Raw genomic sequence first — 244,442 nt, forward strand, 5'->3', positions numbered from 1 at the left:
ACACACACACATAGGCAGAGACACACACACACACAGGCAGAGACACACACACACATACAGAGACACACACACACACACACACACACACACACAGAGACACACACAGAGAGACACACACACACACACACACACAGAGACGGACACACACACACACAGAGATGGACACACACAGACAGACAGGGACACACAGACAGACAGACGGACACACAGACAGACAGACGGACACACAGAGGGACACATACAAAGGGACAGAGATAGAGGGACAGAGATAGAGGGACAGAGATAGAGGGACAGAGATAGAGGGACAGAGACAGAGGGACAGGAAAAACACACACAGATAGACAGAGACACACACACAGATAGACAGAGAGACACACACAGACAGTGACGCACACAGACAGCGACGCACACAGACAGCGACGCACACAGACAGCGACGCACACAGACAGCGACGCACACAGACAGCGACGCACACAGACAGAGAAAGACACGCACACACAGAAAGACAGAGAGACACGCACACACAGACAGACAGAGAGACACGCACATACACACAGCCAGAGAGAGACACACACACACAGACAGACAGAGACACGCACACACAGACAGACAGAGAGAGAGAGACACACACACACAGAAAGAGAGAGACACACACACACAGACAGAGACACACACAGACAGAGAGAGAGAGATACGCACACACATACAGACAGATATGGACACACACACAGAGGGTCAGTTGGAGGCACAAAGACCGACAGAAAGGGTTACACAGACACACACGCAGACAGTGAGGGTCTCGCACGCGCACACACACACACACACACACACACACACACACAGACAGAGACAGTGAGGGTCTCGCATGCACGCACACACACACACACAGTTGTTCATGGTCTCGCGCGCACACACATACAGTCAGGGTCACATGTGCACGCACACACACACAATCACTGAGGGTCTCGCACACACACACACACACACACACAAACACAGTCAGTCATGGTCCCGCACACACACACACACACACGCACACAGTCAGGGTCACATGTGCACGCACACACACACAATCACTGAGGGTCTCGCACACACACACACACACACAAACACAGTCAGTCATGGTCTCGCACACACACACACACACACACACACACACACACACACACACACACAGTCAGGGTCACATGTGCACGCACACACACACAATCACTGAGGGTCTCGCACACACACACACACACACACAAACACAGTCAGTCATGGTCTCGCACACACACACACACACAGTCAGGCTGTCGCGCACACACGCACACACATACACACACGCAGATAGAGGGTCTCGCGCGTGCATACACACACAGACAGTGAGGGTCTTGCGCGCACGCAGGCAGTGAGGGTCTTGCGCACACGCAGGCAGAGAGGGTCTCGTGCGCACGCACACACACAGCCAGACAGTGAGGGTCTCGCACATGCACACACACAGACAGTGAGGGTCTCGCACGCACGCACACACACACAGTTGGTCATGGTCTCGCGCGCACACACACACAGTCAAGATCACATGTGCACGCACACACACACAATCACTGAGGGTCTCGCACACACACACACACAAACACAGTCAGTCATGGTCTCACAGACACACACACACACACAGTCAGGCTGTCGCGCACACACATACACACACGCAGAGTGAGGGTCTTGCGCGCACGCAGGCAGTGAGGGTCTTGAGCACATGCAGGCAGTGAGAGTCTCGTGCGCATGCACACACACAGCCAGACAGTGAGGGTCTTGCACGAGCACACACACAGACAGTGAGGGTCTCGCACGTGCACACACACACAGCCAGACAGAGGGTCTCGCACGCGCACACACACAGACGGTGAGGGTCTCGCGTGTGCACACACACACATACACAGACAGTGAGGGTCTCGCGTGTGCACACACACAGACAGAGAGGGTCTCGCGCGCATACACACAGAGTGAGGGTCTCGCGTGTGCACACACACAGACAGAGAGGGTCTCGCGCGCATACACACAGAGTGAGGGTCTCGCGCGCGCACACACACACAGACAGTGAGGGTCTCTTGCGCACGCGCACGCACAGACAGTGAGGGTCTCGCGCACACACACAGAGTGAGGGTCTCGCGCGCACACACACACACACAGACAGTGAGGGTCTCGCGCACGCGCGCACACAGACAGTGAGGGTCTCGCGCATGCACACACACAGACAGTGAGGGTCTCGCACGCGCGCACACAGACAGTGAGGGTCTCACGCGCACACACACAGACAGTGAAGGTCTCGCGCACGCACACACACAGACAGACAGTGAGGGAGACACACGCATACAGACAGAGACAGAGAGACACGCACAAAGAGAGAGACACACACAGACAGAGAGCGACATACGCACACAGACAGAGAGACGCACACACACACAGACAGAGGGACACACACACACACAGACAGAGGGACACAGACAGAGGGACACAGACAGAGGCAGAGACACACACACAGGCAGAGACACACACACACATAGGCAGAGACACACACACACACAGGCAGAGACACACACACACATACAGAGACACACACACACACACACACACACACAGAGACACACACAGAGAGACACACACACACACACACACAGAGACGGACACACACACACACAGAGATGGACACACACAGACAGACAGGGACACACAGACAGACAGACGGACACACAGACAGACAGACGGACACACAGAGGGACACATACAAAGGGACAGAGATAGAGGGACAGAGATAGAGGGACAGAGATAGAGGGACAGAGACAGAGGGACAGGAAAAACACACACAGATAGACAGAGACACACACACAGATAGACAGAGAGACACACACAGACAGTGACACACACAGACAGCGACGCACACAGACAGTGACGCACACAGACAGCGACGCACACAGACAGCGACGCACACAGACAGAGAAAGACACGCACACACAGAAAGACAGAGAGACACGCACACACAGACAGACAGAGAGACACGCACATACACACAGCCAGAGAGAGACACACACACACAGACAGACAGAGACACGCACACACAGACAGACAGAGAGAGAGAGACACACACACACAGAAAGAGAGAGACACACACACACAGACAGAGACACACACAGACAGAGAGAGAGAGATACGCACACACATACAGACAGATATGGACACACACACAGAGGGTCAGTTGGAGGCACAAAGACCGACAGAAAGGGTTACACAGACACACACGCAGACAGTGAGGGTCTCGCACGCGCACACACACATACACACACACACACACACACACACACACAGACAGAGACAGTGAGGGTCTCGCATGCACGCACACACACACACACAGTTGTTCATGGTCTCGCGCGCACACACATACAGTCAGGGTCACATGTGCACGCACACACACACAATCACTGAGGGTCTCGCACACACACACACACACACACACAAACACAGTCAGTCATGGTCCCGCACACACACACACACACACGCACACAGTCAGGGTCACATGTGCACGCACACACACACAATCACTGAGGGTCTCGCACACACACACACACACACAAACACAGTCAGTCATGGTCTCGCACACACACACACACACACACACACACAGTCAGGGTCACATGTGCACGCACACACACACAATCACTGAGGGTCTCGCACACACACACACACACACACACACAAACACAGTCAGTCATGGTCTCGCACACACACACACACAGACAGTCAGGCTGTCGCGCACACACGCACACACATACACACACGCAGATAGAGGGTCTCGCGCGTGCATACACACACAGACAGTGAGGGTCTTGCGCGCACGCAGGCAGTGAGGGTCTTGCGCACACGCAGGCAGTGAGAGTCTCGTGCGCATGCACACACACAGCCAGACAGTGAGGGTCTTGCACGCGCACACACACAGACAGTGAGGGTCTCGCACGTGCACACACACACAGCCAGACAGTGAGGGTCTCGCACGCGCACACACACAGACGGTGAGGGTCTCGCGTGTGCACACACACACATACACAGACAGTGAGGGTCTCGCGTGTGCACACACACAGACAGAGAGGGTCTCGCGCGCATACACACAGAGTGAGGGTCTCGCGTGTGCACACACACAGACAGAGAGGGTCTCGCGCGCATACACACAGAGTGAGGGTCTCGCGCGCGCACACACACACAGACAGTGAGGGTCTCTTGCGCACGCGCACGCACAGACAGTGAGGGTCTCGCGCACACACACAGAGTGAGGGTCTCGCGCGCACACACACACACACAGACAGTGAGGGTCTCGCGCGCGCGCGCACACAGACAGTGAGGGTCTCGCGCATGCACACACACAGACAGTGAGGGTCTCGCACGCGCGCACACAGACAGTGAGGGTCTCGCGCGCACACACACAGACAGTGAAGGTCTCGCGCGCACACACACAGACAGTGAAGGTCTCGCGCACGCACACACACAGACAGACAGTGAGGGAGACACACGCATACAGACAGAGACAGAGAGACACGCACAAAGAGAGAGACACACACAGACAGAGAGCGACATACGCACACAGACAGAGAGACGCACACACACACAGACAGAGGGACACACACACACACAGACAGAGGGACACAGACAGAGGGACACAGACAGAGGCAGAGACACACACACAGGCAGAGACACACACACACATAGGCAGAGACACACACACACACAGGCAGAGACACACACACACATACAGAGACACACACACACACACACACACACACAGAGACACACACAGAGAGACACACACACACACACACACAGAGACGGACACACACACACACAGAGATGGACACACACAGACAGACAGGGACACACAGACAGACAGACGGACACACAGACAGACAGACGGACACACAGAGGGACACATACAAAGGGACAGAGATAGAGGGACAGAGATAGAGGGACAGAGATAGAGGGACAGAGACAGAGGGACAGGAAAAACACACACAGATAGACAGAGACACACACACAGATAGACAGAGAGACACACACAGACAGTGACGCACACAGACAGCGACGCACACAGACAGCGACGCACACAGACAGCGACGCACACAGACAGCGACGCACACAGACAGAGAAAGACACGCACACACAGAAAGACAGAGAGACACGCACACACAGACAGACAGAGAGACACGCACATACACACAGCCAGAGAGAGACACACACACACAGACAGACAGAGACACGCACACACAGACAGACAGAGAGAGAGAGACACACACACACAGAAAGAGAGAGACACACACACACAGACAGAGACACACACAGACAGAGAGAGAGAGATACGCACACACATACAGACAGATATGGACACACACACAGAGGGTCAGTTGGAGGCACAAAGACCGACAGAAAGGGTTACACAGACACACACGCAGACAGTGAGGGTCTCGCACGCGCACACACACATACACACACACACACACACACACACACACAGACAGAGACAGTGAGGGTCTCGCATGCACGCACACACACACACACAGTTGTTCATGGTCTCGCGCGCACACACATACAGTCAGGGTCACATGTGCACGCACACACACACAATCACTGAGGGTCTCGCACACACACACACACACACACACAAACACAGTCAGTCATGGTCCCGCACACACACACACACACACGCACACAGTCAGGGTCACATGTGCACGCACACACACACAATCACTGAGGGTCTCGCACACACACACACACACACAAACACAGTCAGTCATGGTCTCGCACACACACACACACACACACACACACACAGTCAGGGTCACATGTGCACGCACACACACACAATCACTGAGGGTCTCGCACACACACACACACACACACACACAAACACAGTCAGTCATGGTCTCGCACACACACACACACACAGTCAGGCTGTCGCGCACACACGCACACACATACACACACGCAGATAGAGGGTCTCGCGCGTGCATACACACACAGACAGTGAGGGTCTTGCGCGCACGCAGGCAGTGAGGGTCTTGCGCACACGCAGGCAGAGAGGGTCTCGTGCGCACGCACACACACAGCCAGACAGTGAGGGTCTCGCACATGCACACACACAGACAGTGAGGGTCTCGCACGCACGCACACACACACAGTTGGTCATGGTCTCGCGCGCACACACACACAGTCAGGATCACATGTGCACGCACACACACACAATCACTGAGGGTCTCGCACACACACACACACACACAAACACAGTCAGTCATGGTCTCACAGACACACACACACACACAGTCAGGCTGTCGCGCACACGCGCACACACATACACACACGCAGAGTGAGGGTCTTGCGCGCACGCAGGCAGTGAGGGTCTTGAGCACATGCAGGCAGTGAGAGTCTCGTGCGCATGCACACACACAGCCAGACAGTGAGGGTCTTGCACGCGCACACACACAGACAGTGAGGGTCTCGCGTGTGCACACACACACATACACAGACAGTGAGGGTCTCGCGTGTGCACACACACAGACAGAGAGGGTCTCGCGCGCATACACACAGAGTGAGGGTCTCGCGTGTGCACACACACAGACAGAGAGGGTCTCGCGCGCATACACACAGAGTGAGGGTCTCGCGCGCGCACACACACACAGACAGTGAGGGTCTCTTGCGCACGCGCACGCACAGACAGTGAGGGTCTCGCGCACACACACAGAGTGAGGGTCTCGCGCGCACACACACACACACAGACAGTGAGGGTCTCGCGCGCGCGCGCACACAGACAGTGAGGGTCTCGCGCATGCACACACACAGACAGTGAGGGTCTCGCACGCGCGCACACAGACAGTGAGGGTCTCGCGCGCACACACACAGACAGTGAAGGTCTCGCGCGCACACACACAGACAGTGAAGGTCTCGCGCACGCACACACACAGACAGACAGTGAGGGAGACACACGCATACAGACAGAGACAGAGAGACACGCACAAAGAGAGAGACACACACAGACAGAGAGCGACATACGCACACAGACAGAGAGACACACACACACACAGACAGAGGGACACACACACACACAGACAGAGGGACACAGACAGAGGGACACAGACAGAGGCAGAGACACACACACAGGCAGAGACACACACACACATAGGCAGAGACACACACACACACAGGCAGAGACACACACACACATACAGAGACACACACACACACACACACACACAGAGACACACACAGAGAGACACACACACACACACACACACAGAGACGGACACACACACACACAGAGATGGACACACACAGACAGACAGGGACACACAGACAGACAGACGGACACACAGACAGACAGACGGACACACAGAGGGACACATACAAAGGGACAGAGATAGAGGGACAGAGATAGAGGGACAGAGATAGAGGGACAGAGACAGAGGGACAGGAAAAACACACACAGATAGACAGAGACACACACACAGATAGACAGAGAGACACACACAGACAGTGACACACACAGACAGCGACGCACACAGACAGCGACGCACACAGACAGCGACGCACACAGACAGCGACGCACACAGACAGAGAAAGACACGCACACACAGAAAGACAGAGAGACACGCACACACAGACAGACAGAGAGACACGCACATACACACAGCCAGAGAGAGACACACACACACAGACAGACAGAGACACGCACACACAGACAGACAGAGAGAGAGAGACACACACACACAGAAAGAGAGAGACACACACACACAGACAGAGACACACACAGACAGAGAGAGAGAGATACGCACACACATACAGACAGATATGGACACACACACAGAGGGTCAGTTGGAGGCACAAAGACCGACAGAAAGGGTTACACAGACACACACGCAGACAGTGAGGGTCTCGCACGCGCACACACACATACACACACACACACACACACACACACACACACAGACAGAGACAGTGAGGGTCTCGCATGCACGCACACACACACACACAGTTGTTCATGGTCTCGCGCGCACACACATACAGTCAGGGTCACATGTGCACGCACACACACACAATCACTGAGGGTCTCGCACACACACACACACACACACACACAAACACAGTCAGTCATGGTCCCGCACACACACACACACACACGCACACAGTCAGGGTCACATGTGCACGCACACACACACAATCACTGAGGGTCTCGCACACACACACACACACACACAAACACAGTCAGTCATGGTCTCGCACACACACACACACACACACACACACACACACACACACACACACACACACAGAGTCAGGGTCACATGTGCACGCACACACACACAATCACTGAGGGTCTCGCACACACACACACACACACAAACACAGTCAGTCATGGTCTCGCACACACACACACACACAGTCAGGCTGTCGCGCACACACGCACACACATACACACACGCAGATAGAGGGTCTCGCGCGTGCATACACACACAGACAGTGAGGGTCTTGCGCGCACGCAGGCAGTGAGGGTCTTGCGCACACGCAGGCAGAGAGGGTCTCGTGCGCACGCACACACACAGCCAGACAGTGAGGGTCTCGCACATGCACACACACAGACAGTGAGGGTCTCGCACGCACGCACACACACACAGTTGGTCATGGTCTCGCGCGCACACACACACAGTCAGGATCACATGTGCACGCACACACACACAATCACTGAGGGTCTCGCACACACACACACACACACAAACACAGTCAGTCATGGTCTCACAGACACACACACACACACAGTCAGGCTGTCGCGCACACGCGCACACACATACACACACGCAGAGTGAGGGTCTTGCGCGCACGCAGGCAGTGAGGGTCTTGAGCACATGCAGGCAGTGAGAGTCTCGTGCGCATGCACACACACAGCCAGACAGTGAGGGTCTTGCACGCGCACACACACAGACAGTGAGGGTCTCGCACGTGCACACACACACAGCCAGACAGTGAGGGTCTCGCACGCGCACACACACAGACGGTGAGGGTCTCGCGTGTGCACACACACACATGCACAGACAGTGAGGGTCTCGCGTGTGCACACACACAGACAGAGAGGGTCTCGCGCGCATACACACAGTGTGAGGGTCTCGCGTGTGCACACACACAGACAGAGAGGGTCTCGCGCGCATACACACAGAGTGAGGGTCTCGCGCGCGCACACACACAGACAGTGAGGGTCTCTTGCGCACGCGCACGCACAGACAGTGAGGGTCTCGCGCGCGCGCGCACGCACAGACAGTGAGGGTCTCGCGCGCGTGCACACGCACAGACAGTAAAGGTCTCGCGTGCGCACACACACAGACAATGAGGGTCTCTCACGCGCACACACACAGACAGTGAGGGTCTCGTGCGCACGCAGACAGTGAGGGTCTCACGCGCACGCAGGCAGTGAGGGTCTCGCGCACACGCAGGCAGTGAGGGTCTCGCGCGCACGCAGGCAGTGAGGGTCTCGCGCGCACGCAGGCAGTGAGGGTCTCGCGCGCACGCAGGCAGTGAGGGTCTCGCGCACACGCAGGCAGTGAGGGTCTCGCGCGCACGCAGGCATTGAGGGTCTCGCGCGCACGCAGGCAGTGAGGGTCTCGCATGCACGCAGGCAGTGAGGATCTCGCGCGCATGCAGACAGTGAGGGTTGCACTCGCATGCAGACATCGAAGGTCTCGCGCGCGCACACAGACAGCGAGGGTCACGCACGCGCATGTACGCAGACAGCGAGGGTCTTGTGCACACAGATACACACAGACAGTGGGGATCTCGCACACACACACAGACAGTGGGGGTCTTGTGCGCGCACGCATGCAGATAGTGGGGTTCTCGCGTGCACATGCACACAGCGGGGGTCTCTCATGCACGCAAACAACGGGGCTCTCGCATGCACACAAACAGCGGGGGTCTCGCATGCACGCAAACAGTGGGGGTCACGCACGCACAAACACATACAGTGACCTTCTCGCGCGCGCACATCCACACAGACAGCGAGGATCTCGTGTGCACACACACACACACTGACAGTGAGGGTCTCACGTGCACACACACATAGACAGTGAGGATCTCGCGCGCGCACACACACAGACAGTGAGGGTCTCGCGCGCGCACACACACAGACAGTGAGGGTCTCGCGCGCGCACACACACAGACAGTGAGGGTCTCGCGCGCGCACACACACAGACAGTGAGGGTCTCGCGCGCACACACACACAGACAGTGAGGGTCTCGCGCACACACACACAGACAGTGAGGGTCTCGCGCGCACACACACACACAGACAGTGAGGGTCTCGCGCGCACACACACACACACACACAGACAGTGAGGGTCTCGCGCGCACACACACAGACAGTGAGGGTCTCGCGCGCACACACACAGACAGTGAGGGTCTCGCGCGCACACACACAGACAGTGAGGGTCTCGCGCGCACACACACAGACAGTGAGGGTCTCGCGCGCACACACACAGACAGTGAGGGTCTCGCGCGCACACATACAGACAGTGAGGGTCTCATGCGCACACACACACGGACAGTGAGGGTCTTGCTCGCACACACACAGACAGTGAGGGTCTCGCGCGCACACACAGACAGTGAGGGTCTCGCGCGCACACACACAGACAGTGAGGGTCTCGCGCGCACACACACAGACAGTGAGGGTCTCGCGCGCACACACACAGACAGTGAGGGTCTCGCGCGCACACATACAGACAGTGAGGGTCTCATGCGCACACACACACGGACAGTGAGGGTCTTGCTCGCACACACACAGACAGTGAGGGTCTCGCGCGCACACACACAGACAGTGAGGGTCTCGCGCGCACACACACACAGACAGTGAGGGTCTCGCGCCCGCACACACACAGACAGTGAGGGTCTCGCGCGCACAAAAACACAGACAGACAGTGAGGCTCTCACACGCGCACATACACAGACAGTGAGGGTCTCGCGTGCACACACACACAGACAGTGAGGGTCTCGCACGCACAAAAACACAGACAGACAGTGAGGCTCTCACACGCGCACATACACAGACAGTGAGGGTCTCGCATATGCACACACACACACAGACAGTGAGGGTCTCGCGTGCACACACACAGACAGACAGTGAGGGTCTCACACGCGCACATACACAGACAGTGAGGGTCTCGCATGCGCACACACACACACAGACAGTGAGGGTCCTCGCGTGCACACACACAGACAGACAGTGAGGGTCTCACACGCGCACATACACAGACAGTGAGGGTCTCGCATGCGCACACACACACACAGATAGTGAGGGTCTCACGCGCACACACACACAGACAGACAGTGAGGGTCTCGCATGCGCACACACACAGATAGTGAGGGTCTCACATGCGCACACACACAGATAGTGAGGGTCTCGTGTGCGCACACACACAGACAGTGATGGTCTCGCGTGCACACACACACACAGACAGTGAGGGTCTCGCTCGCACACACACAGACAGTGAGGGTCTCGCTCGCACACACACAGACAGTGAGGGTCTTGCGTGCGCACACACACAGACAGTGAGGGTCTCGCGTGCACACACACACACAGACAGTGAGGGTCTCGCTCGCACACACACAGACAGTGAGGGTCTTGCGTGCGCACACACACAGACAGTGAGGGTCTCGCACGCGCACACACACAGACAGTGAGGGTCTCGCATGCACACACACACACAGACAGTGAGGGTCTTGCTCGCACACACACAGACAGTGAGGGTCTTGCGCGCACACACACAGACAGTGAGGGTCTCGCGCGCACACACACAGACAGTGAGGGTCTCATGTGCACACACACACACAGACAGTGAGGGTCTTGCGCACACACACACAGACAGTGAGGGTCTCACTCGCACACACACAGACAGTGAGGGTCTTGTGCGCACACACACAGACAGTGAGGGTCTCGCGCGCACACACACAGACAGTGAGGGTCTCATGCGCACACACACACAGACAGTGAGGGTCTCACGTGCACACACACACACAGACAGTGAGGGTCTCGCTTGCACACACACAGACAGTGAGGGTCTTGCGCGCACACACACAGGGACAGTGAGGGTCTCACGCACACACACACACAGACAGTGAGGGTCTCGCGCGCACACACACACAGACAGACAGTGAGGGTCTCACACGCGCACACACACAGACAGTGAGGGTCTCACGTGCACACACACAGACAGACAGTGAGGGTCTCGCATGTGCACACACACAGACAGTGAGGGTCTCGCACGCGCACACACACAGACAGTGAGGGTCTTGCGCGCACACACACAGACAGTGAGGGTCTCACGTGCACACACACACACACAGACAGTGAGGGTCTCACTCGCACACACACAGACAGTGAGGGTCTCATGCGCACACACACACACAGACAGTGAGGGTCTTGCGCGCACACACACAGACAGTGAGGGTCTCGCGCGCACACACACAGACAGTGAAGGTCTCATGCGCACACACACACAGACAGTGAGGGTCTCACGTGCACACACACACACAGACAGTGAGGGTCTCGCTTGCACACACACAGACAGTGAGGGTCTTGCGCGCACACACACAGGGACAGTGAGGGTCTCACGCGCACACACACACAGACAGTGAGGGTCTCGCGCGCACACACACACAGACAGTGAGGGTCTCGCGTGCACAAAAACACAGACAGACAGTGAGGGTCTCACACGCGCACATACACAGACAGTGAGGGTCTCACGTGCACACACACACACAGACAGTGAGGGTCTCACGTGCACACACACAGACAGACAGTGAGGGTCTCACGTGCACACACACACACAGACAGTGAGGGTCTCGCACGCGCACACACACAGACAGTGAGGGTCTCGCATGCACACACACACACAGACAGTGAGGGTCTTGCTCGCACACACACAGAGAGTGAGGGTCTTGCGCGCACACACACAGACAGTGAGGGTCTCGCGCGCACACACACAGACAGTGAGGGTCTCACGTGCACACACACACACAGACAGTGAGGGTCTCATGCGCACACACACACACAGACAGTGAGGGTCTTGCGCGCACACACACAGACAGTGAGGGTCTCGCGCGCACACACACAGACAGTGAGGGTCTCACTCGCACACACACAGACAGTGAGGGTCTTGTGCGCACACACACAGACAGTGAGGGTCTCGCGCGCACACACACAGACAGTGAGGGTCTCATGCGCACACACACACAGACAGTGAGGGTCTCACGTGCACACACACAGACAGACAGTGAGGGTCTCACGTGCACACACACAGACAGACAGTGAGGGTCTCACGTGCACACACACACACAGACAGTGAGGGTCTCGCACGCGCACACACACAGACAGTGAGGGTCTCGCATGCACACACACACACAGACAGTGAGGGTCTTGCTCGCACACACACAGACAGTGAGGGTCTTGCTCGCACACACACAGAGAGTGAGGGTCTTGCGCGCACACACAGACACAGACAGTGAGGGTCTTGCTCGCACACACACAGACAGTGAGGGTCTTGCTCGCACACACACAGAGAGTGAGGGTCTTGCGCGCACACACAGACACAGACAGTGAGGGTCTTGCTCGCACACACACAGACAGTGAGGGTCTCGCATGCACACACACACACAGACAGTGAGGGTCTTGCTCGCACACACACAGAGAGTGAGGGTCTTGCTCGCACACACACAGACAGTGAGGGTCTTGCTCGCACACACACAGAGAGTGAGGGTCTTGCGCGCACACACAGACACAGACAGTGAGGGTCTTGCTCGCACACACACAGACAGTGAGGGTCTTGCTCGCACACACACAGAGAGTGAGGGTCTTGCGCGCACACACAGACACAGACAGTGAGGGTCTTGCTCGCACACACACAGACAGTGAGGGTCTCGCATGCACACACACACACAGACAGTGAGGGTCTTGCTCGCACACACACAGAGAGTGAGGGTCTTGCGCGCACACACAGACAGTGAGGGTCTCGAGTTCTTATGCACAGACAGTCAGAGGCACAAAGGGTCTCACACGCCAACAGACAGACACAGAGGGTCACAGACAGACAGACAGACAGACAGATCAGTGCAGTGAATGAGGAGGTAAAGCTGATGGAGGGGAGGGGGAGCCGGGGAGGTGAGTTTGAGTGTGGGGTTGAGTGTTTCTGTCTGATTAAAGCCTCACCCCGGACCCGGGGGCCGGCAGTTTAAAACCAGGATGGGAAGAGTCTGGAGAAGAAGCTCTTCACTCCCCGCAACACAACCCAATCTACAAACCACTGGCCTGAGGAACAAACCCTCTCACCGAATTCCCAATCTCCTAACTTAACAAAGTTTGGCGAGTCCCCGCCGAGCGACACCGCGCCGACAATACATTCAATACATTCAATACCCCGCCAGTACTGACCTCTCCTGCTCCTCCTCCCTCTGGGGGTATTCAGGCTGTGCCCATTATCCACACAGTTTAGAAGAACCAGCGCAAGTGAAAAAAGTCGAAAATGCATCTGTCCTCCTGGGCTGTGCAATGGGATCGGACTGTGCACTCGGGTCTCTCTCTCTCTCTGGGCAGGGAATCGCCACTGATGGGAGGCTGGAGAAGTGTCCCAGTGATAAGAAACGCTGGTCGGAGGGCAGCAGCTGGCCAGATGTTGGGTTCGGACAGAGAGAGGGAGGGAGGGAGAGAGGGAGGGAGGGAGGGAGAGAGGGAGGGAGGGAGGGAGAGGGTGAATTGGGGTTTGTCCTCACACTGGGGACCAGGGAGTCAGCGATCTGACCATTTGCCGCCTCCACATCTTCAGGGAGCAACAAGCCCCAGACTGAGGGGTGGGTGGGTCAGTCCCAGACAATCAGCAAAACTCCTGGAGAAAGGAGACAAGATAAGGAACCATCAATAATCACATTCCAAACTCTCCATCCGCATCGCCAAGAAACTCACTCAACAAGTCAGTCTCTGTAAAACAAAATCCATTATTCCCGGGACACTGTGAGAAATAATTCAAATCTGTCGCCCGAATTTCCCCTTAAGAAAGAAAGAAAAAGAAAAATAATAAAAAACCCCCGGGATTGTTGCACCGACAGCAGATACTTGGGGATGGGGATTGAAAGAAGAGACAGAGAGAGAGAGGGAGGGAGAAATAAAGAGGAAAATATTCAGGATTAAAGAGAAAATCTGCAGCAATTGAGTCAATAAATCAGTTTGAATTCCATTACCTCGGGGGGTGATCTGAGCGACACCTTCTCAATGCCGGTAGCTTTTCAAATTAGCCAAATAACATGAAGCGTGTGTGACAGACCCCGCGGTGCACATGATCCCATCAACACTGAAGTTGCTTATTGCAGCCTCCCCTTCCCCTTCCCCTTCCTCTCTCTCTCTGTCTGTCTGTGTCTGTGTCAAAGCGCAGTCCACAGGCTCTGTCTCTCTCTCTCTCTGTCTCTCTCTCTGTCTGTCTCTCTCTCTCTGTCTCTCTCTCTGTCTGTCTCTCTCTCTCTGTCTGTCTCCAGTTGCTGTACAGACTCCGACAACATTCAGTAACCACCTTCTCTGTACAAATGATGTTTCTGTCCCTCCCTTTGTAACCGTTCCACAGATGACGCTCAGAGCTGTGGTAGAGGGAACAAGGGGAGGGGGGAGAGGGAGAGAGAAAATCCTTTTTTTTTTGCAAGGTGCAGAAAGGATTGGGAACTAACAGGGGGTGCTGTGCTCCCGTCTCACACCAACTCGCACCAGACATTCGCGCTGCTTTCCGCCGGGTCCTACCGCCTGGAGCCCCTAGAGTCTCTCTCTCACACTCACACTCACTCACACACACACACACTCACTCACACACACACTCACACCGCCTGGAGCCCCCAGAGTCTCTCTCTCACACTCACACTCACTCACACACACACACACTCACTCACACACACACACACTCACACTCACCGCCTGGAGCCCCCAGAGTCTCTCTCTCTCTCACACTCACACTCACTCACACACACTCACTCACACACACTCACCGCCTGGAGCCCCCAGAGTCTCTCTCTCACACTCACACTCATTCACACACACACTCACACACACACACTCACCGCCTGGAGCCCCCAGAGTCTCTCTCTCACACTCACACTCATTCACACACACACTCACTCACACACACACTCACACTCACCGCCTGGAGCCCCTAGAGTCTCTCTCTCACACTCACACTCACTCACACACACACACACTCACTCACACACACACTCACACTCACACACACTCACACTCACCGCCTGGAGCCCCCAGAGTCTCTCTCTCACACTCACACTCACTCACACACACACTCACACACACACACTCACCGCCTGGAGCCCCCAGAGTCTCTCTCTCACACTCACACTCACTCACACACACACACACTCACTCACACACACACTCACACTCACCGCCTGGAGCCCCCAGAGTCTCTCTCTCACACTCACACTCACTCACACACACACTCACTCACTCACACACACACTCACACTCACCGCCTGGAGCCCCCAGAGTCTCTCTCTCACACTCACACTCACACACCGCCTGGAGCCCCCAGAGACTCTCTCTCACTCACACTCACACTCACACACACACACACTCACTCACACACACACTCACACACTCACACCGCCTGGAGCCCCCAGAGTCTCTCTCTCACACTCACACACACACACACACTCACTCACTCACACACCGCCTGGAGCCCCCAGAGTCTCTCTCTCACACTCACACACACACTCACACACACACACACACACCGCCTGGAGCACCCAGAGTGTCTCTCTCACTCACACACACACACACACACTCACACCGCCTGGAGTACCCAGATACACACACACACTCACACTCTCACACCACCTGGAGCCCCCAGATTCTCACTCTCACACATACACACTCACTCACTTCATCCCACCTCCCCAAAAACCGCACATCCACGGGCACAGAATCATCACCCCGAACCCCCCAATCCACACCTTCTTCAAGTTGTTAATCTTTAACTAAATATCACAGTTAGAAAGGGGCAGAGTCCCAGGATCATAGCCATTAAAATAATTATTCTGAAGGCTGGATAAAAACAATCTATTTTAAATGAATTTGTATTTAACAGCTGCCAACAGATTAATTAACGAGTCTGCAATGGTGTGTACACAGGTCACGATTGGAATCATCCAGAACTCTCTGTACATGGATTAGGATTAGATTAATCTGGAAATGTGCATACAGATGAGTTGGAATAAAGCCCTGTGCTCCAGAACTTGCCGCACCCCTAGTCAAGCTGTTCCAGTGCAGCTACAACACTGGCATCTACCCGGTTATGTGGGAAATTACCCGGGTATGTCCTGTACACAAAAAGCAGGAGAAATTCAACCCAGCCTATTACCGCCCCATCAGTCTACTCTCCATCATCAGTAAAGTGATGGAAGGTGTCATCAGCAGGTGACACACAGCAATAACCTGCTCACTGACACTCAGTTTGGGTTCCGCCTGGACCACTCAGCTCCTGACCTCATTACATCCTTGGTTTAAACATGGACAAAAGAGCTGAACTCCCGAGGTGAGGTGAGAGTGACTGCCCTTGACATCAAGGCAGCATTTGACCGAGTGTGGCATCAAGGAGCCCGAGCAAAACTGGAGTCAATGGGAATCAGGGGGAAACTCTCCATTGGTTGGAGTCATACCTAGCACAAAGGAAGATGGTTGTGGTTGTTGGAGATCAATCATCTCAGTTCCAGGACATCACTGCAGGAGTTCCTCAGGGTAGAGTCCTCGGCCCAACCACCTTCAGCTGCTTCATCAATGACCTTCCTTCCATCATAAGGTCAGAAGTGGGGATGTTCACTGATGATTGCACAATGTTCAGTACCATTCGTGGCGACTCAGATACTGAAGCAGTCCATGTCCATCACTTTACTTTCTCACATCTTTCCATCTGTATCCCATCAGCATCTCATTCCATGTTTGCACTGGCTTCTCCTGCACTGATTATGATTTACCTCCTTAACCTAGTCAAAGATAAGACATGAATGCCGCTATGTTAACTTATAATGTCCCTGGTCCAAATCTACAAAAAGTGAGCATTGACGTTTTTAATGAATATAATAATTTAAAACCTGTGCAGTTGTTATTGCATGTGTGCCCACTGGCTGACAACACCACTGCAAGTATTAGCTCAGCTATGCAGAGAATGCTGGATGGTACTTTTGAACGAATGAGAGTGACTAGGTGGTCTATTAAACTCAAATACCGGATTTACACTAAAATGTCAACATACTCCAGAGAATGGTCGAGATAAAACTATTCTGTATAAATCCAAAAGGCTCCACAGAATACAAACCTTTAATCTGAGGAACTCTCTCTCTCTCTCTGACAGTCATTTTGCCTGAACTGTATCTCTTGTACATCAACATTTGAAACCAGGTTTACCCATCTCTTGATGAGCCAGGTCCAATCTTTGGGCTGTGGAAAATCCATGATTAGCCACACAGTATAGCAGCAGGTACTTTTGTGCCCTCAGCAAACCGAGTATCAGCTCATCACAGCTAAGTTCTGTGGTCACAGCTATTTTGTCTAGGGATCAGGGTCTAGATGGGGGTTCTTTAGGGTCTGCCTGTTATTCGTTAAAAAAAAATTCTCATTTATTTACAGGTCCATGTACATCTCAGTAACTCTACACAAGGTTTTACTCCTCTTTCCCACCAGATCGCAGTCATGTGACATTGCATTATAGTTACATCAGCAATTACACCAGGATCAGGTGCTCCTGATGTTAACCCTTTTACTCTACAACGTCTTCCAAAAAAAAAACCAGATCATAACCTACTTCTAAAAATAACAAACTCTCATTCCTATCATTCCTGCAATCAAGAGCACTTATAAAAACCACAAGATGCCTCAAAGCCCTTCACACCCAATGAAGTACTTTTGAAGTGTAGTTACTGTTGTAATGTAGGAAACACGGCAGCCAATTTGTGCACAGCAAGCTCCCACAAACAGCAATGTGATTATGACCAAGAATAATCTGCTTTTTGTGACGTTGTTTGAGGGATAAATATTGGCCAGGACACTGGAGAGAACTCTAAGATAAAAGCAAAATACTGCGGATGCTGGAAATCTGAAACAAAAATAAAAATAGCTGGAAAAACTCAGCAGGTCTGACAGCATCTGTGGAGAGGAGCACAGTCGAAACGTTAACTGTATTCCTCTCCGCAGATGCTGTCAGACCTGCTGAGTTTTTCCAGCTATTTTTATTTTTGTTTCACTGAAGAGAACTCTCCTGGTCTGCTTCAGAATAGTGCCACGATTTCTTTGTCATCCACTCAAGTAGGCAGCTGGAGCCTCAGTTTAATAACTCATCTGAAAGACGGTACTTCCGACAGTGCAGCATTCCCTCGGTACTGCACTGGAGTGTCGGCCTTGACTTTTGTGCTCAAGTCCTGGGATGGGATTTGAACCCAGTGTTATGACAGCGGACTAACAGTATCAATTACCTATGGGTAATTTGAACCTTTTATGGAAGATCTGTGTTTTTGTTTTAAAGAAATACAAATAAAGACACTGAGTAAAAGATGGCTGGTAATGTTAATTGACCAATTTCTGGAAAATTCCTATGTGGATTATACTTGACCGACTGGGTTCCTGAGAGGACATGGAATGTCGCACCTGAAAGGTGTCATGGACTTCTTCAAACAGAGACACTTGAAAGGGAGATAGGAAAGATGCAAAAGACTGAACTTTAATCTCCTGTGATTGCGGAGACAAAAGACTGATTTGCACATCTCAGCAGACATCCAAAATCCATTTCCTGTTGATTTATATCTCAGAATGTGTAAATGGTCTGAGATGAGAAGAACAGGGCTCTGGGTGCGAGTCATAGTTTTTTTTTCCCTTCCAGGATACACAGGGAAAAATCAGTTAAAAAGCTGGTTTGCTGGTGTGTGACTGTGTGTGACTGTGTGTGACTGTGTGTGACGGTGTGTGATGGTGTGTGACGGTGTGTGACGGTGTGTGATGGTGTGTGACGGTGTGTGACGGTGTGTGACAACAAGCAAAAAAGCAAGCTAGTCACCCCCGTGCAGCTTACAGGCAAAATATCTCTCTATCTCTCTCTCTCTCTCTCTGTCTGTGTGTTTCTGGAGGCAGAGTTCAGCAGAAGCCACAATCCAAAGGAAATAGGACAGCCTTTCAGCCACCCTGCAGAACCAACTGTCTCCAAATTAACTGCAAAACTGTCAAAGTCAGCTCTACCGAATCACCCAACTTAACAGCTGCAATGTACAGCTGTCTGTGCCTCATGGACAAACCAAAGACTGATTTTTTTTATTGACTATTATTTGGGATCTTAATTTCTCATTTCTCATCTGTGTGCGTGTGTTGCATTTTTATTATTTTTCTCATGTTTTAGTAACTAATAAACTTACTCTTTCTTTGACTCAAGAAAGCCTGGTTAAATTAGTTCCTTCTAAAAAATAAATACATCTGGACTAGGAAAAGGTATCCACGGGGGGAAGGGATCCCTTTTAAATTAACCTTGTTGCGACCAACCGAGGGGGTTGAATAAAGAAGGGGAGCCAGTTCATTCCCCCTCACCCGAGAGCATCACAAAACTGGGGTCTCATTCGGGAAGTTAACAAATTGGGGACGGGTCATAACACCAGAACCTTGTGAGTCAGGGGCAAGAGTGAAACCAGCTGAAATATGGCTGAGACATCTAGAAAATATATAAAAACATATATAGAAAATATATAGAAAAATTTTATATTTCCACATTCGAAATATAACCTGCCAGATATGGAGCAGAACTCGCTCTTGTGAGAATGATGGTGGTTTATTGCACAGGAGGCCATTCAGCCCATCATGCTTGGGCCAGGACTTTGGGAGACCATTCAGAACTGAATCCCACTGCCCTTCTCTCCAGCTCCCACACTCACCCCTCATCATTTCCATGCATCAAATATTGAGCCATTTTAAGAGTTACAATGGTTTCTGCCTGAATTACTGTCTGTCTCTGTGTAAAGCAAATCCCACTAACTTCTCACCACGATCTTAAAGAGCATTTTAAATTGCTAACTCCCCAAGCGAATAAGATAATTTCTCCCTTTTCCGTTCTATCAAAACTCTACTGAGGTAGATCCCCTTAACTCCTCTTCTGTTCCAGTGTAAATAATCTCCGTATTTTAAGTGCCTCTCCCTAACCACTCACTTTCGAGCCTTGGTGTCATTATCTGCTGTGGAAAATCAATTCTATTAGAGGTGGTAGTCCTTATGGAGGATGTGTTCGTGTAGAAAGAAAAGCTTGCATTTTTACAGCACCTTTCGCATCCCGAAGTGCTTTACAGCCAATGAGGCACTGTTGAAGTGTAGCCACAGTTGTAAAGTAAGAGACACAGCAGTCAACTGGTGCACAGCGAGATCCCACAAAGTGCAATGTGAGAATGAGCAGATGAATTTGCTTTTAGTGCCAATTGAGGAAACAATATTGGCCTGGGGGACAGCAAATCTTCTTCAAATAGTGTCATGGGATCTTCTCCATCCACCTGAGAGGGCAGACTGGACATCGGTTGAAACGTCTCATTCAAAAACAGCGCCTCCGACAGTGCAGCACTCCCCTGGAATGTCGGTAGATGATGGGTTCGGGGGTGAAACTTGGACCCACTTTTCTGACCCCGGGTGAGACCTGCTGCTCACTGGAGCCACGGGCTGACACACCTCAGTTAATTTAATGAATGAAACGGCACAGGAAGAGGCCATTCAATGATAAATTCACCATTTCCCTGCCGATCCTTTCCTGGATATGTTGTTTCAATCTGGACGATATCAGTGAACAGATGCGACACCTTTACACAGAGCAAGAGGCAATTCCTTCCGTCCCTGCGTCCGGTTAGAAGAAAAATATCCAGCAATACACTTCAAATAGGTAACAGGAGTGAGGTAACGTGACAAACAATGAATGCAAAACCAACGTGGTTTATGGAGCTCCATCCAAGATTGTCAACGTGTTACAGTCAAGTACATCAGCATTGCCTTTATTGATAATGTATACTCCATTTGACGTTTTAAAAACTCAAATCTTGACAACACAGGAGCAGGTAAACGGGACAGCACCACAGGAGTGTCATGACATGCAGTGCATTCATTGCCACAGCTTCTCTGCTCAATACTGATCAATAGCGGCTGTTTACAGACATTGCATTTCAGTAGCTGTTAGGTTTCCCCCCCAAGTCACCCTGGTCCCCAGTTATTGTCTGGAGCATCTCACCGCAAGACGTTGCTGCAAACTGTAGATGATAGAAAAAGATTTTACATCACAATCATCTGGAACTTGAAGTATTTTCCCCCCCCAAGTAATTTACTCACCAGAAACTGTAGGAAAGGGGAAAAGTTTGGGTTTTGCTAATGAACTGAGCTATTCTGTCAGCCCTCCAACCAGGGAGTGACGATCTGAACAGTGGCCTGACTCAAGACTCAGTTATTAACGATGAACCTAATCTGATTTTACCCACACAAAAAGGTTGGCTGCACTTGAAAAGTCTCTCGTTGGGTTTGAAGTGCTTTGAGACATCCGACGGCCACGAAAAGGTGCAACTTATGTGGGATCTTGCTCTGCACAAAACGGGACCCCATGTTTGCTAATAGTGATTCCAAATTGAATCCTTGTTAGTGAAACGCTTTATACCATACTTGAGAGACTTGGAAATCACGGTGCAAAGGTAAATTTGTTCTTCTCTCTTGATTTCTCTTCCCAACTTTCTATCTCTCTCTTTCACATAATGACAACAAAAAATCCTCTCCAAAGCTACATGGAGGCTCACAAAGGTTTTTTTTTAATCTACACCATTTAAAAATTGAGAAGTAGCAATGGTATGCACAAAATATCAAATACATAACAGAATGTTTATATTTAATAACTTCCCATATAATGTGAAATATTAATGTTGTGATAAACAGCCACTCTTTCATTATTGAGGACCGCAGTCTCTGTTATACTTCCTTTTGGCAGTGAGGTGTCAGCTGTGGCTCAGTTCATAGCACCCTCGCCTTTGAATCAGAGGGTTGTGGGTTCATGTCCCACTCCCGGAAAAACCAAGAACTGTGATTGTACTCGAAAGAGTTTCCTTTTGGCAGTAGTGTACTGCCTGTAGCACTGAAAGCGGAGTACATAACTCTCTTCATTCAATTTCAACACACCTGTCCAATAGTATGGGATGAAGTAAAGAAAGAGGAGATACAGGGACAGAAAAACAGAAAAAAAAAGAGAAATATATAGAAAGAGTGAGAGATAAAGACAATCAGAGAAATGCGATGGGAAAAAGGGGTGAGGGAAATAGAGATAAATAAGGAGGGAGGGGGGACAGATCATAAAAAGGGAAAGAAACTGAGGAAAAAAGTTTACTTAGTTCTGTTGAAGGGTCATGAGGACTCGAAACGTCAACTTTGCTCCTCTCCACCGATGCTGCCAGACCTGCTGAGTTTTTCCAGGTATTTCTGTTTTTGTTTTGGATTTCCAGCATCCGCAGTTCTTTGTTTTTATGACTTGTCCAAGTATGTCCTTACTCCAGGGCTAGAAACAGACAACTGCTGTGCTAACGACACAGGGTCTAATCATTGAAAGATGTTAAGGTTGATAACCAAGTGTATGAAAAATTGCTCATGACAGATTATACATGTTTTTCTAATAATTATTGGTACTCATTTAATGAATTATTCGTGGCATTTATTCTGAAACTTGACTTGCTACTTGAAACTTGAACAAAACATGTCCCCGAAATACAAACATGACTATGCTTCAGACATGCTTCATTGGCTGTAAAGCACTTTGGAAGGTACTGAGATTGTGAAAGGAGCTAAAGCAATGAAAGCTTTTCATTCATCATCCTAAATATAGACCAGCTGTATGGTGAAGTGCTTATAAAGCTTAGTTAGTATAGGCTTCGGGAGTATAGGTTAGTGGAATGGGCAGACACATGGCAGGTGAAGTTCAATGCAGAAAAATATGCAAGGTGGCACATCACAGAATTGCTATGGTGCAGGAGGCGGCCATTCGGCCCATCGTGTCTGCACCAGCTCTCGGAGCATTTTAACTTAGTACCGGTCTCCTGCCTTTTCCCCATAACCCTGCACGTTGTTTCTATTTAAATAATCATCCAATGCCCTCTTGAATGCTTCAGTTGAACCTGCCTCCACCACACTTCCCGGCAGTGCATTCCACTACATTTGGGTAGGTAGAATGAGGAGAGACAATACCCAATAAATGTTACAATTTTAAAGGGGATGCAAGTTCAGGGGGACTCAGGAACTTTGTGCAATGAATCTCTGAATGTGGCAGGGCAGGTTAACAAAGCACATGGGATCATGGTCTTTCTGAATAGAGACACAGGGTGCAAAGCCAGGAAGTTAGGCTGACCCTACATAAAACACGAGTCCAACTCCAGCTGGAGGACTGTGTGCAATTCTGGGCACCACACTTTCAGAAGAACATGAAGGCTTCTTCTGGAGAGGGTGTGGAAGAGATTTACGTAGAATGGTTCCAGAGACGAGGGACTTCAGTTAGGTGGAGAGACTGGAGAAGCTGGGAATGTTCTCCTTGGAGCAGAGAAAGCCAAGAGGGGATCTGATAGAGTTGTTCAAAATCATGACAGGTTTAGATCGAGTAAATAAAGATAGACTGTTTACAGTGGCTAAAGGGTCAATAACTATAAATTTAAGGTAATTGGTAGAAGAAGCAGAGATGACATGAGGAAACAGTCTTTTAAGCGACAAGTGGTTAGGATCTGGTGTACATTGCCTGAGAAGGTGGTGGGTACAGGTTCAATACTTGCTTTCAAAGGGGAATCAGATTAATATTTTGAAAGAGAAAATATTGCAGGGACATGGGGAAAGTGCAAGAGATTGAGATTAACTGGATTTCCCTTTGAAAGATCCAGGGCAGATTTAATGGGCTAAATGGCCTTTTCTGTGCTGTACTATTGTATGATTCTATAAGAATAGCTATTCATTTCCATATTTGAGAATTTCTTACTCCATCGAACAGAGTGAACTAACAGTTAAGTTCTAATGGATTTAAGATATCAGGTTGATATAAACATATTACTTGAGAGTGAAATAAATTATTCATTATCCCTATCTACTGTATCAATGATTCCATTACTTATTTCTAAAGCCATTACAGTATAACATGACATCTTTGGGAAGGAGTTTAGTAAAATACAAACTTGTGCCAAAGTAAATTTACTTACAGTTGAGTGTAACCAGATTTTTCAAAATCACAAGCCCATTTGTGTGTTTCTCATTTGCAATTCCACAGCATGACTGTGATATTAATATTTCTGTGTAGTTTATTAAAACAATATTTAAATTTCAGCATGCTGAGAGTAAAATGGTGAATAAGAATGTGGTTAATGTCATCTCAATTAGGATTATATACGATAGCTGTCAAGAATTATCTTGAGGGGTAAAAGATTTATGGGATTCAGACTATTAATAGATGGTCCAAAAATATGAAAAGTATTTGAGAAGAATTACAATGGTCAAGTTCTTGATGTAAATATACGAGATAATATGCATAATTTCAAAGGTTCTTTTGATTAAAAACAGCCTCTTCAGTGCTAAGGGTGCACTATTACTCACAGATACAGGCCTTTAACGTGATTTGGGGAATCATAATTCAGCTGCTATGTGAAGAGGTAGATGATTTGATTCAAGGGAGAGCAGAGAGGTCAGTTAATCCTATTCCGTACCATGAGGTGTGTGCAGTGCCTGTTACTGCATTTCCAAAGTATCCTGTTTTCTTTGGCCTCCCACAGTATGACAGAATTCCAAGATCAAGTCAAATAAGTGTCAGTGAAAGATGCCTACCAAAATCTTATACTTTTTTTTTACTGTGTGTTGATTCAATGATGAGTTACATCTTATAAGGGATTAATATTAAAACGCTTTATTACAAGGGGGAAAACGGTTTCTTCCTCATGCTGAGGTATTTATTAGTCATCTGGTAAAAGTCATGCATCAGAATTGAGTAATGTTCAAGACTTCAGGGAAAAAATAAATTCAAATGCATTCACTCCTTTTTCTGGCAATATTAAAGGCAATTATTTTTTTAAGGTATGGGGTATTTATTAAAGTGATATTATTGGCGTATAAAACAATACAGGTCAATCATACATAGTCCATAGAATTAGGGAATTGGGAAGAATAATGAATCACAACTCACTTCATTTAAATTTTTTTTTAAACAATCTTTTCTTCCTCAGCCAAATACTTTTATATCCTTTTGCTTCTCTAGGTGCCAAATTGTACAACTCCTACTTGCACTGAATGGATTTATTCATATGACCAAGTGCCAGCCATGGCTCAGTGGGTAGCATTCTTGCTTTAGAAATCAGAAGGTTGTGGATTTGAGTATGACTCAAGGGCTCGAGCACAAAAATACAGGCTAACACTCCAGTGTTGTACTGAGGGAATGCTGCACTGCCAGAGGTGCAATCACTTGGATGAGATGATAAACCAAGGTCCCTTGTGCCCTCTCAGGGGGATATAAACGATCTCAGGGCACTATGCAGAAGAGAAGTAAGAGAGTTCTCCCGGTGCCCTGACCAATCCCGCCAACAACGTCACGGAAAAGATAATATGGTCATTATCGCATTACTGTTTGTGGGATCTTGCTGTGCACAAATTGGCTGTTGCATTTTTTACAATAGTGACTACACTTCAAAATGAATTCATTGGCTGCAAAGTGCTTAGGGACATCCTCCAGGGTCACGGAGGGTGTTGTAAAATGTAATTATTTCTGTGACTGACCAAAACTGCCTCACTCAACACAAGATCGCACCGCAGAACCATGTAATTCGTGTAAAAAGACCACAGAGGCGATACAGAGCAGATATACCTGCTGGACTGGGTCTGCAGCAGGTGGTGAGGGAGCCAATAAGTGGGAAAAATATACTTGCCCTCATCCTCACCAACCTGCCTTCTGCAGATGCATCTGTCCATGACAGTACCGGTAGAAGTGACCACCGCACAGTCATTGTGGAGATGAAGTCCCGCCTTCACATTGAGGATGCCCTCCATCAAGTTGTGTGGCACTACCACCGTGCTAAATGGGATAGATTTCAAACAGATTTAGCAACTCAAGACTAGTCATCCAAGAGGCACTATGGGCCATCAGCAGCAGCAGAATTGTACTCAAACACAATCTATAACCTCACGGCCCAACATATCTCCCACTCTACCATTACCGTCAAGCCAGGGGATCAACCCTGGTTCAATGAAGAGTGCAGGAGGGCATGCCAGGAGCAGCACCAGGCATACCTAAAAATGAGGTTTCAACCTGGTGAAGCTATAACACAGGACTACATGCATGACAAACAGCATAAGCAGCAAGTGATTGACAGAGCTAAGCGATGCCACAACCAACGGATCAGATCTAAGCTCTGCAGTCCTGCCACATTGAGTCGTGAATGGTGGTGGACAATTAAACAACTCACTGGAGGAGGAGGCTCCACAAATATTCCCATCCTCAATGATGGGGGAACCCAGCACATCAGTGCAAAAGATAAGGCTGAAGTGTTTGCTACAATCTTCAGCCAGAAGTGCCGAGTGGATGATCCATCATCAGATATACCAGTCTTCAGCCACTTCAATTCACTCCACGTGATATCAAGGCACTGGATACTGCAAAGGCTATGGACCCTGACAATATTCCGGCAATAGTACTGAAGACTTGTGCTCAGAACTTGCGTAGCCCCTAGCCAAGCTGTTCCAGTACAACTACAACACTGGCATCTACCCGGCTATGTGGAAAATTACCCAGGTATGTCCTGTACACAAAAAGCAGGAGAAATCCAATGCGGCCAATTACCGCCCCATCAGTCTACTCTCCATCATCAGTAATTTAATGGAAGGGGTCATCAACAGTGCTATCAAGTGGCACTTCCTTAACAATGACCTGCTCACTGACACTCAGTTTGGGTTCTGCCAGGGCCACTCACCTCCTGTACTCATTACAGCCTTGGTTCAAACATGGACAAAAGTGCGGAACTCCAGAGGTGAGGTGAGAGTGACTGCCCTTGACATCAAGGCTGCATTTGACCGAGTGTGGCATCAAGGAGCCCGAGCAAAACTGGAGTCAATGGGAATCAGGGGGAAAACCCTCTGCTGGTTGGGGTCATACCTAACACAAAGGAAGATGGTTGTGGTTGTTGGAGGTCAGTCATCTCAGCTCCAGGACATCACTGCAGGAGTTCCTCAGGGTAGTGTCCTGGGCCCAATCATCTTCAGCTGCTTCATCAATGTCCTTTCTTCCATCATAAGATCAGAAATGGGGATGTTCGCTGATGATTACACAATGTTCAGCACCATTCGTGACTCCTCAGATACTGAAGCAGTCCATATCCAAATGCAGCAAGACCTGGACAATATCCAGGCTTGGGCAGACAAGTGGCAAGTAACATTTGCTCCACACAAGTGCCAGGCAATGACCATCTCCAACAAGAGAGAGTCTAACCATCGCCCCTTGACATTCAATGGCATTACCATCACTGAATCCCCCAATATCCTGGGGGTTACCATTGACCAGAAACTGAACTGGACTAGCCATATAAATACTGTGGCTGCAAGACCGTTCCTTCACTGTCACTGGGTCAAAATCCTGGAACTCCCTCCCTAACAGCACTGTGGGTGCACCTACACCACAAGAAATGCAGAGGTTCAAGAAGGCAGCTCACCACCACCTTCCCAAGGGCAATTAGTGATGGGCAATAAATGCTGGCCCAGCCAGCGAAGCCCACATCCCATGAATGAATTTTTAAAAATGCACCAGAATTTTTGTGTGTCTTAAAGGGTTAACATGAGGACAGGTTGCATGAGTTTAGCGTGCATCCCCTTGAGTTTAGAACATAAGACTTCACGAAATAAAAGCAGGCAGACATTTGACCTTTCCCAGTCTGATCCATCATTCAGTCAGATCATGGCTGATCCTTCTCCCTCAGTTCCATTTCCCACCCTGTTATATATTCCATCATCCCCTTAGTGCCCAAAAACCGAGCGGTTTCAGTCTTAAACAAACTCAGCAACAGAGCATCCAAAGCTGTCTGGGGTAGAGAATTCCAAAGATTCAGGACCCTCTGAGTGAAATTTCTCCTCATCTCAGTCCTGAATGGTCGACCTCTTATTCTGAAACTGTAGCTGCCAGTTTTGGATGCCCCAGTCAGGGAAACATCCCTTTGATCTTTCTGTGCCCCCTTTGATTCTGCCCATTTCAATGTCATTGCACTGACTGCTGACCGAATTAGAACAGTCCCATGAGCATGTGACCAACCCATTGTCTTCTTGCTTGTGAAGCTTGCACATGACAAGGTGGCGTTCTATACGTATTTATAAAGATCCCAATCTGTTTGATTGGAACAAAGCTTTATGGCTCTCAGTGCGGTGTGCACTGGTTTCCCATGCTATGTTGGCAAGACACAGAATCTTCCATTCAGGGCTACAGTCATGTGCTTTCAAGTGGGTGAAGGAAGAACTCTCAACAAAATAAAACTCAAAGAAAGTCAGGAACAAGGTGAAGTGCGTCAGATCATAAAAACCTATTCCTCTTGCACGTTAACATTCAGATCACAGCATCAAACAATACTCTAAATAACCCCAAAGTTTCTGATTCTACTGCATTGCTTATCACTCAGAATACCCAAAGTTTACAGAACCAGACAGCAAAGGAGGCTATTTGGCCCATCGTACATGCCCTGGCCCTTTGAAAGAGCTACCTGTTATTTCCACTCTCCTGCTCTTTCTCCATATTCCCACAAATTATTTCAAGTGTTCCCTTTTGAACATTACCATCGTATCTGTGTCCACCACCCTTTCAGGGAGCCTGTTTTGGGTCACCAACTCGAGTTGAATGTGTTCCTGGAGGTTTCATCACATGACATCCTGTCTCCATCAGCCCCACCCCTACTCTCCTTCCATTGGTTGCCTGACACGCCACTCCTTGCAGCACCCTGCTTCCCCAAGGCCACTCTAAACGAAAAGGCTCATTACCCAATTGGATGATTCTTAATTGTCAGTCCAGTAACCCTAAATGATCTTCCCACCTCTCCACCCCACCCTCCAATATTTTTGTAGCTGATAGGCAAATGTGTTTTTTTTTAAAATGAAACACTTTTATCTCAACACTGCTGTGATTCAATTTCTAGTGACTCCAGCCTAATCTTGGCGTATTGGCAACTCTAAATGCCTCCAGATCTTAATTAGCTACAGAGAAATACATTTGTCATCTGCCCCTCAGGTTCTTTTGCCAATTATCTTAAATCTGTGCCCTCTGGCTACCAACCTTGCCACCACTGGAAACAGTTTCTCCCTTTATACTCTTATTAAAACCCATCATAACTTTGAACCCCTTATTAAATCTCCACCTAACCTTCGCTGCTGTAGGGAGAACAATCCCAGCTTCTCCATATAACTGAAGTCCCTCATCCCTGGAGCCATACTAGACAATCTCCTCTCCAAGGCCCTGACATCCTTCCTAAAGTGTAGAGCCCACAATTGGACACAACAAGGCCCATCGTTTAATTCACTCATCCTCTACCCAATCCCCGATCCCATTTCCCCAACTCTGTTCCTCCCTATGGATGACAGGGTGTTCACCTTGCCTTCTTCCGACTTACTTGCTGAGGATTTCCAGCATCTGTTTTTACTCCAGATTTCTAAAATCCACAACATTTAGTCCTTTGCTCCGTGTGGCTGATTCAGTTACTTCTTTGGAGCATTTGGATATAATCAGCCATTGATTTACGAGTGAGGGACTGGGGAATCTGGGATTATTCTCCTTGGAGCAGTAAAGGTTAAGGGGAGATTTAATAGACGTGTTCCAAACTGAGAGGATTTGATAGAGTAGGAGAGGGAGAAACTGTTTCCACTGGTAGGAGAGTTGGTAATCAGAAGGGGTGTAGACTTAAAATAATAAAAGAACCAGAGGGAGTTGAGGATTTTTTTCCACAGCGAGTTGTTGTGATCTGGAAGGCGCTGCCTGAAAGGGCGGCGGAAGCAGATTCAATAGTAACTTCCAAAAATGAATTGGATAAATAGTATTTAATAATGATAAAGATATCTGGCATTAAGAATGGAAGAGCCATTATGTGAAGCTGAATTTAGTGAAGTGATTAACCACTTCAACAATTCCCTTGACAAGGTTAAACTCAACAAGCTGTCAGATAGTTTCTTTATGAGCTCATCCATGGTCACAATTTACAACAGAAGCAAAGAAAGCAAGAATTTGCATTTCTATAGTGCCTTTCACAATCGCAGGACAGCCCACAGTGTTTTACAGCCAATGACATAATTTTGAAGTGTAGTCAGTTGTAATGCAGGAAATACAGCAGTCAATTTGAAAAGAGCAAGATCCCATAAATGGCATTGAGGTATCAGAACGGTTGCAGCACAGGAGGAGGCCATATGGCTCATCATGCCCATGCCAGCTTTCTGCCAGAGCCACTCAGCCAGTGCCACTCGCCCGTCTCTTCTCTGTAGTACTGCAAATGTCTTCTCTTCAGACAATTATTCAATTCCCTTTCAAAAAACTTGAATCTGCCCCCTGTTATGGCACAGCTGATGGTAAATGCTGAGCTGCTCAAATTCCAAAGGGAATCTTGAAACAACTGCCACAAGTGTTTTGCAATTTGTATATATTTCGAGATGCGTGTTTTGAATTGAGTAGTAATAAGACCACTGGGTCTTATGGGTTTCTTACAAAACTAAATTAAACCTTTATTAAATAGAGAAGAAATGATTTTAAGCACATGCATAGGTTTACAAATTACTACTATGATAACTCCTAGTTCCCCTAGTTAATCTAACTCCCAGTTACACCTCCGTTAAGGCAACAGTAAGACACACAGATTTTAAAAGACCCAGGCAAAGTAACATGATAAAAACAAAAAACTACTGCGGATGCTGGAAATCCAAAACAAAAACAGAATTACCTGGAAAAGCTCAGCAGGTCTGGCAGCATCGGCGGAAAAGAAAAGAGTTGACGTTTCGAGTCCTCATGACCCTTCAGCAGAACTGAGAACATGATACCCCGAACAGTCAAATTCAAAGTGAATTTTCTTAACTTCAGTTCTTGCAGACAGCAGTTTGAGGCTTAGAGGCTTTTCATATTTGTTAGATCTTAGACTGCCTTCCCCTGCACAAAGCCTTCTCTCTTCCATACATATTTTCCCCTTTGAATGCAAATACCCATTGTTTCATTGTCTTTGGACTTTACCTCTAAAAATAAAAATCTATCATAGTACCAATTTTACCAGTAATCTTTGGGGAAAATAAATACACTTTTTATTAGCTTCTCTTGGCTAGGTGAAACATTTCAACCCCGCTTTTGAATTCAAGCTAGTCTGGTTTATTTAAAAATGCAAATGATCCCTTTACACCTCGCATTCTAAAACTTCACCTATGTTTACCTACTTAACATTTCAAACCTAGCTTCTCTTCTGATACATTAAAGCCCTTCAGGCCAGCTGCCTTCAATTAAGTCTCTCTCACACACACACACACCCATAGACACAGACCTCACTCTTACTCTACAAAAAATTCCAATAAAATTATGAAAATTATTATATCTTTCTGATGTCTCCCTCCTTATTAAAAATGAACTGTCATTATTTAAAAAGACGGCTTCATTTTCTGAACCCATTTTACGTTACCTCCGATGCTTATTACACTATTGCATTATTAGTCCAGTGTCCAGGTTTTAAATGTCCAATTTTCCCTTTAAGCTTCAAACCCTTGACAATGCATCTGCAATCAGATTTTTTCATCCCGCCACATGTATAATCTGTAGATTAAATGATTGCAGTAATAAACTCCATCCGAACAGCCTTGCACTTCTGTCTTGAAATTTGTCCAGAAACTTTAAAGAATTGTGGTCTGTATAAACAATTGTTTCTGACAAATTGTTTGCCACAATCTCAAAATGCTGCAATGCTAACACAAGCCCCAAAGTTTCCTTTACAATCGTTGAATATCTTCTCTGCCGTACATTCAACTTCTGTGAAAAATACCCTATCGGTATTTCAATTCTAGCGTCATCTTCTTGTAACAGTATGGCCCCAATGCCTATATCGCTTGCATCAATGGCCAACTTTAACTGTTTGGCGAAATTGGGTACTGCCAAAACTGGTGTTGTAGTTTCTATTGAAACTTCTGGTTCTTTTTTTAATAGTTCAGTCAATGGAGCAGCCACACTACTAAAATTTGTTACCAACTTCTGATAAAGCCCGCTTGTGCCCAGAAATCCCAAAACTTCCTCATTTTATTGTACGATAGCCTTGACTTTCACATGTCTCAGAGCCACCTTACCATGTCTAATGGCATGGACTAGATACGTAACTTGCGCTTTTGCAAATTCACTTTTAGATAAGTTCACCACCAAATTAGCTTCTTGTAATTGAGTAAATAATTCTTCCAGATGTTGTAAATGCTCCTCCCACAGCGGACTGAAAACTATCAAGTTGTCAATATAAGCAGCACAATCGCTCAGACCTGCAATTACTTTATTTGTCAGTCTTTGAAATGTCGCAGGTGCATTTTTCATACCAAATGGCATGACTTTAAACTGATATAGTCCATTTGGCATCACAAAAGCAGATATCTCCTTTGCTCTCTCCGATAACAGTACTTGCCAATATCCTTTTAGCGAGTCAATTTTTGTGATAAATTTTGATCATCCCACTTTCTCAATGCAACCTTCCAACTATGGTATAGGATATGAATCCGCTTTTGTCACCACATTCACCTTTCGATAGTCCACACACAGTCTTTGTGTTCCATTCGGTTTTGGTACCGGCACAATGGGTGAACTCCAGTTACTGCAACTAGACTCAATTATATCATTTTGAAGTACGAATTCAATTTCTTTCTGTACTTGTGATAACTTTGCCGGATTTTATCTTTAAGGATGTTGCCTTATCGAAGATGAAACTTCTACAGACACCACGTGTAGCTAAATTTGTCCTCCCCAACTTATTCCCACAAATGGCTGCTCGGCTGCAATAGCTTCTTCAAATCGCTGACGCTTGTCTGGAAGGTAACTCAATATTACATTTAAATTTAAGTACTCCTTCATCATCCAATTTGATTAGAGGAAAATCAATTTCAGTGTCCTGCATTTCTACCTCTCTCATTATCTACCACCACTAACACCTCCTTTTGGTCCTCTTCCCTGTCAAAGTGCTTTTTAAGCATATTTAAATGGCACACCCTCTGCTTCTTTCTTCTATCTGGAGTATTTATTAAATAATGTACTTCACTCAATTTATTTTCAATCCTGCAAGGCCCACTAACCTTCCCTTTTATGAGTCACCCAGTACTGGTAACAGAAATAGCACTTTCCACCCAGCAACCAAGCTATGAGCTGTAGCTTTCCCATCTGCCTTCACCTTCATGGCTTGCTGTGAATTATTTAAATGTTCCCCAGCCAACTCACATGCTCTGTCAAATCTTTCTGAAATTTGACACATAATCCAAGACAGTAGTTTCTGAATTTTTGACCCATCAAATTCTCATGAATCAATTTCAGTGGTCCCCTTACCTCAACCACAAACTAGTTCAAAAGGACTATAGCCAAAGTTGATGCATTAGGAGCATCCTAATAGCAAATAACAAGAATGGAATTCCCTTATTCTAATCCTGACTATATGTCCTCATCATAGCTTTTAAGAGTTTGATGCCATCTTTCCAAAGCCCCTTGTGATTCAGGATGGTAAGCTGTTGACTTAAATTGTTTTATCCCCAAACTGTTCATTACTTCCTTAAACAGCTGTGACATGAAATGTGAACCCTGGTCTGATTGTATTTCCTTAGGTAAACCATATCTTGTAAAAAAAATTAGTTAATTCTTCCACAATTTCCTTTGTTATAATGTTTCTCAAAGGTATTGCTTCAGGAAACCTGGTAGACATATTCATTATTATCACTAAGTACTGATTTTCACTTTTAGTCTTAGGGAGGGGTTCTACACAATCAATCATGACCCTGGTAAAAGGTTCTTCAAATGCTGGAATTGGAATTAAAGGTGCCAGCTTAATCACGGCTTGTGGTTTCCCTATCACCTGACATGTGTAACATGTTCTACAGAATATGACTACATCCCTATGCAATCCAGGCCAATAAAAATGTTTTTTTTTTTAATTTTCACCTGTCTTTCTAATTCCTAAATGTCCTCCCATTGGAATTTCATGAGCAATCCTCAGCATCTCATTTCTATGTCCAAGTGGTATTACAATCTGATGCACCTCCCTTCAGTTTTCATTTGCTAAAACATGATACGACCTCCATTTTCTCATTAAAACATTATCCTTAAGCTAATAACATTCTGGGGTACACTCTGCCTCTCTGTTTCTGAGTAAACTGTTTGATATAATTGTCTTATTTGTGATTCCTTTTCCTGTAAATTTACTAACTGCCTTGAGTTAAACACTTCAGCTGCATTGTCTACCAGTCTTTCTTCCTGAGCAATGTTATCAAACACAGTGTCAGTTAATTGGACTTCTACACCTTCTCTCTGCCTTTGAACTTCCTGTCCTTCTTGTTTCAACCTTATGAGCCTGTGATCTTGTTATCACACAATCTGGAAACAATCCAGGATGCTCTCTCTTCAACACTCCTGTTGAAAACACTTTTACAGGCTGCTCAACTAACACAGGAATCACCCACATCTGGGACTCAGCAATATCATTACCCAAAATAAATTGAACCCCTGCAATGGGTAATTTACCCACTACTCCAACAATAACCTCACCTGTTTTCCACTTGCTCTTTAAATTTACCTTCCTCAATAGATAAGTCTAGCATCTCCACGAACCCCATTTATCATCACCTGTTCCTGTAATACTCCCTCTGAACAAAATATCACTACCCCACATTAAGGATTGACTAGCCCCTGTGTCTCTTAAAATTTTAAGATCTTTACCTACTACCCCCTGTACACATGGAAAGACTTTCACTTCACACACAAAATCTTTAAACATTTCTGCAGCCTGCTCCTCAAAATTCTCGGGTAAATTATGAACACATTCACACTTTACCTATCACTCATTCTTCCTGTTTTACCTGTACACAAACCACTAGTTTGTCCTGTGCCTGAACCTCAGAACCCACAGTGCTTTTACTTTCAATACTTTTCTGCACCCCCATAATTCCAACAGATTTTCCCTGCAATTTCCAGCACACCGGCTTCATGCGTCCAACTTAATTACAATGAAAACACCTCAATTTTCGAGTGTCACCTCAACCCTCAGCACCTTCCTTTTAATTCCGAAAAAAAACTTCCTGGGAATTTCCACCTACTCCTTTTCTTTTCTGACTACCCACCTTCCTTTCACCTTCCCACTTTCTATCCTCAGATTTAAAAAGGGTGACGTAAAAAAGGTTTAGCTCTATGAACTAACTCAATCGTCAGCTAGCTCTGCTGCTTGTCTTACCGTTCCTGTTCCTCCACATGAATTCTCACTACCAAAGGAATTGAATCTTTAAATTCTTCCAAAAGAATTACCCAAGAGCTGCATATGTTGTCTCCATTTTTAATGCCTGTATCCGCCGGTCAAAATTGCTTTGTTTTACTCTCTTAAACTCAATAAAAGTTTGCCCAGGCGGTTTTCTCATGTTCTTAAATTTTTGCCTGTATGCACTCAAAGTAGCCTTTTTTTTACCACATTATAGTTCACCGACACTTCTTCTGACAGTGAAGCATCAACTTCATGTGCTCTACCCACCAACCTGAATTGTAACAACAATGTCCAATTTACCTGTGGCCATTTCATCTGTTTAGCTATCTTCTCAACTGAAATAGAGAATGTTTCAACATCTTTCCTCAAACACTGGAAGAGCTTGTATAAATTAAACATCTCCCCACTGGGGTCTGATCTGAAAATAAGTCCTTCCTCGCCTTCTGGTGTCTCTTTTTTAACTACAAGCAGCTTAAGCTTGTGTGTCTTTTTCTCGGTCTTCTTTTCCTAACCTCGCCATTTCTAATTCCCTTTCCTGTTTTCTTTTCTCTCCTGTCTTTCCGCTTGCTCCCTTTGAAACGGCCTTTCTTTTTCTGCTGCCTCTAGTTCCAATTTCTTCATTTGCAACTGTATTTCAGCCCATTCCAATGAACCACACCTTGGAGAACTCAGTCCCTCAGGCATTCCTTCCAATTTCAAATGCTGTGCTATACCTACAATTATGTCAGATTTCCCCACTCCTGCAGGTAACCCTAACTGTAACTTATCCGCCAATTCCATTAACTTAATTTACCTTTTGTAAACCAGCCAAAGTTATAACTTCAAAACTCCCAGACAAGTGTTAGCAACTGCCAAAGTGATATTGCAGCCTCACCACTTAAAAAAACCTCACATCAACTCCTGAATTCAAAGCGCTTTTCATACTCGTAACCTTAAGTTTCAACAACTCCAAACCAATCAAGGAATATCAAATATATGCCGGACGAGCCCCCAGTTGTTATGGCATAGCCGATGGTAAATGCTGAGCTGCTCAAATTCCTAATAATAAAAATCTATTATAGTACCAATTTTACCAGTAATCTTTGGGAAAAATATAAACACTGTTCAAGCTCGTCTGGTTTATTTAAAAATGCAAATGTTCTCGTTACACCTCATATTCTAAAACTTCACTCATGTTTACCTACTTAACATTTCAAACCTAGCTCATCTTCTGACACATTAAAGCCTTCAGACCAGCTGCCTTTAATTCAATTAAGTCACACACACCCCCATAGGCACAGACCCCACTCTTACTCTACAATAAATTTCAATAACATTAATGAAAATTATATGTTCCTGACAGCCCACCATCCTCAGGCAGTGCATTCTAGATGCTAACTGCTTTCTGCATAGAAAAGTTTTAGTTCATGTCCCCTCTGCTTCTTTTTTCCTTCCCTTTATTTCGGTGCCCTCTGGTTCTCAATCCTTCCACCAATGGGAATAGTTTCTCTCTATCTTCTCTGTCCAGACACATGATTTTGAACACCTCTATCAAATCTCCTCTCAACCTCCTCTTCTCTAAAGGAGAACAATCCCAACTTTTCCAATGTAGCCAAGTATCTGAAGTCTCCCATTCTTTGAAACTTGCTTGTGAATCTTTTCTGCACCCACTCAAATGCCTTCACACCCTTCCTAAAGTGTGGTGCCCAGAACTGGATGCAATGTTCCAGTTGAGGCTGAACCAGTGTTTGATACAGGTTCAACATAACTTCCTTACTTTTGTACTCCAGCCTCTCTATATATAAATCCCAGGATCCCGTATGCCTTATTAACCACCTTCTCAACCTGTCCTTCCACCTTCAACCATTTGTGCATATATACCCACACCCCCCCAACCAGGTCCCTCTGCTCCTGCACCGCCTTTAGAATTGTACTTTTATTTTATGTTGTCTTTCCTTGTTCTTCCTACGCAAATGTATCACTTCACACTTGTCTGCATTAAATGGAATGTCCGTCCATTCCACCAGTGATAATGATCAAATAATCTGTTTAACTGACGTTGATTGAGGAGTAAATATTGGCCAGGACACTGGGAGAACTCCCCTACTCTTCCTAGAAATAGTGCCATAGGGATCTATGTCTACCCGAGGGGACAGACAGGGCCTCGATTTAACATTCCGTCCAAAACACAGCCTCTGACAGTGCTGCACTCAGTACTGCATTGGGAGCTTCAGCCAGAATTTTGTGCTCAAGTCTCTAGAGTGGGACATAACTTTGCAACTCACAGGCGGAAGTGCTACCAACGGAACCACGTTAAAACAAAGAAAAACAATGGAAGGTAATTACTTTTCAGATGATAGGTAGGAGCTAAGAGTATGTTAAAGCTGATAAGACAGGTAGACTCCCCACTGTATCAGCAGACTGGTAGAGCAATGATGTGAATATTTGATTGCTAAATGGGAAACTGTGCCTTGTATGGGAAGCACCAGCTAACAGCTGTTGTGCTTACCTTATTCACTGAAAATATGCACTTCAGTTATGGATTTTGAAATCACCTGAATTGCTAGGTTGCTTTTGCTCCTCAATTCCTGCCTAAAGCCATATTTTAAGTGCAGTCCCACCATACGGTTTTCTCACACTTGCTTTAGACGGAAACACACTTTACAAGGTGGTAAGGTGCAGTGCATCAGCATTTGCAATCAGCTTATTGCAGAACATCGCTCACTTAATACAACACTGATTTCTCTTGAAATCCTAACACTACAAGAACAAGTTTTATCGAGTGGTAACAGATTGACAGAGCTACAAACAACCTTCAAATAAAAATCAAAAGATTGCAATGTTTTAAAGTTGACATTTTATTTTATTCACGGACTCCAAAATGTGACAATAATGTCCTTGTATTTAAAAAAAAAATGAATCGTTAAAGATGAACTTCAAATGTTCAGATGAACCAGCACTGATCTCATCTTCAATCTGCACTATATTTGCAACTCTCTTCAGTAAAAACCAGAGTCTGTAGTGGTCCAGTTGGGAGCCTGCAAAACAAGAGTGAAAACAAATCCATTAGGAAAAACACAGGAGCTTTATTTAGCACATGATAAGCGTTGGGGTCTTATTAATTGAACATATTCAGAGTTTAAGACCTTGTCTGTATTACTTGTAAACTCAGGCTGCAGATTACTGAATAAGGAAATCTGTCCCCTAATTAATGCTGAGCAGCCATTACACACCGTATGTTTAGAATACGGTTTCACAGCTCCGAAAACCAGGTGCCCATAAACAACTAAATTATTAAGTGTTTGAAGTGTGAAGCATCATCATTTCAAGTGCCATTAGCTGAACTCTGTCATACTGTTCTCTTGGCCTCCTAAAATAGGAACTCAAACCTAACTTTTTACAGCTTACTAACAAAACCAAAGTCTAGCTGAAATGGGAGAATTGGCTGCTCGTGGTACCAACACATAAGGTGATTATAGCTTGTACACCTAGGAACAGGAGGAGGCCATTCGGCCCCTTGAGCTTGTTCCACCATTCAATTAGACAATGGCTGATCTGTATCTTAACCCTTACTCACTTGCCTTGGTTACATAACCCTTAAAAAATGCATTCTGCAAATTAATACAGTATTAACCAGACTGTACAAACTGGACTATAGCCCCAGAGGATTGTCCCCCACAAAACTGTGTTTCTCCCCCTCAATGAGGCAAAGTTTTCTCAAAAGATTTTCACCTTATACGACAAAAATAGATACGAACCAATCTCACCAAAATAGAGAAATAAATAGGGCGCCTCTTCTCGTAACATCCAAATTTAAACTTCTCCGCAACACTGGAGACCACGGGTCAACAGACCTGGCAGAAAATTGTTTACAAACTAAAAATGAATAATTTTAAGCTGGGCAAATTTTCTTGCGCAGGGATAATCGCCAGCCATTTGGAACGGCCTTGCCAGTCAACTGAGACAGCTTATCTAACTAGTGTATTTCCCCTTGTCTGAGGTAAAGGCAACACCGCTTGGCAGTTTGCAACTGTTCCTGGAGTTGCAATTCCAGAAATTCGAGATCTGGCAGCTGCGGTTATTCCTTTAAACCTGGTATCACAGCCTTCACCGTAGACTTGAAGTCACGGGAAATCTGGGTAGGTCAGTCAGCAAAACCCAGAACTGGAGCAAAAACAGTGGAAAAGCAACTTGAAGCAAGAGGAAATAATGGACATCAACAGAAATCCCAAATGTACACAATTTATTCCAACACAATTTCTATCAATGCCATGTGGGTGCTGTGCACAAACCCTCTGTTCATAATAGTATTTAGTGTGATGTCGCTATTTTGTAAAAGGAAAAGGAATACATACGAACATTGAATTAAGAGTAGGCCACTTGGCCCCTCGAGTCTGCTCCGCCATTCAATAAGATCATGACTGATCTGAATGTAACCTCAACCCCACATCCCTGCCTACCCCCGTTAAACTTTCACCCCCTCTTTAATCAAGAATCTATCCAGCTCTGCCTTAAAAATATTCAAAGACTCTGCTTCCACCTCGTTTTGAGGAAGATAGTTCCAAAGGCTCAACCCTCAAAAAATTTCTCCTCGACTGTCTTTAATGAGTGACCCCTTAATTTTAAACAGTGACCCCTAGTTCTAGATTCTCCCACAAGAGGAAACATCCTCTCCACATCCACCCTGCCAAGACCCCTCAGCATCTTAAAGGTTTCAATTAAGTCGCCTCCTACTCTTCTAAATTCCAGTCAATACAAGCCTAACCTGTTGAGCCTTTTCACATAATACAACCCGTCCATTCCTGGTATTAGTATAGTGAGCCTTCTCTGCACTATTTCTAACAGTTACATCTTTCTTTAAATAAGGAGACCAGTACTGTACACAATACTCTAGATGTGGTCTCACCAATGCCCTGTACAACTGAAGCATAACCTCCTTACTTTTGTAATCAATTCTCCTCACTAGCTTTCCTAAGTACCTGCATACTAGCCTTTTGTGATTCATGCACTAGGACACCCAGATCCCTCTGAATCTCAGAGCTCCTCAATCTCTCGCCATTTAGATAAGCTTCTTTTTTATTCCTCCTGCCAAAATGAATGATTTCACATTTGTCCACATGCCACTCCATTAGCCAGATCTTTGCCCACTCGTTTAACCTATGTCACTTTGTAGCCTCCTTACGTCCTCTTCACAATTTACTTTCCTACCTATCTTTGTGTCGTCAGCAAATTTAGCCACCCTTCCTTCAGTCCCTTCATCCAAGTCATTTGTATAAATTGTAAACAGTTCAGGCCCCAGCACTGATCCCTGTGGCACATCACTTGTCACCAACCAAAAAAAGACCCATTTATGCCAACTCTCTAGCTGGCTAACAGGAAGCAATCTTCTATCCATGCCAATATGTTATTCCCTACATCATGGGCTTTTATTTTCTGCAACAACCTTTGCTGTGGCACTTTATCAAATATCTTCAGGAAATCTAAGTATAGTACATCCACCAGTTCCCCTTTATCCACATTTCAGCTCAAATACTACAGACTTGTAGAGTGCACACTTATAATAAGTTGGTCTGTAAAAGCACTCTGCAAACTACACAAATGCAGAGATTGTGGTTCCACAACTTATTCCAACTAAGTACAGTTCTACAGAGGCTAGGATAACAAAAAGGTGGCCAACATTTTTGATCGATTAGGGACTGAGTGCCCGAACAGGAAAGGAAAGATTTCCCATGTCACAACAGGGGGAACATCTAAAAGTGTCTCAGAAGTAGCCTGGCCTTCAAATTCTCCTCTCGGTAAAGAATGCCCAGAGTATTATCATGGTAGAACAGTGTTAGCGGACACAGAATTAGAGAAACTAAGTGGCACACTGTATATACAAGTGTTCCAAGGTGGGATCATGCCAACAATCTGTGTCTCACCACTACTTTCAATCTCCAACACAGACAGAAATTCAGTTAGAATTGACCAGAAATGACACACTCAGAAATAAGTGTAAAATCTTTCACAGTAGAATTGCCACCTACAACGGATAAATATTTAACTAAACTCAATACAGAATATACTAATTTATAGAAGTGTGCCATGTTAGTTTCAAAGTTCAGATCTGGGTTGTAAGGACATTTTCATGGTACTATTTCCATGTTTGTTATGAGCCAGTACTTCTTAACAGAATGCCATAAACCACACCAACCTTTCCACTACACTTGGTCAATGTTGTTCTGATCAATGGGCAGTCACACACTGCATGAATTAAGTTAGTAGTGCACAGCACCATGAGGAGCTTGATCTGTTATAGCTAAGGAAATCTGCTCATTTCAGTAAAATTTACAATATACAAAAGGGTCTTTGCACTTTGTCAAAGGTTACGAACACTGATCAGCTAACCAGCTGTTGCAGGACTGACGTAGCAATCACAACAAGTGCAAAATTACTACCATATGCCTTCAGTGGTCTTTCAGATATGTTTAGTTCTAACTTAAGGAGCGTCATTGTTTTAAAACTAAAAATGCACGGAGTATGGAGTTTATAAACCCATGAAGAAACAAGTCCACACCTCCAAACTCACCATTAACCCATGTAACAACTAAACAAGTTTCAATTTGCACAATATAAAATGGGGAGTCGACCAAACTTTCATAGCTCTCCAAGACTTTATTCATCAGTAACAATCCTTGTATGGGTCTATTTAGGGGTGGAATTTAGAAATAGGCCATTCAGCCCAACCAGTCTTTGCCACCATTTCTGCTCCAGCTGAGCCACCTTCCACTTTTTCTCACCTGATCACCATATCCTTCTATTCCTTTCTCCCACGTGTGTTTATCCAGCTTCCCCTTAAATGTATCTATACTATTCACCTCAGCCACTCCTTGTTTTAGCAAGTTCCATATTCTCACCACACTTTGGGTAAAGAAGTTTCTTTTGAATTCCCAATTGGATTTCTTGTGACTATCTTATATTGATGGCCTCTAGTGTTGGCTCTTCCTCAGAAGAGGAAACACACTGTCTACTCCATCAAAACCTTCCACAATTTTAAAAGTCCTTTATTAGGTCACCAATCAGCCTTCACTTTTCATGAGAAAAGAAATCCAGCCTGCTCAATCTTTACTGATAATTATAACCTTGCAGATCTAATAAATAATTTTTACACCTTTTCCAGCGCCTCTATATCCTTTTTATATGGCACCTTAACTGCACTGCATTCCAAGCGGGAGTGAAAGAGACTTCTTTCCAGAACTTAAAGTAGGTTCATAAAGTTATGATCGCTCAATCATCTTCAAAGCTTTTGGGAGGAGGAGGAGATATTCTATATTTTCTTCCTCACCCCATTTCATTTTATATTTCACCCATGTCCTACTGAACTATATTGCTCTTTCCTAACTTCACCCAGTGCCTGTTTCACACCGAATCAGCTTCTACACAAGCCCGCTCATTCATCTCTTTGATTTAGCATTCTCTCTCTCTCTCTCTCATTCTCCCTCTCTCTGCCCAGAGTCCTAGCGTGCCACTCTACTAATTCTTCTACACCCATCTTTTTTGGTTTCTTCGCAGATGGAGCTTCATTTCCTGAGGGGATATTTGCATGTATCCTTTTTATGTTTCTCCTATATAGCCCTCAAAAAAATATACTTGGCTATCTAACAATCAGATAGATATGACCAAACCAGGATCCCTGCTAAAACTGTGTCATGTTTGGAATCCATTGTGGACAGGCTGTTGAACAGCCCCATTCCATTCTACACCTTACTCCAGGGCAAAGGACAGGCTGAAGACCTGCTCATCTCTAACGTCTTCCAATTCTCCACAGATGCTGCCTGGCTTGCTGAGTATTTCCAGCTTTCAGTTTTTATTTCAGATTTTCAGCAGCTGCAGTATTTCACTTTTAAAAAACAAACAGGAGAAAGACTATTGACCAGTTCAAAAACACAATGGAAAATTCCCCTTGGACTCTCAGTGATGAAGCAAGCTCCAATAACCCCAGCTAGCCAGCAACTCTAAGTGTTCTCTGAAGATCATAACAAGCTGTCTTTTAAAGGAATGTTAGTGATTCCATTCTCCATCACATGCTTCAGTAATCTATTCCAGAGAGCCCTGGATCTGCAAAGAGAAACGCTTCTTGGCAAATAACCTATCTCTTGATCCAAGGGTTTTATAGTCGTACTCTTGATCATTCCTATCCACCTCAAACCTATGCAAATTAGCTGAGTCCAATCCTTTCATTTTAATAAAAGTTCAATCGCCTCCCCTCTAAACCTGTTATATAAAAAGCCCCCCAAGATTAAGGTAAACTGTCGAAAGCCGGAGAATGGTGTGATGGAAAGATGAGAATTTTATTTTACACAGTGAATTATGATGACTTGGAATGCACTGGAAGCAGACTCAACAGTAACTTAAGATATTGGATGATTTCTAGAAAAAGAAACATTTGTAGGGTTAAGAGAAAGAACAGAGGGATGGATAACTCTTTCAAGAACCAGCACAGGTACAATAGGCCGAATGGCCTCCTTTTGTGCTGCAAGGTTCTATAGAGCTTCTGATAAATTACCCCCCACCTACCTAGAGGCCCAAGTGATGAACACAAATAAGCCGGCGAGGATTTTCTGTTTGCTTTATCATCAGTATTTATGCTTTGGAAAAACTGAGCAATATTAGAAGCAAGGTGAGATACAAGGGGGTAGGGCAGTGATGTTGAGCAGTGCATTCTTGTTTCTTGGCTGTTCTCAATCCAGAAATATCAATATTAAAGCAAAGTGATGCATGAAATCCAACTTGTAAAGATTTTCAAAGCTCCCTCGGTACTAAAATGCAGTAATTTAAGAGCAAGGTGACTATTTTTACGAGCTGGCATATCTGGCACATTTGCACAAATTCTGAGGCATGGTGAAATAGACTGCCTGAGGTTCTGTGCTGTAAAATTAAACCGGTTGTGGATCTGGAATGTCAGTATTACATTCTAATCAATGTCAAGAGTTGTCTGCTAAAAGCTTACAATACAGGTCCAGGTCCCTTACATCCAGTTAATACTCTACAGTCTCAAGATAATTCATTGATTTACATCAATACCCACCGAAGAAATGAAAGACAGATGAGGCAGGCATGGAACTACCATGACCAGTTGATTTAAAAAGGCCACTTTTAATTGCAGATGATGGCGTACATTTTTTAAAAACTGTTTTTTTCTATTCTCAGAATGTGTGCACCACTGGCAAGGCCAGCATTTATTGCCTAACCCCAGTTGTCCTTGAGAAGGTGGTGAGCCGCCTCCTTGAATCGCTGCAGTGTGTGATGAAGATGCTCTCATAGTACTGTTAGGGATGGAGGTCCTCCATCATTGCTGGGTCAAAATTCTAAAACAACCGATCTAGTTCCGGGTCAGGATGGTGAGAGAATTGGAGATAGGTGGTGCTTGAAACGTCTCAAGCAAGACAAGAAAGCCAGAGATAAGAAAGGGTCATTTCCAAACAGGCTCAGCACCAGAACGTTCAGAAGTTTCCTTAGGGATAGCTCTTGGCCAACTCCGCCAAAAAAAACACAGCATCATCAGATATCAAGGTATATGATCAATGAAGTAGTAAATGCCATTATCTATTGAAAAAGGGAGAGAGGATGAATTGAGGTTTGCAAGCCTCATGTACTCTTTGAAGTTGCTACGGTCAATCCTAGCAAGGTACATGGTTAGTCTGAGTACAGCCGCTTCCTTGAGATCCAACATCTCCAGGTGGTCAAAGCAATACTGCTAAGGCCAATACATTGAAATGAGCCTTTCGTAATGCATCGCCATCAACTGAGCTGCTTATATAGCAGCTGGGACCATTCATCTGCTTCTAGCCAAAGGGGCAAGCAACCTGTTTCCATCTTTGTCAGTACAACTCATGAATTTGCCACTAAAAGAGAGGAAAAGAGCACCTTTCCCACCTCAGGATGTCCCAAAATGCTTCATAGCCAATTAAGTACTTCTCTACAAAGTAGTGCCTGAAAGAAAGAGGCATGGTGTACAACGCTCTGTCACATTCTTCTTCCTCCTCCCACCATTTTTATTAGGAAAGGATAACCAGGGTGGGTAGATGGAGTTAAGAAACATATTAGTCATGGTCTGAGTGAATGGCCGAACAGGTTTAAAGGGATGAATGGGCTCCTCCTGTTCCTAGAAAGTCACCAGCCTGCATCACACATTTCCCACTTGCTATACAGGGAAACCATCCAAGCAATCTAGTTTACCACTACCCTCGCAGTCCAACTGCGCCTCTTAATTAATCTTCCTGTCAAATCCGGTCAGAGCACAAAACTTCAGTCAGCTTCTTGGCATCAGAATTACTTGGGCAAGAATTATGAGCAGTGGCTATGAGAGCAACACAGAGAAAAGTACATTAATCTCTAACGAATATTAAAGACAACCTCGTGGAAAACAGTTCCATGGTTTAGAGTTCAAGCCTTTTATTCTAATCTTGTATTTTGAAGTTGGTGCAGTCCCAAGTATTGAGCAGAGATTAAGGCTGTCTGCTTTACATAAGTTACTGACTTTTGTGACTATGCCCATGTGATGTAAATACCAACCCAATGCCTTGTATGACAGCACAAGTGTTTTGATTTTTGATAAAATGCTAATTTCATGATGTCAAGAGCGTCATTGTAAAATGGATCACAAACTGGCACTGGACTCATGCTTGTGAAAGGGTGAGACTACAGCAAAAGGGAAGATAAGAATTTGGGTAATAATGAAAAGGGGCACCTGGTGCATGCCTGATCATCTTCAGTCATTTGAAGAGGAAGTTTTGACATTACCCGAATTGATTTCTATGTTTTGTTTTGCCTTTCCTGAATGTTGGACAAAAAGTGGAGAAGGACAGATCCTGTAAGAAATGGGGCTAGTGCACATGGGCCTAATAGCCTTTCCTTGTCCAGAATACATAACAGGTGATAGCAGACTCTTCAATGGGCAAGAAACACAAACATGATCAAAAAAAAAAGTTTAAGGAAGGAAGTTTAGTATATTGTTATGCATTTGAGTAGAATCAAAAAGAAAAATTATGCAGGGCTTCTGGAACTAATTGGATAGGTACAATGGGCTATATGGCTTTGCTTCATGGGATATGCGGCTATGATCTTCTTGGGTTCAGAAGCAACAGACACTCCTGGAAATGTTCAGAGGATTTTGTTTTGATGAGATTAGATACTGGCCCATGTCTACTTTATAATAAGCATGCTACACTGCCTGGCAACTACAGAATTTTGGCAGTCTTTCTGTGCTTGACCTCTAAGGGGGCGGGGGGGGGGGGAAGGACACACAAAGCCATTCAATTCAAATACAAAAATTTTGTATATGTTCATATCTGTTAAATTAGCATTTTTAAAATAAAAAGAAATCAATGCTTACTCGAGTCTGGTTGGTTCTAACCACTCCCATATTTATTACAAAGAATGGTATTTAGCAAATTTTGTTCAAATTCAGAAATAGGTCAGGCCAAATGGCACCCATAAATAGTGAGAAAAGAATATTAGTGATCTTACAGTTTAGCAGAGCATACTATTATTTTTCATTACTCAAGAGTGTAGCTAAACTTAAGGATTACTATTCAAATGGGGTACTGTTTGTGTTCATCTAATGATTCAGAAACTTATCTGGCATTTGAAGCCAACGATGTTATTTGGCACCTTCTTGGTTATGTCAGAAGCCAAAATAAGTCGGCGAGGATTTTTTGTTCCTGCCTTGAGCACGCTCCGAACCTAGCCAAGTGTTTGGCCAATGTGAAAGCACACGAGGTGTTATGATCACCCAGAGTTGTCAAACAGAGAAGGCAACAGAATTTAAAACAATAAAGAAATGTCAAAAAAGTTAACAGTTCTCTCTCTTTAAAGTCGACACTAATGACTGGATAGAAGCCAAAAGCACAACACAAAGCTTCACAAACTTTTAAAAAAAGGCTATAAAAAAGAGAGAAACTGTACACAAGGCCAAGGAAGGGATGAAGTAAAATGAAGGAAAGCTTGGGCCAGGTCCTTGTAGAAAGTCCATGATTGCAGAACAGATACAGTGTCACAGAGTGCTGCCTTGCTTTTGGCTATCGGCCTTTTGATTGGTTTGTGAAGACTGAACAAATGAGGAAGAGCTGCAATTACAACCTCTTCGGACATGGAGTTGAGCATGCCCTTTTTGGCTGCACTGGGAAAATACGTGGCAAACTGTGTTCCTTCTCAGCACAGCTGGAGGTTGTTTTGTTGATGCACAGCTTGTTCACATGCTTCCCCCAACCCCCGCCCCCCACAAACCCATTCTATATTCCCGTCATGACACACCAACAAGAAGGAAAACAACAGTCTGACACCACTGTTTAATCAATCACGGCCAATTCTCTATCGTCACTGGCGTGGAATCTTGTCACTGTCCCATCAGACTTGCTAAACTGAACAGGGTGTGGATTCGGCTCTGCTGGAGAGGCAGAGACCAGAGATATTAATGTTCATTAAAACACATAGCACTGATCTACAAGCTAATTTCCTTTTTAACACTTGCTATTCAAATGACATAAGCAGTCCTCTTTTCCCCCAAAGCAACTTGATGTTTTTTCTATAGTCACACTTATTTCATTTTATAATTATTCACAGCAAATTCAACTTTACATAACTATGAAACTCAGCTTTGTTGCTGCTTATTAAAACCAGACATAAGCAAGCAACTGTTAATATGGCCAGAGTGTTGCACAGAGCTCAGCTTTCCTGGAAAATCTTTAGGTAAATAGTGCATCAGATTTCCAGAGGCTTCAACCTCTAGATGCATTATCAGTAGCCAAATGGAAAAAAAAAGTGGTAGCTTTTCTGGCTGGAAGCAGAGTAAAAATGTCTGGCTCACGACTCTCTGCCCTACGTGGGCATCAGAAAAAAATCCTACTTTCAAAAAAAATGTGCAAATTTGCACCAGTGAACTTGAAAGTTCCCACCTGTACAATGTCCTCATACCCCCATTTCTCTCCAAACCCCAAGCGAAATACTCTAGCCGCTCCATGCACACAAGACTGAATGAGAGAGAGTATAACATGATTTAGCACTTTTGCCCTTTTGATTGTTTTCTAAATACAAAATGGGTACATATAAAAAACTGCAAATGAAACAATGAACTGAGAAATTTAAATTCCAGGAAGAATTTACAATTCACTGTTTGCTGTATTGTGCTGCAAATTGTTTAAGACCATTTATCCAATTCTTGTGGAAATGAAGAAATGCAAAGTCCTCATGTTCTTGCTTGAATAAGGGAGATAAAGCAAATGTAAAATGTGATTACTGCTTTTCAATGCCATTTGTAAATTGAAAGAGTCAAGTTTAGATTGGTACGATTGTTAAATTTGCTGATGACACAAAGGCAGGTAGGAAAGTAAGTTATGAAGAGGACGTAAGGAGGTTACAAAGGGATTATAGATGGGTTAAAGCGAGTGGGCAAAGATCTGGCAAATGGAATATAATGTGGGTAAACTTGAAGTTGTCCATTTTGGTATGAAGGATAAAAAAGAATCATATTATCTAAATGGTGAGAGATTGCAGAGCCCTGAGATGCAGAGGGATCTGAGTGTTCTAGCACATGAATCACAAAAGGCTAGTATGGCAGGTACAGCAAGTAATTAGGAGAGCTAATAGAACGTTTTTGTTTATTACAAGGGGCATTGAATATAAAAGTAAGGATGTTATGCTTCAGTTGTACAAGGCACTGGTGAGACCACATCTGGAGTACTGTGTATAGTACTGGTCTCCTTATTTAAGGAAAAATGTAAATGCATTAGCAGTTCACAGAAGGTTTACTAGATTAATACCAAGAACGGCTGTCTTACGAGGACAGGTTAGGCTCACATCCATTGGCGTTTAGAAGAGTGAGAGATGACTTGATCGAAACCTTTAAGATCCTGAGGGGTCTTTACAGAGTGGATGTGGAGAGGATGTTTCCTCTTGTGGGAGGATTGAGAACTAGGGGTCACGGTTTAAAAATAAGGGGTAGCCCATTTAAGACGGGGATGAGGAGAATTTTTCTCGGAGGGTCTTGAGTCTTTGGAACAATCTTCCTCAAATGGCAGTGGAAGCAGGATCTTTGAACATTTTTAAGGCAGAGAGAGATAGCTTCTTGATTAACAAGCAGATGAAAAGTTATTTGGGTAGGTGGGAGGTTACAATCAAATCAGATCAACCATGATCTTATTGACTAGGGGAGCAGGCTCGAGGGGCCAAATGGCCTATTCCTGCTCTATGCTTGTATTTTTACGCTAATTTCGAAGGCTGATTTGGTATAATTTGAAGACTTTTTAAATCAGAGATTGGTGAACACAATTTTAAAATGACACTTAATCATGCATTGATTGTTATTTGTAACTATTGTGCTGTATTATTTGTGGTCTACAAATATGCACAATTTTGAACATAAGAAATAGGAAAAGTAACCCATTCTGTCCCTCGGGCCTGTTCCACGATTCAATATCATGGATGTTCTTCTACCTCAATTCCACCTTCTAGTACTATCCCCATGTCTCTCGATTCCCTTAGTACCCAAAAAATCTAACGCTCTGCAAAAGTGCTAATATATTTAAGGTAAAACAAAACAGATGGGGTTAAATCTAGAGTTTGTTAGGTAGTTAACTAACCACAATTTACCAAACTTAGTGTAACATAGCATAGCCTTCACTCGTCCTACTGTACGTCTGCCCAATATAGATGCTTATACGGGGACTCTGGTCCAGAGGCTATGCTTAAAGCAGTTAACAGTGCTCACCTCTGTCCTGTTGTTTTGATTCATTTTCTTTTCGATGTTCATCGCTAGCATTTGACTTCGAAAAGAGAGGCTCTTTGTTTTCTCGATGACCTGTTGATATGGGGACACAGCATTGTTTCCCATGACGACGTGCCCCTACAAATAAAAAATAGTTGCCAGGGTCACTGGAAATTTTCTGAATTGCACGCGCTTATAATTTGATGCAGTGTACTAAAATTAACCAAAATTAGTCAAAGGATTTTAACTACTTGGAAGAAAAGCATATGCCTATAGAGAAATTAGTTTAAATTTCTGCTATAATCTCAAACATGAAAATGTGAAAGCCTGAGGTTGCTAATATTTTGTTTGATGGTCTTTGCATTTAAAACATAGGATGAAATTGGCAAAACTCATCAGTACTGCAATGTATATAACCTTTTCGACAGCTCTGAAGCAGTCATGTGGACTCGAAACGTTAACTCTATTTCTCTCTCCACAGATGCTGCCAGACCTGAGTTTTCCGGCATTTTCTGTTTTTATTTCAGCTTTCCAGCATCCACAGCATTCTTCTTTTATATCAGTTAAGGTCACCTGGTTATCTCAACACTCGCCACCAATCCGATGAAAAGTCTTCACTCCTCTTTCCACCCCCATTCTTTTCTAGGATGGTAAACCTATATTATTTTCCCCAAGTTGCACTGACTAATCTTCCATCCATAAGAAAATTATCCTTGGTCCTTGGTTTGTTGGCAAAGTCAACAGTCCAAAAATACTAAGGCCAGATGCATCTATAGAAGCACGCACCACCAGACTGAAGAAAGGAAGTGGAGGCTGCAGATTTTATCTCAAGATAATCTTTCTATTTGGATCAGTGCAATTGTACTATGGCATTATGGTCAATTTCTAGTGTTTAGAGAACACAAGGAAATCAATGTACTACATGGTTTTGTCGAGGTGGTCACATTATGAGCCCTTGTACTGATCAAAGGCAGCTCTTGCCAGGTCTAGAATTCTTATCACAGCATTTAAAGGCCTCACCTATCTATAGGTGCAGGGTACACTTAAGAGGGAGATCTTAGACCAGTCTGAAACAACAGGTGATAAATTTGTGAACATCTAAATACAACTTCCTAATACTGTCATGTGCTATAAACAAAAGCCGAGGATAGAAGGCCATTCACCCATCAAAACGAATCCATCGACTAAAAGAAAACTTGCTTTTATGTAATCCCTTTGACTTCTGAATCCATATGGCAAATGGCACGTTGGCCTTTATTGCAAGGGGATTGGAAGACAGGAATAAAGTCATCCTGCCGAAATTGTACAGGGTTTTAGTGAGACTACATCTGGAATACTGTGTGCAGATTTGGTCTCCACATTTAAGAAAGAATATAAGTATATTGGAGGTGGTACAGCAAAGGTTCACTAAAGTGGTCCCTGGGGTGAGGAGGTTGTCCTATGATGAGAGGCTGAGTAAACTGGGCCTATATTCTCTGGAGTTTAGAAGAATGAGAGGCGATCTCATTGAAACCTACAAAATTCTGAAGAGCCTTGATACGGTAGATGCTGAGAGATTTGTTTCCATTGGTCGGGGTATCTAAAACATGGGGCACAGTCTCAGGTTAAGAGGCTGATCATTTAGGACTGAGATGAAGAAAGATTTCTTCACTGAAAGGGTTGCGAATCTTTGGAACACTCTATCCCGGAGGGCTGTGGATGCTCCATCACTGAATACATTTAAGGCTGGGATGGACAGATTTTTGGTGTCTCAGGAAATCGAGGGATATGGGGAGCAGACAGGAAAGTTGAGTTGAAACTCAGGTTCTGCCATAATCGTACTGAATGGCACCTCCAAAGGCTTCCCATTCCTGTTTGTACACCTTTCCTGCATCCATTACAAATATTGCATTTGGGCTTGTCAAGAAACTATCATATTTTTCCAAATATTACTGTGCGATATTTTAAAGCAGGCTTGTGTGCGGGGGTGTAAAGTTGTGTGTGGGGGGGCTAATTTAATTAAACTAGAGACGATTAAACTGTAAGGTTTAAATTATCAAAGAAATGAGGTGCAAAACAGGCATTTGAAATGCAGGTGAGTAAAGCTGGGGTGGGGTCAACAGATACAGTGAATTAAATTTGCATTTTTAGATAAGTGGGAAAGGTGTTTGATTTTCAAAGGGACATAAGATTTTTACAACTGGCAAGATAAATATGGCAAGGTTATTACATTGATTTTTCCCAAAAGTGGTCATAATGATAACATGAAAGATTGTTATATTCTGGAAAAAGTAACTTCTAAAGACAAGTTGAAACGATAGGATTTAAATATATTTCGCCCTTTTTGATCTGTAAAGAAGGATGGAAGGCTGTGCGAGGTGTGCCCATGTGAGACCTTGGAAGGTGACTGTGTGAAACAGACTGGGGAAAAACCTCTAGCCACTCTGAAGAAGTTTTGCTGTTCCAGTAACCAAAGTTGTGTTAAAAGCCTTTGGAAATCCATTGTCCAGTGGATTCTTGTGGTATAATTGCTGAATGACTTAATAATTTGGAATCTATTTGGACTGTTGACTTAAATGGGGTGCGTAGTTAGGAGTCTGGTTAAGTAGGAATTTTGGAAACTGTTATAACTGTGATCTTGCGTGTTTTTAAGTTTGTTGTTCTTTTGTTAATAGATGTTTTAATCTAATCTTTAAAATCTCTAAAAGTGGTAGTGGACTCATTCCTTCTGACCTCAGTGCACAAGCCTTGCCGTAATAAATACAAATTGCAAAATCTTTGTGATAGTGTGGCCAAGTTTCCCTTGTGGATTTGGTCAGACTGGCAATATCTGTTCCAGAGTCTTCCCTCCGCCCCATTAGTGGACCTAAAGGCCCTTGTAGTCAGGAGTTCAACTTTACTGCTCAAAATCTATTCCAGCAGCATCATGACCTGGGGATCCTAACAAGTGAAAGCCTTTGTTACACAAACTGGTTATTGTAATCTCTCACATGCCTTCTTGCCTTTGATTCTCTCCATGTTCTTGGCCTGTGTCCTTCCACGTGTCTGAGGGTAGGTAGTATAAGGCTGACAAGAGCTGGGTGCTGAGTAGAATACTGCATGTGGTCTATGCCTGCTCCTATTTCTTGTGTCCGTGTCCCAAAGCACTTAACAGTTTTTGAGGTGAAGTGTAGTCATTGTTGCAATATGGGAAATGCAGCAGCCCATTTGTGCACAGTAAGCACCCACAAACAGTTACAAGATAGATGACCAGATTATTTGTTTTTAGTGGTGTTGGTTAAGGGATAAATATTGGCCTGGACACTTGGATCTCCCTACTCTTCTTTGAATAGTGTCATTAGCTCTTTTACATACACCTGAGAGAAAAAAATAGCACCATGGTTTAACATTTTATCAGACAGATGGAACCTTTAACACTGCATCGCACACTCATTAGAGCACTGAAGTGTCAACAACAACCTGCATTTATGTCACCTAAACAATTAATTAAATTGTCCCAAGAGGTTTACAGGGGCATTATAAAATAAAATTTAGCATAGAGCCGCATTAGCAGGTATGAGAGCAGATGACCAAAAATCTGGTCGAAGAGGTAGGTTGTAAGGAGAGTCTTTTGGAAGAGAAGAGCTGGAGAGGTTTAGAGAGGGAATTCGAGTTTAGTGTCTTTGGAGTTGAAGACTCAGCCACCAATCGTGTAATAATTAAACTTGGAGATGCTGTAGAGGCCAGAATTGGGGCTGAAGGAGATTGTTAGTCTGGACTATTTGCTTATGTGGAGTTAAGCCCATGAAATTTTGACTCAAGAGTTAGAATGACACCAATTCACACAGCCTAGCTTCCAGCTGTACTTTGAAAGCCCTGAAAGTCTGACTCCATTACTTTAACTGATGGATACCAACCACTGATCACCCTTGGACTCATTAAATTTCTTTCTGTACATCTTGGAAATTTGCTTTCCACTAATTTAACTCTGTGTCCTACTGCTCTGACGTGCCCTGAAGTGCTATTTTAGGTTCATTTCATTTATCTATACCACTTAGCACTTTATATAACTCAGATTTTCTCCAGCCCCTCTCAAGTATTGTTTCTCTAGGCTAAAGATTTTAAGCATTAATTTCTCCTCAGCTGGTTCCCTTCTCACTTGCAATGATGTTCATTACAAGTATGTCCTTTTCAAAGCTGCATTGACCAATGCATCACAAAACCTCAACATAACCGCTATAAACCTACAAGAGCATCTCAACATTCTAGCTGCCTCAACAATGTCTCACCTGCTTCCTCTGTCCTTACTGTACACCCTGCAACCTCTTCAGTGTTGAGGGCATATTTAACAGTTTCCGCATCCAGGACACATACATTCCAAGTGTTAACCTTTGAAGTACTCTACTCAGCCTTATACTACCTCCCCTCAGACATGTGGAAGGACACAGGCCAAGAACATGGAGAGAATCAAAGGCGAGGAGGCATGTGGGAGATTACAATAACCAGTTTGTGTAACAAAGGCTTTCACTTGTTATGATCACCAGGTCTTGATGCTGCTGGAATAGATTTTGAGCAGTAAAGTTGAACACCTGATTACAAGGGGCCACTAGGTCCACTTCTGGGGCAGTTGGAAGACTCTAACAGAGAGAGTATGAGCCCAAACCCAAAAATTGCAATGGAAGCAGGAAAGGTACGTATGCAGGAATAGGGAGCCATTGGAGGTGAAGAAATGTGTGATGCACCATGGCATGCAGAAGTGGAACCATGAGACCACATCACTGTGGAGATGGGCTGTGGTGGAAACACATCTGGAGAGGAAGGAATACTCAACACTACTGACAGAGAGGTTGAGGAAAATGAAGGAGAGTTGACTACAGTTTACTTAAATAAGACAACAGTGCACTCACAGCTATTGCAGAGAGCCACAAATAATAAGATTGCAACTACATAGGCAGCTTAGAAAGAGGAATTTATGTGAAAAGTGGTGCTGCTGCACATTGTCCCTTTAGAGAGTCATAATGAAATGATACAAGGTTAGGGTTCATGAGATTGGGGGTAATATATCAGCATGGATTGAGGGTTGGTTAATAGACAGAAAACAGCAGGAATATTAGGATGGCAGGGTGCAACTAATGGAGAGCTGTAAGGATCAGTGCTCGACTCTCAGCTACTTACAATCTATATCAATGACAGATGAAGGATGCAGTATATCCAAGTTTTCTGGTAATACTAAGCTATGTGGAAAAGTAAGCTGTGAGAAGCAGGTAGGGATGCTGCAAAAGAATACAGACTGTTTAAGTACTGGTCAAGAAGTTGGCAAATGGAGCATAATGTGGGGAAGTGTGAAATTATCTACTTTGGGTGGAAGAATGGAACAGCAGCATTTTTTAAAGAAGGTGCGAGACTAGTAAACATTGGATATTCAGAAGGATTTGGGTGTCCTTGTACACCTTTGAATCTCAAAGTTTGCTTGCTATGACTGCATGTTATCAGGAAGGCAAGTGGCGTATTAACCTTTATTGAAAGGGGGTTAGAGTATGAGTAAAGAAGTCTTTCTGCAATTGTCAAGGCTTTGATGAGACCAAACACGGTAGAAGCTGAAAGGCCATTTCTTCTGGCTGGAATGAGGTCAGTGACTCAGCATAAGGGGTCAGGCTATTCAGAATTGAGATGAGGAGAAACTTCTTCACTCAGAGGCTTGTGAGTCTTGGCAATTCCTTAAAATTCATACATTTAATGGTGACTGCTAGAAGCATTAGAGGGGCCCATGAGGAAAAACTTTTTACCCAGAGGGTGTTGGGCACCTGGAATTCACTGCTGGAATTGGTGTCTGAGGCTGAAATGCTCAACTCATTTAGAAGGTACCTGGATCTACAAGGCTACGGACCAGGTGCTGGACAGAGAGATTAAAACGAGTGGCTAGTTTTTTTTCCTCTTTTTTGGCCAGTGCAGACACAATGAGCTGAATGGCCTGAACTGTGGATGCCCAGTCCTTGAGTAGTTTGAAGAGTGAGATGCTCCATTTTTTTGCCACAAAGCGAATCAAGGGAAATGGGGATAGGGTGGGAAAATGGAGTTAATATAGAAGTTCTGCCATTGTCTTATTGAATGGCAGAGCAGGTTTGAGCAGCTGTATGGCCTTCTCCTCCTCCCTCCTATTTCTTGTGTTATTAAATCATAAAGTAGCTACATGTAGCTTTAGTGTTGAACTTTTTCTTGGGGGGGTGGGGGGGGAAACAAAAGATCTGTAGACTGACAGGAGAAGATAAAAACCACTAATAGCACAGATGTGATAACGCTTCTATGAAGGGCCTTGGGACATGTTGAGACTTTAAAGGTGCTATATAAATGCAGGTAGTTGATATGCTGTGGAATAGAAGGCCACTCTGCAACTCAGCAGTGTGCATAGCTAACAGGAAAAGAGATTGTCCCCTATGTATTAATACAATATCTCAGACAAATGCAAAATGCTGCAGATGCTGGAAATCTGAAATGAAAACAGAAAATGCTGGAAAAACTCAGCAGGTCTGACAGCATCTGTGGAGAGAGAAACAGAGTTAACATTTCGAGTCTGTATGACCCTTCTTCAGAGCACTGAGGAGTCATACAGACTCAAAACCTTAACTCTGTGTCTCTCTCCACAGATGCTGCCAGACCTGCTGAGTTTTTCCAGCATTTTGTGTTTCTATTTTAATACAATATCTCACTTATAATTAGAGGGTCAGCAGCTGAGGAATCTTCTGGACACAAACACCACACAAGCTCAAATACTCAGTTCAGGTCATTATACTCACAGCCTTTGTAACGCCAGCATTTGGTAATGATACATTACATCACGTTCTGCCAGAGTCAAACACACAATCCAAATATAAAACCTCTTACCAGTTTTGAATCTATTTTTGCATCCAGCCTTGCATTTCGAATTAAGTTGACAATCCATCTCTCTGCTTCTTCAGGAGTCATATTCAGTTTCTCTGCAAGCATACTGCAGTGAAAGGAGAGAGAAAATCTTAAACAAGACAATTCCTTCATTTATGTCTTCACACAAGATGTTATAGGTCTTGAAATTGTCCTCTGACTTGGTAAAATGGCAAATCTTTAATAGTATAATAAAAGGGTAAGGCTTAGAGCTCTCCATTGAATAGGACTTTAGCTTGTTATTTCAACTATATGAAGTTATCACTAAAACAAAATGACCAACTTGTGATTTGGCATACGTGATTTGCAACAATCGGTTTGAAAAATAAAACAATCTTGACCAACACTTATGTAAATTTTAAGCTTGAGTATCGCCAGGCCAACACTTTTGCCTGCCCAAGTTAGTGTGTGTGTAATAACAGCTAACCATCTGAAAGCATTATCCAAAACACCCATTTAAAGTGCCACTTTCTTTGAGAACACCTGGATTAAGGATGTGTTTTTTTTGAAAAGGGGGAGCCACAGGGAAATTACAGTAGCTTCAAATGAAAGGACATGGTGTCAGATGAAAGGGAACCATTTACAGGGTCAGCCAGCACAGGGATCAGGGAAGGAAACTGGGTGATGAGTTTCATGGGATTATGGGCACAAACCTGGAGAAGATAGAGAGGGAGCGATGAGACGGAGGCAGGCAGGCAGAGAGGAGGAGGGTGGGGGCGAGAGAGAGAGAGAGACACACAAGCAGAGACAGAGGGGGAGACAAGCAGAAAGTGACCGGGGGGTGGTGGTGAGAGACAGGCAGGCAGACACCGACTGGCAGACAGACTTTGGGTGGGCGGGTGGGGAAAGAGAGAAACCAACCGACAGAATCAGGGGGGTTGGGGGGGGGTGGGAACCAATTGAAAAGGATACAACAATTAGAACTCCATGAGAAGATATTGGTATTCTTGCAAACTGGCCTGATGAGTGCAAAATGAAAAACTTCCACCATATGTCTATTTTTTCAGCAATACTCAAGTTCACTGGAGTGGTCCCTGAGAGGGTTGTCTTATGATTTTTTTTTAATCCATTCATGGGATGCGGGCTTCGCTGGCTAGGCCAGCATTTATTGCCCATCCCTAATTGCCCTCGAGAAGCTGGTGGTGAGATGCTTTCTTTAACAGCTGCAATCCTTGTGGTGTAGGTACACCCACAGTGCTGTTAAGGAGGGAGTTCCAGGATTTTGACCCAGGGACAGTGAAGGAACGGCGATATATTTCCAAATCTGGATAGTAAGTGACTTGGGAGGGGAACTTCCAGGTGGTGGTGTTCCCATCTACCTGCTGCCCTTGTCCTTCTGGATGGTAGCGGTTGTGGGTTTGGAAGTTGCTGTCGAAGGAGCCTTGGTGAATTCCTGCAGTGCATCTTGTAGATGGTACACAGTCCTGCTGCTGTGCGTCAGTGGTGGAGGGAGTGAATGTTTGTGAATGCGGTGCCAATCAACTGGGCTGCTTGACTGAAGCAACTGAGGCCCGATGTCACGCAGTTGAGAGCTAGAAATTGGGAGTGACATCCCCCATCACCATAAAATCTTAAGTAATTTAGAGAAAGTAAGGAGGCCATTCAGCCCATGCTGCCTATGTGGTTCGATTGGTAGATCAATCCCAACATTTGTGTTGCCCTGGCTCTATTGTATTGCCCACTACTTCAAATATTCATCTAACTTTCCTTTAAAAGATGCAGTGGTCTCTGCCTTAACTACTCTCTGAAACAAAAGGTTTCACACGTTTTAAAACTCTGTCCAGAGAAATTTTTCCTAATCACCTTCCTCTTTCAGTGAGAAATTTAAATTGACAATCCTAATCATTGACTTCACAACCAGAGGAAATAAGTGTTCCATTCACTCAAACCTCCATTAAATATTTTCCTCTTAGTGACAACACTTGCTCAGTTGGTAACACTCTCTCCTCTGAGTCAGAAAGTTCACTTCCTACTTCAAAGTCCTGAGCACTAAATCCAGGCAGACACTCTGGCAGTGCTGCATTGTCGGAGGAGTCGTCTTTAGGATGAGATATTAAACAGAGTGGATGCAAATGCTCTCATGGCACTATTTAGAAGGGCTGGAAAATTCTCATCCCTCAACCAAGAATGCCAATAAAAGGTTATCTGGTCATTATTACATTACTGTTTGTAGGGTACTACTGTGCATAAATTGGATGTCGCGTTTTCTACATTGCAACAGTGACTCTGCTTCAGGAGTACTTTGGTTGGTGTGAAATGGTTCTGGTGAGCCAAGGTAGTGAAAGGTGCTATATAAATGCAAGTCTGTCATTCTTACCATTTTCTGCTCCAATGAAAATAGTCTCATCATCTCTTCAGAACCAGTTTCCCATCCCAGGTATGATGAATCTAGTTTTTAATGCTCTGTATGGCTTTAAAAAGCCTTTTCTACACTGGGATGCCCAAAACTCTGCACAGAACTCTTTGGCTGAAACAATATCAGGTGTTACAAATTTCCCATTACTTTGTTGTGTGTGGACTCTATGTCGCTGTTTATAAAACCCAAACACCACCCTTCAATAATTACAAGGGCCCCATTAACAAATACTTCAGCTTGAGTACTGGAGCCAGGGCTTTTTGGATACTGTTCTCTGCTGATGAAAAACATGTAACCAGAGTGCTTTTTATGCAGGAGAATGATAGGGCAGCTGCTTTAGTTGTATCCCATAAATCAGGTATTAGCAAATTATTTCAATGGTCACTGGGAAATATTATTCACTTCCTAACATGGAGAAAAGGAAAACATGAATAAAAAAATCTGCAGGTTTTATCCACACACTTTTTGACTGGTCCTGAGCGCTTAATTATTGCAGGTCCAACTGCACTTCACACGCAGAGCTGGTTGCTTGGTATATTACAAAACCAGTCAGTGCAAATTTTCTGCAGCAATCAATTTGAAACAGGTAATGAGACAACACCAGAGGAGGGTTAATACGAAACTCAACAACTCCAGTCTTTCTGTTGTACACTGCTGGCACACAAATAAACCACAGTGAAAACTGGTCCAGAGAAATGCTTCACACTAATTCCATTATTAGGTATAGAAGATACTCAGTTCTCTATATCACTTTGACCCTGAAGGGATAAATGCCACAAACATAGTAGATCAGAAAGATTCTAATGCTTTGTAAATGTGACTTGCAGTGGTCAGTGCACTGACTGGTACCATTAAAGTCCAGACTCAAAGGCCAGTCTCTACCACATTCTCTGTCAAAACTGTGAGGTGTCATTTTATTTCTTTAGAAAAATCCAAGATGCATTCCTTTGAGTAAGCATCACAAATGCCGATGGTGTTTCCTGTGGTTTTTCAATAAACTTGTTGTATGTCCTGCTGCTGTGTGGCTAGTTTCATGTACCAATAAATCCTAGTCTATCATCAACTAGAAGTCTCAAGGAACTCCTGGCATTCTCCTGCAGCAGCAGTCTGCATTTACCTGCCAGTAAAAAGCACGCACTAAAGCCACAGACCAAGAACCTTGCAGTTCCCCACTACTTCCTGCAATTAAATTTCTTCAAAAGTCAAGTAACTTTCTCATCACAATTAACTCTGTTTCTGCACGCACCAAACTGAAACCAGCGAGCCCAATTATGAAGGGTCATCATGCTTTAAAATACGCACTTGAAATCTTCAGCATGGATAAGTAAAGCTGTACGTTAATAGAAGCTGTGGATGAGTTGAGAGATTTTATGGGAAGAGTAAAAAATTCATAATCATAAACTTGACCAAGAATGCATGTGTATAGAAAGCCTGGAGTACTCCCAGCACCCTTCCCACCACTTATCCCTCGCCCAATACCCACTGATACATTTACCTCCTTGGTATGGGGAAATAGGCACTCAAAATGGCAAACAAGCTGGTCCACCAAGCTCATCCCACATCCAGGACTAAATACTCAGTACCCCATCTCACCCATGTCATCAACCAAGAAAGATGTAAAAGTCCCACAGTTAATAAAGGGAGGGGTGGATAAAAACCTCAGGGAAACGTCTCCAGGAGATTGTATTGGCCATGGGTACATAACTGCTAATCCACTTAACTTCTATATAGTGTAATTATTGGCCCAGCCAATAACTTGTCCAGCTGCCTCTTGAAGGCAGAGAGTCAGCACCCAGCTGGTGACATACTGCAGAGGTTCACTACTCTCTGGGGAAAAGAATTTCCTATCTTCCAGTCTATTTTCACTTTTACATCGTTTAAAAGCATTTCCCCGCGTACCCTGCCACCACAATGTCAAACTTAAAATTATCTATTTGACAGGCATACAATTCAGCCCTTTCATTCTTTTACAGGTCTCTATCAGATCTGCTGCTCTACAGTAAACAGACCCAGCTCAAGCCCGAGTAACTAAGGATCTTCAAACCAGGAGTCATTCTTGTCACATCCCTGTCAACTTTTCCCAAAGCTGTTAGATCACCCAATAATGACATTTCACAATTCACTAGCTGTGAAGCTCGTTGGGGCACCCCCAAGGATGGGAAAGGCACTATATAAATGCAAGTTCCTTCTTTCAAAGGCGGAAGTTTGGAGAAATAAACGTGCAAGCGATACTAATTTAACAGTTTTTTAATGCTTCACAAGTGCTTCTGAGAAACAAGCATCTTTCAACAGTTGCACATTAACAGGGGTATTTGTTGGAGTGTGTCAGGCTCGTTCCAAGTTACTGGGTCACGCGTTCCAAAGAAAAAGTTGCAAAACCTAACTAGTAAGCTAGTCAATTACAATCTCACAGGCATTGCACTGCACAAATTGTACCCAATGGCAAAATCCTCATGGTGTACAAAGAGCAAGAGGCTTCTTCATAGGACAATTTTAAAAAGCGTCCACCTGCATAATAGTCACTGCATCCCAAAAAGAGTCATGAACTGTGCAAACCTCTTGGTATATTTCAAGCACTAGGTGAAAGTATTGTTTACTGGAAGTGAATGCTTGTCAGCACTTCACCTGCAAGAGCAGCTCAATGACTGATTCATCAAGGCATTGCCATGGAGAATGCACCAGGGAATAATTGCAACTACCATTGCAACAGATCAACCACAGTCCAATTGCCAACCAATCAGCACCCTCTTCTCATGCAGTATAAATTGTTGTTCCCTTTGAAATTTGGTATTTTTGCAATTCTGTCCTGATGAGTGCAGGACGAAAAGCTTCACTAGCCAGTCTCTTTTTGCAATACTCAAGTTCTGTACCACCAAACAACTAAAGGTAAACTCACTTTATTCAGTAATGAAGGAAGTAAAGCAGTTACAACAATCAAAAAACACGCATTCATACACTAGCAATCCTTCTCAATATCTTACCAATAAACACACAGAAAGGTTCAAGCTCATAGGCACCTAGTGTGTGAATGAGTATTAAGATCACAGGCCCAACAATTGTATTTATTACTATTACGTTTATTTACCAAGCAGAAATGCAATTAGCCATATCTGGATTCCCAATCAGCTGCACATAGCTCGTAGCTAATGCATTAAACACTGATCTACAGCATTAGATAACTGAGAAATGCCTACAAGCTTAAGTTTCCAATAGTCTAATGAGTTAGCATTGCTCAACTCGACCACATGCCCTTGGAAATCTTGTGCTTTGACAAACCGCATGTGCTGAAACCTCTAACACATTAACCTGTAATATGACATAAATGACACTCGCGTCAGTTCTTGAAGATCTTATCTAGTGAATGGTTTCACTGAGGATGGTTAGTTCATACTGTTGATAACAAAATCTTTGCATATAGCAATAAATTTTAACAAATATATTTCTATAGTACCTTCCTCTTCCTCAGTGCTCTAAGGTCAAGAGATTAGACCTATAGGCAAATGCTGTAGCCAATTTGTGGAGAGGAGTCCGGGTAACAGTGAAATTGTGGACAAATTGAGAGAAAGGGGAAGATAGTGCTTGGATATTTGACAAAGCTCTTCCAGTATGAGACAAAATTAGGAATGTCCGAAGTGAAGACGCCAAGCTTGCCAGGGATATGCAGTAATTCCTCCATATAACAATTCTAGTGCAGCTTCTAAAGGAGATATAAAAGCAAGCATATTAACACTTGCGTCTGTATATCATCAGGTCCCCAATGGCACAGATAGCTAATGCAAAAAATGGCAAAGTGCCGAGCCATATAGGCAAGAAATGTCAACCTCAAGTCAACAATGAGATCGTCAATCTTTGCTGGGGCAACTGCAGGGGCACTAAATTTAGTATCACCATTTCTCAGTAAGAGAATTACAAATGCCCATGTCCTGACAGTGATTGAGTATCCACTGCTGGAAGAGCAGAATTTTGCCTGAGACTTAGCCACAATTTCTCCCTCCCCACATGTTCCCTTCCCCAGTTCACAGAACAGGCTCTTGGGAGAGATTCCAAAACCTGTGGAACCATACCTGACCATTCCCTCCAATAAAGGGAACATGAGGAGAAAATGGGGAGGAATTCTGAAGGTGGAAGATGAACAGTAATTCCAATAAAACAAGTTTGTTACATCATAGCACACAGCAGATCGTGTTTCAGGTTTAAATGCAGGGGTTAATTTTAGACAGGGTTCTTGAAAACTGAAGTTCCTAAGCAATGGGAAATCCTTCTTCAGTCATGGAGACCTTGGCACTCAGGTACCAGCAGTGCCTCTCGAGCAGTCAACAGCAGATATAATCCAGTTTGGAGATTATTTTCCCCAGAACAAATAATCTAGCTGAAGTTTGGGAAGACTCGCAAGGTGGGAGTAGATCTATAGGAACTTTGGCACTTAAACAATTTATTGATCAGCGGTTACCAATGAAGTTAAATGAATAAATACCTAGTCCCTCGTCCACCAAAATACAACTGACAGCTGATGGCAGGAATAACTTGCATCCTCATCATAAGGGCAATCCAGAGACACATTTGAATGGCCAGCAGATTCAGCTCAGCTCCTTGGCAATATATTTCTTTGCTTACCAGATTTTATTGCTGGGGTTGAGGTTTTTGACAAAATGGAATGAAATCTGCTTCTGGGAATTATGATGTTGAGTGATCTATAGCTTCAGCACATGCCAACATTTAGCCTCAATGCGTGGTAGCCTACTATATTTTCCACCTTACGATAAAATTTTTGTGGGATTGCGTTTATATTCCATCCCCCACCCTCTGAACCTGCTACCACATTAAGCCTGCTGATACGTATGGAGTAAGCTGTAAACTCAGGGGATGTGTTCATTTCAACCACTCAGCTCTCCTAAGTTTTAAAAGGAAATTAATCTGATTGCCTGCCAGAAAAAGACCAATTTTGTTTGTCATTAAACATATTAGTGTGATCACATAACAGCTCTCAAATCTCTGTTATAGACTGGAGAGCAATGAGCAGCTTGGCAATTTTACATAACTCCTTAAAAGTCACATTAAAACAATTACTTTCTCACTCGAAGTATTTAACTAATTAAATTGTTTATGCAAACAGTGACGTCCCTATTCTCCAGTTAACTGTAAAACAGATTACTCCTGCTGTAGCCAGGGCATTATTCAGCAATTTCAATGCTCCAAGTGGTCAAGTTTCAACACTGAAACAGCAGTCTGATCATTCTACCCTTGCATTGGTGGGCACTCTTTATTTGGGGGGTGGGGGGTGGTTTTGGTCCTTTGAGAGTAGGGCAGACACAATGAACCACAAGCTTAATCATCGTTTGATAAAAAGGTCTTTGCTAACTCAGGGTCCTGAAACTCAATGGAGGCAAGCCTGGCCTGCCAGTTCCTGAACACTGCGTGGGACACAATCACCAGAGCTGTCAATGCCAGCAGACTTCTACACACCCAGCTGGTTTTAGTGTCTGCTTAAGGTGATGTACAGGCAAAAGAAAATGGCCACTAATGGTCAGGGGAGTTCAACAGGTAATCTAAACTGGGAGCGAAGGGAAAGAGGCAGGAAAAAAGGCGATAAGCTTTTAAAAGGAGGGCATCCTACTGGAAGATATTTACTGCTGAGTACTCCTTCAGCAGCAAATAATTTAAAGGTCTCACCCTATTGACCAGTGTGCAGAAACACTGCACTGACCCAACTAATTCCTCATTAAAGTGGATTTCAATCTGTTTAGTTATTCTGCCATTAATACAAGTGTCAAATTATCTTCATAACTCTAAAGTGGAGAACTTGTATCAAATATTTTCCTAAAATCAAAATAAATTATATCTACTGGACTTTCTTTCCAATTAAGTTCCAGCAAATTTGAGGCGCAGAATCTTGAGATCTTGTTGCATGAAGTACAATTCTGTAGTACAGTCATTATGTTACTGCTCTAGTAATCCAGACACCTTGACTAAATGATATGGAGACTTATCTCAATTCCCACCATAACAGCAGAGAAATTTAAACTCAGTTAATTAATAACTTTGGGATTATAACGTTAGTCTCAGTAATGGTGATCACGAAACTACCAGATTGTGATAAAAACCCATCTGGTTCACCAATGTCCATTAGGGAAGGAAATCGGCCATCCTTACCAGGTCTGGCCTACATGTGACTCCAGACCCACAGCAATGTGGTTGATTCCCAACTGCCCTCGGAAATGGGCTTAAGCCACAGTTGTATTCAAGGTGGCTCACCACCATCTTCTCAAGGATAATTAGTGATGGGCCATAAATGCCGGCCTTGCCAACGATACCCATGTCTCATGAATGAATAATAAACCCTTGCTCATATAGCATAACTTCTTCCAAAAACGTTTTAAAAATGGAATTTAAATATAATTCAGTTTATTCGCGGAACATTTAAAAAAAATCATCCTTAACAGAAACCCGATTTCTTAATCAAATACATATAGAAAAACATGCTCAAGCACAAGGAAATCATTCTGCAGTGCCACAAATGACACTTCCCCTCTCATCTTGGTGAAGAGTACATGGCAGGATGTGATAAGTGGTATTCCCCAGGGATCTGCACTGGGGCCTCAGCTTTTCACCATAATTATCAAATGACTTGGACCCAGGAAGGATGAAATGATGGAGAGCTGAATATCAAAATTATGAGCATACAAACAAGGAACAGGAGTTAGCCATTCAGCCCTTTGAGCCTGCTCCGCCATTTAATAAGATCATGGCTGATCTGATAGTAACCTGAAATCTGCATCCCACCTCCCCCTCTGATAACCTATCACCCCCTTGCTTACCAAGAATCTATCCAACTCTGCCTTAAAAATATTCAAAGGCTCTGCTTCCACCTCCTTTTCAGGGAGTGAGTTCCAAAGACACTCAGCCCTCAGAAAAAAATTCACCTCATCTCTGTTTTAAATGGGCAACCCCTTATTTTTAAACAGTGACCCCTAGTTCTAGATTCTCCCACAAGAGGAAACATCCTCTCCACATCTACCCTGTCAAGACCCCTCAGGATCTCATATGTTTCAATCAAGTCGCCTCTTACTCTTCTAAACTCCAGTGGATACAAGCCTAGTCTGTCCAACCTTTCCTGATAAGACAACCCACCCATTCCAGGTATTGGTCTGGTAAACCTTCTCTGAACTGCTTCCAACACATTTACATTCTTCCTTAAATAAGGTGACCAATACTGTACACAGTACTCCAAATGCGGTCTCACTAATGCCTGTACAATTGAAACATAACCTCCCTACTTGTCATTTATTTTGAGGGGAATTGAATACATAACATTCTATTTATTAGCTTTCCTAATTATTTGCTGTACTGCATACTAACCTTTTGTGACTCATGCACTAGGACACCCAGATCTCTCTGCACTATACAGCTCTGCAATCACTCACCATTTAGATAATAAGTTTCTCTTATTCTTCCTGCCAAAATGAACAATTTCACATTTTCCCACATTATACTCCATTTGCCAGATCTTTGCCTACTCACTTAACCTATCTATATATTTTTGTAGCCTCCTTATGTCCTCTTCACAACTTACTTTCCTACCTGCGTGTCATAGCAAATTTGGCAACCAACCCATCCATCCCTTCATCCAAGTCATTATATAAATTGTAAACAGTTGAGGTCCCAGCACTGATCCCTGTGGCACAACGCTCGTTACATCTTGCCAACCTGAAAAAAAAATTTTTGCCCACTATCTAATTCCTGTTAGCCAGACAATCTTCTACCCATGCCAATGTTACCCCCATACCATGAGCTTTTATTTTATGCAATAACCTTTGATGTGGAACTTTATCAAATGCTTTCTGGAAATGTAAGTACAGTGCATCCACTGGTTTCCCTTTATCCACAGCACATGGTACTTTCTCAAAAAACTCCAATAAGTTGGTTAAACACTATTTCCCTTTCACAAAACCATGTTGACTCTGCCTGATGACCTTGAGCTTATCCAAGTGCCCTGCTATAACTTCTTTAATAATAGCTTCTAACATTTTCCCTATGACAGATGTTAAGCTAACTGGCCTGTAGTTTCCCAACTTTTTGTCTCCCTCCCTTTTTGAATAATGGAGTTACATTTGCTATCTTCCAATCTAATGGGACCTTCCCCGAATCTAGGGAGCTTTGGAAAATTAAAATCAATGCATCAACTATCTCACCAGACACTTCTTTTAAGACCCTAGGATGAAGTCCATCAGGACCCAGGTTCTTGTCAGCCCGCAGCTCCAACAATTTACTCAGTATCACTTCTCTGGTGATTGTAATTTTCCTGAGCTCCTCCCCCACTTCCATTTCCTGATTTATAGCTGCTTCTGGGATGTTACTTGTACCCTCTATAATGAAAACTGATGCAAAATACTTGTTCAATTGATCTGTCATCTCATTGTTTTCCATTACCAATTCTCCAGACTCGCTTTCTATAGGACCAATGCTCACTTTGTTAACTCTTTCCTTTTTAAAACATTTATAAAAACTCTTACTATCTGTTTTTATATTTCTGGCTAGCTTTCTCTCATACTCTAATTTTTCCCTCCTCATTAGTCTTAGTGTCATTTTTTGCTGTTCCTTATATTCTGTCCAATCTTCTGACCTGCCACCTGCCTTTGTACAATATATGTTTTTTCTTTAGTACTAACTTTAACCTTTCTAGTTAACCACAGATGGTGTGTCTGTCCCTTGGGCTTTTTCTTACTCGTTGGAATGTTTACAGATGATGCTAAGCTGGGTGACCTAGTAAGTAAATTTTAAAGACAAAATCAATATATATTTAAGGATATCAAGGGAAACGGAGCAACAGCAAGCAAAAGGAGGTACAGAGCAGCAATGATCTTACTGAATGGCAGAGCAGACTCAAAAGGGCTGAATGGCCTGTTTCTGTTCCTATGAACTGATCAATTAGATAAACTCAGGCTATAAACAACTGCATTTCACCAGCCACATTCACAATAGCCAACTAAAGGTTGCAAGAGCACCAACTTACATAGAAAAAACTTCTCTTTCACAGACCACAGGTAAGATTACAATTCAAGTACCAACAGCAGTCAATCAAGGAATACCTCATATCTTTAAAATTTATTAACTAAGTAACTCAGCTGGCAACTCTGCAGCAATTCTGAGGGGATGCAAGCATGCGGAATAGTGCATTCACACTGGTACAAATCTATCCTGGTGAAAAGTGTGCAAATTGTACGACAATGAAGCAAAGCAAGGCATTCTTGTTCAGGGCCCCGATTCTGAATTCTAACATTTTCACAAAGGGCAGTGTGGCCATGCCTTCAGCTACGTATGCCTGAAGCACTGGAATTCCCTTCTGAACTCCTCCTTAAAGTAGCTCCTTAAAATCTACCTCTTTATCCATGTTTTTAGCCTCCTTTTCTGGTTGTGTCAATTTTTATCTGATTACATTCCTATTAAGCACCTTGGGGCATTTTACTACTTTAAAGGCTTTACATAACTGCAAGCTATAGTTGTCAGGCACAAATAAAAGCACCAGTTATAGCAAGGGCAATCCAAGTTAAAAGTAAAAGCCTAAGAGTCAAAATAACAGCTCAATCTGTATCCCGTTACTAAGTTTCATGACAAACATGCTTTTACTATCTTTTGAATTACTGTAGCAGAATGAGACCAACAGCTCAAAAACTCCACACGTCTAGCCATCCCACTCTGATCAATGTTAATGAGGAAGGGGTGTCTGGGCTTTGCAGTTCGACAGCTGGGTACCCCAATTTTTGCACTCATGTCAAATCATGTTTACAAATTGACTTGTCAGCATTGGTTTCTGACAGGCTGGAGGCCTCCATTTCTTAAAGTTTAAATTGGGGAATACAGATTTCCAACTTAATATAAACAGGACCAAATTCTCACAAGGCCTACATTGAACCTAATGGATTGTCAAACTGTCATTGTTTCTTCAGGCCAATAATGAGGGAGAGCAAGCAGTTTTTATCCTCTGGACTTTTGATGGCACCATTTTAGCAATTGCCCCGTTTCCTTTTGGATGCTTTCACTGATAACAAAATACCATTCATTAAGAGTGGAAAGTATCTGCAGCATAAAATAAATCTTCATGTCTCTATACTACTACTGTGGCTTTGCAGTGTCTAGATTAGCCCTCTAAATTTTATTCACGTGACCTACAAGATTTAATGTAATTTAACTGTGCTAATAAATGAAAGACAAACCACTGTAGCTTTAGGCTTCATTACATGCTGTAAAGTAGTATTTTCACAAAGTTCAAAGTGGCTCACTGAAACAATGTTCAGTTTCCTTGGCTTCCCTGCTAAACTTGAGTGTATTCACACAACGGTTTCTAAAATTTACCACAGAATTTTCGGCTGATTATTTCAAAGCCACATGACAGTAATGATTACTCGATGCTATAGAATTAATATATCTGTATATAACTCTCGATATAGAGGCAAAACATTACAGCCTATTCCACTGCAAGGTCTGTAGATCAGCAGAATACCCAGTCAGCTGGAGAATTCACTCCTGATAAGTAAACATGACTAAGCCCTCCATACCTCAAATAAGTGTATCTCACAAATGCTTTGCTTCCTTAAAAGGGAACAAATTATTCAGCAAGTCTTGAGATTTGAGCGATCCTCATACTCGGACCTACCATTATATACTTACAATAATTAGAAGAAAGCATAAAACTACATATGAACACACAAGTGCACAAGACTTCCCATTTAGATGAGATGGCTGCCAGGACCAGGGTCAGCTCGCTCACAACTGCGGTACAATATTTCAAGTGCTCTTCACAGCACAAAGAGCAAAGTGCTCAACGGAACAACTGAAAATACAGTGCTTACTTTGAAAGTGAAATCTCAAATGCACGACACAGCCCTTTAGTCACTTTGCCTCAATGGTAGTCGTCTTACTTCCACTGGAAAAGTTTATGTGCACCTCTGTGATCTGAGGATGTAATCTGGGCTGATGTTTTAGTGCTGCACTGAGAGACTGCTGCAGTTTTGGAGGTGGCATCCTTTTCATGGGGTAATAAAAGGAGGTGCAATTTACTTATTCGGTTGGATGGTTAAAAGATCCTGTGGCACCACCTAAATAGCAAGTGGTTTTCTTAAATGCCTTTACCAGCACTTAGTTGTCAAGCAAAAACAAACATATTTGCTTTCTTGCTGTGTGGACATATCACACCACTAGTACATACCAAACAAACTTTATTCAAGATTTAAAACTTGTGAAATGTACAAAGATAGCCACCACAATACAGTAGTGAAAACTAACAAAGATGAAACATCTAAAATAGTTTTACTTTTAATTGATTTTTAGCAGCACTGTTTGATTAGCAGGATGTTATCAATGCTGAAGGTTGAGAAACCTGTTAATGTTTCAGATGTTGAGTGTTTCTGTTCAAGACCAGGTTTTACTCTGAAGAAATGAACCACAGATGTCCAAATCAGTGCTAACAGACTTCATTAATGACAGAATTATATTACAGCCCTTCTAAATGATTTATTTTGTGCTAAATTAATGTGAACCAGAAGAGACCTTCCACAAACACGTATCCGTCTACCGAAAATATCCCACCAATGAGGGAACAATTTGACAGCAATTCATTGATAATCCAGAACATAAAATAGAAAAAAATACCATTTTCTTTACAATATGCAAGCCTCTGTTACATGCAGTTTCCTAAAGTAGCTCTATGTTGCTTTAAAAAGGAGACTTTGAAATATGTGGCAAATCTTGATCTTTGCCATGGTGAAATTTCAGCAGTACGGTGAATTAAAACTTAAATGACTTCAGATTTAAATGATTTCTGCACCGTCCATTCAATAACTGATGATATTTGATAATGCCCAAAAACACTTCATGCTCTAGGCATAATATTCGTGTCAGTACTACACAGCTGTCATTTTAGAAGTACTGCAGGGGGGCAAAACAAAATTAAAACATTTTTTTCAGACTGCTTTTGGAGCAGGATAAAGATGTATTTATGTAAATTTATGAGAGAAAAAGAACAGAGGAGAGAGATAGGAGAGACTGTGCGTGTTGAGGAGAGGAAGCGGTAGTTTTTCTATTTCATGTTCTGGATTATCAGTGAATTTCTGTCAACTTGTTACCTTATGAGTGGAAGATTTTCAGTAATCAGATGCAAGAGGAGCAAAGGAACTTATTTACTTGCACAGCTGCAATGAACATTCTGGCAATAAGGGAAGCTGTTTGAAAATTTCTAGGGAAATGGTTTGCATGGTTGATCAATGTACATTATTAAAAACTGGCAGACCTGTGAAATATTTTAAATGAATTTAGTATCCTTATTGCAACAGTACTTGTTTAAATCCCCATTCCATTTTACCTTCCTGTGCCATTGCCATCCAGTCCATCCATCTCAAATTATCCCCATTCCATCCCCCAATCCCACCCCTTCCAAACATTTCCCCTTCCTCTCATGCTGCTCCCGCCCACCATCTCCTCAAATCCCTCCAGCCAGGGTAATTCTTGTTGGGCTTGCCTTACCTGCCATTGTTTCATTTCTCCACCAACTCCCCTCACCCCGCCACCGACCAACCCCTCCCCTACTTTCCCCTCAGATCCCTCCAGCCAGGCTAACTTTGTTCTTGGGCTCTCCTTATCTTCTGCTGTTCTTTGTACACCACCCCCACTACCACAGCTGCATGTGTATCACATGCTCCAGCCCTCCGTGCACCCTATGTGCCTCCATGCGCACTTGGCTCCACCTACCAAATCAACCCAACGACCAAGCACAACAGTGTGGACAAACAAAAACTACATATTATTAGAGATTTTGTGCAGGACACACTTCCTCTTCACCCACCCTTAACGTCCACAAGCACTATTTTTGATTGTGCACTTCTGTCAACACAGCTTTGCAATGTCAACTGTCACAATGTATACTCAACCTCTGGCCACTAAGTGACATTGAGAAATATCCTTTTAAAGTCAGAGTCAATCTATTAAGACTCATTAATAAAAAAACCTGGTCGTCAACAACACTTGTGGGCACGCCTTGGACAAGTTTAAAGTGCCAGGGATTCAAAAATATTCATTTTAGAACAAGTGCATGAAAATGCTTTGGGGTGGGAAAATTATTGTGATGTTGGGGCTGACAAGTTTAATCTTTGATTAATGATACAACTGCTGTTGATTGTTTTTAAATCAACAGACTGCAGCCAACTCAATCTGTATTGCTCGTGTTCTGTAACTTACTTCTGTTGCAATGATTGTCTGCATAAGAACAGCAGAGACAGGAGCAACAAGAGAGACCTGCACTCCACTTGCACTTGACAGGAGATGGGGCAGGAGACAAGCAAATGCTAACGATAAAACTGATTGCTTATGAAGAGTTGGTTGGATAAGTCGTATCTGAACTATTTGGTTGGGTTATTGTGTTGTTAACTAAGGGGTACAACTAATGAGACACAAACTCCCTGTAATAGCCTGCACACCAACATGCTGCAAGACGCAGCAGCAACTTTGTAATCAGTAGTGAAAACAGCAATTGGTTGTTGCTGGTGTTTCTAAGTTAAAAGTGGATGCCTTAAGGGGTAGGGACTGCACTGCACTGACCACCTGGGCAGCCTCATCCTCCACCTATTCCAAATTGTTCAAACTTCTGTACAGCTTTCATTTACAGTTCTTAAGGTACTCCCCCAACTTACCATTTACAATTCAGCACTAGTCATCTACCATGAGGGTCGGATTATCAAAATCCCAGCTGTCAAAGTTGTTGAGGTGCTGCATGATATACACCATCCAATATACTGTTGCAATCAGGTTCTGCCAACACTTAGTTTACGCCATGCAGTCAATGCCTGGTGCATAGATTTTCACAAACGCACATTATCAGAAACATAAAGTTTTAGTCTCACGTAATTGTATTATTTATTCTTTCATTTAACTCCGGGAAAAGAAGTGACTAATAGTGTCCTTGTGGTCTCTGTAGAATAGCACAAAGCAGGTCTTGTAAAATGCCATTTCTTCCAGTTCAAGAGGAGGTCATTCACTGCTCAAAGGAAAATTGCTACTTACAGCAATTTACTACACAAAGTACTTTTGCAATGTTGGCAATGGGAAGGTGCAAGAAATTTCATCTTTTCAAGTTTTATATCTTAGTGTTATGACACAGCAGATGATGTGTGCCAGGCGGATCAAATCCACAAGGGAAACTAGATCACACGGTCACACTGGTTTTGCAATTTGTATTTTATTTCGAGATGCGTGCCCTGAATTCAGTAGTAATAAGACTACCATGGCTTCAGAGGTTTTTAGAAAACTAAATTAAACATTTATTAGTAGATAAGATTTCAAGCACATGCGTAAGTCTACAAATTACTACTATAATAACTCCTAAAACCCCTAATTAATCTGGCATCCAATTTAAGGCAACAGCAAAAACAAATAGGTTTAAACAGACCCAGGCAAGTCAACACAATACCTGGACAGTAGAATTCAAAGTGGCTTTTCCCAGCTTCAGTTTCAGGTTGGATGCACAAATACTGGAGGCCTTTCACACTTCTGGTAGATCTCACAATGCCTTCCCTGACACATAGCTTCAACCTCCTTTGCACATGTTTCTCCGTTTTAATGTAAATCCCATTGTTCCCATGTGTCTATGGAACTTTACCTTTCTCATAATATAAATCATTTCACGGTGCTAATATCATCAGTAACCTTTGGGAAAAATAAACACACTGCTTGGCCTAGCTTCTCTGACTAGGTGTAACATCCTATCATCTCTTTGAAATTCAAACTACCCTGATTTATATAAAAATGCAAATTTTCCTCACCTCACATTCTAAGACTTCAGCCAAGTTTATGTATTTAGTATTTCAAACCTAGCTTCTTTTGATGAATCAAAGCCTCCAGACCAGCTGTCCCCAATTCAATTAAATCCCTCACACACAAACTATCCAAATCCCACGATTAACCTACTTTTGCAATAAATCACAATAATATTATGAGAATTATTATACTTTTGTGACACTTAGCATCTTATAAAATCTTAAGCTAAACAGCTGGAGAAATTTATGTAGCTGGTCTTTATCTACTTTCATCGGATAAGGAAACAATTTATTTCCAGGGTCCAAACAAAATGAGTGTTTACAGAGCTCTCTTACAATTGTGGACTCCTCCTCACTCTCACAAGCCTCCTTTGTAACAGCGTTCTCTCAAGACCTACTTGAAAGTGCTAAAAGGGACCTGTTAACATCTATACAAAAGTTTTAAGCTTATGCACTTTTATCAGATACTGTTACAGACGGAAAACCATCCTTTTAAATAAAGCTTCTAATCAGGAACCCAAAATTGATCCCTAATTACTGTCACCGATTTACAAGCAACTATCAACTACCTGGATTCCCATTGAGAACTCAGCAGTGGCCTTAAAGAGACAGACCAAGTGAACAGATAAAACTCTGCTCCATGGCCCCAGGCACAAGCCAAGCTGTGAACAATGCCATATGCAAACTCCTTTGTCCTCTTTCTTCTTCTCTTCATAGGCAGCCTGTCAGGGTCGAGGATGACTTGCTGCCACTCCATTTCGATGGGTTCCGAGATGGTTGGTAAGTCCACTGTCACATGTGGGGTAGGTGATACTTGAAGGGTTGGGTAAATGAGGCGTTTGAAGGTTTGTGCGCGCTTCCAATGCCTTGACTTCACTTCTGTGTGTTCCCAAAGTCTCTCGGGATGTTTAGTGCCTTCCCAAATGAATCATCTCCATTTTGGTCCGTCACAAGCTAGAGTTTCCCATGAGTCGGCAGGGATGTTTGACCTCTTCAGGGATACTTTGAGGACATCCCTAAAGCGTTTCAACTGTCCTCCTGGGAGTATCCGATCACAACCAAGTAGAGCAGTTACTTTGGGAGTCTGGTATCAGGAATACGAATGACGTGTCAAGGAACTATCATATTTTTCCTAATATTACTGTGGGATACTTTAAAGCAGGCCTATATGTGTGTGCGGGGTTAATTTAATTAAACTAGAAACGATTAAACTGTAGGGTTTAAAATATAAAAAGTAGTTAGGTGTAAAACGGGCATTTGAAATGGAGATGAGTAAGCTCGGGTGAGGTCTCAGCAGAGACGGTGCGAATAAAATTTGCATTTTTAGATAAGTGGAGAAGTGCTTGATTTTTAAAGGGACATGGAAAATGTTTACTACTGGCAAGATAAATAAGGCAAGGTTATTACATTGATTTTTCCCAAAAGTGCTGGAGCATAATGAGAAGATGATAGATTTTTATATTCTGGGAAAAGTAACTTCCAAAGACAATGGGATTTACAAATCGAAAGGGATAAAATATACTTAAGAAGGATGGAAGGCTTTGTGAGGGGTGGCCGAGTGAGATCTTGAAAGGTGGCTGTGTGAAACAGACTTGGAGAACAAGCTTCCACCCACCCCTGGAGAGGTTTTGCTGTTCCAGTAACCAAAGTTGTGTTAAAAGCCTTTAAAAGTCCATTGTCCAGTGGGTGCTTGCGGTAATATTGCTGGATGACTTTATAAATTTGGAATCTATTTGGACTGTTGCCTTAAAGGGGGTGTGTAATGGGGAACCTGGTTAAGTAGAAATTTTGGGAATTGTTATAATTGTGTAACTATAATCTTGTACGTGTATTTAAGTTTGTTCTTTTGTTAATAAATGTTTTAATTAAAGTCTCTAAAAGTGGTAGTGAACTCATTTCTTCTGACCTCAGTGCACAAGCCTTGCCGTAATAAATACAAATTGCAAAACCGTTGTGATAGCGTGACCAAGTTTCCCTTGTGGATTTTGTCAGCCTGCCATATCATAACACGTATCCCACCCTGCAAAGCTTGAATCCAGTGTGCACGTGTCACATTGCCCTACAGATGCAACATAATTTTAAGAGAATTTAAGAGAAGACCAGTCATGATGCTAACAGTGGGCATTTCAAACCTGCCCATGAAATTCGCATATGCTTTCCAATCTACAAAGCTTCCACATCAAACAATTAGACCCTGATTTTAACTTAATGTGACTGATGAGAACAGGGCTTTTTCAGGCTGGAATTGAAAGAGGGGTGGGATATAATTCAGGATTCGAGCCCCAAGATGCCCATTCTTGCCAAGCAGATTCAGTTAAAAACAGGGCTTTAGGCTCATTGATCAGCCAGCCGGTTATTCACAATTAAACATTGTCACCAGCTCAGGTCACGTAATACTGATGAGCCTAAAACTCCGTGAAAGTCCCATCCTTCCAATTGATACCATCGAGATGGGAACTCTGTTATCATTAAATGTCTCAAGAACTCATTCATTCCAAATTTTTCAGAAAAAGTACCATTGAAACAAGAATTACTCAACTAATCACAGTTGTGAAAGCAAATCTAAGACCTTTAAAAAACTATTCCAAACATGCCCGAGAACGGCCAATCACATCCTTGCCCAACTGCTTGATCACATAAGCCACTGACAAAGGTGCAGACTGACACCCGAAACAATCCAACTGGAATAAAGAGGCCTTCAGAAATCTTAATCCAATCCTTAAGAACATTTTTAATTGCTTCCTTAATCTAGAAACTCCAAGCATGCCAGACTAAGAGCAGAAATTGTTCTTATTAGTGCCTATGACTTTTATTATCAGTGTTCAATGATCATCACTAATGGGCAGGTGAACAGAGATACCTGGGCACAGACATCACAGGGCCTGGATCGCCTTTGCAAAATTAAAATAACCCAGTTGCTCAGATTCACCTCTTAATTGCTTTGAAAGGCTGCAGAGCGTGTTGTGCAGAACAATCTCTTTCATATAAAATCTTGCGACAACTGTCTTGGCTGTTTTCTCTTTAGGAAATGTCAGTCTTACTATCCCCCCACTTTCCTCAACCCACCCCTACAACTGTGTGGTTAGCAATGCACATGATTTTATCCTATCTAGTCATATTGTCACCCACTTGGCTCCAAACAAGTATTAAATTTGAAGATTCCCATTATTGTACCTTGTTCCTGGCACTTAGAACAACTGAACTTTTTTTTGCCCTAGAATGATGGTTAATAAGGGAGACTGAGTCGTTTTTATTTGTTTCAGGAGCTAATTTATCGTTGTGACTCCATGTGCATGTTTAGCATTAGCTTAATAGTTGCTGCTTAAAGACAAGCTCAAATATTGCATGCATCCTGTGGTGTAGAACATAGCTACGTTCAGGCAATCTGCTTCCAATACTGAATCAGACCAGCCACTGTATTTCAACAATTATTACAAATAAGTCACAAGCACGTCAGAAGCAGCCACACTTTTTAAGCAACACCGAGTAAAAATAGAGCATATGGATGATTCAAACAGTAGTCTCATTTCATTCAAATACATAATCACATCAAACATCAGCGGCAAAGAAGGGGCAGATGCATTAAGGGGCAATTCTGCAAAATACCAACATTCAGTACATATCTTGAACTTTTTTTTTAAAAAAAGGAAGATTTCAGATTCTGATTTGAAGCATCATCCCTTCTAGATAAGAAGTCAACTAAGGCAAAGATGCTCACCATTCTTTTCAGGTTTTCAGCTGAGGTCTAAACACAATTATTTCACTGTTCTCTAACTCTCATATGGTGAGGAGGAGGAGGTGGGGAGAGTATGTCTGGGTTAAACTGGCCTACATACCAGGAGTTGTAACACTTGATCCCCCGTCAAGAGTTCATGTTTATCACTGAGTCACAACGGCTTTCAAGATCAGATTTGATTTTCTTGGGTATTACAGATTACAAGACTTAGTTATATAAAAATGAGCTATGATATATACATCTCCCATCAGGGCCACGTGTGTTCCTTCTGATCATGGTTGACTAAGTACAATCTACTATAGCAGCAAAGGGAATCTGTACTTGCCGAACAGATTGTATTTATCGAAACTCCTAACTTGAAAGGCCAAATAACAAGCTAATATTTTGAGCTCATACTAGGACGAGGAGAACATCCAAATCCCACTCCATCAAATACCATGAAAGTCACGCAATCATTAAATTTCAAGCATTGTACTGGTTAGAGCGCTAATTCCCACACATGAGCCAGCTCATCTCTTAAATCAGCTTCACGGGAAAACAAAGCCAAGAAGTGAAACAGCATATTTCATTCAAATGCATACTCATATCAAACCATATAAAGACAGCAAAGAAGAGGCAGGTGCATTAAAGAGCAGAGAACCACCGTCTGGCCTCAATTCAAATCCAGGCCATGAATTTGAATTCTCTCAAACTCCAACATTCCACTCAATCCCAAAGTTGAAAATAAGATATTAAAACAATGTTGGAACAGAAGTGACAGTGACACACAGCTGTATGCAAATATTGGGAGCTAAAAATCATCTGAACACAAAATTTATACATTGAAGATTTTATGACGACTACCACATGTCAATTAATTGGGAACCATACCAGTTGATTCATTCACTTCAAAGGGTAGGTTATTCAGGAGCCAATAGACTGCCCATCCTTAAGTCTGAATGGGGCTTGTTTCCAGGGAACCACCAAGTGAAACCCTCAATGTTTTGCTTGCTACGAGATGCCCCCTTTTAAGGAGCTGCTGCAGCAGCACAAATTGAGAGATTGAGAAATGTCTGTACCTGATGCTGATGCACTGATGAATGCGGCAAAATGTCTCAAAGATGAAGAGTCGGGCATTCTCTATGAAGTCCTCAAGGCAGGCCACCAAGAAAAAGTCATTCACAAGCACCTGGAATGAGAAATAATTATATAGAAAAATGTTCAATTCCATACTAAACCAAACCATTCAACTAGCAAGATATCGCCATTTGCTTTATAAAACCAGCTCTTGCTGTCGTTACGTGAGCTGCAAAACATCTAAATGACCTTAGAAGTAAATGATGCTCACTAGACAACATCGGGAAAAAACAATTAACATTAGGAACAACATGAACTGAAAGGTTTCTGGACACACCAGTGTTGGAGGCACAAATGGGAAATCTGTTAGAGCTTAATGGCGCAACAAAGCAAAAACAACTTTGTAAGCAAATCTCTGAACCTAGGAAATATAATACAAGGGAGTTCTTTCCTTGGGTTAATATTTAGACTAAATGGGAAAATTTACATCTTTTAATCATTCCTTTACAGTACTGCCCTGAACTTTGTTAAAATAAAAGTTGATACAGATGGAAACTAAACTGTTGTTAACACAAAGAACTGTCACCTAGACAGGCTGATAAATAAAATAGCTTATCAGGAGGTGCAGCCCATATTGCCAGTGAGAGATTTGGTCAAACTCAACACGTGATACCTTGCTATTGTAAAATACTTAAATTGAGTAAATACCAACATGACACTAATCCACAGGCACTGTGCTGTAGGAAAATGGTGTTTTCAACCTGGGCATAGAGAGAGGAGGGGCATGTTGGACATACAAAGCAAGATCCCAGGTGGCATGCTAAAGCCCTCTGTGGCTACTTATTACTTAACTTTTAATTCCTCATACTATTGCATCTGGTTTCTTCAACATTCTCAGGTGAAGTCATAGCCCAGTGTACCTCATCTATTGCACAGTAATCTTACTGGAGAGGCTCTGCTGTGCTCCTATCTATGATTTTCAGCCTTGGCTCAGTGGGTAGCACTCTCATCTCATCGTGTTGGGGGCAGAATATTAGCATGGATAGAGGATTGGCTAACTAATAGAAGACATGAGTTGGGGTAAGGGGGCCATTTTCAGGATGGAAACCTGTAACTAGTGGAGTGCCACAGGGATCAGTGCTGGGGCCACAATTATTTACAATATATATTAATGTCTTGGATGAGGGAAATGAATGTACTATTGCCAAGTTTGCAGATGACACAAAAATAGGTGGGATGGCAAGTGGTGAGGATGGCAAAGAGTCTACAGAGGGATATAGACAGGTTAAGGGAATGGGCAAAAACTTGGCAGATGGAATATGTGGGAAAATGTGAGGTTATGCACTTTGGCACAAAGAAGAGAGGAGCTGAATATTATTTAAATGGAGAAAGACATAGAAGGATTTGGGGGTCCTCAAGCACGTGATTTTTAATCAGTAAGGGAATCAAAGGTGATGGAGAAAAGGCAGGAAAGTGGAAATGAGGATTATTAGACCAGCCATGATCTCATCGAATGGTAGAGCAGAGTCAATGGGCCAAATGGTCTACTTCTGCTCCTACATCTTATGGTCTTATGCTCTCTAAGTCAGACAGTTGCAGGTTCAAGTCCCACTCCAGGACTTCAGACAGAGATCTAGGCTGATGCTCCAGTGCAGCACTGAAGGAGTGCTGCACTGTCAGAGATGCCGTCTTTCAGATGATATGTTAAGCCATGAACCATCTGCCCTTTCAGGTGGACTTAAAAGATCCCATGACACTGCTTGAAAGAGAAGGGGTGTTATTCAGGGGTCCTGACCAATATTTTTCCCTCAAACATCAAAAACATGTTAGCTAGTCATTGTCACATTGCTGTTGTGGGAGTCTGCTGTTTGTAAATTGGCTGCCACGTTTCCTATATTCAAACAGTGACTACACTTGAAAAGAACTTCACTGACTGTAAAGCACTTTGGGTCATCCTGAGGCTGTGAAAGATGCTATATAAACACAACTCTTTCTTCTTTGGCGGTTCCCTGGACATGGCATGCTTCTGATGAGCTTTCCTTTAATATCACACACCAGGTATCTCATTGAATTGCATCCAGTCATTTGAAGCCAATTGTGACCCAATGCTGATAGATAAAATTATGGCTGAACAGAAAATGAGCTAACAAGTTCTCAACTATTAGGCCATCCTGACTGCAGTCTTCCTGTCAATATTCTAATTTTATGTCACTCAGCTCAGTGAATAGAGTGCTCAAGAAAGTTACAGGGATTAGACCTACTTAATGCCTGCTCAAGCTGGAATTATTGTGAATATTCTGCCTTCAAATAGGGCTATAGCTTGAAACACTCACGGATCTGTTCTTGCACCGATTGCTAAGACCCCACACATTTTCAGGCTTCCAGCATCTGTAATTTTTTTTTTAAAAAAGGTCCATTGTTAAAGCTGAAAATTGCTGGTTATTAATTCAATTTAAGCCATCTTCTTCCTTGATGCTGGCAAATAAATCGAAATCCTCTTCTGTCCTTATCTGACTGGTTGTGGTTTTATATTAGTTGTATCGACTTGGAAATCTCTAAACAAAGAAAGTCACTGCTAGTCACTGCTATTTTCAGATCACAACATTCCCAGTCGCTCTGGATCATTACAATGGGAATGTTTGAAAAGCTAAAGTACATGTTCCATTTTGTCAATCCTTTATACTTAACCATAAACTTGGTTATTCAACAGCAAACATGCATCGATTATTGCTGCTAAAGGGTGGCAAAATATATTTGTTCATTTTCAATTATAAAATGCCCATGAGATTCCAAATGAGAAAAATGAAACTGTCACATTCTCATAATCACATTAGAGTCATTAATATTTAAAATCTCACTAAGCAAAAGCAGGTTTGAGAGAGAAGACAGTAAGACACAGTTGTCAGAACCACCTTCTCAGGGTCTTGCCTGGGTCTGGTCAAAGCAAAAATGAAACAAGAGTTTCTCTGGCTTGACTATCCTAAGGCTGGGCTGGTTCTCTCAAATTCAGGTTTTCAGCCTTTGTTGACGCTTCTCAGAACTCCCTCATGGGTTTTCTATCTTTTCTCAACACAGATCCTTCCCCGAGAAAGGGATTTATAACATTCTGCTTTGCTTTCACTTTATAGCCATCATCCTGGGGTCAGAGGTAGCTTTCATGCCCCCTCGAGTTTACAGGTTGTGAATTCCAAGTCCAAACCCTAGAATTGGGCCCACAACCTAGGTTGTCACTGCGGACCCAAGGATGTCCCATGCTAGAGATGCTGTCAGTTAGAAGCTTATCTTCCCTTTCAGTGTGGAAACGAAAGATTCCATGGCACTATTTGAAGAGAAGAACTTTTTTAGGCCCAAGTTAGCATCTAAACTTCTCCCAACACCAAGCAAAAATAAGTGCTTTGCTAATTTTGGGATTTCCTAAAGTTATAAAAGCCGTTGTAGAATTCCAGTGCCTTCCTATAAATTGCCATGGTGTTTCTTTCTCAAAGTCATTTAAAAAAAATCCATCTAAGGGGAAACCATGTGCCATCACTGCCCCTATAAATTAGGCAAGAGTAGAAACTGCTGCAAGCAACAGAACAGCATTTCTTATTTACCATATAGGTCAGAGTTGTCACTTAAGGCACTGGGCTACACTAACTGAAGCCACAGTTTGTATTTTCACATGGACAAACTGAGCCCAGTGGGCCTGGTAAAACTAATCTTTGGGAATGGCAACTTGAGCATCAAAACCACCTTATTCAATTAGCCATCTTTCTGGATTGATTTTTCAGGGAAGAAAGGTTCAAAAGAAACACTACCAATCATGCTTAGGAGAATCACTGCTGGGAACAAGCAGAGGATTGTAGATAGTTCTGTTCAGAGCCCAAGGGCCTTGTGTATGGCCATGTTGTTTGCTAGCTGTCAATATAACTGGTTTCTGCTGGGATTGGTCAAAAGACCCGCCTTAAGGAGACTTTATCAGTTCCATGTTTCTGTGCTCCAGTATTAGTAGATACCACGGTGATGACAGAATCCAGATATTGAGTAGTTATGTGGTACAAGTGGAAGCAGATTGTGCAAGTGTACCAAAGCACTCAAGCAGTTCATCATGGCCTCTGCAGCTAATGCAGGACTCTCAATGGTTGAGAATGAAGAACACAATGCTACAAATATCTGAAAGTCATCAAGAAGATCTCTGGTGGCAAAGGCAGTATTGCTATCCACAGAAACAGAAAATGCTGGAAACATTCAGCACCAGAGAAGGCAAGAATGAACCTTTCAAGTTTAGGTCCTTTTTCAAATTGGAAGAAGCTTTGAAGAGGATGCAGCTGAAACACACAAACGCATCTGTCCTCTCCACAGCTACTGTCTTACCACCATGCTACATTAGTGGCATTTTGTTTCTGGTTTCAAACAGAAGGCCTGCCTCAGTGTCACAGCATGCAACCGCTCAGATTTTGCCTTAATACACATTTCATATTTTTATTGTTGGAATGGACGTTGGCACAAGGAAGCTGAGTGACATTTATGGAAGTACTGGAGGAACTAAAACGTGCAAAACTGAAATGTTCAGTTCATTTTTGTTTTCCAAGATAACATTCCAAAGACATTCATGTACTGATGCAATACATCTATATGAATTCTCGAGGTAGAAAATGAAAAACACAAGCAAATTTGTTTACTCAGAAAACAATAATACTTTCCTTCACTGCCATCTGCCACTTATTATCTGTCAAGTATTTTTTATATTACCTTATGAATGGACGTTGGCACAATCGTATTTGTGTGGATGTGACACTAGGTTAAGTCAGTGGTGTATCGCCTGTTAAAATGGTAGGGCCCCCCCAAAATGAACCTTGGTGCTGGGGGCCCACCTGTCATAATTTATTACTATCCACAGTACAGCAGCAAACTCTTCTTAACCCCCTGATTTGGAAAGTCCATTGGTTTAACTGGAGCTGGAGCAAATAAGGATGATGATTGCTTGCACTCACCATTTACCCAGGCCACAAAGAATCAAATCGATAAAGCAGCTCTCAGGAGAATTTTGATTTATACAACAGAGATAAAGGTGGAAAAGAAAGCTGCATACTTAGGAACATAGGAAACAGGAGCAGTAAGCCATTTGACCCCTCGAGCCTGCTCCACCGTTCAACTAGATCATGGCTGATCATCTACGTCAATGCCATTCTCCCACACTATCCCCATATCCCTGGATGCTTTTAATGTCTAGCAATCTATCGATCTCTGTGTTTGAATATATTCAATGACTAAGCCTCCACAGCCCTCTGGCATAGAGACTTCCAAAGATTCACCACCCTCTGAAAGAATTCATCCTCATCCCGGTGCTAAATGGCCTGCCCTTTATTCCGAGATTGTTGTCCCCTGGTTCTAGACCGCCCTCTGCCCTCCACAACCACCCCCCACCCCACCCCAAAATCAGGAGAAACATCTTTCCTGCATCTGACCTGTCGAGCCCTGTAAGAATTCTGTATGTTTCAATGAGATCACCTCTTTCTTCTAAACTCCAGAGTATAGAGACCTAGTCTCTGAGGAAGAAATTATCACATTAACTACAGTATGTAAGATAATGGAATAAGTCGTTTAATGGAAGTAGGTCTGAATACCTAATGACTCAATGCAGCATGCACTGAATCATTGCCATTATAGTATTCCAGTATTTCACTATAAAGCCAAGTTTAAGTAAAAAAGAGACTTGGGTTTATACAGCGCTTTTCACGACCACCGATGCCTAAAAGTACCTTACAGCCAATGAAGAACTTTTTGAAGTGTAGTCAGTATTGTAATGTAGGAAACGTGCCAGCCAATTTGCGCACAGCAAGCTCCCACAAACAGCAATGTGATAATGACCAGATAATCTGGTCAATGATGTTTATCGGGCCTAATTTTGGCCAGGGAGAACTCTGATAAAAGGAAAATACTTTGGATACTGGAAATCTGAAATAAAAACAGAAAATACTGGAAAAACTCAGTAGGTCTGGCAGCATCTGTGGCGAGAGAAACAGTAAACAGAGCCTTTATGCACCAAAGAGTAATACAGACTCAAAACATTAACTCTGTTTCTCTCTCCACAAATGCTGTCAGGCCTGCTGAGTTTTTCCAGCATTTTCTATTTTTATTTTAATCTACATATTACGTAAGGGAGAATTCTCTGCACTTCTTCGAAACAGTGCCGTGGAATCTTTCCCACCAACCCGAACAGCTCATCCAAAATACGGCACATCCAACAGTGCAGCACTCCCTTAAATTGCATTCGGGTGCCAGTCTTTTGTTCTCAAGCCCTGGAAAGAGTCAAGAGTGCTACCAACTGCACAGCTGACACATGGTGCTATTTTAATATTTTTATAAGGCGTAAATCCTGCACTCATTGTCAATGGATTCCAAGTAAAATATTCAAAGTATCACCAAGAGCCACAGCAGAGTACATATTGGTAACACTGCAAACATGTTTCTTTTTAACTGAACCACTTCACCTGACAGTTTGGCGTTTTGAGCAAGTGATTTGACACAGCTAAAGTTGCCAAAATGTGGTCTGTGACGGAAATCCTTTCTTGTAAGAGCAAATCAGCCCAGTTCAGTTCTGTACCTTTGACAATTTAATTTTGATCGGTAGTCTGTTTTAAAGCATTGCTGGTCCATCTCAGCCAAGGAGTGAGGGCAGGTTCTGTCAGCAAGTGATTAGCTTACCAGCACTGCTTAAGATTAATCTGAATTAAAAGTGACAGTGAGTAAGGCATGAATGCCTGATGTCAACAGTAGTTGTTGCAGCAACCAGCTGGCCGTGGATTCAAGACACAGCTGCTCCCTGGCAAGCAGAAAGCAGGGGCCATGGTTGTGCCCCGGTAACATTCAGGTGCTTTCTCCTCAAGGAAGATCAGCCACTATTGAATTTGTTATTCCAGCACAGCAGCTTGTATCTAACTCTGTATCTGCACCCCTGCAGCTGCTGTCCTCCAATCAGTGCTGAACCTTCAATGGAATGGCACAGCAGCTTTCAAGAGTCCCTTGGTGTTCAAATGGTCACCTGGAGAAAATGTGCAGTGAGCTGCAATGTCAACTGGTTACTGCAAACTGTGGTCATGGGCACCTGCTTGCCATTTAACACCAAGCTCTAATTTTAGACAGTTGCAATGAGTCAACAGTAAGCAATTGGAAACTACCTTTACCACTAGGTGGACTGTCAGCTGAGAAACACTGGTGCTGTGAACAGGCTGGTTAAACTTCAGGTGCTGGTGAGTGGTGATACTGACAAAGGGTGAAGTGCTGAGCGTTGACATAATGGGACGTGGTGCTGCACCAATTTTTACAGTACATGCAATGCCCATTTTGAAAATAAAGGACAATAGTAACAAAAAAGGATGCCTGATGCAAGGTCCTCAGGTGTCCACAATTTATAGGTTTCAGTGTAGTTTACAGTTTCAGCGGTACAGGTTAAGGAGCTGGGAAGTGCAAATGTGAGATGCTGCAGTGCCTCCACTAGTAGGAGTAGCAAGTTAAAGCAAAAGCAACATTGACAAACAGTCAGGTGTTGCTGGGGCCCAGTTTTTTTTACTTCAAATCGAAATCACATGAATTTGGAAAAAGTGAGGATTGTGTGCAAGTGTGCAGATGATAAGCTGGCATGTATAATGAATGATCAAAGAAAGAACAAAGTCCCAAAGTGAGTGAGGTGATTTGCAGATGCCTTTTAACATTGCCAAGTGTGCAATGGGAATACTGTGTAGGTAGGGTAGTACAAGAACCAAGGGGTTTGGGAGCTCAGCTGAACAAGTCAATGGCTTGGATTTTGCTCTGAGGGGCAAAAATGCAGCACTTGATGTTGACTGCGTCATAAAAATTCAGACTCACCTTGTCTGTTGCCTGCAGTGAAGGTGAAGTGCAGGAGGGCCTAGCTTCAGACCAAGCAGTGAGCGCCTCCAGCACAGCGCACTGCAGGCGAATGCATGCCTCCCAGTGACAAGCTGAAGACACGCCCCTTGAGGTCTATCACAGAATCACAGAATTGTTAAGGCGCAGAAAGAGGCCATTTGGCCCATCCCGTCTGCACCGGCTCTCCGAATGAGCAACTCACTTAATGCCATTCTCCCACCTTCCCCCCGGTAACCCTGCACATTCTTCCTTTTCAGATAACAGTCTAATTCCCTGTCTCCACCACTTTGTCAGGCAGTGCATACCAGGCTTGCTGCTTGAGAAAGTTTTTCCTGTTGACCTTTCGCAGTATCTTTACAGTGCAGGGGGAGGCCATTTGGCCCATCGAGTCTGCACAGTCTTCAGCTAACTGGCAGACAAGCTTTTTTTAAAAAGCTATTTTTTCATATTTTCAAACACTTAGAACACATTTTGAAACTGCTAATGATTTAAATATTTTTAACACTTTCATAACAGTTGTTAAAAGTTTTACGGGGTCTGTTCCTTGGACATTAATGCCCCCAACACTCCCCAGCTCCTTCGTTTCTCCTCCATCCCTCACCCTGGCTTCACTCCAGCTCCCTCTGCTCCTCAATCCCACCAATGTCGGCGACAGGGCTTGGAGGAACTGGGGTGCAGTGGTTGGGGAGGGGGTGGAGAGTTGGGAATTATGAAAAACATTTTAATCACAATTAGGAACTATTTGAATGGGGACATATGCATTTGGATGGCTGAGTGCTTGATTTACACCTGTAATTATCAGTTGAGGGAAAACAGGCAAAGTTTTCAAAGCTCAACACAAACTGGAGGAACAGCACATCATCTTCCGACTAGGCACTTTACAGCCTTCCGGACTTAATATTGAGTTCAACAACTTCAGATCATGAAATCTCTCCTCCATCCCCACCCCCTTTCCGATCCCCCTTTTCCAATAATTTATTATTTTTTATTTAATATATATTTTTCTTTTCCAACCCCTTTCCATTATTTTTAAATGTATTTCCATCCATTGTTTTATCTCTACCTTTTAGCCTATTTTGATCCCTTCCCCCCCACCCCAACCCCACTAGGGCTGTCACTTGCTCGTCCTGCTTTCTACCCTTAATGTCACCATTAGCACATTCCTCAGCTAATATCACCACCGTCAACACCCCTTTGTCCTTCTGTCTATGACATCTTTGGCAATCTCTTCTTTGCCTCCACCTATCGCTGGTCCTCTATCCAGCTCTACCTGTCCCACCCCCCTCAACCAGTTTATATTTCACCTCATTTCTATATTTCCTTAGTTCTGATGAAGAGTCATGCAGACTCGAAACGTTAACTGTGTTCCTCTCCGCAGATGCTGTCAAACCTGCTGAGTTTTTCCAGCTATTTTTGTTTTTGTTTGTGTTAAAGTTTTCAAAGTAATGACCCCTGCCACTTCAAGAATCAAAATCGGGACCATCAGTGCCAGAGCCCAGTCAGGTGCACTGTAACTTCCAGATTTCAATGCAAGTGAGCTTCCCGGAAGTTACAATGCCACTGCATCCCTCAACAGCGGTGAACTTCCCAGTTTTCACCACTACTGAGGAAAGGAAATCCAAGCCATTAAAGCTACCCAGCAGGTATAAAAAGCAGTGGAAATGGAGTAGTTTCACAAGATCAAGAAATAGTGCCCATTCCAGACCTCCATTCATCATCTGGCGCTACAGCTGTAAACTGGTTATACAGTAATTATATCCACCTACCAGTGGAGGCACTTAGCTCACATTTGCATGTTCTAGCTCCTTTTGTTAATTCTACCATACGAACATACGAGCAAGAAGCAGGAGTAGGCCATCCAGCCCCTTGAGCCTGCTCCATCATTTAATAAAGATCATGGCTGATCTGATAGTAACCATTGCGATTCGCAAATTGCTGTCAGTTTCACTAACCATAAATATAAAATCAAATTACTTAGAAAAATAAGGCCAGAGTTTGAGTCTTTAAAGTTATATCTGCATATCTTGCACAAATTATCCCCTGCCTTGCATCCCAGCTTCACGCAGAGACTATTTTTGGTTTTCATCCCGCAAATGCAATACCGTGAATTCAGCTGCAACTTTTAAAACATGGAATTAGGTTGGAGAAAGTTGAATCCGTGAAAAGTAGGATGTAATGCCACATTACACCAAGGCTGAGGCACCACTCGAGATCTTAAAAACGTGGTTGGATATTGACTTGGGTAACAACGATCTTGAAGGACCTGAAGGATATGGTAGAATGGGAGAAAGAGATAGATACGCCATGACTAATGTGGAAGAGAAGGTTCAATGGAATGGAATGGCCACCTCCAGTTCTGACACAGTTCAACATCTTGTTTCACATTTTAGGTCTAATCTTGGACAAATAGTACCAAACATCTTTGAGTTAAACCATCCATAAATAGACTATAGAGCATGCTCACTTACGCAGCCACTGCTGAAATAACTACAGAGTGTCAATGAATAGCTGTCAACATTTAACATTGTGCGCAAAGGGTATAATTGTTACGACATTACTCTGCAGTCAGACAAAGATGATTCATTAAAATACCCCAAAATTTAAACAGTCAAAGCCTTTAAAGTACTTTCATAACAAAAATTAGATGCTTGGTCATTGAGGCCATTTATTTTTTGGAAACTGAATAGAAACACTATATTGTCTATGTGAATAGAGGCTCTGATATGAATCAATCCATATCCACAAAATACCACTCACCCCACATGAAGGCACAGATGTGAATCAAACTCCCCACTACATAATGATCATTTGCAACACTGAACTTTAGTAATCTGCTTACAAACACCACAAAGAATCTGAGAAACAACCATTAATCTACCTGATTCACTTAGTTCTTTCACCCATTTTAGAAAAGGAGAATCATGAAAGCATTATTTTTCCCTCTTTCATCTTTTGTCAGCGTAATAATTAGTTACTATCATAATTAAAATCAGCTGAATTCAGTACAAGTTAGAGCGTCAATTATGTCGAATTAAAATAGCAAATGCATCAATCACTTATTTGCTTTAGCATACATTCCAGTTACATATTCTCCCAGACTGTGCATTCAAGATTAAACAGACTTGTTTCTGGGTACAAAGTCACCACATTATCCACCATCACGGCAACTATTCTTAGTAAGCAAACAGTAGTATTGTATTGACAGTTTAATAATTGAGGTCAATTTCTTTTCCCCAAATCTGTATGCAATGTTATCTGTGCATCACCAGTACATGACTTCATTGGGTGTTGAATGATCGTGAAAGTACAAAATATATCCCATCAGTTGGAAGGGAAATAATCAGGAAAACGGTGTTTTTTCCCCACTCTGCCCTCATGTGGAGTGAATTTCCACAGAGGTTGGCAGCTCTTCAGTATCCCACCTAAACAGCTCCAACATGGGAGGAGATATGGCGGGTTGGTATCCAAGTGCAACGACTATCTCAGATTCAAGGGACAAAATCAATAGCAACCGACAGATGTGCAACTGGTCAGGTGAGCTTTGAATGTTTAGGGAGGTTTAGACCTCCTGAATGTTTTTTTAAAAACTTCGAGGTTTCTAATTATAGGAAAGAGCTGAAGGCATGGTCAGCTCTCCACACTTCAGTAAGCATTGCGCAAGCTTTACAAACCTTCATAATATGCATAGGTAAGCTCATTCAAAAAAAAACACCAACATTTGAAGGCCTTGACAGAAATCTTTGTATCCTCAATGGCTACGGGTGATGTCCCAGAGGACTGGAGAATGGCCAATGTTGTTCCATTGTTTAAGAAAGGTAGCAGGGGTAATGCAGGAAATTACAGGCCAGTGAGCCTTACGTCAGTGGTAGGGAAATTATTGAAGAAGATTCTTCGTGACAGGATTTACTACCATTTGGAAGCAAATGGGCGTATTAGTGAGAGGCAGCATGGTTTTGTGAAGGGGAGGTCGTGTCTCACTAACTTGATCGAGTTTTTCGAGGAAGTGACAAAGATGATCGACGATGGAAGGGCAGTGGATGTTATATACATGGATTTCAGTAAGGCCTTTGACAAGGTCCCTCATGGCAGACTGGTACAGAAGGTAAAGTCGCACGGGATCAGAGGTGAGCTGGCAGGATGGATACAGAATTGGCTTGGTCATAGAAGACAGAGGGTAGCAGTGGAAGGGTGCTTTTCTGAATGGAGAGCTGTGACTAATGGAGTTCCGCAGGGATCAGTGCTGGGACCTTTGCTGTTTGTGGTATACATAAATGATGTGGAGGAAAATGTAACTGGGCTAATTAGTAAGTTTGCAGACGACACCAAGGTTGGAGGAGTTGCAGATAGTGAAGAAGATTGTCAAAGGATACAACGGGATATAGATCGGTTGGAGACTTGGGCGGAGAAATGGCAGATGGAGTTTAATCCGGACAAATGCGAGGTAATGCATTTTGGAAGGTCTAATACAGGCAGGAATTACACTGTAAATGGCAGAACCCTTAAGTGCATCAAAGGGCAGAGGGATCTGGGTGTACAGGTCCACAGGTCACTGAAAGTGGCAACGCAGGTGGATAAGGTAGTCAGGAAGGCATATGGCATGCTTGCCTTCATTGGCAGGGGTATTGAGTATAAAAGCTGGGAAGTCATGCTGCAGCTGTAAGAACCTTGGTTAGGCCACACTTGGAATATTGCGTGCAATTCTGGTCACCACATTACCAGAAGGATATGGAGGCGATGGAGAGGGTGCAGAGGCGGTTTGCCAGGATGCTGCCTGGTCTGGAGGTTATTAGCTATGAGGAGAGGTTGGAGAAACTCGGATTGTTCTCACTAGAGCGATGGAGATTGAGGGGCGACTTGATAGAAGTTTACAAAATTATGAGTGGCATGGACAGAGTAGATAGTCAGAAGCTTTTTCCCAGGGTGGAAGAGTCAATTACTAGGGGACATAGATTTAAGGTGAGAGGAGAAAACTGTAAAGGTGATGTGCGGGGCAAGTTTTTTTTCCAGAGAGGGTAGTGAGTGTCTGGAATTCGCTGCCAGAGGAGGTGGTGGAAACAGGTACGATAGTGGTGTTTAAGAGGCAGCTTGACAAATACATGAATAGGATGGGAATAGAGGGATACGGACCCTGGAAGTGCAAAATGTTTTAGTTGACGGGCAATATGATCAGCGCAGGCTTGGAGGGCCGAATGGCCTGTTCCTGTGCTGTATTTTCCTTTTCTTTCTTTGACTGTGATAGTGCTCTCCAAATATTGAGACAGTTCTCTGCACTCCAATTCAGGGGCACACTCTCCACGCACTCCCCCAGTAACAAGACCAGTAGCACCAGTATAACTTAAGCACAGCAGAGTAAGTGAGAGGAACAGCAAGAGGAAAAGGTTTAAATTAATATTCTAAGATATCTCTCCTCGTGTGTATAACTGTTTCAGCGTTTGATTTCCCCATGGGTGTAATTCTCTTCTTGTGTTGGACTTTTGACTTTGCAGTTTAAAAACTGAAGCTTGAAATCTAGTTGGTCATACCACTTGCAAAAGCAGTTCTGCAAGATACATGCTGGTGTTGCTACCTTGGTCCCAAGGCCACACCCAAGTACGTTCCCCATCTCTGAAATGCTAGCACATGGACAACAAGCCTTGTTCTGTGTTGTAAATCAAATGCCAGGCTACAAGCCCTTAAATATTCATCTAGCGAAAAAGACAGGCATGACCTACTGGTCCATCCATGTGGACAAACCTCACAACACCCCAAGTCTACCTTTCCTGACACAGCTCTCTAAGGCAATCTGCGTAACAAAGAGATTTTAAACTAGGAATTAATCCTGTGGTCCTCTTCGCCACCTTTATCAAAACCTCAATATTTCCTCACCAGATGAGGAGGCCAAAACTGTGCTCAGTATTGATTCTGAAGCCAAACCAAAGGCAGATTGCAGGGTGACCTGATAAAGGTTTTTACAATTATGCAAGGTTTTGATAGGGTAGATGTAAAGAAGTGTTTCAACCTGCAAGTGAGAACAGAACTAGGGGCTGTAAAGGTAGTCACTAATGAAACCAGTGAAAAGTCAGGAGAAATTTCCCAGAGATTGGTGAGTAAACTCATTGCCATATGGAGCGGTTGAGGCCAATGACCCCTCCATTTTCTTTGTCATGTCCCACGTTTATTCCAATGCGCCATACATTTAACTATCTTAAAGGGGACAGCTCATGAGCGCCTGCCTGGTACCATCACAACTTCTGCAAGGTCACGCAGATGCACATATTAGAGGGAACATTGTTCAAGGCAAAAAGGACAGACTCATTTCAGAGGAAGCTAAATAAGCACATGAGAGAAAGAGAAACAGATGGATACGTTAATGGAAAAAAAGTAGAAGGGAGGAGACTGGTGTGAGGCACAGCACTGGCATGGAGCTACTGGCTGAATGGCCCGTTTCTGTGCTGTAAATACTTTGTAAAGTGGGATACTTCATTTTACAGTAAATTGCCCTGTGAACGTACCACAGCATCCTGTTTGCTTTGGTTACTGCTTCATGGCTCTAGATTTTTACAGGCTGACAAGTTTAGAGATTGTTCCCATTAAAAATATGGACACAAGAATTTATAACAATAATCTAAACACCAGCACAGAATATAAAACTTGAAAATGAGAACTTGAGAGCTGTGGTTCAACTGTTCCTGCCCTTGAACTCTGTTCAGCTCAAGATGGCATCTGCTCATTACTACAGGAGATTGACCAGCTGAAAGTTGGTACGAGCAATACAGTTGTTAACAGTTCAAAAATTGCACCACAACATAATCAGGTGAAGCTAATTTGAAAAATAGAATTGATTATAAGGATAGCTCGTAATACAATACTGTAGGGAGCACAAATCAATATGGCCTTAAACATTAATGCCTGCTGGACTCCACATGTCTAGTTACACCAAAGGGATACATGACTTTTTTTTTTAAAAAGTCATGTCAGGTATGGAGAGAAAATTAAATTATTGTCTCTGTGTTTCACAAAGGCATTTTATTCCGTCTGTTAAGTTTCTGCCCTGCTTCCAAAATCCTACATTCTCATTCTGCAAAATCAACTTCTGACAGGAACGTTAAGCTAAATGTTTTTTAATAGTAAACAGGAGATTAGCTGGGTTCCACTCCCCCAATTCTGGCCTCTTGACCATACCTGATTTTATTTGCTCACCCACTGATAGTCAGTCATGCCTTCAGCTGCCTTGTCCTCCAACTTGGGGATTCCTTTGACAAACCTCTCCCCCGTCTCTCCTCCGTCAAGTTGCTCTTTAACGCCTAGCCTCTATGACCTTGGGTGTCAAATTGTTTCATAACGCTCCTGTGAAGCGTCCTGTGATGTTTTAAGTTAAGATGCTACATCAATGCAAGTTGTTGTTGGATGGGGCAAAGGAATATTTTCACAAAAAAGACTGACTGTGGGGGAAAAAAAAAGGTGTCTTGTATTTATATAGCACCTTTCATGACCTCAAGACTTTACAACCCATGAAGCACTTTTGAAATTTAGTCACTGCTGTAATGTTGGGAAACAGGGCAACCAATGTACACATAGCATGATCCCATATACAGAAATGTGATAATGACCAGATCATTTGTTTCTTCAAAACAGTACCATGGAATCTTTGACATCCACCCGATGGGGCATAGAGGCCTTGGTTTAACATCTCATCTGCAAGACTGCATTTTCCAACGGTGCAGCACTCCAATTGCTCAGGACTGCACTGGAGCACCAGCCTAGATTTGTGTGTGCAAATCTGGGAGTGGTGTTTAAATCCATAACCTTCTGATTTAAGAGGTGAGAGTGCTACTAAGTGAACCATGGCTGACATACAAATTTAAATGTAGATCCGGCAAGTGTCTACAAAGACCAGAATATCACATGCATTGTAAAAACACTTAATTGGTTTTGAACCATTGAAAACCTTGCTAATTTAACTTTGCCCCTTATATTTGTAATGGAGAAATGCTGAACAGAACACCCCCCTGGCACCTCATAAATCACTGCAGGCCTAGAGGCGAGAACACTACCCACTGAACTATAGCTAACACCAAATCACAGAGATCATGAAGGTTCCAGGTTCAGATTCCAGACCTGGCTGAACTCAGCCAAGTAGCAGCAGGAATGCTACAACTAGCGTCAGCATGTCTGTTTGGACAAGGGGGAATGGGTGATATTAGTCAGTTATGGTTTCAGTGATGGTTGCTGGATGCGATTCTATATGCACATGATGGGTTGGCTGCAATGCTCCTCACTGCTGAATTACCAAGTAATGCTGTGTAATTGCACATGAACAATGACCAGTTGGATATGGTAGACACACAATACAAATGACAAAGTGAGAAGGAAAGTACTACAGGTGCCGGAAAACTGAAATAAAAGCAGGAAATACTGGAAATACTTAGCAGGTCAGGTGGAGAAGAGGGTAGGATCAACATTTCAGGACCTTGATCTCATCTCAGAGTTGAAAGATTTTTTTTTTATTCATTAACGGGATGTGGGCTTCGCTGGCTGGGCCAGCATTTATTGCCCATCCCTAAACGCCCTCGAGAAGGTGGTGGTGAGCTGCCTTCTTGAACTGCCGCAGTCCATGTGGTGTAGGTACACCCACAGTGCTGTTAGGAAGAGAGTTCCAGGATTTTGACCCAGCAACAGTGAAGGAACGGTGATATATTTCCAAGTCAGGATGGTGAGTGACTCGGAGGGGAACATCCAGGTGGTGGTGTTCCCATCTATCGGCTGCCCTTGTTCATCTAGATGGTATTTGACGTGGGTTTGGAGGGTGCTGTCGAAGGAGCCTTGGTGAATTCCTGCAGTGCATCTTGTAGATGGTACACACTGCTGCTACTATGTGTCGGTGGAGGTGGGAGTGAATGTTTGTGGATGTGGTGCCAATCAAGCAGGCTGCTTTGCCCTGGGCGATATCGAGCTTCTTGAGTGTTGTGGGAGCTGCACTCATCCAGGCAAGTGGGGAGTATTCCATCACACTCCTGACTTGTAAATGGTGAACAGGCTTTGGGGAGTCAGGTGGTGAGTTACTCATCGCAGGATTTCTAGCCTCTGAAACCTGCTCTTGTAGCCACAGTATTTATATGGCTAGTCCAGTTCAGTTTCTGGTCAATGGGTAACCCCTCAGGATGTTGATAGTGGGGGATTCAGTGATGGTAATGCCACTGAATGTCATGGGGCAATAGCTGGATTCTCCCTTGTTGAAAGAATATGATCCGTAAGTTTATCAGCCTGAAACATTAGTCCTGCCGCCCTCTCTTCACAGATGCTGCCTGACTTGCTAGACATGATCATGGCACTGCACTCAGATATTCCAGATTTTTTTTTTGAATCGTGATGGGATTGACCAGTGATGCAGAGTTTGTGGATTGGGAGACTGGGAGACATTGATGCAATGAATGGTGGAAGAGTAGTGTGAAGGTTGAGAGGAGAAATCTGAGGTTGAGTCACCAGCATGTGTTATGCAAGAGAAATATTTTGAAAGCAGAGAGTCACTTTTCTCCACTTGAGAACACAGAGGCCCTGAATATCCAACAGTAAATTCAAGGAATATGCCAATTATAGATGCTGTAAGTTAAATTATTGAAAGTGCTGCAGTGGTTTCCAGTATTTTCTGATTTTACTTATGAAACCTTATCCCAGCAAACAATCAAAAGCTTCAAGAAAGCTGAATGAACAGGTGGAAAGGAAAAGCAAAAAACAGTTACAATCTCATGACACAATGAAAACAAGACCAAAGATGGGACATGTTTTACATCAGCACCCGAGGCTACTGTGCATAATTAAAGGGGAATACTCCAACAAAATGCATCCACCAGCAGACTCACTGCCGGCACGAGTAATGTCCAGTTTACAATGAACAATGATTCACACAAACCAGTGGTAACCATTTCAAACAATTCAGAGAAACTGAAAACTGGTACATTGGCTGTTTGCTGATCACAAGATCTAAAACATTGGTCTACATATCCAATCAGCAATGACCTTAACACACTGAAATGGCACCAGATGGAAATAGGCTAAAATATCAAACCAAAAGAGGTACACGGGAGTTGGGCAGAGTTTAAGATCACTGCAATACAGTATTGCATTGTAGATTTGTAATACAGTAAATTTCATTTTGCAATAAAAATTAAACCAGACAATAAACACATGGTGTTAAGTTTAAGACTGAAATCCAGTTCTGTTTATGTTTCTAAAACCACTTTGATGAGGATGTCATTTGATAGAGATTAAATTACTGTCTTTGTATCTCAGTGCTGGCCTTCATCCTGTATGTACCATTCCCTCCAAAATATTACTTACGGTAGTAAAACAAGTGCACCATTACTTTCCCCTCGCAGGATACAGCAGCATGCCAAAACGGCAGCCTGTACACATTAAATGGAGAAAAATATTTGGCTGGGTGTATTTTACAAGCCTGTGATATAATGTAATATTATGTAGCACAATACAATTATGGCACAAAATGCTTAACTGTAACATTTACTAGAACTGTTCCACTATGATGCAGCCTTTAATATAAACCAGCTGCGTACAGAGCTCAAGTACCCAATTTACTGCTGCAGCACTTAAATAATTCAACTTGCAGCTTCTATAATTGGCATATTGCTTGAATTTACTGTTGGATGTTCAGGGCCTCTGTGTTCTCAAGTGGAGAAAAGCGACTCTCATCTTTCAGTATATTTCTCTTGTATGACACAGGCTGGTGGCTCAAAACCTCAGATTTCTCTTCTCTTGTCAGCCAAGTCCCCACTGTCACCATTCACTCCATCCACGTCTCTTAGCCCTTGCAATCATTTCCCACAACCTCTACTTCACTCTCATTAATCCCATCACTACTTGAAAGATACTAATCTCAAAGAGTGCTATGCCATGAACTTGTCCTGCTCAAGCACAATTTACACTGTGCTTTGGGAGCGAAAAAAGTACTTCTCTGCCACATTGGACACTAAAGGTATCTTTGTGGCAGGAATGAACCAGCTCTGATACTCAAGCAGCAAGGGTTGTCTTCTAGCAGGCTGGATCTCTGTGATCCTTGTGTTGTGTCAGAGCAGGCTTTGCATTTCATTGAGTTGTACAGCCATAAGGACAGCAAAGTTAGGTTTGATGGGAGTTGCTCACTGGGGAGGATCCGACATACCAAATGAAAATTTTAAGCCAACAGCTGGCTCTCCCCAAGGGATGGTGACAATGTGATCAGCTGTGTGTCACGGCTAAGAAGATTAGCAAGTACAGACATCAGGTTTTGCACTATTCACAATTGATAAAGAGGACAAAAAGACTCCAACTTTCCATCTATTCTGGACCATATAGGGTTATATATCACTATCTAAAATTAATTTTTAAAAAGCAGTGATTCTTTAGTAGACTTACTGCCGTCCGACTTATGTTTATTGAAAGAAACTATAGCTAACTTTTAAAACTTCACTGAGCAGGTTACATCCCAGCAACGCAGGCTTTACTTTTGGGGCGGGGGCAGGGGTTGGCATATGGGTGAGTGTGAGAGTTGAGAAAAACAGGTGTCAGTGGGAATGTAAGAAGGATGCTCTTGATCAGTGGAGTTAGGTACTTGAAGCACATTTGATTCTGATCAAAGCTACTAATTTGCCAATTCCCTGTAACTGTGATGAAGTCAGAATAATCATGCAGATAGTTAAGATAGTACTGGATAGGCAGCAATGGTGGAAATCAAGCTTTTTTTGTTCAAATGGGTAACAGCCACTTGGGCATTGCAACTTATGATATCCTATTCACTGCCCCTGCCTCCCCAAAACTAATAGTTCTTATTATTCCACACCTATCTGTTATATGCAGGAGCTTCTAAACTATGACCCGGGCCCAGCATGCCCATGCCAATTGGTAGTTAAATTTCTTAATTCCTGGTTAGTCTTTTTGAATTTTGTGGTTCAGGAAGGTTTGGAAAGGCTTCTTCTTAATGTCAGAGTGACACTCAGCAGGGCAGGCTGACCTGTGCTGGCAAAAAGGGTCCATCCACACTTGAAGCATTAACTCATCCGCTCTTTCCAGAGGCTGACCAGCCAAGCAGGTCCTCTATTTCACATTTCCAGCATTTCATTATATTTCTCCATTCTTTCTTAGTGCTGTTAGGATGTATCTGCCAACAGCTTAAATCAGAACACCTGTAATCGGTGCATAACCACAAACTGAATGACATGCTGAGTAATGGGAACATGGCCAGTGCTCATGACCCGTACAGAAGCAAACAAGATAAAAAGCAACCAAGCTTCCCAGCTTTTGGGAGGAATGGAATTTTCGTCACCAGTGGGATGGCCAAAAAAACAATCTCAGCCTTTTTACTGGAGCACAATGAAGTAAAGAGAATGGAAGAAATATGCATCACTTTTTCAACTCCCAGTGTCTTTTTTTTTGAAAAATGCAATGCTTATTATTCAAACCATTCTGACTGCTAAATTAGTTTATATTATCTTGACATCGAATGCAGTATCATAATTGGATACAAAAAAATTGGAGAGAGATTCCAGAGGGCAAACAAATGCCAACCTTATTAGTGACACTCATCCCATGAATGAATAATATAAATCCCCCTCTTTATTAGATGGGGTTCCAGGATTTTAACCAACGTTTTGGGGTCCATTTTGTGCGATTCTACTCACTTAAAATTTGGACCGCTGGCTCCAGATGATGGGAGTCATATGGAATTACAAGACTTCCCAAGATCACTTTGGGGACTTTGTGGTAACAATGCATAGCTCTATTTATTGGTCATGAGAAGGGCAAACCAGCAGCCTTGGTTATAGCGCATGGGTTTGATGACAAAAATTGGGGTCCATTTAGAAGCCATTAAACCTAATTGGAGACAAGTCCATAAAGAAAAACTGATGAATTATTTGTTACATTAGGTAAGAAAGACGTTCAAAGTTTTAAAAGCATTTCACGCTAACTAAATCTCTCTGCATGCGATCCAATTTTCTCCCCAAATACACTGTTTAGCCATCCTTCCTTTCTCTGGTACAAAATAATAAACCTTGGAGTTCCATACAAGGCAAATAAAGCAACTAGAATTCTTCACTTAAATAACAACTTCGATGAAGCAAAATGTCTCAGCACACATCCCATATGTAGTGGGCTTTGCTGACAGGTTGATGGTGGTGGTGGATTCTTCAATCCTGAATGGAGCATCCAGCTCACCATAAATCCAGCTGGACCTACGCATTTGGATTACTTTAAAACTGGAGTGATCTTAATAGAGAAGTATTGGACACCATATTTTTCACTCATCTTCTCTCCCAGTTTCAGATATACAAAAGGTAGAAAAGCCATTTTGCTAGATCTTTTACTAGGTCATGGGAAAGCCGGTCAGTGTTGGAAATGGAATACATTTTCCCGTTGGATACATTCTACCAGAAAATGTTCTCAGGTCAGACCTGGAGTAAAGCTACCTTTACTTTGGTTCCACAACATGCTTTAGCTCCAATCACAGGCCGATCTTCCCAATCAATGAACCAGTGTGAACTGGTTAATTCCTGTCCCCAGCCCTTCTTAGAACCAAACTGGCAACTTGTAGCAAATGGTCAATTTTGTTTCATTGGTTGATGCCCACCATACACTGACTTTACAGCCTTGCTTCATGACGTGTCAGATCACTAAGACAATGAGTGATCAGGCTTCCCTTTGCTGGGCAGGATTTAAACTCAACATCGACATCAAACAACATGCTAACTTCCTGCCCTAGAAAAGGCCTCAAAGTGCAAGGATAGGACCAGAGTCCAGTTTGAAAATGATATACTTGGGAGAATTACAAATTACAGCTCATCGATGAAACATAATGCAATTCAATTAACTTTAAGCAGACAAATTGACTGCAAAAGTGTAGCTAGCACTAGCACATCATAAAGGCTCCAATGATCAGTACAATCCAATTTCAGCTCAGCACCACCCTCAGGTAGCTTTGCCAGAATCAAGGACTTGACACATTTGGAATCAAGATTTCATTCGGTGCTTCCACCCATGCCGATCCCATTCCTCCTCTCAGTTAAATTGCATCTCTGGTGCTCAAACAATGCTGTCTAATGGAGTGAACTGAATGGTATATTCTGGATCTGTAGGCTCAAATCAAAACAATTCCTAGTTTGCTGTGGTATGGTTCCTGTAGAAACAGAGATACCACTGCATCTAATAGTGGCCCTAGGGCATGGTTAAAAGCAGCTTCTTCACACCTGAAGAACTGGGTATGACTGTAACAGACTATTAATGATCCCAACAGAGGGAGCAATCATAAGAAGTCTGAGATAAAAACAAAATGCTGGAGAAACTCAGCAGGTCTGGCTGCATCTGTGGAGAAAGAAACAGAGTTAATGTTTTGAGTCTGTATGACTCTTCTTCAGAGCTAAGGAAAGTAGAAATGAGTGGATCATACACTGTTTAAGAGGGGGTGGAGCAAAATAGGGAGCCTGAGTCTGTTTAAATCCTTTGTCAATTGTTTCTTTTTTGTGAAGATGTGGACTTCACTGGCAAGGCCAGAATCTAGTGCCCATCCCCAACTGCCCTCGAGAAGGTAATGGTGAGCCACCTTCTTAAACCACTGAAGTCCATGTCATGAAGGTGTTTTCAGTGCTGCTAGGGAGTTCCAGGATTTTAATCCAGGATCAATTAAGGAAGCGTGATATACTTCCAAGTCAGGATGGCGTGTAACTTGGGGAACCTGCAGGTGGTGGTGTTCCCAAACATCTGCTGCCCTTGCCCTTCTAGGTGGTAGAGGTCGCGGGTTTGGAAGGCGCTGTCGAAAGGAGCCTTGCTGAGTTGCTGCAGCGCGTCTTGTAGTTGGTGCACACTACTGCCACTCTGCGCCAGGGTGTTGGGGGGAGTGAATGTTTAAGTGATGGGTGGGGTACCAATCAAGTGAATTGTCTTGTCCTGGATAGTGTCGAGCTTTTTGGGTGTTGGAGCTGCACTCATCCAAGCAAGTGAAGAGTATTCCATCACACTCGTGACTTGTACCTTGTAGATGGAGGACAGGCTTTGGGGAGTCAGGAGGCGAGATCACAGCTTTTCATAACCCAATTTTCAAGAAACAACAAAAGCAGAATTAATACCTGCTGGCATTATAATAGAAATGAGACCAGCCCAACCAGGTCTCATGCCAAGCTTCCATTTTAACACTCTTGACTTCCTTCCAGACCATATGTTTGACTCCTTGCTGAAAGAGAAATGCACCCAGTATTTTCTAAAGAAATCCTTCCACTAATTCAGTGTACAAACATGTGAAGTTTCTCAGATCATGCTTTCAAGTCATAATCTGTTCCAATGGTCTAATCAGATAAAACAAATGCCACATCCATGCTAAGAATTTCCTTTAGTATTTTTTATATATATTGTATCTTTTTCTCCTCCCAACTAGAATAAATTCAACTTTCTAGCCTGTCTTGATAACTCAATGATTTCCCCCCTGGAATCATGTTGTGGCCCTTAAAACTGCCACACTCACCACAGTTAGAGAACACACCATATTTGCTTTGAAAGCTAATACTGCTTCTGAGGTGACAGCAAAATGTGACTATCATGTAAAGTTTCATTCTTACTGGTGTCACTTGTGGATGAAAAGTGTTGAATGTTATGCTTTGCAGCTGGAATTACAAGCTGCACTGACTACAGAGCATGTTACTCGCTGGTATGGCAGCCTAGCATGAGCTCTGATCCTTGGATCTTCTTCAAAATATTTTAAATATTTGGAGTGCTGGTGAATAGAGCACGTGGAATCACTTTGCTTCACTTACCGTAAGCTCTGCACTTTTGGAAAACCAAATGTTCTTAACAACCCATAAACTCAGCACTCAAAGCACTAAAAGGAGAATTGCCATGGGCCTTATTTACTGGTATCATAATCACTTTTTAATGTCTTTTGATTTTATTCACCTTCATTATTGAGCTGGTTACTATACTGGTGAGTTAAAGGAGCAGTCTGCCATTTGCAAAACTCAATTCCAATGACTTTCACTAACTGAGATATTCATTAACCAAAGGGTCCTCCCTTGTGGATTACTGTTTCACCTACACCACATGAACAACTGAGGTTGAAGATGGCAGCCCACCACCACCTTCTCAAGGCCAGCTAGGGGTGGACACTAACTACGCTGCCAGTAATGCCCAATCCCAAGTTTGATTTTCTTTCAATATTGTAGCACGTAGTCCAATCTTGCTGAATTGTGTCAGCTTTTATGGCAATCCAATCACAAATTCAAGAATTCCTAATGCTGAAGGTACATGTCAGGTCTCTCATCTAGACATGAGCAACCCCTAATGAGCATGCAGTGAGGGACGGGAGAGATGATAATTAAGCATACAGCAATTACAGACAGAATTTACAGCACTGAAACAGGCCATTGGCCCAACTGGTCAATGGTGTTTATGCTGCCACCCGAATCTCTTTCCACCCTCTTCATCTCACCTTATCAGCATATCCTTCTATTCCTTTCTCCCTCATGTACACTTATCTGGTTTTCCCTTGAATATATCTACGCTAATCATATCAACTACTCCTTGTAGTAGTGAGTTCCACATTCTAACCATTTTGTAGGTAAAGAAGTTTCTCCTGAATTACCTATAGGATTCCTACTCTCACAACAGAAAGGTGAGAGGTGCTTGTGTGTACAGAGAGGTTTATAGCAGGAACACACACAGGGCAAAGATACTTGCTTACCACAAGACAAATTTCAGGTTTTTACTGTTATTTCATTGGCATTTGAAACTCCTATCACTCAATCATAATTTTCCAATAAACTATCTCCACAAGGTTTAGTTAAAGCGCGTAACTCAGGTTAAAATTGGTCCAATAATGAAAAGGATTTTCAAAAATACAATTTAAATGAAGTTTCCACATTAAATACTAATCACAGGCACTGGCTCGAAGTAAACTCTATAACCATTATTGACAAGCATGTTGCATTTACAGGCTTAAAGCAACATCTTAGACAGCAGAGTTATGTGCATGACTGCAATTGCTACATGACCTTTCTAAAACTGTAGGCTGCTGCATCTGCTACAGAATCTTAACGGCACAGGAGGTGGCCATTCGGCCCATCGTGTCTGCACCAGCTCTCCAAATGAGCATGATGACCTAGTGCCATTGCCCTGCCTTTTCCCCATACCCTTGCACATTGTTTCTATTCAAATAATCATCTAATGTCCTCTTGAATGCCTTGATTGAACCTGCCTCCACCACACTTCCAGGCAGTACATTCCAGACCCGAACCATTTGCTGTGTGAAAAAGTTTTCTCACATCACACTTGCTTCTTTTGCAAATCACTTTAAATCTGTGCTCTCTTGTTCTTGATCCTCCCTATCTACACTGTCCAGCGCCCCAATGATTTTGAACATCTCTATCAAATCTCCTCTCCGCCTTCTTCTCTCCAAGAAGAACAGTGCCAACCTCTCCAATCTATCCTCATAGCTGAAGTTTCTCATCCCTGGAACAATTGTTCTGCGCTCTTTCCAATGTGTTCACATCCTTCCTATAACAAGCCACGAAAAAGCTAAAAGTTTATAGCAAACACTCATTTTCCAGGAGTCTCAGGTCTTGTATAATTTGAGCCCACCTGTGGTCAGTTTTCAACATTATAAAGTTACAGTAGGCTTGGATCATTTTTCCATTCTAATAAAGAAAAAGAGCTTGCATTTTATACAGCACCTTTCATGACCTCAGGACACTCCAAAGCACTTTACAGTCAAAGTGCTTTTGAAATGCAGTCACTGTTGTAATGTAGGAAATGTGCAGCCAGTGTGTACTGATCCCACATTCAACAAGATAATGACTAAATAATCAGTTTTAGTGATTTTAGCTGAGAGCTTATAAGTCAGGACAGCAGGGAGAACTTCCCTGCTCTTCTTTTGTATCATGCCTTGGGATCTTTTATATCCACCTGAGAGGATAGAAGGGGCCTCAGTTTACTTTATCAAAAAAGCCTGCACTTCCAACAGTGTAGCACTCCCTCAGTACTGCAAATGGGTACATCAACTTGGAGGCAAATCCCACTGCAGCCATTACTAGGCCCAGTAAACCAAAGTGCAGTGTTTCCATTTACAATAGTAGATACATCTCATCTCTAGGCTGTGCTTGGCAGTCTAACTTTCTACCATAGAATACTCATACATCAAATCATGCGGAAAGTTTAATTTAAGGAAGTGATGATAATGTGTCAATCAACCAAATTGACAATAACCTTATATTACCACAAAACGGAAGAAATTTAGTCCCATGAACCCAGGTAGCTCTGGCATTCTAGTCCTTTTCAAAGACACTGGTCATTTAAGTCTAATTTATATTTTGTAAATTTTAGAAGTCTCTCCCAAGCCCTGTTGGATGAAGTGCAGTGAGGTTGTCAGGAACTCAGTCCGCATATGGGATTGGGCACAGCCCATTCAACCCTACTTGAACAGCATCCTCTGTCAGTCAGACACTGGTACAACAGCCAAATCATTTGAGAGAGTTAGAGAAAAGAAAGCTAAAGGTGGGTTAATGCACTTCCTAAACCTCAACACCCCCAAAACCCAATTCAATTATACACCTTTTGTATCATCATTGAAAGATACAATTTTTAAATGGGGCACATTATTGCTGACACTGAGGTGCTCATGGCAGTGTTCAGAATGGTGCATAATGTGTGAAAGACTAACAGTGCAAAAAAGTGTTTGAACAAACAACTCACCGATTCACACTCTCGCAGCTTCTTCTGAGCACCATCAAAATCAAAATTCACATATAGACATTCCACAAATTCTGTGATGGGGTCCTTGTAAGTATAGGATTCCTGCAACAACAATCAAGAAATGAATTCACACGAGAAGACACTTGAAAAATAAGTGATTAACCAGGAAGCTCAGATTTACCAGTCATAACCCTAAAGGTTCCTGAGAAAACTTTAGACTAAATTTCCCAGACTAAAGGACAGTGTCGAAAGGTTGCACTTGGCATGACGCACGTTGCATGGGACAAGGATCTTTGAATACAACTGATTCCTTTTCAGACCCATTAAGGACAAGAAAAATCAATTGCTCTAGTTCACATGAAACCCATTCTGAGATTAATTAGCTGGCTGTTCATACAGTAAAAGTTCAACAAGTTAATTGTTGGTTATTAAAATATTAATAATCAATACTTTAAGCTCTAAACACTTTAGAAAGTTCAGCACAGTTACTATTAACTACAGAATAGCAAAAATTGATTTTTTTGCTCCCCTAACTCTTCAGTTTATGAGCAGGAAGCCCTAAGCATGCAGTTTGTTTTTAGGATCATTCTAAATTGCATTTTTATTTGCCACAAATGACGTCAAATCATGAAAATCTTTTTTTTTAAAAAAAAAGATTTTTTGGCGGGGGGGGGGGGTTAGGGGGTCGCAGTAGGTGAATTCTCATTTTCCATAACTAATCGTTTGTAGACTTCTGTCACCCCTACAGGTTTGCCCAGTGAGTAGCTGAGATTTACGCAAAAGAAAATTTGAATCGGACTGTTTCAAGTTAACTGGTTCAGCAGTGGGGAATACAAATGTTTTCTAATCTGGGGAGAAGGGGGGAATTGTTTCGGCTCCTACTCCTGGTGGAAGTGCAGAGGTCTGGATGTCAGAATTGAGATTTGGTTGTAAGCACACCACCATGTGTGGGTAAAGAGAATCACTCCCTGATCTCAGGTATGAGTAATGGTCATCTAGATGTGTACCAGAGCACGCCTTCTGCTCTCCAAGAAGCCAGTGTCATCAGAAGAGGAAAGAAAAACTGGCAGCAGCAAAATAAGCTAAGCATCTGTGACTATGTGGAGACAAGGCCACCTTCAACACATACACGATGAACCAAATGGCTTCATTCTCCGGTGTAATATTGTGTTGTTGCAATTTCAGGAGGAAAACTTCAATTTCATCTGTAGTTTCAACATGATATCAATGATGAAACAAAAGCGCCAATTAGGTCACTTGTGACAGATGTATTAAATAGCCCTAAAGAAAGCAACTTATGTCGTCATTTAGAAGATGGGTTGTGTAGTTGTCCAATGACTCCTCTCCAGTTGTATCAAGTTCTTTTCAGTTACAAACATTCAGCTCCCTGCTTACTAATCACATTCTAAATACATGGGCGCTAACAAATCACAATACTCCCAAGAAAAAGAGGCAGGGTATCAGTAGTTTCTGTTCTCTAGAAAGGTCAAGCAATTCAAAACTGCGTCTGTTATCCTGCCCCTGGAGTACAAAGCCATGTAGATCAGTAGATTTCATCAATCTGACATACTCTATACCACAGGGCATCTTCACAACATCAAGAATGAAGATTCAGGTTATCAGCCTTCTACAGGACCACAAATGATGTATCACTGAAGTTTGACTTCAAGCAGAACTCTGCAGTTATGCCAGAATACAAGAGTTACTGCAGCTGCAATTCAACAGTTAGACTCTCTGTACCACATATCTGCATCAGTGTAGAAGTGAACTTAGCATTGCCTGTGTCATGCAAGAGAAATCAGCAGAATTGTAGCGATGGAAATCAAGTCAATGTGAAGCCAAGACACGGAGTAGCAATGACAAATGTTTTTCCACAATTTCCAGGGTATCAAGTGAGCAGAAAAATTCATAATAATTACAGGTGAGCTCAACTTTGATGCAAACATCTGCCGACCTTTGGCTGAAGCATCCCCTTCCTTGTCCCAGTCCATCCAAGGCACTGAAAACATTGCCCACTTTCCGCAAGTCCATCAATAAATTTGTCCTTTCTTTCACTACCTAATGGACTCTAGCTTCATAAAGTTGTTCTTCACCAGATTCTTCTTTACATCCTCAACAACTGACACTTCTGTCCTTAAAAGTGGAGAAACAGCCCAGGGCACCGCACGGACGTGTAATCAGACAAAAGACAGACAACAGACCAAGGGATAAACATTTATCAGCCAGGCTTGCAGGTGGTGGTCAGGCATCTGGAGGGAGCCCCGTGCGGTTGGTCTGGGTCTTTACAATAGTTAGAAGAGGTTTTAATCATTTTAACTTTTCTGAGTAACTATCGGTATAACCCTGGCGGAACCATCCGAAGTTTGTGATTTAAATGGCATTTTCAGATGGTTCCCAGCACAGCGCAATTGTCCAGAGGAAGAGTGCACTTCTGGGCAATTTCCATGCAAACCCTTACCTGGGAACTTCCTACAGGAATTCCCCAGCGCATCTTTGGGGTACCCCTCAAATCCGACAATAGGGAGCTCGGAAGTTAGAGGCCATTAGCTTAGTTATCAGGTCTGATCACGGCTTGATTTTACTCGGGACCGGGGGGGAGAAGTTGCAATCACCGGCTAAACAACAAATTTGAATCAGAGTACTTGTCCCAAAACAGTAGATTCTTAGATTCCTGTTCTGTATTAAACTGTTTCCTCCCTTTCTAGACGGGGGCAGACGTTGGAGGTCAGCAGTGAGAGGGTGGGTTAGAGAGTAGAAAAACAGGTGCTGCGGGTCACACGGTCCTACACAAGAGTGGTGAGAAACTACAAAAGAAATCCTGCAATAGCACTTAAATAAAGTGTTGTTCTTAGCCCTCCTCCGTCCCTCTTTCCAGTGCTGCTGCCTGTTCCCCGGTTCTCTCCCACTGTGAAGCTGTTCACGGCTGAGGCTCCACCCGTGTCAAAAAGCCAAACATATCGTACTTTTGAGTACATAAACCAGAATTATGGGGAGGCGGTGGCATAGTGGTATCGTCACTGGACTGGTATTGCAGAGACCCAGGGTAATGCTCTGGGGTCCCGGGCTCGAATCCCACTACAGCAGATGGTGAAATTTGAATTCAATAAAAATCTGGAATTAAAAGTTTAATGATGACCATGAAACCAGTGTTGATTTGTCATAAAAATCCATCTTCTTCACTAATGCCCTTATCTGGCCTACATGCAACTCCAGGTCCACAGCAGTGTTGACTCTTAAATGCCCTCTGAACTTCATTAGGGATGGACAATAAATGCTGGCCCAGCCAGTGATGCCTACATCCCACGAACGAATAAAAAAACTAGCAAACATGCATAAAATACGTTGCAGATTGGGAAGAGGTCACTACTGCAGAAAATGGCCTTAAGAATTTGGGTATAGAATGTATTGCAAAAGTATTGCAAGTTCTAGCACCAGTTAAATTGTAGTGCAGAAGAATAAAAGATGGCAGCTAATACCATCCTGGCACTGCAAAACATTCCTCATGCCCCATCTATTATCTAAAGCCAATAATTATTTATTTGCAACATTATCCCTAAATTTCCAGCACAAGCAGGGCAATTTGGCATTGTCACACTGTTACTGATCTACAGATGAAGGCCATGCATGTATCAGTTTTTGGGCTCATGTGATTGACAATGCCAGTTGGGCCATGTCCTCCATGCAGTCAGAAACAGAAGTTTTTAAACAGTGAAATTAATTTCCTTTTCCATAAATTGGTTCTCTAGGTACACCCACACCAGAAACTATCACCAAGTATTCCACATGCAGCTCAGTAGATGCCTCAAGGAAATACTGAAGACGCTAGATAGACAGTCTTTGCAAAACATGCCTCCAACACCTCACCCTTCACTTTTTGGAAGTTTCCCAGATATAGTCAAGAATAAACAAACAAATCTATCAGCTTGGCCAAAGAGTAAGACAAATATTCACTTTCATATAAATCTACCATGCATCATTGTACATTGTCAACTAAAACAAAGGCTTCAAAATAAATACTGCATTCTGGTCCATTTATTTTCCCCATTTGTCCCACTTTCTCCTCATTCTTTCCCGCCTGCCAAAAGTTTCGATTCGCGAACGATTGCGAAGCATCGTCCAAAAAGCCACCCTTCATGTACGAGGGTGGTCAGCAGATGACTGAAGTGAGTCAGACAAAAGAAAATTGGACTGCTCAAATAGTTACAAATAGCAGCAATTGTGTCGGGCACAAAGTAACACACTTGGATGTTTAATAGGCACCAAAGGATAAGATTTCCATCAATACTCATTGCAGAGAGTGAGATCATGGTTCCTATTTTACCACAAGTCAGGCATCTGTTATGAGCACAATACTCCCTTTTAAGTGCACTGTAAAAAGCAAAAAAAACGTATCAGGGAACAGGACAAACATATTCAAAAGCATGGTTGTTATAATCCGAGGAAACTAGCCAAATCAATAAACACCAAATTTAAACCTTTTTAAAACTTCCATTAAGACTTGAAAATATGTTTTTTGTAACACATCATCTTTTACTTTTGACACAGGATAAAAACAAAAACCAGAACAGAGCAAAGTTGAATTAAGTTGGCAAAATAATGGTGTTGCTACACACTTCAATTTTGGCAACAATACAAAAATAATTACTGAACACAATTGCATGAGTGTGTTTTTTCATAAAAAGCCGAGCCAAAATCTATACTGTTGTTGCTAAGCTGAAATGCGCGAGCTATGGTAAGTAAATCTATTTTTGGCCAGATGTCTGACACACTTGTTTAAGATACTCTAAAGCGAGCTGAGAAACTCACACGGTTTTGGTTTGCCTGATATGCAATGGACAATCTCCCCGCTATAGGAACATAAACCACTGACCCAAGTCCAGAGAGCTTGGGCTCAAGTTGGCAGGGGCAAGGCTTTTGGAACTTAGGATAGCACCAGGAGGGTACAGCCAAACTCGAGAGTGTACAGGAGGGTGGTGGTACTGCTAGATTTTTAACGATCAAAACCAAGATATCCTAACATCTGTCTACTCCGAAGTAATAATACGGACTCAAAACGTTAACGCTGTTTCTCTCTCCACAGGTGCTGTCAGACTTGCTGTGTTTTTCCAGCATTTCCTGCTTTTATTTCAGGTTTCCAGCATCTGCAGTATTTTGCTGTCATGCATATATCCTAACACCCCACAGCCATGGTAATGATTTAGCGATTCCAACTGAAGCAGAATGGGTGCATTACTGATAACCCTGGAGAAGTGAGGAGCTGCTTGTCCAATGAAGGGTACACATGTGAAACATCATAAGCTATCTTTTTTTTCTCAACAGGTGCTGACTGACCTGTTGTTCATTTCCAAATTTACTCTTGCTTTCATTTCAGATTTGCATTTTCCCCCTTTCAGCTTGGAGCCAGATCAAATTACCAATAAAATACTGTGTCTGGGATAATATAAAATGTTATCTTGGTGTGATAAATTGCAGTCAACCATACTATGCTCAGAAGTTAGAAAAAGTGAATCCAAGAACAACCAGACTTGGAACATTTAACTTAACCACACTTTATCCAGCAACAAAAATCAGTGGCAAGCTCTCAATTTCTGTGGAAACAGTGACGCCCAAAAACCAACTCCAGTCCGAGACTTGAAAATAGTTCAACTTTCAAAGGGAATGGGATCTACTAGAACCAGCACTGTCGCAAACTTCATTAAATATCCCCTCAAATAGTTTGGTTCTTGCATCAGGTCTATTAAGTTTCAGGGATGAATAGCAGGCTAGCAGAGCCACATTTTCTACAGAGCGCTGATCTAGAGGGTGATGCCAAATGCAATGATGCCCAAAGTTGGAACAGGTTCACCAATTGGAGTTGGGTTCCAAAGCAACACATGGACTGGAATTCAAATACATTTGAAGAGGGAAGTTTGTACCAGTTAGTGGTTGATGGAAAACGGATTGAGGAAACTCAAACATTAATGATGGATTTCACACCTCCAACTGACCAAAAACATTTAAAAAATTGACAATAGGTTAAATATAATTCGTTATATAAGATACTCCGCTCTTGTTATAAGACTATGCTTTACAACTGCCAGATCTAGGATTGAAACTTTTACATTAAGAAAGGTAAAATTCATTTCCCCAGGTTGCTAAAAAATTAGTTAGATTTCAACTTCAATTGCTCGAGGCCGTGCTGCTCTGGAGAAATGTTCACTTTGACAATGACTCAATTGTTCTTCCGTCTCTCGCTACCCCCACTCAACCCTGAACCTTCTCTCCTGAAGGCAACTCATTTGGCTTTGGTTCCATGGGCAGCAGCAACCCTGTCAAGTAGGCAAACCTTAAGTGTGTCCTTAGGAAGCAAGGGTACCCAAGGCTTCAGAAGCACAGAAAGCAGCACATCTGCACCCTATTCCCACAAACCTGCACCTTTCATCAAGCATCACTGGACAGCAATCAGCTACAGGATCCTTGGCTCAATTTTCCCTCTTCCTTATGCAGCAAAATCTAGCTTACTGGACTTCAACTAAGAGCAGAACTGAGATCAAACAGAAAATCCCACTTGTAGAGTTCAGTACTATATCTTGCAGACACCAGGTGAACTTGCTCTCCTGTTCATATGGTTAAAAACAGAAGGTACAAGCATAACCAATTTAGCTGCAGAAATGAAAACAGAAAAAGCTGGAAAAACTCAGCCGGTCTGGCAGCATCTGTGGAGAAAGAAAAAGAGTTAGCGTTTCGAGTCCGTATGACTCTTGAGCTCTGAACTCAAAACATTACCTGTTTCTTTCTCCACCAATGCTGCCAGACCTGCTGAGTTTTTCCAGCATTTTCTGTTTTTATTTCAGATTTCCAGGATCTGCAGTATTTTGCTTTTATCTCAACTATGCAGAGATTGTTGTTGGGTCTGCAAATACATCAGCAATTTGAAAACAGTATTCCAGTAAAACGATCACAATTCTTGGACTGATTACAAACTTGGGCGTTGAAGTACACTAAGTGACTACAGATGATAATAAACATCACATGGCAGAGAGTCAACTCTTGCTTTGCTTATACAGCTCTCAGCTTGAGCTACAGGTGGGCCACAGAATAGGTTGCAATTTAAAAAAGAGTCACTATATAAGTTGCATTAAATAACATGACATCGGTATTTCCTGAAGACCAGATTTAAAGGTTTAGGATTAATTAAATGAGTATTAATACCATGCATCAATTTAAATGACAAGAGGGCAAATAAAGGTCGCAGACATTGTCAGCATAGAACTGCAGGTATGTGTTCTTATCTTGTATGCCAATCGACAGTCATCTTGGTCCAATATTTTAAACATATGGGGTTTAAGCCAAATTTTAAACTGGAAAATATTGAGAGAATGATCTAACAAACGGCTGATGAATACTGCATCAGATGAAGGTGAAGGACAGAAGTGTGATGTTACAGGCGATCAGCACAATAACACGGGTGATGTAACGAGGACACATTATTTCTTGTAATATTACCCAAATAATTTAATACTCCAGTTGCTGCAGAACAGATTGACTAACGCAGACAGTATTGTTTTCTAACCCTTTCGCCATTTCTGATATACTATCTGCACATAATATAAAGCTTGATAGGCATGTAATGAAGCAATGTCACCAAGACTCAAAGGCACAGGTCCGAAAATTAGGAAATTAATTGAAAATGCTTGTGTTCTGGAACTAGCATTACTAACAAACAAACAGGTCCCTCAACTACTTCTACAGTTACTATTGCATGACAGAAAAAAACCAGAACATCTTCAATCTAAGTAGTAATCAAACTGCACCCTAGCTTTCCTCTTCAAAATGAAACTGTACAAGACATGATTCAACAGATCAACCCCCTCTCAGTCATTTTGTTCTTCAAATAGAGTCTTCCATGATAGAATACTCTGCTGTGTGACATTTACAAAGGTGTCTGAAACAACTCCCATACAGTAGGCTCCTGGCAATCTCTATTCCATTGAACTCCTTAGCATAAACCTTTTTGGAGTACAAATTAAAAAGATTTTGCCTTCCTCTTTAGATAAAGTTAAGCATTAGGCATTTGCTTAAGTTTTAAAATCGTCACAAAAGTTCTTAATTTCTTCCATTGTTAAAGAAAACCATCACTACCAGCTGCATCACGATATGCAGCATTGGGTCTGGACTAAAACAAAAATACCTGGAAAAACTCAGCAGGTCCGACAGCATCTGTGGTGAGGAATACAGTTAACGTTTCGAGTCCGTATGGCTCTTCACCAGAACATTGTCTACATGTCGGACCTGCTGAGTTTTTCCAGGTATTTTTGTTTTTGTTTCAGATTTCCAGCATCCGCAGTATTTTGCTTTTACATTGGGTCTGCACTGTTGAGTTGTCATTTCTCTCATGCACACTTCTTTGCTCATTCAATTCTCTGTTTCACGACTAACTTCTTTCACTAGCTACTGCATACAGAAAGTCAGGGAATGCTTGTACAAGAAAGGGTATCTGAGCTACTAAAAATCAGTCTATCCCCTACACCAATACCAGATGCATTTCACATCGCAACAAAGATTTGTGACAAAATGGGAAGATTTCTCTCCATGTTGGCTCCTGCAGTTGTGAAATAGCTCAAACCAAACTGGAAGTACTTCCTCATGTAATTTTAAAAGGGAGATGGAGAGTCAATAGGGTAAGAAAATTCCAGATTCATTTAAGCATGTTTTAATTGCTAATCAAATGATATATGGGTAAAGTTTCAGTAGGTATGAAAGGTCTTGATCATGTGTGAACACCTGCTCACTGGTGCTCCTCACCATTGTGGCCATTAAGAATGTATTACTACTATGATTGGCTTTATATCTGGCTGGAGACCAGACTTAATTTACTGACATGTTGACCATGGATGATGTGAAATGTTCAACCTTACATCATTCAGACCTACAGAATACTTCTGTCTAAAAGTCTGACTGCTTATTAAACTGCATAAGAAATAAGAAAGTGCAATGATCTCCTTATGCACAAATTTTATTTTTGCTTTGCACTCCCTTGTATTGTTCCATGCCTTAGCATAATTTAGCCTGTAAATAAGTAGACCATTAGTTTTAGCCGTGAACATTGGTCAGTGTTACTTCTTGCTTTCCGAAAGGGCTGGAAACATTGAGCATCCCACGACATGCAGTGCCTGCACAATAAGGTAACTGCAAAGTCTAGCACACGATCACAGGTACACCACATCCAAGGCGGCAAGGTTTCAGATCATAAACTGTCTGATTAGGAGGAAAATATCAAAGCATTCAGCAACACCAATCTTTTTCTATAATCTCAAAACAAGAGAGCATTAGAATTGCGGAACTATAATACTTAGGATAACTCCTTAATAGACACGGATTTAAATTGGCAAATCAGAGGTTGCTAAAGCAGGAAGGTAATTAACGGGTAAAGAACAGAATTAGAATTAGGTGGGTTGGTTGAGGTGGAATGGACTGGAGGCAGGGTGTATATCAGGTTGGGTGGGGCATGAATTATATGAAATTCCTCTCCGTAGTTAGTAGCTGAGCAATAAACATTGAAATAAGGTAATTCCTCTCAAAATTAGAATGATGGGCACAAATCATCCAGGTCTCCTATTGCTGCACTGTTCTAACACAACACTCTTAGGAGTTGCCCGAAGGCTCCACAAAAGCTCAGCATCAGAAAGCAGGCACGAGAGAAAAATGGAATTCCACATTTGAAACATTGAGATCAATTTGTCTTCTGAGATTTTACATCCTTCCTTCCCAAAGGAGGACCCCAATTTCTCATTAGAGATGTATTTTTATCTTCAATTTGAACAGAAATTTAAAATATTCAAGTATCTCCATTGGGGATGGGAGCAACAATATTATTCTTCTAATATGCCAGCCATTTATGCTGAGAATGGCAATGTGGCTTAAAGTACAATACTCAGCAGGGCATCTTGAGGCACAAAATTCTTGAATTCCGAAATCTGCACTTTGTTCTTTGTTCCAATTTTTTCAGGCAGACATACAGAAGGAATGCAACTGCAAATTTTTCATCTGTAAAGTCTTCAGGTTACATCTGTTGCATTTTAATCTTACTACACAATGTGGCCCCACATATACAATTTCCCTAATACTGGCTGCTCCAGAAATCAAATAGCACCTATTTCCTGACCAAGCAATTATGATTTCTGTTTAACACACCTGCGCATATTTAATAGATACTTCATTAAGTATTGGCCAAGTTGTGTGTAAGGCTCCCAAAACATCCGTAGGATTCCTCAATATTCCCATCATTCCAAACTTTTCCACAAGACTTCTGTGCATTAGCTGCGACTTTTCTTTTTAGAATGACAGCGGGCAATTCCCCCACTACCGTAGAACATTCTCTTTTAGGGCCTCCGAAGTTCTCTCACTCTATATCCTGGACCAGTGGCGGTTATACACTGCATTATCTTGGCTACGTGCTACAATCATTCCACCAATGCAAACACACAACCCTCCTGCTTTTAAAGATCTTCCTTAAAACCCATCTCTTCGCTTTCGGTTACATAACTATTCAAACGTTGACTCGGCACAAAGTGCTTTAGGTTACACAGGCAGGCATCAGATTGGCACTACTTTGCAGGTTTCCCATAATGCTTTTGCCAGGCTAATCCTGCTTGCGCAACAGCTGGTTCCTGCATACAGGCCATGCAAAATAACACTTACTTCTGGCACCTTTCTGTCCAATAATTAGGAACGCCATTAATATTGTTGTCCAAGATTTCACATAACTACATTTCAGAATAATGGTTTTATTGAATTGAATCGAATCGACAGTGTGCAGGAGAACACCAAGGTTGACAGAATAAGTTAGGCAAGTTGCAAACTATCCATCAGGTGCTGCTAAGCTTGGGTTTCAAAAGCCTGAAGATCAGAGGAAGGGAAGGAGGACAGGGGAAAACTAAGGGCTTCACTGTTTTGAACTACTAATAAAGCGAGGGAAGTGAGGGAGAGGGATGAATGAATGAACCATAACTCACTTGCTGGATGACCTTCACCAAGTCCTTGAGGACTTGTCTACGTTTTCGCACATCCTTGTTGGTGATGACTGCTGTGGTCAGGTAACGAAGGATGTGTGGACACATCGTCTGAATGGCATTAAGATATCTAGAGAAGGAAGAAAAAGGGAGAAGTCAAATCTGCTCACAAGACTTTGTGCTTCAAGTACATCAACAAGGAAAGACATGGAAAGAAACAGCCGATTTTTTTTGTAATGAAATGGATGAACAGACCACCAACTGCAATTCACAGGGCTATGTACCCAGGTTCTCTTGACGGTCATTAAACTTGGCACGCACAGGCAAAAATGGCTTCAATTCTTGGGTTACTAGGTGAAAAACTACAAACTGCACAAGGTCCACAGAAAGGGGACTGGTGGAATCATCCCTACCCCACATGAAGAGTGCCTAACACATCAAATACCCAGCTGCACTGTGAGCTGTTCTCTTCAGTCTCTCCTCCCTGGCTCGAGTGAGGAAGGATGTGGTAAATAGTAGCAGAAACAGGCTAATAAGGGCAAATCGTAAAAATAAATACACTAGGGAACAACATGTGTAATCATGGCACTGTCAGTTATGGATGCAGACCACAGAATACATTTACTTCAAAAACAGCATTATCATGCCAATTTCCATAATTTACTCAGCTGCATGAAATGGGTCTAATTTCCTCTTGCAACTCAGACCTCTCTCAGCCAGTAATCCAAGAATAATATTTTAGCAATTAGTCTAACTTTTTCTCTCTGACACAAAGTTATCTTAAAATCAGCAGCTTGGGAAGAAACCGAAGCAGAGTGTGTGCCTATTACCAGAGATTTGTGGCAAGGTCATTTTCAGCAGTGATAAATATATTCATAATCGTGAAATATTTAGAGCATTAGAAAGCAAGTAATTTCAGTTAGCTCTAACAAGTTATTAAAATCTATGACTGCTGGAGCATGGTCAGTCAAATTCCCAAACTTTGGTGGCATAAAACCCAAGTCTTGAGTCATGAGGAGAGTTTGAGCAGTTTTGTTCACCACTTTATAGGAAGGGTGTGATCACAGCAGAGCAGGTGCAGGGGAGAATTACAAGGCTCTTTCCCAGAATGGAGAATTTTAGCTATTAGGAAAGATTGAATAGGCTGAAGCTCTTTTCTTTGGAATGGAGGAAGCAGAGGGGAGATTTAACTGAGGTGTATAAAACTAAAGGGCCTAGATACATATGAAGGACCTATTTCCCTAAGCAGAGAGGTCAATAAAGCAGGGGACAGAGATTTCAAGTAATTGGTTGAAGAATTAGAGCACAGTTGAGGGGAATTTATTCACCCAGAGGTGGTGGTGGGGATCTGAAACTCACTTCCTCAAAGGGCAATAAAAGCAGAAACCCTCAGTGCATTTAAAAAAAAACTTGGATATGCACTGGTGGTGCTAAGGACAGCAGACCAAGAGCTGGAAAGTGGAGCTAGGCTGGATGGCTCTTTTTTCAGCAGGAACAGGCATGATGGGCCAAATGGCCTCATCCTGAGCTGTAAATTTTCTATGCTCCTAAGGACAGCAGAACCTGCAAAAGTTCCTTTGAAGCAATAAGTTGTACAGTAGCACTCACTGATGCTTCAAAAATCCCCCATTTTACACGCAGCCATACCATGCTTTTCTCTTACAGATACCCAAAATTGTTCTCTGCAAGTTCACATTATAGAACAGAATTGATGGTACCCCAAAGATTCAAGTGACTGCCATGCTCAGATTACAGTTCCAAGACCGCCTCACATGTAATAGCTAGAAGTAGATGGAATGCTCCAACCTCAATGTGTATTTGATCAGTGCCGATCCTTTGGCAACCTGCCAGTAGTAGTACTTTACAAAAACATGCCTTAACCATCACAAACAGACTGCTCTTTTCCTCTCTCAAATGACAAAAATCTTCACCAACCAGGATCAGCAAGTTTTACATAAGTGGCACCAAAATATTTACACTCAACCCTTCATTCTGACAACCCTTACTCACTAGCTTTCATTTTTAAGTCACTGCAGTCTTACATAATGTACTGGCTGCTTTAAAATGGAGTTTATGATACAGCATAAAGCACGGTGAGAAAAGGGCCCGACATCAAGGGCACAGAATAAACCCAAGTTCACAATGTTGTAGCACATAGTTATTAAAATGGACTCAGGACCAAACATAGCTTTTGAATTATTCATTTGTTCCACAACAGCTTTCAAGTTTGTAAAAATCAGGTTGCCTCATATGAGCAGAAATATGAAACCAGAACAAAACATTCCCAAGTTGATGTTTCAGGTGTGGATCCTTTCTGAAAATTGATTAGACTCGAGGCTCACATCTGAAAAATCAACTCCACGGCTCTCTTTGGACCTCACTGCCTGTTCCACTGAACGAATGATGCAGCGTTGAAGGCCAATCAGCCCATCGTGCCAGGTCTATGAAAGAGCTATCCAATTAGTCCCACTCCCCCTGCTCTTTCCCCAAAGCCCTGCACATTTTTTCTTCCAAGTATTTTTTCTATTCCCTTTTAAAAGTTACTACTGAATCTGCTTCCACCACCCTTTCAGGTAGAGCGTTTCAGGTCACAACAACTCATTCCATAAAAACAAAATCTGATCTTGCCTCTGGTTCTTTAACCCAATTAATTTCAATTTTGTTACCAACTCCCTTGCTAGAGGCAGCAATCTTCCCTCATCTTCAGTATTTCCAGCATTTTTCTGCTTTTGTTTCAAATTTCTAGTGCCTGCAGGATTTTACTTTTTGAATAAAACAACATTTCCTTTCTGGAGCTCCAGCAACAAGTATACTTGGTACTGTAATTAAAGATTCAAGTTGCATTTTTTGGTGACAATTTGTCCTGCTCCTGCAGAATGTGTAACATCTTAGGTCTGGTTAAGCTAAATATGCTATGATGTTTCCCCTACAATCCCAATAAAAGCCTGTGTGTATATTATGGGCAACACATGCTGTTCTCACAGGAAAGGAAAGAGAGTTTGTGTAAAAAATGTTATTGGACATTGAGAAAAGTTTCTTCTCCCTCACTGGCTGAGTCAGATTGTCCTTGGATAGTTATTGTTTTGCCATTTGCCAATCATAGACATTTAAAACATCTTTTCCACTCAAAACTCCTCGGTCAACATAGTCAATGGGTTAATGGCTTTCTTCATGTTGTGTAAGCGCCTGGTGACTGACTTTTTATAGTACTTTCCACATTAATGTAACAGCAGTACCACACTCCACAGTGCATATGTTGACCTTAATCCAAATTCTTTTGCAGCTGCCATTTTTTTAACCTCTAACTGATCATTTCTAATAAAAATTATTTAGACAAAAAACTTAATTCAAGGATAAAGCTATGTATTTCCCAACATGATTGCATTTATCCACGTGTCCTTTAAATGTTTTGATTGATTTTTTTCCCCACTCAAAAGCCTAGGCTTTGACAGGACAGTATTAGTCCACAATAGTCCAGAGCAAGCTTTTGATTCACGCCGATGCAAGCCAAACACGTGAAGTTTGTAGAAGCTCAGTCGTGCATCAACAGGAGCAAGTTTAGGAAAGTGGGGCCCCCTCATGTTTTGTTCTTGTAAGAAATTGGAGATTTAAATCCGCAAAGTTTTTAAACAGAAAAGCAAAGATTCTCCTCAAAGGAGTTTATCAATTATCCCTTTTTACTGCATATACATAATATGCACATATACACACACATTTATACAGAACATATAAAAGAGAGTATATATAATGTACATAATTAAATATACATTATATAAGTACATATATAAATATATATTTAATTATGAGCATAATTAAATATATATCATTCACACATACATATATAACATATATAAAATATAATATATGCACACATAAAAAGTTAAAAAATCATTTCATGAATCACTGAAGTTGAACAGCAATTTAACCAGAATCTCAGAGGAACAACTTTGCCACTACAGAGCAAATGTTCTAAATTCCACAGAGAGTATTACAATTGTAATTTCCAAACCAGTGACAATTTTCAGCTATATGCCCATGCCCTCTACATGTTGAAGTGAGACATTTCGCAGTGAACTCGGAGGACTTTAGGGCTGGGGTAGAAGGGAGTCAAACATGACAACAAGGCAATTTTGTAGTGCTCCAAGACCATTTATTGAAAGTAACTGAAAACAAGCCTGTAATTTCAGGCAGTTGCTTAAATCAAAGCTGTTACTTAATTTCTGGCAGCGTTCCTCCTTGTGCTGATATAGTCTACAGGTACTTCACAGTGGTCAGTAAAGTTCACTCGTGAAACCAATGGTCAGTTTGGCACAGCGGTTACAATCAAGTTTGATTCACGGTGGGTTTGAGCCCCACTCTAGTGCATCAACACATAACCTAGATGAACACTTTAGTGTGGTACTGACACAGTGCCAATTGTCAGAGGTGCCACCTTTCGTACGAGATGCTGCACTGAGGCTCCATCTGCCATGTTAGATGGACATAAAAGATCCCCCTTATGAACATGTACAGGTGAGCTGTGTCCCAGACAACATCCATCCCTTAACATCAAAAACAAAATACCTCATCTGCAGTCTGAGACACACAACAGTTTGCCATGTTTTGACAGAATAGCTTGAATTCCAAAAGCCTGGAAACCACAGATGCTGCTTTATTGATAGCAGTTTGGGGTTACAGTGAAATTGGGGGAATTGTGGGGTGGGAGGGTTCTCTTTACAAACCAGCAGCATTGAAATGGAATTGTGCCACTATGGCTAATGGGAACAATCACATTTTAGCCTATAGTGTTCAGAACTAGGTCCATTCAATGTCAGTTGAAGACTGAAGGAGCTTGAATAACCGACCTCATTTTTTTTTTAAACCAATAATGAATTTCTTGACATCTAGCAGTCGCAGTACTGAACCTGCACTCAAGTGATGTTAGCTCAGACACCTTATCTAAACCACATACTTTGTACACTGGGGAAACATCAATATTATAATTTAAATTACGCATTTACTGCATCTATTTCTAGTACAATGTTGCAGTGAGAAAACAGTTTCTAAAATCTGAGTGTCCAAATGAAAAGTTCATGTATAAGTTTGACCCAAGAGTTTAGCCAAAGATTTGACATAATATCCTACTAGTACAGTATTCAATTACAAATATATCAACTATCATATTAGTATCTACTCACAGGTCAGCTGTGGGCAGTTTACTGCCACTAATTGCCTATGAAGCTGGTTTCACTCTGCTTTTAAATGCCTACTCTCAGCTATTACTTTACCATCAAATCACTATCTCGGGTCTCAATATCAAACTCGAAAATGTTCCTTATATGAGACATAGAAGTCAAATCAGGTGATGATGCAGCCACTCTAATAGCACAGACTTTTTGGCATTGAAATGCAATGACAGGTCAAGGACAGCCTGAGTTACATAATCCCATTTCAATGCTGCTGGCTGCAAGGAGAACTCCACATTTCCCTCAATCTCACTGTAACCCCAAACTGCTGTCAATAAAACAGTGCGTGTGATCTCCAGGTTTTTAAGAATTCCTCCCGAAATGCACCACCCAACCCCTCAAATCTCCCTCTTCTGATTTAGGACCCTCCTTATCCCAACAACCTGACTGCAATTTTTGGTTTCCCCCTACTAATGCTCCCCTTCTTTAACTTGCCACCTGTGTCATTGCTTCAAACTCTGAAGCATCCGGAAATGTTTCGCTGCCTAAAGGACATAATATAAATGCAAGAAGAATGCACCAAGTTTCATCTTCTTTCAGATTTAAATCGAAAGATGGAAAATAATAAAATTGCCATCTTTTTTAATAAAAAGGACACATCTATAAACTGACCATTGGGGTCTAATATTGAAAACAAATGTTGTGCAATATTCTGATAAATGCAGAACAGAGACAGAAACATTGTGCAGTTTGGGAGGATCACACATTACTCTGCCATTGACGATTAGACCAGGCTGAAACAAGTTTGGTAAAAAGGCAAGTAAATAGACTCTATATTAATGACAGCAGTCACATTCCTTCAGCAAAACTTAGTTAAAACAAAAACTGATTTTACTTTAGTTTGTTCAAGGCTACTGCTCATTATCCAAATGCATTTTTTTTTAGAAATCTGACCTATGGTAGAATGAACGGCATGGAAAAAAAAAAAGACTTGCGGTTATTAGGGCTTTTCACGAGCACCGGATGGCTCAAAGCACTTTACAGCCAATGAAGTGCTTGAAGTGTAGTCGCTGTTGTAATGTAGGAAACAGGGTAGCCAATATGTGCCCAGCAAGCTCCCATAGACAAGCAGTGTGACAGTGACTAGATAATTGTGTTTTTTGTTATGTTGACTGAGCAGATAAATGTCAGCCTGGACACTGGGGATAACTCCCCTGCTCTTTGAAGTAACGCCATGGGATCTTATACATCCACCCAAACAGGCAGTTGGGGCTTTGGTTTAACGTCTCATCTGAAAGGCCTCCAACAGTGCAGCACCCCCTCAGTATGGCACTGGAATTTCAGTCTTAATTTTTGTGCCCTGGAGTTGTACTTGACCCAGGACCTTGTGACTCAAGAGGCAAGAGTGCTACTAACTGAGCCATGGTTGACCATTTTCCAGTGCACAGAGTAAATTGTGCCTGTCACTGCAGTATGCTTTCTCAACCCATTAACATTTTGTATAAAAGATTGCTGAAATTAAAAGCACTCCTTTTTGCATCTTTGCAATTTAAGTGAGAAAACTATTTGTAGATCATTTTAAAATATTTCTAAAGAGGGCCAACTCCCAGCACCATCTCTGCTTTTTCAGCTGAAGAGAATGAAGTGGAACACTCTTCAAATCCAGTGTACATAGAATCTTCCCCTCCAATTTTTGTCAATTCATGGAAACATGCATGAACCCTGTATTTTTTTTTTAAACTACAAACAGTGAAGTGATCAAACTGAAATTTTTACCCATTGATCTACCTTTACACTGAACATCAGCAGCAATCGGAAATTATCAGTCACTGCCGAATTTGTTTGAAAATTTTGAGGTTCATATGTGAAGTCCAAAAGAGAATCAATTTTACCATCTTAAATGCAAAAATTAATTGAGGGAGATCACAAAGGGGACTCAATCCACAGGTCCCCAAAACTAGCAGCAACATGGATGATACATGCTTCATAGGAAACTTGACAGTCAGGGTGCCTAGACTCCTTTCAGACCAGACCATTTATTTAGTCTATCTATTCAAGAGTGACTTCTGAAAAGGAAATTGGATAAATAACTGGATGGGAGAAAATTGCAGGGCTATGGGGGAAAAGCAGGGAAGTAAGACTGAACAGATAGCTCATTCAAAGAACCAGCACCTGCAGGATGCACACCGCATTACATAGGAAAAATGGCAGAGAAACAGATATCAACCCAACTGGTACATGCTGGTATTTATGCTCCACATGAACCTCCTCCCATCTTTTTTCATCTTAAATGTGCCATCTCAACCATCTATCGCCTTCAAGTACTTGTCAAATGCTAGTTTTGACCACCTTTTGTGCCATATGATTCTGTGATCTGTATTTGAGCAGCACTTTAAGGGCAAAACCTCAGATGTCTTTAAATCTTATTTTTGCTGATTCTAAATAAAATATTTCCTTTTCACAAACTCAAATGTTTAATCCAATGACCACAAAATTTACAGTTGCTGAAACCCTCATCCATGTCTTCATTACCTCTAGACTGGACTATTCCAACACACTCCTGATTGGTCTCCTCCATTCTACCTTCAGTAAACTTGTGGACATCCAAAACTCTGCTGCCCATACCTTAACTCACGCCAATTCCCATATTCTACCACCTCTGTGCTCACTGATTGACACTGGCTTCCAGTCAGGGAACATCTTGATCCTCATCTTCAAATCTCTCCCATGGCCTCGCCTCTCCCCTCCCTCTCTCTAACCTCCAGCCCTACAACCCTCTAGGATATCAGCACTCTTCTAATTCCTGCCTCTTATGCATCCCCAGTTTTAACTGCTCCATCACTGGCGGCTCGGTGTCCTACTTTGTTTAATAATTCTCCTATGAAGCACCTTGGGACGTTTTATCGTGTTAAAGGTGCTAAATAAATCGAAGTTATTGTCTCCCTCCCATAATTATTAATCATTTTGGCAAAACAGGAGGTTAAAATCAGCAGAGAATTCTTGCTCATTTCACAATCGTGAAACCAAGACAACAAATGAATGCAGCTGAGGAACTGAGTGCATACCTGAGAGTTTGGTGAATGGGGGAAAGGTGATGTTTGTTTCCTCTTGCTTTTTCTATCATTCTCACCCTTTAGGAATTGGTTCTTACTCCACTACAGGGAAAGAAGCTAGCCTTTTGGCGAATATCTGGCAAGTGCTTACGGTCTACTCCAGTCCCAAGGTTTACAATAGTATACAAACTGGTGACAAAGTTAATTTAAAAAATACATAAAAGCAGCATAAATAAGTGAATATAATTAATTATTTAAAACACATTAAGGATGGCAGGACAGGTGACATGTCAAGGCTGCAGCATGTGGGAGCTCCTAGATGCCAGTGTGATCCAGGGCAAACATCTCTGCAGTAAGCGTTTGCAGCTCAAGGCACTTCAGCTCAGGGTCATTGAGGTGGAGGCTGAGCTGGAGACACTGCAACACATCAGGGAGGGGGAGAGTTACCTGGATGCTTTGTACCAGGAGGCAGTCACACCCTTTAGGATAGGGTCTTCTGATTTGGTCAGTGCTCAGGGACAGAAGAGTGCAACTGCGAGTGAGGCAGGTAAGGGGACCCAGAGGGAAGGAGTGTTGACCTATTGGACAATTGTAGAGGCTAAGAGTTCTCCCAGATTGTTTGGATGAGAACGGGGGCTGCAAGGTAGATAAGCAAACTGACCATGATACTATGGTACAGGGAGCCATTCAAGTGGGGTGCTCAAAAAGGAATATATTGGTAGTAAGGGACAGTATAGTGAGGGGGATTGACACTGTTCTCTGCAGCAAAGAGTGAGAGACCCAGCAGCTGTGTTGCCTGCCCGGTGCCAGGGTTTGGGACATCTGCTCAGGGCTGGAGAGGAACTTGCAGTGGGAGTGGGGAGGTCCAATTGTTGTGTTCCAAGTAGGTACCAACCACATAGGTAGAACAAGAAAGGGTTTCTGCATAGAGAGTATGAGGAGCTAGACACTAAATTAAGCAGAACCTCAAAGGCTATAACCTCTGGATTATTACCTGAGCCATGTACAAATTGACATAGGGTACATAAAATCAGGGATGAACACGTGGCTTAAATGCTGGTGTGGGAGAAGCAGGTTCTGGTTTGTGGGGCACTGGCACCAGTACTGGGGAAGGTGGGGGCTGCATTGTTGGGATGGTCTACACCAGAACCTTGCTGGGACCAGTGTTCTTGCAAACCCCATAACTAGGGAACTAGAGAGGGTTTTAAAATAAATAGTGGGCGAAAGGGATCAAATGTGGGCAGATGTGGTATACCAAAGAGTAGAGACAAGGGAAGAAGGTAAGGCATTAAAATAGGAGATGATAAACAGACCATGACAGGAAGGGAGTAAATCAACAGATAAGGCTAGAGGTTACAAAAATAATAAAAGGGCATAACTTAAGGCTCTGTATCTGAATGCACATAACATCCGAAACTGATCGTACTTATTAATTTCTATTTGCACTTTCTAATAGACATTACAGAGACATGGCTACAGGATGGCATAGATTGGGACCTGAATATTGAAGGGTATGTGACTTTTAGGAAGGACAGGGAGTTAGGAAAAGGTGGAGGGGGTGGTTCTGTTAATTAAAGACAACATTAACACAATAGAGAGGAATGACCCAAGTTCAGGAAACCAGGATATAGAAATAGTTTGGGTAGAGATGAGAAATGATAAAGGCAAGAAGTCACTTGTGGGAGTGGTGTATAGGCCCCCTAACTGTAACCAAATGGTGGGACGGGGTTTCAAAGATGAAATAGTACGAACTTGTCAGAAAGATATGGCAATTATCGTGGTGGCTTTTAATCTACATACAGACTAGAATAGTCAGATGGGCAAAGGCAACATAGATGACAAATTCTTAGATTGTTTTCAGGATAATTTCTTAGATCAGCACATTCTGGAGTCGACCAGGGAGCAGGCTATAGTAGACCTGAAACAAAAACAGAAACCGAAATACCTGGAAAAACTCAGCAGGTCTGGCAGCATCGGCGGAGAAGAGCGCAGTTGACGTTTCGAGTCCTCATGACCCTTCAACAGAATCTTCTCCGCCGATGCTGGCAGACCTGCTGAGTTTTTCCAGGTATTTCGGTTTCTGTTTTGGATTTCCAGCATCCGCAGTTTTTTGTTTTTATATATAGTAGACCTGATATTGTGCAACAAAGGAGGATTAATTGATGACCTCACGGTGAAGGAGCCCTAGGTAGCAGTGATAATATGATTGAATTTTACATTCAGTTTAAGGGAGATAAGAGTGGGTCTAAAGCTAGTATTTTAAACTTAAATAAGGGCAATTATGAGGGAATGAAAGCAGAGCTAGTGAAAATGAACTGGCAATTTAGGTTAAGGGTTAGGTCAATAGAGATGCACTGGCAGACCGTTAAGGGGATATTTCAGAATACACAGATTGGAAACATTCCAATGAGAAAGAAAAATCCCAAGGGGAGGACCAACTATCCGCGATTAACTAAAAACGTTAAAGACAGTAAATTTAAAAAGCATATAACTGTACAAAGATGGGTGGCAGGTCAGAAGATTAGGGCAGAATATACAAAACAACAAAGAATGACTAACATTGATAAGGAGGGAAAATTAGAGTACAAGAGAAAGCTAGCTAGAAATATAAAGACAAATAGTAAGAGTTTCTATTGATATTTAAAAAAGAAAAATTAACAAAGTGAGTGTTGGTTCTATAGAAAGTGAGTCTGGGGAGCTAATAATGGAAAATAAGGAAATGGCAGATGAATTGAACAGGTATTTTGCATCAGTCTTCACTATTCATGATGCAAATAAGGTCCCAGAAATATATGTAAATCAGGAATTGGAAGGGAGGGAGGAACTCAAGAAAATTACAATCACCAGGGGAGCGGTTCTTAGCAAATTGTTGGAACTGTGGGTTGACAAGTCCCTGGGTTTCATCCTAGGATCTTAAAAAAGTGGCTAGTGAGATAGTTGATGCATTGGTTTTAATTTTCCAAAATTCACTAGTTCTGAGAAGGGTTCCATTAGTTTGGAAAATAGCTAATGTAACTCTTTAATTCAAAAAAAGGAGGGGGGGGGGGGAAAACAATAAACTCCAGGCCAGTTAGCTTAACATCTGTCGTAGGAAAAATGTTAGAAGTTATTATTAAAGACATTATAACAGGGCACTGAGATAAATTCAAGGTAATCAGGCAGAGTCAACATGGTTTTGTGAAAGGGAAATCATGCTGAAGCAATTTATTGGACTTCTTTGAAGAAGTAAAGGTGCTGCGGACAAAGGAGGATGTACTGTACTTAGATTTTCAGAAGGCATTTGATATGGTGTCTCATCAAAAGTTATTGCAGAAAATAAAAGCTCATGGTGTAGGGGGTAACATACTGGATTGGAAAAACGATTGGCTAGCTAACAGGAAACAGTAGGCATAAATGGGTCATTTTCTGGTTGACAAGATGTGACAAGTGGTGTGTCATGCGGGTCAGTGCTAGGGCTTCAACTCTTTACAATTTATGTAAATGATTTGGATGAAGGGACCAACGGTATGGTTGCTAAATTTGCTGATGATACAAAGATAAGAAGGAAAGTAAGTTGTGAAGAGGATGTAAGGAGGCTACAAAAGGATATAGATAAGCTAAGTGAGTGGGTGAAGACCTGGCAAATGGAGTATAATGTGGGAAAATGTATGGTTGTCCAACTTAGCAGGAAGAATAAAACAGAAGCATATTATATAAATGGTGAGAGACTGCGGAGCTCTGAGATGCGGAGGGATCTGGATGTACTGGTACATGAATCGCAAAATGTCAGTATGCAGGTACAGCAAGTAAATAGGAAGGCTAATGGATGTTATTGTTTATTGCAAGGGGAATTGGATACAAAAGTAGGGAGGCTATGCTTCAGTTATACATGACATTGCTAAGACCACATTTGGAGTACTGTGTACAAATGGGTCTCCATATTTAGGAAAGGGGGTAAATGCATTGGAAGCAGTTCAGAGAAGGTTTACCACATTAATACCTGGAATGGGCGGGTTGTCTTATAAGGAAAGGCTGGACAAGCTAGACTTGTACCTGCTGGAATTTAGAAAACTAAGAGGTGACTTGATTACAACATATAAGTTCCTGAGGGCACTGGACAGGATGGATGTGGAAAGGATGTTTCCTCTTATGGGAGAATCTAGAACTAGGGGTCACTGTTTAAAAATAAGGGAGTTGCCCATTTAAGACAGATGAGGAAAATTTTTTTCTTAGAGGTTGACAGACTTTGGAATTCTCTTCCTTAAGAGGTAGAAGAGGCAGGGTCTTTGAATATCTTTAAGGCAGAAGTAGATAGTTTCCTGATGGCAAGGATGTGAAAGGTTATCAGGGTAGGCAGAAATGTGGAGTGAAAGTTAAAATTTGGTTAGCTATGATCTTATTGAATTGCAGCAGGTTCGAGGGGCTGGGTGGCCTACTCCTGCTCCTAATTCGTATGTTCGTATAATTAAGCTGCAACCTTCAACTCCTCTCTGCTACTGTATCATTGCTATGAACTATACTCAATTTGAAAAAAAATGATTGCTGGAAGTATAACAAAATGCTGCATGACAAAAATATGTAGTTACGGCATTACTGCATCACACCAAAACTACCAAATTGCTCAGATCAATAGCATAGGTGAAACATCTCAGTCCTAAATATCCCTGCAAGGGTTCTTCAGGGTAGTGGCCTATGCCCAACTATCTTCAGCTGCGTCATCAATGACCTTCCCTCCAGCATAAGATCAGAAATTGGGATGTTCGCTGATGATTGCACAATGTTCAGCACCATTCACAACTCCTCACTTAGAGGCAGTCCACGCATATGCAACAAGATCTGGACAACATTCAGGCTTGGGCTGCTAAGGGGCAAGTAACAGTCGTGCTGGGAAATGACCATCTCCAACAAGAGAGAATCTAACTATTAATGGCATCACCATCACTGAATCCCCCACTATCAACATCCTGGGGGTTACCATTGACCAAAATCTGAACTGGACTAGCCATATAAATACTGTGGCTACAAAAGCAGGTCAGAGACTGGGAATTCAGCAGACAGTAACTCACCTCCTGACTCCCTGAAGCCTGCCCACCATTTACACAGTACAAGTCAGGAGTGCGCTGGAATACTCCCCACTTGCCTGGATGAGTGCAGCTCCAACAACACTCAATAAGCTTGACACCACCTAGGACGAAGCAGCCGCTTGATTGGCACTCCATCCACAAACATTTACTCCTTCCACACTGACACACAGTGGCAGCACCATGCATCATCTACAAGATGCACTGCAGGAACTCACCAAGGCTCCTTAGAAAGCACCTTCCAAACCCACAATCGCTGCCATCTAGAAGGACAAGGGCAGCAAGTGCATGGGAGTATCACCACCTGCAAATTCCCCTCCAAGCCACTCACCATCCTGACTTGGAAATATATCGCCATTCCTTCACTTTCACTGGGTCAAAATCCTGGAACTCCCTCCTTAATAGCACTGTGGGTGCTCCTACAACATATGGACGGCATTTGTTCAAGGTGGCAATTCACCATCACCTTCTCAAGGGCAATTAGGGTTGGGCAATAAATGCTGCCCTAGCCAGTGGTGCCCACACCCTATGAAAGAATAAACAAAAAAATCAACTGAACACCCCTCCCTCAACAATAGCACTGCACCCCCTCCACAGGCCAACAACTTTGAATAGTGATCGATTCCATTGCATAGTCCAGCAGCTGCTCCTGTAGTGGTCTGATGCCCTACAATCCTGAAGCTTCACCTATTCTACACCCATCAGTGGGATATTCTTACCTCAAATTAGCAACTGTCTGATTTGCAGGAATTTACTCAACTTAACAAGCATATCCCAAAATACAAAAAGTCTCAACGTCCAACACCACATAGGCCAAAGGTTTACCAAGTAATAGCTTCATTTACATAATATGAAGCACAATGAATGGAATATTCTACAAAGACAATATATAATAGGCCGAGTCTGTAGAGTTAGAAATAGGGTTCATTAACTGGTCACGAAACTGGCATCTGACTTCAGCCATTTTTATCAGCAGCTTTATGTCAGTGGCTAGCGATCTCACCTCAATCAGAAGGTTCTGGGATCAAATCCCACTCCAGAGACATGAGCACAAAAATCAAGGCTGACATTCTTGGTGCCGTACTAAGGAGTGCGCTGCACTGTCAAAGGTCGCATCTTTCAAATGAGATTTTAAACTGAGGCCCCATCAGCGCCCTGGTCGGAAAAGATTTCATGATACTATTTCGAAGAGGAGTTATCCCTTGGCTCCAGGTCAATATTTAGCCCTCAATCATCTAAATCAGTATCACCCTGCTGTTGGCTAGAGCTTGTATGTAAATTGGCTGCTGTTTCCCTACATTACAAGTGACTACATTCAAAAATGTTTCATTGGTTGCATAGCACTTTGTGACAACCAGTGATGGTGAAAGGCAAGTCTTTCTTCTGAAAACCTCATCCACGTTTTTGTTATCTCCAGATTTGATTATTCCAATATTCTCCTGGCCAGCATCCCAACCCACAAACTTGAGCTCATTCAAAATTCTGCTGCTTGTACTCAAATCCCACCGAGTTCCATTCACCCATCATCCTCGAGCTTGCTGACCTACATTGGCTCCAGGTCCACAATGCTTTACTTTTAAAACTTGCATCATGTTCAAATCGAGCCATGTCCTCTCCCTTCCCCATCTCTGATCTCCAGCCGTACACCCCCACTGGAGAATTCTGTCTTCTTCCAATTCTGGCCTCTTGTGCATTCTCCCATTGCTTTCATCCCATTACTGACAGCCATGTCTCCACCAACTAGACCCTAAACCCTGGAATTCTCCAAAATTGCCCTAAACCCAACTCCTCTCTTCCTTCTTTGAAAAAAAAACTTCAATACATACCTCAGACCAAGGCTTTAGACACATGTTCTAGTATCTCCTTTGGTTCAGTGTCAACCTATGACTGACTATTTCCTAACACTTCACAGAAGCAGAGATAGTTTAAGCAAGTTATATTTGTATTTTAAGTGTTAGGAATGAGTTTTAGCTTTAATGTTTAAGTTTGATTTGTTTTTCTGTAACTGTGTGTTAAGAAGAGGTCAAGTTGAGTTTTAGTTTCATTTTAAAAGGTGCTTGCATTTCTAAAGGGAGTTTTACAACTGTGACAGCTAAGTTAAACAAACGAGTAGAAAAAAATGCTATTGCCTAGCAACAGGGTTCCAGAGAGGCAGGTCCCTCCGATAGACACACAGAAAAACTAAGGAAACAGCAGTATAGAGTTCAGTTTGAAGCCAAGGCTCCAGAGAGACTGGACATTGGGAGAGGGAACTGCAGAGTGGGAGCAGACTTCTCAAGAGAACCAAAAGGTCCCAAGGCCAAACGAGTGAGACAAACACAGGAAAGTCTCAAGCAGACCTTCCAGCCAAAAAGGACAGGAACTTGGAAAAGGTCCTGTTAATGAAGTTAAGAGTGAGGGAGAGAGAGAAAGGCTCCAAGTTTCAGATTCAAAGAGACAAAAGCTGCAGAAAGCAGATTTAAAGTGAGAACAGCTTGCAAGGGGAAAGAAGATCCAATGAGACTGCTGAAGGTCTGTAACTCTTTGCTATGGGCATGTGAAGCAGTGGTATACTGTTGACATCTGAGCTGGAGAGACTGTGCATGGAAGACAGCTTGAATGCATATAGTGATCCAGGGGAGAAGAACATTGGAAGGAGAGCTCGAAACCTTGGAGGTGAACCCTTGAGGAAGACGTCTGAGAGAATGCATCGGTTTGCGAGAAGATTCCAAAGCAAGTTCTTGGAGAGTGGAGATTGGAATCCCTAATGTGAAAAACGAACTTCAGTGAGACTGGTTGGCTCATGGTAACAAGAGCCTGAGGGGAGTTGATGAGAGATCCATCTGGTTGAGGTGGCATCTGTCATTTGGTTTCAGAGTGTGTTGTGTCTGACCACAGGTCACAATTGGTTTACATGGATAGTGTACTTACTATAAACATGAGTATAAGGTAGCTTTTGTACAAATCTGTATATAATATATATCTATCTGTAAAGGTATAGTTGTGGATGAAGGAGTATTGTAAGTTACGATCTACCAAGCTGGGTTCTACACTGGGATCAGGCTTGTCCAGTGACAACCTCAGCTGGAGATCACACCAGAAGTGCCTTGGGATGCTTTTCTACATTAGAGGTGCAAGTTGCTGCTCATTATCCAAAAATTTAAAGTTCTTGCTAGGCCATGCAAGGTTGGCCTCATTATGCACTCACGCTCTTGAACCTTTGTTCATTCTCTGTCTTTTGCGAGGACACTCACCCATTCAGTTAAATTGGTATCAAAAGAATTTCTGCAGCACAATTCCTCGACAGTAACCATTTCAGAGTTAAAATCCAGACGCCCACTAATTCTTCGATCGAGAGGTTCCCAGACAAACTCCATGGTAATTCAGACATATTGATTTTCTCCCACATTATACATAGGGAGGAGCAAGGGCCTGCGGAGGTCATGCAGGCAGTTATACAAGGATGCCCATAGAAGAGGCAGGCTGGAAGCAGAGTAAATTGGGTTCAACGTCTCAAATGGGTCAGCATGGAAGGGTGGGCTTAGGCAGCAGGGTCTCGACCATTCATAGCATGTTTTCTCTGATGAAGGTAGAGGCTTAAAGTGAAATAAAAGCAAAATACTGCAGGTGCTAGAGGTCTAAGATAAAAACAGAAAGCACTTTAAAAACCAGCAAGTCTGCCAGCATCTGTAGAGAGAGAAACAGAGTTAACCTTTCAAGTCCAATATGGCTCTACTCCAGAGTTCAAAACTGAAGACAAAGTACGATTGATTGGAAACTGTTAGAATCTGACTGATTGCTGTTAGCCACATGACTTGATTCATCACAGGGTGAGACGATCCAATCAGCATTGCTTCAGGGTTTCACCAATCAGAACTCATGCATACACAGGAAACTTTTTAAAACAGGGAGATATCCCATCAACAGGAAGCAGATGTCAAAACGAACAAGCAGGAAGATACAAACACTTCACATACCTACATCAAACAGCCAGTTCTAAACGAAAGAGTAAACCAATCTTCTCAAACTAAGAAGCAATGCTGCTATTTACATCAAGGAAACTACCAAATTTAAACTTCACCAAAAGCACAATCTGCTTTTCATATGACTGAAGCCAACTAAATTCCATCTCACAGATGTTATCTTATGTTGATACAGAATAAATCAACAATTTTTTTTAATTCATTCACGGGATGTGGGCTTCGCTGGCTGGGCCAGCATTTATTGCCCATCTCTAGTTGCCCTCGAGGCGGTGGTGGTGAGCTGCCTTCTTGAACCGCCTCAGTCCATGTGATATAGGTACGCCCACAGTGCTGTTTGGGAGTTCCAGGATTTTGACACAGCGATTACCCACTCAATGTGAAAGGGGATAGCTAGATTATAACTCTCAGAAATACACCTGATCCGAGCATTCTACAAAATGGGTTACTCACCCCACTGCAGTGATTACAGAGAGGCATCCAAAGAGTTACATCTTTCAAAAAAAGCCAGTTAACACAACCGTGGGGTTCTCTAGTAAATTTTCTATTGGCAAGCTTCAAAGGAATACTGGAGGACTTGGGAGTGGAGGTTTACTCACTCAACCCACCCACTGAACGAAGAATACTACAGAGCAGTGGTAGGCCCACATAGGGCGAGAGAAATGAAAATATCCTACCACTTCAAAGTGGCTATCGCTTCCATACAGCAATACTCCAGACTGCAATTAGACATGACACAGAGTGGAACATGGAAGATCATGCCCTAAAACATGAAGGTATTTAGAGATGACAACCAAACACTCAACCATCTTCCAACTTAAAGGGGAAGCTCTAAGCAAATGTGAACAGCCTCTTGCACTTTGTAGTTCCTATACTATACACATATGGGGCAGGAATGGAGGTAAGGAACTATTAGACCCCTTTGTCCAATTTAAAATTCATGTATCAGTACACCTATAGGCACAACAGCCTCATAACCTCCCTGAATATGTACTTAAATGCACAAGGACCTCAAAATGTGTCAATTCTCACCTCAACAGCTTCATCCAATATGTATGTGAATGTATTGGGGGAGTCCAATTAATACATAGCATGGCTGCACACACTTCTTGCCTACTGCCCCACTGGCACATCCACAAATCCTGGGCAAACTTCCAGCACACTTGCAACTAATTAGTTCAGAGGAAAATTTCTTCCATTTTCATGCATCTTTTTGGCCACTTGTTTTATTTTCTAAGGAACTAAAAGATCTAATGTTAACAATGGCTGTAACCATTAATACCATAACAAATGATGTTTCATGATAACAAGACTTAACACACTAGCTTACAGATGAATCTAGGTAAATTGAGCGAGTGGGCAAAATCCTACAGATGGGAGTATAATTTGGGAAAATGTGAAGCTGTTCACTTTTTGAGGGAAAACAAAAAAAGCAGAGTATCACATAAATGGAGAAGGAATGCAGAATTCCAAGGTGCAGAGGGATCTAGGTGGTCTTGTGCACAAGTCACAAAAAGTTAGGATGCAGGTACGGCAAGTAATCAAGGAAGGCTATCCTTAATTATGAAAGGAATTGAACATAAAAGTAAGAATGTTATACTTCAGTTATACAGGGCTTTGGTGAGGCCGTATCTCAAATATTGTGTGCAGTTTTGGTCTCCTTATTTAAGGATGGATGTAAACGTATTAGAAGTGGTTCAGAAGAGGTTTACTAGATTGATAGCTGGAATTAGTGACTTGTCTTATGAGGAAAGGTTGGACAGGCTGGGCTTGTTTCCACTGGAGTTTAGAAGAGCGAGGGGTGATTTGATTGAAGCGTATGAAATCCTGAATGGACTTGACAAAGTGGATGTGGAAAGGATGTTTCCTCTTGTGGATGAGTCCAGAACTAGGGAAATTTTAAAATTAGGGATTGCCCTTATAGGACAGAGATGAGGAGAAGGAGAATTTTTTTATCTGAGGGTTGAGAGACTTTGGAACTCTCTGCCTCAGTAGGCAGTGGAGGCAGGGTCACTGAATATTTTTAAGGCACGGGTAGATTGATTCCCTTGCCTAACAAGAATCTAAGGTTATTGGGGGTAGATGGAAATGTGGAACTCAAAACACAAACAGATCAGCCATAATATTATTGAATGGCGGAGCAGGCTCGAGGGGTCGAACGGCCTACTTCTGCTCCTATTTTGTATGTTTGTATCAATTTGACTGTGTCCTGGAGTACCCTTCCGGAACTTTCTTACCGAGGCCTAATCTTTCAGACAAACCTGCAGTTTGAGTTAATATTCATAAGGCTCTGTCGAGCTGAAACCCGCAGTTGTTCATGCGCATTATGAAGCGATCACCCAGCTTGAGAGAACCTCTCAGTACGATCCTCAGGCAATTATTACAACTTAAAGGCAAGGTATTACAAGAGTTATCAGATGGATAAGTACCTGTGAATGATTTGACATAGGGCTCTGACACTCCTATGGGACTGGCCAGATTTCCCCAATGGTCTTCTCTGCCCCTATTCACTCGAATTATGAGGTTGTTTTTCCAAATCATTTCCAGACAAGCCAAAGGCAAAAGATTTAGAGTAAGGTTAGACAAGAAAACTATTTTAAGTGCTCAATTTTACTTCACAAACAGGAAGAGGGGTTATTCTGTAATACCCAACACAATGTCCCCAAGCACAGTTCCCCACCATGGAAGTTTGGCAAACGGACCTGACTCTAGTCTTACTCCATTTAGGAATATGAAAACCGTTTGTCATCCTTCAATTCCACTTCTCCAGTATTACTGAAGCTCTGAAGATATCAACCAAAATATGATTTCCTCCTTTGGATTCTTGAGGGTTCCGAGCTGCATCTATTCTGATATGGGTAGATTGATATTTTGTAATATTATCATACAGCGCAGGAGACTATTCGGCCCATATTCCTTATGCTGGCTCTTTGAAAGACCTATTCAATTGGATCCCACTTTTCCCCGCTCTTTTCCCAAAGTCTTGAAAATTCTTACCTTTTTAAAGTATCGATTCAATTTCCTTTTGGAAGCTTATTGAATCTGCTTTCACCACCCTTTCAGGCAGTGCATTCCAGACCATAACAACTTGCTGCAAATAACAAATTCTCCATATCACCCCTCTGGTTCTTTGCCAAATTTCTTTACTATTCTATGTCTGTCTGCTGATCCTCTTCCCAGCGGAAACAGTTTCTCCTGTTTAATATATCAAATGCCCCTCAATTCTGAATGTTTCAATTAAATCTCCCCTTAAATCTCTCCACAAGGATCACTGCTGGGGCATCAACTATTTACATAAAATATAAATACATTAACGACTTAAGACGATGAGACAGAAAGTCATGTATTGAAGTTTGCTGATGATTCCAAGCTAGGTAGGAAGGTAAACTGTGCAGCCTCTCTGTGTCCTCTCCAAAGAGATACAAACAGATTAAGTGAGTGGGCAACAAGGTGGCAAATGAAGTATAACATAAGGAAGCGTGAAGTTATTCACTTTAGATGCAAGGATAGAAAAGCGGAATATTTTTAAAAGGTGTAAAACTTACAAGTATTGATGTTCAAAGAGATCTGGGTGTGTTAATACAAGGGATGCAGAAAATTAGCATGCAGGTGCAGCAAGCGATTAGGAAGGCAAATGACATGTTGGCCTTTATTGCAAGGGGATTAGAGTACAAGAATAAAGAAGCCTTGCTACAGTTGTGCAGGGTTTTGATGAGGCCACTTCTGGAGTCCTGTGTGCAATTTTGGTCTCCACATTTAAGAAAGGATATACTCGCATTGGAGGCGATACAGCAAAGGTTCACTAGATTGGTCCCTGGGATGAGGGAATCTTATGATGAGACACTAAACACATTGGGCTTATGTTTTCTAGAGTTTAGAAAAATAGGAGGCAAGCTCATTGATACCTACAAAATTCTAAAGGGGCTTGATAAGGTAGGCGCTGAAAGATTGTTTCCACTAATCGGGGAACCTAAAACACATGGGCACACAGTCTCAAAATAAAGAGGTCAATCTTTTAGGACAGAGATGAGAGAAATTTCTCACTCAAAGGGTTGTCAATCTTTGGAACCTTGTACCCCAAAAGGTTGTGGTTGCTCCATCGTCTAATACAGTTAAGGCTGGGATAGACAGATATTTAGTTTCTCAGGGAATTAAGAGATAACGAAAGCGGGCGGGAAAATGGAGTTGAAACCCAAGATCAGCCATAATTGTATTGAATGGTGGAGCAGGCTCAATGGGCCGTGTGGTCTACTCCTGCTCCTATTTCTTGTGTTTAAGGAAAATAAAATGTTTTTGCATAGCACATTCTTTAACTAACTAGAATTAGTGTTTACCAGAATATGTTCCACAGAAAAGTCACTGTAGGAGCTTTTAAAGATTGCATCTCTTTCTTCTCTCCCCCCGCTGCTCACTCAAAATGTTTTTGGTAGAAAGAGTCCCAGACATTGTGCCAGATGGGGACAATGTCATATAACAAAAACTGCACATTACCAGCTTGCAAGCAGCAGCCCTGGACCCAGCAATGCACTCGACCCAACCTCACTGATTACATGAATCAGCAACAAGATCATTTTGACTTAATTTAATTCCATTTTAACTAGCACAGAGCAATGGCATTTTGAATGTCACAGGCCAAGCATACAAAAAAAAACACACCTCCTTAGAACCAAAAGTGGAGATAAAATAAGCAAGCACTTTTCTTTACCAAAGAGCGCTGCAGGAAACAGGGGAGCAATTAAGAATCAGTGACACACTCTCGAGGGCAAATCAGAACAGCTTGCAACATGCAAGGCATCTTATAATTTGAACAGGATTCATCCGCATCATGCACTGCAGTAGGCGTTTACCACTCATGTGGTCTACATTAGAAGCTTCCCACATGTCCTTGATAGAATCTAGATTAACTGAAGGCCACCAGATCCCCTTCAGCAATCAGAGATGCAAGCCATGCGCTTACATTCACACTGCCTGAAAATGGGCAATTCATTTGAAACTGCAGAAGCTCTACACACCAAAGGATTTCATGATCCAAACCCCTGCTCGCAAGTCACTTATTCAGCAATTATAAGACAGGCTGCTCAAATCATTCTTTTTCATCTTGCCTTTTAAAAAAAAGAAAGCTTCTAATCTTTCAAATAGGAAGCTGGTTTATATTCAGAGCACTACAACATTTACAAACTCTCCCTTATCAAGTGAAATATATCTAATGAATTACCATCACAGGAAAAATTCCATAAAACACACAAATACAAATGACTTTTCTGAACAAATCTATATGTTTGTGGTCATGGTTGAATAATTTTCAAATACATCCACATTTACAGAAAAATTAACCTCTCAAGTCACAATGTTCAAAGCATCAAAAATTTCATCATTCGCTATGTTGCACAACTGAACTGAGTTTTAAATCATTCATGGAATGTGAACTTCACTGGCTCAGCCAGCATTTATTGTCCATCTATAATTGCCCTCGAGAAAGTGGTGTTGAGCCGCAGTTCCTGAATCGCTGCAGTCCATGTAGTGTAGATAAACCCACAAGTGCTGATAGGGAGGGAGCTTCAGGACTTTGATCCCGTGAAGAAGAAACTAACTCAGCTCCAAATCAGGATGGTGCGAGACTTTGAGGGGAACTTGGAAGTGGTTGTGATCCCATGCACTTGCTGCCCTGTCCTTCTAGGTTTGCCTTCAAGGCTGTCAAGAAGCCTTGGCAAGTTGCTGCAGTGGATCTTATAAAAACACTGCAACCAGATTTCCCCAGAGTTGGAGTGAGTGAATGTGTAACCTGTTGGCTGGGGTGCCAATTAAGTGGGTTGTTTTGTCCTGGATGTAGTCAAATTTGAGTGTTGATGGAGCTGTACTCATTCAGGCAAGTGGAGAATATTCCACCACTGGTCAGAAGCTGGGAATTCTGCAGACAGCAACTCACTTCCTGACTCCTCAAGGCCTCTCCACCATCTACAAGGCATCAAAAGATTGACCCCTTGATGGAATACTCCCCACTTGCCTAGATGAGCGCAGCTCCAACAACACTCGAGAAGCTTGACACCACCCAGGGCAAAGCAGCCTGCATGATTGGGACCCCATCTGCCACCTTCAACATCCGCTCTCTCCACTACCGACGCACAGTGGCAGCAGTGTGCATCATGTACAAGATGTACTGCAGCAACTCACCAAGGCTCCTTTGATAGAAGCCTCCAAACCCTTGACCCCTACCACCACCTACAAGGAGAAGGGCAGGAGACATATGGGAACACCGTTTTCAGGATCCCCTCAAAGTCTCACACCATCCTGACTTGGAATTATATCACCATTCCTTCATTGCTGCTGGATCAAAATCCTGGAACTCCCTCCCTAACAGCACTGCAAGTGTACCTACACCACATGGACTGCAGCGGTTTAAGAAGGCGGCTCATCTATCACCTTCTAAATGGGAAATGAGGGATGGGCAACAAATGCTACCCTTGCCAATGAAAATTTCACGAAGCACCAACATGCAACTTGTCGACTCTCCAAAAGTGCTATTTCCTCACAGCCCACCATTCAATACATCAATGTCTTAAAATATCCCTCATATCGGACATCTCGTGGAAGGGCAAAATCACAAAAAAATAAAATTACAAAATTCTTACAGGGCACGACAGGGTAGATGTGGATAGGATGCTTCCCCAGGCTGATGAGTCTAGAACCAGGGGACACTGTCAGAATAAGGGGCCGGTCATTTAAGACAGATGAGAAATATTTTCATTTGGAGGACTTTGAATCTTTGGAATTCTCTACCCCAGAGGACTGTGGAAATTCAATCATTGAGCATGTTCAAGAGAGACAGGCAGATTTCTGGATGCTAATGACAGCAAAGGATATGGGGATAGCGGGGAAAAATGGCGTAGAGATAGATGATCAGCCATGATCCGTTTGAATGGTCAAGCAGGCTTGACAGGCCAAATGGCCTACTCCTGCTCCTATGTTCCCATGTTCAAATGCAGCAGTCTTCTCAAAGGCAAAAAGCTCCTGAGTATATTGGAACTCGCCAGGCAGATGTGGCTTCACTGGCTGTGGCACATTTGCTGGATGGAAGGCACAGGTATGCCCAAGGATTTTCTTTATGGTGAGGTAGCTGGAGCCAGGGGACCAAGACACACAAAGCTTCGCTTCAAGATGTTTGCCAGCATGACGTGAAGGCCCCAAACATTGATTTTCACACCTGGGAGACATTAGATGAGGACAGAGGGAAACTGTGACATCACCTGAGAGCTGATGTGTACCACCTTGACGATCAGTAGCTATAGCTGCTTGGCAACAGGCACCAACACCAAAAACAACCACCCACAATAATAATGGATAGCCACTTCAAATGTAGCGCTTGTGGTTTCTCATGGATTGGTCTGTTCAGCAAATCAGCAAAAGAGCACCACGTGAAGCTATCCCATCCCCAACGGATTTGATTGGGTGCATGGCCATCATCTTATGTAGATGGAGAAATGCTGACAATCCCTCATATTAATCTCACTTTATATAATCCTTCAGCAACAACACATTTATAGGCACAGAGATTTATAGGCAATTCACTCCTAAGTATCAGAATTCAGTGGGCCACAAATACACCCAGTAAAATTCAACATTTATTGGAAGCATCGCTTCCAACCAGCAGGACGAGCAGATTGAAGATCTGGATATAGTTTAAAGCAACGTGACAAAGAAAAATTTAAAAACACATTCCATCCCAAATACACTAAACTTACCAAACAATTGAAGACAATTTCAAACTACAATCTAAAAAAATCCAAACATTTTTACTTTGCAGTCTTAAATCTGGAGTTGGCATGTTGCACCAGCCACATATGCCCAGTTACTGAGTCCATTTAAACAAATGTGAATCAGAAATGACATGATATGCAGATTGGGGATGCTTTGGACAAGTACCAGGTCCAATTCCAATGACTTTGGTTTCTAAACAGCTCTGCTGGATGACAGCTAGGGAAACTTTGCTTGTAGGCTCTGCACGCCTTCCAAGTGTTCTGCTCAATCTCAGCCGCCTTTTTCCTTCCTAACATTTTTTTTCTCTACCCTGAATATTTATCAGATTAGTTGCTACAGGCGGATTCAAAATTATTGCAGTGCTCTGCAACTGCACAGCTGTGCCAGATGACTCCACCCGCAGAATAAAATGCATCTCTCACGAGGCAAGTCATCGAGGATTTATGTAACCAAGTCAGCTGTTTGATTTCCATCAAACTGTTAAAAACTTAGCAGCTCCATAAAGAAAATGTTGAAAGCTACATTTCAGATTTACTTTCAAATCATCACTGTATAAAATTTGGGATCTGAGAACATTTAGAAAAGGTGTTCCATTAACAACTGCAAGTGGATTTCAAATAGGCCTCCATTGAGGGTCTAACAAATAAGCCAAGTTTTTTCAATAACAAACCAATGTTTTGGGCTTGTTTACAGGTTCTGAAGCTCAAAACTCCACTATTTGCAAGGCTTCAAATTTTAGATTCTGGAAATAAAAACTACTGTGACTATGATTGACAAACTACTTGGTGCTTAACCACTTTTCCTGGGCTTCAATACAATTTTACAAAACATACATGGCCCTATGGCAAACGGTTTGACCAACTTAACAGTCTTTCAGTTCCTGGGTGAAAGAGCACCAAGCTGCAATGGAAGGGGAGAGAGCATGTTCATAACAAGACAAGATGATAAGAAATAGGAACAAGAGTAGGCCATTCGGCCCCTCCGGCCTGCTCCACCATTCAACGAGGTCACGGCTGATCTGACTGTGGCCTCAAATCCGCTTTCCTGCCCTGCCCCGCATAACCGTCGACACCTTGCAGATCAAAAACCTGTCTGACTCAGCCTCGAATATATTCAATGACCCAGCCTCCACTGCTCTCTGTAGAAGAGAATTCCAAAGACTAACAATCCCCTTGAAAAGAAATTCCTCATCAAAGAGATTCCCTTATTTTTAAACTGTGCTCCCCTAGTTCTAGATTCCCCAACAAGGGTGCTTCCATTGCTTGAGTCTTAAATGTTGTTGCGTGCATAGTTTAACAAGTGAAAAATGCTGTGTGTGGGGTACTCACTGTGCCTGATAAAGGAAGAGGTCAATGATATTGTCTCTACCCTTAGGATGGTTGAAGAATACGAACAGCGACCAGTGGATTAACCATGTCCTCTGCTGAAGAGACTGAAGTGGGGAACTGACAGACTGAGAGAAAGAAATGAAACAAGCTTTTACTCGGCAGGTTAAATTCACCTCATAGCTCCACTTGTACCAAACACACTCAATATACTAAGCATATTGATGCACTCTTGTAATTTGAAAAATGCTCACTTTACCATCAGTTGAACCCTTGGGAGAAAGTATGCAACGTGAAAGGTGCTTACATTGTTATCAATGGTTTCTTTGAGTCGTGTTAGATCCTCCATAGCAGCTTCCCAGTTCTGCATCAGAATTTCAGATGCTAGTTTCCCCCAGAGTGAACTCAGGGCGTTCCGGTCAGTGGAAGGAACCTGTTGAAAAGGAAAGGAAATGCATTAAATTTAGTTATCTCAACCGACAGGACTTGTTCCCTTACATAGCTGGTGAGGCAAAGCAAACTACCACTGATACGCGGAAACTACCTAAAGCCAGCATTGGCGGCAGCCCCATAGGCTGCTTTTTCTGTGTAAGATTACAGTTTGGGAGTCGTAAGGTAATTCTGGTTGATCAGTAAAAAGCTGATAAAGTGCTAGCCAGCTTGCTGGAATTAGCTTCGCTCCTGTAGGTTTCAACCTGCTTTTGACAACATCATTTAGCACATTCAGAAACCAAACTTTTAAAAAATATTTTAACTTTTCTTAGTTAATGGCTGCAGAGCCACCACATGGCACTGTTCCAGTGGTAGTTGGTTCTAACAAATGGAATCCTTACATTTTCATTTGTGTATTTGTTTCTTAAATTACTGATATTGCCTTTCCTGTAGTGAATTAGTAAATGATTAGTTCAGCACAGTAACTTTAAATATAGCAAGCTGCAAAACACTCCACAGATGCAATCAGTGGCAATACACACGTCAATCAATAAAATTGGAAAAACGCAAAGAAAAACATTGGACTAATTATTGAAGCATTTCTCTTTCTGAACTTAGACATCAAGGCAGAGAATTGGTAAACTTGGCTTTGCACTGTTAAAATTTCGTCAAAGTAGCTTACTTCCCACTTCACAGAAATTAAATAAAGGCATGTCAGTCAAATTTTATTACAGCTGAACTGATGTAACATCTAATTTTCAGTGGCTGTGCGTACAAAAGTTCCAGAGGCCATGGCTTCAAGCATTGACTTGAGCCATTTGAAAGTAACAGACTCATCAAGTGACCAACATCAATATATTCACAAGAAGTTAATGTTTACACTTTCACCCCCCACCCCCCCACCACCCCTCCCCAATAATGTGGTCTCAATAAAAACTTCATGAGTTATTTACATTGTGAAATAAAGATTTTATTCCTCCATCTAAATTTACTTTGCCCATATAAGCAAGCTCAAGTCATCATTTAATGCAGAAATTCAAGTTAGAAATCAATTTTCAATTCCTCAGAAACATATTTCAAGCTTCTATTTCAACTTATGACATTATAAATTCTGGTTCATATCCAGGATTACATTACATCACACTGGCATTAACTTCAATCCTACAGAAGCACTGAAAGTTCACAAGTGTCTGGTCAGGTGTCAGGCTGACTGCATTTACCATTTATGCTGACTTTATACCCAATGTGGAAACTTATTACTGTTTATACCCAGAGCATCGCTTTACTAAAGCTTGGATATTTCCGATATTCATTTCTTACAACACAGGCCCCCTGGCCCATCCCCCACACGCGCCGCTCCCTCCACCCGCCCCTGCACGCTCCCTCCCTCCCCCCCTGCACCCTCCCCCCCTGCCTCCCTCCCTGCCCCCCTGCACCCTCCCCCGCTGCACCCTCCCCCCCTCCCCCCCTGCACCCTCCCCCCTCCCCCCCTGCACCCTCCCCCCCTGCACCCTCCCCCCTCCCCCCCTGCACCCTCCCCCCCCCTGCACCCTCCCCCTCTCCCCCCCTGCACCCTCCCCCTCTCCCCCCCTGCACCCTCCCCCTCTCCCCCCCTGCACCCTCCCCCTCTCCCCCCCTGCACCCTCCCCCTCTCCCCCCCTGCACCCTCCCCCTCTCCCCCCCTGCACCCTCCCCCCCTCCCCCCCTGCACCCTCCCCCCCTGCACCCTCCACCCCTCCCCCCCTGCACCCTCCCCCCCCTCCCCCCCTGCACCCTCCCCCCCCTCCCCCCCTGCACCCTCCCCCCCCTCCCCCCCTGCACCCTCCCCCCCCCTCCCCCCCTGCACCCTCCCCCCCCCTCCCCCCCTGCACCCTCCCCCCCCTCCCCCCCTGCACCCTCCCCCCTCTCCCCCCCTGCACGCTCCCCCCTCTCCCCCCCTGCACGCTCCCTCCCCTCTCCCCCCCTGCACGCTCCCTCCCCTCCCCCCCTGCACGCTCCCTCCCCTCCCCCCTTGCACGCTCCCTCCCCTCCCCCCCTGCACGCTCCCTCCCCTCCCCCCCTGCACGCTCCCTCCCCTCCCCCCCTGCACGCTCCCTCCCCTCCCCCCCTGCACGCTCCCTCCCCTCCCCCCCTGCACGCTCCCTCCCCTCCCCACTCCACGCTACCCCCCTCTCGCCCCCTGCACGCTCCCTCCCCTCCCCCACCGCACGCTCCTTCCCCTCCCCCACCGCACGCTCCTTCCCCTCCCCCACCGCACGCTCCTTCCCCTCCCCCACCGCACGCTCCTTCCCCTCCACCCCCCCCGCACGCTCCCTCCCCTCCCCCACTGCACGCTCCTTCCCCTCCACCCCCCCCGCACGCTCCCTCCCCTCCCCCCCCCGCACGCTCCCCCCCTGCACGCTCCCCCCTCTCCCCCCCTCCACGCTCCCTCCCCTCCCCCCCTCCATGCTCCCCCCCTCTCCCCCCTGCACGCTCCCTCCCCTCCCCCCCTGCACGCTCCCTCCCCTCCCCCCCTGCACGCTCCCTCCCCTCCCCCCCTGCACGCTCCCTCCCCTCCCCCCCTGCACGCTCCCTCCCCTCCCCCCCTGCACGCTCCCTCCCCTCCCCCCCTGCACGCTCCCTCCCCTCCCCCCCTGCACGCTCCCTCCCCTCCCCCCCTGCACGCTCCCTCCCCTCCCCCCCTGCACGCTCCCTCCCCTCCCCCCCTGCACGCTCCCTCCCCTCCCCCCCTGCACGCTCCCTCCCCTCCCCCCTTGCACGCTCCCTCCCCTCCCCCCCTGCACGCTCCCTCCCCTCCCCCCCTGCACGCTCCCTCCCCTCCCCCCCTGCACGCTCCCTCCCCTCCCCCCCTGCACGCTCCCTCCCCCCCTGCACGCTCCCTCCCCTCCCCCCCTGCACGCTCCCTCCCCTCCCCCCCTGCACGCTCCCTCCCCTCCCCCCCTGCACGCTCCCTCCCCTCCCCCCCTGCACGCTCCCTCCCCTCCCCCCCTGCACGCTCCCTCCCCTCCCCCCCTGCACGCTCCCTCCCTCCCCCCTGCACACTCGCCGCTCGCTCCTTCCCTCCCCTCACCCGCCGATACACACTGCACACTTGTCCAAGCTACAGCCATTGCACTAACAGAATCCAGCTGCTGCCTCTGATCAACTTGGAAACAAACAATTAGAGAACGCATGCATTTCTATAGTGCCTTTCATGACTCTGGTTGTAAAACACTTAGGACATCCTATGAAGTACTATTGAAGTGTAATCACTGTTGTAATGTTAGAAATGCGGAAGCAAATTTGTACACAGCAAACTCCCACAAACATCAAAATGATAATGACCAGATCAATCTGTCTTTAGGATGAGTGATAAATATTGGCCAGGACACCAGGGAGAAACTCCTCCACTCTTTAAAATAGAGTGATAGGATCTTTTACATCCACCTTTGGGGGAAAACTGGGCCCTGTTTTAACTTCTCACCCGAGAAACAGCAGCTCTGACAGTGCAGCTCTCCCTCAATGCTGCACTGGATCGTCAGCCTTGATTCCTGTGCTCAAACCATGGAGTGGGACCTGAACCCACAACCTGAGTCCGAGGTGAAAATGTTATCCACTGAGTCACAGCTAACAGACAACGCAAGAACATTTTCTCAGTCACTACACTGCTCCAGCTTCTTTTCCTGACCTAGACTGTCACTTCTCTCCAGGTTTTCTTGGAACCTCAGCCTGTACTCTCCTCCTTGCCTTAATTCTCACCTCCCCACCTCACAAGCGCAACTCTTTCTTCAATCTAAATGCAACATTCAGATTAAGGAATACAGTCGTCAGAATTTTCAACATTCGTTATTGTGCTGAGAAGGCGCACTAATTCTGTCACAGAAATAAACACATGTTTGTCATTATCCGCAAGATCACCTTTTATAGATTATTCGGTTACCATCGTTAGCCTAACACAATTCCAAATTCCCTAACACAATTATATAAAGTGGAACTATGCAGGTAATTTTTTAATCTATATCAAAATTTTTTGATTACACCAACAGCAATAAAAAACAAAGTGTCGAAAATACTCGGCAGGTCTGGCAGCTTCTGTGGATAAAGAAACGGAGTTAACATTTTGAGTCCGTAACACTCTTATTCAGAACGGAAGGTAGGTAGAAATGTGATGGGATTTATGTCGTTGAAGGGGGCTGGGAGGGGAGGAAGAACAAAAAAAGAGAATGTATGGGATAGGGTCGAGGACGGGAGAGATTAAATGGAACAAAAGACAAAGGGAGTGGTAGTGGTTGCAGTAAAGAGACAAAACATGTCCAGAGTGAGTGTCAACTGCAGAATAATGAACAGCTCTGTCTGAAAGCAAAGCAAAAGCATGAAAAACCACATTCAGAGCAGCACATGGCAAAAAGAAAACAATTAAAATGGGGGACAGAGTTCAGGGTCTGAAATTGTTGAACTCAGTGTTGAGTACAGAAAGTTGTAAAGTGCCTAATTGGAGGTGCTGTTCCTCCAGTTTGCGCTGAGCTTCACTGGAACACGGTAGCAGGCCGAGGACAGAACCGTGAGCATGAGAGGAAGGTGGTGAATTAAAATGGCAAACAATAGGAAGCTCAAGGTCGTGCAATTTCAGTAGTATTGGGTTCCTTCGTGTAAATCCTAACAAAAGACAAAAACTATGTCATTCCCAAAGTACAGGAACATACTGGCTTCATTCTGTTCCTGCCTGATGGCAATTAATGGAGATTGCAGAGCTTGCAATTCTAGGCAACTGATATGCCTTTTTTGTATGTATGGTAACATCAGTACACATTCTGGGTATTAGTTAGAGTAACCACAAAGACTAGAAGGCAAATTTGTATAGACAGCACGTATTGTAAGTATAGCTTTCCAAATGGGTGGTTGCTCAATAGGCAAATCTTCAGCACCGCTTCCAAAGTCTGCAAAATAGACCATAAAGGCCAAGCAAAAAGGACAGGGCAGTCTTCTCATGCAGGTAGGCTTGAAACGTGCATTATGATACAGTCGCCATCAGTCCAAACATGCATGAAAAGGGACAGGAGGACATAAGAATTAGGAGCAACCCATATAGCGCCTCATTTCTGCCATTCAATAAGACCATGACTGATCTTCTACCTCAACTCCCACTTTCCTAGCCAATCCCACATTCCTTAATTCCTTTTGTGCCCAAAAGCTTTGCAACCACATCCTGAATATACTCAGCAACTGAGCATCCGCAACCCTCTGGGAAAGAGAATCCCAATGATTCACAACCCAGAGTGAAGAAATTTCACTTCACCTTAGTCCAAAATGGCTGTACCCTTATCCTGAGACCATATCCTCAAGTTCTCTCAGCATCTGTCTTACCATCATACCCTCTCAAAATCACAGACATTTCAACAGGAGCCCTCTCCTAAACTTCAGAGAATACAGACATATTCAGTCATTCCACAGATAATGCCCTCATCCCCAAAATCATTAGTGAACCTTTGTTTCACCTTCTCCAAGGAAGCATATGTTTCCTTAGGTAAGGAGACCAAAACTGTACACAATACTCCAGGTGTGGTCTCACCAAAGCCCTATATACTTGCAGCAAGACTTTCTTATTCTTACATTCCAAAAGGGGATCAGATAATTACCCGAAGAGAAAAGTTTTGCAGGCCTACAGGGAAAGGGCAGAGTAGTGGGACTAGCTGAGCTGCTCTTGCAGAGGGCCAGCACAGGCACATAGGGCTGAATGGCCTCCTTCTATGCTATATCGACTCTGTGATCCTATGATTCTTTGAACCTCCTTGCAATAAAGCCTGGTTACTATTTACCTTCCTAACTGTTTCTGTCACTGAACATTGTGATTCATGGACAAGGATCCTCAAATCCCATTGCATACCAGCATTTATTAGCGTCTCACCTTTCAAGAAGTGTATTGCTTTTCCATTCTTTCTACTAAAGTGGTTAACTTCACACTTCCCCACATTACATTCCATCTACCACCTTCTTGTCCAATCACTTAACTGGTCTACATCCGCTTAGCTGTGCATTTTTAGCAATCCTGGATGTATTATACTTGGTCCCCTCATCTAAGTTATTAATAGGCTCAAAATAACGGAGGTCCCAGCACTGTTCTTTGAGGTACTCCACTAGATACAGCCTGCCAACCCAAAGATATCCCACTTATTCTTACTCTGTTTCCTGACCTTCAAATAATCCTCCATGCATACTAATATATTATTCCTAACTCCAGTACTATTTATTTATACTTTAAATTCCTCGTTCTTATTGAACCCTTGCTGCCCCACAATTTCCAGATGTTCAAATTTCCTAATCTATCTGGCTTTATATAAATTTACGATCCTAGACTTGGACTTAACCACAGCACACAAGCTTATCAAACTCTATCATATGATCATCAACCTTGTTGCGTTACACAATACCAAATCTAAAGTCACCTGTTCCCTAGTTAGTTCAACAGTCGCTTTAATTGGCTAGAGTGTGGTAACCATAAGCTATTAGCATTAAATTCAACTTCAAATTTTCCAGTTAGATTCTTCAGCACTCCATTTATTTCGGGGAGAAACAGTTGTGCTTACTTACTAGTTCGCACCTTGCACTCTTGATCTATGATAGCCTTGTTGCATTAAGAATGGCACACATTTTCAAGGTCATGAACAATGTCTTGGCCCCAGGATCAAAGGAATTTGCGGTGGGCTAGCCAAATTATTTCGGTAATATTGTGCCAGCTGAATACTTTTCGGAAGTTGCCTCGGTGAAGCCAAAGGTCCTTGCTCACACATAGGGTTAGCCAAGTTCTCCATGAGCGTATAGTCGTCTGTAAAACCCGCCAATCACAGGCAAATGGTCAAATTGTGTGGGAGACCAAGCCAAGGGACATAAAAATAAGACTGTCACAAATGAAACCCATTAGGAATTCAGGAGAAACATCTTTATGTAGGGATTGGTAAAAATGTGGAACTCTACCACAGATTATTTGAGAAAAGATGCATTTAAGAGGAAGTTGGCTAAATACAAGATGGAGAAAGGAATTGAAGGGTGAGATAAAGAATGATGGGAGGAGGCTCACGTGTGACAGTTGGCCTGAATGGTGTTGTAAATTCTCCAAGACTGTTACTCTTTCCTGATCTATGATGCAACTCGGAGTCAATTCCATGGGAAAGTATTACTTTCTGAATGAATCCTGCTTCTGTCTGTAATTTTAAACTGAATTCGGTCCGTTATACCTACAATCGGGCAAAGCAGACAAAACACGTTCACACGAGTGCTCCCGCTATAAGTGGAAAAAACGTATTCCTCCTAATCATGGGCAACAAGACCAACCTGATCAGAGCTTCTAGACATTCAAGCACAAAGCTTCATTTACCTGTTGGAAATGGCACTTACCAGAACTCTGAAAAAGTAGAGATACTCTGCTGCACCCGAATAATTGCCACATTCATACTGGAATTTAGCATATCGGTACAAGGTGTCCAAATATTCCTGACGAAACTTCAAAAAGAAAGAAAAAAAATAAGCTGAAAGTAAGACAGACTTTTTTTTATAAATTAAGATACCACCTTTATCATTGGAGAATAAACACAAATGATTCAATTTGATGTAAATTATACCAGGGTGCGTAGTTCTGGAAATAACTATTTTTCATCAGTTTTCCCACTTAAGATACAATAACTGAGCAACTTATTGCATTAAGTCAAGTTCCATTTGGTCTGAAAACATATCCAAGGTATTTGATGAATTGTTTTAAAACTAGTGAAGAAGTTTGTTACAAATTAATTGATTGGCACTATTAAAAATGAAGTCTGACTACACTGTCCAAATGCTTTGTTTCAGCAATTACTCAAGTCATTTCACAGCAGAACTACAATATTATTTACACTCATATTCACGTTAATTAACAAATGCCCACTTACCCCATGCTTTTCTGCTAGATAATCAAATAGCATTCGTCCATCCCTATTTGGATAGAAAAGAGGTTTTTTTTTTTAAAAATTGAAAACACACACATCCATTTAACAATTATTTAAGATTGAAGGATATTAGAGAAAACATGACCTGTGATGTTAAGAGTAACAAAAGGGTTGTTAAAAAAAAAAGTGCAATATTTCATTGGAACCAAGAACAGTGCACTAATCAACAGGTTTTGGAAGTGACTATTATCCTATAGTGGATACATGCAGATGGAAACTGGAGTAAGCTCACCATCCATTCATTCCATACAGGTGCATGCATATAATCATAAACGCCAAAATGGATTACAGAGACTGATGCCATTTCAAATCAATCCAAATCGACGTTTAAGTTTTCTAAAATCAAAACATAAATGGTCTGTTTTTCATTATTGCACCACATTTGGGTTAACAATGAAAGTATGCTTTGGCTGGCAGTCTGCTGAACCCCAGCCAATCCTGAAAAACAACTAAATGTGCTCAATCATACAGTGTGCCTGGCTGCAGAGTGGACATGCTCCCAACACACAGAAATGTTTTGAACTGAAGCAGTCAATCCTTATTGTCAAGGGAAACCTGTGGAAGCAGCATGAGCATCTTGATCAACACTGTGCACTTGTGATGTCTGCCCACTTTTCAAAAGACAATGCACTTCATTTTCCATCTCAAATTTACTGTAACAAGCTAGGCATGTTCAGTGCAAAGAAGTGAAGCATTCTCGGAAAAATTAGGACTTGTCCAATTTTTAAAAAAAAAATCATATTCCCCTGTGGAGACTCAAGAGGTCAAATCTGTTTGGTTAAAAAATTGTGCAAACCTTTACAGGCTGTTTTCATTCTGTTTCCTCACCTTCTGCACAATTACACATTCTAGAAAATTAGTGAACTCTTAACGTTAGCCCATATTTGGGTTGACATTCATGTTGACAGCACTTCCTTATCCACAAAGAGTCTCAAAAATTTTTGATAGAATGCATCAATAGAGGCAAGGCTTTTCTCCTCAATTTGCACTAATAAATTCAATGAAGTGTAATTCATTTATTCTCAATCCTCTCTGGTTTTGTCAGCAGGTGCTCTTTATGCCCTTACATTGCACCTTTTAAAGGTTTTGTTGCATCTTTGACTACTTCTGTGCAAGACCATCCAACGGAAAAATTGTCTTCTCGATTTGTCAATTCAGTGCTATTTGCTCTGTAATAGTCTGTGCAGCAAATGCAAATCGACTGAACTCATCTTGCCTCCAAAACAAAAACAGAAATACCTGGAAAAACTCAGCAGGTCTGGCAGCATCGGCGGAGAAGAGCAAAGTTGATGTTTCGAACGTCAACTTTGCTCTTCTCCGCCGATGCTGCCAGACCTGCTGAGTTTTCCAGGTAATTCTGTTTTTGTTTTGGATTTCCAGCATCCACAGTTTTTTGTTTTTATCATCTTGCCTCCAGCCAACTTCCACCAATGCAGGAGGGTATGATCTGTAACAAAAATCGCTGACAGCTTTCCCCTCCCTGGCCAGGAAGCACCTCAGCTAACTGAAACAATCCAATAGTTGCCCTGGTTGAAATCAGGGTTTAAGTTGGCAGTCTCCCTGCGAATGTATGGTATGCACGTATCTATTGTGGTATTGCTCATAAATAATCTGCAACCTTAAGTGCAGTTCCACTTTTACCATGATTTTACCTACAGCATACAAAAAATATTTCACTAATTTAACTGTGGCCGACAGCTATATGTGCATGACAGGTGTTTGCAATTATATTTATCTAGCATTTTGCTTCAGATGCCTCAGTTATTGACTATTGTAGGAGCAGGGCAGAACAACTCATTATACGCCTCTCACACAAAACTTGCTCACAGTGGCTAAAAATTCCTTATATTCACAGCAATACTCAAATTCCAAATTCCAGCCAGAAAGACAGATCTTTACAGGACTTCATGCGAACAACCGGAACATGAAATGGTCAGTATCGTCACTAAGCATTGGAATTTCTTTGTATAGAACTGCGCTTTTTTAAAAAAAAAAATCTGGTGTTTTAGTTACAAGGAAAAATTTTTTTTTTAAAAAAATCATTCATGGGATGCAGATATCACGAGGAAGACCAACATTTATTGTCCATGTCAAATTGCTCTCGAAAAGGAGGTGGTGGTGAGCCGCTTTATCAAACTACTGCAATCCGTGGTGGTAGATCTGTACACTATGCAATCAGTGAACATCCCCATTCTGACTGTATGAAGGTCATTGACACAGCACCTGAAGATGGTTGGGCCTGGGACACTACCTTAAGGAACTCTCTCAGCAGTATCCTGGGACTGAGATGATAGACCTTAAACAACCACAACCATCTTCCTTTGCGCTGGGTATGACTGCAGCTAGTGGAGAGTTTTCCCACCCAATTTCTATTGGCTTCAGTAATTTTTTTGGATGCTGTTTGCTACTTTGGATTCATATGTTTTGTGAATAGGTAGCTAAGAGGACATTTGAATCAATCACTATTTTGCCCTGCAGACATGACATTAGAAGCACAAGACAACTGAGTCCATGATTTTGTGCAACGAGGTAATGGTAACAAGACGTAATATAGAACTATTTCAAATAAGGTTCTCTATTTCAGTTTTCATAAAAACCTCTCCTCGTTCAGCTCTTTAGCCCAAACAAAATTTGAAATTGAACCGCAAAGAGGTGTGTTGCTTAGTCACAGAAATATGGAGATGCTCAAGGGGCCTGGATTGTGAAAAACACTCAATTAGATTTTTAATAGACCAAATAAGAATGAAAAAATGATTGTCGTTATGCTAAATTAGGAAGTTTAAAGTGAAATCAAACCAGGCAGAAGTTGAAAATATCAATTGGTCTCATTGCAAAGATGCAAATAAATCTCCAGTTACCCTGATTTCAGTATATGCATTGGCACATCCTAGCAGAGAAGATAATTAAACATAATAGGGCCATGCAACTTAGCCCTCATCCCCAACAGCCTTATGAACACTTACCCAAGTACAGATTTGTTCAAAGACCATATTTATTTGTTTAAACTTCTGATCCACTTGGAAGTTTGACTCAATTACGTTTCAACTTGAAGCATTTAACCAGGCTTATTTATTCAAAATAAAATTCACATCTTTCTAGTAACATCACTATAGGAAATTACATTTTCCTTAACTTATGCTAAGTGACCAGCAACCAATTGTGAATAAGTTATAATTTATATTAATTACAGTGCTACACACAGTCAGGCATTGTCAGTGCAATAACTTTAGAACACCCATTAAAGTTCAAAGTCAACTTACTTCAGCCTTGTGGCACAGCTCCTCAGCTAAAGCACAATTATACAAGGACTTAACTTCAAACGCCCAAGCAGCTTGAGGCACCCAATTACCCTTTAACGACAGCAAGAACAACCGGATGAGCACAACTGGTTGCCATACATAAAATAGCTGTCATCATTCTATTATTTGTTTTAGAATCTCTACATTGTAAGGAGTTTGGTCCATATGCATCCCAGTGTGTAATTTATAAATATCTTCTAAACATGAAAAGGGAAATGAGGACCACCTGTTCAGCATGTGACCATCAGCCCACGAGCTGAAGTTGATGAACACATTTTATCCCAATCCCTGCTTCCCGCATGCTGATTCCTTGCAAATGTGCTTCTTTGCAGTGTAAGGCCAGGGAACAATATAAGAAAAACGGTTTTTCTTCACCACATTTGTAGGATGCTCAAACTGTTTCCTAGCAAGTTTTAGCTTAGATCTGCACCAAATGGTTGATTGGGTGCACTGGTTTTTGCAGCAGTTAGCTGGGATTTTGACATGGGTGTAGTGTATTGGTACCTTAGAACAGGATCAGGTTCTTGTGAGTCATCCAATCATCTGAATGAAGACTGTACCTGCATCATTCAAGCACTTGCCTACCATATTGTTTAGTTTCTCCCTCCCTCCTAGGCTTAAACTATTATATATTGCCCTTTGCCTCCTATGTTTTGTCACTGGCACACTAACATCACGATCATTCAGTTAATGCCCTGCTCTACGTAGCCACAATGAACTGGACAATGCGCTGAACATTATCGGAAAACAGAATGTGGCATTTTTGCACAAAATGAAATATACACTGTTACTAAAATGTTCATATGCGCACAGCATAAAAGGTGTCCAGTTATTATGCTGTGATCGTTGCCTCTAACAGGAATTCCTATCCCAGATAGTGGGGCAATGTTTGATTCTCTTTTTATGAACACTCCAAACAGAATTTCTTTAAAGGGAAAGTGGGCACCCATTTAAGACAGAGATGAGGAGGAATTTCTTCTCTCAGGGGGGGTAGTCAATCTGTGGAATTCTTTACCGCAGAGGGCTGTAGAGGCTGGGTCGTTAAGTGTATTCAAGGCTGAGACAGACAGAATTTTAATCAGTAAGGGAATCAAAGGTTATGGGGAAAAGTCAGGAAAGTGGAGTTGAGGGTCATCAGATCAGCCTTGATCTCATTGAATGGCAGAGCAGGCTCGATGGGCCGAATGGCTTACTTCTACTTCTATGTCTTATGGTCTCGTTCTCAGGAGTGATAGGAAGTAGCAAGATGAGTTTTGCCCCACGAAGGCTCGTAACAGAGCACTGAATATTTCTAGCATTTTATGTTTTTATTTCAGATTTCCAGCATTCGCAATATTTTGCTCCATAACAGAATATCCTTGATGTGTTCCAAAAATTCAGTGAAGTTGGAAAGCATTAGCTTTCAGTTACCAACAAAACAGAGAAGTTAGGGAAACTTAAGATTAAAAACTATTTCAGTGATCTGTAGCAGATTGGGAAGGACATTTGTAGGGTATGTGCTATCGTCACATCAGAATCATTGGACAGAAGTTAGTTTCTGCAGAATTGGAAACAAGTGAAAGCAGCACCACTTTTAAATAGGGCAACAAATCTGACCCAGGCAATTAACCTATTAACGGGTAAAACTATAGAAATTATTCTGGCAATTAGATGTATCTGTGCAAAGAAATTTGACAGCCAAAATGGACTTAGGTGTGCATCTCTGTCTTAAACAACAGCACAAATAAGGTAGTGCAGTCTGCCAAAAAAATAGTTTATTTGGATTCTCAGTAATTTGAGGTCCACATGAAAAGCTTCTAATGAAAACAAAGCCATAAGGCGGCTATGGAAATGGATCCATCAATTAAAAATGGGAGGGAGATCACACACAAGAACTATAAAGTTAGACGGAAGATGTGTAGTCAAACATAGAATTCTGGATATTAAAAACAAATTTGAACGAAGTCAAACTTGCAGACAACACAAATAGGAAGTGAAGTGGCGGAAGATGTAGCAAAAAAATTGGAGAATGGTTAGATTGCTGACAGCAATCTATGAGGCAAATATAATTTAACACGGTGTGAAGCACCATATCGTAATCAAAAAAAAGAACAGCATACAACAAGGACAGCTGAACTGGTAAAGGATGCTTTGAAAGGGAGCTGGGAGGAACAGTAGACTTAACACTTCCAATATCTAGAAAATGTGACAAGTGATTGAAAACTAACAGAACTTCGGAATACCATGAACAGTGCAGTATTCTCCGTCAGGAATTACATACACCAAGGCTTTACAATACACGGGGCAGAACATAGGGTCAGTGTGTATAATTTAGTCACCATATCACAAGATGAATATCTGCGCTGGAGAGGTGCGAGGGAAATAGCAACATGTATAAGGGTGAGGATATACAAGGGAAGATTCGAGATGCTCAAGCACGGTGTTGCAGAAAAAAAGCAGTTAAGCAGCAACCTCATGGAGTCTTAAAAATATTACACATAGATAATGCCATATTCACATTATGAATTAAATCAAAGTAGAATGATGGATGACCGTGTGTGCAGGAGCTGCCTCCAACTGGAGCAACTCAAGCTCCGGGTTCTGGAGCTTGAGCAGCAGCTGGGGGCACCATGATGCATTCACGAGGCTGAGGGGTTCGTGGTTAGAACGTTTCAGGATGTGGTCACCCCACAGCTTAAGGAAGTGCAAGCAGAGAGCGAATGGGTGACTGCCAGACAGGAGAAGGGGACCAGGGAGGTAGTGAGGAAATCCCCCGAGTGCATCTTGCTCGCAAGCCGTTTTTCGGCCTTGGAAAATGGTGAGAGTGACGGTTCCTCTGTGGTGGCCAACCAGAGCCAAGGCCATGGCACTGTGGGTGGTCCAGCTGCTCGGGGGGAAGGAAGAAGTGTGGAAGGGCAATAGTGGTAGGGTATTCATTAGTGAGGGGAGTAGACAGGCGCTTCTGCAGCTGTAGACGTGACTCCAGGATGGTATGTTACCTCCCGGGTGCCAGGATCAAGGGTGTCACGGAACAGCCGCAGGGCATTCTGAAGGGGGAGGGTGAACAGCTAGAGGTCGTGGTCCATGTTGGGACCAATGACATAGGAAGAAAGAGAAATGAGCTCCTGCAAACAGACTTTAGGGAGTTAGGTAGGAAATTGAAAAGCAGAACTTCAAAGCTAGTAATCTCCAGATTACTCCCGGTGCCATGCAGGAGTGAGTATAGGAACAGAAGGATAGAGCAGATGAATGTGTGGCTGGAGAGATGGTGCAGGAGGGAGGGCTTTAGATTCCTGGAGCATCAGGACCATTTCTGGGGGCGGGTGGGACCTGTACGAGTTACATCTGAACAGGAACGGGACCAACATCCTCGCGGGGAGGTTTGCTAATGCTACTGGGGTGGATTTAAACTAAATTGGCAGGGGGATGGGATCCTGAAAAGTAGTTCAGAGGGAGAGACGCTGAGATGGAATTAGAAGTTAAAACACTAGTGAGTGAGTCTGGAAGGCAGAAGCTGGATAAGAAAGAAGTGAGTTTAGCAAGGCTAAATGGAATATATTTTAATGCAAGGAGCCTGAGAAATATGACAGATGAGCTGAGGGCACAGATAGGCATGTGGGAGTATGTTATCATAGCTATGACCGAGACCTGACTAAAAGGGCAAGATTGGCAGCTCAACATTCCTGGTTATAGGGTATTCAGGTGAGATAGAGAGAGGGTTAGAAGAGGAGGGGGGTCGCAATATTGATCAAGGAATCAATTATAGCAGTGAGGAGGGATGATAACTTGGAAGAATCATCAAATGAGGCCATATGGGTAGAAGTAAAAAAACACAAAAGGGGCAAACACGCTGTTGGGTGTGTACTATAGGCCCCCAGTCAAGGAGAGATAGAGGATCAAATATGTAGTCAAATTTCAGAGAAGCGAAAGAATAAGGCAATAATTAGTAGGGGATTTTAACTACCCAAATATTAACTGGGATAGTTTGTGTGCGCAAGGCAGGGAGGGAGCAAAATTCTTAAATTGCATCCAGGAGAACTTTTTTTAGCCAGTGTGTAGAAAACCCAACAAGGGAGGGGACAGTTCTGGACCTAATATTTGGAAATAAGCCCAGGCATAGCCCCCAATATCAACATCCTCAGGGTTACCATTGACTAGAAACTGAAATGGACTAGCCATATAAATACTGTGGCTACAAGAACAGGTCAAAGGCTAGGAATCATGTGACAAGTAACCCACCTCCCGACTCCCCAAAGCCTGTCTGCCATCTACAAGGCACAGGTCAGGAGTGTGATGGAATACTCCCCATTTGCCTGGATGAGTGCAGCTCCCACAACACCCAAGAAGCTTGACACTGTCCAGGACAAAGCAGCTCACTTGACTAGCACCACATCCACAAACATTCACTCCTTCCACCAGACGCACAGTAGCAGCAGTGTGTACCATCTACAAGATGCACTGCAGGAATTCACCAAGGCTCCTTCGACAGCACCTTCCAAACCCACGACCACTACCATCTAGAAGGACAAGAGCAACATCACCGTCTGGAAGTTCCCCTCCAAGCCACTCACCATCCTAACTTGGAAATATATTGCTGTTCCTTCACTGTCACTGGATCCTGGAACTCCCTCCCTAACCGCACTGTGGGTGTACCTACAGCACATGGACCGCAGTGGTTCAAGAAGGCAGCTCACCACCACCTTCTCAAGGGCAATTAGGGATGGGCAATAAATGCTGGCCCAGGCAGCGAAGCCCACATCCCGTGAATGAATGAAAAAAAAGGTGGAAGGCGTATCAGTGGGGGAGCATTTTGGAGATAGTGACCATATCTCAGTTAAATTTAGGATAGTTATGGAAAAGGATATGGTTGGGCCAGGAATAAAAGTTCTAAACTGGGGAAAGGCTAATTTTACAAAGATGAGATACGATTTGGCCCAAGTGCACTGGGAGGAGCTACTTGCAGATAAAACTGAGAGAGCAGGAGGCATGCAAGGAGGAAATAGCAAGAGTACGGGGCAAATACGTTCATGTAAAGACAAGGGCAGGGGGGAAACCAAGTCCAGAAAACCCTGGATGTCAATGAACATAAAGATTGGGATTGAGGAAAAAAAGAAGCTTATGGCACATACTGAGGGCTCAATATGGCAGAGTCCCTAGAGGAGTATAAAAAGTGCAGTGGGAAACTTAACAAGGAAATTAGGAAAGCTAAGAGAGTGCATGAAAAAGCATTGTTGGGTAGAATAAAGGAAACCCCAAGAGGGTTTTTTAAATATATAAAGAGCAAGATAATAACTAGGGAAAGAGTAGGGCCAATGAGGGATCGTAGAGGCAATCTGTGTGTGGACCCGGAAGACGTGGGTACCGTCCTCGATGAATACTTTGCATCAGTCTTCACAGTGGAAAAGGACGACGCAGGTATAGACATCAGGGTGGAGGACTGTGAAATATTAGAGGAAATTAACAGAGAGAGAGAGGGGGAGAGAGGAGGTACTAGCGGGTTTAGTGTCCTTAAAAGTGGATAAATCCGCAGGCCTGGATGAGATGTATCCCAGGCTGTTGAGGGAGGCAAGGGAACAGATATCAGGGGCCCTGGCAGTAATTTTCAAATGCTCTCTGGCCACAGGTGAGGTGCCAGAGGACTGGAAGACTGCTAATGTTGTCCCATTATTAAAAAAAAGAGGAAAGGATAGGCCTGGAAATTACACCAGTCAGTCTAACCTCAGTGGTGGGGAAGTTACTAGAAAGAATTCTGAAGAATAGAATATATCTGCATTTGGAGAGGCACGGATTAGGGATAGTCAGCATGGGTTTGTTAAGGGAAGGTCGGGTTTGACAAATTTGATCGAATTCTTTGAGGAAGTAACCGGAAGTGTTGATGAGGGCAATGCATTTGATGTGGTCTATATGGACTTTAGCAAGGCTTTTGATAAGGTTCCTCATGGCAGACTAGTCAAGAAAATAAAAGCCCATGGGATCCAAGGCAAAGTGGGACGTTGGATCCAAAATTGGCTAAGAGGCAGGAAGCAGAGGGTGATGGTAGAGGGATGTTTCTGTGACTGGAAGTCTGTTTCCAGTGGGGTTCCGCAGGGCTCAGTGCTGGGGCCCTTGCTGTTTGTGGTGTACATAAATAATTTGGACTTAAATATAGGGGGGGTATGATCAAGAAGTTCACAGATGCCACGAAAATTGGTAGGGTGATAAATAGTGAGGAGGGTAGGCATAAACTGCAGGAGGATATCAACAAAGTGGTCAGGTGAGCAGAGCAGTGGCAAATGGAATACAACCCAGAAAAATGCGAGGTAATACACTTGGGAGGGCTAACAAGGCAAGGGATTACCTTGTGAGTGGTAGGACCCTGGAAAGTACCGAAGATCAGAGGGACCTCGGTGTGCATATTCACAGATCCCTGAAGGTAACAGGGCAGGTAGATAAGGTGGTTAAGAAGGCATATGGGATACTTGCCTTTATTAGCCGAGGCATAGAAAAGAAGAGGTTATGCTGGAATTGTATAAAACGCTGGTTTGGCCACAGCTGGAGTACTGTGTGCAGTTCTGGTCACCACATTATAAGGAGGATGTGATTGCACTGGAGAGGGTGCAAAGGAATTTACCAGGTGGCTACCTGGGCTGGAGGGTCTGAGCTATGAGGAAAGATTGGATACGCTGGGGGTGTTTTCCTTGGAGCAGCCATGGTTGAGAGGGGACCTGATAAAGGTGTATAAGATTATGAGGGGCATAGATAGGGTGGATAGGAGGGTACTATTTCCATTAGCAGATGGGTCGATAACCAGGGGGTATAGATTTAAGTTAAGAGATAGATGGCTAAGAGGGGAGTTGAGGTGCAATTTTTTCACCGAGGTTGGTGGGAGTATGGAACTCGCTGCCTGAAAGGTCAGTTGAGTCAGAAGCTCTTGACAGTACTGAATGGACTGCTCCTTCACAGTAAGAACTTCAATACAACTTACACCCTTACGTTTGGGCTCTGTCTTTTTTCTACACCTGTAATCTTTTTGAATCAGACATTTATGGAATGGAAAGTAAGATACAATATTCTCAACTCAAGCTGCAGCATCTAATCTTCTGCAGGGACTTCCTAAACCAAATCACAAAACTGTCGCTGTTAACAACACTTTACCCTTCAAAGACTTGACTAAGTAAATCCAGAACTTTCGGCAGTGGCTTTTAATGAAAGCTGCAGCTAACTCTTTCAAGCCTTCGATTTTGTATCCTGTACAGCTCCACACAGGAAGTACTAAATTCAGATTCAGAACTGAAGACATGAACAGAGGATATTTCTGGTGCATAACTGGAAAATGTTAGTGAACAGCTTGTAATGTCATTATCACTAGGCTTTTTGAAGTAATATCTATAATGAACTAACTGACCTGTAGGAGAATTCATGGTGCATCTGGAATTTTACCCAAGTCCAAAAAGTGATTTAAAAACATATGAAGGAGGAATCACACCAATTCTTTTTTTTTTAAATCAGTTACAAAGAAATGCATGCTTCAACATATCATTTATTTCTTACATGCTGAAATGAGCACTCAGCACATCAAGGGCTTGTAGGAGCTGCCAAATCAGTCCACGCGAGGGAGTTGACTTATCAGTAGAGATGGAGTCACGAACCAAAGCTGCAGCCATAAATCATTTATTTGAACAGGGTATGTTAAACACAGCATACTCTCAGTGTCAAACCCATTAACTATTCAAAACCAATTATATAATTTTAATTAGCTGTGCCTTGATGTGATGCTACCCCAAGCACACGTTGAGACAGGTCAACTGTCCAAACATTTGATTTCAAACACAGCAGAACTATCCAGATCCTGATCAAATCAAACCAATACAAATTTTGTTCAATAAATCAACCATGAACAAAGCTTTTTGGAAACACTAAGATCGTTTGCGCTGGATTGGGCAAATAATGGAACACATCAGTGTCTTAAACTGAGCTAGTGTCACTGCCTTAAAGCTTACCAAAAACCCCAAAATAAACAGGAAAAAAGACAATAGCTGTGATAATATTTAAGAGACATATCTATAATAGTCTGAAATGTACCGTTTACTGCTGCTATGCACTGTGAGGCAGACAGAGCCATTTTCTCTTGGTAAACATAGAGAATAGGTGAATTTTGCCAGCTCCCCGATGTTCCTGGTCTGTTACAATATCTTACATCATTTACAAACCTGAAGAACACATACTTTGACACAAGCATAACTGCATAAATTCTCCACACCAGTCCATTAGGGCCCAGCTAACAGTTTTGTGCTTTTGCGACTGGGATGGGAGGAGTGCGCGAATTATCAAACCCCACTACTCCACGGGCCATACCATTAATTTAAATGTTTAATTTTCTCACCAAAATGGCCAATTGTTTATCTATACTCCTAGCACCCAGAAGAGACTCCAGGCTTCTTCCAAAAAACTCAATGATTTATTATAAAACAGAACTCCTTTTAAGCAAGTTTCAAGAACTGGTTGACACGATTGTAATCCGGAAGTATAACTAACAAACCCTTTTAAACTTCCCAAGCTCGCACACAGACGAAAAGACACACAGGTAGTCTCTGCAGAGTCAGGCGGATGGAAAAAGAAACTTAGAAAGAAAACAGAATTAAAGTTCACAGAGGTTTGATGTTGTCGGTCTGAAATCCCCTCAGGCCCAGTAGATGTCGGGAAGTTCACCAATGATGCTTCAGAGTGGAGGAGCGTATAGCTGGACCAATTCTTCCTGTCTCAGTTCGCAAGTCCAAAATTATGCAGACAAACTCCACTCAGATGAGGATTATCTGGCTACAGGTGGAGAACCACACACGGTTTCACAAAGCAGAGAGGGAGAGAGAGCTAGTCAGGATGGCCGTCTGTTCTCAGCCTATCCCAACAAGACTGAAAGCAAAACCACAGGTTCAAATTTAAGACTTTTGCCTCGGCAATGTGATTGCCTTTTTGTCTTCCAGCTTTTCATTGATTAAAATTCTTTGCAGTTCAAAACAAACAAACAACTCCTTCTCAAGTACCATACAGCTCAGGTGATTGCTTGGAAGAGGCCTGCTTATTGACAGCTCCAAAGTGAACCTATGACCCTTTTTAAAAAAAAACTCTTGGGCAGCCTCCAAATGTCCAAATACTGCAATGTCCTTCCAAGAAAAAAATCCAGTTTAAAGAGATACGATTCGAACACTTTCATACAGAATGGATCTGAACTCCGGCCCCAGAGCTGAAAACTCTCGAGGCAATCTACTCTTCTGACCACATCCACGGCCATTAACCAGACAACATCGATCAATATCCTCATTTCAACAACGACTTTATCAGGGACGTACCATGTACAAAGGGCTAATGGCTGACCTTTGGGACATAGATTTAGATCCAGCTCAGTGATAGCTAGAAAGCTCCCTGTCATTAGGAAGGTAAGAACCATAAGAAGTGAAATGAATGGGAAGTCTCAAACCATCAGTCAATTTCCACCAATATTCCACACACACAAAACTTGCCCCTTAGATTGCCAGCATGTTCAAAGACATCCCTGTATTGGTCAATTTACTATGAAAGTTTCAACAACAGCTTATTTCTGTATAAAACCAAAACTATTAAAATAAGCATTTAAAATACGTCAGTTAAAAATTAATAATTGAAACAATTATCTCCAGTAATTTGTCTGGTCTCCATTCCTCCCATCACCTCCTTTCATTCACTCAATGCTTCCCAGGTTTGGATATCTATTGCTTAGCTTTACTCCTTTCCTGGCTCCCACTGTCCATTTTAAGAGGTGGGAGGAACTTCACAAAACTTCATTTTTATTGAGCTGTAACTTATTTTAAAGACAAATGAAATGGACCATGTATAAACATTGATGTGAGTGCATTAAAGGCAAGCAGATTAATCTGCGTGCTGGAATGTGTCATATACAAAATGGGCTCTGACAATATGGGGAAACCCCAGAAGCGGAGGGGAAGCACAGGGATTCATGTGTCCATGTACAAGTCTCTAAAAACTAGTGCACAGGTATGAAGAACAATGAAAGGAATTAATGGAATGTAGGTCTTTATCTCAAGGATGAGGTTGGAAAGGGGAGGGTGTCATACATCAGTTATAAAGAGCTGTGGTCACAGCCCATTTGGAGTACTTCACTCACTTTTGAGTACCACACCTCAGGAAGGATATATTGGAGTAATGGAGTGGTACAGTGCAGAATCAACAGCACAAAAACTGGGCCTCAGGGTTAATTTGAGGGGTCAGGTTGCATAATGGTGGGTTGTATTATCATGAGTTCAGAAGTTTGATGGGTGACTTAATCAAGGCACTCAAAATGAAAAAGAGATTCAGTAGTTTAGATAGAGAGAAACTCTCTCCTCTGGTGGGTGAATCAGAACCAGAGGCACCTGAGGCACAGCAGCAACTCACCAAGCCTCCTTCAATAGCACCTTCCAAACACACGACCTCTACCAAACAGAAGAGCAAGGACAGCAGGGGCATGTAACTTCCCCTCACAGTGACACACCATCCTGACTTGGAACTATATTGTCACTGGGTCAAAATCCTGGAACTTCCTCCCTTACAGTACTGTGGGTGTACCCACACCAGATGGACTGCAATGGCTCAAGGTAGCAGTTCGCCTCCACCTTCTCAAAGGAAATAGGTGCCAGCCTTGGCAGCAATGCTCACATCCCATAATCGAATAAAATCTCAAATTTAGAGCTAGGCTGTTTTGGGAGCATGTCTGTTCTGCTGTGCTACTAGATCATATATGGTCCCTACCTCAACTTAATTTATCCTTGATACTCCGACAGAACAAAAAGCTGTCGATCTCAATCATGAGAATTTCAATGATCTGCACAGCCTTTTGAGAGTACAAGTGTCCTTTGCTTTGTGAGAAATAGTACTTTCCATGCAGTTAATTTTATTCATTTCATCCCACTTTCTGATATGTCAGCCCTTTCACTTCACTCTTATCCCGGACTGTTTCATCATTCATTTTAGAATCCGCTCCTCTCCCATTATATTCCTATTTTGCTAAATTTGTCTACACTCAGGGAGAATCCAAGCGATCAAATTGTCTGCAACCACAGTCAAATGTCAACCAAAATGAGTACAGAACTGAAAGTATCTTCTGCAAGGAATCACAACTCCAGGGTCACTCCTGGACACACAAGCATGGGATAGGTTGACCCACATTGTATTTCCTAACCTCTGTTCCTCTGAAGTTATTGAGAACAGGATCTTGCCACACTGAGAAATCACTGGCGGCACCTTATAGTCCACCACCAACCAGACACAGACAATCCTACAGTAGTGGAACTGCAGTAGTGAAGTAGTGTTTGAAATTTCCCAAATATGACAGATGTACTTATTCCACTAGACACAGGTAGCAGGGGAAGCAAGCAAGTTACCATCTCGTCAAAGTCACAGCACAATCCCTGACTTTTTTTTTTAAAAACACACAAGACTGTCTTCAATTACTGCTGAACAAGTCAGGACAAGACCCATTTGTCTGTGGCCCCTCATTCTAAGTCAACCGTTAGCTATAATTGCAATCCCTCACACAGAAAATACTCTGGGCTGTTCATTGCCCTGCATTTGATGTGGCTTGTCAAATCTATTAATGACACCTTACACAGAGTCTGTCCTCCAACTTTGATCTGCAAACATACAACCAAAGCCTCTCATTTGATCCCCTTAAGTTCTACAATCTGTTGGTACCTCACAATCAGGACTTCAATTAAATGTTTTCTTTAATGTATTGGCAAAATTACACTGAATATAATTATAAAAATTACATATATGACTTTTTGTACCATTCATCTACATGCTAGAATCATTTAGTCACAATACTCATAATTGGAAACATCAATTAATGTGCAGGGTCACAAATAAAGAGCAGATAGTTAAAGGACAAACCATCAGCATTTGAAACAGTCCAGATGGAGATTAATAAACTTGTTTCAATAAAAAAAGCACGTTTTAAATGTGATAACTAGAGCAATTCTGCTTGAGTAAATCAAATTAACTCCACTCCATTGCCCAGATTTTAACCACAGATGCCACACGTATGAAGCTTCCGACTACACTCGCCCCTTAAAAAGGGTTCTGATCAAGATGGTGCAAAGTGACAACAACTTATGAAGAGTACTCATTTTCAGTAGCAGATTTACAGGTTGAGAATTTATCACTGCGGTAAAATTTTGCAATATAGAAGGAAACAATTCGACCCGTCATACCTATGCTGGCACTTTGAAAGAGTGACCCAATTAGCTGCATGTAAGATTGCCAACTCCCCCAGAACGGCTGAGAGTCTCCTGGAGTCAGCATCAATCTCCTGGTGACCCAAGAAAGCATTCCGGGAGATTGGAATGCTGCTTTCTCAGTACAAATGTTGTGTATTTCCAGCACTCTCAGTTCTTGGTAAATGTGTCACATGGACACATCTTCCATGTCAATTTGCAGCACGCTGCATATACCGCACTTGTGCGCAGAAACATGCATTGTTCCCTTCCGAGTCGGTCACAGCTGGAAATCCATGCTTTCTTTATTAAGTCTCAGTTACAGCCGTGCATGCGTGTCTGTATGCTGGTGGGTTCTGTGTATATTGCAAAACAAACAGGTTTTAGTTCTGGCTATTTCAGATTTTCTACGCAAAAAAAAAAAATCTTTGCCACCCGTGATTTGCTTTCCCCTTCTAATGCTTTTATGGAGCTTTTACTTCAGCAAGATTCATTTGTGTGCAGACGTGAAGGGTTTTAGAGAGAGAGAGAGAGTAAAAGAAATGGAATCACAGAAAACGAATTAAAAGTAGACGGGATGATCAGTGATGTCAACATTAATAACGTGGAACAGAAATGAGATCAGACAAGGACAACATGCATCTGCAAAGTTTTAATAGTCAAGCTTTACATCTGTTTAGTGAGGTGAATAGCCACTGTTTTCTCAAGTTTTTGAATCTAGCAGGCTGCAAATCCATTCTGCTGAGTGGATAGTTTTCAGATGCCAAACTAGTTTCTCAATCAAATGGATAGGTGACCCGCCAGTTCTGAAGAGTGACCCCCCCCTCACCCCAAAACCATTCCCGGTACGTCACTGGGTTTCTGTGAAGCTACTTCCACTGGCATTTCCCACAATATGCCCAGCTCGGTTGACAACCCTCGTCCCATCCCCTGCTCTTTGGCCATAGCCCTGCAAAGTTCTCTTTTTTTCATACATAGCTAATTCCCTTTTGAAAGTTATTATTGAATCTGCTTCCATCACCCTCGGGCTGTGCATTCTAGATTATAACAAGCCTCTGCGTTAAAAAGAATGCTCCTCATCTCACCCCCCCGGTTATTTTGCCAATTAACTTAAAAGTTTTGAAGTTACAAACATTTTACAGCAAGATTACAAGATGAGCAACAGGGTAACTAGTAACACAGCTTGTACTCAAATTACATGAAGTTTAAAAGAATGAGTTTCAGTAGCTGGTGGTATGTAGCAGCACAGGGTGCAATCTGTGTTTGTGACTTCAAGAAGCAGTAAGCTTCAAATCTGCACTCCCCATTTTTCAACATGTCCACACAGAAAAGGAGGAATGTGTAAGCAAAGACACTATCATGTACTTCATAAGAGCTCATTGTTGAGTAGCCCCAAACCAGAGGGTATTATAGCGTGGAAACCAAATTTGGGTGTGCCGGTTGGTGAGAAGGGTGGAGAAAGTGAATAACATTGAGCCAGAATATCAAATGTGGAATAATAGGACAAACGTCAGTTCATTAGTTCTAAAAGGCTTAGAGTGTGCATGGACAGCAATTTAATTACCTCAGTCTTTAACTGAAAAAACAGGCAAAACTTCCAAGCTCAGAAATGCTCCAATCCTTAACAGTCCTCATGCAAGAACTCCAGGCTATTGATCAAACATTGCAATCTGTTATTCAACCCTAAGTTGCTTTTTTAATATATAAAATATATTTTGATCTCTATTAGAGTACAGAGTAAATTTCAGAATTTGCCAATGATACCAAACTTGGAGGTGCAGCAAACAGTGAGGATTGTACCAAATGATTGAAACAGAACAAAAATAGGCTAGTAGAATGTGCAGAACAATGGCAGATGGAATTTAATACAGAGGGGTGTGAGGTGATACATTTAGGAGAAAGAATAGCGAGAGGTAATATAGACTTAATGGCACAGTTCTTAGGGTGCAGGGTAGAGGGGGATCTGGGAGTTCATGTGCATAGATCTTTGAAGGTGGCAAGACATATTGAGAGCAATTAGCAAAGCATGGAATACAAAAGCAGGCAAGTTATGGTGAAGCTTTATAAAGCTCTGGCTAGGCCACAACTAGAGTAGCGTCCCCAGATCTGGTCACCACGCTTTAGGAAGGATGTGAGGAACCCCCGAGGGGAGATTTATCAGGATAAAAGCAAAACGCTGCGGATGCTGGGAATCTGAAATAAAAACAAAATGCTGGAAAAACTCAGCAGGCCTGACAGCATCTGTGGAGAGAGAAACAGAGTTAACGTTTCAAGTCCGTACGGCCCTTCTTCAGACCTGCTGAGTTTTTCCAGCATTTTCTGTTTTTATTATAGGAGATTTATCAGAATGGTTTCAGGGATGGAGACATTTTACTTACAAGGCGAGGTTGGAATTATGACAGAATTAGCTTTGACCCTATCACCTGCTGGTAGAAGGACTAGGGGGCACAGATTTAAGGTTTTGGGAAAGAGTTGCAAAAGGGATGAGAGGAAGAGCTTTCTTTTTATATAGCAAGCGGTAATGACCCGAAACCTGCTGCCCGTGAGAGTGGTGGGAGCAGAAACAATCAATGATTTTAGAAGGAAATTGGACGGACACTTGAGCAAAATAAACTTGCAGGGTTATGAGGATAGAGGGAATGGATTGCTCTGCAGAGCCAGGATGGACTCAGTGGGCCAGATGGCCTCCTCCTGTGCCATATGACTAATTGGAACCTACTGGCTTCATTGCTATAACTACACTGCTTCTCTCAAAAATTAATTCTGATATTTTATTTAAGCCAATTCATGTAATTGAAGAATTAAAAACAAATTCATCAAAATTTCTTTGAATTGACTATATTGGGATGTAAGGGCAAATAAGGGTTTATTAAAACATGTCTGGATGGTTTGTGATTGATAGAAATGGAAAACTGCAGGATGATGATTGTACAGATCATGGCCATTTATAGACGGGGAGAATTGTGGATATATAGCACTTTCACATTACATGCTCAATAAAAATAATCAAATAAAAAGTACTAATTCAATATGCCTAGATAGTAAGTCACGCCCACTTTTACTAGCTACAAATGCCGATGTACCGAATTTGTTCTGATAAAAAATGCATTGTGCAGTCAGTTTACAAGCACACGTCAACTGTGCTTGGGTCAAGCATCTGTACACCCATCAGCGGCTCTCAACATCCAACCACACCTAGACAGATAAATCCATTTGTGGCAATGGAAGAGGAAATGGTGAGTGGTACAATTTGCATATTTGGATTTGTAATATATAAAACACAACTCCAACACACGAAGGACATGCAGAATGCAACGCCTCAATCAGGGAAACATTTTCTGCATCTGTAATCAATTCTGTGCCCCAGCTTTCATTACTGATTATCTACTGCTAAATATCATGCATATACAAATGTGTCACAGATCTCCAAAGTGTCAGGTAGGGCAAGACCTAAACTGAGATCACCAGAGGAGCAGCTGATCAGATCAAAAAACTGGTACGTAGATTATCTTTATTTATCTTGGCATCATTTGTGTAGAGAAATGATGACAAACTGTCTGTGCTTCCAATTACATGTATGTAGTGTGGTTTCATGTCTGCCTACCTGGTCGATTGCATTTGCCTCGTAGTTTCTGGATCCTCAAACATCTTTACAATTGGTTCAGTTTCGGACTGGAGCTGTTTCAGCTGAGCAACCACAGTGGTGCGCTTCTCTCTCAGAGCTGAGAATTCAAACAGATTGCTTTCACTCAAATGTTCATAGGTGCGCATTTATACAAGGCAGTGTCTTCAAATTAACAGGGGTTTTTAAACTTCTCCTGGAATCTTTTTAAAGATTAGACACAAGTTGTAGCTATTTGGGGGACATAGAAAGGAAAGTACTTTCAAGGTAAAATTCTCTTCTCTCAACATCCCACCTCCTCCCTGCAAAAAAAAATTGCTACAAGCTTTCATAAATTGAGAGAATGTGAATGTTCCACATTCATTTCCCATCTACAGGATTCACCATTTGTCTATTCAAGTTAGCACTAAGGCACTCAACTGATGCCCTGCCCTAAACTTCTCTCAACCACTCTGGTCTCAGAACATGCCAATTGCCAGTATGATCTGGTCACTCACCGGGCTTAGCCATGACTCAGTGGGTATTTCTTGCTTGAGTGTCACTCCAGAGACTAAGCAGAAGACCCAGGTTGACATTCCCAGTGCAGTGCTGAGAGGGTACTGCACTCAGAGGTGCCATTTTTCAGGTACGACGTTAAACTGAGGCCTCGTCTGCCCCCTCAGGTGGGCATAAAAGATCCCATGGAATTTTTCAATGGAGAGCAGAGGAGTTGTCCCCTCAAAGCAAAATCATTAAACAGGTCATTTGGTCATTAGCATACTGCTGTTTGCGGGAGCTTTCTATGTGCAAAATTAGCTGCTGTTTCCCCTACATTACAACAGTGACTACATTTTAAAAGTACTTCACAGGTTGTAAAGCGCTTTGAGATGTCCTAGGGACACGCAAGGCCATATTCTTTTATTATAGCCAACAATTAAAAGGATTCAATTATAATTCCTGGACATAAAGAAGCAAATTATGGTGAGCCAGCCAGAACAATTACTGCTCCTTTAGAAGTGCATTTTTTAAATTTACTTTGTGCTCAATATTATTAAAAAATCCCCCCTTGCCTGTGTGGAAGTATCAAGGCTATACATCGAGAAACTGCACATCTTCATATGGGTGACTAATGCACATCATCCTGGTTTTCACTACAGCTTGGAATACAGAAATATTTTATTACAGTGCTTCTGTGACAGTGTAATCAAGTAAAGTGTGAGATCAATCATGCTTAGAACTGCTTGCAGTGTCTCTAAGTGCACTGAAAACCACTCATTCTATTTATTGGATCTGAAATAAATAAAATAGCAGTTAGGGCATTTAGAGTGTCTGCTTTGCACAGGTTTCTCGCACTGATTATCCATATTTGCCATTAGATATTTTATGCTGAATACTTTTAAGTCTTTCAATCTTCAGGCAGCAGTAATGATGAGAATTAAACACTAAAACAAGCCAGAAATCAGGGCCTTGAGACCTACAAGCTACTGATCAGAAGACCTGGCTGCCAAAATAAGAATGGGGAAAACAACAAAGCCGTTATGTGCTTCTTAAAGGCAGGTGCAGTTCACAATTCGAAATGCATCTCCATAAACCCACACAACAGAAGGCTGGGGCTAGGGAAGAGTGCAGCTCAAATCAGAACCACAGCCTCGGAATTAAAAACTGGCACATGTCCACAGTGGCTCAGTGATAGGAAGAAAACCACAGAGCAGCAAGCAACATTGGATCACCAGGCCAGGAGAATGCCACCTAGCTCTTTCGCTTTGGAAGGTTTAAGACCAGAGTGTAAATAAATGCAATGAGGGAATCTCCACACAGATACTGGAGAGGATCTTCTCCACTGTGCACAGAGAATGGATTCTAACACCAGCTTGAAACAGAGAAATTCAATGCAGATCTTCCTCAATACCCACAGCAGTAGTGGTAGATCTCGGGCGGATTCAATGTTACTGTTTGAAGAGCAGGGACGTTTTCCTTAGGGTCCTGGCCAATATTTATCACCTCAACCAAAACCTAAAAACCAATTATCTGATTATCACATTGCTGTTTGTGGGATCTTGCTGTGCACAAACTGCTGCATTTCCTACATTGAAACAGTGACTTTATTTATTCGTTGACAGGATGAGCTTTTCTCGCTAAGCCAGCATTTATTTCCCATCCCTAATTGCCCTTAAGATGGGAGATGAGCTGCCTTCTTGAACCGCTGCAGTCCATGTGGTGTAGGTACACCCACAATGCTGTTAGGGAGGGAGTTCCAGGATTTTGACCCAGCGACAGTGAAGGAACGGTGATATATTTCCAAGTCAGGATCGTGTGGGGCTTGGAGGAGAACTCACAGGTGGTGGTGTTCCCATGTGTCTGCTGCCCTTGTGCTTCTAGGTGGTAGAGTTTATAAGTTTGGAAGGTGCTGTCAAAGAAGCCTTAGTGAGCTGCTGCAGGGCACCTTGTAGATGGTACACACTGCTGCCACTGTGCGTTGATAGTGGAGGGAGTGAATGTTTAAGGTGCTGGGTGGAATGCCAATCAAGTGGGCTTCTTTGTCCTGGATGGCATCGAGCTTTTCGAGTATTGTTGGAGCTGCACTCATCCAGGTAAGTGGGGAGTATTCCATCACACTCCTGACTTGGGCCTTGTAGATGGGGGACAGGCTTTGGGGAGTCAGGAGATGAGTTACTTGCCACAGAATCCCCAGCTTCTGGCCTGCTCTTGTAGCCACAGTATTTATATGGCTGGTCCAGTTCAGTTTCTAGTCAATGGCAACCCCCAGGATGTTGATGACTCCAATTCAAAAGTACTTCATTGGCTGGAAAGCTCTATGAGACATCCGGCGATTGAGAAAGGCGCTAGATACATGTAAGCTCTTTCTGTTTAATACAAGTTACCTACACAACAAATATGGTTAAGGAGGTGGACGGATACATTCCTAATGTATTATTTTTCATCCATCCACCAATGGGCTCTGAATATCTAATCAGCAAAAGGGCACCCCTCATCAATCCACAGACAGAGCATTCTTCTACCTGGGTAACAGGGAGATAATGACTCCTGAACTAAAACAGTCCAGAGCCCTGTTTTTTCACGACATCACTAACGGTACAACTGAACAGAGTTGGGTGTGGGGGGAAACATTTCAGAGAAGAGCCAGATGTAGAGCACCAGATCATTAGAGATCAATGGGTACAGCCTCTGCAAAGTCAAGCATACTAACAAACAGCTCAATAGCTAATCCATTTGGGCTCATCTCCAAATTCTCCCAACAAGCCTGTCCATTCATTGAAAGGATGCATGGGGAGAGTAGAGAGAGTCCTCCAATGAAATCGATAAGATTTGTGTTAACAGGGCTTTTTTTTCTTTATTCTTTCATGAGATGTGGGCATTACTGGTAGGCCCAGCCTTTGTTGGCCATCCCTAATTGCCCTTGAACAGAGTGGCTTGCTAGGCCTTTGCAAAGGGCAGTTAAGAGTCAATCACATTGCTGTGGGTATGGAGTCACAAGCCAGTCAGGTTGGGTAAGGACAGTAAAGTGAAGGAAGTGAAGAAAGGGTTTTTCTTAAAATAACAATCAATGATAGTTCCATGGTCCCCATTCCTGAGAGTAGCTTTCAATTCTACAGTCTATTAACCGAATTCAAGTCCCACCAGCTTCCGTGGCGGGATTTGAACCCATGCCCCCAGAGTAATAATGAGCCTCTGGATTACTAATCCAGTGACATTACCACTATACCACCATCTCCTCCGAGAGATTGATAGATATGGAGCAAAGGTGTGGGGTCTAAATAGATTTGAGATACAGATCAGCCATGATCCAACTGAATGGTACAAGTGGTTTGTAGAGTGAATGGCCTCCTCTTGTCCCAAAGTGGCTGAGATTTACTAATACTGTCTCCTCAGCTCTCCTCAGTACAAAGTTGTGTTGAATCTTTCTTCATCAACAGTGAGGTTATTAAGTGACCCTGTGAATGGCAAGATTCTATGGTTTTCAGACCACCATGACTGAAAATAATTCAAGTCACGCGTACTAGAAACCATCTCCTATCCCACAAGTTTGTGAAAAATGCCAAGGATGGAGGACGATGTTGACAAGAGGCTCATGGGCACATCACAGACCAGCTATTTATTGAGGGCAAAGGAACCTCAATGGTTGACATAAGCCTTTGAAGTGCCTGACAACATGCACACATCTGCATCGGTACCACAACGCACAGTGACAGTGTGTACCGTCTACAAGATGCACTGCAGAAACTCACCAAGGTTTGTTAGACAGCATCTTCCAAACTCACGACTGCTACCATCTAGAAGGACAAGGGCAGCAGATGCATGGGAACACCATCACCTGGAAGTTCCCCTCCAAGCTACTCACCATCCTGACATGGAAATATATCACCGTTCCTTCACTGTCACTGGATCAAATCCTGGAACTCCCTTCCTAACAGCACTGTGGATGTACCTACACCACATGGACTGCTGCAGTTCAAGGCGGCAGCTCACCACCACCTTCTCGAGGGCAACTTGAGATGGGCAATAAATGCTGGCCTAGCCAGCAACACCCACATCACATGAAATAATTTTTTTTTTTTAAATGCTGTACTACTGTATGGTCAACTCCAAGGCTTGTCACATAGGTCAGCTTCCTTCTCTTATTCCTCCTCAGGTTGGATAGTGATTGCTGCAGCTGGTGCAAGAAGTAATGCAGCTGTCTACAACATCACATTTTATACTTGGCATTATAATATATTCCATTGACCATGCAGAAGTGGTCATGCAATGGCTAATTCATCATTGTATAGCTGAAAAGTTAGTTACATATCTAACCCAAATACAACTCTAGTGGAATAAAAGTTAGAAATCCACACCAGTGTATTTCTAGGGGGCAGGTCATGAATGGATTTCATTCACAAAACCACCGCTTGTGAATAGCAAATATTTAACATTCTAAACCCTGAATTACACTGAACGTATTGCATACAACTCACCTTGTGGAATTTCTTTATCAGGGTACAAGTTCTTGTACACATCCATAGCAAAGTCAACCATGTTTGTGTCACTAAGAAGATCCAGCTTCCCTTGGAGGAGTTCCTTTTCATTGTAAATCTGAAATCAAAATGTGCCAAATGTTAGGACAGAATTCTTCAAACTTCAGCTGGTACTCAGACCACAGCTCGAGTTCTGTGTCCAGCTACCTTAACTATTAATTCATCAGCCCAGAAACTATACACCATAAGATCAAAATTGGTCATTAACTCCCCTAATGGACCATGATGTGAGTGTGCAAACGAACCCTCAGAAGCAGCAAAGTGCCAGTGATCAGTGCTGGATTAACTGAATTCAGGTAGGCAGCAGATTGTGCAGTCAAACTGATTGGCGTGCCTCCAGGTTAACAAAGGGATAACAAAAAATCAGCTAGGCATCCCATTCCTGACAGTCAAGCAAAGATCCCTGCTCCCTGTTGTTTGGGCAAGGGGATTGAATGAGGGCGGGGTGGACTAAAAATGTATATTTACAAATCCTTGAAAGTGGCAGGGTAAGTTGATATGGCAGTTAAATTGTATGGTGTACTTGGCTTTGTAAATAGGGACATTGAATACAAAAAATAAAACTACACGAACCTTAATAAATCATTAGTCAGGCCTCAGTCAAGGTGAGAGTTTTCCCACAGACAAACAGCATGCCAACACTCTCTGCCTATGGGCACCTGGGTGAGGTAGCAGAGGCCTACTGGAAATCTGTAGAACTGTACACCTACTGTAGTCACCTCAGCAGACCACAATGCAATGAGACTAATCATTTATATATACCGTGGATCATAAGCTCCCTTCTCCTGTGAAAAATTATATACGGCTCTTAATGGCAACAATAGAATTGAGCTAGACTTTGTTTTCACAATGTGAAGAAACTTCTCATTTCCCTTCCAGTTCTACCATTATTTTAAATCTATGACCTCTGGTTATCAATCCATTTGATAGAGGAAACAGTTTCTCCCTACTTCCTCTATCAAAGCCTTTCAGAATTTTGAAGATCTTGCCTCAGCCTTCTCTACTCTAAGAGCAATTGCAGATTCTCCAAACTCAAATCTCTCATCCCTTGTATCATTCTAGTAAATCGCCTCTGTGCCCCTTCAGAGGCCTTGACATCCTTCATAAAGTGTAGTACTCAGAATTTTACACAATAATCTGACCCCCAGCATCCACAGACTTTTGGGGACATTTTTCAAATTAAAGACATTATTATTATCTAGGGGAGGCGGTGGCACAGTGGTATTGTCACTGGGCTGGTGATCCAGAGGCCCAGAGTAATGCTCTGGGTACCCGGCTTCGAATCCCACCACAGCAGATGGAATTTGAATCCAATAAATGATTCAATATCTGGAGTTAAAAGTCTAATGATGACCATGAAACCATTGCCGATTATCCTAAAAACCTATCTGGTTCACTGATGTCCTTTAGGGAAGGAAATCTGCCATCCTTACCTGGTCTGGCCTACATTGAACTCCAGATCCACAGAAATATGGTTGACTCTTAAAAATGCCCTCTGATGGGCAATAAATACTGGCCTAGCCAGCAACGCCCACATCCCACAAATGAATAAAAAAAAATTGAAAAATATTGGCTCAGCTAATACTGCTAGAGGCTCCATCACACTCACATTGTGCAATATAAGATCTAACATGATATACTGGAAAGACTGAAGCCATTGTTTGCCCCTCCAAACTCTTCCCTACCTACCGATCCTATCCTTCTCCTGGGCAACAGTCTGAAATTAAACCAGTCTGTTCACAACCCTGGTGTTACACTTGATCCTGTGATGAGCTTTCAACCTCATTCAGCCATTAGTCAGACTGGCTATTCCACCTCCATAACATCGCTTGACTTTGTCCCTGTCTCAGCTCATCTCATTCATGGCTTCATTACATCTAGACTTTACTATTCCAATGTCTCCCACATTCTACCCTCCATAAACTTGAGGATATCCTAAACTCTGCTGCCCATGTCAAAACTCGAAGCAAGTCCTGTTCACCTATCACCGCTGTGCCCACTGAACTATAATTGCTCCAGTATGTCATGGCTTATGTGCTCCTATATGCTTCAGAGAATTGGACAACCTACACCAGGCATTTCTCAAGCACTGGAGGACTACCATTGGCAGTGCCTTCACAAGATCCTCCAAATCCAGTGGAAAGGATGGTAGTCCAACAGCAGCACCCTCTCTCAAGCTAACATGAGCAGCACTGAGATGCTAATCACTTAAATGCAGCTCCGCTGGGCAGGCCATGTCATTTGACACCAGGCACCTGAAGAAACTCCTCGACCTAGAACTCATTCATGACAGGAGACTCCCAGGAGGAAATGCTTTAGGAATGTCCTCAAAGCATCCAAAGAGAACAAACACCCCCACCGGCTCAGACCCTGGCTTGTGACCGACCAAATTGGAGAAGACTCATTCAGGAAGGCACCAAACACATCAAGAAACTTTGCCAGGAACATACAGAGTCAAAGTTGAGGCGGACAGAGCACACAAATATCCCAACAACCCAGCCATCTGACCCTCCAAGCACCCACACGTGACAGTCTGCGGATCAGCTATCTCAGAATCCATCAAACCAGTGTGAAAGCAAGTCAGCCTGGATCCCAAGGACTCAAGAGAAGGTGGCTCTACCTTCAGTTGCCTAGGCCCCAAGCTCTGGAATTCCCTCCCTGCACATCTCCACTTCTCTACTGCTCTCTCCTCATTTAAGACATTTGCTAAAGGCTATCCCTCTGACCAAACTTTTGGTCACCTGACCTAGTATCTCCTAATGTGACTTGGTGTCATACTCTGTTTGATAATGCTCCTGTGAAGTACCTTGGGGCGTTTCATTAAACTAAAAGTGCTGTATAAGTTGTCGCTGCAACGGAATAACCCAAGCAACGTTAAATCATGCTGCCAAGGCCCATTATCCTGCAAAGTTTAAAACTACAATCAATCCAACCTGTATCAACTGAGTCCAACAGACTGTTTGAAGGTGTGGTACAGTTCATACAAAAGTTTTTTTTTAAAAAAAAAACACAAATAAGGCATTTCCATGTGACACACCGAGGAAGCCCTACATTGTCAGAGGTACCAACTTACAGATGAAAACCAAGGCCCGTGTCAAGTGGATGTGAAAGATCCCATGACACTGTTCTGAAGAGCAGGGGAGCTCTCCCCAGTATCCAGGCCAATATTTATCCCTCAATCGCCGTCACTGAAACACAATCTGGTCATTATGACATTATGGTTGGTGGGATCTTGCTGTGTGCAGAACCGGCTGCTGCGTTTCCGACATTTGAACAGTGGCTACAGGTCAAAAAGTACTTGTCTGGCGGTCAAGCGCCTCGGGACAGGGAGGGGGGGGGAGGGGGTAAGAGGGAGAAGTTGCGGCGAAACGTCCCCCACACTCGGAGCCTTCCTCAAGAGCAGGGAGATCCGGAGGGAATAAAACCGGATGGTCCGCTGTAAGAGAGGAGGGTTATAACCCCAGGCCCAGGCCTTGCAGAGGGCCCGGGGCGGGCGGCTCGGTCCAGGCCCAGGCCCAGCTTCCAGTTCACGTGCGGGGCGCTGAGAGGCCTCGGCCTCGGGTTCGGGTTCGGTGCCGCTGCCGGGGCCCCCGAGCGGTGTGTGCGTTGCGAGGGGAGCAGGCCCGAGACTTTACCTCTTTAACCGAGAGGAACTCGAGCAGCGGGAAGACCAGGTGCCGGTCCAGGAAATTCGCGATCCGCATCGTCAGGTCATAGTCCGCCATCTTGGCAAAAAAAAAAGGGATTCAAACCGCCGCAACTTTATTAACAGGGGCTGTCGGCGGACACGATATCGGGGGCCCGCCCACCAGCCCCGCCCCTGCCCCTCTCCCGACCCCGCCCACCCGCATGGCCCCGCCCCTCGCCCACACTCATGGCCCCGCCCCTCGCCCACAATCATGGCCCCGCCCCTCGCCCACCCTCATGGCCCCGCCCCTCGCCCCAGCTCCTCCCCTCTCCCTGTCAATCAAACCCAGCTGCGACTTGTTGTAAAGCTTCACACTATTGAGCAGGTGTAGAAGCCATTCAGCCCGTCGCCACGTGTCTTTCACAGGCTGGTGAAATGTGTTACAGTTCACTCAGGGAGAGTCCGAGTGGCTGTGATAACATACACTTTTTGCAGTTGCAGCCTGGAGCTATGGGTGGTGACCTTAGAGGCTCCAACCTTCTTTCTATCACACGGCTGACCAGGAACCTGTCCCGCTCTTACCGCCTGCCTTTGGCGTGTGATGGGAGGATTTGCAGGTTCATGGGAACACGCCTTCCTTGAAGTCCCGGAGTGGGACTCGAACCCAGCGCTTCTGGCTCAGAGGCAGGGACACTGCCCACTGTGCCACAAGACCTCCAGCAGCTTGCATTTATGTAGATGGATTTAATTAAGTTAAATGTGGCATTTCACTGGAGTGTTATCAGACACTGAGCCACATAACGCTATATTAGGGAAAATGACCAAAAGCTTGGTCAAGGAGGCAGGTTGTAAGGAACATCCAAAAGGCATAGAGAATATTAGGGAGGGTATTCCAGTGCTCTGCACTTTGGCAGCTGAAGGCATGGCCACCAATGGTGGAGTGGTTAAAATCACGGGAGACGTAAGAGGTCATACGAACATACAAATTAGGAGCAAGAGTAGGCCAATCAGCCCCTCGAGCCTGCTCCACCATTCAATAAGATCATGGCTGATCTGATTGTATCTCAACCCCACATTCCTGCCTACCCTCCATAACATTTCACCCCATTGTTAATCAAGAATCTCTCTAGCTCTGCCTTAAAAATATTCAAAGACTCTGCTTCCACCGCCTTTTGAGGAAGAGAGTTCCAAAGACTCCAGACCCTCTGACAGAAAAGATTTCTCCTCATCTCTGTCTTAAATGAGCCACCCCTTATTTTTAAACAGTGACTCCTAGTTCTTGATTTTCCCACAAGAGGAAACATTCTCTCCACATCCATCTTGTCAAGACCCCTCAGGATCTTATATGTTTTAATTAATTAGCCTCTTACTCTTCTAAATTTCAGTGGACACAAGCCTAACTTGTCCAGCCTTTCCTCATAAGACAACCCGCCCATTCCTGGTATGTCTGGTAAACCTTCTCTGAACTGCTTCTAATGCATTTACATCTTTCTTTAAATAAGGAGACCAGCACGGTACACAGTACTCCAGATGTGGTCTCACCAATGCCCTGTACAACTGAAGCATAACCTCTCTACTTCTATAATCAATTCCCCTCTCTATAAATGATATCTTTCTATTAGCTTTCCTAATTACTTGCTGTGCCTGCATACTAACCTTTTGTGATACATGCACTAGGACACCCAGATCCCTCTGAATCTCAAAGCTCGGCAATCTCTCACCATTTAGATAATAAGCTTTTTTATTCTTCCTGCCAAAATGAATGATTTCACAACTGCACACATTATACTCCATTTGCCAGATCTTTGCCCACTCTCTTAACCTATCTATGTCACTTTATAGTCTCCTTATGTCCTCTTCACAATTTACTTTCCTACCTACCTTTGTGTCATCAGCAAATTTAATAACCATTCCTTTTGTACCTTCATCCAAGACATTTACATAAATTGTAACTGCATATATAAACTGTAAAGCCATCTCCCGGCTTTCCATTATCCATTCCCCAGACGCACTCTCTATAGGAGCAACACTCACTTTGTTAACTCATTTCTTATTTAAATATCTATAGAAACTCTTTTTATCTGTCTTTATATTTCCAGCTAGCTTTCTCTCATACTCTAATTTTTCCCTCCTTTTTAATCCTTTTGTCATTCTTTGCTGTTTTTATATTCTTTCCAATCTTTTGACCTGCCACCTGTCTTTGCGTAATTATATGCTTTTTCTTTAAGTTTGATACTTTCTTCAACTTTTTTAGTTAACCACAGATGGTGGGCCCTCCCCTTGGGATTTTCCTTTCTCATTGGAATGTATACATTCTATATAATTTGAAATATCCCTTTAAATGTTTGCCACTGAACTTCTATTGACATGTGCCTTAACCTTATTTTCCAGTTCACTTTATCTAGCTCTGCTTTCATGCCCTCATAATTGCCTTTATTTAAGTTTAAAAAACTAGTCTTGGACACACTTGTCTCTCTCTCTCAAAATGAATGTAAAATTCAATCATACTATGATAGCTGCTACCGAGGGGTGCCTTCACTAGGAGGTTATCAATTAATCCTATTTCGTTGCTCAATACCAGGTCTAGTATAGCCTGCTCTCTGGCTGGCTCCAGAATGTGCTGTTCTAAGAAACTATCGCAAAAATATTCTATGAACTCGTCATCTACGCTACCTTTGCCCATCTGATTTTTCCAGTCTATATGTAGATTAAAATCGCCCTTTCTAGTAAGCTCCCATTGTCCCTTCTTTTATACTCTGTCCTACTGTATAGTTAAAATTAGGGGGGCAGTACATAGCTCCCGCAAGTGGCTTCTTGCCTTTATCATTCCTCATCTCAACCTAAACTGCTTCTACATCTTTGTTTCCTGAACTTAGGTCATCCCTCTCTAATGTGCTGATACCATCATTAATTAACAAAGCCACCCCTCCACCTTTTCCTAACTTCCTGTCCTTCCCAAATGTCACATACTCTTCAACATTTAGGTCCCAATCTATGTCATCCTGTAGTTATGTCTCTGTAATGGCTATCAGATCATACTTATTTATTTCTATTTGCACTATCAGTTCATCTATTTTGTTTCAAAAGTTATGTGTGTTTAGATACAGAGCCTTTAGTTTTGTCCTTTTATTATTTTTGTAGCGTCCAGCTAGAACCTAGCACAGTTCAGGTGTAGACTGTCCCAACAGTACAGATCCCACTTTCCCCAATACTAGTGCCAGTGCCTCATGAGCTGGAACCCACTTCTCCCACACCAGCCTTTAAGCCACACATTCATTTCTCTAATTTGTCCTATGCCAATTTGCACATGGCTCAGGTAATAATCCAGAGATTATTACCTTTGAGGTTCTGCTTCTTAATTTGGTGCCTAGCTCCTCATACTGACTATGCAGAGCCTCCTTCCTCATCCTGCCTATGTTGTTGATACCTACATGGACTACAGCCACTGGGTCCTCCCCCTCCCACTGCAAGTTCTTCTCCATCCCTGAGCAGATGTCCCGAACCCTGGCACCAGGCAGGCAACACACCTGTCAGGACTGTCACTCTTTGCCACAGAGAACAGTGTCAATCCCCCTCACTATACTGACCCCTATTACCACTACATTCCTTATTTGCTCCCCCCACTTGGATGGCTTCCTGTACCACGGTGCCATGGTCAGTTTTCTCATCCACCCTGCAGCCCCCACTCTCAACCAAACAAGCTGAGAGACCCTCAAACCAATTGGACAATTGCAGAGGCTGACACCCCTGCCCTCTGGGTCCCTTACCTGCCTCACTCGCAGTCACACCCTCCTGTCCCTGGCCACTGGCCAAATCAGAAGATCCTATCCTAAGCGGTGTGACTGCCTCCTGGTATAAAGCGTCCAAGTAACTTTCCCCATCCCTGATGTGTCGCAGTGTCTGCAGCTCAGCCTCCAGCTCAAAGACACTGAGCCGATGTTCCTCGAGCCACAAACACTTACTGCAGATGTGTTTACCCTGGATCACAGTGTTATCCAGGAGCTCCCATATGCTGCAGCCTTGACACATCACCTGTCCTGCTATCCTTAATGTGTTTTAAATAATTCCTTAATTATATTAATCACTTATTTATGTTGCTTTTTTATATATTTTATTAATTTTACCGCCAAATTGTGTACTATTTTAAACCTTAGGGATAGAATAGAACTTACCAACTTACCAGATACTCACCAAACAGCTAGCCCCTTTCCCTGTAGTGGAGCAATTTCTATGGGGTGAGAGAGGTAGAAAGAGGAAACAAACAACTCCTTCCCTTTCACCAAAATCCCCCCTCACCAAACTCCAAGGCCAGGATTTTCCCATCTGCAAGTGGGGGGCAGGGGGGGGGCCTCCCGACATCACCCCGCCCCATTTAAGGTAGGCGGGGGCTCAGTAAAATCAGCTGTCCGCCCGCCGACCTGTCAACGGCCAATTGAGGCCATTGACAGGATCATTTAACCCAATTAAAGGACCTACCCATCCAACCTTAAGGTTGGCGGCCAGGCCGGGAGCCCTGGCGGGCATTAGAAAAAGCATCAAACCTCATCCACGGGCAGGATGAGGTTTCATGTTGGTTTTTAAAAATTTAATTAAAGTGTTTTTTAAAATGATGGACGTGAACCAACTCATGTGACAGTGTCACATGAGGGAACATGTCAGGGGATTTTTTTTTTCTATTTTTAATTTTTTTTAATGTACAGTCGATCTCCCTGAGGCAGCAATCTCGGCTGAGGGACTCCCACTCCCGCCCACATAGGGAGCACACAGCGCTTCCTGGTGGATGTCACACTGGGCGGGCCTTAATTGGCCTGCCCACATAAAATGGTGGCACACCCCCGATCGGAGGCGCCGATCGGAGGCGTGCCTCCGCGTGCCCGCTGTTCAACATTCCCCCCTCCGACAGGGGGGAAATTCTGTCCCAAGTCTTCACTCAGTTAGCTCAGCTGTGCTCCATTTGCCAAGGCTGCACTAAAGAGCCCTGAAACTATACTAAACTGAACTGGGGCTACAGTAATCAGATTCAACCATTTAGCTGATTAACTACTCAACTCCTACAGCTGAAAGTGAGTTTACTCTGTCTAAACTGCAAGAAAGAAAGAACTTAGCCTGCTTACACAGTACTTTCCAGTTACTGCTAATTGCAGACTAGATTAGATTTTAAGAGCAAAATTAAGAACAAAATTAACACTTAAAACTCCCCCCTCACCAAACTCCAAGCCTTCACTCAGCTAGTCGGTTGCAGTCTGTTAGAGGAGCCCAGGTATCTTAGAGGGTTGTGGGGCTGGCAGAGATTTCAGAGATAGGGAGGGGCAAGGACATTTGAAAACATTTGAGGGATTTGAACACACATCATCTGTCACGTCATAACATAACCTTTCTTGATTCATGTACCAGAACACCAATCACCAAGTGATTGCCAATTTCTGGGCAGATATCAAGCTAAATATTTTCAAAGAAGGTTTTTTTTACATTTGTTTATCTGTGAAATTCTGAAGTTTAGAACCAATAGCCTTACAATAAATCAATAATTTTTTTTCCAAAAAATTTACTTAAAGAACGTATATACTCGTATAAGAGTCAAATGTTTGAGACCAATTTCTCCAGCCAAAAGTCATTGTGTCGACTTTCTTAGGGAGGTAACGTTTTGAGGGGTTGACATGTCTGCTTGATTTGGGCCCAAGTGAAATCAACAAAAGACCATTGCAATGGAATAAGTAAAAACAAATACCAATAAAGAATTCATATTATTTGTTGAACACTTACTAATAATCACAATATTGTTTGACATTCATCACCTGATAACTTTAATAATTTGAATAAATAAAAACTAAACTTCAACGTATACATGTGTTTAAGCATTTACTTACTGGTGTTCATTTTCATCAGCATTTGTACATTTGCAATGAAATCAAATCATTAACATCTCGAGAATTGTATTTTGGTTCTGAAATTGTTGGCCTCTGACCCCTGAAAAACTGGCTTCGACTTTTACATGAGATCAACTTTTACATAGGTATAGACGGTAAATATCAAAAGGGAAGTTCTCTGGAGATATTAACTGTGCAAAAGTGCTGGAGGGCCTAATCACCGCCAAAAGGATTACAGAAGTAGAGCAAGAGGCCAATAGCAAAGGGAGCAGCTAGACAACATCAAAGACCGGTTTAACCAGAGCTCCAACCAGGGCATCCAGGGTTGCTGTGATCGGAAACGTCGTAAAGTCATGGTCACTGTCGCCACACAGCATGGCAGTCAGACAACAACGTCAATACGGTAAATGTTTATTTAAAATCTTCGTTCACCTCTCTCAGGTTTGCCACCTCTTTATAATGTGTTTCTTTTCACTCCACTACCGCCACAATAGTGCCACCCATCACCACACAACAGCCCCAACCCACCAACCCCTAACCCATCCCAAACAAAAGCCGTCAGCAAGTCTCCGGCCGGTTCTAATAAGACCCACCCTCGATCAATTATTTCACTCGGCAATTTGGTCAACAAAGACCATAGTATTTAATATTCTGCGGGGTCTGGATCAGGAATAATGACTGTAAATATTGGACTATAACCAGCATATGCTAATCAGCAGTCAGCACGCAGTAACACTACTCCGCACAATATGATTTGCCAATAAATCATTTTTGTTTGTGTGGTGTTTCAATATTGGCAATGGCTGGATTAATTTGCATGTGTCTACTGAGCGACAGCTCTTCGTAGAGATAGTTCATTGTTGGCACAAAGCTGAACAGTGAGACACAAACACAATTACAAGCTAAGTGTTATAAGATATGAGAATAATGAGCTGAATCGGGGCATAACCACAGAAGAAAGAAGGAGGGATGATGTCACGAGAAGCAGCAGAGGCCCTTCTTCAGTGTGAGCGAAAGAGAGTCAGGCTTTAAATTGTTTACCAGATGACCCCCCAATGATGTTGCTCATATGAATCCAAATTCAATAGATTGCTGGAACCTGTGGCATTGCTCCTATAAATCCAAGATCTAGATTCAACATTGGACCTGTGAAGCCAAGTTCAACCCTTAATGCACCTCCCATGACATTGCTCATGTGAATCTAAAATCAAGGTATAGCTGTTCTCCCGTGGCATTGCTCATATGAATTTAAGTTCAAGGAATAACCGATCTCTAGTGACATTGCTCATGCAGATTTAAGATTATGGTGTAACTAACCTCCTGTGTGGTTCCTCACAAAAAATTGGAGGATTGGTTACCTGATAAAACTGGGAAGATAATTGTATCATGAAGAATATGTAATAGAAATAAATGTAAATGATTGGAAATTGGAATCATACAATGCACTCAAAGGTGTTTTAAAAATTTTTTATTTATTCTTCCGTGGGATGTGGGTGTTGCTGGCAAGGCCGATCCCTAATTGCCCTTGAACTGAGTGGTGTGCTGGGCCATTTCAGAGGGCGCATAGAGTCAACTATATTGCTGTGGGTCTGGAGTCACATGCAGGCCTGACAGGGTAAGGATGGCAGATTTCCTTCCCTAAAGAACATTAGTAACCCAATGGGTTTTTACAACAATCAATGATAGTTTCATGGTCTCTATTACTGAGACTAGCTTTCAATTCCAGATTTTATTAATTGAATTTAAATTACACCAGCTGCTGTGGTGGGATTTGAACCCATGTCCCCAGAGCATTAGATTGGACCTACTGGATTACTCGTTCCAGTGACATTACCACTATGCCACCATCTCCTACATTTTATGTAATAATAAAGGAAAAAATAAATGACAGTCGAAATGAATTCATATGCAATGCATAAAATTAAACTAATTAATGTGATTTGTTTAAAATTGCATCCTAAAATATACTTAAATACATTGGGTTTGTGCAATAGTGTAAAACAGGTAAGAGTGACTCAGCTGCCTGTTCCAGGTCTCTCCCCATGGACTTATAATGAGAACAAAAATAGGGAGAGATATAGAATAGGCTGCTAATTATCAATCCATTTACACAATCACTCAAAGTCAAGATCATCCCATAATGTGTAAATATTGGGTACTTATACGTGTTAAAAGTAGATATTTTGTAATTTGTGAATTAGGTGTTGACTGTAATCTCACTAATATTATGTATACAGACCATACAATTAAAATACTTCAAGAAATATACATTTTTTTGAGCGTGTCAGTCCTGGCACTGATGGAGAAACAAGTGCAAAATCAGAGATATAAGGTGGTCAGGGGAGGAGGTAACTTGTGGAGTAATGTCTCTGTGCTGAGGAAGTATGAATACTCAGAAAGGAAACTTGCATGGAACCTTGATTAGACCACACTCGGAGAACTGTGCATAGTTCTGGTATCCACATTTTAGAAGGGATGTTGAGGCACTAGAAAAGGTACAATAAAAAAGATTCACATGGATGGTACCAGGACTGAGAGGTTATAACCATCAAGAAAGCCTGAACAGCCTGGGGCTCTTTTCTCACTCTAGCGAAGACCTGATAGAGGTCTTCAAAATTATAACGGTGTTTGATGCAGTTGACATAGAGATGTTTCTACTTGTGGGGGAGACCAGAACTAGACACCATTAAAAAAAGACAGTCACCAATAAATCCAATAGGGGTTTTAGGAGAAACTTCTTTACCCAGAGAGTGGTGAGAATGTGGAACTCGCTTCCACAGGGAGTGGTTGAAACTATTGGTATAAATGCATTTAAGACGAAGCCAAATAAATAGATGAGGGAGAATGGAATAGATGGATATGCTGATTTGGTTAGCTTGAATAGGGCGTGAGGAGGATTGTTTGGGGCATAAACACTTGGTCTGCATAGCCTGTTTCTTTCTGTGTTGTAGATTTGATTTGCTCCTGAAAGGTTGGTTTTGTATCCTCTTAGATTGGACTCACCTTGAGAATGATTGGCACTCAACAATGTTAAAACGAGGTTCCTCTAGGCGGTTTCTCAAGCTGAGAGTTTGTATTTCTGCCCAGCACATCTCGGTGGATGGCCACTTTGTTTCCTCAGTATGCAACACTCTCATTCTCTGAGTCAGAAGGTTGGGAGTTCAAGTCTCAGTCCAGACACTTTGAGCTCAGAATCCAGTGTAGTGGTGTCAAATTGTAAATGAGGCATTAAAACGGAGGTTCCATCTGTCTTCAAAGGAAATGTAAAAGATCCCACAGCACTGTTTGAAGAAGGATAGCTGTCTTTTTCTGCCAAGGAGCATTACAAAAAAGAACAGATTATCTGGCCACTATCACATTGCTGCTCATGAAATTGCAACTTGGCTGCTGCATTTCCTACATTATAACACTGGCTACACTTCAAAAGTATTTACTTGTCTGTGAAGTGCTTTGGGATGTCCCCAAGTTATGCAAGGTGCTATATAAATGCAAGTTCTCCTTCCATTTTTAATAGGATCAAGGTTAGCATGTTAAGAAGCTAAACTATGGTCATTGTGGTTTCTTAATGCTTTGTGCTGAACAACACCAGCACTGGGTGTCAGTGGCCAGATCAACTTTCTACCATGCTAGCGAGTTGCTTATCTCCACGTGGCCAGTTTCACTGTCCAAAGAGCTAATGGCTGAATCATGGAAAGCGTCTTTCTAACTCCCTAAGAGTTTCTAAGAGCTAGTCAGCATCTTGTGTGAATGATGTCAAGTTATTGAACTGGCTAGGTACTGGCTCTTCAAGTTGACATACTTTTGCAGAGGGTCAGATGGAATGAGATCACTCCCCCTGCTTTCTCAGGTGAGGAATAATGGTCAGGAGTTATGGAAGCAGGAAAGGTAACTTACAGAATGGAAGTGGAAAGCAAATAAGGTAACAGCTGTTAGTTTCAAATAAAAAAAAACATGATGTAATGATTAAGGTGCGTCATTTATCATATACTTACAAATACACATCAAAATGTTCCAAATCTGCAAAGCATCAGACAATGAAAATTATGTGCAGATCTTTCTCTTCCCCCAGGAATGAATTTTTGCCAAGTACCTTCTAAAAAATATAAGCATTATCCCTTTTAAGGATTACAGGTGACCCTGTTTACTGAAGTCAGAAGCCCACAGCTACTGACATTTTATGGAACTGAAATCCAGCAGCCTGGGATCAAAGGGACAGCATATTGACTGCTGTGTTTCCTGCAATACTGCAGTAGCTGTGAAGCACTTTGGGATCTCCTGTGGTTGTAAAAGGCACTATATAAATGCAAGTCTTTTGGGTTTTTTTGTACTATTATTCACCGCAAAGTAAGAAATATCACCATGACTGGAATATTTTTGTTCTTTACATACAAATTAATGGAACTTAGAAACAAAATTAACTTAATATCCTTCAAAATGTTTTGACAAAGAATTTTCATCAGGGTAGCTATTTCTTATATCACAGATCGCTTTGTAAAGCATTCTCACAACTGTTAACATCACTGTTTAGTTAAGAAGTGCTGATTTCTATAGCAGTGATGAATGATTGAAGTGGTTTTTCATTATCAGGAGATTTGCCAGCATTGGGGCCGTGAACAGAGTCAAGATAAATAGTTCAAACAACTGCTTGTGTGTGTGAGTCAGAGCCCCGCACCTGCACTGGCATTTTGTTGAAAAAAGGTTCTTTACATCAGCCTGGAAAGTTCTGCAAATGGTTGGAAAAGTCTGTCCACATCAGTAATGACTGTTTCTTTCCACAGAGGAGATTTTGGAAAAGTGTTAAAATTTAAGTGGTAGATCTTTAAAGCAAAGTGTATTCACTTACAAACAAGTTACAGAGCACTGAGGTGAGGTCTTTTTCAGCTACAGGCTGAGTTATTTTTTAGTCTGGATCAGTAATTGATGAGCACCGTGGAAAAATGGCCATGATGCTCAAAATGCTCCCGCTTCTCATCCCTTGCCTTCCCCCCGACCCTCAGCCCTCCAACTCAGACACAAGCCCCACGATCCGCCTGCAGCCAGAAATGGAGACTGATCTCTGAGCGGACAATGCTCGTCTCACACCAGTCCCTCCTCACATATTTGGAGGAGAATTTGAACTGGTGATTGCTTTCAAATATGATCATTTTAAGTCACCTCTGCGAGCCACATATACACGCTAATAGGTACAGTACATTCACAACACAAACGCCTCCCCTTAAACATAATGCAAACACCATTTGCCCTGATAAGATATTTTACTGATTCTAAGTAATCAGGATAAAATATTACAGAGATAAAAACAAAAAACTGCGGATGCTGGAAATTCAAAACAAAAACAGGATTACCTGGAAAAACCCTGGTCATGAGGACTCGAAACGTCAACTCTTTTCTTCTCCGCCGATGCTGCCAGACCTGCTGGGTTTTTCCAGGTAATTCTGTTTTTGTTTAAAATATTACAGACACTGTTAAAGATTCTGATCCTTTTTTTCTGGCTGGCTGAGTGTTTTATATTGCTTGATTATTTCTTAAATGGTACCATTTTTCCACACAATAAAACCTTTCAAACAAATAACACCATCCAAATGTGTTCTTAATACTTTCTATATGCTATATTGTTAGATTCTGACTGGTTCAGTGGGTAGCATTATGAACATATAAACAAGGAGCAGGAGTAGGCCATTTGGCCCCTGGAGCCTGCTCCGCCATTTAATAAGATCATGGCTGATAGTGACCTCAAATCTGCATCCCACCTATTCCCAATAACCATATCACACCCTTGTTAATCACAACTCTATCCACCTCTGCCTTAAAAATACTCAAAGACTCTGCTTCCACCACCTTGTCAGGAAAAGGGCTTCAAAGACTCAAGACCCTCTGAGAGAAAACATTTTGCCTCATCTCCGTTTTAAATGGGTGACCCCTTATTTTTAAACAGTGACTCCTAGTTCTAGATTCTCCCACAAGAGGAAATATCCTCTCCACATCCACCCTGTCAAGACCCCTCAGGATCTCATATGTTTCAATCAAGTTGCCTCTTACTCTTCTAAACTCCAGTGGATACAAGCCTAGTCTGTCCAACCTTTCCTGATAAGACAACCCACCCATTCCAGGTATTGGTCTGGTAAACCTTCTCTGAACTGTTTCCAACGCATTAAGATTTTTCTTTAAATAAGGTGACCAATACTGCACACACTATTCCAGCTGTGGTCTCACCAGTGCTCTGTATAACTGAAGCATAACCTCCCTACTTTTGTATTCAATTCCCCTCGTAATAAGTGCTAACATTCTATTAACTTTCCTAATTACTCACTGTACCTGCATACTAGCCTATTCGCGATTCATGCACTAAGACACCCAGATCCCTCTGCATCTCAGAGCTCTGCAATCTCTCACCATTTAGATAATAAGCCTCTCTTTTATTCTTCCTGCCGCAATGGACAATTTCACATTTTCCCACATTACACTCTATTCTTGTCTCTGAGTCAGAAGGTTTTGTCCCGAGTCCCACTCCATAGACTAAAGCATGGAATCAATTTTTCTTTGCATTCTTTCATGGACTATGGGTGTCTCTGGCAAGGCCAGCATTTATGGCTGATCCTGAATTTTCCTTGAGAAGGTAGTGGTGATCCGCTTTTTTGAACTGCTGCCGTCCATCTGATCTCTGTAGCAGTTTGATACAACTGCATTTCAGAGCGCAGCTCAGAGTGAACCACATGGCTGTGGGTCTGGAGTCACGTGTAGGCCAGACTAGGTAAGGTTGGCAGATTTCCTTCCCTGAAGGGCATTAGTGAACCGGATGGGTTTTTTATGGCAATCGGTGATAGGTTCATGGCACCATTACTGAGATTAGCTTTCAATTCCTAATTTATTAATTTAGCTTAAATTCCACCAGCTGCCGTGTTGGGATCTAAACCCATGTCTGCAGAGCATTAGTCTGGGCCTCTGGATTACTAGTCCAGTGACATTATCAGTACACCACCATTTCCCCCGTTGCTGACACTCCCAGTGCAGTACTGAGGGAGTGTTGCACTGACAGAGGCGTTGTCTTTTGGATTAAGATGTTAAACCAAGGCTTCTTACAATGATATTGTATGATAGTCCTAACCTCTGATTGCTGAGATTTGTAAGGAATCACTCACACACAATGCCTGCCTAGGTGTATCCAGCAATTTGATCCTCAGCTTTAAATCTTCACCAACAAATCAGTGATATTTATTGTCACTAGGTAATAAGTCCCATCAAGATGGATTATTGGCCACCTGCTCAAATGGTAATTAGGATACGGGTTACAGAAAATACTGCAGGGTTACCTTTAAGGAGCTGAAAGAGTGCAGGGCATTTGTGCACATCACTATAAAACATTATGGACAGGATTTTGAGGGTGTTGGGCAGGCATGGTGGGAGGGCCTGGGAGCGGCTGGGAAAGGGTCTGCAGCCCGCGATCAGCCCCTGACCATGATTTCACACTGGCAGGCCAATTAAGGCCCACCCAGCGTGAAATGCGGCTCCACGCTGACCGGGAAGGGGGTGGGTCCTGTCGGCCGTTGGGTCCAATGATGACCCGCGGCCGGTTTAAAGAGCAGCCCAGGCAGCCCCTGGAATGCTGCCCAGGAAGGATGTGTGTTCAGCATTCCCAAAGGAGTCGAGTGCAGCTGGACACAGCAGGCGAGAGGGCAGGTCGGGTGGGCACTCAGTCCCCCTGCTTTTCCGACAAGTGCCTCGCTGCCCTCCTGGAGGAGGTGGCTGCCAGGAGGGACACCCTTGACCCCAGGGATGGGGGGAGGAGGCCACCTCACCTCACCAAAAGGGCCTGGGAGGAGGTTGCAGCTCTGGCTAGCAGCCATGACGTGGTGCGGTGCACATGGGTGCAGTGCCGGAAGAGGTTCAATGACCTGCTGCGCTCAGGAAGGATGAGTACCATGTTGGCATGGGTCAGTGTGCAGATGTGTTAAGGTCTGGCCGTCCACCCGCGGACCTCAGGGATGTTAGAGTCTGAGTGCCAACTGTCAATGATGCCAGAGCTGGCCAAAGGGGTGAGCTCTGGCTGCTTGGACTGAGTGCCTTGCAGCTCGAGGGCCACGACTTGGATGTGCCCTGGGAGCTGAGCTGAGGGTAGAGAGGGGACTAATCAATGCACCTCTTCCTTAAAGCAGAAGACAAGCCATAATCAGGGAGAGAGAGCACGTACAGGCGGAGGGCAGTCCAACCTCCTGCAACTCAGCAGGTCCGAGTAAGATACCCTAGAGCTTGAGAGCCGGCATGTTCCACATGCAACCAGGCGTGGAGAGGCGGACGTGCCAGGCAAAGGTAAGAGTGCAGTGCGCAGAGGTGAGAGTTTCGGATGGTGCAGCCATTCCATTGTAGTATCATCATCGATGGGAGCCACGAACCTGGAGTCCCCATTGATCAGTGAAAGACGATGGCACCATGATGAAGATCTCCATTGTCTCACCAGGGTGCCTGGCATACACAGTGACAGTGTGATGGCTCTAACTAGTGACATGTCCTTGTCCTCCCTTTTAGATTCGCCAGCAGGAATTCGCTCTGCTGACCCGGAAGGGCCACCTCTGGCGTCGGAGGACCACCGGGCATCACTGTCACTTGCATCACATTCGCTCTCCGAAGCAGGTACCAACACAGATACTAGCACTTTGGTGGGCATTAGTTTGGTGGCTAGTATCTCAGTGCACATTGGTGAGGGCACTTCACACTTGCTTGAGGTGCAGGCAGAAGCAGGGAGTGCCCAGGGCGTTGGCAGTCAGAGGACGGCTGGAGACCAGGAGGATGCTCAGTCAAAGGCTGATGATGAGCCTCTGGAGGCGTCCATTAGGTGGCAGATGCTGGACATCCAGGGGGCTGTGCGGGAGAATCTGGTGGAGATCCATGAAGTTATGTGTGCCATGGTCTCCGTTATGGAGGAGTCCATGTGGAACATGAGCACTGAATTGACCCTCATGGCCAAGCGCACTGCCTCCGCCATTGTGAGAGTGGCGACTCTCATGGAGAAGCAGCTCCAGGGACAGAATGAGGAGTTACTGGGGTTGCGTTCGGACCTGCAGCCCTCACACAGGCAATGAGCTCAGGTGGTCAGTGCCAGTGTGGGAGATGGATGAGGCACCCAGTATCCCAGCCATATGCCCGTCCATCAATGGTGAGCAGGGAGGTCCAGAGCGACCTCACTTTGGTGCACAAGCTGCTTGTCATCTGTGCGGGCTCCTCTCAGGGCACTCTGGATGATGGCAGCAGCTCCTCCGCCCCTCCGCCAGTGACCATGGCATCTGGTGAGGCTGCAATGACTGGGGAGATGCCAGCTGTGGCATTGGCCACTTCTTCCCAGGCGGGGCCAGCACAGGCTCCACTGGCCAAGGGACGCCCGCCAAGGTCATCAAGATCAACAAGACAGCAGGGTCAAAAGCCTGTCTCCAATGCCATTGCCAGTGAGAGGGGCGCACTGAGACATAGCACTTGCAAACGTAAGTTAAAGGCATCATGAGAACAAGAGGGTCAGGTCACGGGTGATTTTATGTTCACCTATGTTTACTTTATCTATACTGGTCCGGGAATGAAGACCAGAGAAGTTTATGTAAATAGTTTGGAATTGTCAAAATTAGATAAACTTTGCTTTTGTCGCCATGGCCTGAGTCTGCTTCAGCTTTTTATTTTATCGGTGCAGGGTGCGCCAGTATGTAATGCTGGACACTAGTGGCTCTGAACTTTATTGCACAGGCACTGAGTGTTCTTTGCGTTCAAATAAAAAGATCCTTTCAGACGTCTGGGATGGAGGCGGCAGCCCTGGCATGCAGTAGAAGCTGATCTTTGGTAGCCGAGCTGAAGGAGCCTAGCTGGATCAAGGCGTCCCTGGTGTCCCTACCTCCCTGGAGGTTACTGAGATCTGCCTCCACACCCTCAGCATTCTCCTCACCGTGTTCCTCTTCTGAATCACTACTAGACTCATCATCTGTGGCCTGTGGAGCTGCGCCAAGATCCTCTTCCTCCAGTGGGTCCCCCCTTGCCAGTGCCAGATTGTGGAGAGCGCAGCATGAAATCACTATCAGTGACACCCACTCTGGGGGGTATTGTAGTGCACCCCCTGAATAGTCAAGGCATCAGAAATGCATCTTGAGAAGACCTATAGTCCTCTCTACCACCACCCCTGTGGAGGCATGACTCGAATTGTAACACTGCTCTGCCTCTGTTCTTGTGTGGTGGAGAGGCGTCATGACCCACCTCTTCAACAGATAGCCCTTGTCACCCAGCAGCCACCATCCAGTCGGGCTGGAGCACTGAAGAGCCCCGGCACCTGGGAGTGTCTCAGGATGTACACGTCATGGGAGCTGCCTGGGTACCTTGCACAGACTTGTAGAATCTGCATCCTGTGGTCACACACTATCCGCACGTTCATGGAGTGGAAGCCCTTCCTGTTGACAAAGGCACCCGGCTGACCCGCTGGCGCCTTGATAGCCACACGTGTGCAGTCGGTTGCACCCTGGATGTGGGGGAACACAGTGATCACAGCAAAGCCTCTGGCTCACTCAGCTTGGTTGGTATCGTCCATACAGAAATGAATGAAAGTCAATGCACACCTGAACAGAGCTTCTGTCACCAGCTTCACGCAACCATGGACAGCTGATTGGGAGACTCCACACAGATTCCCCACTGAGCCCTGGAAAGAGCCGGAGGCATCAAGTTGAGGGCCACTGTGACCTTCCGAGCCACTGGCATGGGGTATCCACCCACACAGTAGGAGCTGATCTCAGGCCCAATCATCTGGCAAATGGAGGTCACGCTCTCCCTGGAGAGGCGGAGCCTCCTTTAACATTGTACCTCGGACATATTGAGGTAGCTGCATCGCTGCCTGTAAACCCTGGCAGCAGGATAGTGGCGTCTTCTGCAGCCCCTTCCACCTTGGACCACCTGCTGGCCCTGCGCCCCTTGTGCCTGCGCCTCTCCTCCCACAGGTCCCTCCCCTGGAAGCTGCACTGGGGCACCTGGCCTCCTCTCCCTTCTGCCCCTCTCTTCCTCCTCAGAGGAGGTGCCACCAGCGGAGACCCCAATCCCCATTACCAGGGTAAGGGAAGGCTCTCTGATACCTGGAAGGGTCCACATGGTCTGAATCCTCCGGGAGCCTTGGAGACACCAAGGAATCCTGAAATGAAGCCTGGAAATGCTAAGAATGAAGCCCTGAACAGAGATAAAGCTGCTAAGTCACCGGCGGCAAACTATCTCCAAAACTCCTCGCTACTCACATTGGCAATGCTGCTGACCCTTTTTACCCCGCCTGTGGATGAGGTTTTTGAAAATGTTGGCTGGCCGCCTGCCCATTTTGCCCATGCGCACGGGCAACAAAAAAGTCACCGTCAATTGGACTGTTAACGGCCGTAAGCGGCCTGTTATTTAATGGTGGGCGCGGCTCTGGCACCTGCTCGCTCCTGCCGAGTGGCGTTTGCCCTACGCCATCGCCCACTATTTTATGCCCGATCGGGTCAGGCACGTGCCCGCCCACAGGACGTAAAATCCTGCCCTATCTTATTACTGTTTGTGGGATCTTGCTGTGTATAAATTAGCTACTGCATTTCTGACATAACAACAGTGACTTCTTCTTCATGCCTGAAGACAGGTCCAACAGTCAACTGAGCCAACCAGCCCCCTACGGAGTCCGAGTTGCCGTGGCAACATACACCTTTACATGGATGTTGTAGTCTGGAGCTATGGATGGTGATGTTAGAGACTCCAAAGTTCTCTCCATCACATGACTGACCAGGAATCCCTCCCTCTCTCACCGCCTGCCATTGGCCTGTGTTGGAAGGATGTCCAGGTTGATACTCAACCTGTTTGGCCACGTTCTGACCAGCCAATCAAGTCTTGGAGTGGGACTTGAATTTGAAGCTTCTGGCTCAGAGATAGAGACGCTACCCACTGCACCACAAGAGATCACAACAGTGAGAGCACTTCAAAAAAACACTTCATTGGCTGTAAAGTGCTTTGGGATGTCCTGAAGAGGTGAAAGTCACTATAGAAAGGCAAGTCTTTCCTCTTCCATTAGGCTTCATGGATTTTCTGGATGAGTCACTCAAGCAAGAGTGTGAGAGGCATGCAGACAATCGAGCAGCAAAAACAACAGATCAGCTCAGGTAGTGATTGTGAGCCGCTTTGTGAGAGGCTCAAGGCACTGCTGCAGATACAATAATAATCTCTGTCCCTGTAACCTCCTACAACCCTCGAAGATCTCTGCACTCCTCCAACTCTGGCCTCTTGAGCGTTCCTGATTTCAACTGCCGCGTGGCAGCCATCCCTTCAGCTGTCTGGGCCCTAAGTTCTGGAATTCCCTCCCTAAACCTCTCCACCCCTCTCTCCTTCTTATCAATATATAAATGCAAGTTGTTGTTGTCAAGTTGTACATTCAAATCTCACAGCCCAAAGCTGTTCTGATAGGTAACACATGGGAATGATAGATAACCCCAGTACCTCCCATTCACTGATGCAAGGGAAATGATCACCAGTTGAGATACTTACATTGTATCAGCTAAAACAACTTGCATTTATATAGCGCCGTCAACATAATAATCATCCCAAGGCATTTCACAGATGCTTAATCAGACAAAATTTGACACTGAGCCACATAAGGAGACATTAGGGCAGCTGAGCAAAAGCTTGTTCCAAGAGTTAAGTTTTAATGAGTGTCTTAAAGGAGGATAATGAGGTAGAGAGGTGGAGAGGTGTAGGGAGGGTATTCCAGAGCTTGGGGCCCAGACAGCTGAAGGCATGGCTGCCAATGATAGACTAATTAAAGTCAGGGGATGTTCAAGAAGCCAGAAATTGAGGGGTGCAGAGATCTTGGAGGGTTGTTGTTAGATCCTAGTCACCAGTTTGTTGGATCCTCTGCGCACGCTTGTGTAAGAGGTGGCCGATTTGGTAACTAATGATAGAGTTGAGGAGCAGACACTTCATAGGTAGAAACTCTGTGTTTATTTACAAAGTTACTCAGCAACAACTAAAATGTGCTTACACTTCAAACTCTATCTCTACACTAGTGCAACTACCAACCACTGACTACAGGCTACTAACTACAGAGGTAGCCCACGCTACTCTACTATTGGATACTAAGATCATGTAACATTATAACATTCTTCTTAAAGCTATATTACACATCAGATTACCACAGTTGTAGGACTGGAGGAGATTACAAAGGGAGGGAGAATGAGAGCCTGGAGGGATTTGAAAACAAGGATGAGAATTTTAAAGTCGAGGTGTTGTTTAACCGGGACCTATGTAGATTAGTGAGCACAGGGGTGATGGGTCAACAGGACTTGGTGCGAGTTAGGACACAGACTGTGGCGTTTTGGATGACCTTAAACTTATGGAGTTTAGAAAATAGGAGACCAATCAGGGGTGCATTGGAATAGTCAGGTCTAGAAATAACAACGGCATGAATGAGAGTTTCAGGAGCAGATGAGCTAAGTTAGGGGTGAAGTCGGGTGGTGTCCTGGAGATGGAAGTTGACATCTTAGTAACGCCGTGGATCTGTAATTGGAAGTCATCTCAGAGTCAAGTATGAGATCGAGGTTGCAAACAGATTGGTTCAGTCTCAGAGAGTTGCAATGGAGAGGGATAGAGTCAGTGACTAGGGAATGGAGTTTGCGGTGGGGACAGAAGACAATGGCTTCAGTCTTTCCAATATTGAGCTGGAGGAAATTTCTGCTCATCCAGTATTGGAGGAGTTGAGAGAGGTGCTGGTGAGGTAGAGCTGGATATCATCAGGGTACATGTGTAAACTAATACGGTATCTTCAGATGATGTCACTGAGGGGCAACGTGTAGATGAGAAATTGGAAGGGACCAGGGATCGATCTCTGGGGGACACCAGAGGTGATGGTGTGGGAGCAGGAAGAGAAGTGATTGTAGGTGATTCTCTCGTCATGCTTAGATAGATAGGAAGGGAACCAGGTGAGAACAGCCCCAGCCCAGCTGGACGACTGTGGGGAAGGGTTGGAGGCGGATGGTGTGTCACTCATGTCAAAGGCTACAGACAGGTTGAGAAGAACGAGGAGGGAAAGTTTATCTTTGTAACAGACACACTGGATGTTATTTGTGACCTTGATAGCTGTTTCAGTACTGTGCCAGGGGCAGATCACGATTGGAGGGATTCAGACATGGAATCCAGGAAAGATGAAAGGGAGTTTGGAGATGGGACAGTGGTTTACACTGACAAGGGGGAGTCAAGTGTTGGTTTTTTTGATGATATGAGTGATGATTTGAAGGAAAGCAGGATAGTACCTGAGGAGAGAGCTGTTAACAATGGGGAACAGGTGGGGAAGCTGGGAGCTCAGTAGTTTAGTGGGAACAGGGAGGGGGCAAGAGGTGGGTCTCACAGATAAGATGAGCTCAGAGGGGACGTGAGAGAAGATAGGGGAAAAACTTGACAAAGATGCAAGTTCAGGTCTATGACAGGAGGGGTGCACTAATGGAAGTTTGGTTGTCTTGGTGGCCTAGTGGAAAGGAGTGAAATGGTATTGGCAGCTGATCTGATGGTGCACACGTACATACATAGGAACTAGGAGCAGGAGTAGGTCATTCGGCCCCTCAAACCTCCTCCGGCATTTGATAGGGTTGGATCAGATGTTGATCTTATTGTCAAGGATGTCCATCAGCTCCTTACACTTCTCGTTGGAGGCGATGGGAAGACAGGTTTAAAAAGATATGAAGAGATGTCACCTTAGTTTGAGTATGGTGGAGAGTTCAGTAGATTTTCCGATGCCATATTCACATGCCACGGAATAAATGATCATTTTAGCAGATTTTCACAGCTGTGAGCAGGTGTTCATCTGCTGGCCATACAGGGGAGCTTCCAGCCAAGTGCAGCTGCTAACTGGACCATTTTTAACAGGTTCCACTGACCTTGTTCTCTTGACAAGCTCATGGCATTGCGCACAGCACTTGCTCACTGCAGAATAAAGCAGTGTGTCAGGGGAAACAGTGCCTCCCTTGTTCGCATGTGATCAAACATCTGAGCGACAGCTCAGTCGAATTAAAGCTAACATGTCAAAATGTGATTTATATTACACAGCTACTGAATTCGGATGAAGTAAGTACTGTTAACTGAACCTTCGCTTCGTGGACTTCAGCTCTGCATTCTGTTGTGGATTCCTGTGTCTAGTTCATCTGATCAACATAAAAGATAAAAGCTCATGTTTAATTATTGCTATTACCATTGACGTTAATGCTGTTTCAAATAGCAGTTCAATGAAGCTTGACACAACCAACATATTATGTTTGGCAGTGTTTTATGGAGTTAAGGCCACCAGATGAAAATTAGATTCAAACTTGAAATGTCCTTCTACTGACGTGAGGGAGCATTGAGAACTAGACTCCCATCCCATATCCAACTCATGGAACTATGGAATCATCCAGCACAGAAGAAGGCCATTCAGCCCACTGTACCTGTTCTGACTCTTAGAAGAAGCTGTCCAATCAGTCCCTCTCCACCTGCTCTTTCCTCATAGCCCTGCAAATCTTTCTCCTTTTCAAGTATTTGTCCAATTCTCTTCTGAATGTTACTTCCTTTCAGGCAGCGTAGTCCAGAAAACAATAACTCGGTGCTTAAAATTTTCTCCTCATCTCCCCTCTAGTTCTTTTGCCAATTATCCCAAATCTGTGTCTTGTTACCCACCCTCCTGGAAACAGTTTCTCCTTATTCAAAACCTGGACGCGCTTTAAAATTGTTTTATTTAGTTTATATTTTCTGGGGAAAAAAAGTGTTAAACCCAAAATATATTCCATTTCAATCTGGGAGGAACAGATTTTTTTTATCTATTTAAATTAATTCTTGGATTTGGGTATTTCTGGCTGGGCCACCATTTATTGCCAACCCCTAATTGTCCTTGAGAAGGTGGTGGTGAGCTGCCACCTTGAACCGTTGCAGTCCCTGTGGCGTAGGTGCACCCACATAGGAGCACAGTGGTCATGTAAGTGGACTGGTAATCCAGAGACCTGGAATAATAATTCAGATAACATGGGTTCAAATTACACCACAGCAGTTAAATCGTTTGGAAATATTTTTATCAGTAAAAGTGACCATGAAGCAGTTGGCTATTGCTGTAAAAATTCAACTGGCTCAACAATGCATTTCAGGAAGAGATTCTGCATCCCTTATCCAGTCTGGGACTATACGTGACTCCAGTCCTGCAGCAAAGTGGTTGACCCTTAACTGCAAGCGATTCGGTTTTATTAGAGAATGCTGGCTTGCCAGTGACACCCTGATCCTGAGAATGAATGAAAAAGGATGTAACATGACCTGACCCCATTTAAATATGGTGAGGTTAGTGCTGGACAAGTAGTTTTCACAATAAATTCTAGTGCAGTTTTATTTAAATTGCCCAGAATACTCTATTCTGCTCAATTTTGCATCTGAAAATTGCTCAAAAATTGGCAGTAAAATCCAGTCATTTATAAAAACCACAATTTTCTTGACACTTGCAGACTGTCCATGCAGTTTAACAAGGATGAGGCAATTTTCTGTGCTAGACACAGAGTGGAAATATTTTCATCTTTTTAGCCCAGCATCGTCCAATAGGTGGAACAGATTCGCCACAGGCATGGCTGCAGCAAGACACATGACAACAGTTATGATACTTCAAAAAAATATTTCATTGGCTGTGAAGTGCTTTGGAATGTCCTGAGGTTGAGGTTACAATCAGATCAGCCATGATCTTACTGAATGGTGGAGCAGGTTCGAGGGGCCGAGTGGCCTCCTCCTGCTCCTAATTTGTATGTCCGTATTGCTTTGGCTGGGGCCGATGTTATTCCCTGAGCCAGCCAAATCCCAGAGGGAAACTTGTCTTGCTTTTGTATTTTGAAAACGAGGGGAAACTATTGATCCCAGAGGCATAGAATCCCAGTAACACTTTTAGGATTATAAAATCAAAATATTTATTAAGGAGAAGAAAAAAAAACTTAAGCACGCAAGATTAAAATTACACAGTTAAAACAGTCTTACGAAACATTGCCCAAAAAAACCCCCACTTGGTCACAACACACAAGAAAACTATTTGGCGACAGCTCCCTTATAGGCTTTAACCATAAAAATCCAGTAATATTTCCCAAGGTAAAAACTGTTTTAATAAAGTACACCACATGATTTCTCATTCTTTTCCACTCTGGAAAACTGAAGGAAGTTCAGAAACAGACTGCCTTCTGAAAACAATGACTTTTTTTTCTGACTTGAAACTGGACGGCTGCTTCATATTCACAACTTTTCCCAGCACAGAGCTGGTCTCAGGACATCTCCCTCACATAGCCAACACAACTCAATTAAACACCTTTCCTTAAACATCCTTTTCCCCTCTGATCTTAGGCTCTTTGAAACCAATGTTTACAAAATATTAAAAAACCTTTCATGTCTTCCTATTGCTTCCATTTTTGGGTAAAATAAAATGTTTACTTATAAAACCTTAAAAGCTGTAAAACTTTAACAAGTTGTAAACTTGTTACTTTAAACTCCCTTTGAAATTTAACAGCTGAAAAATAAAGTTCCTATTTACCTTATAATGCAAATTTCAAACCCAACCTATTGACCCATACATTTAACTTCACCATAGCCTCTTATTACAAATGCATGCATCTAACTCTTTTACCTTTCATCTCTCTGCTCACACAGACAAGATGCCTTTACTAACCTACCCCCAGTTTAATTACACACACACACACCTACCTAAATATCACCATATTCCCAAAAATATTTTTTTTTAAATCCATCTTCACAGTATATTGTGAAAGGTGCTATAGAAATGCAAGGCTTTATCTCTCTTTCATTGTTTCTTTCAATGTCATGCACACACACACGCACACACACAGACGCACACACACACTCACAGCCTTCTTTACAGAATACCACCAAATTCCCAAAAATATTTTTTAAAAATCCATCTTCACAGTATATTGGGAAAGGTGCTAGAGAAATGCAACTCTTTCTCTCTCTTTCTCTGTCCTTCATTGTTCCTTTCAATGTCACTCACACACATACACACACCATGCATATTTATTTAACAAACATCTCGCACCGTTTAGGAACCAAGGGAATAAAACACTCCGAAACAATCAAAACACAACCGCACATTCAGCTTTTCGTTTTAGCACTCTGCCAACAAACACACAGAATGGTTAAAGTTCACATGTTATTGCTGTGCGAGTCTGAGTTTTAAGATTACAGACACAATAATGGTGTCTATGATTCATTGTTCGTTTACTAATCAGACATGTAAATAGGCACATCTGGATTCCTAATTATCCACCAGTGGCTAACGTATTGAACAATACTGATCCAGCACTACACCATAATAGATTGTCTCTTAGAGATATTCATTGCAGTGACTGTATCTCCTGTGTGCTTGTAACGATCTTATTAACTACTGTTCTGCTCCGGGACCAACTCATGTTTCACCTTGTGGCAGTGAAACATTAGGGTTGTCCAGTCTAATATCTATGCTGCTCTGTTACTGACAACAACTTCTAACCGAAGTAATAATGCAGCATGAAACCCAGCAAGTCCACACATAACTGCAGCAGAGTGATGGATTCCACCTCTCCCGTCTTCTGTGAGCTTTGCTTCAAATTGCCCAAAGATTGCAAATTAAATTCAGGGGAAGGGGAACGTTGATATCCATGTCTCCGCTTTGGGTTTCGAACAGTTATTGACAGCACAATTATCTTCCACTTCCTATTTATTTCCAGCTCCTTCCTGGGGTGGTTAACAAAGGTTTCTGGTTAGTTTCTGGTTATTAAGCTGATTTATCATGATTTTGCCCACTTACATCCACTTGAACAACAACAACTTGTATTTATATAGCACCTTTAATGCGGCAAAGCATCCCAAGGCCCTTCACGGGAGCGATTATCAAACAAAGTCTGGCTAGAGCCACATAATGAGATAAAAGGAGTGGTTGGAGTAAGTGTTAAGGAGTGCCTTAGAGACAGATAGGGGGCTTTAAGGAGGGAATTCCAGAGCAGAGAGCCTTGGCAGCTGAAGGCACGGCCGCCAATGATGGAGCGATTCAGGCTAGGAGATGCTCAAGAGGCTGGAATTAGATTAATGCTCTTGGAGGGTTGTGAGGCTGGAGGAGATTACAGGGATAGGGAGGAGGCAAAAGAAGCTGTGAGCCTTTTGGCCGATTTGTTTGCAGCAGTGTCCTGGAGACTCATCTTCAATTCCTGGAGACCCCAGACCAATCCTGGCAGCAGTAGGTGTTTGGCCACTCATTGGCAAATGCAGGCGACTTAACCTCCAATTTAGGGATCACCAGCATGAAAACAACTAGAGATAGGATCGAACTTTGTTTGGCATCTTTGAGCCTGGGACATAGCCCCACAAAATGATACCTTTTCCCCTCCACTTGCATCTCAATTCCCAGGGTGTGAACTTTAACCTTTTTGCTCATTTCTGGTTAAAATGCTAAGATGAAAAGCAGAGTGTGTCCGTGCCTTCTGATCATTCTGAACACTTTTCTCCCTTGGTTATAGAACAATGGGAGATGTTTGTGAAGTAAATGGACACAAGGGAATAAATTCATCATGTGTAGAGAGTTTTCTACTTAAGTTAGTGCATACGGAAAAAAAACGTGTTCTCCTTAGCAACATCTGTGACCAGTCAATGATTTCTATTGGACAACAATCTACGTGGCAGTAATTTCAATGCCCACTCAATGCCATCTGAGCAATGTCTGTCTGGTGGTGATAAAAGTATCCAGTAAGAGGATTATAGAGGAGGCCATTCAACCAATCACGATGTGCCAACTCTTTCTGTCCCATTCCCCCGCTCTTTCCCTGTAGCCCTGCATATAACTCCTTTTGAAGTATTTATCCAATTCCCCTTTTGGAAGTCACTGTTGAATCTGTTTCTACCACCCTTTCGGGCAGCGCGTTCCAGGTCACAACAACTCACTGCATTAAAAAAATGCACTCCTTCTCCCACGATACTCCAGCTGGAGCCTAAAGTGTGATGGATAAATAGCTTAGCACAAATGCCATTTTTGTTTTCACAGCTTTGATCAAGATGCTAAGACATTAAAAACTGATGAATTCGGAACATCATCTATGAGAGTTTTGCAGGCAAGCGGACTGATTGAGGCTGAAACACCAGGAACAAAATATGGATGCACCCTTGTGTAGCCCAGTAGTCACTCCCAGAATGGAGTGCAGAGTCAGTGCTGTGTAAATTGATCCAAGGGATGTGAGTGAGTGAAAGGCTGCAATTTAATCCAACGTTTCAGATAATGCCTGTAAACCATATGACATCATTTGAAACACTTATTAAATTACAACCTTCTTACTGACTCCCAACTCTCCATAACCTCTATATCTTGCACATCAGTTATATATGATATTGATTTCAGCATTTGATGCCAGAGGTTACTCATTATTGTTACTAACATTCCCTGTGAGCTCATTTAGAACTTCATACAGTTACAAGGACAGAAATCTGGAAATCAACGCATCTTTTAATTCCATATAGGCTAGGGAATTGTATGCAAAGTCACAAGAGTAGAAGATGGAGGATCAAGAACCTTTTCAGAATCAAATTCACCTTAGCCTCTCCTCATTTGAAGGTGTGATTCACCCTACAGCAACAACAATTTGCCTTTATAAAGCACCCTTCACATAATAAAATGTTCCTAAGATGCTTCAAAGAAGTGTTATCAAGCAAAACTTGACACTGATCTAGGAGACATTAGGACAGATGACCAAAAGCTTTGTCAAAGTGGTCGGTTTTAAGGAGCATATTAAAGGAGCAAAGAGAGCTGGAGATGTTTAGGGAGGGAATTCAAGAACTTAGGCCTTTGGCAACTGAAGGCACAGCCGCCAATGGTGGAGTGATCAAAACTGAAGTTGCTGAAGAGACATGAATTGGAGGAGTGCAGATATCTTGGAGTTTTGTAGGGTTGGAAGAGTTTACAGAGATAGGGAGGGGCAAGGCCATGGAAGGATTTGAAAATAAGGATGAGTTTTTAAATTGAGATGTTGCCAGACTGGGAGTCAATAACAGGTGCGGGTTGCACTGTGCCGTGACATGTATCTACCTGATGTTTGCGCACACCTGCATTCCCATAGCAGAATGAGCTTCTCTTATCTGTTCCAGTGAAACCTGCTAGCTCAGCAGGCCCAATTCTGTCAGATATCTCAGAATTTGATCCCATCAAGCAGAGAGAAACTGTTCCCATTGGCGGAAGGGGAGAGCTAGAGGACACCTAGCTCAGGTGATTGGCAAAATAACCAACAGCAACATGAGGATAAACATTTTTAAGCAGTGAGTGCTTAGGATCTGGAATGCACGGACTGAAGGCGTAGTGGAAGCAGATTCAATCGTGCTTTTCAAAAGGGAATTGGATAGTTATCTGAAGAGAAAAATTTGCAGGACTATGGGGAAAGGACAGGAGAGTGGAGCTAACTAAATGGTCTTGCAGGGAGCCAGCACAGATAGGATGGGCAGAATGGCCTCCGTCTTTGCTGTAACTTTTCTATGATCTAACATTTTATGATTCCATTCCATGATTCCGCCTCTTTGTAGCATTTTCAACTCTTTTTTAAGTTAAAGCTTTGACACAGATGCGCCCCACTGTTGGGTTTTGTTATCAACATTAAGGTTAAAGAAAATTAGCTGGAACTGTTTGATTGCAGTGCCCTCACTTTCCACGTCAATTTTGGAGCCACTGGCTTAGAGGGAAAAGTTTGTAAATCAGCACCTGTTTCCATCCAGCAGAGGAGAAACTGCTGACTTGACTGTCCAATTGTTTCAGTTGAAGTACTTGGAAAAGGGAACATGCATAACACCATCCATAAAACTGCAACGTGTTTACATAAGCAGAAGCCAGTCACGGTCTCCGAGATCCACTTGTTTAATTCGTTTTGAAAGGATTGGAAGGCAGCTTTTAAGACTTGTGTGTCCACTTGTTATCCCGAACGATGTTGTTTCAACGCAAACACCCTGCAAGTGTTCTTACTCAGAGTTTCCTTCTGTGGCTTGGCCTCACACTCAAGAGGACAATGAGATAAGTTGAATGGGAGAAACGCTGACGTCAAAGGCCCCTGAGCGGAGGCCTGGCTGAGCATGCAGCTCGCCACAATAATCTTTGCCGTTGACGGTGCCAGCAGCAGAGCAACTCTGGCCTCTTGGTAGAGGCTGTGATTATTTTTTTGTGGTTCTCGTATTATTTGGAATGTCTAACCAGCCTGACCACATAGTCACTTGGAGGCCCATCGCAGGTTTGAAGATTAAAAGTCAAGCAGTTCAATGAAGCGTTCAGAGAGATGGAACTCGCACAATGCACATTTGTTGCTCTAAGTGTAGTGATGGAATCCCACCAACCCCCATATCAATGCTTCTCTCTCTGCTGCATAGCACAGTACATCCATTCTCTCCTCCCTCAACACTCTCTTTCTTCCTCTCCCTCACACACACTCACCCTTTCCCCTCTCTCTCCCTCCCTCTGATCCCCATGTTTTCCTCATATCTATTCATGTCCCCAGGAATTGGGAATTCCACCAGTCACATAGGTTTGCCAACCCTCCAGGATTGTCCTGGAGTCTGCGAGAATCGAAGATTAGTCTCCCAGGACTCAGCCACCAGCAAATCCCCAGACAGAAAAACTTCGTAGAGGCTTAAATGCGTATTAATTTTCTTTGAACACTTCTGCTTATTGATTATACCAATATTGATGGTGGGGGGAAGAGGTGGCGATGGTGGGGGTGTGGGGAAGGGGGGGGAAGGGCTGTTGGGTTGGGAGAGACAGGAGGCGGCAAGAAGTCACATGATGAAAACTCCAGGAATACACCCAACTAAAGTAGGCGACCTGAGATCCAGCAATGTCTGGAGAAAGAAGCCCCCGGGGAGATAAAGTAACAGCGAGTTATAACCCCGCTCCCCCACCACCGCCCCCCCCCCCCCCCCCCTCCTCCCCCCCACCCCATGGAGTTCCAGGGCCATTCTGTTTAATGTGTTAATATAAATATTTTATAAATCAGACACTAAAGGGGCAATTCCATCATCTAATTATTATTACGTGTATGGCGGGAGGTGGAAGGAGAGGGCCTTGGTGATGGAAAGGATATTGGGTCAGGAGCTCAGCTCTGGGTTGAGCAGGGCGCCAAGTTTGCAAACAGTTTGGAGCAACCTCAGACAGTGGCTTATCTTCCCACTTCTGGTAAAACTTTATAAACTGGTGATTTAACAGGTAGGGAATGAACACACTGAGCTATTTATTAAATGAGGCATAGTTTTTTATGATGCAGCTTTGTTTTAGTGCCAAGTCTGATGATATGAGACTGTTGATGGGCAACACACATTATTCATTATTCCCAAGAAAGATTTTATGATTTGATGCTGATTTTCAGACAGGCAAGTATTTCTCTTGGACTTTTAAGCTCGTTAGAGTTTCTGGTTTTATTGTGTTTTATTAATGAAGAGATCGATATGGAAAGACAGGCTTCTGATAAATCTGCTCATTTCTTGCTGCTTTGGAATGCTCGATATCTTTATCAATTGGCTTTATTCTCTTTTGTCCATCCCTTACACTGTAAAACACCATTTCAGTCTCTCTTCAGATTCCTATACTTTGTCCCGACCATATTAAAAGCTAATTGCTCTGTCCTTTAGTTCACAAATGAAGAGTTTCTGAAAACACAGTGTCTTTAAATTCATTCTGGAAGAATCCAGGGTTTACTCTCTGTCATTATTGCATTCTGCTGTAGAAACCTCTTAATGGTACAATTGAAGTAAATGGAATGCAAATAGACTATTAAAATTTATCTAGTTATTTCACTAAGAGCTTCAAAGTAAACTGATATTTTTTCCCAAACGTTTCCAAGGCATATTTTCAAAGAATTTTATCTGATCTAAATCACTGATGCTGATCTTCAGTCGGCTCTTAGAATGTTACATCACACAAGGAAGCCATTTGGCCCATCATGCCTGTGCCAGCTCTTTGAAAGAGCTATTGAATTGGTCCCACTCTCTGCTTCTTCCCCATAGTCCTGAAAATTCCTCCTTTTCAAATACTTATCCAATTCCCCTTTGAAATTTACTATTGAATCTGCTTCCACCATTCCAGATCACAACAACTCCCCGTGTAAATAAATAATTCTCTTCATCTTTCCTCTGGTTCTTTTGCCAATTACCTTAAATCTGTGTCCTCTGGTTACCGACCCTCCTGTCCATGGGAACAGTTTCTCCTTATTTACTTTCTCGAAACCCTTCGTGATTTTGAACACCTCTATTTAATCTCCTCTTAACCTTCTCTGCTCTAAGGAGAACAATCCCAGCTTCTCCAGTGTCTCCACATTAATTAAGTCCCTCATTCATGGTGCTCAAGGGAAACACACTTTGACATTATTTCTGCTTGAAGCTGTGAGATATGAGCATGTTCACCATACCAGAAGATGCTATGTCAGTAGACCGACTGAATCACCGCCCAGTGATGGCACAGTCATTACTTTGCCTGACGTGGTTTATTGGCAACCAAAACGTAAGTGGTTTTTGAGATGCGTTGAACTGATTTAGGAGAACAGTCCTAAGGCTGCATGCTTTATTTCTGCTCATAGAAACTTTCAAACATATTCTGACCAGGAAATGCAGTCAGCTGCTCTCCCACCGTAATCCTGTCTCTGCATGGCTGCCGTTACAGGTGAGTGGTATGTTCTCCATAATTACACACTGAAACCTAATCAATTCCAGCATCTTAACCTTAAAATTAGAGTCAGGCCGTTCAGGGGTGACATCAGAAAACACTTCCTCACACAAAGGGTAGAGGAAATCTGGAACTCTCTCCCCCCCAGAAAAGCTGTGGAGGCTGAGGACCAATGACAACTTTCAAAACTGAGATTGATAGATTTTTGTTGAATGAGGTTGTTAAAGGTTACAGGACCAAGGCAGATAGATGGAGTCAAGATACAGATCTATCATCATCTAATTGAATGGTGGAACAGGCTCGAAGGGCTGAATGGCCTCCTCCTGATCCTATATTCCTTTGTTATAGCACCAGGTAATTAGACACATCAACAGAATATAAATCTGTCCGGGTTTTAACATGTTCCACCTGTTGTCAACAAGACAATAATGGAGTGCAATGGGGTCAATTGAGGTATACATTGACTTGTTTGGTGTGACATATGGATATGAGGAAACTATTTCGAGTTATCAACAGTCACAGATTGCAACTCTTTTCGAGTACAATCACAGTTCTTGGTTTCCGGGAGTGGGACATGAACCCACAACCCTCTGATTCAAAGGCGAGGGTGCTATGAACTGAGCCACAGCTGACACCTCATGGATATGAGGAAACTCTTTCGAGTTATCAACAGTCACAGATTGCAACTCTTTCGAGTACAATCACAGTTCTTGGTTTTCCGGGAGTGGGACATGAACCCACAACCCTCTGATTCAAAGGCAAGGGTGCTATGGATATGAGGAAGGGGTACTTCATAGAATTTGTAGCACATTGAGTGTAATCACCTAGAAAGAATTCCTCACATAGTTAAAATTTTAAGATACAGGTCTTTAAATGTTCTACACCCTGAGTTAGATCAACTGTACACAGGCATCCATGTCAACTACAGGCAATCTCTGGAAGTGGAATGTGAATGATTCATCACTTCGTAAGTCTACTCTTTCTCCAGGTCTCTGGTGAAGCACAGGGGCAGATTCTTAAACTGTGCAGCCTTGTTAGAAGCCTGTTCACTGGGGCATCTACTGCTCCCCTTCCTTGGAATTTAACTGAGTTATTTAATTACAACTTGAAGACACCATGTCTTGAGACTTGAGCCCATAATCCACGTTGACACTCTCAGTGCTGTACTGAGGGAGTGCTGCACTGTCAGAGGTGCTATGCTTCAGATGAGATGTTAAACTGAGGCCCTGTCTGCCCTGTCACGTGTTATTTTGAAGAGCAGCAGGGGAGTTCTCCCCAGTGTCCTGGTCAATATTTATCACAACATCACAAAAACCAATTAACTGGTCATTATCACATTACTGTTTGTGGGAGCTTGCTGTGTGCAAATTGACTGCAGTGTTTCCTACAGTACAACAGTGAACACATTTCAAAGGTAGTGCATTGGCTGTAAAATGCTTTGGGATGGCGTGAGGTTGTGAAAGGTGCTATAGAAATGCAAGTTCTGTCTTTTTCTTCCTTCATCAAATATGGGACAATGAGATCCTCTAGTTGAGTTCTTTCAATTGGTTAAATCCTTTACCTATGACACATGAAGCAGTGAGATCCACACTTCCAGATGTTCCACTGTGGTTTTCAGGAATAACGAACCTTCTTTACTAGACATTTTTCAGATATATAACTACAAACCCTTCTAAAGGAGATCAAAGCTGGTTTGTTTTAAGCTGTGAATATTAGTTGGTAAGTTAATTAGAAACCTTTGACCACTTGGCAAATCCAGTTTTATTGATAGAACTTAAGTGGGCTGTGAACTGCTGATACACATGTGCAACATTTTAACTGTAATGTGCCTGTGTGTTTGAAAGAGGGAATGTGAAAGGAGCAGTTAGCTTTCCTCATCGTTTCCTGGTTATCTGCAGCGAAATGACCAGCTGGAATTCAATTTGGATAGATACTTGAAAGGGGACAAATGTGCAGGGCTATGGGGAAGGAGCAGGGCGAGGGGAACTAATTGGATGGCTCTTTCAAAGAGCCAGCACTGGCACGATGGGCCGACTGGTCTCCTTCTGTGCTGTAGGAGCCCATGCTTCCATAATAATGAGCATCAGTGGGTCAGTCTGCTATAAACCTCACCTGATGTTCCTATTTATCAAAATCAGTGGAAAGCAAAGATCAGACGGGTGTTTGATGTGCAGCCAGCCTGTTACTGCCTGTTTTACACTCCTCTCTGACAGTCGGTGATGACATTTTCCAATTTTATATCCCCCACCCCAGCCTTGTATCCTGGCCTTGTTCTTGGTTCCTGTTCCATGGGAATCGAAAGTAAGGGAAATTCGGGCGGAATCGTCCCAGACTCAGACTCGCACTAAGTGCGGTAGCGGGTGTGAAAAAAAGACGTTTTACCCGCCAGCCACAATGGTGGGTGTGTGTGCCACATCATCCCCTTCCCTCTTTATAAATGATGCAGTCACGGGAAACATGTCGTCTCGCTGGTGGGCAGCCTCCGATTTTCCCGCCACGCCATTACCTCGCTGCTTCCTCACGCCGGGCGTCATGTTTAAACTGCAGCCGCGCGCACACTTCTCAATGCTTACAGCCCAGGACAGCTCCGGTGAAGACATGGCCCCAAAAGCCAGGAAGAGTGCAGCCCCCCGATTCAGTGAATCATCCCTGGGACACCTTCTGGATGTTGTGGAGGCCGCCGCGATGCCCTCTACCCCCGCTCTTGCCGCACGAGGCCCCTCTCCAGCTTGGGAGGCGATGGCAGAGGTGGTCAGTGCCAATGCTGCACCAAATGGTCGGCCATCCAGAGCAGAAAAAGGATGAATGATCTTGTCCGTGCAGCCAGGGTAAGGGAACCATCTCATCAATCTCAACTCACTCACTCATAATCCCATCACACATTCACTGGCATCTCACTCACTGCCAGCTCAAAGAACATCACCACTCACTCTCTCACACACACCCTCACATCTCCATCTAGCCTCATCTCCTCTGGAGACTGACTCCTCATCCCATCCATGGCTCCACTCAGCACACAATCACTCCTGGTATCCTTCTCATTTGGCCGGGCATGCACCTGGCTCACACTCTCTCCATCTGTCTTTATGCAGGACAAGATTGCGCAGAATCAATGGGAGAGGTCCCAGGCCGGGGGAGGTGGAGTGCTGGATATCAAGGTCCTCGCTCTGTTGGAGAGTCGAGCGTTGGAGCTGTCCGGAGAGGACATGGACCCGTTCCTGCAGCGATGGTGAGGTCGGAGGTCACACCCACGTGAGGATCCTGCACCACATCATCCATCTCTCAACGCTGCTCCGAGCCCAATGTTCAGTCTTCAGCGTGGCTGCCAAGCACTAATAATCTCCACTTCCTGTCCACGGCACATCTGACACGTCGCCCTCAGGTAACCATAACCCGAACCTCCGTGCCAAGAGTGCCTTGGATGAGGGCCCTGAGGGCAGCATTGGTGAAGACCCATCACGGTGCTAACCCACACCCTCCACCAGCGCAGCAACACACACCTCGGGGGGACCTAGATATAGAAGAGCCTCAGGATCACAATCTGGTGAGCACAGCCCACAATCTGCTCCACAGCAGGAGGAGGCAGGGACATCTTTGGTCACCGGCACTCGGAGGACTGCTGGAAGCAAGGAATCTGCTGGGCTCCTGAAGGGGGCAGGTGCTGAAGGCTGACAAAGGATCAGGCGCATTTAAAGTTTCACGGCTGTGTCCCCATGATGTGACCCTGAACACAGCGCAAGCGAGCTGCCCTCAGCCAGACAGGAGTCAGACATTCACAGAGGCAATGTGAGGATCTGTGGAGTGACCTCACTCTATGTCGTCATCATCCTCCTGGAATCTAGTGAATATTAGGGCCTCTGCTACATCTCCATGACATGAGCCTGAACACTGAGGGTATGTGCACTGCCATCAGCCAGACAGGAGTCAAACGTTGACAGATGCAAGGAGAGGATGTCAGGACTGTCCTCACTGCATCTCATCATCATCCTCCATGAACCTTGCGGCTATGAGGGTCTCCCGAGCACCTGCCTCGTCTGGCCGGTGCGATGGCCTCATCATCGCCATCCTCGCCTTCGAGGACCTCATCACGGTCATCCCCTTTGTTGTCCTCCAATCAGAGGATACATGGAGTTCTTCCATCTCCTTCTCAGCCTGGTCCTCCCCTGTTGCAGCGCCAGGTTGTGTAGTGCAGCAAGCTACAATGATGCACGACACCCTTTGGGGACAGTATTGCAGTGTTTCACCGGACCTGTCCGGGCACTGGAACCTCATTTTCAAAATGCCTATCATTTGCTCCACCAAAATCTGGGTCGTGGAATGAGTCTCGTTCTCCTGTCGCTCTGCTGCAGTCTGAGGCCGCCACACGGGTGTCATTGGCCACGTCCCCTTGTCCCCGAGGAGCCAACCCTGCAGCCTCTGTAGACCCTGGAAGATGTCAGGGATCTGAGACCTGCTAAGGATGTAGGAGTCATGGAGGTTCCCTGGAAATCATGTGCAGACCTGCAGGATGTGTTTGTGGTGGTCGTACACCAGATGAACATTCAGCAAGTGGAAGCCCTTGAGTTGACGTGGTTGACTGCTTGTTGCTATGGAGATCTAAGTGCCATGTGAGTGCAGTCGAGGCACCCTGCACTTGTGGGAAACCAGAGATCGCTGCAAATCCCAGCGTTCTGTTCTGGCTTTCCTGATCCCAGGCGAAATAGTCTGTGCCTTCGCGAAGATGGCGTCCATAACTTCCTGGATACACTTGTGCGTGAAAGCTTCAGATCCCACACAGGTCACCTGTGGAACCCTGGAAGGAACCACTGGTGCAAAAATTGAGCATCGTGGTCACTTTCACTGCCACTGGCAGTGGATGCCGTCCATGTACCCATGGTGCCAAATCCCGCAGCGGGTGGCATATGTGACTGACCAGTTCCCTGGACATGCGCAGTCTTCAGCGACACTGGCTCTCTGTCATCTGCAGGAATGACAGGCGCCGAGTATAGACCCTGGGTCTAGCGAGGTGTCTACGAATGGCGGCTGTGCTTCTTCAGCTGTGTGTGCCACAGGCCCGGCTGCCCCTTCACCCTGAGGGAGGTGCTCCTCCCTGTGTCGAGCCAGGAGCCTCCATCACTTTCTCCTTCTCCTCTGCTCTCCGTAAGCCATGAGCCATCCCGCTAAATCACCAGGCTCCACGATACTGATGTTCTCCTCCAGCAGGATCAAAGAGAGAGAGACACGTGGGTTAGTATATGTGTCCTAAGAACCTCCCCTTGATTAAGTCTCAAGGCCCCTTCATGCATGCGCAGGAGAGTACTGGCCACCATTTGGATAGCCAGCGTGTAGTGCACTCCATTGACTGCCCAAAACCCCACCCTCGACCCCACTCCACCTGACCGATTGGCAGCAGATTTGCCCACTGGACTACATGCTGTGCTTTCAGCTCAGGTGCAGGCATTATTCTAACCCACACTGCAAGGCTGCGCAGTTAGCTTGAACCATGAGGGATATTGGTCCAAACTTTAATAGAGACATTGCAAGGGGCTCTGAGCTCCTCCACCAGTGACTGCTCCATGCCCACCTTTTGCAAGGGGGTTCTACAACTTTCTCAGGTGTCCAATTGCTCTGTTGCCCCCTGAAACGCACATTCATTTGCAATCTATGCCTGAGGGGTGAAAGTTTCTGGAGCATTTGGTGGTGCATTCATGCTTTTGCATTGCTTGAGTGGACAGAAAAGCTTCAGAGGCCCGACTCCTCCAAGTATGTGAATGGAGCTGCTGCTGAATGGTCTCAGTTGTGGAAGAATGCTCACCTTTGACAAGCTTTTCCAAGTGCATGGTCATTTCCCTCACCACCCCCCTCCCCCAGCATGTGCTTGTACTTCCTTCAGTCTGTTCTGCATTTAATTTTCAAGGTGATATTATTGTTGAGTAAGGTTATCAAGAGATATGGAGCAAGTGCAGGAAAATGGAGTTGAGATGCAGATCAGCCATTTTCAAATGGAATACAGAACAGGATCGAGGGGCTGAATGGTCGTCTTCCATTCCTTTGTCCCCGTCTAACAAATAGCACCTGAGGAAAGGTCAAGAGTCTTTAACCATATAGAAAGTACACTTACACTTGAATCTGACAGATAAGCACCTTGCTCAAATCAAGCAAACTACCCAACAAGGTGCAACTCTCCAAGTGCTGCAGGAAGTAGTGATGAAAGGGTGACCTGAGAGCATCAAGGTCACACCTGTGATCACAGAGCCTATTGGGCATACTGAGGTGAACTGACAACTCAAAATGGCGTCTTGTACAAAGGAAATAGAGTCATCATCCCTAAGCAGATGAGAGGAGAGATGCTGAAGCACACCCATGCAAGCCATCAAGGAATTGAATCAAATCTGAGGAAGGCAAGAGAAGCGCTCTACTGGCTAAACATGAGCAATGAAATTAAAGACCACATTGGCAAGTGCGGTGTGTGTGTAATGAGTACTGAGGTAAGCAAGCTAGAGAGCCATTGATAATGCATGACATCCCAGGCAGACCATGGATGAAGCTGGGAGTAGACCTCTTCACTACAGCAGGAACTGATTATCCTGTCACTGGAGACTACTACTCAGACTACTGGGAGGTAGACCAGCTGATTTTAATGACAACAGGAGAAATAGTAGAATGCCTGAAAGCACACTTCAGTCTTTACAGCATTCCAGACATTGTGATGAGTGACAATGGCCCTCCGTTCACGAGTGATGAATTCATCCGCTTCACAAAAGATTGGAAAATTCAACGCTATACATCATTTCCAAACTGTCCCCAGTCAAAAGGAAAGGCTGAGGTGGCAGTGAAAACCACCAAAGGAATCAACAAGAAATCGAGCAAATCTAGCACAGACGTATACAAGGCAATCCTCGAGTGGAGAAACACCGTAACTGAAGGCATGGAAAGTAGTCCAGTCCAAAGACTAATGTCATGTCAAACTCAAACTACTCTTCCAATAGCAAAAAAGCAACTGAAACCAGAAGTAGTGACAGACATGAGTGGGGAAAATCAAGGTGAAATTGCAGACAGTCAAATTTCATTTTGATAAAACTGACAAACCGTTGCCAGAGTTGAGCATTGGAGACCCCGTCAGGGTTCAAACCTTCAACACTTTCAACAAGAGCCAGCCCCCTTGGGAACTTGGGCCATGCGTGAAGCAGCTGCCACCTCGATCGTACGCGGTGGAAGTGAATGACCAAATATACACGGCAACAAGTGCCATGGTAACGGCACACTCCCCGGAGAAGGAACACGATTCAATTGAACAATCAATGACAACATGCATGCGTACCATTAAGAGACCTGCATGATTTAATGACTATGTGTGTGAGGCATGTGTAGAGGCTGACAAGAATAGCAAATAGTTTGCTAATGCTAGAGAACAGTTGTGGGTAACTCAGTTACACATAGAGCATGCAATGTTGTTTTGTTATGGAAAGGGGGTTGTTTGGGGTTTAAAATGCATTCATTAAGTGTCCTACCTGACTTTCCATGAGGCAATGCCTGGGGGCAGCCATGATTACATTCAGTTCAATAAAGACATTACACTAGAAAGATGTTTTAGTCTTTGCACTCAGCAAGGGTAGGGGGTGGCTCTCAATGGGCCTCCCCATGTTTCCCCCCACCTCCCCCTCCCCCTGCCTCCTGATGTCCAGTCCTTTGAGCAGGCATTGAATGAGTGAGGGACCCGCGCTCCCCCGCGCCCCCCCCCCCCCCCCCACCCCCACCCACCCCATGGGTGACAAGCAGCCGCATAAGTTTACCTAAAACAAAAACAAAAATACCTGGAAAAACTCAGCAGGTCTGGCAGCATCGGCGGAGAGGAACACAGTTAACGTTTCAAGTCCGAATGACTCTTCAACAGAACTAAGTAAAAAATAGAAGAGAGGTGAAATATAATCTGGTTTGAGGGGGGGGTGGGACAAGAAGAGCTGGATAGAGGGCCAGTGATAGGTGGAGATAACCAAAAGATGTTACATAACAATACATATATCCAGGGTAATGCCATGCATGTGTGCTGACTCCATGCTGACCCTTTCCAGTTTCTATATACACCCACGCACACTCTACTATCATGTGGTTCTCTACATCATATTGTGGGTGGTACTGTTCTTCAGTCCCACATTAACCCTTGCTCTGCTGAACACACTTATACTACACCACTGACAAGATGCAGCCCTGGGGGTTGGGTAAAATGTGAGAGAGAGACAGCATGGAGTCGAGGGGCACCGCTTTCCTCCCCACCAACTCTGTTCCTTACTGCAGTCTCCAGGCGATTGGATGAAGATTACAAAGCTTATGGAAGACCTCAGGCTTGCCTATTAATCTTGGTAGATTTAATTTATTTGTTATGGCACTCTGACCTCCCATTCTGCATCCACCTCCCATTACCTGATGAACTGCAAACACAGTGGGGGTGGGGGTGGGGGTGGGTCCCTTGTGATGCCGGTAAAATCGCACTGAACCATAAAATTGCTGCTAATTGGTTGGTTGCTGATGAGCCTCTGTTGGCTTTGTGCCATCCCAGGGTGGCCATCACTGTATTGAAGCTAACTTTGAGGAAAGTACGAGGAAGCAGGAACACATCAGGGAACTGGAAAGACGTCTTTCTCCATGATTTTCCTGCCACCCCCTTCCTCCCCCAACCCCCCTGCCATATTGCTACATCAGGTCATGGACACTGTGTTTCAGGCAGGTAATCCAATGAAAGGCTTTTAGTGGCATTGTAAACTTTTAGAGCAAATCATGATTGGTTTATGAACCTCCCTAGACCTGAGAGACTAAATTGAAGCTTAGAAAAGGTTGCCAGAAATGTGTTATTCTTCATAATATATGGTCAGTTTTTCCAATTCCCCTTGAGATCTGTGCAGCAGGTGCTTTGAGTATCACAGAAATGGAGGGAACAAGTGAATGGCAAAGACAGAAAGTCCTGATGCTCGAGCTGCATCATTACACCATCCTTTGGCTGGACCCTCATGATATTAAAGTTCCCACTTCAATGCCACCATTTCTGAAGCCTCCTTTTCTTTCACTGCTTCACTTCCAATTGTGAAACAATTGTTTTCTTAATAATTTCATTTCCTGCAAATGTGGAGTTCAGGAATCCTGATGTTAATCCTCGATTTTGAAACTCTCTTCCTTGTTTACAAATCTCTCCAATGGTCTCAACCCTCCTTATCCCTGTAATCTCCTTCAGCCCCACAACCCTCCTAGTACTCTGCACTCTTCTCATTCTGGCCACGTGATCATCCCCAATTTTAATTGCTCCACTATTGATGGCCATGCCTTCAGTTACGTGGGCCCCAAGCTCTGGAATTCCCTCCCTAAACCTGTTTGCCTCTCTACCTCACTTTCCTCCTTTAAGACCCTCCTTAGAACCTACCTCTTTGACCAAGCTTTTGGTCATCTGACCTAATGTGTCCTTATATAACCTGGAGTCAAATTTTATCTGATAACACTCGTGTGAAGCACCTTGGGGTGTTTTACTACATGCTTCTTCTTTCAGCTCCCATTTTATTTGGGGTCTCCACAATGCTGATTGATCACTCTTCTCCATCTCCTCTTGTTCACTCACCAATTCCTCTTCCAACCCTGCTGTATTTAAGTCTCTTGCCACTGCATCTGTCATCTGGTCTCAGGCCTTCCTCTTCTCCTTCTTCCTGACAGTCCCATCTCCATCGCTTGTCTCACCACATTGCCTCTCTCTCTTTTCCACCAGGTGACCATACCATTTTAATCTCTTCAAACACCAAATGCTCTTTGTTCTTAAGTTGTCCCTCGGGGTTGAGGATGACTTGCTTCCACATTAAATGAGTTCTCAGGTAACTGAAGAGTCCAATGTGTGACCTACAGCCTCTGTCACAGGTGAGGCAGACAGTGGTAGGGGGAACGGGTGGGTGGGGTACTCAGGTTGCCATGCGCTCCTTTCACTGTTGACGCTTGGCTTCAGCTAGCCCTTGGCGATGAGACTCGAGGTGTTCAACTCCTTTCCAGATGCGTTCCCTTCACTTTTGGGCGGTCTTGGGCCAGGGATTCTCAGATGTCAGTGGGGATGTTGCACTTTTTCAAGGAGGCTTTGAGGGGGTCCTTGAAACGTTCCCTCTGCCCTCCTGGGGCTCACTTGCCGTGTCGAAGCTCCGACTAGAGTGCTTATTTCGGGAGTCTCGTGTCAGGCATGCGGACTATGTGGCCCGCCCAGCGGAGCGGTCAATGCTTTGATGCTGGGGGTGTTGGCCTGAGTGGGAACACTGACATTGGTGTGCCTATCCTGCCAATGGATTTGCAGGATCTTGCGGAGGCAGCGCTGCTGGTACTTCTCCAGAGTTTTGAGGTGCCTGCTGTACATAGTCAACATCTCTGAGCCATATAGGAGGGCGGGTATCACTACAGCTCTGTAGACCGTGAGCTTGGTGCCGGGTTTGAGATCCTGGTCTTCAAACACTCTCTTCCTCAGGTGGCCGAAGGCTGCACTGGCACCCTGAAGACGGTGTTGAACCTCATCATCGATGTCTGCCTTTGTTGGTAGTCGGCTTCCAAGGTATGGAAAGTGGTCCACATTGTCCAAGGCTTCTTTATGGATTTTGATAACTGGGGGATGGGAGGCAGCACAGTGTGGAGGGGGCAGCTTGGTAGAGGGCCTTTGTCTTACGGATGTTTAGTGTCAGACCCATGCTTTCGTACGCCTCGGTGAAGGTGTTTACGAGGCTTGGAGCTCGGCCTCTGAGTGTGCGCAGATGCAAACATCATCTGCATCCTGCAGTTCACTGACAGGGGATAGGACCACCTTGGATCTGGCCTGCAGGTGGCGGAAGCTGGACAGGTTCCTTCTTGTTCTGTAGTTTAGCTCCACTCCAGCAGGGAGTTTGCTGAGGGTGCGATGCAGCAAGGAAGATCAAGGCACCCACTAACTCTGTTAGTTTGCTCCACTCAACATTCTCTCATCCACTCTGAGCAGCTTCAGTCAAAGCCTAGCACTGCGTGTGCTCATGAAAAATTGATTAGTATCTTGATTATATAGCGCCCTTACTACATTGAGGGCACTATATAAATGCAAGTTATTGTTTACCTGTCCTGATGAAAGGTCATTGACCTGAAATGTTAACTCTGTTTCTCTCTCCACAGGCGCTGCCTGACCTGTTGGGTATTTCCAGCATTTTCTGTTTTTACAGTCGCTGTTGAACCTGGAGATGGTCTGGCTCTCAATCTAACGGGTGTTCCGAAGTTATTGTGGCGCAAATAGGTTTTCACCAGTTAGTTTGTGCAGTGAGGGTGAGGGAGGAATCAAAGGTGATTCTTCAGAGGTCTCAATGAGAAAGAAAGTGCCAGGGGCCTGTCACAGAGAGAAAGTGGGCATTTGAATAGTTATTTGAAGGAATAGTACGTGGTATCACAGAAACAGATCATCCAGAACACCTTCGGTCTGTCCGCAAGCATGACCCAGACCTCCCTGTCGCTTGCCATTTTAACACTCCACCCTGCTCTCATGCCCACATGTCCGTCCTTGGCCTGCTGCAATGTTCCAGTGAAGCTCAACACAAACTGAAGGAACAGCACCTCATCTTCCAACTAGGCACTTTACAGCCTTCCAGACTGAATATTGAGTTCAACAACTTTAGATCATGAAATCTCTCCTCCATCCCCACCCACTTTTTCCAAACATTTATAATTTTTTAACAAATATATTTTTTCTTTTCCCACCTATTTTTAAATTTATTTCAATCTATTGTTTCATCTCTACCTTATAGCCCATTTCGATCCCTTCCCCCCCACCCCACCCCCACTAGGGCCATCTGCCACTAGCTTGTCCTGCTTGCTACCCTTAATGTCCCCATTAGCACATCCTTTAGATAATATCACCACCGTCAACACCCCTTTGTCCTTTTGTCTATGACATCTTTGGCAGTCTCTCCTTGGCCTCCACCTATCACTGGCCCCCTAACGAGCTCCTCCTGTCCCACCCCACCCTCTACCAGCTTATATTTCATCTCATTTCTATATTTTTTAGTTCTGATGAAGGGTCATATGGACTCGAAACGTCAACAGTAACCCTCTCCGCAGATGCTGTCAGACCTGCTGAGTTTTTTTCCAGGTATTTTTGTTTTTGTTCTAGATTTCCAGCATCCGCAGTATTTTGCTCTCATCCGGAAGTATCTTGTTGTTGTTTTAAATTCTGAACCTGATCTAAATCTCTGCTTCCCAAGCCACACAGGTTAGGAAAGATTGCTGTCACTGATTGCAATTCTTCACTACAAATCATTGTACGTAGCACTGTTAATCTAAATCACAGGGGAGGGCAGGGAGAAGACTAGGGTGGAAGTTGGGATTAATCTGACCTGGAAACAGTTGAGAGACATGTAAAGAGCAGCATTGTCACTCACCAAGTGTATAAAATGATGACAGAGTAGATAGGAAGGGCCTATTTCCCTTAGCAGAGAGATCAATAACCATGAGGCATAGATTTCAAGTAATTGATGGAAGGAATAGCGAGGAGCTGATAAATAATTCTTTCACCCAGAGGTGGTGGGGATCTGGAATTCACTTCCTGAAAGGGTGGTACAAGCAGAAACCTTCGTCCCGCTTAAAAAAAAATTTGGATGCACACTTGAAACGCAGTAATCTACAGGGCAATTGATCAAGTGGAATAGGTTGGGTAACTCTTTCTTGGCCAGCATGGTTATGATGGACCAAATGGCCTCCTTCTGCATTATGGATCTTACTGGTTTTTCCATGTTTTTCAGCTAAATGTTTGTCCCTGTGTTGTGAATCGTTTTGTGCCTGCAGTCAGTGCGTGTGTCTATGGTGTGTCTTTCATCATCTTGTGGTGCCAGGACTGTCATTATACCAGCCACTGGCATTGAGCAGCACACATGTGGTCAGACAGTCAGATAATCTACTAAAAAAATAGACTTCTGCTCTTCCCTTTAAGATCCAACATCAAATAGTCTGCATCTGTGCATGGGGACATTCTTTATATCTTCATAATGTTCCATTTACCTTCTGACAAACCCGAAGCACCACATTCACAGCATTTCTTTTATCTAATCAATTAGTCACATTCAAAAGACTCTGTAAAATTTATTGAATATGACCTGTCTCTGACAAATCCATGTTGCCTTTCCTTGGTTAACGCACTGACTTTTAAGTCTTCACTAACTTTATCTTGAATTATGGGTTCCCAGAATTTGGTCAAAACAAATATTAGGCTAATTGGTCAATGGTTACCAAGTTTATCCTCCCCTGGGATTATGGCCCAGTGGTTTATCCACCTTCACCTCTGATGAATCGTATTTAGCATCAATTCCATTTCTGGAGTTATTGTAACCAATTACTTCAAATCCCCCTTTCATGTACTTACATTCTCACTTCCAGCATCATTAGTTAAAAACATTGGAAAACCTTATCAAATATCTCCATCATACTTCATCCTCGACTATAAGCACAGTCTATCATCCCTCTGCAGTGATAACCTCTCTTTGATGATTGCATTACAAATGCCCGTACTATATATTTTTACATCATCTGTTAGTTTTTCTCACTTTGTGCTTTAATCCTTCTAACCTTATTTGTCCCCAACACTTTTTTCAGGATTTGTGGTTACCTTTAGTCTGTCAACCCTTGTTTTACCATGAACCCCACCTTCAGGTTTCAGTTGAACTTTGATCTCTCCATTTAGCCAGGGAACTCTATTCTTTGATCCATTCCCCTTTTGCCTTATAAGAATAAATAAATTTGTTACCTTGGCTCTTTATCTCACTGAGCTCTGTTTCTTTCCGATCGAGTGCCTCATCCTTCTCCATTGTCCTTTCTGATTCTTCCATTCAATCAAACCCCATCGTATTTTGTTGATCATGTCCCCATCTCAATACATCCCACGGTGCGTTTATAACCAGGTATGGTCTTCTGAACTGTTGGCAAGATTCTAATCTAGGAAACATGGTCAATTTATGCGCTGCGGTATCCCACAAGTGGCAATGCAATAGTGACCCAATAGTCTGTTTTGTTTACTGTGGCGGAGGGTTAAACGTTGACCAGGACACCGGGGAGAACTCCCCTGCTCCTCTTCAAACATTGACATTGGATCTTTTATGTCCAATTGACAGGACAGATGGACTGTCGATTTAATATCTCATCTAAAGGACAGCACCTCCGACAATGCGATGCTCCCTTAGTATTGCATCTCTGAGAGGGTGGTGTTGTCTCAGTCCTGATCCTCTGACAGCGCAGTGGTCCCTCAGTACCGACCCTGCGGCAGTGCGGCGTTTCCCCGGTACCGACCCTGCGGCGGTGCGGCGTTCCCCCGGTACCGACCCTGTGGCAGTGCGGCGTTCCCCCGGTACCGACCCTGCGGCGGTGCGGCGTTCCCCCGGTACCGACACTGCAGCGGTGCGGCGTTCCCCCGGTACTGACCCTGCAGCGGTGCGGCGTTCCCCCGGTACCGACCCTGCAGCGGTGTGGCGTTCCCCCGGTACCAGCAGTGCGGTGTTCCCTCGGCACTGAGCATTTTCTAAAATTAGTGTATGTTGCTGAAGTCATCATAACTGTGGCTGGTCATTGATTTTGACTGGACAATCTGTGAAAAAATTTTCTTGTTTGATTCTGAAGAATTATTAATAAAAATAAATTAAAACCTGAATAATGAATAGAATCATCAAATGGTATAGTACAGGAGCGGGGGGTGTTGCTGTGGTGAACATTAAATTAATTGCACTTCTTTTTCTTGAGTTGAACTCTGATGAAAGCTTTCTACCAGCTGGAAAGTCCAGCTGCTTCTCAACCGACTTCATTAGACAAAATTGAAATTGGGTCATAATTATTCAAAATAAATTGGGAAGAATCCAATCAGTCAAGTAAGCCGTATCTTTGATGATTCATAAGTGAAAAATAAAATCTCTAGGCGAGTGCTGAGTATTATTAGTTAAAGATACATCTTCCAAAATCAAAAATGCACAGCGCTCTCGCCCCTAAGTCAGAAGATTGTGGGTTTAAAATCCATTTCAAAGTCTCGAGCACAAAATCTTGGCTCATACTCCCAGTGCCTTAGCTGAGGATGTGCTGTATTCAGCCACCCTGTCTGCCCTGTCCAGTCGATGTATAATATCCCACGGCACTATTAAAGAAGAGCAGGGGCACTCTCCCCCGTGTCCTGGACAATATTTAACCCTCAACCAATGTAACTAAAACAGATGAGCTGGTCATTATCACAACGCTGTTTGTGGGGTCTTGCTGTGTGCAAATTGGCTGCTGCATTTCCTACATTACAACGGCGACTACACTTCAAAAGAACTTGATTAGCGGTAAAGTATTTGGGGCATCCTGAGGCGGTGAAGGACAAGTCTTTCTTTATTTTTTTAAACATGATGTTTGTCTTCAATTCCAGACTCCCTAATGTCCTGGGGACAATCATTGACATCTGGTTATAAATGAAATCTTTACAAAACATTCCCATTCCATAACCCTGAAGGTTGGGCTTTGATGTCAACTGTACAATCTTTAGAGTGGTTGCTATTTTCAAAGTGTCTTTTTCTGACCCATTAATTCCAGCCTTCTGTGAAAAATTTCAATCCACTCCAAATAATAGGGATGCACTGGCCGGGGAAATGCAGTGGCCAATGTGTGCACAGCAAGATCCCACAAACAGCAGTGTGATAACGATCAGATAATCTGGTTTTTAGTGATGTTGGTCGGTGGATAAATATTGACCAGGACACTGAGGAGACCCCTGCTGTACCTCATATAGCACTGTGGAATATTTCACGTCTGGCTGAGGAGTCAGACACAGCCTTGGGTTAATGTCTCATTGGAAAAAAAGCACCTCCGACACTGCAGCACTCCCTTACTACTGCACCGGGAGTGTTGGCCTGGATTATGTGCTTCAGTCTCTGGCATGGGACTGTAATTTAACCTTAATGGGTTTTATTATAATTTTTGATGCTGTTGTACGCAGTGCAAAGCTCCATCAAACGAATAAAAGATAAATAAGCCACCCTGTATTTGGTTGTACCTTGGCATCGTAATGTCAGATTCCCTAATTCATTATTAAGATCATTAAGATCATGGGTGTCACTGACAAGTCTGGTAGTTATTGCCCACCCCTAGTTTGTGGTTGTCGGAGTTCAGTCATCTCAGCTCCAGGACATCACTGCAGGAGTTCCTCAGGGTAGTGTCCTCGGCCCAACCATCTTCAAGTTTGAGGCTACTTCAGAGATCGTTTCAGAGTCAACTGCACTGGTAAAGGGACAAGGGTAAATTGAATAAACCCAGGATGTATGGGGCGGCTGGTTTAATTTCCTAAGGGATTTTCATGAACCATTTGGGTTTTTATGACAATCCAACAGCTTCATGGCCACTTTTACTGAGAACAGTTTATTATTCCAGCATTGCATTCCAAATTTCTGAACAACCACGTTTGGATTTGAACTCATGTTTTTCTAGAATACTAGTCTAGTCACATAACCACCACACGATCATACACTTACTAGTGTAAGAAATGGCCTGTAAAATGGGAGAATGTTTAAACATCCCATGATCCTTTCAAATTAGCCCACATTGTCCTGCCGCTCTGTAACACTAAGTCAGTCAGTTGATAACCCACAGGTGAAGTTCTAATCACAGCAACTACTCAACATGCGCTTCTCTGTCTGCACTAAACTTTCTTGTCGAAAGACACAGATCAGCCTCAGACCAGTGCAACCTCCTGCTACCATGCACAGCCCCTACCAAAGTTGGCTGAACTAGAATGATTTTGCTGTGTCTGCTGTGACTCAGTGGGTAGCACTTTTGCCACTGAGTCAAAAGGTCGTGGATTCAAGTCCCACTCCAGACACTTGCGCACAAAAATAGACTCATATTCCAGTGCGGTACTGTACTAAGGGAGTGCTGCATCATCAGAAGTGCTGTCTTTTGGATGAGAGATGAAACCAAGGATGCACCTGCACTCTCAGATGGACAAAAAAGATCCCACAGTATTATATTGAAAGAGCAGGGAGTTCTCCTCAGTTTCCTGGCCAACATCTATCCCTCAGTCAGCATCCCTAAAAACAGATTTATCTGCACAAATTACCTCATTACAGTTTTGGTTCAAACATGGACAAAAGAGCTGAACTTCCAAGGTGAGATGAGAGTGACTGCCCTTGACATCAAGGCTGCATTTGACAGAGTGTGGCATCAAGGAGCCCGAGCAAAACTGGAGTCAATGGGAATCGGGGGGAAAACTCTCTGCTGGTTGGAGTCATACCTAACACAAAGGAAGATGGTTGTGGTTGTTGGAGGTCAGTCATCTCAGCTCCAGGACATCACTGCAGGAGTTCCTCAGGGTAGTGTCCTAGGCCCAACCATCTTCAGATGCTTCATCAATGACCTTCCTTCCATCATAAGGTCAGAAGTGGGGATGTTCGCTGATGATTGCACAATGTTCAGCAGCATTCACGACTCCTCAGATACTGAAGCAGTCCATGTCCAAATTCAGCAAGACCTGGACAATATCCAGGCTTGGGCTGACAAGTGGCAAGTACCATTCGGGCCACACAAGTGCCAGGCAATGACTATCTCCAACAAGAGAGAATCTAACCATCGACCCTTGATGTTCAACGGCATTACCATCACTGAGGCCCCCACTATCAACATCCTGGGGGTTACCATTGACCAGAAACTGAACTGGATTAGCCATATAAATACTGTGGCTACAAGAGCAGGTCAGAGGCTAGGAATCCTGTGACCAGTAACTCACCTCCTGACTCCTCAAAGCCTGTCCACCATCTACAAGGCACATTCCAGAATGTGATGGAATACTCCCCACTTGCCTGGATGAGTGCAGCTCCTACAACACTGAAGAAGTTTGACACATCCAGGACAAATCAGCCCACTTGATTGGCATCACATCTACAAACATTCACTCCCTCTACCACCGACGTACAGTGGCAGCAGTGTGTACCATCTACAAGATGCACTGCAGCAATTCACCAAGGCTCCTTAGACAGCACCTTCCAAACCCACGACCACTATCATCTAGAAGGACAAGGGTAGTAGATAGATGGGAACACCACCAGCTGCAAGTTCCCCTCCAAGTCACTCACCATCCTGACTTGGAAATATATCGCCGTTCCTTCACTGTCGCTGGGTCAAAATCCTGGAACTCCCTCCCTAACAGCACTGTGGGTGTACCTACACCACATGGACTGCAGGGGTTCAAGAAGGCAGCTCACCATCATCTTCGCAAGTGCAACTAGGGATGGGCAATAAATGCTGGCCCAGCCAGTGAAACCCACATCCCGTGAATGAATAAAAAAAAAAAAATTGGCTTTTGTGTTCCTATATTACGACAGTGAATACACTTCAAAAGTAATTGTTTGCAAAGTGCTTAGGGACATCCTGAGGTTGCGAAAGGCACAATAGAGATGTAAGTCTTTCTTTTCTTTTTGTCTGATTACATGTTGCTGTAAAATCACAATAGCTGGTCCCACCACCAAAACTTTACACTGAAGTTTACCATTGTTGTTTATTTGTGAGCAAATCATCAAGGTCAAAACCAATATTGTATCAGTTACAATGAGAGTTGACAAGCTAATTCCCCACATAATATTGCCAAAAACAGATGGACAGTTTATTTAATAGTGTATTGTTTCAGGTTTCACTGGAAAAAACTGATACTTGTCAGGCATAAGGTTCTAAAAACATTGTAAGCTGTGACACTAGAGTTCAAACACTTTGCACTTGCCAGTTAAACCTTGATACAGGACCTAGATCCTAGATCCAGTTCTGCCGAAGGGTCATGAAGACTCGAAACGTTGACTGATTTCTTCTCCACCGATGCTGCCAGACCTGCTGAGTTTTTCCAGGTAATTCTGTTTTTGTCCTAGATCCATTGTTGTTTATAATATATGATTGTGAATTTTCATTCCAATTTGACTTCCCATTGTAATACTACCTGTCTGCTTGAAGATCCTGTGCAGCATCAAATTTAAGGAAGGCTGTTGACACTTGCACAATGGATTCATTCTCAATGTATCCTAACTCACATCAAATCCCATTCACCGATCACTCCTGTGCTCGCTGACCGACATTGACTTCTGGTCAGAGAACAGCTCAAATTTAAAGTTCTTTTCCCTTTGTTCAAATTGCTCCCTGGCATCGCCCCTATCTCTGTAATCTCTTCCAGCATTACAGTCCTCTGAGATCTCTGTGGCCCTCTAATTCTGACCTCTCATCCATCTCGCACTCCATTTGTTCCACCATTGGCCAGTTTGCCTTTCTCTTCATAGGCCCTAGCCTCTGAAATTTGCTCCCTTAACCTCTCCACCTCTTTCTCTTCCTCTTAGAATATCTGTGTAAAACCTACCTCTTTGACCAAGCTTTTGGTCACCTGCCCTAATGTCTCCCTCTTTGGCTTGCTGTCAATTTTTGTCTGATGTTCTACTGAAGCACCTTTGGGCTGTATTACTACATTTAAAGGTGTTATATAAATGTAGGTTGTTGTTGCCAATGGCAAATCCTTAGCATGGCAGACAGCACAGTTTTGTTATGCAAGGAGAAATTAGTGTGGAAACTGGCTGTCCTTTGAGTCCCATTGTGGTTTATAATCTCTACACAGAGAAAGGAGAATCTTACCTTATTTTGGATGAGGTGTTAAACTGAGGTTCCACCTGCTCTCTCAGGTGAGTTCAAAGGTTCAGTGAGACTACTTGAAGAACAGCGCATGAGTGCTCCCCAATATCCTTGCTGATATTTATTGTTGATGGATGAATAGATGGCACAAAAAGAAACAAATTATTGTGATACAATAGACATTAACAGAGACATGGTTGCAAAGTGACCATGGTTGGGATCTGAATATTCAAAGGCACTTGACATTTCTGAAAGACAGAAAGAAATGAAAAGGAGGTGAGGTAGCTCTGTTAATAAGTGATGAGATCAGTGCAGTAGTGAGAAATTACATTGGTTCAGAGGATCAAGATGTAGAATCAGTTTGGGTAGAGACAAGAAATAACAAAGGAAAGAAGACACTGGTGGGAGTAGTTATGCTGTAGAACCGAATATAAATCAAGAAATATGGGGGCTTGTAAGAAAGCATTTGGTACAGTTTCTTAGAACAATATGTTCTGGAACCAACCAGGGAATAGACTATTTTAGACTTGTAAAATGTAATGAAATAGGAGTAATTAATGACCTCATAGTAAAGAATCCACAAGTAAGAATGATCATAACATGATGGAATTTCATGTTCAATTTGAGGGTGAGAAATGTGGATCTGAAACTAGAGTCTTATGCTTAAATAAAGGCAATTACAAGGTTATGAAGAGAGATGGTGAAAGTGGAATGGGGAAATAGGTTAAAAGGTAAAATGGTGGAGAAGCAGTGGCAGACATTTAAGGAGATATTTCATTACTCTCAACAAAGGTATATTCCTTTGAGAAAGAAAGACTCAATGAGAAGGATGCATCCATGGCTAGCAAAGGAAGGTTTCAAATTGAAAAAAAAGATGTACAATGTTGCATGGAAGGCTGGGAAAATTTTAGAAACCAGCAAAGAAGACTGAAAAAATAAAGAGGGAGAAATTAGAATGTAAGAAAAAACTAACAAGGGATATAAAAATGCAGCAAAAGCTTCTGTAAGTATATAAAAAGGAAAAGAGTAGCTAAAGTGAGTGTTGGTTTCTTGGAGAGTGAGTGAGGCTGGAGAATTAATATTGGAACACAAGGAAATGGCAGAGACTTTGAACAAGTATTTTGTATCTTCACCGTAGAAGGTGCAAAAAGCATCCCAAGACCAGGAGAAAATCAAGAGACAAGAGCAAGGAAGGAACTTAAAAAAAATCACAATCGCTGGAGAAAAAGTAATGGGAAAACTAATGGGACTAAAGGCTGATAAGTGCCCTGGACCTGATAGCCTGCATGCGAGGGTCTTAAGAGAAGTAGCTGCAGAGATAGTGCATGCATTGGTTGTAAGCTTCCATGCTTGATTGGCACCCCATCCACATCGTTCAACATCCACTCTCTCCACTGTCATGCATAGCAGCAGCAGTGTGTACCGTCTACAAGATGCACTGCAAAAAATACACCAAGGCTCTTTTGACAGCACTTTCCAAATCCACGACCTGTACCGCCTAGAAGGACAAGGGCTGCAGATACATGAGAATAGCACCACCTACAAGTTCCCCTCCAAGTCACACACCTTCCTGACTTGGAAATATGTTGACGTTCCTTTACTGTCCCTGGGTCAAAATCCTGGAACTCCCTCCCTAACCGCACTGTGGGTGTACCTACACCACATGGACTGCAGCGGTTCAAGAAGGCAGCTCACCACCACCTTCTCAAGGGCAATTAGGGATGGGCAATAAATGCTGGCCCAGCCAGCGATGCCCATATCCCAAGAATGAATAAATAACAATTCCCTCGTTTCTGGAAAGGTCCCAGTGGATTGGAAAACTGAAACTGTATCAGCTGTATTCAAGAAAGGAGGGTAGAGAGCAGGAAACTATAGATATAAGCAAATTACTGCAGATTCTGGAAATCTTAAATAACAACAGAAAATGCTGGAAAAACTCAGCAGGCTTGGCAGTATCTGAGGAGAGAGAAACAGAGTTAACGTTTCGAGTCCATCTGAGGGTTATACGGACTCGAAACATTAACTCTGTGTCTCTCTCCACAGATGCTGTCAGATCTGCTGAGTTTTTCCAGCATTTTCTGTTTTTATTATAGTAGGAAACTATAGGCCAGTTAGCTTAACATCTGTCATTGGAAAATGCTAGAATTCATTATTAAGGAGGTAGTAGCAGGACATTTAATGAATCATAATAATATCAGAGGGTCAACATGATTTTGTGAAAGGGAAACTGTGTTTGACAAGTTTATTAGAGTTCTTTGAGGATGTAGCAAGCAGAATGGATAAAGGGGAACCAGTAGTTGTAGTGTATCTGGATTTCCAAAAGGCATTCGATAAGGTACCGCATAAAAGATTACAACACAAGATAAAAGCTCATGGTGTTGGGGCTAATAATAGTATACATAGAGGATTGGTTAACTAACAGAAGTAGTATTGGGATGAATGAGTAATAGGAACAAAGGAAATAGGAGCAGGAATAGGCCATTCAGCTTCTAGAGCCTGTTTCCCCCCTTCAACTGGATCATAGCTGATCTTCTATCTCAATGACATTTTCCCACTCTATCCTCATACCCCTTGATATCTTTAACATGTAGAAATCTATCAAACTCTGTCTTGAATATACTCAATGACTGAGCACGCACAACCCTCGGGGATACAGAATTCCAAAGATACACCACCCTCTGAGTGAAGAAATTCCTACATTTGATCCCTACAACCAAATCATTGATATAGATTGTGAATAGCTGGGGCCCAAGCACTGATCCTTACAGTACTCCACTTGTCACAGCCTGCCAACCTGAAAATGATCTGTTTATCCCTACTGTTTTCTGTTCTTTTAACTAATTCTCAATCCATGCCAGTATATTACCCCCAATCCTATGTGCTCTAATTTTGTTTACTAATCTCTTACATGGAACCTTATCAAAAGCCTTCTGAAAATCCAAATACACCACATTCACTGGCTCCCCCTTATCTATTTTGCTTTTTACTTCCTCAAAAACCTCCAACAGTTTTGCCAAACATGACCTCCCTTTCATAAATCCTTGTTGTCTCTGCCCAATCCGACCATTATTTTCAAAGTGTCTAGTTATCACTATTTTTTAATAATAGATTCTAGCATTTTCCCGACTACTGATGTCAGGTTAACAGGTCTGTAGTTCCCCATTTTCTCTCTCTCTCTCTCTCTCTCCTTTTGTAAATAGTGGGATTACATTTGCTACCTTCCAATCTGCAGGAACCATTCCAGAATCTATAGAATTTCGGAAGATGATCACCAATGCATCCACTTTCTCTACAATCACCTCTTTCAACACTCTGTGATGTAGATCATCAGGTCCAGAGGATTTTTCATCTTTGGTCCTATTAATTTCTCCAGTACTACTCTTTTACTGATAGTAATTGTTAACCACAATAAGAGGTTGTGGTGGAAGAATTAATCCAGACTGGTCTTTTCGGTTCAAGCTGGTTTATTTTCAAGACAACTCCACAGTGCCACTGACTTCCAAGTAGCTTCCACACAAAGTGTTCCAGCTGTATCTTTTTATTCTATTTAGATGGGACAATCAATGCCCTCACCTGTTTAACTAGCAATTGTCTTTAACAAGGTGATTGCCATATTGACAGTAATTTCTTTCACTTCCTGATTCTTGCTAGTCCCCTTTGTTCTCGAGTATTCCTGGGAGGTTTTCGTATCTTCCTCCGTGAAGACAGACAAAAAAATATTTATTTAATTTCTCTGCCAATTCCTTATTCCCCATTATAAATTATCCTGCCTCTGCCTGTCATGGGCCCACACTTGTCTTTGCTAATCTTTTCCTTTTTACACACCTATAGGAGCTTTTACAGTCCATTTTTATGTTTCTTGCTAGTTTACTTTTACATTCTATTTTCTCTTTCTTTATCAGTTTCTTGGTCCTCCGTTCTAAAATGCTTCTAATCCTCAGGCTTACTATCTTTTCGGCAAATTTATAAGCCTCTTCCTTTGACCTAATACTGTCATGTTTTAACTATGGGGTCACTTTGCTCGCGAACCAACTGCACGCTCATCTATCGGCAGGCAAGTCGATTACAATATACAGCAGACACACAGACCAATGTGAAACGAAGCACATACTATTTATTTACACAAACACAGGCACTGACATGATGTGTGCTTCTCCAGACAGACCCTACTCTAGACTGACATCAACATGGTAGCCTGCATTACACAGCTATTGGGTCTTACAGTCACGTGGGCAATCTGCTCACAGTCTCTTAAAGGTGTATTACACCTCAGGTTACCATGTCCCTCCCCCTTTACTTGAAAGTACATTTTACAATATATTAACTGTTTACAAAAATGAACTACTTACAGATTCAGTCTCTCTGGAGGCTTTTTCAAACGTGTTGACCGTTATAGTTCTACCACTTCGGATGGTTTATCTGAGACCTCCCTCTCAGGATTTATCTGTCCACTAGGCTCCCCAGTAGGAACCTGTAAGTTTGCCTCTTCGTCTCTCTCCGGCTCAATGGATTCTGCAGGTACTTCCATAGCAAGAAGAGTTCCTTCTACCTGTGGTGTAGACTCCAACGGAAATGCTTGGCGCAACTTTTCTTGTAGATCTTTTTCCCGTTTCCTGAGGTGATCTACATGTCTCCCGATTATTGGACCTTCAACCGATGTATGGTAGGATAGGGGTCCTGTCACTGCACTGACTTCACCTGATAGCCATTTGGGCCCATCTCCAAAGTTCTTCGTGAAAATGGCTTCCCCAACAGTGAAGTTTCTTTCACGACTGTGGTAATTGTGTTCATTTTTCTGGGCCTCCTGACTTCTCTCTACCTCCCCGCTAAATTTGGCCTTATGAGACTTAACCATGTCCTGAGACGTCTCTTCATTAATAACTCTGCGGGTGTAATATTGGTGGTCGTATGTGGCGTGGTTCTGTAGCTGAGCAGGAGGTGTAATAACTTTGTTGCTATAGAGACCCCTCTTTCTTCATTCCGGCCTTCAAGGTCCGGACTGCCTTCTTGGCCAACCCATTGGGTGCAGGATGGTATGGTGAGGTCTTGACATGTGATATGCGTTAAGAATTGTAAATCTTTGGAACTCCCTGCTGGTGAATGCTGTTCCATTATCAGACACTATTATCTCTGGTAAACCATGTATCATGAAACTCTGACACAATCTGTCTATGGTGGTGGCAGATGTGGGTGATCTCACCTCGTTTACATCCCTCCATTTGGAGTGGGAATCGATAGGTAAAAGGAACATTGTGCCCAAAAAAGGCCCCATGTAGTCAACGTGGAGGGAGACCCATGGCCTTCCTGGCCATTCCCAAGGATGCAGTGGAGCAGAAGGAGGTAATTTCTGCATCTGTTGGCACTGCATGCAGCTCTTGACCGTGTTTTCGATCTCAGTGTCCACCTCTGGCCACCATTAGTAGCTCCGCACCAGCATTTTCATTCTGGAAATGCCGGGATGAGTGCTATGCAATTCTATCAATAATGGTTGTCTTCGTCTGGGAGGCACAATGACTCTCGCTCCCCACAGTAAGATGCCAGCCTGGCAGGTGAGCTCATATCTCCTGTTAAAATAGGGCTTCATTTCGTCCGAGTTTGGCTCATTAGACCATCCCTGCAAGATTTGCTCCCTTACGTGAGACAAACTGGATTGTGGTCTGTCCACTCTCTGATCTGCCTGGCATTCACTGGGTGATGAATCCAGAAAGTTAAATAACAAGACAGGTTCTTGGGGGATGGGGACATTCACATTGCTGTCCTTCAGGGGTAATCAGCTCAGCGCGTCGGTATTGGCAATCTGACTTCCCGGCTGGTGGATAAAAGTATATTCGTAAGCAGCTAGAATCAGTGCCCACTTTTGGATGCATACTGAGGTGATTGGGGGTATTGCCTTATCTTGCCCGAACAAACCTATTAGTGGCTTGTGGTTGGATACTAGGGTGAAGTGGTGACCATGGATGTATTGGTGGAATTTCTTAACGCCAAATACAATAGATAAGCCTTCTTTCTCTATTTGTGAGTATCTTCGTTCTGCCTCACTGAGTGTTCTTGAAATGTAGCCAATGGGCCGTTCGGAGCCTTATGTCATCCAGTGGAAGAATACTGCCCCTACTCCATAAGAGGATGCATCACATGTTAAAATCAATTGTTTCTTTGGGTTGAAATGTACCAACAGGGCCGATTAAAGTAGTAACTGCTTTACTGTCGTAAAAGCCTGTTGTTGTGGGGCTTGTCAAGTCCACCTGTGGTTTTTCTTGAGTAACCCCCGTATAATGGAGCCAGTACTGTCAACAAATTTGGGAGAAAACGACCATAGTGGTTAACCATTGCCAAGAAGCACTTGGGTTCTGTGGCATTTTTCAGGGCTGGCACCTCACGAATAGCTCTCACCTTGTCTTCTACTGGGTGAAGGCCCTGCGAGTCGACCCTATGACCCAGGTAAGTCACTTCTTTTGCTTGGAAGATACACTTTTCCCTTTTCAAGTGTACTCTGGCTTGTGAGAAACGCTTCAATACCTCTTCCGGGTTAGCCAGTGTTCTTCATCAGTTAGTCCTGTTACTAGGGCATCATCAAGATAAACCACCATGTTAATGGTCAACTTGTAATCCCCGCATATTCGCACACTCTGGTCAGGCTTTAGTACTGGAACTATGGGCACTGCCCATTCGGAAAGTTGTACAAGTTGTAAGCCTCACAACCTTCCCAGCCTGTCTAATTCAACATCCGCCTTTTCTCGTAATGCATAGGGGACTGGCTGCGCCTTCAAATATCTGGGGGTTCTCCAGGATCCACATAGATTCTAGTTTGTAGCCCCTGAATCTTCCCGAGTTCTTCCCTGACACGGGCATATTTCTGTAATAATTCTTGTAGGTCTTTCATCCTGAGTTGGGAAATCTCAGTCCACTCCAACTTTATTTCCTTAAGCCAGTTCCGACCAAGTAGAGTTGGACCCTCTCCTGCTACCACGATCAGGGATAAGTTAGTAGACTGGACTCCGTATTGTACTGGAATCTTGCATATACCTTTCACTTGTATGTTTTCGCCAGTAAATGTCTTTAGTCTGGCTTCTGAATTTTCCAACTTTAGTGAGTGGCCTCCTCTGTTCAGGTACTTAAACCTGTGTTCCCTGTGACTGTTGTGGATGTGTCTGTATCCACCTCCATTTGAAAGGGTTTTCTATTGACTTCTACTGTCACATAGATTGGCTGTTTTACCCGTTTTTAAGTTGTGTAGCGAGTAAATATCTGACTCTGTTTCTTCCGGCTCCTCCATTATATAAATTTCACGACTTCTGCCTTTTTGTTTGAACTTTGGCCTCAATCTTTCTTTACAATGTCGCATAATGTGCCCATTGCAATGGCAGTAGAAGCACTTGATTCTTTAAATTGTTGTTCGTTTGTAGACTGTCTGGTTTCAATTCTGCTATTATGAATGTGGTTTTTATCCATTAAGCCATTGCTTTTTGTTGGTCTGTTAATGGCGGCTGTTTCCCGCCTTTCCATGGAGCCCTGCGCCTCCGCACCATTTCTAACCGGTGCCTCCCTCCCAACGTGAAGAACGGTGCCATTTTGTGCTCGATTGATTTCTTCCGACTCCCTGATTGTGCTTTCCATTGTGAGCGCCAACTCCTGGGCTTTGCTGAAATTCAAATTTGTCTCAGACAGCAACCTTTTTTGAATGGCGTCTTTGTTAATCCCATACACTAATTGGTCTCTTAACATGTTGTTAATCGACGTGCCGAACTCACAGCGCTCTGACAGTTGTTTTAAGACTGCTACATAGCAAGTGACTGTCTCTCCAGGGGTGTAACACCTTGAATTGAATTTAAAACAGTGTGTTGTTACTGAAGATTTCGGTTGGAAATGACCTTTCACTAGATTCACTAACTCATCAAAGCTCTTGGAATCTGGGGCATTGGGTGCTGATAGACCACGGATTAGGCTGTAAGTTATACTGCCACATCAACAAGAGGATCACCCACCTCTTCTCCTCCCCCGATATGGCATTGGCCAAAAAGAAGAATGCGAGGCGTTCAATACAATGTGACCAGTCATCGATGGTCTGATCAAACAGTTCGATGTGGCCAAATTGTATCATATTGGAGGGTGAGGGCTTCGATGACTACGCTGAGGATTTACAATGTAATGTACTTACAGTCGGCCTGAAGGCGTGGCTACTTTAGTGCAGCTAAGTTTTCGCGGCTTTCCTTGGTGTCGTCTACTGGCCTCATCGCCAGTTGTTATCCTTTAACAAAGGGTCCCTTTGCTCGCAAACTAGTTGCACACTTATCTGTTGGTAGGCTAGTCAATTACAATATACGGCAGACACAGTGACCAATGTGAAATGAAGCACAACTATTTATTTACACAAGCACAGAGCATTAATGTGATGTGAGCTTCTCCAGCCAGACCCTACTCTAGACTAACATTTACATCGTAGCCCGCACTACACAGCTATTGGGTCTTACAGTATCTGGTCAATCTGCCCACAGTCTCCTAAAGGTGTATTACACCTCAGATTACCACAAATACAATCTTTAACTTCTCTTGTTAGCTATGGTTGGGTCATTTCTCGGGTTGGGTTTTTGTGCCTCAAAGGGATGTAAGTTTGTTGTAAACCAGGTTTTAATTCTTTAAAAGCTAGCCATTGCCAGTCTACCCTTATACCTTTTTAATGTAGTTCCCCAACCTACCGCAGCCAATTTGCCCCTTATACCTTTGTAGTTTCCTTTGTTTAGATTTAAGACCCTAGTTTCGAATTGAACGATATCACTTTCAAGATAAAAACAAAAAGCTAAAAGCTACTGCGGATGCTGGAAATCCAAAACAAAAACAGAATTACCTGGAAAAACTCAGCAGGTCTGGCAGCATCGGCGGAGAAGAAATCAGTTAACGTTTTGAGCCTTCATGGCCCTTCAGCAGAACTGAAGCATAGTTAGGAGAAGGGAGAAATATAAACTGGTTTAAGGTTGGGGGGTGGGGGGGGCGCGGGGGGGGGAAGAGAGACGTTGAGGGTATGGTGATTGTGGAGATAAGCAGTGATAGGAGCAGATAATCAAAATTAAAATAATTAAAATAAATTATAAATTATAATAATTAAAATAAATGTCTGTGACATCTTTTGATTATCTGCTCCTATCACTGCTTATCTCCACAATCACCACACCCTCAACGTCTCTCTTCCCCCCCTGCCGCCCCCACCTTAAACCAGTTTATATTTCTCCCTTCTCCTAACTATGCTTCAGTTCTGCCGAAGGGCCATGAAGGCTCGAAACGTTAACTGATTTCTGCTCCGCTGATATCACTTTCAAACTTAATGTAAAATTCATCATATTATGGTCACTCTTCCTTAAAGGCTCCTTTACAATGAGATTATTAATTAGTCCTTTCTCAATGCACAGTGCTAGATCTAGAATAGCCTGTTTCCTAGTTGGTTCCTCAACATGCTGCTCTAGAAAAACATCTTGCATACATTCCAGGAATTCGTCCTCCTCAGCAATAGTGCTAATTAGGTTTACCCAATCTATATGTAGATTGAAGTTTTCCCATAATTACTGCATTACATGTACCTCTGATTTCCTGATTTATACCGTGCCCTACGTTACCATGGTTGTTTGGTGGCTTATAAACAACTCCTACCAATGTTTGTTTCTTGCAGTTTCTTAGCTCCACCCAAATTGTTCCTACAACTTGATCTTCTGGCCCAAGATCCTCCCTCACATAGCCAACAGCTAACAACTAAGCTCTCCACAGTAATTCTAAAATACCTTTTTCCCCTCTTTCATCTCAGGTTCCATTGTTCTCACACCTCTTTGAAACTCAAATCCTTCCAAATATAACATCTTTCATGTTTCTATTTTGTCTCTGCTTTCGGGTGAATACAATGTAATATACCCTCTTCTGTTTACCCATGGAACCCCTATAAGATGCAAAAATGTTTCTTGTCACTTCTGACTTCCCTTTGATATTCAAACAAACTTTCAACTTATCTAAAAATGCAGGTGTTGGATCCAACCTGTTTTCTTGTATCCCAAACTCACCATGATATCTCATTACAAACGCACAAACCTAACGCCTCTATCCTTTCATGTTTTAAACCTCCCAGTCAACCTGTCTCTAGTAACCTTTCCCCAGCTTAATTAAATCACACACACACACACAGACATACACACACACAAGCAGACACAGCCTTCTTCACAGAATAACACAATATTCCCCAAAAAATATATTTAAAAAACATCCAGTCTCACACTGGGACTCTTTAGTTTACAAAAACGTTCAATGGAGTGAATGTAGAGAAGACTTTTTATTTGTGCGGAGTCCAAAACTAGGGGCCATGAATGTAAGATTCCATTCCATTCTACGTGTGCTTTGCTGGATGGCATGTCCTTGGCTCAGTGTCTGCTGATGCTTCATCCTAAGCCATTTTTCTTGGCGGTTTTTGTCAGTGGCGGTTTGCCATTGCCCTGTGCTCTCAGGGGCAGGACAAGGAGGCAGGTCCCAAGTTTAACTCAGCTGGAACAGGAATCAAACCTGCACTGTTGGTGTTATTCTGAACCATCTAGCCAACTGAGCTAACCAGCCCCAAATGGAATGTTGTTGCAAATAAATTCAATAAAGTTTTCAGGAGAAACTTCTTTATGCAGAAAGTGGTAACATTTTGCAATCCCCTACTGTATGGATGTAGTACTCTGTGTAACTGTACGAAATGAACAGCTGATGTGGGGATTCCAGGTGAGTTGGGTCCAGGTGAGTTGGGCTCAGGTGAGTTAGGAAAATAGGAACAGAAGTAGGATATTCGGCACTTCAAGCCTGCTCCGCCATTTAACCAGATCATGGCTGATCTTCTATCTCAATGCCATCTTCCCACATTATCCCTGTATCCTTTGACGTCATTGATATCCAGAAATTTATTGACCTCTGCTTTGAACATGCTCAATGACTTGAGCCTCACCAGGGCTGTACAGTAGAGAATTCGAAAGAGTCACCACCCTCTGACTGAAAAATTTCCTCCTTATCTCCATCCTAAATGGCCTACTTATTATTCTGAGATGTGTCCCCTGGTTCTGGACCCACAAACAACCAGGGGAAACATCCTTCCTGCATCTACCCTATCGAGCCCTGTAAGAATTTTGTACACTTCAATGATATTATCTCTCATTCTTCTAAACTCTAGAGAATACAAGCCCAGTCTCCTCAATCCTTCCTCATAGGACAATCCCGGCATCCCAGGTATTAGTCTGGTGAACCTTCGTTGCACTCCCTCTACGGCTAGTATATCCTTCGTTAGGTAAGGAGACCAAAACTGCACAAAATACGCCAGGTGTGCTCTCACTAAGGCTCTATACAACGGCAGCAAGGCTTCCTTACTCCTGCATTCAAATCCCCCTGTAATAAAGGCTAACATACCATTTGCTTTACTAATTACTGTTGCCCCTGAATGTTGGCTCTCAGTGACTTATGAACAACAACACCAATTCCCTTTGGATATATCTCCCCATTTAAGAAATACTCTGTATTCCTGTTTTTCCTACCAAAGTGGGTAACTTCACATTTTTCCACATTATATTCCATCTGCCTTGCTCTTGCCCACTCACTTAGTTTGTCTGAATCTCCTTGAAGCCTCTTTGCATCCTCCTCACAACTCTCACTCCCACCAAGTTTTGTGTCATCAGCAAGTTTGGAAATATTACATTTGGCCCCACATCCAAATCATTGATATAGATTGTGAATAGCTTGAGCCCAAGCACTGATCCTTGCGGTACCCCACTAGTCACAGCCTGCCAACCTGAGAATGATCCGTTTGTCCCCAATTTCTGTTTTCTGTTCTTTAACCAATCCTCAACCCATTCCAGTATATTTCCCCTAATCCCATGCTCTCTAATTTTGCTTAATAAGCTCCTATGCTGCACCTTTTCAAAAACTCCAACAGGTTTGTCAAACATGATTTCATTTTCAGTTGGGGGATTCAGGTGAGTTAGGTCCTCCAGGTGAGTTGGGTCCAGGAGAACTGGGCCCTCCAGGTGAGTTGGGGCCAGGTGAGTTGGGGCCAGGTGAGTTGGGGCCCTCCAGGTGAGTTGGGCCCTCCAGGTGAGTTGGGTCCAGGAGAGTTGGGCCCTCCAGGTGAGTTGGGCCCTCCAGGTGAGTTGGGTCCAGAAGAGTTGGGCCCTCCAGGTGGGTTGGGTCCAGGTGAGTTGGGTCCAGGTGAGTTGGGCCCTCCAGGTGAGTTGGGTCCAGGTGAGTTGGGTCCAGGAAAGTTGGGCCCTCCAGGTGAGTTGGGCCCTCCAGGTGAATTGGGTCCAGGTGAGTTGGGCCCTCCAGGTGAGTTGGGCCCTCCAGGTGAATTGGGTCCAGGTGAGTTGGGCCCTCTAGGTGAGTTGGGTCCAGGTGAGTTGGGCCCTCCAGGTGAGTTGGGTCCAGGTGAGTTGGGCCCTCCAGGTGAGTTGGGTCCAGGTGAGTTGGGCCCTCCTGGTGAGTTGGGTCCAGGTGAGTTGGGTCCAGGTGAGTTAGGTCCAGGTGAGTTGGGCCCTTCAGTTGAGTTGGGCCCTCCTGGTGAGTTGGGTCCAGGTGAGTTGGGCCTTCCAGGTGAGTTGGGTCCAGGTGAGTTGGGCCCTCCTGGTGAGTTGGGTCCAGGTGAGTTAGGTTGACAGGTACGGATGGAATGACACGGAGCGCAGGTGGTTACATCACAATGGGCTAAATCCACCAATCGGCTGCGGGCATTCCGCTGGGCCTCCTGTCACTCAAATCGGGAGACCCTCCCACCGCTGGGGCGCATGTGCGGCCTCGCCTGGCTCTGATTGGTTAGGAGCAGAATGAGGCGTGGCCAATTACGTAAACGGCCGAGTCAGGTGACCGTGAAGGCAAGATGGCGTCAGTGGCCGAAATGTTCGATGTGAGCTGGGAGGGTGAGTGAGAGAGCGGCAATCCCACAGCTAGGCCTGGGCCTGAGAGCCCCTCACACCCCGGGACGGGACAGGGGGAGCCCACCGGGCAAGGGGGGACTGATATATGGGGGGAGAGCAGCAGGAGAGGCAGTGACAGGAGGAGAGGGAGAAGTGACAAGGGGGGGGGGTGCGACAGTAGGGGGGGAGAGGAGAGGGGGAGAGGGGGGGAGAGGGAGGGGGAGAGAGGGAGAGAGGGAGGGGGGAGAGGGGGAGGGGGAGGGGGGAGAGGGGGAGGGGGAGGGGGGAGAGGGGGAGGGGGAGGGGGGAGAGGGAGGGGGGAGAGGGGGAGGGGGGGAGGGGGGGAGAGAGGGAGGGAGGGGGAGGGGGGGAGAGAGGGAGGGAGGGGGAGGGGGGGAGAGAGGGAGGGGGAGGGGGGGAGAGAGGGAGGGGGAGGGGGGGAGAGAGGGAGGGGGAGGGGGGGAGAGAGGGAGGGAGGGGGAGGGGGGGAGAGAGGGAGGGGGAGGGGGGGAGAGGGAGGGGGAGGGGGGGAGAGAGGGAGGGGGAGGGGGGGAGAGAGGGAGGGAGGGGGAGGGGGGGAGGGAGGGAGGGGGAGGGGGGGAGGGAGGGAGGGGGAGGGGGGGAGAGAGGGAGGGGGAGGGGGGGAGAGAGAGAGGGAGGGGGAGGGGGGGAGAGAGAGAGGGAGGGGGAGGGGGGGAGAGAGGGAGGGGGAGGGGGGGAGAGAGAGAGGGAGGGGGAGGGGGAGGGGGGGAGAGAGGGAGGGGGAGGGGGAGGGGGGGAGAGAGGGAGGGAGGGGGAGGGGGGGAGAGAGGGAGGGGGAGGGGGAGGGGGGAGAGAGGGAGGGAGGGGGAGGGGGGGAGAGAGGGAGGGGGAGGGGGAGGGGGGGAGAGAGAGAGGGAGGGGGAGGGGGGGAGAGAGGGGGGGAGGGCTGGGGAGGGGGGGAGAGAGGGAGGGAGGGGGAGGGGGTGGGAGAGAGGGAGGGAGGGGGAGGGGGGGGAGAGAGGGAGGGAGGGGGAGGGGGGGGAGAGAGGGAGGGAGGGGGAGGGGGGGGAGAGAGGGAGGGGGAGGGGGGGAAGAGAGGGAGGGGGAGGGGGGGAGAGAGGGAGGGGGAGGGGGGGAGAGAGGGAGGGAGGGGGAGGGGGGTGAGTGGAGGGAGGGGGGGGGGTGTGAGGGTGGGGTGGGGGTGGGGGGGTGTGTTGTAGATGGTATGGATAGGGGAAGAAGAAGAAGGGGGGGGGGGGGGGGATGGGATGGTGGT

General features: G+C 43.7%; 3 protein-coding genes across 4 annotated transcripts in view; 1 reads left to right on the top strand and 2 right to left on the bottom strand.

Moving 5' to 3' along the window:
• The window catches only part of rspo2 (R-spondin 2), a 153,912-nt gene extending 138,252 nt beyond the window's left edge, over positions 1-15,660 (bottom strand). The window contains exons 1-2 of the mRNA XM_078539674.1: positions 15,282-15,660; positions 14,479-14,929 (exon numbers count right to left, since the gene is read on the bottom strand). Coding sequence (XP_078395800.1) covers positions 14,479-14,575 — 97 coding nt within the window. The 5' untranslated portion in view covers positions 14,576-14,929; positions 15,282-15,660. The remainder of the gene's footprint in view (positions 1-14,478; positions 14,930-15,281) is intronic.
• A 23,719-nt stretch (positions 15,661-39,379) lies between these two features.
• LOC144679444 (eukaryotic translation initiation factor 3 subunit E) lies at positions 39,380-180,299 on the bottom strand. The gene is made up of 13 exons (XM_078539827.1): positions 180,142-180,299; positions 176,447-176,564; positions 171,477-171,594; positions 152,314-152,356; positions 151,787-151,891; positions 144,291-144,416; positions 143,987-144,111; positions 117,670-117,796; positions 106,676-106,777; positions 80,110-80,219; positions 58,123-58,225; positions 51,286-51,420; positions 39,380-39,577 (listed from the first exon to the last, which is right to left on the bottom strand). The coding sequence occupies exons 1-13, from the start codon at positions 180,229-180,231 to the stop codon at positions 39,539-39,541; spliced, it is 1,341 nt and encodes a 446-aa protein (XP_078395953.1). The 5' UTR covers positions 180,232-180,299; the 3' UTR covers positions 39,380-39,538.
• A 62,779-nt stretch (positions 180,300-243,078) lies between these two features.
• Positions 243,079-244,442, top strand: part of emc2 (ER membrane protein complex subunit 2) — a 101,588-nt gene continuing 100,224 nt past the window's right edge. Inside the window, exon 1 of one of the 2 annotated variants that reach the window (XM_078539828.1) lies at positions 243,079-243,187. In XM_078539828.1, coding sequence (XP_078395954.1) covers positions 243,148-243,187 — 40 coding nt within the window. In that variant the 5' untranslated portion in view covers positions 243,079-243,147. The remainder of the gene's footprint in view (positions 243,188-244,442) is intronic. The other variant, XM_078539829.1, reaches the window with a different exon arrangement.

The sequence above is a fragment of the Cetorhinus maximus genome, chromosome 4 (genome assembly GCF_964194155.1).
Source record: "Cetorhinus maximus chromosome 4, sCetMax3.hap1.1, whole genome shotgun sequence".
In the NCBI taxonomy this organism is placed as follows: domain Eukaryota; kingdom Metazoa; phylum Chordata; class Chondrichthyes; order Lamniformes; family Cetorhinidae; genus Cetorhinus; species Cetorhinus maximus.

What these genes read in the sequence shown, in the direction of transcription:
- LOC144679444 (XM_078539827.1), bottom strand. Translation starts at nt 180,231, where the DNA reads ATGGCGGACTATGACCTGACGATGCGGATCGCGAATTTCCTGGACCGG. An exon ending in AGTTCCTCTCGGTTAAAGAG is followed by an intron (nt 176,565 to 180,141) that starts GTAAAGTCTCGG and finishes TTTTGATTTCAG; the next exon opens with ATTTACAATGAAAAGGAACT. An exon ending in CATCAGTGCATCAGCATCAG is followed by an intron (nt 58,226 to 80,109) that starts GTACAGACATTT and finishes CTTTCACTGCAG; the next exon opens with TATGCTTGCAGAGAAACTGA.